Below are 282,165 nucleotides of genomic sequence, written 5' to 3'. Positions count from 1 at the left end.
TCCCATGTTGTCTTAGACTGAAACTAATTACCTACCTACTAACGGCAAATGTGAATATGTAAATACAATAAACAATGCTGTCAGCTTTATTATTTTATGTTCGAATGACTTCAACCTGGCTCTTCAACCAAGAACAGTGGCTTACAAACATCAGTAGTAAGATGGGGCCCTGGTCTTCAGCCTACAACCTAAATGTGTGACCCCCAAAAAATACTGGGAGGGAGGCAGGAAAAAAGTAAAGTCGGACACTAGTTGTTCACAGTCAGAGGCAGTAATGCTTCAGATTGCCAGTCGCTGGAAACCACAGGAAGGAAGAGTGCTCTCGTGCCCAGGCTCTGCTTGAGGGTTTCCCATAGACAACTGGATGGCCACTGAGAGCAGGATGCTGGACTCGATGGACCATTGGCCTGATCCTCTTCTGTTAGTCAACAAAGGTGTTTGATCAACTGGAATGGAAAGAGTTGGAGGGGTTGGGGGAGCAAAAGGTTGCTGGTTTCAGCTAAGCTGGTGAAGTGGCCCCTTTACCCTTCCTCTGCTGCATCCCGATGGAGTGGGAGCTCCCAGGTAACAGTTGTGGGAGGGAGAAGCCTGATAGAGCTGGCTTCTCAGCATAGCTGATGGCTGCCCTGTTTCCCTTCACTCCCTCTACTGCAGCCTAATGGAACAGCTCCCATCAGCTGACAGATGTAGTCTTCTATTGCTTCACTTGACAGTCCACATAGAAAAATCCAGGGTTTGTTGAGGGGTACTAGATGCTTGTCACTTTGCATTTCACTGTATCCCTTTTTGTTCATTAAAATGGCAAGCTTTCTTTTTTTTTTAGGTTCTACTTTGTTGGTGATGAAGACTTGCTCGAAATCATAGGGAACAGCAAGAACGTAGCTAAACTGCAGAAGCACTTCAAGAAGATGTTTGCTGGAGTGTCGAGCATCATCCTTAACGAGGACAGCTCCATTGTTCTGGGAATATCTTCACGCGAGGGAGAGGAGGTACAGTGAAGGCATACCTCACTCTTTAAAACAGGTGGGGAACCTCCGAACAACCAGGCCATCAGGAGCAATCTACGCCCACCTGCCCTACACCTGACAACAGGTGAAGGGCATGTAAAGGCAGGGCTTGGCAGAATCCACCAATTGGCTTTCCAAGAGCCCAAGCATCAGCTGGTTGTCAGGCACTTGGGAAGTGCTGTTCAAGGGGCTCTGCAACTTCCTTTGGAAAGAAAAACAGGCTCTGTTCTTACAAGTATTTATTTTTTCCAAAGGTCAGCAGGTTTGGAGTTACTGCATATCTGCTGATAGGTGGCAACTCCAAACCCTTTGAATCAGCTCTGTGTTCAAGTGTCCCATAGTAAGCTTGGTCACACAGCCAATCCCTGCAGAAAGGAGGTTTAAAACAAGTTACTTCTTGTCAGGTGAATTCAAAGTCTCTGTTGCTTTAAAGCTCCACACAGGGCTATTCACGTCGCTGTAAAGTCCTCACATGTTGCAGATCTTCTGTCTCCCTGCGATGAATTTGACAAATGTGCAGACTGCTACATCTGGCCCACCAGCTAGAAAGATTCCCCATCCTAGCTTTTATGAAAAGAAAAAGACACCTAAACTTGATTTTTTCCCCCCTTCAGGTGCTGTTCAAAACTCCCGTTTCAATCACGGAGCATCCCAAGATCAACGAGTGGCTCACACTTGTTGAGAAAGAAATGAGAGTCACGCTTGCCAAGCTGCTTGCCGAGTCTGTCACGGAAGTCGAAATCTTTGGCAAAGCAACCTCTATTGATCCAGCTACCTACATCTCCTGGATTGACAAATACCAGGTATAGGTTTGTTCTCTTCAGCCTTCAGAAAATGCATTGTGCTTTTTGGGGAAGGAAAGGGAAACATCTGGCAAAAGCCAATGCCTATTTTTGTTTAATGCTCTAGGCCCAGCTTGTTGTCCTGTCAGCCCAGATTGCCTGGTCAGAAAATGTGGAGTCTGCTTTGAGTGGCATGGGCGGTGGCGGTGACAGCAGCCCTCTGCAGTCTGTGCTGACCAATGTTGAGGTCACCCTGAATGTGCTTGCAGACTCTGTGCTGATGGAGCAGCCACCTCTCCGCAGAAGGAAGTTGGAACACCTGGTAAGCCGCAGCCTTCGTTATGCTCTCTAGACGTCCCATCTCCAATTACTTTTAAACATGATGATGTTTCATGAAATAGTTGTTTTGATACTTCACATTCTGAATTTCACCTTTTCTTTTTTCAAAAGATCACTGAGCTGGTCCACCAAAGGGATGTCACGCGATCACTGATCAAAAGCAGAATTGACAACTCCAAATCCTTTGATTGGCTGAGCCAGATGAGGTTCTACTTTGACCCTAAACAGACAGACGTGTTGCAGCAACTGTCCATCCAGATGGCCAATGCCAAGTTCAACTATGGCTTTGAATATCTTGGCGTTCAGGATAAACTGGTGCAGACGCCTCTTACTGATCGATGCTACCTGACAATGACCCAAGCTTTGGAAGCCAGGCTGGGAGGTTCTCCATTTGGTAGGTTACTGTTTTCTGTATGCCCATTTCTCAAAAGCTTTCTTAATGCTGGAAACAAAAAATTGTGTGTTCAGGTAGCAAAGCGGTTTTAATAGCTGCACAGATAATTTTGTCTTAACTAAAAGGATCTTGGGGTTTGCTTTGAGACATACAATACAGCAGTCTTGCTGAAACTAAACACATCTACTTAATTACTGGATAGAAGATCCCCTGCGAGTCTTATGTACATTGCCTTAGGGTTATAGTTTGGTATCGAGCTGGAATTCGAACTGCATCCTCCAAAGACTGAGGATTATAAGAAAATTGTATGGCTATAAAGTGGTAACAAGTGTTGGGCATGGCTGTTTTTTAGAAGTGATGGTTAAGATGACATGAAATATGTCTCTTTTTTTTATTTAATGGACAGGGCCTGCTGGAACCGGTAAAACAGAATCAGTTAAGGCTCTTGGTCACCAGCTTGGACGTTTTGTTCTCGTGTTCAACTGCGACGAAACATTTGACTTCCAGGTATGGTGGTTTCAACTATCATTATGCTACCTTGGAATACTGATCATAAATCCTGCAAGTTTCAAGTGTCTGTGTCTCCCGTATAGGGAAGCTATAGCTGGTTTCATTGGGCAGCCCTGTATTCTGAAGCAAGAGAAGGAGCACTTCTATGATTCTGTGTCTGTACGAAAGATTGGTACCATATAGGATGCCCTGCCCAATAATAGCAATTTCTGCCTCTCTAAAACTTAAGGGAAAATCCAGTCCCGTTTTACAACTGCTCAGTCTACTATTCTGCCGTATAATACTCCACAGCTTCTCAGTGTTCATTAACCTTCCCCATCCTTTTTTCAGGCAATGGGACGCATCTTTGTGGGTCTTTGCCAAGTGGGCGCGTGGGGCTGCTTTGACGAATTCAACAGACTTGAGGAGCGAATGCTTTCTGCCGTTTCCCAGCAGGTCCAGTGCATCCAAGAAGCCTTGCGAGAGCACTCAAATCCAAACTTGGAGAAAAGTATGTTTGATGCACATGGCCTGCTGCTAATTATTCATGTGTGGTATCTAACAGGATACAACTCCTGAAACAAACTGCCCACCCCCCGACCAATTAACACCTCTCTTAAAATTGGACATTATAAACATGGGTTCTATAGCTGTGCTATATTTTTGCTAGTCCATTGTCACAGTGGCAACAGCCTCACATGCTCAGGGTGGGACAAGCACTAGAGTCAGGCAGGCAAGTGAGTGGGGATGGGGCAGAGGAGTGAGCATAGCAATAGGGGTGGTGGGCCAGTGAGCTGGGCTTAGGGAAGTGGGACAGGTCAGCTGAGAGAGATGGGGTGGTGGGTTGAGTGAGAGGGGTGGCGCAGGTGAGCTGCAAAGGTTTGATGAGAAAGGGGATGGGCTATGGGGAGCAGGTGCTTGGACAAAGAGTAGGGGAAAGGAGGGGACTTTGGAGAGGAGGGAGGAGGAGAAGGGTGCTTGGAGACCTAAGCAAGCAAGAATCATCAGCCCCTAGTATTTCAATATAAGTGGCTTTTATTGTGAGAAGGTAAGGGACCCACAAAGAACAGAAGTCTGAGTAATTCATTCTTCCCTGTCTTTCCCTAAAGCCTAGGGTGGTTTATGTTTATGTGCTGCTTCTCTGAGAATTCTTTACCTCTTTGGGCTTTGGAAGTCTAATTGCTAGCCTTGCTGACTTCCTTTCATGTGTGCGTGCATACGCAAGTTGATTTGGTTAAGAACAGCAAACTGAACGACCAATGCTTGCTTCCAGCTTCCACCACCATTACCTGTGAGTTGCTGAACAAACAAGTGAAAGTGAGCGCAGACATGGCAATTTTCATCACAATGAACCCTGGCTATGCCGGTAGATCAAATCTCCCAGACAACTTGAAGAAACTGTTCCGGAGCTTGGCCATGACAAAACCTGACCGTCAGCTGATTGCCCAAGTCATGCTGTATTCCCAGGGATTTCGGACAGCAGAAGTGCTTGCCAACAAGATTGTCCCATTCTTCAAGTAAGAAACACTGCTGGTAGTAGAAGGACGTATCATGATTTGTTCTTAGAGCTGTGTGAATTCAGCATTAACCGGTCCAACCTGCTGCTGGCACTGTTATATTTCTGTAACTTAATTGTCAATTATTCTGATGCATCTGACTGTGCTTAGATCATTTCTCATGCAACCGTAGTATAACTTGCAAAAGCATCCAACACCAAGCCAACTTCAGCATTAATCAGTTGGTGTCTTTGGCTCCTTAGGTTATGTGATGAGCAGCTCTCCTCTCAAAGCCATTATGACTTTGGCTTGAGAGCTCTGAAGAGCGTCCTGATCAGTGCTGGCAACGTGAAGAGAGAGAGGATTCAGAGAATAAAACGGGAGAAGGAGGAGCGTGGTGAAGTGGTTGATGAAGGAGAAATTGCTGAGAACTTGCCAGAACAAGAGGTATAGCCTGGTTTTGCATGTGACGAAACTAATGTAAAGTACAGTTACATACGCAGATGCTTTGAGACTATGGATGCACAAAAGGAGTGTAGTGTTAAATTGTTTTCTTGCACCCTGTATTCAAGCCTATCCTGCCTCTTGCTGCTGTAGATGTTGCTTTATCTGGCTACCAGTAGGCTTTGGTAGAAGGCATCTGAATTGGTGTCAGAAGTGCTGCTGTTCATCATGAGGGTGAACAAACTTCATGTCCTCTCCATAGTATAGAATCTAAAAATCTAAAGGAAAATTCAGTAATTGACATTGCATCATTCACAAAGCTTTTAATTCGTTACATTTTATCTAGCATGTAGATCTTAAGTATTTGTGCTTCTATTTTGCATTTTTATCTTGCGAACCACCCTGAGATTTTTGGGTGAAGGGCGGTATATAAATTTAATAAATAATAATAATAATAATTAAAAAGTATTTCTGATGTAGGATCTCAATTTGATATTGTACCCAGAAGTATCACTTGAGTATTTTCATGATGCTTCTCACACGAGTTAATAAGCAAGTTGGTTTTTTTGTTCTTCTGTGTAGATCCTGATCCAGAGTGTCTGTGAAACAATGGTACCCAAACTGGTTGCAGAAGACATCCCATTGCTTTTCAGTCTCTTGTCCGATGTGTTCCCTGGCATTCAGTATCACCGTGGAGAAATGACTGCCCTGAGGGAAGAGCTTAAGAAGGTCTGTCAGGAAATGTACCTGACGTACGGCGATGGGGAAGACATTGGCAGCATGTGGGTTGAAAAGGTAGGTTGCGTTGGCAGCACTCACTGCCAACAAATAGCACAAAGTTATGTGAGATCTGGCCACAAACAGCCTTCTAGACATTTAAGCAAGATAATTATATCTTCCTTGTATTTATATGCTATCTCTCCTCCATCATGGAAACCAAGGTGGTGTACCTGTGGTTGCCAGGTGTCGCCCACCCAAGCACTGAGCAAACCCAGACTTGCTTAGCTTCAGCAAAGTGATGGTTTTACTTGTTTTTGGACCATGACAGTTGGACCCACCCAAAGCATTCTACATTAAGATGTTCCTCATGCAACACTTTGATTTCTCTCCTTCTCCATAGGTTCTTCAGCTCTACCAAATTACTCAGATCAATCATGGTTTGATGATGGTGGGCCCATCTGGAAGTGGAAAGACCATGGCTTGGAGAGTTCTTCTGAAAGCACTGGAGAGGCTGGAGGGTGTGGAAGGTGTTGCCCACATCATCGATCCCAAAGCCATCAGCAAAGACCATCTCTATGGCACTCTCGATCCCAACACCAGAGAGTGGACAGATGGACTGTTCACACATGTCTTGAGAAAGTGAGTGTGTGCTATAGGTAAAGGTGTGAGCTAGAAATTTCTCCCTGGTGTAGGAAGAACTTGGGCTGGCTGGACATTCTCTCACATGGCCCTACATTATTCCCTTGTCTAGGATAATAGATAACGTGAGAGGCGAACTACAGAAACGGCAGTGGATCATCTTCGATGGAGATGTTGATCCTGAGTGGGTTGAGAATTTGAACTCTGTTCTGGATGACAACAAGCTGCTGACACTGCCAAATGGAGAACGTCTGAGCCTTCCACCAAACGTAAGGCTAGCTACTTTTTTTCCCAAATAAGAAAATAAATCTGCTTGGACAATATTGCCGGATTGGCAAAATTTCTGGTAATTTTGAGATGCTTGTGTCAGCCAGGAAATTCATTTTAAGGTGTTTCCAGCAGACACAGTTTGGAAGTAGGTTGTTACTCCCTGGTTTTGTCATGTTGGGCTTTGCCAATTCCCATTAGATTATGAGGAACTGCCTTACTTAAAGGGCTGGCTATAAAATATTACTTGAGGTTTAACTTGTACCATTCTGATTGCAATGCTGTCTTAATGCTCCCAGTGGCCTCTTAACAGGCTAAGGTTAGTCAAAGGAGAAAACTCTTAGAAGTTAGACACAGCTGTGTCCTCAGATAATTTTGAGGCCGGCACTGGTTTCTAAGCCATCTTTCTGCTTTTTCCCATAGGTGCGCATCATGTTTGAAGTTCAAGATCTGAAGTATGCTACTCTGGCCACAGTGTCAAGGTGTGGCATGGTTTGGTTCAGTGAAGATGTTCTAAGCACTGACATGATTTTCAACAACTTCCTGGCCAGACTGAGGAGCATCCCTCTGGATGAAGGTGAAGAGGAAGCTCAGCGTCGGAGAAAGGGCAAAGAAGATGAAGGAGAGGAAGCAGCTTCCCCAATGTTGCAGGTATAGTTCAAGAGTATATAACATGAAAGATTGCAGTACCACCTTGCCGTGGGCACGCAGATTATTATACGAGTAGTTCAGCTCTATTTTGCCCGATAATGGTTGACGAAACGCTGTTTCAACAGATTCAGAGAGATGCAGCAACAATTATGCAGCCATACTTCACATCAAATGGGCTGGTGACGAAGGCACTCGAACATGCTTTCAAGCTGGAGCACATCATGGACCTCACTCGCTTGCGCTGTCTTGGCTCCCTCTTCTCCATGTTGCACCAGGCTTGCCGCAACGTAGCACAGTACAATGCCAACCATCCAGACTTCCCTATGCAGATAGATCAGCTGGAACGCTACATCCAGGTAATTCCCATAGCTAAGTAAATAAAAAAGAGGAAACTGTCAAGTTGCCAGCCTTGTTAATTAATCTTGCTGTTAATTTTCATGTGGCTCTCTTGTGTGGGATTCCCTTTTTTCTGCACTTTTACTGATCAGTTTCTGAACTTTCTCAGCGATTCCTCGTGTATGCGATTCTGTGGTCCCTTTGCGGAGACAGCCGTCTGAAGATGAGAGCTGAGCTGGGTGAATACATCAGGAGAATCACAACTGTGCCACTGCCTTCTGCACCAAATATACCTATCATTGATTACGAGGTAAAAAATAAACCTTTCCATTTTCTAAATGCCAGGCTTAATGTACTTATTTATTGATGCTATTTGCACAAAACTTAATCAATACAACAAAATAGATGATTTCATAGCCTTCTTCCAGAGACTTAGCAGCAACATATTTATTCAGTGCACTTACATTTTGGACGATGCACTTAACTGAACAAATTTCTCGGTGATTTGAATCTAAGGCTGTCATCAGATTTAAAAACTGATCCTTGAGCCTTGTTGATCTGGTTGGTTTTTAATTCATACGCTTTATGTCAGAATAAATAAGTTCAAAAGAAAAGCATACTTTGCTTTTAGATGGTATACTCAGGTATTTTAGAGTCATTTCCCACCACTCACTCAGAAGTGTATTAGCTGCTGTCTGTAATGAGTTTCTTTGTTAAAATCTTTTATAAAGTGTTCTTAATTTGCTGTCAGCTTAGTGGAGGCACTTCAGGTTTTTTTTATTGCAGCAAATAAAAGCAGGGCCAACATAAATATATAGAAGTCAGTAGTACCAGCAATATATACACAAGCTTATTTTAAATGCTTTTGATCAGCTTAATGTTGCAATTAATGTTAAACCTAGATGTACCCACTTTAAACAACACCAAGTTGTTGCTTTGGCAGCAACAGAAGCAGATAATACGAGATACAGTGGTGCCTCGCAAGACGAAATTAATTCGTTCCACAAGTTTTTTCTTCTTGCGAGTTTTTCGTCTTGCGATGCACGGTTTCCCATAGGAATGCATTGAAAATCAATTAATGCGTTCCTATGGAAACCGCCTTCAGACCAGGTCCGGGGACAGTCTGTCCCCCGACCTCTTCTGAAGGCTGGGGGGGGGGACAAGGGCTTTTCTTCCCACCCCCAGCATTTTAAAAAACCCCGGGACAGTGGAGGACTTCTCCGCTGTCCGGGGCGATCTTAAAATGCTGGCGGGCGGCATTTTAAAATCGTCCGGGACAGCGGAGGACTTCTCCGCTGTCCGGGGCGATGTAAAAGCCCCTGGGAAGGCAGGCAGGGGGGACAAAGACTTTTGCCCCCCGCCCGCCTTCAGAAGAGGTCCTGGACCTCTTCTGAAGGCGGGCGGGGGGCGAAAGTCTTTGCCCCCCCCCCGCCTGCCTTCCAAAGCCGTCCGGGACAGCGGAGAAACGTGCTGCCTTTCTCCGCTCTCCCGGGAAGGCAGGCAGGGGGGAGCAAAGATTTCGCCCCCCGCCCGCCTTCAGAAGAGGTCCTGGACCTCTTCTGAAGGCGGGCGGGGGGCGAATGTCTTTCTCTCCCCCCCCCCCCGCCTGCCTTCCAAAGCCGTCCGGGACAGCGGAGAAACGCACTGCCTTTCTCCGCTCTCCCGGGAAGGCAGGCAGGGGGGAGCAAAGACTTTCGCCCCCCGCCCGCCTTCAGAAGAGGTCCTGGACCTCTTCTGAAGGCGGGCGGGGGGCGAAAGTCTTTGCTCCCCCCCCCGCCTGCCTTCAAAAGCCGTCCGCGATAGCGGGAAGCGCTTCCCTGCTATCCCGGACTGCTTTTAAAATGCTGGCGGTGGGGAGCAAAGCCTTTCGGCCCCCGCCGGCCTTCCTGGACCTCTTCTGAAGGCCGGAGGGGGGGAAAGGCTTTGCTCCCCACCACCAGCATTTAAAAGAGGTCCCCGGAGATTTCCCTATGGGCTTTCGTCTTGCGAAGCAAGCCCATAGGGAAATTCGTCTTGCGAAGCGCCTCCAAAACAGAAAACCCTTTCGTCTTGCGGGTTTTCCATCTTGCAAGGCATTCGTCTTGCGAGGTACCACTGTACTTAATTTTCTTTCTCTCTCTCCATAGGTCTCAATTACTGGTGAGTGGATTCCCTGGCAGTCCAAGGTCCCGCAGATTGAAGTCGAGACTCACAAAGTGGCAGCTCCTGATGTTGTGGTGCCAACCCTAGACACCGTCCGCCACGAAGCATTGTTGTATACTTGGCTTGCGGAGCACAAACCCCTAGTGCTGTGTGGGCCGCCAGGTTCTGGAAAGACCATGACTCTCTTCAGTGCACTCAGGGCTTTGCCTGACATGGAGGTAAACAGTTCTTTGTGTGTGACCTTCTCCCATTCCGAACATTCTGAATGAGTAACCACATCTGCAGGCTTTAAAATGCCACTGAGCAGCAGAAGATCAGAATAATTTATTCATCTTCCACATTTAATTAAATCTCTCTGCACAACAATACAATAAGCAGAACAAGCGAGGAGGCGCTCGTTCCTCTCTTTTTTTGCCAAGCCATTTTGTAGATAGTTCATTGCTGCCTCTGAGCCAGAATGGTTGGTTAGTTTAAGAACTTTAGATACCACTTTTCAAGTTTACAAAAAGCAATTAAAACAAATTCATCTAACCTGGCATGCTAGCAGAAGAGCAAGAGAAGGAAGTCACGATGTTGACTTCCTCCCATAGAAACATGAGCAGCATTCATAAAGAACAAAGGAAGACGAGCAACAAAACTTTAAAAGCTGTCACCAGTCGGCAGTGTTTATGCCTCTTGGATCTTGCTGCATATTCCTTTCCTGATCACGTCCTTGCATTTTTAGGTGGTTGGTCTGAATTTCTCCAGTGCTACTACTCCAGAGCTGCTCCTGAAAACCTTTGATCACTACTGTGAATACAGGCGTACGCCTAACGGTGTGGTGTTGGCTCCTGTCCAGCTAGGAAAGTGGCTGGTGCTCTTCTGTGACGAAATCAACTTGCCGGATATGGATAAATATGGCACACAGAGAGTCATATCCTTCATCAGACAAGTGAGTATAAGTCAGATTAAAGAACTCAACTTTTTTTGTCATAGTTAAACTCCGTCGTAACCGCCTCTCTCAAATCCTCAGATGGTGGAACATGGAGGTTTCTACCGCACATCTGACCAGACGTGGGTGAAACTGGAGCGAATTCAGTTTGTTGGAGCGTGTAACCCACCTACAGATCCTGGAAGGAAGCCTCTTTCGCATAGGTAATGTGTCCATATTGCTGTTGATAAGTTGCTGGAGCTTTAAGGATCAAACCTGCAGTCTAGAGTCATATTAATGTGCTTTACTGAGAAGTAGGATTCAGCCTTTCAAATGCTCTATTAATGCTTTGACTATTGGAATGTAGAACTTCAGAGTCGTTTTGTTGTTGCAGTAGGGTTTGCACGCTAGTTCTGACACCTTGAACGTGGCCTGGCATCTCAATAGCAGCCAGTGCTGTGCTTTCAGGAGCAGTGAAAGCTTTCAAGATCTGTTTTTGCCATATCTAGACCCATGTATTTAGCCTAATAGCTGGGGTGCTACAGAATTCACCTCTCCTGTATGCCTTTCTAGATTTCTGCGCCATGTTCCTGTTGTGTACGTGGACTATCCTGGCCCAGCCTCCCTCACTCAGATCTATGGCACTTTCAATCGCGCTATGCTGCGGCTCATTCCATCTCTCCGCACGTATGCAGAACCTCTCACTGCAGCCATGGTTGAGTTCTACACAATGTCTCAGGTAACTGGAATGATAAAGCTCTTTGCAGCTTTTTTCTCAAATGTCTAGAGCGAGCGGTTAAAAAATACTTCCCTGGTTACTATGGACAACTCCTTATCCTGTTACTTCCAGGAAAGGTTTACTCAAGACACACAGCCGCACTACATCTATTCACCCCGTGAAATGACTCGATGGGTGAGAGGGATCTTCGAAGCTCTGAGACCGCTGGAAACATTGCCTGTCGAAGGCCTCATTAGAATTTGGGCCCATGAAGCCCTGCGTCTCTTCCAAGACAGGTAAAGTGTGAAATCATAGAATTGCAGAGTTGAAGGGACACTGAGGATCATTTGGTTCAACCCCCTGCAATGCAGGAATATGCGAGTGTCCCATACAGGGATCGAACCTGCAACCTTGACATTATCCACACCATGCTGTCTCCAACTCAGATCAGTGTACTTTTTAAAACTCCTTTTTGGTAGGAGGCAGGGTACACAATCTCTTTCCCAACCCCAATTTTATGCTCTCAACAACCCATGAGGGAGGCTGAAACACAGTGGCTGGTCCGTGGTCACCCAGTGAGCTTCATGGCTCATTGGGGACTTCAATCCTGGCCTCCCAGTTCCTAGTCCAACACTAGGCACTGCACCTCACTGGAATAAAGTGTGACTGCACACTTGGTAGTATAATAGTCCACAAGCATTCAGGCTGCATAGAATTCCTCTTGTGTGTTCAGACTGGAGCAAGTCGTTCCAATATGTTTTTCTTAATTAACACAACACAATTTACTGTACTGTAAATAAGCCCTTTATAGTAAATGCACATGTTTTTAATGAAATAGAAGGATGCACATTACAAATAAATTCAGTTTGCCATTTGTTCACCAGTAGCTGGCATCTCTAGGTAGCGTAGGATAGACTGAGAGATGTACCAGTTGTCTAACTTAGTATAAGGCACTGTAGCTTCCTAGGTCCCTAGGGATTTGTGTTTTTTGGCTTTTTGTTGGGGGTGGAAAGTCAGTGGAAGTATTTATAGGTCACATTTCAGTATCACTGCTATGGGCCATCTTTCCACCCAAATCTTAGTGCAGGGAAAAATGTGGACAGCTAACTGGGGGAAAGTGTATTTAAAACATGTTTACAGTGGTGCCCCGCAAGACGAATGCCTCGCAAGACGGAAAACTCGCTAGACGAAAGAGTTTTCCGTTTTGGAGGTGCTTCGCAAAACGAATTTCCTATGGGCTTGCTTCGCAAGACGACAATGTCTTGCGAGTTCCTGCGGGGTTTTTTTCCTCCCCCCCCCCTTTTCTAAGCCGCTAAGCCGCTTATCAGCTGATCCGATAAGCTGATAAGCCGCTAATAGCGCTAATCCGTCAATGGGCTTGCTTCGCAAGACCAAAAAAACGCTAGACAAAGAGAATCACAGAATGGATTCTTTTCGTCTTGCGAGGCACCACTGTAGATACCTCTTGGGATTTGTGAGCAAATTTTAAGCTAACTGAGCACTACTTTTCACAACTCATAATTTGAACTCTGGGCATATGATGTAAATGTCAGTGTCCGGGTTCAAACTCAGAGGGAAATTGCTTAGCTATAGGAATATTCAGAACAAGAATTACTTGCCAGTGGTGTCCCTGAATCTTAGACCATTGCAAGTGATATGCAACCATTACATTTCACTAGTAGTTGGGAGAAGTTCATTTCACACTTTTGAACATATTAATGCCAAAGCTTCTCTGTCATGAAGTCTTAACTTTAAGCTGTTAATGTGCTTTCTAATACTAATGGTTGCTCCCTTTATCTAGGCTTGTGGAAGATGAGGAGAGACGGTGGACTGATGAAAACATTGACATGGTAGCTCTGAAGCACTTCCCCAACATAGACAAAGAGAAAGCAATGGCCAGGCCCATTCTGTACAGCAATTGGCTATCCAAGGTATAAGCTCTGCTGGTTACTGAAACTTTAATACATTGATACATTGCTTTAGTTCGCGGTTATATGGAAGTGTGCTGCATTTAATTTTTTCTGCTTTTTCGGTTGATGGAGAAAGCCTATGACATTAAAACTTCTCCTTTAATCAGTTGCAGGTTGTATTATCATGACTTAATCATTGGTAGCAGATGTTGACTTGCTTTGAATAATATTTCTTCTGATAATTTAGTCAGAAAGGAGCATAATTACATCTGGTGTGTTTACACTGGAAGTTAGTGTCTTGACCTCGCTTTAAAAACTTACTTGAATATCAGGGCACAGCTATCCTTTTGAGGATGAGCACCTCTCAATTTCCCCCCCAGTGTAACGAACCGTAGCTACTATCTGTTTTAGTGTGAGATTCATGCAAGAATTGAGCTACCTGGGATTTTGAGTGTCTCTTAAAATAAATGTAATTAGGTGCACATTTTATCCATATTCCCTTCAGGCAGAATGTTTGCCTGTACGGGAGTTTAGTTGTCCCCTTGTCGAGCTCACATACATTTCCCCTCTTCTGCTTCCCTTCTTGTAAAAATGAGTCTACGTCTGCTGGCTACTTGGCCAGCAGCTGATGGAAAGTATGATCAGGGTAGGCACTAAGCACATTGCAGCAAACTGGGCACCTGGAGGCTGCATGTTGCATCCAGCCTATGTGCAAAATTTTCCCACGTGGCTGTCTTCATTCTTGCCCTTCAGCTGATGTTCTGCAAAACTTCACTAGATTTTTTCAGTGATTACTTCTCATTCCCCATCTTGGGAAGACGCATTTGCCTGTTGCCCACCAGTTTCCTACTTGGGAAAAGCTTGGGGATTATTGTTAGTCAACATGAGACAAGTTAATTAATTGAGGTGGGTGGATAAGCTTCATGAATAGGCAATACTTTGTGCATCTTCAGATACTGTCATAAGCAAGGACAGCTCTAATGCTGATGCTTTATGGTTTGCAAGTATATAAGTTGTTTGCACTGTCTTTTAGGATTATATTCCAGTTAATCAAGAAGAGCTAAGAGACTACGTGAAAGCCAGACTGAAGGTTTTCTATGAAGAAGAACTTGACGTACCACTTGTCTTGTTCAATGAAGTTTTGGACCATGTGCTAAGAATTGACAGGTACACAACGCTTGTGTTCTAAACTTTTTTCCAGTTGTAGCACCTTGGCAAATACATTTCTAAACTAGTCTAGTATGTATTTAGAAAGGGGATACAGTTTATTTTTATCACCTTGGACATTGAGTGCTAGAGCAGGAACACAAAGAATACTGCCTACTATGTACCAGTAATACATATGTATTTTTGTAGGCGATGGTTGTTTACCGGTTACTTCTACAACATTGAAAACAATACAATTTAACCCCTGAGTAAGCATGCATGGGATTCTTTGCTAGTCAGTACTTCATCTTCTAAGTCAAGACTCTCTTTTCAGAATCTTCCGTCAGCCTCAGGGACACTTACTTCTCATTGGCGTTAGTGGAGCAGGAAAAACTACTCTCTCGCGATTTGTGGCTTGGATGAATGGCTTAAGTGTCTACCAAATTAAGGTTGGTGTGCCCATTTCCCTAAACTGAAGGTCCAGCTTCTGTTTCTTGCAGCATTAAATCGAGCTTGGCAGGCTAGATAAAATTGTAGACGTTTAATCTATAACGGATGTTCACAGGTGCATAGAAAGTACACTGGTGAAGACTTTGATGAAGACCTGAGAACAGTATTGAGAAGATCTGGCTGCAAGAATGAGAAAATAGCATTCATTATGGATGAATCAAATGTACTTGATTCTGGATTCCTGGAGAGAATGAATACTCTGCTGGCCAATGGAGAGGTAACTTTACTAAAGGCTAGACTTGGGGGGTGGGATCTGAACTCTGCCATCCAATCCTGTTTAAGAGATTCTGGATTACTGACAAGCTGCTGTGCAGGCCCATATAATTCTTGTTCCAAACATAGAAATTTACTTCTTAAATTTGTATACTGTCATTCATCTGAAGATCACAGTACAGTTCACAACATAACAAAACAATACATAACAAAACATAACAGTATAAAATAGAATATAAAATACATAACACAACAAAAACAAACCAATAACCCCTCGCCTCCAAACAGATTACTAGCTTGTTAGAAGGTCTTGCACATTCTGTGCCCGAAACAATCTACTGCCCAAACTAACAATTTTTTAGAGGCTCTGATTTCAGATTGCCATTGGATCCTCATCAATATTTATCTCAACACAAAATTCAGAGATCTGTCTGTAAATTATCGTGTCTCTCTTCCATTTAGGTTCCTGGCTTGTTTGAAGGGGACGAATATGCCACACTTATGACTCAGTGTAAGGAAGGAGCCCAGAAAGAGGGTTTGATGTTGGATTCGCATGAAGAACTATACAAATGGTTCACCAGCCAAGTCATTCGTAATCTCCATGTGGTCTTCACCATGAACCCATCTTCTGAGGGCTTGAAGGACAGAGCAGCTACATCTCCAGCCCTCTTCAACAGGTACACAACTGCTTATTTTCTATTACATCCATTACAGTGGTGTATGGATAATTCAGATGAGCAGGACTGTGAACTACAGTTAGTCTTCATAGCATGTCATCTTTTGCTTTAGGTGTGTCTTGAACTGGTTTGGAGACTGGTCGACAGAGGCGCTTTATCAAGTTGGCAAAGAGTTCACCAGCAAAATGGACCTAGAAAAGCCAAACTACATTGTACCAGACTACATGCCAGTTGTTTATGACAAGCTGCCACAGCCACCATCCCATAGGGAAGCCATCGTGAACAGCTGTGTGTTTGTTCACCAGACCCTTCATCAGGTGGGTTTGTCCTCCCACTTTTTGTGCAGCTTCTTGCAGTCCTCAAAACATTTTCTGCTTCGAAGGATATTTTAAAATACGTGTATCAGTTTTTAACACACTCTTTACCCTTTCTGGCAGGCTAATGCTCGTCTAGCCAAACGTGGTGGCAGGACAATGGCCATCACTCCTCGTCATTATTTGGACTTCATCAACCACTATGCCAATTTGTTCAATGAGAAACGGAGTGAGCTGGAAGAGCAGCAGATGCATTTGAATGTTGGTCTTAGGAAGATCAAGGAAACGGTTGACCAGGTATGAGTCTTAAGGAAAGAGCATTGGAAGAAGGAAGAAACCATTCGTGACAATCCTTGGAAGTTGTCTTGAAAAGGGTTCACTGTAATTGAGAATTTGCTGTCGGTTCTAGGTAGAAGAACTTCGCCGTGACTTACGGATAAAAAGCCAGGAGCTGGAAGTCAAGAATGCAGCCGCGAATGATAAGCTGAAGAAGATGGTGAAAGATCAGCAAGAGGCAGAGAAGAAAAAGGTGAAGACCTTAAAGTCCTTTTTAGTGCATGTTGTCGCACCAAGTTGTGCCTCTTAACTCAGAGCAGATAGCGTAACAACGGGGCTCTTGAAATATCCTGTGTAACTTGCTTCCAGGTTATGAGCCAGGAAATCCAGGAGCAGTTGCATAAACAGCAAGAGGGCATTGCAGACAAGCAGATGAGTGTGAAAGAAGATCTGGATAAGGTGGAGCCTGCAGTCATCGAGGCTCAAAATGGTATGTGAAAGTCATCTGTTGGGCAGCTTTTCAGTGCATTCCAGTCTGCTGCATGCAACAGGAACATTTTGCTCCATGCTTTCGAATATGCCCTTTACGGCTCCCCAAATAAATCAGTGCTTTTGGGCTTGTCAGCTTAATTCTTCTGGGTAATACTTTGATCAATAATCAGGTTTGGGCTCTGATTGATTAGAAACACCAGTAGTGCAGCTTTCCAGAATGCCAGATCATGTTGCTAGATAATCCACATTGTATATGGATGTTGTTGTCTTTAAATAAAAGGCTTGGAGTACAAAAGCATTGTCTTTTAAAAACAAAACCAAGAAGTTCATCTGGCATGATAAAAAGTACCCAGTCTGGCTATGCCTTTGACAAAGGCTTTGCAGTTGCTTATCATAGTTTTGTGTGTTTTTAAATGGAGTTTCTGAAGGCTGAGAATCTGGGAAACATCCAGGTCCTTTTCCCTTGGCTTTAAAAAAAAAAACCATGGGAGATGTGCCTGGTAAATTGTGCCTTTCGTTTTTTAAATCAAAGTTGATTTTTGCTGAAGCTTAAGAATCTTTCACACCGATCCTCAAGATTTGCTAATCATCTTACTCTTCACTGTTTTCTCCCAAATCACTGTCTTTTCCCTCCTGGCTGATTGGGCTTGCTTCTTCCTAGCTGTTAAATCAATAAAGAAACAACATCTGGTGGAGGTCCGTTCTATGGCCAACCCTCCTGCTGCCGTGAAGCTGGCGTTAGAGTCGATCTGCCTGCTCTTGGGTGAAAGCACAACTGATTGGAAACAGATCCGTTCCATCATAATGCGGGAAAACTTCATCCCAACCATTGTAAACTTTTCTGCTGAGGAGATCAGGTGAATAATTGGCAGGTTTACAGTGGCTGCTGCAGGGAACAGAAAGAAATGGTTCGCGAAGACTGCTGCAACACTTCTTGCATGTTGCAGATAAAAAGCATAATTTTTAAGGGCTCGATTTCTGCTTCAAATTAGCAAATCTCATCTTGATTCAAGGAGAACATTCTCAGAAAGAAACTCTCCATTCAGTGGATTCCATTGTGGCCAAATCTCAGTCTTGGAACCAAATTTCTTTCTCCTATTCCCAGCAGCAGCCTTCAGTGTTTGTTTTTGCATGCTGAACCCTTTTTTCCATCCCCTTAATAGCTGTGAGCTCTATAAAGAAGCAGCACCTTATTGAAGTAAGAGCTATGGGCAACCCACCTGCGGCGGTAAAACTGGCTTTAGAATCCATCTGTCTCCTGTTGGGTGAGGAGACGAATGACTGGAAAAAGATCAGGCCAGTTATTCTGAAAGATAATTTCATCACCAGCATTGTCAACTTTAATATTGAAGACATGAGGTATTTGTGTTCTATAGCTTTGCTTACCAAGGTGATGGGATAACTTGCAGGCTTGGCAATTGCATGCTGGATGGTAACACCACGCTTGTCTGGATACTTTTTCAATATCTCTCTCTCTCTCTATCTCTCTCCCCCCCCCCCCCCCCGCCCTTATTCCAGTGATGCAATACGGGAGAAGATGAAGAAGAACTACTTGTCAAATCCAAGTTACAATTACGAAATTGTGAACAGAGCATCTTTGGCCTGCGGCCCTATGGTGAAATGGGCTATTGCACAGGTAATTTGTCTTGCGGTATTTAACTGGATTAGGATAAAATACTATAGAAGCTCAGTCGTATTTTGAAGGTGGTTTCCTGCCCCTTGCTGTTTAGCTCAGCAGGTCGCTGACAATCCCATAGTGGCTTTAAAAATAACAAAGCTTTAAAACCAGAACTGTTTAAGTGTCCCAGAACTGAGTGACCTGGTGTTATGTCCCCCCCCCCCAGCTGAACTATGCCGACATGTTGAAACGGGTAGAGCCCCTGAGAAACGAACTGCAGAAACTGGAGGACGATGCCAAAGACAACCAGCAGAAGGCCAACGAAGTAGAACAGATGATTAGAGACCTGGAGGCCAGCATTGCCCGCTACAAGGAAGAATATGCCGTGCTGATTTCCGAGGCTCAGGCTATTAAGGCGGATCTGGCTGCTGTGGAAGCAAAAGTGAGATGGCTGTGAATTTATCCTTGTTGTGCTTCCTTAGAAATGTGTCTGTGGTTTCCCTCTTTTATCACGTCTCCTTAAGGGCTTACATTATAGTTGCAACCTTGAGTGGTCTAGTTGAGGGAAGCAAAAAGATAATAGAATGTGTGCTTCTAAGCATTCTACACAATTTCCTTGCTAGTGCTCTTTGTTCAGGCATGAATTTAAAATCCAAAGTTCATTTGTATATTGAAGAGAGTTTACTTATTTTGCTTCTATATTTAATACCAATAGCATAGTTAGGTAATCTATAAATTTGTCCACGTTAATAAATGCAGTATAATTTATATCGTTTTAGAAGCTTAATTTAAAAATGTGTGTATCACTACGTCTGTGTCTTCTGTAACAATTCCTACAGCTGCCTAGTGCTGCATATATTCTAGGTTTTAAGGCTGCCTTTTAAGCCAAACTTGGTAAGCAAACAGTTTTGCTATCCTCCTTTGTTGATGCTAGCTGCATTTTCTAATAAAAAATAAAGTTGTGGTTATGTTCCCCCTTTCCTCAGCCTCCTAGGTATTTGAAATGTGTGCTTCGTAATAGGATGCTGAAAACCTGGCCCTGTATCTGGTGCAATTACAAATTTCTCCGTGTTTTCAAAGGCAGGTAGTAATCTTCAATCCAGTTTTTGTTTAACTGAAGCAATGATTTTACTTGCAGGTAAACCGCAGTACGGCTCTCTTGAAGAGTTTGTCTGCAGAGCGTGAAAGATGGGAGAAAACAAGTGAAACCTTCAAAAACCAGATGTCCACCATTGCAGGAGACTGCTTGCTCTCAGGAGCATTCATCGCTTATGCTGGTTACTTTGACCAACAGATGCGTCAGAACCTGTTCACAACATGGTCTCATCACTTGCAACAAGCAAATATTCAGGTAAAAAACTGTGCATAGGTCATAAAGACCGCTGCTATTAACTTGAACTAATTAGAGCATTTCACTCTATGGTGCACCTTCCTCTTCCATGAAGCTCAGAACAGCTACATGTTTCACCCGGGGTCTCCCACCTGAGCAGCTTACAAAACCAGATACGCTCTGCAGAACCATCATGTCCCTTCAGGCCATTTTATTTTGTTCCCAGGTGTCTGATGATTTTATAAGGTGACGGATAATAAAGGGTGATGCAACGTGGGTATTTTAGGATGGGATATCTCAGTTGGTAGAGCATAAGACTTTTACTGTCAGGGTCGTGGGTTCAAGCCCCGGATTGGGTGAAAGATTCCTGCATTGCAGGTATTTGGACTACCGTATTTTTCGCTCCATAGGGCACACTGGACCATAGGGCGCACCTAGTTTTGGGAGGCGGAAAACAAGAAAAACTTATTCTGAACCCCAGAAGCCAGAACAGCAAGAGGGATGTCGCTTCTGGGATACCGTGTGGCTGTTCTGGCTTCTGGGATAACCGCGCCAAGCCTCTTCAGGGCAGCGGGATGAAGGCTCCCCCTTCCCGAAGAGGCTGCGCAGGGCTAAAGCAGAAGCCAGGACAGGCGCGTCGCTGAAGGGGCGCTGCGCCTTCTCTCTCTGCGCAGAGAGGGAGAAGGCGCAGCGCCCTTCAGCAAAGCTGGAGAAGGAACAGAAGGAGACCCTTCTGTTCCTCCTCGGGCTTCGCTGGACAGGCGCGTCGCTGCGAAGCGGGAGAGGGAACAGAAGGAGTCCCTTCTGTTCCTCCTCCGGCTTCCAGGTCAGGCGGCGAAGCCGAGGATCCTGCATTCGCTCCATAGGACGCACACACATTTCCCCTTCATTTTTGGAGGGGAAAAAGTGCGTCCTATAGAGTGAAAAATATGGTAGATGATCCTCAGGGTCCCTTCCAATTCTACGATTCGCAACTCAACTGCTATCACCTCCTTTGACTTCAAGCTCTGCCCCCACTTTGAGTGAATATGATCTGCAGCCAAGAGAATGCCAATGTTTGTGGGAGCCCCAAGCCATAAGTAGCAGGAAGACAACTGATTGCTTCACCTAGTCACAAAAGTTGGTCAGTTCTTGGCTATGAAACACAATGGTCCTTTCCCTGCAGTTCCGTACAGACATTGCTAGGACCGAATACCTGTCCAACGCAGATGAACGCCTTCGCTGGCAAGCAAGTTCCCTACCTGCAGATGACCTGTGCACAGAAAATGCCATCATGCTCAAGCGATTTAACCGGTATTGTTGCTTTTCTTTTAATTAATTTTGTGCATACCAATGGCTTCTTCAGGCCAGAAAAGCTTTCCAGTGGAAGTACCATTTCAACCCTTCTGATGTGATCATTTCTGTCCAGGCTTTCTCTAGTGATTATGAGTGTTTTGGAATTGCCTGGGCTCTGGGCATTTAGATAAGAAACCTTGTTAAAAGACAGGCAAAACCTGCTCATTCAACACATTATGAGCATAGAGTTGTTTGCCAGAGGATATTGTGAATGGCCACTGGCACAGACAGCATGTGCTAGGAAAATTTTGTGGAGAAGTCTAGCATAGTCTTAAAATGAAACTTTCAAGTGGCGTCTGGCAAAACCACTTTTCTAAGAATTGCCATGCTAGATCAGATCCCTCTAACAGAGCACTCGGTAGTCAGAATGGAAATTTAGAAGCTCAAAAAGGTAATGTAAATTTGAAACCAACTATTTTAATAGTAAAGACTAGATGATAGACACATACATTACATGCAACACTCATAGTTTCTGAAGTAAAAATTATTCCAGGCCCCTATTTGGTATCTGCAGCATATCAAAATGCAAACTAAGGGCTTTCAAAATACTTGAAGGACACCTAGCATAGCTAATTGTAAACTTCTTATCTGTTCCATGAATCCATAAATTGAAAATGCTTCTTCCGTTAATATATGTTGAACAAATCTCTTCCTCCTGGGTTCTCTGAATTTTAAATAACGTTCCACCAATTACCTTTTTAGGTATCCCCTGATTATTGACCCCTCTGGGCAAGCTACAGAGTTCATCATGAATGAATATAAGGACCGTAAGATCACTCGTACCAGCTTTCTGGATGATGCTTTCAGGAAGAATCTGGAGAGTGCCTTGCGATTTGGTAATCCTCTGCTTGTCCAGGTTAGTTCTGTGCATATATATAGCACAAGTTTCGAATGAGTTGTTGAAACATATTGTGTAACTTGAATAAAAGGGCTTCAGAAAAGCTGAAAGATGAGCACTTCACCTAATATCAGAAAGACCACGGTCAAGATCCAAGGAACTGTAACATTAGTTCCATGAGCCCAAGGGGGTTTGGACTTAGCACTGTGTGGGAAACAGCTTTGGAAACTTGGGGAGAGACTCTTTAAAAGGCAGCTTGTAATACAGCATGGGAATTTGCGGTTCTAATTAAAACGAGAGATCTCAATGGGTTTAAGCTCTTGGGTGTGCCTAAAAGCAACTTTTGGAGTCCCAGCCTATATCTGGATTGCTTTTTAGAACCAACTCCAGAGTTGAAGGGAAGTACAATTCTTAATACTTAAATTATTTCCCCTTTCTGAATGCTTGCCCAGGATGTGGAGAGCTATGACCCTGTGCTGAACCCTGTGCTGAACCGTGAAGTCCGTAGGACTGGGGGCCGAGTTCTTATTACCCTGGGAGATCAGGATATTGATTTGTCTCCATCGTTCGTCATTTTCCTCTCCACCAGAGATCCAACGGTAAGCAAGAAACTTGATTTATCTGACCATCAGTTGGTGGGAGTGGAAGGGAAAGGAGATTCTATGTAAAAGGTGACTATGCTCTGTTCGGTAGGTTGAGTTTCCTCCAGATCTCTGCTCCCGCGTGACGTTCGTCAACTTCACAGTAACTCGCAGCAGCTTACAGAGCCAGTGTCTGAACGAAGTACTGAAAGCTGAAAGGCCAGATGTGGATGAGAAGCGCTCTGATCTCCTCAAACTTCAAGGTACCGTATTGGCAGGAATCGGATCCCAGACGGGACTTATTACTGTTGGTGGGCCTTAAAACAAACTTGAGATACTTGCAGAATCTCCCTCTGCTGCATTCTGACCCAGATTGTATAGTTTTGCATACACACAGGTATGTTCAGTGCTTTTTTTCTGGGGGTACGCAGGGGTACGCATACCCCTAAACATTTTGTGAATCTTAAGTTTTGCCTCATTGAGGGGCAGTATTTCAATATGAGTAGGAAAATGAGAGTACCCCTAAACATTTTTTTAGGAAAAAAAGGCACTGGGTATGTTCACTAGAATGTCAGAATCTCATTCTTTCACGGGTGCATTTTCCAGCATCTTTCAAGCTGAGGGAGATTTCTGTTACTTTATTTTTAATGTTTTCAAGCCGATGACACAAAGGGCTGTTATACAGTTGCAAACAGAATGTTTTAAGTGCATTACAGTCATACCTTGGGTTGCAAACACTTTGGGTTGCGTGTTTTCGGGTTGTGGACCACGCTGAACCCAGAAGTACCGGAATGGGTTACTTCTGGGTTTTGGCGCATGCGCAAAATGACGTCATGCGCAGAAGCGCCGAATTGCATCACGCGCGTGCGCAGACGCAGCACTGCGGCTTGTGAACATTCCTCCTGCACGGATCATATTCACAACCCGAGGTATGACTGTATACAAATGTGACACTAGATGGTGAGCTTATGGCAAATTCAATATAAAACATTTCATTAAAAAAGCATTTGCACAGCGTTTTTTATGTGTCTAGAGTCCACCCAATGAGTTGAATTAGAAAATGAAGTGCCTTGTCACTGACATATATTAAATGTTTATTTGTAATTGTACAAATATTTGAATAAAAACGTGGCTTTTATAATCTTAAAATTCTAGAATTGCGGGATGTGGGGGTTACTCTGCAAACTCTTCAGTTTCATTCAAGGGCCCAAGAGTGAGGGACTTTATATTTTTAAATAGTCTTGTGAGGGCAATCTGTTATCAGCCTTCTGAAATCTGATTGATTGGAACCCAAGGGATATCTGCTTGGATCCAGTGGTGGCCGCTGAATTCTTCAGGCTTCCCCATTCCACTCTGGCCCGCCTCATGCTATTCCAGGGGGTTCCTCAACCTTCAAAACAACTTGCAGGGGCACAGGGAGCTGTAGTGAGTGGAAGAAGAAGAGAAGAAGAAGAAGAGTTTGGATTTGATATCCCGCCTTTCACTCCCCTTCAGGAGTCTCAAAGCGGCTAACAATCTCCTTTCCCTTCCTCCCCCACAACAAACACTCTGTGAGGTGAGTGGGGCTGAGAGACTTCAAAGAAGTGTGACTGGCCCAAGGTCACCCAGCAGCTGCATGTGGAGGAGCGGAGACGCGAACCCGGTTCCCCAGATTACATGACTACCGCTCTTAACCACTACACCACACTGGCTCTCCTGGAAGGAGCCAGGAAAGCCCCCATTGTGCAGGTGGAGTTCTGCTGACCTGTCATTTTCATAACAACAGTGGAAGTGAAACTGATGGAATCTTTTCACCCTTAAAGAAGCCTAATTAAATTAAGGACTGCGCTGATGTTGCTCTGTGGCTGAAAGCAATTTCCAGGGGATGTCGCAGAGTTCTTGGATTCTCGCGGTGCATAGCTCGAACTGTCCTTAAGACTTTTTTCCTCTACCCAAAGGTGAATTCCAGCTGCGTCTGCGGCAGTTAGAGAAGTCGCTTCTCCAAGCCCTCAATGAAGTGAAGGGTCGGATCTTGGATGACGACACCATCATTACTACACTGGAGAACCTCAAGAAAGAGGCGGCTGAGGTCACCAGGAAAGTTGAAGAAACCGATATTGTCATGCAGGAAGTGGAGACTGTGTCTCAGCAGTATCTCCCACTTTCTACTGCCTGTAGCAGCATCTATTTCACAATGGAGTCGCTAAAACAGGTACAAAAGCACGACTGGCTTGCCTTGCCTTCTTCTACCTGTTAGCCATGTTTGTTGCACAACATGATAAGATGCCACAGGTACAGAAGTGGCTTGGTTTTGCTGCTGTGTGACTGTGTTTTTCCCTCTTTAGATACACTTCTTGTACCAGTACTCCCTCCAGTTTTTCCTGGATATCTATCACAATGTCTTGTACGAGAACCCGAATCTGAAGGGGATAACAGACCATACCCAGCGTCTTTCCATCATCACAAAGGATCTCTTCCAGGTTCGGAAAAGCCATATCAAGTTAAAACAGTTCCAGGTTATCAGTAGGAGATGAAACTAATTTTCTCGTTTTGCACTGATAGGTTGCTTTCAACAGAGTCGCACGTGGCATGCTGCATCAGGATCACATAACCTTTGCTATGCTGTTGGCCAGAATAAAACTGAAAGGCACTATTGGGTAAGCATACAATTCTCTCTTCTTCAATAGGTGGCCCAATCTTCAGTCTCTTACAAATGTAGGCAGTGTGTCGTGGCAGTTCTTTAAAAGTAAGGCATACCCTGCCTTTTTGCAAAGGTGGCATTTGTAAAATCAACTCAGTATAGCCTAATAAACTGCAACGGAAGTTTACAAAAAGGTAAGTCAATATAATCAAGAAAGATTCATAACCCTACTTTAAAACATACAAAAATTAAAATACTAAAACAGATTAAAATTACCTCCACTTTCTGGGTAGGCCTGGAATGTTTTTAGCAGGTGCTGAAAATATCAGTAGTCAGGGAGTTCCAAAGTGCAGGTGCCGCCGCATTAAACGATCAAGTGCTTACAAATGTGGAATGAGTATTAGGTGGCAGTTCTAGTAGTGCCGAGCCACCGATCATAGCGATCAAATGGGCCCATGTGGGGTAAGGTGATCTTGTGGGCAAACAGCTTCCACGTTGTTGTTCTTTGTATATATATAAAAAATTGTTTTTCATTTTGACAAAGTAATAATAATAATAATATTGTGCACCCCACCCCCGAGACCATTCCACTGTAACTATCCAACTTCCCAAAATTTCAGCACCTCTTGCGATAGTTTGACCCTTTTCCATTTTAACAGTACAAATTCTACAAACACCTTCCATATCTCCTCCAAATCATTTCTCCTGCATATTCCCCATCTTACCTTAATAGCACGTGCCAATTTATCATTCACAGCTATATCCCACACCTCTTTGTACCATTCTTCCATTTTATATTCTGCTTGCCCCTTCCACTTCCTAGCTATAATAACTTGTGCAGCTGTCAATAAATTTGTGAGCAAGTCCTTCATAGCCTGTGTACCTTCCACCTCATCGTAAATTGATAATAATGCTACCTCTGGACTTTGTCAGATTTAACCCAGTGATTTCTGTTAGCTCCTTAAACACCCTTTGCCCCCAAAATTGTACATATTTATACCCACACCACATGTGAACATAATTCTCCGTTTCCTCCAACATAACACTGAATATTCCTTGTTTATTTGATTTAATCTGACTGCTGTTAAATACCATCTCCAAATTAATTTATAATAATTTCTTTTTATCCTTCTAGACAACATTTTCAAAGTGCGTCTCTCCCATATTTCCCAACTTTGACTATTTATCTGCTCCCACGTTCTTAAGGGCTGCTTTTGTCCATAAGCACAAATAGTGAATTGTTCTCTAACGTGCCCTTCCTTTGTTGCCAATTGCAGGGAGCCTACCTATGATGCCGAATTCCAGCATTTCTTAAGAGGGAAAGAAATAGTACTCAGCAGCACACCTCTCCCCAAGATCAGTGGCCTGACTGTGGAGCAACTGGAAGCCATGATGAGGTTGAGTTTCCTTCCTGCCTTTAAGGATCTGGTTTCCAAAGTCAAAGCTGATGATGTGAGTACTGTCGTCAAACAAAGCTGCCAAACTGAAATTAAAAATGAATTGCTGGTGCAATGGGAGAGGGCCTTATTGATACCGAAGCCTTGACATTATCTTTATTGGGAACCCTTAACAAGTGGCAGGGACGCGGATGGCGCTGTGGTCTAAACCACAGAGCCTAGGGTTTGCCGATCGGAAGGTCGGCTGTTCGAATCCCCGTGACTGGGTGAGCTCCCGTTACTCAGTCCCTCCTCCTGCCCACCTAGCAGTTTGAAAGCACATCAAAGTGCAAGTAGATAAATAGGTACCACTCCGGCAGGAAGGTAAACGGCGTTTCCGTGTGCTGCTCTGGTTCGCCAGAAACGGCTTAGTCATGCTGGCCACATGACCGGAATCTGTACGCCAGCTCCCTCGGCCAGTAAAGCGAGATGAGCACCGCAACCCCAGAGTCGTTCGCAACTGGACCTAACGGTCAGGGGTCACTTTACCTTTACTAACATGTGGCACTTGTTCCTTGCGCTGATAATTTGTAGAGGGTAGGACAAATGTGTTTCACTTCCATACTTACTGCTTCCAGTACATGGACTGGATAGCTAAAGCCGCCTGATCGGTGTATTGTACAACATCCAACTTTAATATGTAGTAGTGATATAGGTGCGGTTTCTCCATGTCAGTCTCCCACCCCACACACAGACACACTCTTAGTATCTCCATTGTGGTCTTTGGTCTAACACAAGGTTCCTGTTCTTTATCTCCACCTGATTCACAGCAATTCTGTATTTGGCTGGACAGCAGCTCACCGGAGCAGACTGTGCCGTATATTTGGACAGAAGACAAACCTGCAAGTAAGTGAAGAACTCCATTTCTGGATCAGTTTAAGTATATTTGGAGAAAAGGCAAAGCAGGTGCATGTGGAGATTTATTCTACTGCTCTGGGGAAAGATGCTTCAGTATTACGTGCACAAGGCATCTATTGCAGTTGGCCATTCGTCTGCCTTTGGCTGTGGCAAGTAGCAGTTGTCCCCTGGCAACACCTACAACTGAAATACTGTGTGAATTGACTGCAAGTATGCACACCATATCCATGGGCAGAAAGTGAGGACTGTTGTCATGTGCTTTGTCCTGAGGACATCCGAGGTAGCTTATGTGCTTCTAGGGTTCAGTTACTGTCTCTATTCCCCTACTGGGAAAAGTTGGTCTTAGAAGAAGCATAGTCCTCCTTTGCAAGGCCTTTTACCTGATGACTTTTACCCCTCCCCTCTTTGTCTTCTGCTCAGCAACCATTGGGCAGGCCGTCCATCGCTTGCTCCTGATCCAGGCTTTCCGCCCTGATCGCTTACTGGCAATGGCGCATCATTTTGTTTCCACAAACCTTGGAGAAAGCTTTATGTCTATTATGGAGCAGCCCTTGGACCTGGCACACATTGTGGATACAGAGGCAAGTAGGCATTTTAAGTCACACCCATTCCGTTCCACAGAACTTCAGGTGGAACTTCTGCAGGCATGCTGCTTAAACTCTCTTTCTCCGTTTTGTTTAGACCACTTCTGTACCGCTTAATACAAAAAACAAATCTATGTAATGTACAGGAGGCTAAAGCAGCAACAGCAGCCAGCTTAAACAGCACAGATTTTAGAAAAATGCACCGTTGCATACGCAAATATTACATTAATACAAATTACTAATAAATATAGGCCAGTGGCAATTCCTTCTGCTTCTGAAATGCCTCCTGACCTCTCGCTCAGGGCCCAGAGAAACTCACAAAGTGGAACCTGCTGACATCACCCTACTCAAAACTTGTTTTTATGGGCAGGCACCAAGGCAGATGGAGTTTCCTCAGGCTGCCAGCCGCTATGTCCCAGTCGGCTGCAGTTCTTGCAGCCCTGCTTCCTCCTCTTGTAATTTGCAAGGTGGTTTTATGTGGCATTACAACATGCCTTTTTCTACAAGGTTGACTCTAGTTCTGTGTGCCTGTTGGGAGTTCAGTCTTCTGAATCTTAAAACAGCAGTGTCCAGCGCCACGTAGCATAAACACTGTTGAAACTCTGCAGACTTTTCAGAAGCAGTGTGTGATACGGCTCAGGTTTTGCTGCTCAAACAAAGCCCCATTTTCTAAGACGCCCAGCACACCTCAAGTAGACCTTTGGATCTCACCCTATATTGGAAAACTGGGGTTTGATTTGAACCTTGACCTAGATCCGGAACATACCTTAAATGCCCACAAGTCAGCGGGAACGTGAAGAAAGAGAGGTCTGTTTGGAAATGTGCAAGGCATTCCACCCCTCCTCTTATTACCGAGTGCAGTTACAATCCCGCAAGTGTTCCCCTCAAGTCCTCCCTGTGCTGCCGAAACGTGAGAAAAGTAATGATCAGCTCCTGTGGGTGTTGAAAAAAGAAGACCTGCTTTGTCCTGTAACTACCCTAATTCCTTTACCTTTTTCCTTTCCCCCGCCCCACCCTTCTTGGATTTTAGGTGAAGCCTAATACTCCTGTGCTGATGTGCTCAGTGCCCGGCTATGATGCCAGTGGGCGTGTTGAAGACCTTGCTGCCGAGCAAAACACACAGATCACCTCTATTGCTATCGGTGAGACCTTTGGGCATCCTTGTCACTCCAAATGCTGCGGAATGTAGCTTTAAACTCTGCCTCTAAATTGTAAACTTCGTGTTTGCAGGTTCCGCTGAAGGATTTAACCAAGCTGATAAGGCAATCAATACAGCAGTGAAGTCTGGCAGGTAGGGTCTGCTCTGTCTGGCATTTACTCTGGCATTGTACAAATAAGTATACTGGCACTTCTTAATCCATTTTTAAAAAACATTTCTTCTAGATGGGTCGTGCTAAAGAATGTCCACCTGGCGCCTGGATGGCTGATGCAGCTGGAAAAGAAGCTACATTCTCTTCAGCCTCATGCCTGCTTCAGACTCTTCCTTACAATGGAGATAAATCCAAAAGTAAGCAGCTCGGAAGCAAAATCCTAGTCATTACCTGCATCTTTGCAAGCCTTTTCTTTCTGCACTGTTGTTTCTGGGAGAAGGGTGCCACAGTAAAACAGACACACAGAGATAGTATTCCCCCACACACACCTGTGAGTTCTCTGTCCAGCCTTTTTAAAAATCCATTAACCTTCTCCTCACTAAAATCAACTTAATGGCAATGAATAGAAAATAATAAATTAACTTTTATGCTGATTTTTTTTTAAAAAAAGTTTTATTTAAATAAACTACAATGTTTTTATTTAAATAAAACCTCAACGTGGTTTTCTTGAGTGTCTCAATACATTACCTCAGTAAATGGGGACAAAATGAAAAATGTCTAGACGTTCTTTACTCTCTCCTCCGTTTATTATTATTATTATTATTATTATTATTATTATTATTATTATTATTAACATGAAGATACTTCTTGACACTAGAAGCATGACTCTTTTTAAGATTCAGAATTTGAGCTGGCATAGTCATTTTGCAGAGGTCTGGGAAAGAAGGGGACATCTTTTAGTGCATAATAGTTGGGCTTATTCTGTGTTTTAGGTGCCTGTGAACTTGCTGAGGGCTGGGAGAATCTTTGTCTTTGAACCACCCCCCGGGGTAAAGGCCAACATGTTGAGAACCTTCAGCAGCATTCCGGTGTCCAGAATGTGCAAGGTAAGCTGTCTTATTATAAACAGATCCTATAGTTAGCCAAAGCATTAGTGGGACAGCATATGGTGGTTCCCAAAAGTGCTAGTGGGGGGGGGGGTGGGATCCATCAGAGTTTAGTTTAGAGCCCACCTATTCCCACCTAAAAGGGAGTGCCAGTTACTCATTAATTCTTGCATTGGAAAGATCATCCTCCTGGCCTTTTGACCATTCATTGATTTAAATGAAATAAGTTAAAGCTCCTCCCAGGCCATGTTTCCTTAACACCAACCTTGCAGAGAGAATGGTGCTGGTCCTCTGCTTCTGCTGACACTCGGGTAGAGCGCAAAGCATCTGAGGAAGGATGGGAGAAGACAGTGCAGAGCTTAAGTAAGCCCCTCTAGCCTGCACAAAGTAGACAAACATTGAGGCAGTCTTTCTGAGGCAACCTAAACGTGTAATATCCACAATGACCAGGCCATCTGTTCTGATTTGATGTCCAAATGCAATACCTTGCTGCCTACTGTGTCCTAAGTCCTAAGGCTGCCTACTGTGCCTGTTTCCTTTGGCAAACTTGCTCCAGGAGGTTATCCGTAAGATTTAAAAAAATGTACAAAGTAAGGGCAAGGGTTTATTCGTCGTAATCTCAAGCATGCAGTTCTTCTCTTGAATGCAATGTAAGAAGAAGAAAAAACATTTCCCCCCCCTCTCTCCTCCTTAGTCACCCAATGAGCGCGCTCGTCTCTATTTCCTTCTTGCTTGGTTCCATGCCATCATTCAAGAGCGTCTCCGATATGCTCCTCTCGGCTGGTCAAAAAAATACGAGTTTGGTGAATCTGATCTAAGATCTGCATGTGATACAGTGGATACATGGCTGGATGACACAGCAAAGGCAAGTGAAGTTGCAGGCGTTCCACTTTACCGCTCTGCCTGAAAGGGAATGTGGCTGGATTGCTTTCATGAAGGAGAAGTAATTTGTAACAAGTAGGCAAAGCACATTCATAAAACTTATTCATATCCTGCCTTTCCTCAATGGGAGCTCAAGGCAGCATGCATGGTAAGTAAAGCTAAATACTGAATAACTTGTCCAAGATCTGCAAATGGCTACGCTAAGCAAGATTTTGAAACCTGGGTCTCCCTAGTCCTAGATTTTGAAACCTGGGTCTTCCAACATGCTGATCAGCCTACCACACTGGTTCTTAATTTGTAATAATGTTGGCTTTGTAGACTTTTACTGCCCAAAAGCTACCTCCATTACAACAAACCTGTGTACCCCTCCAGGGCCGCCAGAATATCTCTCCTGACAAGATCCCCTGGTCTGCGCTGAAGACCCTGATGGCTCAGTCGATTTACGGAGGACGCATTGATAACGAATTTGACCAGCGTTTATTGAACAGTTTCCTGGAGCGCCTCTTCACCACTTCAAGTTTTGACAGTGAATTCAAATTGGCCTGCAAGGTTGACGGTCATAAAGACATCCAGATGCCAGATGGAATCAGGTACTTAAGTTCTGCCTTTAGTAGTAAGCCTGGGCCCGGTTGGCTCAAACTGCTCAGTGCTATGGACCACGTGGTCATTACCTGACGTTTTGTCTCGACAGGCGTGAAGAATTTGTCCAGTGGGTTGAGTTGCTGCCAGATACGCAAACACCATCCTGGCTCGGGCTTCCAAACAATGCCGAGAAGGTTCTTCTCACCACCCAGGGTAAAAAATGCTTCACTTCAGTAGTTCAGTGTTAACCGGAGTCTAAACAATATTTGCTAAACCACACAAGATTCCGTAAAGAAGCTTGCAAATGTTGCATTGGTTACTACGGAATTAGCTGGGTTTAAAAAAATTAATGGCTTAGTGCAGCATGAATCTCATGAACCAAATTTAGCCAGATAGGGAGGTTGAAGTGTTGCAGCAGGGATGAATCCTGAAAGCCAAAACTTTACTCACAATCTAATCAGCTGAAGTTATCAGGACCACACTTTGAGGATATGTGGCTGAATGTTATTTGTGAACTGACGAATAGCATAGGATCAAATTCCTAAACTATATGCAGGGCTTTCAAAGCTCAAGGTCGGATTAAAGTTAGCCTGCTTACATCTAGCACACGTATGTTAATCTTTAACCTTTTTAAAATGCTTAAGCATTTCACACCCTGTACGTTTCAGGTATTGATATGATCAGTAAAATGCTGAAAATGCAAATGCTAGAAGATGAGGATGACTTGGCCTATGCTGAGACCGAGAAGAAGGCACGGACAGACTCCACCTCGGATGGTCGGCCAGCTTGGATGCGAACACTACACACCACGGCTTCCAACTGGCTCCACCTCATCCCACAGACACTGAACCACCTGAAACGTACCGTGGAAAATATCAAGGTGGGACACGCAACCTAGTATGTACAGCAGAGCTGGGGAACTTGTTCTGGCCAGATTCTGCTGGACCACAACTCCCATAATCCCTAGCCTTTGCCATACTGGCTGGAGCTGATGAGAGGTAGAGTCCAACCATATGTGGAAGGCTACAGGTTCCCCATCTTAGATGATGGCGGTGATACTTAATTGACAAAATTGTCTTGGTTTCAAAAATCAAAATGTGTAAAGTTACTGATGGTGGTTCTAGGAAGGATAGTGCTGGGATATTCCTGCTCTCACAACTCAGTTGCCAGGATTTTCTCCACTTACTAACACTTTGCTCTTCCTTTGGAAACCAAGGATCCTTTGTTCAGATTCTTTGAGAGAGAAGTGAAGATGGGAGCCAAACTCCTTCAGGACGTTCGTCAAGATCTTGCAGATGTGGTTCAAGTGTGCGAGGGGAAGAAGAAGCAGACCAACTATCTGCGGACGCTTATTAATGAACTAGTGAAAGGTGAGCTATTCTAAACAATTGTTTAAAGCGCACACACACAGCTTCCTGAATTAAGATGCTGCTGAAAGAAAGAAAATGGAAGGTCTAAGGGAGTCTCTTTCTTAGCTGTGGTGTTGTGCATATGGGATGGGATTAAACCAAGTACCTACATTCAGCTAAACCTGATGCCAAATCATAAATCCAGCTTGGTGGTTGTTTTTCCCCCCACATGTTACAGAATCCCATCCATAGATTCTGCAGTCGCTGGTGCTTAATTTAGTATCTTTCCATTTTACACACAAGAGTTTTCAGTGTAAATGTTGAGTGTTTGGAAGTTAACATAAATGCCATGATGAAGTAATTTAATTGCTGTAATTACTGTCTGGTTTTTGTTGTTTTTGTGCGTGTGTTTCTTTTTTTAATGTGTTCAGGATTTGCTTATAGGGAAACTATCAATGAAGGAGAGAGACCATCCAGTTGTGACTAGTCTTTTGCTCCCAAAAAGTACAGCGTTTTTATACTTTCTCTCTAGGCATCTTGCCTCGCAGCTGGTCTCACTACACTGTGCCTGCTGGCATGACGGTCATCCAGTGGGTGTCTGACTTCAGTGAGCGCATTAAGCAGCTACAGAGCATCTCCCAGGCAGCTGCTGCAGGTGGAGCAAAAGAACTGAAGGTAGGCAATAGAGTGTTTTGTAGCGGTTGAATTCAGTACCGGTAATGTGAGAATACACATGAGATGAGTTTAAACTCCTCTGACTTTTATGTGAAATATGAAGACTACATCAGGGGTGGAAAAGCATGTTCCTTGGAGAAGATAGAGGATAATAAATACACTCAGCTCATTGCTAGGGAAGCAGTGAAGCCCTGGTTCTGTAACCCCTCTACTGATGAAGTCTCTTCCATAGTTTTCCAAGCACCGCTTTTTTAGTTACGTACAATGCTGTCATCGCATGAATCACATCTCACCATAACAGTGATATATACGTGCTTGTGTAGCATATTCTCATATGCTGTTTGAGAAGGGGTTGAATACAGCATACCCTCATTTTTAGCGCTTCTAAGGAAGTGTGGGGGTCTGTATTTCCATTCACACAGATCCATGGGATTTTGTGGGGCTGGTGAGGCCAGTAGCTTCCAGGGTCAGAGGGGAGGCAGAAAGCGCTTCCCTGTCAGTAGCTAAACTGCTCAGACCCTGAGGATGCAGAGGATGCACCTAAAATGATTGGGCAAAGAGAGATAAGAATAAGTCTGTATATGACTCACCAGCAGGCCTGGGCAATATGTCACCTAGGACCGGTATGAGGAGCAGACTGCGATGTTGGTTTCACTCAGTGGTATATCGCTGGTGATCCACCGCTCCCGAGTCCCTCTGCTAGCAGCATCTGCTGGAGGGAGTCAAGAGTTTCTTCCTCCAGCGGGCGCTGCTAGCAGAGGGACTCGGGAGCGACGGCAGTTTAACCAGTGGTAATATCACTGAGTGAAACCGCCATCCCACTCTGCCCTCATATGACGGAGAGGGGACAAACAAGCTGTATCAGAGAGGCATTGATACAGTCTGTTCCTCCCTCTGCATCTTTAATCTGCTCAACTGAGGAGTGTGCAGCTGCCCCTTGCCTCAGTCGAGCAGTTAAAGGAGCCCCGACGTCCTGTGCATGAATGGTGAGAGCACTGGGCCTGTCTCAGCTTGGGGGGAGGAAGAAACCTCCCCTCCCCTCAGCTGAGCGGCGCAAATGAGCTGCATTGTCCCAGCCTGCGAGCCTGAAACCGCCTCAGTTCTTGAGGTGAGAACGGGGGCAATTTCACCTGGTGTCTCATGGGCAGAGGCCAATGCATCTTGCTTTTTCAACATCACGGTATACAGTGGTACCTCTGGTTACGAACTTAATTCGTTCCAGAGGTCCGTTCTTAACCTGAGGTAACACTTTAGCTAATGGGGCCTCCTGCACCGCTGCCACACAAATTCTGTTCTCATTCTGAAGCAAAGTTCTTAACCCAAGGTACTATTTCTGGGTTAGCGGAGTCTGTAACCTGAAGCGTCTGTAACCCGAGGTACCACTGTATCGCCAAACCACGATGTTTGGCTGGGGATACACCGTGATGTTGAAAAGCCAATATCACCCAGCCCTGCTCACCAGGTCTTCACCTGCAGGCCTCTGGTACTGATCCAATGAATCAAGTTGTGTCAAACAAACTCTGCTTTGCTTAACAGAACATCCATGTATGCCTGGGAGGCCTATTTGTACCTGAGGCCTACATCACAGCTACAAGGCAGTACGTGGCTCAAGCCAACAGCTGGTCTCTTGAAGAACTCTGCCTAGAAGTCAACGTTACAACAACTCAGAACGCAGTGTTGGATGCTTGCAGTTTTGGAGTAACAGGTTAGTTGGAGCTACTGTCTCAAGGGTGACGTGGAGGAAATACTCTTCATCCTGAAACGTTCCAGTTTCTTAATGGGTGTAAAAGTTAAAACAACATGCAGAGTATACAGTGTCAAAGTAATTTTGTGTGCAAAAGATCATGAAGTTAGATTGCACATGAATTCAATTGTGCTGAAGTGGTGTTCCATTAACATTTTGGGGGTATGGGTGGCAGATCTGCATCTTGCACCTCTTCCGGGGTCTTTAATGGAGACAGGTGTGTGCCACAGTGGCTGTGGCAAAGATTCCAGGTATCTGCAGATTCCTTTGGCTTCATGTATGCAGTTAGGTGATATTGCATTCTGTCCATGCCAAGATCAGACAAATTTCCAAGACTAGCTGCCATGCATGTATGAAATCCAGGCCTCCTGAAGTGAACACATACTCATTGGAGGTTTTTAAGCAGAGGTAGGATGGCCATCTGTCATAGTTACTTGAGTTACAAGTAAGAACAGACTTAAATACACTTCACGGCTGACATTGAAACATCCCTCTTTTTAACTCATAGGCCTGAAGCTTCAGGGAGCCACATGCAATAACAACAAGCTGTCGCTTTCCAATGCTATTTCAACGGTTTTGCCCATAACTCAGCTTCGCTGGATCAAACAGACAAATGCTGATAAAAAGTCTAATGTGGTAAGTAATGTGATCTGTTGAGTCTTGTGCTTTTCAGTCGTACATGCTGTTTATGCTCTCCTCGTGATTTACTTCCTCCTCTTCACCTTGTACTGAACCTGTTTGTTTTGCAGGTGACGTTACCTGTTTATCTGAACTTCACTCGTGCTGATCTGATCTTCACGGTTGACTTTGAAATCGCTACCAAGGAAGACCCTCGTAGCTTCTATGAACGTGGCGTGGCTGTCCTGTGTACTGAGTAAAAAAGGAACCTGTAACCAGTATTCAAGCATTTTTGCATCTCGAATCTAGTTCTAGAAGGCTGTTTTAACACTGCAAAGCATAGTTATGTTGTCAAATGGTTATGTAGAGGAGAGTAAGAGTGATGTATCTGAAACATGCTTAGATGTTGACTGTTGGACTGCAAGGCATAAAGTTTTCAGCTGGCTGTATAGAGGTGGCTAAGAAAGATTTATGGTTGAAAAATGCCTGGAAAGACTGTCAGAAGGATTTGTTGTTTTTGGATTGTTCTAGATTGGTGTACTAATGTCAGATGCTTAAATAAAACTTTACAGCACGATTTCTTGTTTTGTGGGGGGTTTTTCAGTGCCTTAATTCACTTGTCATGAGAATAAACTAACAAAAGAGAGAGGTCTGTATACACTAAGATCAAAAAGTAAGTGTACTGCAATCCTATCTTGAAATAGCCTCTATAGCAGGAGAGAGGTGCTAGCTTGAGTTGTATAGTCCACCTGTAGAATGTGGTCTGCCATTTGGCAACCTGATAGCTTGGACTAAATTTATTCTTTCAATTCAGCTTTTACAGTAAGTATTTCAAAACAGGCTCTAGAACAAGCTTGCCTTCCAACTCTTGTTGGATTCCCATCAACCCCAGTAAGCAAGACCAATGGTTGGGAATTGTTGTAGTCAAAAACAACTGGAGGGCAACAGATTGGGGGGTGCTTTTCTAGAGCTATTTATTTTGTTATCTATAATCTGTGAGCCACCTTCAGGGAGGCTCGCAATAATAAAACTGCACTAAAATAATTTAAAACAACACTATGGCCTATTGCACACATCAAGTTAGCAAGGTGAAGAAAGCTCAGTTAAGTGGGAAAGGGGGCATCAGCTGCTTCTGGCACAAGGGCTGGTGAATACTGCTATTTCAGTGGGGTGCAAGAAATGTAGGGTGTTACTGAGATTTCTGCACTAAAGGGGTAACAATTGTTCTTTGTAAATTCTCTGTGATTTGGTATCTTCCAAACTGCCTTTATTACCAGGCAACTGACACTAGCAAAGCCAGGAGTAGCAAGGCAGTCAGTTGGGGATGAGGACATAAGATGGTTAGTTTGATGTAACAAGGCTGTCTAGTCCAGCATTTGGTCTTCAAATAATGACCAGTGTATAGTGTGGCCTGCTTTCAGGCAGGACAGAATCATGCCATGTTTGCCCTTGACATCCCAATAACCAGCAGTTCATAACACTATTATTGTGAAGACTAGCGTGGAGAAACAGTATAAAAATGTTCTCACAAACACTGCTTCCTCACTGATAAGACAGAAATCGTCTTCTAGTATGAACTTCTTTTAGTGCTACGTGTTCCTAACTTTCCATAACTTTTGCGATTACCTTTTTTGTATAATGTGGCCTTGCAAGAACAATGAAGTGCTTAAATGTTAAAAAGACTTGCACACGTGTGGGCTCCACCTAATTTATTTTAACAACAGGCATTATTTTCACCCACAGACATAGGTAGATTGCAGTTAGGCTACACAAACTCAAGTCATCCGCAATATTTTCCTTGGCGTTTCTCCAGCACTGTCTAGGACAGCCCTCCCTTCCTTCCTCTTGACCTTAAGAAGTTCACGCAGATTATCACAATCGGCCAGCATCGGGTGTAGCACAAAACCACAAGGTGATTTTTCAGAGAGAACAGCACGCTTTGAATGACCTGGCCCAGGAAACCAGGAAGGTTCTGTGGTCATCTGCAATACTTCTGCTGCTTCAATCAGCTGAGGTTCATCCTCACGAGTTACAACTAGAGGGATTTCCATGGGTGTGAAGGCAGAGAGGGGTTCTGGGCCTTCTGAAAGAACACTCTCTTCCGTGCTCAGATGCTTCAGAAAGATCACCCTACTGGACTCAAGGGAGCCCAAAGCACTGTTGGAGTTGCCTGAGATTTCTTCATCATCACCATCATAAGGATCCACGAACTAAAGCAACAGACACAGCAAAAGACTTTACTCAACAAGAGGGAAAGTTCCTTCTCAGCAGCCAACTTTCGGGAAAGAGTCTCTGAAACGAGACAGGATCAAGTTGCACAGCCCAGATTTGCACATAACGCTTAAGCTGTGATTTGTTTAGCCCAAGCTAAGGTGGTTTGTTTCAACATCTGAAACCAGCTCAGAATGCTAACAATGGTTTCTTAAAACAACCCAATATGTGGCACCAATATCCAACGAAAAAAGTTCTGCCAGTGCAAGGACTTTTGTGTTCAGTCTTGTTTAACCATGATTTGTTTGGCCACCCTACCCAGATGCTGCAGAGTCACGGGGCAAGGGCAGCTGAAACCAAGCTTTGGAAAACTAAGCTGTGGCTCATTTGCTAGCCTGTGAGATAACTTGTGTTTTTTTAAACAAACTGGTTAAAACATTCACACTTAGTGGCTTTGCGTTGCGTGTTAATGATATAAAAGAGCTGTTGCATTAATCTGATGCATTAATCAGAGAACGAACTACTACTAAATAGTCAACCTTGGATAACTTCGGAAAAATTCCACCCTGATCTAAGCCTAACGGTGGAAGCAAGAACGTATCCCACTTTAATAATACAATATAGTACAGGCACCTGTTGAATGCATTTTTGTTTGAAAGCACATTCTGCAGATGTATTCATGAAAGTGGAGTGGTGCCAAAGCTGGCAAAGCAAAATTCCATTGGAGGGCAGAGAATAGATACTAAAAACTTACTTGAAGTTTTGTTCTCTCCCGGGATCCTGCCAAAAGCGCACTCTTGGGCAGCACCTGTTTTGGATAAGAGACTTTCTGATGTGTATATAGCGCATGGTTAAAGCCTGACTGCTCAAAGCTTAGCACATTCAAACGATGCAGGTTCACTGTGTGCATGTGCTCCCAGCTGTCCCTATATACCAGGAACAGTTTGGAGTTTTAGCTAGCAGCCTCTAGCAAAATAATTGCCCCTGTTTTACAATTTGGGAGGGTGTTTTCAAAATGTTTCTGTAAGATGCAAGATTTGCCATTCTTCAGCACTTGTCTGCACTTCCCCTTGCCATCTAGAATGGGGGTAAATCTAGGCATGGGGCGCAAGTGCGCCTTATCTCTACTGCAGATGCAAGGGCATTAAGGTACCATTAAGGTACACATATGGGACGCGGGTGGCGCTGTGGGTGAAACCAGAGCCTAGGACTTGCTGATCAGAAGGTCGGCGGTTTGAATCCCCGTGATGGGGTGAGTTCCCATTGCTTGGTCCCTGCTCCTGCCAACCTAGCAGTTCGAAAGCACGTCAAAGTGCAAGTAGATAAATAGGTACCACTCCGGCGGGAAGGTAAACGGCGTTTCCGTGCGCTGCTCTGGTTCACCAGAAGCGGCTTAGTCATGCTGGCCACATGACCCGGAAGCTGTACGCCGGCTCCCTCGGCCAATAAAGCGAGATGAGCGCCACAACCCCAGAGTCGGCCACAACTGGACCTAATGGTCAAGGGTCCCTTTACCTTTAAGGTACACATTCGCTACTTTCGCATTCTTTAGCTAGTGATTTTGACCTCTTGATAAGGTACTCTGAATACCTCCTTTTTCCAACAAGCCCTTTAAAGTGCAGATTTGTATCCCTGTCTGTGCTCAACTATACAGCTACAAATATATCTTAAGTGCATTATCCAAAGTGACACTAGATGATGAGCCAAATGCAAATTCAATATATATTTTAAAACTTTTTTAATAGCATTTTCACAGCATTTTTTGATATGTGTCTAGATTCCACCTGTATCTGCATCGGATACAAAGTTGATGCTGCAAATCATTATGAGATGTTTCATAGCTAACAGTTCATTAAAATACTCTACTACAATGGCATTGCTAGCTGAAAGAACAAAATCCCTTATTGCATTCAAATTCAGTGCAGGGCAGGCTATGTCCAACAGCAGCCCAATGCAACAAGCAGACGCCATAAAAGACCCTTCCACAAACTGTAGCAGCCTGAGCTGGATTCAGGCTCTTGTCTCCAATTCTGTATTCCATGGGTAGGCCCAGGGGCTGGATTCGGCCCAATCACCTTCTAAAGCTGCCCTGCGGACGGTCTGAGAATCAGCGTGTTTTTACATGAGTAGAATGTGTGCTTTTATTTAAAATGCATCTCTGGGTTATTTGTGGGGCATAGGAATTCGTTCATTTCTCCCCCCAAAAAATATAGTCCGGCCCCCCACAAGGTCTGAGGGACAGTGGACTGGCCCCCTGCTGAAAAAGTTTGCTGACCCCTGGACTGTGCTCTGCTTTCAAGGGAGACCTTTGCTGCTTAGTACTGTATTTGCTTTTCTGCTATAGTGTACGTGTATTGGCCAGCGGCAACCTTGAAGATAAGTGCTAGCCAATCTAAGTACACAACCAAATTCACAGCAACCCAAAGATACAAAACGCTTGGCTAAAAGCTTCACTTTCTGGAGCCCAAAGGCAAAATGTAATTTAATAGCCTGGTGGAAACCCATTATACTGCCCTTTTAAGATAACCACTTATCAATTGCTTTCCATAAGGTGTTTTGGGAGATAGTTAGGAGCAATCTGTACCAGGGAACAAGCAGGCACTGGGGCAGGCAAAGTGCTTAACCTGCTTCCATGTTATCACTGGGTGGGGGGGGGGGAGGAATTCCTAATTCAGCTCAACCAGCAGAGCAAAGACTCGGCAGAAGAGTTCTGTGACCTGGAGCTTAGAGCTTATTTCTCAATTGTTTGCTAGTACAAGGTGCAAATAAATGCATCAGAATTCATCTGCGTGACCAAGAGGAGCCTCCTGCAACGTTGAGATGAAATAAGTTGTTTCAGGTTGCTAAGCATTTATAAGTCACTTTGGGTCACTTTTTTTTTTTTTTTAGAAAAGCAACTAATGACTAATGATACTAATAATCTAGTATTGGTGCCAAGTCTCTCGCACTGCAAAGCTGGACGCTCAGAGGGCTGGGTGTGATGATGCCACAAGATGGTACCTCATGATGCCATAGGGTTGCCAACTCTTAAGAGAGAGAAAACGGATGCAAAAAGCAAGGGATGTGGCCCAGTTGAATGGGGATGAAACCAAACAACATTCTGCAGGTGGAAATAACAGGGTTCTTTGGGGTTTTGGCTGCAGGGTGGGGAGAATGCTACAAATTTTCATTTTGGGGGGCAGGGGGGGAATGTTCTCTGTTTTAGGGTATTTTTTTTAAAGTCACATTTTAAAATACTACTGCAAAACTCCTAGACCCAAAATTCAAAGGAAGGAGGTGGTCTTATAGATGAACATGACATTTAAACTTCCTGTCCTGAGCAGAAAATCAGAGTCTCAGGAGCCAAAGCCTAGGACTCGACAACCCAAACTGTGTATGTCTATGTCAGGGGTCAGCAAGGTTTACCTCGCCTGGGCCGGTTCACTCCAGCGGAGATCCCTCCATGGGCTGGATCGTGAGTGCCCACGCCCGCAATTTTCGGCATCTGCGCAGACGCGATTTTCAGCACTGCGGAAGCGAGGCGCTGTGCTGGTTTAGCTCAGTGCGCGGGGACTCGCCGAGAGGATGGCTCAGTTTGGGGGTGGCTCGTGGGCCGGTTAAATGACCCCTGTAGGCCGCTTGTTAGAACTAGATATGGAACAACTGATTGGTTCAAAATTGGGAAAGGAGTACAACAAGGCTGTATATTGTCTCCCTGCTTATTTAACTTATATGCAGAATTCATCATGCGAAAGGCTGGGCTGGATGAATCCCTAGCCGGAATTAAGATTGCTGGAAGAAATATCAACAACCTCAGATATGCAGATGACACAACCTTGATGGCAGAAAGTGAGGAGGAATTAAAAAAACTTTTATTGAGAGTGAAAGAGGAGAGTGCAAAATATGGTCTGAAGCTCAACATCAAAAAAACGAAGATCATGGCCACTGGTCCCATCACCTCCTGGCAAATAGAAGGGGAAGAAATGGAGGCAGTGAGAGATTTTACTTTCTTGGGCTCCATGATCACTGCAGATGATGACAGCAGCCACAAAATTAAAAGACGCCTGCTTCTTGGGAGAAAAGCAATGACAAATCTAGACAGCATCTTAAAAAGTAGAGACATCACCTTGCCAACAAAGGTCCGTATAGTAAAAACTATGGTTTTCCCAGTAGTGATGTATGGAAGTGAAAGCTGGACCATAAAGAAGGCTGATCGCTGAAGAATTGATGCTTTTGTATGATGGTGCTGGAGGAGACACTTGAGAGTCCCATGGACTGCAAGAAGATCAAACCTATCCATTCTGAAGGAAATCAGCCCTGAGTGCTCACTGGAAGGACAGATCGTGAAGCTGAGGCTCCAATACTTTGGCCACCTCATGAGAAGAGAAGACTCCCTGGAAAAGACCCTGATGTTGGGAAAGATGGAGGGCACAAGGAGAAGGGGACAACAGAGGGCGAGATGGTTGGATAGTGTTCTCGAAGCTACCAGCATGAGTTTGACCAAACTGCGGGAGGCAGTGGAAGACAGAAGTGCCTGGCGTTCTCTGGTCCATGGGGTCACGAAGAGTCGGACACGACTAAATGACTAAACAACAACAACAGGCCGCTTGTGGCCCATGGGCCTTAGGATGCCTACCCCTGGTCTATGTCTTTGTGTGCCTGCATGTGCACCATCTACCTTCTTTGAAGCGCTAGTCCTATTGAGAGTAGACCCATTGAAATGAATGGACATGGTTAACTTACACTCATTAATTTCAATGCATTCACTCCAAGTTGGGCTTTGTTGAATGCCCACAACCCTACAGGGTGCTCTTCTCCTAACAACGTGCTACATCTTTAAGTGTTAAAAGTGTTGAGCAACTTCTATTAAATATATATCTATCATAGGGTGTACCCTATTTTTATATATATACATACACACACACACACACACACACACACACTAAATTTACTGGAACAACTTCATCACCACACAAGGCTTTCAAAGGGAAAGCCTTACTTGGGAGTAAATTGAATTCAATAGGACTTAAATTTGACTAGAAATGGTTGGGATTGTGTTGCAATTAAACTTATACAGTGGTACCTCAGGTTAAGTACTTAATTCGTTCCAGAGGTCCATTCTTAACCTGAAACCGTTCTTAACCTGAAGCACCACTTTAGCTAATGGGGCCTCCCGCTGCTACCGCCACGCTGCCGGAGCATGATTTCTGTCCTCATCCCGAAGCAAAGTTCTTAACCTGAGGTAATATTTCTGGGTTAGCGGAGTCTGTAATCTGAAGTGTATGTAACCCGAGGTACCACTGTATAGCTTTTGGATGGATAAAACTTTGTATCTATATATTACCTCCATGTCGGTATCTGATTCAGATTCACTGCTGTACTCAACAGTACACTTTTGCTGTGAAAGAGAACAGCTGGTGAATACAAGGGGATTTCATTTAATATTCTTAAAACACTTCAATCCTGCTGCCCGCAACCTTAGCTTCCCAAAAACTTCCCACTGCCAAACACACTAAACGGTCTTCCTCAAGTTTCCCATTCGACACCTGAAAACTATTCACTTTGCCCAGATTTAAACAAACAGGCATAGTAGTTTGCCATTTGGAGCAATGTGGAGTCACCGTTGTTGCACAGTTCCTACCCATGCATGATGCAATACCGAAATACCGGTGGACAACAAAAGAGGTTTAAAGATGCTGTCAAAGGCAATTTTTTAAACAAAAATGTAGTATAAGCACTGATAACTAGGGGGAAACTGACCTGCAAGTGCTCCAGTTGGAGAACAGCCTTTACCAAAGGTGTCATGGGCTTTGAAGACACTCAAACTCAGGATGAAAGGAAGAAATGTGCTAAGAGGAAGGCATGCTTGGCAAACCCTCACCATGATCAACTCCCACCTGGAAACCTATGTCCCCACTGTGGAAGGACGTGTGGATCCCGAATTGGCCTCCAGTGTCACTTACGAACTCACTGTTAAGACCGTTTTCATGAAAGACAATCTTACTCGGCTACGAGTGATCGCCAAAGAAGATGATGCAATTATTCTTCAGGAAAATTTAGGAAACACAAGGAAGCTGCCTTGTAACATCGGCCCATCTAACTCAGTACTGCCCACACAGATTGGCAGTGGCTCTCCCAGGTTTCAGATGAGTTGCGGACCTACTATGATGGCTACCAGCAACTGGGAAGCACAGGTGAGCCGAGTGTGGCTCTGCTTCTGTCAGTTCGTAGACTTCCCACAGGCAAGTCGCTCCTTCCCGCCATTTTCATGGGTGGAAAGAAGCATGTGTGTGTTTAAAGGGTGGCAATCAAGTGCTGCGCCACAGACACTGCCACAAGTGAATTTTAGTGCAACATGGCGGTATTTCAAGCAAAAAGCCTGTGTTCCATAATGCGACAGGGTGTAATAAATTGGGACTATGCCTAGGAAAACCAACGCAATAATCCTCACGTCTGAACACAGCCTATGGGTTTGTACACCCTCTTGTTTACATCCAGGCCCTGCCTGCTGCTGTTTTGTGAAAAATTGTATGCAATCCATATCCTACACCTATCTTGTCATTTTTTTTTAATGAAATGCCATGTTTTGATGTGTTTCCCCCCAAAACCACTTTCAATCCAAACTGAGAAAGAGTTTGCATTTTAAATCAGCAACGTGTGCACAGCCTAGGATTTGCGAGACAAGGGTTCAAATCCCAGCTTGACCCTGAAACTCACTGGGTGCCCCCCCTGGGCCAGGCCACTGTCTCGCAGCCCAACCCACCTCAGGGGGATAAAATGGGAAGTGGGGGGGGGGTCAGACCCATATATGTCACTTGGAGCTCAGGTGTAAAACTGGTGTAGAAATAAATAAATGGAACGTGCACAGGCACAAGCAAATTTTTAAACTTTGTCAAGGATTAAGAGGGGTGCACAATATCAGCTCTAAGGCCTGGTGAGAGGATTCCATGTTACCTCAAGCAGCTCTTGGGGTCTTGCCTCATCACCTGCAGCCGTTCCCACCTCACATTTCACAGGTGACTCAACTTCAGCTGCTTCATCCCAGCCACAAGGCTCAGCAGAGCTTACCAGTGCGATCAAAGCCATCCCTAGGCCAGGGGAGGCCACTCCTTGCTAAGTTTTGCTTTTTCAAATCAGCATTTTAAAGTGGAAATCTTACCATGTACTTGTGAGCTAATCGCTCTATCTCATCAGATTTCCCCCCTGGATTCCGAAGATCACATGAATCTACTACAGAAGAAGGGGAAAGTGTTTGGTTAGGGGGGGAAATCAGCTCTTAAACCAGTGAGCGGCTGTGTTTGGCCTCCCTTTTTCTTTCTCAATCTCCTGACACGAATTTAAGCAAATGTGGTATGGAACATCACCTGAGAGGTTTGTATTAGAAACATTTTCAGCTGTTTCTATAAGTGGATCTGTTTTTACGTGTTTCTTGCTTTATGGTCCTGATATATTTGTTTTAGAACTCTATAGTTTATTGTTGTAACTGACCCTGGGACCTTAATGGTAAAGGGCCATCAAGTTTTTAAAAACAGTTTTGAGGATCACTGCTCTTTGACACAGAGGCTGAACTGAACACACAGAAGGTAAAATTCACACCAACTATTTTTTATTTTATTTTTTTACTTTGGAGCAGCACACAGAGCAAAATTTGAGCTCTGTCTTATTTGTTGTACCAATATGCCACGTGAGACTGGCTTTCCAAAATGCATGCTTTTCCATTTGGTTCTATACAAACTGGCAATGCTATCAAAAGACTCCACCCCAAAAAAGTTACCATGAGCTATTATTATTTTTTTTAACGATTCTTTCTCCATCTGTTTAATACTGCTGAGAAGAAGAAGAAAAATAGAGTTACTGTCTGATCCTAGGCCTATGCTCATCAAATTCCATATGAGATACTCCAAATGCAAAGGATTACAGCTTTATAACCCAAATAGCTACACATTACTTGCAACAAGCTGTTGACCTTATGGGGACTAACTTTTAGCTCAAGTGAATTAGGACAGTTGCAAAATCAGAACAGGTATTGATACCAGTTCCCTCCATCCCCGTACCTGCCATAAAATTCCCACTTTGGTAAATTTTTCTCCTCTTCCTCCTCTTCCGCTTCTTTTCTTCCACAGATGTCATCCTGTCTCCAGTAGCCTTCAGTGTTCTGTGGTCTCACCAGTCACCACCCATAATTATAACCTTAACTACTTGCACCTGACCTCGAAATTTCTATAGGTAGGGATGGTGTTGCATTGTGGCAGCTGAACTGCATGTTGGGATTTGTACTTAAAGCCCCCCCCCAAAAAAAAGACCAGGGAGGAAAAGGGGGGGAGTGGGCTTGGAGAAGGGTGGGGTTTAGCTTTTATTTCAGTTCTGAGTGAGTTGTTGGAAAAATAATATTAAAAAACTAAGCTTTTTTCTCTGCCATTTTGGATTTCTTAAAACAATTTGATGATGTAGGTGGGACGGCTCGTGTCAGTAGCAAGCCAGCAGTAAATCACACTGTGCAAGTGGAGTTAACTCTTTATCAGCAAAAACACCATTTGTCAGGCCTAATGAGCGTGGCAATTCCTCCTCAATAGGCCTTGCCCCCATGGAGCAGTTGTTGAGACTGAAGTTCCCCAGCTCTCCAGGGTTTCTTCCAAGCAATTGGAGACTGTGTGTGTGCATCATCTCCTCCACCCTTTTCATGCCTCTTCTGGTTCTGGGAAACAACCAGGGAGGGGAGCTTTTTGCAACAGGAAGGGAGACACCCATTGCTCTTCACCAGCCTGACTTATCTTTGCCTCTTGACTTATCTTGCCTTCCCCCCCCCCCCCGCTGCTTCAACTTCTGCCTCTGATTCTAGACTTCTCTCTGCCATAGACTCTTCCCAGCTCACTAAGCCCTGTTGCTCTTCAGCATCCCTCTTATGAAAGGAGGAATCACTTGTTTCTTGCCCTTTGTGACGCAAAAAAGGCTTTCAAGTCCTCCTCACCAAATAAGCAAGAGCCCTTGAAAGACATCGAAGCCAGGTTGACCATGGTGCCACATCACCATTCCAGTTGCCAAATTTTGCACATGACCACTGTTTAGCTTTGATTGTTTTGTCAGCTCAAAACACACCCATGGCACCATTGGAGGGGAACAGAGAGGAATGAAAGAACTGAGGAAGGCTTCAAACGACAACAAAGAACTTGCAGAAGAAAAACAGGCAGGGAGAATCAGATAAAAACCGCTGAGAATAATCTGTGGAAATCGGGGAAGGAGGAAGTTGATAAGCTGATCTGCCTAGGTGTGGTAGGGAGAGCAACTGGAGGAAGAGGCTTGGGGTGCTGCCTGCCACTGCAGTTTGGACCACGTGACCTTCTCCTAGGTTGTGTGGGGGCTGTTGACCCCTTGTCTTCTGGACGCCTGCATGCCAACCCGGGGACAAAATGCCTTATTTGAATCCCTGCATCATGTCAAAGTAACATTAACATTGGAGGGCATAGATCTGTTCAACTCATCCACACTTTCATTGGTGCTTTCTAGTCACACGGTCTAGAGAAGCTTTCCTTTTGTCCTGCATTTTCACCAGGAAAACCCACTGTTTACTGCTGAATTGGAACAAATGTCAATCCACAGAAAACCCGATCGGCATTTGTTCCGATTCAGTAGTAAACGGTGGGTGTTCGGGGGGTGGGGTGGGCAAAGGTCTCTCAGACCCTTGACTAGAACTCACGGAACGAAATAAATTGTGGACGAGTCTTTAGTTTAAGAGGGGACAAACAAAAAACAACAACCCTTGAGTGACAGCTTTCTTCTTTCCCAACGTATGTTTTATTTCACTGGTGCCATTTTAAGACATGCTTATTTGAGAAACTGCGAAAATCCATATATACCCAGCAGAGAGAGAGAGAGAGCAGAAAAGTACGCAAGGTAGCCAGGTGATTCATTTCAGCATCACTGCAGAATTGGAAGGAAACATTAGTGAGACATTCCCAGCCACGCAATCTCCACAAAACTAAAGCATTAAACTATGTGGGACTTGGGTGCTTCTCATAGTAAGATTGCAGGTGGACAGGGCTAGAACAGGGCAACAGAAACAATGAACGCAGGAAGATGCTTTTACCCAAGTCTGGCTATTGGTCTGTCTGGCTCAATAGGTCTACACCATGGGTAGGCAAACTAAGGCCCGGGGGCCAGATCTGACCCAATTGCCTTCTAAATCTGGCCCGCGGATGGCTTGGGAATCAGCATGTTTTTACATGAGTAGAATGTGTCCTTTTATTTAAAATGCATCTCTGGGTTATTTGTGGGGCATAGGAATTCGTTCATATATTTTTTCAAAATATAGTCCGGCCCCCCACAAGGTCTGAGGGACAGTGGACTGGCCCCCCTGCTGAAAAAGTTTGCTGACCCCTGGTCTACACCTATTGGCAGCAGCTCGATAGGATTTCAGGTGAGATCCTTTCCCCCATCCCTACATATGCTTAGGACAGAACCCAGGACCTTTTGCATAAATCACCGTGTCTAAGCTGCCAGGGAGTGTCCCAAGGTATGCTCCGAAGGTCCACCTCTTTGTTGAAGCCAAGCGTGTTTGGGTCAGTGTGTGGATGGATGACCACTTTCGGAACCTGTTACATCCTGCCTTGGGTTCCATGATGGGAAGAGGGTGGGTTATGCATGCGTGTGAAAGTAAATAGATAAATAAAATAGAGCACCTTCCGTATGAGCAGCGTCTTTCTTCTGGGGGATGCAGGCAGGAGCATACCCCTAAACGTTTTGTGAATCTTTGTACTTTTGTCAATTTACTGTATTTATTTCCCCCAATTTGAACTATAAAATGGTGGTTTTCTTGAGTCAAAATGACAGTACCCCTAAACATTTATTTATTTTTAAGGGGAAAAAGCACTGCGTATGAGGATAAGCTAAATCAGCTAAGGGCTTAGAAAACGGATGACAGAGGAACATGTTAAACACAGTGTGGAGAAGGAGAGCATTTTCTACCTCGCAGTACCAGAATCTTGGTCACCCAACAAAACTAATCAGTGGTAGATGTTATATGTCAGATTCTTCATGTGCTTATGCCCTTGGGGAAGACTTCAGTCGGAAAGCATTTAGACCTAATCAAAAACACTTCCCCTTTTCCGCCCTGCAGTACTCTGTCTGTCTGTCTCTTTCCATTTTTTTGCTTGCCACCTAAGCCAGAGAGTTCCTGGGCTGAATGGACTGGCAGAAGGAGAAACCCATTGGGTTCCACCACAAGGAGCTCCCATGTCTTCTCCTAGGTCTTTCTGCAAGGCAATGGTGGCTGGACCCCATTCAGACTGGTAGGGCAGGAGGAAGACAACAGTAGTAGGAGCCAGAGTCAACAATAGGCAGACCCAACGGCAGCCATTGCCAACAAACTCTAGTTTTGTGCCCATCCTGCTACCTGCTGAGCTCTACATGGGCAACATGTTACTAAGGAGGAAGAAGCCAACACCTAGGGCCACCCTTCTGGACTTGGTTGCAAGAATGCAGGCCAGTCCGGTGGGCTGAGGGCGGACAGAGGTAGATAGGACAGTGGCACTCGCCCTGATTCACCAGCCTCCAGTGAGAGAAGGTATGCAAGGAGGACAACAGAGAAGAGGTAGTGCCCAGACAGAGAATTTGCTTCTGCCACTGCCCTGCCCACACTTCCTATTTGTTACACATCGCAGCAAACAAGAGCCCATTCTGCTACCTCAAGTCTGGGGGGTGCGCAGTTTCTTTTGCCGTAGCGTCTCCCCAACCCGCTCTAGAATCGGGATGTCCTTTGACTTCCTGACAACTGTTTCGTCAAGCATAACAATGTCGCCATCCAGAGGTTGCGGCAAAGGAGCCACAGGTGAAGTTGGCGAGAGTCCCACAGCTCCCGAAGGCTCCACATCCATGAGCAAGGCGAGGTCAGGCACCAGCCCCTGAATTTCCACCTCCGAGTCTTTCGGAAGCTCAGAGCCCCTTGGAATTATTCCAGGCAGGTTGGTTGTCGTCCCTGTAGAGAGACTTCCGTTTGCTCTTTGGGCATCGCTGCTGAGTTCCATATCAATGTCATCGTGCCTTCTTGTTGATGGAGGAATCCACCTTGCAGGCATTGGGAAGGGTTCTGATGCTTCCCCTCCCAATCCAATCAAGTGCATTGTAGGAGCGTGCGCTGCTTGGGGCCTTCTGTCGCTAGGAAGGTTTGCATTGAAGTCAGGGTGAATTGAGAGCTCTTCCCAGAATCTGCCACCGGAATCTGGAGGCTAGCACAATGACAAAACACTGTACCATCATACAAATACAAGACATGCTCATTTACCCAAGTGGAATGAGAGAGAGAGAGAGAGAGAGAGAGAGAGAGAGAGAGAGAGAATGTGTACATACATTATGTGTCTGCATAGGTAAAGGTAAAGGGACCCCTGACCATTAGGTCCAGTCATGACCGACTCTGGGGTTGCAGTGCTCATCTCGCTTTATTGGCCGAGGAAGCCGGCGTACAGCTTCCGGGTCATGTGGCCAGCATGACTAAGGCGCTTCTGGTGAACCAGAGCAGCACACAGAAAAGCCATTTACCTTTCCGCCGGAGCGGTACCTATTTATCTACTTGCACTTTGATGTGCTTTCGAATTGCTAGGTTGGCAGGAGCAGGGACTGAACAATGGGAGCTCACCCCGTCGCGGCAATTCGAACCGCCGACCTTCTGATCAGCAAGTCCTAGGCTCTGTGGTTTAACCCACAGCGCCACCCACGTCCATAGAGGACATCTAAAGCATTTGGTTATGCAAGTTTCCATATGTTTTACGATGTCCAGCTAGAGATGAATGGAACAGCTCAGTGCTAAAGCACAGACCTTGCATGAAGAAGGTACACCCCTCTGACATAATGCTGGACAGTTTCTCACCTGCTTAACTGTTGCCAAGGACTGTAATCAATGATATAGTCTATTATAAGGTCCTTGGGGCAGAAACCTATTTTTTTGCATAAAGCACCAAGCTGCAGGTGGCCAGGACTCAGCCCAGGACCGCTTGCATGCAAAGCCTGCGCTGCAAGCAGCAAGTTGCAACTCTTTCCCACTTTTAAGGGGATTAGATAAGGCTCCGTCCATAGGAGCACACTACCTCCAGGATCAGACCGCCAACAATCCCTCTGAATACTAGTTACTGGAGACAGCAGCAGGAGATGACTACTTCCCTTACGTGTTGCTTGGGATGCTAAACTAGGCAGGCCTTTAGACGGAGTGGTTGGGCTGCTTTTATGTTCTTTTGGGAAAAGCGTTTTCACAGAATTGTAGAGTTGGAAGGGACCGCAAGGGTCATCCAGTCCAGCCCCCAGCAATGCAGGAATCTTTTGTTCCATGTGTGTCTCGAACCCACAACCATGAGATTATGAGTTCTCGTGCTCTAGCAGCTGCACTACCTGTAAGGGGAAAAGTGGGGGAACACTCTTCTCTAATGCGTTTTAAAAATACATTCTTGTTAAGATGAATGTGAAGGCAGGCTGCTTTGCCAGTGGGGTTCACAGAGTCACCCTCCCTGAAGCTGAAGGTGCATGTCCTGCAGTTTAAGTCTCCCAAGCTTAAATGGCCAGCTCAGCTCTTCATACACGAGATTTGAAGCTGCACCACGGAGACCTGAACAACTTCTTAAGGAAGCTGCTTGCCTGCCCTAATTCACCCTGCAGCCCTGGTGAGAGATGAAACTGGGGAGTGTCTCTTTTCAAAGTCGCAGAGCTTCATTCAATTCAGGGAACATCCAGGGATTAGCCCAGGATGCGTTGCTATGCTAAGAACTGAGCCCTCCACCTCATTCATTCATATGCTTCTAACTTCACTTTCAACCAAACGCCTCCAAGGCAGCCAGCAAGACATACAAATTATGCCATACAAATATGTGCTGTCAGAGCTGCTTCAAGATCCTAGCTCACAGAGGATCACGCTAGCCAGCGGTCATTAAGTAAAAGTCTTTATTGAGTTACAGTTTCCATTCTCAAGCTGCTGCGTGCAACTCTACGTCTAATGGCTAGATCGGCGAAGCTCCGTCTGAGTCTCCGCCCCTTGTGCACCAACTTAATATCCTAGCCCTGCTCCACCTTTTCCGCCTGACTGTTCTCCTCTGGGTCCCTCTGCCCCCCGGGTCTCTTCCTTCCGGGATTCTTCTGACGCCGACCCCCCGGAACTCCCTGCCTCCTTGCGCCGGGCTTTAGGACCTGGCTCCCTTTCCTGGCTGCCTACTGCGTCACTTTCCTGTGCATTTGAACTTGGCGCGCGCGCCCAACCTTCCACTTTCCGTCTGACCGTTTCTTCGCTCCCCGATGGAGGTGTGGCCACTCCTGACTCGTGCCCTCCCCTCTGTTGCGAGCTGCCAGCGCTTGATCTCTGGCGCTCTTCCTCTTCCCTGCTCTCTGGCTGTGACGCTGGTCCCGATTTCCAACTGCTCTCCTCTGAGTCCCCTCTGGCTCTATCTTCCTGGGGTGTCCCCCTAGGCTCCCCCCTTGCCCTGGCCACTGGTGCTCCTTTCTGTGAATCTTCTGATTCACTGGAAAGACTCGGAGATCTCGGGTCGTCGTCATCACTCATCTTTTCTTCTGCCTCCTCCCCCTCGCTCTCTGTTTCCTCCCTTGCCCTTGCCTCTGCTCCTGAACCCCTGACATCCATCCCCCCCTCGAAGCCCCCCATTCCCCCCTCCCCTCCTTCCGGTGCGGGAACTGGGTGCTGCTGTGTCAGAGGGACGAACGTCGGATACAGTTCGCTTCCCGTGGCGGGCCTCCATCTGAAGTCTCCCGGTTCTTCCTCCCTGCTCTCGTCGACGACGGTCACCTCCGCTTCCATCTCTGTGCCGCCGTGCTCGAAACCAGGGTCGTCCCCGAAAACGTCCATGTCCGTCTCTCCCTCACTTCCTCCTGGCGGCGTTGCTCGTCCTGGACCTTCCTGCCACTTCCTGCGCCACTGCTCCTCTGGTCTATCGTCCCACCAATACGAGGGTTCTGAGGCAGATCCCGAGGGTGACCCCTCCGGGGAACGGGCGTCTCGTATCGGGTCCTCGTCCGAGTCGAACCCCCGGAACGTGCTGGCAGAAAGCGTGGGCGTGAAAAGCCAGTCGTCGAAAAAGTCTGCTGGCATTGGTCTATGTGGGAAGAGGGCATGAAACTCGTCTTTGAGCAGAGGTTCGTCCAAGGCGTAGCCCGGCACCCAGCTATTCGCACTGGCCGGGGTGCCCTCCTTGGCGAGAAGGTATTCTACCCCTTCTTCCCCCCATCTGGAGTCCAAAATCTCCGTGACTTCGTTGATGCGTTCCTCCTGTGCCACTCCCGCGTGCCCGGTTCCTTCTCTGAGCGGACTCGGTGCCGTTCCGGGTTCCTGAAACCTGTGCGGCGCCTTGTAGGGAGTGAGCACCGATCTGTGGAACACCGGATGCATTCTGGAACCCTCCGGAAGCGCCAGCCTGAAAGCCACCGGGTTGACCTGCTCTTCGACTTGGTAGGGCCCCAGTTGCTTATGCCCCAGCTTCTTCTTGGCCAACGACCTGGCCGGCACTGCGTGGGCTGCTAACCAGACCCAGTCTCCCACATGGATCTCTTCGCCAACCCTTCTGTGTTTGTCCGCTTGCACCTTGTATGCATGTTTGGCCAGCACCAGGTGCCGCCGCAGCTGATCGTGGACCTCCTGCAACTCCGACGCGAACACATCTGCTGTCTGAGGCTCCCCCTCCCCCATTCTTTCCAGTCCCGGGAAGGTTCTGGGGTGCCTCCCGTTGTTGGCGAAGAACGGCGTGACCCCCGTGGACACGTGCTTCGTGTTGTTGTAGGCAAACTCGGCGAGCGGCAGGTAATCCACCCACGTCGCAGGCTGTTGATTCGCATAACATCTCAGGTACTGCTGCATGATGGCATTGACCCGCTCCGCCTGCCCGTTGGTCTGCGGGTGTCTCGCCGACGCCAGGTTGATCTTGACGTTCAGGAAGCCCATCAGCTTCTGCCAGAAATTCGAGATGAACTGTCGCCCCCGGTCGGACAGAATAGACCGTGGCAGACCGTGAACCTTGAACACGTGGTCTATGAACAGTTTGGCGGTTTGCTCCGCCGTGGCCACCTTGGCACACGGAATGAAATGTGCCATCTTGGAGAACAAGTCCACCACCACCAGCACGGCCGTCTTTCCCCTCGAGCTGGGCAGATCCGTGACAAAGTCCAGGGCCACTCTCTCCCATGGTTCGACCGGAGTTTGCAGCGGTTCCAACAGTCCGGCCGGCGGTTTGTGCACCGGTTTGGCCCTCTGGCAGGTGTCGCACCTCGCCACGTAGTCCGCGACCTCCCCTCTCATTCCGGGCCACCAGAAGTCCCTGGCGACTAATTCCACCGTCTTCTCCTTGCCAAAGTGCCCGGCAGTGGGCGCGTCGTGCAGCTGCTGCAGTACCTTGGCGCAAAGTTTGTCTCCCGGCACGTAGATGGCCCCTTTACGAATGAGCAATCCATCTCTCAGCTGGAACTCGTCGGTCGCTGCCGTGCCCCTGTGCACCTCTGCCATCTTTGCTTGCGCGAAGGAGTCATCCTGCAACGCTCGTCGCACCGCCTCCAGGTCCACTGTTGCCGCAGCGCACGCCCACACTGTTGGTGCGAAGATGTGCATGGCGGCCGCTGGCTTGGCGTCCTCCAGATATTGTGGCTTACGAGAGAGAGCGTCCGCCATGATGTTGGTGTCCCCCGGGACATACTCAATTCGGAAGTTGAAGTTCGCAAAGAACTCAGCCCAACGTATCTGCCTTTGGTTCAAGAACTGTGCCGTGCGCCAGTGCTCCAGATTCTTGTGGTCCGTGCAGACCTGCACCGTGTGCTTGGCGCCGATCAGGAAGTGCCTCCATGCTTTGAATGCTGCATGAATGGCCAGCAACTCCCTGTCCCAGATGGTGTAGTTCTGTTCGGACTTGCTGAGCTTCCTGGAGTAAAACGCTCCCGGCCGCCAAACCCCCTGCGGGTCTTTCTGCAGCAGGACTGCTCCCACGGCTCTGTCCGAGGCGTCTGTCTCCACCCTCATCGGCCTGCTGGGGTCGACATGCAGCAGCTGCTCTTCCGACGCGAAGAGACGCTTGAGTGCCTGAAAGGACTGCTCCGCCTGCTCTGTCCAGATGAACTTCTTTTTCTTGGAGCTAAGCGTGTCCGTGATGGCCGCTGTCTGCATAGCGAAGCCTTTGATAAACTTGCGATAGAAGTTCGCGAAGCCGACAAACCGTTGGACCTCCTTCCGGTTGCGTGGGCTCTTCCAGTCCAACACCGCTCGAACCTTGGCGCTGTCCATGGCGAGCCCCTTGTCAGACAACTTGTAGCCCAGAAAATCCACCTCCGTCACGTCGAATTGGCACTTCTCCAGCTTGGCGTAGAGCCTATGCTGCTGTAGCCTGCTTAGCACTTCTTTGACGTGTCTGTCATGCTCCTGCTGCGATTCCGAAAAGATCAGGATGTCATCTAAGAAACAGACGCACGTCTTGTAGAGGAGCCCCGCCAACACGTGATGCATGAACGCTTGAAAAACGTGGGAGCCATTTTGCAATCCAAAAGGCATAACTCTATATTCGTAGGTGCCCAGAGGCGTGAACATGGCTGTCTTCCACTCATCTCCTTCCCGCATGCGAATGAGGTTGTACGCCCCTCGCAGGTCTAACTTGGTGAACACGCTGCCCTTCCGTACCTTTGCGAGGAGGTCGTCGATTCGGGGCATGGGGAAGTCCGATGGCTTGGTCACACTGTTTAAGATGCGATAGTCCACCACAAGTCTTTTTTGGGGCGTGTCCCGCTTCTTAACAAAGAATACAGGACTGCCCCCCGCTGCCTTGGACTCCCGGATGAAACCGCGCTCCAAATTATGATCTATGAACTCTTTGAGTTCCTGCAGTTCGTCCTCAGACATGGAATACAGCTTCCCTTTGGGCAGCGCCGCCCCCGGCAGCAGGTCAATTTTGCAGTCATATGGTCTGTGGGGGGGTAGCCTGTCTGCCTCCTTCTCGCAGAAAACCTCCAAAAATTCTGCGTACTTGTGGGGAATCGCTTGCAGCGTGCCTAGCATCAGCTGTGACTCCTCTTCCTCTCCTTCCTGCCGGGGCACGATGCAGTGTTCAGCACAAAAGGAAGAGCCGAAGGTCAGCTGCCTCTGGTACCAAGCCAGCGTTGGGCTGTGCTTGTCCAGCCAACTCATGCCCAATACAATGGGCGTGTCCGATAGTTGAGTGACGTTGAAGCTGATGATTTCCCTGTGATTCCCAAGGCGCATCACCATTGGTGGCGTCTGCTTCACCACTTGCCCCCCTAGCAGCTCTCTGCCATCCACCGTGACCACCTGCAGGGGCAGCGTGGCCGGCAGCAACTGTACAGCGTGCCGGTCTACAAAGTCCTGCCCTATAAAGTCCGCATTGCTTCCCGAGTCAATGGTGAGCGGCACGTCCATGGTGATTCCATTGGGCAGCTGGAGCGATGCGGTGAGCCTCACTACTGGTTTGGGCGGGAGGGGGTCCATGGGCTGTGAAATCTCCGGGGACTTCTTCACTGACACGTCTGGCTGGGCCCCAGTGCCTCTTCCTCCAGCCAGACATCGTCGTTTCCCTGCTGTGGTCCTCCTTGTTGCGTTGCTGCAGTTACCATTGCTGAGGCTGCAGTGTGCTTGTGGAGCCTCCGGGGACACTCTTTCGCCATATGCCCTGGATCCTCGCAGATGTAACACTTCCTGTTCCCTCTAGGAGGCTTCGCTTTCACTGTTGTCGGTGCTAGGGCTCTGGCTGCTGACTGAGCCCTTGCACTTCCAACCTCCATAGGTTCCACCCCTCCTCCTGGCGGAGGCGTGGATTGCGCACGCGCTGCTTCTCTGGGAAGGAAGGAGGAGCCCCTGGCTGGTTCGCGCCCTCCACGCCCTTCGTCCCTGCTCCACGGACGTTCTTCCAGCCGCACCCCCACGGCTAGCGCCCTCTGAACGATCTCCTGCGTGGTCCGGGGTCTCTCCCCCCTGGCAATTTCATCTTTAACAGAGCCGTGCAATCCCTCCCAAAACAGGTCTCTTACAGGAGCCGAATCCCTGTCCCATTCCAGAGCACTGACCAAAGCGAAAAAGCGGGCATGATACTGCCTTACGCTGGCCCTCCCTTGTTTCAGTCCATGTATCTGCTGCCGAGCAAGATCCACGTCAATGCTTGATAAAAAACACCCATCCATCGCTTTAATAAAGGCATCCGCATTTTGGAGCGCCGGATCCTTATCCCTCCACAAATTGCGCAGCCATGCTTTAGCTTCCCCATGCAAATGGGACATGATGAACCCCACTTTCTCTTGCTCATCTCTAAAGTCTTTTTTCAGCAGTTCCAGTGCGCACATTACATCTGCTCTAAAGTTGGGGTACTGCTGCAGGTTCCCATCGAAGTGAGAGACCAGACCGCCTGTTCGTCTCGCCAACCCAATTCCCTCCTGTTTGGGTGTCAGTTGCCCTTGCTTCGTAAGCATGTCCAACCTGACCTGGAGATCCCTGCAGGCGGCAGCTGCCTCCTCCTCTCTCTTCCTGGATGCGAGAGCCTCGGCATTCAGTTGTGACACTGCTTTTCTGAGTTCCTCTATCTGCTGCTCAGCCGTCATGTTGTCTGCCGTTCGTGAGCTAGCTAGCAGGCACCTGCTTCTCTCCTCTCCTCGAGGCTGTAGATGCCCACAACAAGGAGACGGAGCTTACTGTCAGAGCTGCTTCAAGATCCTAGCTCACCGAGGATCACGCTAGCCAGCGGTCATTAAGTAAAAGTCTTTATTGAGTTACAGTTTCCATTCTCAAGCTGCTGCGTGCAACTCTACGTCTAATGGCTAGATCGGCGAAGCTCCGTCTGAGTCTCCGCCCCTTGTGCACCAACTTAATATCCTAGCCCTGCTCCACCTTTTCCGCCTGACTGTTCTCCTCTGGGTCCCTCTGCCCCCCGGGGTCTCTTCCTTCCGGGATTCTTCTGACGCCGACCCCCCGGAACTCCCTGCCTCCTTGCGCCGGGCTTTAGGACCTGGCTCCCTTTCCTGGCTGCCTACTGCGTCACTTTCCTGTGCATTTGAACTTGGCGCGCGCGCCCAACCTTCCACTTTCCGTCTGACCGTTTCTTCGCTCCCCGATGGAGGTGTGGCCACTCCTGACTCGTGCCCTCCCCCCTGTTGCGAGCTGCCAGCGCTTGATCTCTGGCGCTCTTCCTCTTCCCTGCTCTCTGGCTGTGACGCTGGTCCCGATTTCCAACTGCTCTCCTCTGAGTCCCCTCTGGCTCTATCTTCCTGGGGTGTCCCCCTAGGCTCCCCCCTTGCCCTGGCCACTGGTGCTCCTTTCTGTGAATCTTCTGATTCACTGGAAAGACTCGGAGATCTCGGGTCGTCGTCATCACTCATCTTTTCTTCTGCCTCCTCCCCCTCGCTCTCTGTTTCCTCCCTTGCCCTTGCCTCTGCTCCTGAACCCCTGACATGTGCATATATATATATTCCTATAAATGTTAATTACAAGCAACATGAATTTCACAGCTGATCAGAGATGTGAACTTGCATTCTCTGCAGCCACTACATCACCCTTCGCTAGGTCAGTATTCTATGACCATCAGGCAATAATGGGTGTGTTTTGTGGAAGATATAGATAGAGCAACACAGCTGCCTGCAATTAAGGACTTTTCATGGGGGGGTGCAATAGCTAAGGACGCAGGAGAGGACTATCAGGTGGTCAGGTGACAAAGAGGACACAGGGCTCCTTCACTTTTAATAGTTGTATAGAAGGCAAGATTTTCCACTTCTTCTACTACCCAACTATTAAAGGAGAAACAGCCCTTGGTCACAAAATAACCTTGGTCACGATAAGCCCTCACATTTCAAATTTTGCTATTGCGCCACCGTGCATTCCTACGTCTTCCCAGACCTTGTACCCCCCTCTTCCCTCAAACAAGAGAGCACCCTCAGGGCACCTTGTGACGAAAAGCTGCGCTTCTCTTCCTCAGCTTCATGGAACCTGTCGTGCAAATCACACTGAACGCTCCCTTGGTGCAGTTTCTTCTCTTCCGCTGTACATCTGCCATGGACTGGAGGGGAAACACTTCTTATTGCATGGTTGCAGCTGTGCAAAGAGAGGAAGTTACCTTTTTCTCCTTGTGCAGCAGAACATTATCCTGCCCTCCTCTCCTTGTTTACATGCCCCTCTAAATCTCTTGTGGGTTTTTCACAGTGCAGGGCACGCAGGGTCAGAGGAGGGGGGGCGGGATCCTGCTGCACTAGTGCAAATGTTACTGGTTTTTGTTTAATGTATATCTTGCATGAGACGCAGGTGGCACTGTGAGTTAAACCACAGAGCCTAGGACTTGCCGATCAGAAGGTTGGTGGTTCGAATCCCCGCGACAGGGTGAGCTCCCGTCGCTCTGTCCCTGCTCCTGCCAACCTAGCAGTTCGAAAGCAGGTCAAAGTGCAAGCAGGAAGGTAAACGGCGTTTCCGTGCGCTGCACTGGTTCGCCACAAGCGGCTTAGTCATGCTGGCCACATGACCCAGAAGCTGTACGCCGGCTCCCTCGGCCAATAAAGCGAGATGAGCACCGCAACCCCAGAGTCGTTCGCGACTGGACCTAATGGTCAGGGGTCCCTTTACCTTTACCTTTATATCTTGCATATACGACCAAAAAGCATGTGAACAAGGGTGGACTTTGGTACTATGGCACCCCGCGTGCAAGGACAAAATTTGGTGCTGCTCCCCCACCCACACCCCCTCATGAGGAAGACTTCAAATAGCTCATTTGGCTAACTGCTGCGTGAAACCAAACACTCAGAGAGCTTCTTTTCAGTTCTTTATTAGCAGTAAACAGAAATACATGGAGACCATGGAATGTGAGCAGTTGCTTGGAGTGCCGCTGCTTCCCCCTGGCAGCTACTTCCTACCTCTCAGATCCCTCCTGCTGTCTGCGGTGGCCGCGAAGGGAATCCCCCTGTCTCTGTTTGTCTTTCTGTTCAGATAGATAGATATATAAAGGTAAAGGGACCCCTGACCGTTAGGTCCAGTCACAGACGACTCTGGGGTTGCGACGCTCGTCTCACTTTACTGGCCAAGGGAGCTGGCGTACAGCTTCCAGGTCATGTGGCCAGCATGACTAAGCCACTTCTGGCGAACCAGAGCAGTGCACGGAAACGCTGTTTACCTTTCCACTGGAGCGGTACCTATTTATCTACTTGCACTTTGATGTGCTTTCGAACTGCTACCTAGGTTGGCAGGAGCAGGGACTGAGCAACGGGAGCTCACCCTGTCGCGGGGATTCGAACCGCCGACCTTCTGATTGGCAAGTCCTAGGCTCTGTGGTTTAACCCACAGCGCCACTCCTGGGAAACAACAACTGGGAAACACTTGCCTGCGAGCGCTCCAATTGGAGAACAGCCTTTACCAAAGGTGTCGTGAGCTTTAAAGACACTCACACTCAGGATGCAAGGGAGAAACATGCTAAGAGGAAGGCACACTTGGCAAATCCACACTGTGATCAACTCCCGCCTGGAAACCAATGTCCCCACCGTGGAAGGACGTGTGGATCAGGAAGAGGCCTCCACAGTCACTTACGGACTCATTGTTAAAACCGTGGCTCTCAGTACGTTTCCAAGCACAATTCAAGTGTTGGTGTTGGTGCTGACCTTTAAAGCCCTAAACAGCCTCGGACCAGTATACTTGAAGGAGCATCTCCACCCCCATCGTTCTGCCCGGACACTGAGGTCCAGCTCCGAGGGCCTTCTGGCGGTTGCCTCACTGCGAGAGGCAAAGCTACAGGGAACCAGGCAGAGGGCCTTTTCAGTAGTGGCGCCCGCCCTGTGGAATGCCCTCCCATCAGATGTCAAAGAGATAAACAACTACCTGACATTTAGAAGACATCTGAAGGCAGCTCTATTCAGGGACATTTTAATGTATTTTTAATCTTTGTTGGAAGCCGCCCAGAGTGGCTGGGGAAGCCCAGCTAGATGGGCGGGGTACAAATAATAAATTATTATTATTCGGCTATGAGTGATCACCTAAGAAAGAAGAAAGGAGAAGAAAGGACCTGGTTCTAGGGGAAGGAAGGAAGGAAGCATACTCTTCCAGAGACATCATGTCACTTGGCTGCTGTGCTGTTTCTAAGAGATCTGACTCCTGTCTCTGTCCAGGGCTAGTGCACCTGCTATCTTGCTCCTGTTCTTCACTATCCATTACTTCGCAGCTCTTTCGCTCTTCTGGACTCTGTCCCATCTCCCACCACCACGAACCTGGCTCCATACTCCCTTCATCGACCTGACTGAAAGCTTCCTTAGGTGTGTGTGTGGGGGTGTCTTCCACTCCTCCTCACCTGCCCATTCCCTGACACACATCCCATTCTTATTTTCACAGTAATTCTTTTTTTAAAAAATAAATGAACTGTGCCCTCTCAGTTTGGCACCCTGTACTGGGGAACTGCACACACCTCCCTAAATCCAGCACTGATTGAGGATAGCACATTGTCCAAAGTATTGACTTAAACCATTAGGATACAAAACTTGATCAAATTCTGAGCCTTTCCAGACCAGGTAAGGGTTGGTCGGTTTTCCGACCGCAGAATATTTTGCTGAATACCGCCCAATATTTGTGAGCCGTGATCTTTCCAAACTGTTCATTATTCCAAAAGGGAAGTATCAGTGAATCTCACACATGGTGGAAATTCCCTTTTGTAGGCAACTGTCAAAACTACAGGAGTCCTGTCCTCTGTTTCACCTGTGGTCAAAATGGCCCTAAGTTCAGAAAAACGGTAGTGTTGACATCCACAAATGAAGATAGTTGCTACAGAGTTTTATATAACAAAGCTGCAAAAAAAAAGTACAAACCTACTTGATGAGCCAGATCGCCTGTTTTTTCTAGGAGTCCATCTGTGGGCATATAGATGATATCCTGTTTCAGAAATAATTACATTATAAATAGAAGAACTTCTTAGAATAGGAAAGCAGCTGCCTGAGTCTCAGCTAAAGCGCTCTGAAAGGTGGCAATAATGAATGTGAATTGCTTGAAATAGCTTTTGTAAAAACTTAGCTATAGTACTGTACTGGCCTGAATAGAAGCCTCATCCCCCCCCCCCCCAATTCTGAGCATGAGAAGTTAAAGTCCGGCTAAAACTCGCGACCTTACAAAAATGGGCTTTTATGATATCGCTGCTGAAACAGACATACGGTAAAACGGAACGGGTGTGAGTGCCTGCAAAATTTTAAGGGAGCGGCTTATATTTGGCTAAATGTATTTTTTTCTTCCCCCACCCCCTTGAATTTGAAAGGTGTGGCTTATATTCGGGTGCGGCTTACATTCGGGCCAATACGGTACTTGCCTGACTGAAGAAATTTAACATGTGAAGTGGGAAGGTGCAAAGACAACACAAGGGTGACAGAAGAGGGATTTTCAGCAGGTTTCACTTGTATGGACAGGTAAACCGGCTGAAATCCCCTCTGTTAAAGGTGCAGGAGTCCTCCCCCCCCCCCCCGCATCTGGCCACTCTGTCAACATGCAGTCCTAAACAGGTTTGCTCTCTAATAAAAGTGGTTAGGATAGCAGCCTGGAGTTGCAATCCTGTGCTCCGCTTACCTGAAAGTAAGCCCCATTGAACTCAACAAGTTATATATCTGAGTTGAGATGTATAGGATTGTGCTGCAAGTTATTAAACTGTATGCATTTTTGTTGATTAATGAATAAATCTGCACGAATTTGCATATTAATACAATGCTTCTGAAGACAGAAAGCACACTTTGTGTTCAGAAGATGCCCCCATTTGAGGCACTGGTACCAACTTCAAAAAAAAGTCTCCTGTGTGTAAGAGAATAGTCAATGCATATTCTAAGATGGTGCCTGCCACCTAGTTTTTTTATAATACAGTAAAATGTTACAAAGGTTATTGTACCTTTTCTAGCATTCAAAATAATATTTTTAAATTATTTAAATTTTGCTGCTGAATTAATCAAGGACACCTTTTCATTCAGTTAAAATATTTGGTGTTACTTAATGTAGTAGATTGGTGGGACATGGGTGACGCTGTGGGTTAAACCACAGAGCCTAGGACTTGCCAATCAGAAGGTTGGCGGTTCGAATCCCCGCAACGGGGTGAGCTCCCGTTGCTCGGTCCCTGCTCCTGCCAACCTAGCAGTTTGAAAGCACGTCAAAATGCAAGTAGATAAATAGGTACCACTCCGGCAAGAAGGTAAACGGCGTTTCCGTGCGCTACTCTGGTTTGCCAGAAGCGGCTTAGTCATGCTCAAATATATAAAAGGATGTCACAGAGGAGGGAGAAAGGTTGTTTTCTGCTGCTCCAGAGAAGCAGACACGGAGCAATGGATCCAAACTACAAGAAAGAAGATTCCACCTAAACATTAGGAAGAACTTCCTGACAGTAAGAGCTGTTCGACAGTGGAATTTGCTGCCAAGGAGTGTGGTGGAGTCTCCTACTTTGGAGGTCTTTAAGCAGAGGCTTGACAACCATATGTCAGGAGTGCTCTGATGGTGTTTCCTGCTTGGCAGGGGGTTGGACTCGATGGCCCTTGTGGTCTCTTCCAACTCTATGATTCTATGATTCTATGCTGCCCACATGACCCGGAAGCTATACGCCGGCTCCCTCGGCCAATAAAGCGAGATGAGTGCTGCAACCCCAAAGTCGGTCACGACTGGACCTAATGGTCAGGGGTCCCTACTGTTTAGTTGAGTAGCCTGTTGGTGACAATAAATCTCTTAATAAAAACAGTGCATCCCTTAGAATATTATAATTACTATCCTAATGATCAGTTATACAATTATCTAATTATCTGGCATGGCAGATGAGCCATGCCAAACTGAGCTCCAAACTTCATTCCCCTGAGTATGAATATTATTGGGAAGCAAGCGCTACATTTAAGGAAATATTCCTCTCTTGAAAACATTGCTTTTGTACTGCCAAAAAAGACCCCTCTATTCCTCTTTGCATCATTAGCAGTATACAGAGAAGAGGCACAATTGCCTGGAAATGTAGCAGTCATTACCTTAAGGTTGGTGTCAGACGCTGGTCTTGTCCCAGACTCCACTGTGCATTTCTGCTTTTGGGGGGAAATAACATAGAGGCAATATTGTAAATGGCCACAAATGGGCAACAAACAAAGTTGAAGACATTCAAAATACATAGGATGATTAAAAAAAAAAATTAGTTAGATAGAATGGCCAAGTGAAAAGAGTGCTGGCTCTTTTGTTTCGGACAAGACTGGAGTTTGAAACTAGCCTTTTTGTATACCAATAGCTTAGTAACTTTTACCATCTTGTAACCAGGCAACACTTCACTGCCTGTGCAACTTTTTCTGACTGCTGTATGGGAAAACACATGAATCTGACCTTTGGAGAGTTTTGTAAGTAAACTATTTTATGACTTACCAAACGTGATCTATTTGTGTGCTTGCTAGGGAAATGAGATATATTGGGGTTCACTGGGAAAGGCACATTTAAGAAGTTTTACAGCCTATATTTCCATGCTTTGCTGTCTTTTTGGTGCTATTAAATTTTTGCTGGGGTTCTCTTACCCAAAAGCATTTGGCCAAAACTTAGGCCTTGGCTTCCAGGATTCCAATGAATTGTTATGAGGATAAAATGGTGCAGCCATGGATGCTGCCCTACGCTCTTGGGAGAAAGGCTGGGATGAACATTTTATAAATATATATTTTCCACTTTATTTTCACTACTTTTTAAAGACTAGGCAGCTCTATTAATCTGAACATATTTGAGTAGGATGTGGATGATAGGAGGGGAAAAGGAAGGAGGATTTATTTTATAAATATTAGAAAACAACATAGTCTTCTGTGATCTGGAACATATAGACCAGTGTTTCCCAAGCTTGAATCCCCAGCTGTTTTTGGACTACGATTCCCATCATCCCTGACCACTGGATGGGAGTTGTGGTCCAAAAACATCTGGAGACCCAATTTTGGGAAACATTGATATAGACAGAAGAAAACCCCATAGAGTTAAATAAGGAATTTACCATGAATCTATGCCTTAGTCCCTCCATGTTGTCTGGAAATTTGGCAACATCCATCAGAGCAGAAGTCTAAAACAAATGTTTAATAGAGAGCTTTGCTGAAAAGGACCACTTTTACCATGTTCCTAAATATAAACAATTTCATTGAGTATTTCCATTCATCTTTGTAACTAGCAAACTACTTCATGGCTTAACCTCTTGGTCCCCACTTCTGCTCTTTTTGCCTCCTGAGGAGGAAGCCAAACTCATGAAACGTGTTGTTGTTGTTTTAATGCTGATGACCTCAACGCATTGTGACACAATGCACAGCTCCAAAATAAATTGCCTCTCCTCAGCTAATCATGTTTTCTTAGAGCAAAACCAAATATACCATACTTTTCCGTGTATAACACTAGGTTTTCTTAGTTTAAAATTATGTGAAAATCTGTGGGTCATCATATACACGGTTAGTGAATGGTGGGGATTTCTTAAATTGGAGTCCCTAAAAATAGTCTTATATATGGGGGCATGTTATACCCGGAAAAATATAGTAGTTTGTTAAGGGTGCTGACCTCACAGACCTGTAATTCCCAGCAGCCTTAATAGAATACAGTCAAATCTCGTTCTATGTCCGCCTCCGCTTGCGTCCGCTTTGGTGAACGTCCGCGGCAAACCTGGAAGTACCAGAATGGGTTACTTCCGGGTTTGCCACTCGCATGTGCACAGAAGCGCTAAATCGCGCTGCGCATGTGCAGACGCAGCACTTCAATGTGCGTCATTTTCGGGTTGCGGCAGGGCCTCTGAAACGGATCCCCGTCGTAACCCGAGGTTCCACTGTAGTGTTCTCAGGATTCCTCATTACATAATCTTGACACAACTATTGTTGTGCACCACCCAGTCTCCAAGTGAAAGAATGTCTCTACTTTCTAAGGAGTGTTGGAGGGTAGTTATCCTCTTCTGAATAAACTCATTTGCAGGTACAGTCCACCAGGCTTGCTCTGTTCCTAGGAGAAACAGGAGCGCTTCCAAAAGCTAGGGGGAAAAGTATATAGCTTATGTGGCTGACCACACACTTTGCAGAAGACTCAGGCAGTAATGAGAAGGGCATTCACCTGCAGGCTGTCAGGGCCAACAGTGCTAGCCTTCCTCTGCTAACAGTACAGTGGTACCTCAGGTTACATACGCTTCAGGTTACAGACTCCGCTAACCCAGAAATAGTGCTTCAGGTTAAGAATTTTGCTTCAGGATAAGAACAGAAATCGTGCTCCAGTGGTGCGGTGGCAGCGGGAGGCCCCATTAGCTAAAGTGGTGCTTCAGGTTAAGAACAGTTTCAGGTTAAGAACGGACCTCCGGAACGAATACGTAACCCGAGGTACCACTGTACTGTGATTCTGACATCTACTGATTTTAGTGTCAACAGTAGGATCTGCATTTCCAAACCAGGAAACAGTTACATCTAGAAACCTACCTTTGGGTCATTTTTAATTCTGTTAGCCACCAAGTGCTAGCATTTTGCCTTTGCGAAGAAGGCACCTCTCACATCAAGGCAATCTGTTCCATGCCATGCTCACAACTATGGTAACAGAACTGTGGCACTATGACATCACCATTGGCATGGAAAGCTTATCTACATAAGCGTATCCCAGAAAACCACTCAGCCACCCTCTTCTCCTGGGCTGAGCATGCATTGGCTATAGTTGCAGAAGTGTGTCTCTCTGAGTGTCTCTCTCACTCAGTGACTGGAAGGGAGAGACACACTGCTATGCCAGCAGAACGGCCACTGCATCCTTTGCATGCTCAGCCCAGGAGAAGTGAGAGTGAAAGCAAGACAGACAGTCCGGGTGTGCTGAAATGGAAGAGATATTCCAAGTCTCCTGAGGGGGCAAGAAGCATTCGCTTCCTGCGTTGCCCTTGCTCAGCGTTCTAAGGCTCTTTTGTCAAGAAAGCTGCTTAGGTGTTGGAATCAGAGCGGCTAATTGTCCTGGACTGGGACTTAATGGCGCCATGTTGTCTGGCATCCTCTCACTGCTGCGTGGGAGACAATGCCTCATTTTCTGAGCTACAGCAGCTTGAGGTCCTTGCACAGTGCTTGTTGATTTTGTTACTGGATGGTTTGTGGTTGTACTTTTATGATTTGTAACAAGCAGTGGTTTTTTTTCTGGGGGTACACAGGGGTACGCATACCCCTAAACATTTTGTGAATCTAAGTTTGGCCTCATTGAGGGGCAGTATATCAATATGAGTAGGAAAAGGAGTATCCCTAAATATTTTAAGGGGGAAAAGCACTGGTAATAAGTACAGTGGTGCCTCGCAAGACGAAATTAATTCGTTCCGCAAGTTTTGTCGTCTTGCGATTTTTTTCGTCTTGCGAAGCACGGTGTCGGGAAAGTTTTGGAAAAGCTTCAAAAATCACCAGTCTTTAAAAACCTCAAAAAAGGCTACCACACCGCGTTCTATGAGTTGCTCCTCGAAGTCAAGTCGCAACTGTATTAAGGGTGTTAAGAAAAAGGAAACAAACTTGCAAGACGTTTCTGTCTTGCGAAGCAAGCCCATAGGGAAAATCGTCTTGCGAAGCAGCTCAAAAAACAAAAAACCCTTTTGTCTAGCGAGTTTTTTGTCTTGCGAGGCATTTGTCTTGCAAGGTACCACTGTATGTGTTTTGTTTTTAATTGCTGTATTTTTGCAACCCACCCTAGACTCATAGAACTAAAGCGTTGGAAAGGACAAGTCATCTAGTCCAAATCCCTGCAATGCAGGAATCTTAACTGAAGAATCCCTGACAGATGGCCATCCAACCTCTGCTTAAAAACCTCTAATGAAGGAGAATCCACCACCTTCAGATGGAATCTGCTGCGCTGTGGGAACAGCTCTTACCATCAGAAAGTTTTTCCTAACCTTTAGCTGGAATCTCCTTTTTTGTAATTCAAGGTATAGATCCTACCCTCTGGAGCAGAACTGGCACCATTTGGTAAAAAGTGAGCTGTAAGTATTCATCATATCATCCTATTTGTTATTCAGTCTTGTTATGTAGAACATAAGTTTTCCTGGACCACTTGGTGTCATTTGATACCAACCAAGGTAACCTTCTGAATTGCTCGTTTGGGTTTGGCATGAAGGCATTGCTTTATGGTGGAGTTCTGCTCACTCCTGGACAGTTGTTCTCAGAAGAATGGTGCTGGGGGACTTTTGCTCTGCCCCATCTACATGAAACCACTGGAAGAAGTCATCATGAGGGTAGGGTTGCAGTCTCATCTCTCTGCTGTTCTGTCTCTTTTTCCATTTTCTGATCCCAGGGAGGCTGTACCGTAAAGTTCTAAACTGGTACTTGGGGGTTGTTTTGGGGATGGGTAAGGGAGAAATTCCAAGGAAAAATCTTGAGTAGTATTGCAGGTGCTGTGGGTTGGGATACCATATGCTACAGAAAGTGGTTTACAACTGGCCTTCAATAGGGTGACACACCGCATCACCCAAAAGACCAGCTATGCAGTTTGGGAATTTTCTTGAGAGCTCAACCAGATCAAAGGCTCAGGTGGTGGGGTTAGCCATGATTGTTTTACCAACTGCAGCCCTATTTAGAGAGGTCAGACCTAGCCACAGTAATCCATGTTCTAGGCACGTCCAAGATTGATGACTAATGTCATCTCCATGGGACTGCACTTGAAGACAGCCTGGAAATTCAGCTGCTTCAGAATATACCCACCAGGGTCTTGATGGAGACAAGGTGGCAAGACTCCTGAACACTATACCAGCAACACTGGTTGCTGGTGTATTTTCAATCCCAACTTAAAAGTACTGGTTTTAACCTTCAAAGCAAGTCACCTGTCACTTGGTGAATCAATACTTCATAAATCGATACATCTGTTGAAGCAGTTCAGTTCGTATTAAATAGTACTCCCAGCTACACCCCACTCAACTGATAAAATATGACACCAGAGGTGTAGAGATGAACGACAAAGGAACCATCAGGTGCTTGTGTGTGCGCTCTTAGATCCTGGTTCTCACCAACAAGGTGAGCACAATTTAAGTACTGGAACTCTTAGTATGACTGTTACCAAGTTTTATCACTCTTATTCAGTGAATCTGAAGAACCTATGTAACAGGAATTAGCAAGTGGTCATTACCATCCCTGAGCCTCCTCTTAACATAGCACTGACACAGGGCCTCCATATTGTTTTTAAAGGTTTTAAAAGCCAGGTTCACGACTATCATCTTTTTTTGAAGTTTGTAAGCCTGCACTTTGTTTTATAGACCATTCTAGGGTCCTTTTTTGGCTGAAGAGTAGGATAAAAGTTTCTCAAATAATTAAGGCTGTAACTAAATTTTGCAGCATGTATGCTGATCAAACTTTGGCAGTAGCTGCTTATAGACCCCAGTAAAGGCATCCCATTGAAAACAAAGTAATTCAACCAAGATACATTCTGAACACTTTTATTTTTAGATACTTCCAGAGTAACTGTACATGCAAAACTGCATTAGTCACAATAGATTTACAGTAGATTCTAATCTATTTTAAGTGTGGAATTTAGAATCCTTTTTACAGTATATAAAAAGACTAAACATCAATATCCCAGAATTTTGAATAGGATGTTTAAATATTCCACTTTTTAAAGTTGCAATACCTAGTTACTAGGCATTGTATGTTACAGGTGGTTGAGTTATCAGAACTTCAGAGGCTTAACAGCAACATTGCAGAACAAATCTAAGCTCCCAACATATCCCCCCTTTTCTGTCCACAGCCAACCTCAAAACCCTGCCATCCACAACCAATAGAATTTATTCACCTGTATATAGGATTGTACAGTGTTATTTGTCATGAGAAGACACTCCCTCAATGGCATCTCACATAAACTTTAAAAAGAAATTTAACAAAAATAAAGGTGTAACATCTTCAAAAATAAATATAAAGAGGGAATGCAGACAAGTGTCAAGACGTTTTGGCAGGTCACATTCATAATATACAAAATATAACTTATTCAAAGCCAAGGGCAAAAGAAATATATCCAAATTTCTCTTTCAAGAAGTCAACCATTTAATCCACTTCTTCCATGCGTGATGTGTCATCATCTCCTTCAAGTGGTGGCATTTCTTCAGCAACTGCAGGGGTAGTTTCTTCTGTAGCAGTATCATCTTCATCTATACCTGTAATTAAATTATAGTGTTTTATCATTAACTTTAACACTAGTAACTTTAGCAAAAATTGCATTTTAAACTATGTTTATTTCCACAACAATAAAGCTTTCCCAAATATACATTTAGTTAACGAGATTTAACTTACCCAAACCAAGTTTTATCATTCTATAAATACGGTTGGCATGTGTCTGGGGGTCTTCTAGACTGAAGCCAGATGACAGGAGAGCAGTCTCATACAGCAGGATGACCAGGTCCTTCACTGATTTGTCATTCTTGTCAGCTTCTGCCTTCTGCCTCAGTGTCTCAATAATAGAATGGTCAGGATTGATCTCCAGATGCTTCTTGGCAGCCATGTAGCCCATTGTGGAATTATCCCTGAGTGCTTGTGCTTTCATTATCCTCTCCATGTTTGCTGTCCAGCCATATGTGCTGGTCACAATACAGCATGGGGAAGTCACCAATCGGTTGGAGACTACAACCTAGGTAAGTACATAGAGAGATTTAGACAGAAAATCCATACAGCTAAATGTGTTACAGTACTAACATTTTTGCACTTGAATGTTATTTTATTGGGTATTTAAGTTTGTACCAAACGGCTGACTTTTAATGGGGATACATGCAGCCTACTTCAACATACTGTAATATGGAATCATCTCAACACCAAGCTAGTACACCAAGTGCGCCTGCATTATTAAGCTGTAGTTATCAAACAGCAATCCATTAGGTAGCACTAAGAATTTAAAAAAGATTTAGACAAGGATTAGAAAGGTGGTATAGTGAACACCACAGATACCACATCGGCTGGGATTAGGTCTCAAATTCAATCTTTGGCACCTCCAGTTAAACTCTATAGAGTCAGAGCTGGAAGAACTTCTGCAAACTGTTGCTTGGCAGGATGAACTAATAGTCTAACAGTACCAGATAACTTATGAACTTGCAGGAAACAATCTGACAACTGCTTTTACCAGAGTTTACATATTATTTCATGCTTACCTTCTCTACTTTCTTTTCAAGTATATCTTTCATGATCTTGCAGAGGCTTTCAAACTTTGCTTTCTTCTCCTCCTGTTTCTTTTTCTCCTCTTCATCTTCGGGAAGTTCCAGTCCCTCTTTTGTTACTGAAACCAAAGTCTTCCCCTCAAATTCTTTTAGCTGCTGTACACAGTATTCATCAATGGGCTCAATCATGTAAATTACTTCCAAACCATGTTTACGAAGGCGCTCCACAAAAGCAGAGTTTGCTACTTGATCTTTGGTTTCACCTACAAAGAGAGAAACAGATTCAATTACTTTAACTACGCACTCCCCCATCCCCAAAATTGGTTAAGTCTAAGACCAAACAGTTTCCCTCAAATGAAATTTGCTACCAAGCCACAAACATATGCAGCATCAATGCCCAAAGTAACAATAGTCTAAAACATAGAAGATGAAATACAGCAAACCTGTGCAACAAATTCAAATTCTATAAAGCCACTCTTGGTCAATACTCAAGTCAGTCTAAAACGCAACACCTAAACAACGCACAGTTTCCCAATAATCCTGTTAATCAAGGTAACCAGACTTCATTTCACTACTGAAAGTTGTAGTCATTTTAACTTCTAGTTATAAAAGTGAAACTTGCCTGTAATGTAATATATATGTTTCTGGTTTTCCTTCATCCGGGTGCAGTAATCTTTTAATGATACCATCTCATCCCCAGATGCAGAAGTATAGTATCTCAACAATTCTGATAGTTTCTTGCGATTCTGTGAATCCTCATGTATGCCAAGCTGGAAGAAAGTTGCAATTTGTATGTTAGGTGTTACCCAAGACTCAAGGCACACAGGAAAGTGCATTCTCTGACCCAACCAACCTTAATGTTTTTGGAAAACTGCTCGTAGAACTTCTTGTAGTTTTCTTTATCTTCTGCCAACTCAGTGAAGAGTTCTAAGCATTTCTTGACTAAGTTCTTCCGGATCACTTTCAGAATCTTGCTCTGTTGCAGCATTTCACGGGAGATATTTAGAGGCAGGTCTTCTGAATCAACAACACCTCGCATGAAATCTGTGAAGAACATATTCATTAGTCTATCATGCAGAGTGATAATCTAGCTATTCCTAGGCATGAGTTATTTATATGCCTAAGTAATGGTATGTTGCTTTCAATTAATAACAAGGTTTCCTGAAACGGTCATCCCCTAGGGTAGATAGGGCACAGTGCAAGGGGTTAATAAAGACCTGGGGTCAAAAAAGAGCCTAGGGTTGTAGAAGTAGTTTATGATGGCAAGTGAATAAAGATTAATCAGAAATTATTGCCATGGGCATGTTCACCTCCTTTGCAAATGAGAAGCCTCTATTTAGTAAGACAAATCCACAACTATTATTGGAAAATGCTGCTTTACTGCCAATTGTTTTAAATACAGTTACAGGGATCAATGAATGGTATCATTATTTCGCCTCGTTTTACTTAATTGTTCCCAGTTATGATATTTGCTCATTAATAAATGTTGATTATATACTTTTTGATTTTACTTCATATTTGCATAAAATTTAGGTTGGGGTCACTGACACACTTTGTACGCTCTTTGAGTGGCAAGTGAATATTCTTAGATTTGGGAAAGCCTGATTTAGAAAAAAGGTAGTACATCATGGCAGCGTTATCATGCTGCACACACACCACTCACTTGGCATTAGAACTTATTAAAAAATGGAATTTAAAACAGAAGCACTCCACACATAACATGCATTAATTCACTCAAGCTATGTGAGGCGCTGCATTTACACTTATGTTATACATCTTCCAGGCCACTCTGCACGCATCACAGGTAGCAGCAACTTCCATCCTATATCTACCAGGATACCACTTAGCAGATGCAGAGCTGTTCACTTACTCAGATATTCAGGGATTAATTCTTCACAGTTATCCATAATGAACACTCTGCGCACATACAGCTTGATGTTATTCTTTTTCTTTCTGTTTTCAAACAAGTCAAAAGGTGCACGCCTTGGAACAAACAAGAGTGCTCTGAATTCCAGCTGCCCTTCCACAGAGAAGTGCTGCAAAAAGAGAAAGTTGTAGTGAAACATCTGGAGAAACAAAGAATTCCTTCACTCCCATGTGCCCACTTCCATTGGCAGAATAGGCACTTTTACAGTGCCATGTAATACCCGCAGCACTTCTGTAAGAACTCGTTGGCACAGTGTGGCAGCACTGTCACTTTGTAACTCCTTGCCCATTGATAGTAGGCACATGTATTCACTGTATTCTTTTTTGGTGCCTGAAGACATTCTTATTTAGGCAAGCCTACCTACATTTTTAGAAAGTTTTGTGAGTTTTAACTTGTCAGTGGTTTTGACTTTCTATATGTTTTAAATTTTGATTGCAATTTTTTTTTAGTAATGTTATTGTTTCATCAATTTTGTAAACCTCATTGAGGGCTTTTTCTACAATCAAGCTATACTACAACTTTAGCTTTCCATAAGTAAGTAACAATCTTACTTTGACTGCTAGATGATCTTCCCAGTCATTGGTCAGGCTCTTGTAGAATTCTCCGTATTCTTCATTAGTAATGTCATCTGGGTTCCTGGTCCAAATTGGCTTAGTCTTGTTCAGCTCTTCCTGGTCAATGTACTTCTCCTTGATCTTCTTCTTTTTCTTCTTGTCGCCCTCTTTCTTTTCCTCTTCCTCATCAGAGCCAACATCTTCAATCTCAGGTTTATCTTCAGCTTTTTCTTCCTTTTCTTCCTTTTCTTCCTCTTTTTCCTCAGCCTCATCATCACTCACCTCTTTATCACGCTCTTTCTCCACCTGCCCACAAAAAACAAAGTTGAAACAAGCCCAGTGAATTTGCATGACTGAACTACATAACAAGTGAAAAGACCACTGGTTGATAAGGAAGCACATAAACCTCCACAATATCACTATTAGAGTGACTAGTTAATCCAAAATAATTTGCTGCAACCTTTAATTATTAAAGCTTTACCAATGCTTGAGCACGCACTGAAAATTTTCTTCCCTTGCTATTTTTGACACACATGTGAATTGCTTGGTAGTTCTTATTTCAAGGAGAATTAAGAACTATGATTTTTGTATCTGGTACACAATACAGTGGTTCTGGAGACAAAGTCACTTACAAAAAGTGTTATTGGATATCCAATAAACTGAGAATGCTTCTTGACTATTTCTTTAATTCGTCTCTCTTCAATGTATTCTGTTTGATCTTCCTTCAAATGTAGAATAACCTTTGTACCACGGCCTAAAGGCTCACCTGCAACACAAAGAGTTACAGAAGGTAACTGCCACTGCCAGAAAAGCTATTTTGAGTATTTGACTAAGTAACAATTCCAAACAGCCAACTTTAGAATTTAATATTTTAATGTGCATAATATGTTGGGCTCAGTACAATTACTGATCTAGTTTTGTACCAGAGCTCTAGTTTTCCTTAGAATCAGGGCAATTTTCCAGTAAGATGAGAACATTAACATTCCTTACCATTGTCCAGCCGGACAGTAAATGATCCACCAGCTGAAGACTCCCAAGCATACTGTTCATCATCATTGTGCTTGGTGATCACGGTTACTTTCTCAGCAACCAGATACGCGGAGTAGAAACCAACACCAAATTGACCAATCATGGAGATATCTGCACCAGCTTGCAAGGCCTCCATGAAGGCTTTGGTGCCAGATTTGGCGATGGTTCCCAGATTATTCACCAGATCAGCTTTGGTCATTCCAATGCCAGTATCCACAATAGTCAGGGTACGATCATGCTTGTTAGGAATAAGGTTGATCTTCAGGTCCTTTCCAGAATCCAGTTTGCTTGGGTCAGTCAAACTCTCATATCTGATTTTATCCAGAGCCTGTAGAACACAAGGTAACCTTTTCAGTGTTTAGGAGACCTTAAACATAAGCCAATTATTTCTTTTCTACCCCTTGGAAGATTTACTTACATCAGATGAATTGGAGATAAGCTCCCTGAGGAAGATTTCCTTATTAGAATAGAAAGTGTTGATAATCAGGGACATCAACTGAGCTATCTCTGCCTGGAAGGCAAAGGTCTCCACATCCTCCTCCATTGGCTGATCTTGTGTGTGTACTTCCTCTGGCATCTACCAATAGTAAAGAAAATTTTTTTAAAGCACAGATCACTGAATGTAGCCAATGAATTAACAATTGCATGTTTTAAGCATCCTAACTAGGGTCCCAAGTATCTGTTATCAATGTAGGGAAATTATGTTTAAAGTTTACTTTAGTGGGGAGTCAGTTTTAACTCAATCTCAAATATTGTACATACTAGACAATTAACTAGTTCATCAATAAAAGTTCCCAAGTAATGTTTCACAGATCTAGAGTTTCTGAAAGCAGCTTACCATGCACATTTTTCCTGTTATAAAGTTGGCTACAAGATAGGTAAGAGAACTCATATTTAAGAGTGCAGTATTTCCCAACAGTCTGCTCTCCTGGGAGTAATTCCAGCAGCAGCACCCTATGTAATCAATCACCAGCCTCTCAATACACATTGCACGGTGCAATCATAAATCAATCTTATTGTGAAAAACGTTTACTCTGCCATACATAATATGCACCCGTTTTAAAAGTTTTAAGAAATCCTGGCAACTAATTAAAGAAAGCCCAATGTTTGCTGTGTGTGCGCTGGCTGCATCTACTCGGCATTAAACCCCACCGAATTCCGCAAGCTTAACTTCTGAACTAACGGGTAAGAAAGAAAGCTTAAAGATGGTCTTGCTGTGGCTTTTTGCTACTGTAACATGAACCATTTAAACCTGAAACTCGAGGGGGGGGACTCAACAGCACCTGCAAAACGGCCCCCCTCTGCCTAGCGAAACGACCAACGGCGAAAGGAACCGAATGAAAGAGGGACACTCCACTGGCTCTCCCAAGACGCCAGTCCCTGCGCCCCCTGCCGGCCTCGACGCGGAACACACTAAATCCTTCTAGAAACTGCTAGAGCCTTCCCGCCCACCCTCTTTTTTTTGCCCTATCAAACCCCTCCCTTCACCAGCGCTTTGACAAGCCAATCCTCTCGACCGCGCCGCGAAGCTGCCATGGACTTAACGTGCACGCGCCGCCAAGGCAGAAGACGTCCCCCTCCTCCCGCCCCCGCCTCCCCATCACCACCGCCGCCCCCGCGAGCGCCGCTTCCATCTTCCCCTCCTCCCCCCCCCCCAAGTACTGGACAATCGAGCCCGCTCTCACCGAGAACACCTGCCCGCTCCTTCGACGTAACCGCCTTCCGCGCCGAGCTCCCGCTTATCGGCTCCGTTATTATGCTCGTTAGCCCCGAGCAACCCTGTCTATTTATTCTTCCCCGCAAAAAACGCCGACTATTTATTGTACAGTTTTCTACGTACACGTAGAATGAGCGGCGAGAGCGGGAATAAGAGACACGCGGCCCATTTGCTTCGCTGAGGTGTTTATGTGTGGGAAAGAGACATCTTTCCCTTCTTGTGCCTTCTAAACCTCCCCCCCCCCCAAATCTCTTCAACCGCCTCTGGTCCAACCCCGTCCTTCACGCTGCCGGCCGCGCCACTTCTTTCCTCCGTCCTTCTCCCCTTCCCCATCACCGCGCGGCACCTCAAAGCACCGGCAATTCCGCCCCGTCACTTTTCCGATGCCACTTCTGTGGCTATCGCGACGGGCGTCCGTGAGGGGCAACAGACACCGCCAACTGCCGTCCCCCTACCGAGCGGCCTCCTCACCTTGGCGGCTGTTGGATTACCAGGCTGCTTGAGAACGCTTCCTCTCAGAGAGCTCGCTCTCCCGCTACCTCCTCTCGAGCTGCACTGCGCGGCGCCCCCGCCTCACGCTCGCCTTATATAGCCTCGCCGCCGCCTCTTTCCAGAACCATCGGGAACCTTCACTGACAGCGAACGCGCGGGGCGGGGAGCAGGCGGGGTTTCGCCTCCCGCGCGAGGGGGGAAAGGGGAGGAGCCAAGCTTGGGAGGGAGGGAGATGCGGCAAGGCGCGCATGCGCCTCTCTTCACCTTCCCACATGGAAACTCGCCGAGTTGATATGCGAGGGGCTCTGTCTTCTTCTCTTACCCCCGCCTGGCGGGAGACTGCGCGTGCGCTAGCGCAGAAGTCCCCGCGAGGAGGAGGGAAACGCTGCAGCTTGGCGCGGTGACGCCGTCGCCCCTGTTACGGAGAACAACCGAGAAGCAAGGGCGGGGCTTCTCGGCTTTTCTTTGCCTTGCCCCTCCCATCCTTCATCGAACTAATGAGGAGGGGCAGAATTGCGCCCTCCCCCTCCGCGACGGTTGGAGGCTTGAGAAGCTTCCCGACGCTGCCTCACCTCAGAATGTCCTAGAAGCCGCGGGAAGCTGAAGGTGTTCCTCTTCTCCCGCTCCACCAACACTTAAGAACTGCCCGGAAACGTCAAGACGTTGTTTCAGTTTACACACACACAGTTGCCCCCTTGAAAACAAACTGCCTTCCACAACCCCCTCTCTCACCATGTGTGATTTATATCTATATGTATATAGGTATATACAGTAGTATATAGGTATATACAGTATCATATATACCTCAGGTTGACTCCCCATGAGCCCAAGAGTGTCTGCAGACCCTCCAAGTGTCCCTATTTTCCAGGGAAGTCCCTGATTTAGAGAGCCATCTGGTTTCTGATTTGATCCTGAAACGTCCCACTTTTCCTTAGGATGTTCCTATTTTCATTGGAGAAATACTGGAGGGTATGGAGTTATCTGACCCCCAGCCATCTGAAGACAATCTTGCATAAGGAAGTTTTTTTAAAAAATGTTTTACAGTGCTACCTCGGGTTAAGAACTTAATTCGTTCTGGAGGTCTGTTCATAACCTGAAACTCTTCTTAACCTGAAGCACCACTTTAGCTAATGGGGCCTCCCGCTGCTGCCGCACCACCGCTGCACGATTTCTGTTCTCATCCTGAAGCAAAGTTCTTAACCCGAGGTACTATTTCTGGGTTAGCGGGGTCTGTAACCTGAAGCGTATGTAACCTGAGGTACCACTGTATTATGTTTTTATATACAGTCATACCTTGGGTTACAGACGCTTCGGGTTGTGCGTTTTCGGGTTGCGCACTGCGCCGAACCTGGAAGTACCAGAACAGGTTACTTCCGGCGCATGTGCATGTACAGAAGCGCTAAATCGCACTTTGCGCATGCACAGAAGTGCCGAATTGCAACCCGTGCATGCGCAGACGCAGCGGTGCGGGTTGCGAACGTGCCTCCCGCACGGATCACATTTGCAGCCCGAGCATCCACTGTATGTTGTAAGCTGCCCAGAGTGACTGGGGTAACCCAGGAAGATGTGTGGGGTATAAATAGTAAAATTATCATGATGGAATTTGCATCAGAGGGTGCGTATCAGCAAAGGCTTGTACCAGAATCTGTCAGTGCCTCAAAACTGCTATTGTGGCAAGTGGAGCAAGCCCACCCATGAGGCAAGTGAGACAACTGCCTCAGGTGGCAGAATCCACAGATCTGGCCTTCAAGGGACATATCACCCTCTGCTATGGTACCAATGATGGCTGCAGCGGTGCGTTCTTTGAAGGCTGGACCTGCCTGCCTGCTTGGGAGCTCTACCAATGCTGTCTCTACGGTGGCCTCTGGGCAAATTGGAGTGTAGGAAAATGGTTGTTTGTACATAAAAGCATGAACAAAAGCTTTTTGTTATTGCAGAGTGATTTTGCAGCACGAGAGCTGCCCTGTGCGGTCTCCCGGGCTCTGCACCCACCTGGCGGTATTTAGATTGGGCCTCTTCCCCGCACACAATGGCCTTTGATTCCTACCTTTAACGGTTGGGCAAGGTTGATTTGATTCTCCCCCTTGTTCCTGGTATAGATCTACATCTACCCCTTTTTCCCTGATGGGGAGGTCCCCGCCATTTTGTGGTTCGCCTCAGGTGCCAAAATGTATTGGGCCAGCCCTGGTGGCAAATAACGCTCATTTAGTAATTTGGAGACTCCTGACCTCTTCCCCATCCTGGCACAGAGGGGAAGGGGGACTTGGTGAAACTAGACTAAATGGGCACGTGTTTGCTCCAGCTTTATTATTGCGGGGACCCAAAAGAAACCTGAGCCACTTGCCTGCGCTCGCTTTCTTTGACTGAGGTTCAGCCCAGAGAACCAAATCATATTTGCCACACCACTGTGAAAAGCTGGGAACACAGGGCCAACCCAATACATTTTGCTGCCTGAGGCAAAGGGACAACAATGCACCTCCCTTTTCCATTCCACATACAGGAGGAGCCAGGTGGATATTACTTCAGCACTAGCAATCTGATAGCCTCCTGCACTGTACCTGTGGCAATAGGCTAGTTCAAGGTAACCGGTACCACATGCTTTTGACAGAATCTCCCCAGATCAGAATACACAAGTTTACTTATCATAGTATCTAAGTTCAGTAATGCACACAAACACAACATAAAATTGCACTCATAGAGAAACATAGCATTATTTCTTAACAGTCCACTTGCGCTACAAGGCAAGCATTCATGACTTAGCTTGGTTATGGAATAAACCACAATAGCCTTTGCTGGTTTAACTGTTTGAAACTAACACAGCAGCTACCCACTGGAAATCCTTCATATTTTCAGATTTAGGAAGAGACCTAGGAACTGCATTACATCAAGTCAGATCAGTATGCAGCATCCAGCCCCAAACTGAATGATGATGCCTCTCCAGGGTTTCAGAAAGCAGTGTTTTCCCAGCCCTACTAAGAGAACCCAGTAATTGAATGTGGTGCTTTTTGTATGCCATGATAAGTACAACACCTGCCAGGGGTTGGGCTAGATGATCCCTAGGGTCCCCTCCAACTCTACGATCCCACAAACTTCTGCTTAAAAGTCTCCAATGAAGGAGAGGCCTCCACCTTCCAAGGGAGTCCACTGTCGAAGTAGAGTGCTAGGCTGGGATCTTCTTTGAATCCATTTTGTTGAGTTTCCCACACCATTCACCTGGACCTGGGATCTAGCTAAGGTTAGATGTGGCTGCATCCAGGAAACTGTTCTGCAGTTATATTATCTTTGTTTAAAAATACATCATGTGTGAAACAGCCCACAGAGTATACTCATCTCCAGAACTGGAGCTCAAAAAGCTGTGCCCTTGGAAGCACACTCAGACTCAGCACTGTGTGCTATATACTTAAAGCTGCCAGACAAAAAAGCATCAAAAATAAGAAAGCATGTGGAGCCAAGGTGTCTGCAACATTTCCAGGAGTAAAATAGGCTATGGGACTATATATATATTCTGTTTTCAGTATGGCTCTACAGATTAGGCCTCAAGCTCTTATTAGAGGATCTAGATTTCACATGGGGATGTTGTCAACAATGGCAATTCTGCCTGCCATCCTTCTGCAACAATGTTTAGTCAGCCTTACTCGTTTCGATTTCCCAGCCCCTGCTGCTCACAGGGAATAACATGGTAGCATGTTGCTGGAGGTTGTGTTCAACATACTGACAGAGCATCACACAGAATGCTCACTGCCCCACTAGGGCATGTCATTTTCAGGTGCAAAACTTAATTTTTGCTAATTTATTCAGTGGGGGGGGTCTTAAAAATATGTTTTGGGGTGTGAGGAATTCAAATCTGCTATTCTTTTTGTGATTGGACAACATGTAGCTTTGTAAGTCTACATCTGATGAAGAAGCACATAAACTGCTTTAGGAAAACCAAAGAATTTTAAGTTTATCTTCTGAAAATATCAGGAGATTCTAAATAATAATAATAATAATAATAATAATAATAATAATAATAATAATATGGAATAATACATAATAAAATTGCAAGTACTTGGCAATCATTTTTGATGATTTCTATGCAATTTTACACACATTTCATTTAGCAAGCAAAACAAATTCATATTAATTTAACCAAAATAGCTTTTGAGTTCCCAAGTCATGTTACCACTTTTTAGAACCCAACATTTTTGGAATTTGAGAGTTTAAAAATTCAGCATGTCCTATGGCCACCCCTTCACCCCCCCCCATGGTAAAGTTTGTCACTGAGGGAGATCTATCTATCTTTCCAAAGTATAAGAGGCTTCATCTCCTAAGAAGGGTTGGCTATGCCTGCAATTAGCATCAAATTCGAGCAAAACAACAACAAACACACTTTGAAAGTTTCCTGCACAAACAAAAAAAACCCTTGATAAATCTGGCTGGAATTTAGCAGGCAGGCTTAATCTCCTCTAGAAAGACTGCCTTGACAGCAAATTCCAGCAAAGTTTGTTTTTTAGATTCCTCATTATAGTCAATGAGGGCAAAAAAGAACTTTTGATTTAACTTATCATATTTGGACCCAAATAACAAATAAAATCAGAGCATCACACAGTAGGCCTGACACGGATTGGGCTGTTTCCAAATGCTACCTATAGAAGATTAATCTTGTGGTTGCAGCACAGCCTTAATATTTCTGACTAAATCACACAGAATATTCAAATGCATCTTAGAAAGGATACAGGAAAGATGCTAGGATTGTCTAATAGTGGACAATCTCTTCATTTGTTGAGATGGAGAATCCAAAGCAGAACAATTAACTAGGGTCCATTTGCATTGTATTCTGTTCATCCCCTCTGCAGTTCCATCAGAGCCTCTCATTCTCATTCTCATCTATGGCAACAAGCAAGCAAGCAAGCTCTCTTCCAAATAACTTTGCCTAAAAATAGGCATCTGCTCCCTGTTCTGCCAAAAACATCCAGTCACATCTCAGAAAGGCACACGGGTAGAGAATCTATAGAGAGAATATACACTGCTCTGATCTCCATTGGGGACGCGGGTGGCTCCCTTAAACCAAAAGACACCCCAGGTGTTACATAGTCAACAGCTGGATGCAGATTAAGATAGCTTTTATGATTTTATTTTGCTAAATTTCCTAGAGGTGCATCTCCATTACTATAAACTCCTTTACTATCTATAACATTAACCTATATTAACCAATAACATTGAACTATAACTATAACCATCTCTCAAGACACTGAAGACAAGAGTTTCCAACTCTATCCATCAGAAGTTATAGGCAAGTGTTATCCTATAACACTTAAAATGTTTTGGGGGGTTATTGGGTTGTTTTTGTTTTGATTTTATGTATTTTGTGTTTTTATATTGTGATTTTATCCTGTGAACCGCCCTGAGACCTGCGGGTATAGGGCGGAATACAAATTTAACGAATATTAAAAATAATAATAATCAATGTCACTTTCCTTATCACAAAAGGTACAGATCTTTTGAGGAAATGGGTTTGTTGCAGAATACGTTCCAATCAACTATAATTCTATCCAAAAATAGTGACAGTCTGACGGCGTCCGAGGTCCAAAGTGCAGAGGGTAGATCTGGTCCCCACCTCATCCGCCTCATGTTCCTAGAATTCTGTTCCCATGCCTTTCTGTGGATATGTAAGCTATGAGTCATTCATAAAGTATACTATTTTAGTTTTGTTTCAGGTTCTGTGGTAGCTACAGTGGGTAGTGCAGCATTGTCCAAGTGTTTGCTTCTTCTTCTAAGTACAGTGGTGCCCCGCAAGACAAATGCCTCGCAAGACAAAAAACTCGCTAGACGAAAGGTTTTTTCATTCGCGATTTGCCTCGCAAGACGAATTCCCCTATGGGCTTGCTTCGCAAGACGAAAACGTCTTGCGACTTTGTTAAACCGTTTAAACCGTGCTTCGCAAGAAGAAAAATTCGTTAGACGGCAAAAATTGCGGAACGAATTAATTTCGTCTTGCGGGGCACCACTGTAAGACACTTTCAGTTTCAGGTCTGCATGCACACCATTTAAATGGCAATGCCCATCAACTTTGGAGGGGCCCGGGCCCTCAAATATTTTACTGGGGAGGGGCAAAGACCCCTTGGCCCCTAGGAGTTGGTTCCTATGGGTCCCATCCTGGGAGTAATTGACCATATACAGGGTTCAGGGTTCCGCTCCGGCAGGAAGGTAAACGGCGTCTCTGTGCACTGCTCTTGTTTGCCAGAAGCGGCTTAGTCATGCTAGCCACATGACCCGGAAGCTGTATGCCAGCTCCCTCAGCCAATAAAGCGAGATGAGTGCCGCAACCCCAGAGCTGGCCACGACTGGACCTAATGGTCAGGGGTCTCTTTACCTTCTTTAACCCAATCCAGTGTTAAGGAGCAGGGATTTTTCCCCAAGGCAGGACAAGCAAAAGTGTGGATGAGCCCCTGGTCCAGCTTCCTGTTCTCTTTCAGCCCTTCTGATTTTTAAATAATATATAATCACGGTTTGGTCTACTTCTATAGTTTAGAAAATTTGCCCTTTCGTCTGAGTTGGGTGTCTGACAAAACGTTATGATAGCTTTTATACTGTTTTATTGAACACAGGCACATAAGAAATGCGGTTCCTGCTAGACTGCGTTGAAATGCTTGTTCCTGCTCGGCAGTAATGTTATGGAGTTAAATTACCAGTGAAAAATATAGCTTTGCTGATGATCAGTGCGCAATGACTAGCCCTGCAGACCCAATTTAAAGATCCACTTTCATGAACGAAAATCCAGATCCTGTACAAATGCATCTTCACCCTATTTCTATGCAGGCCATTCGTTTCAAAAAGAAAATATACTGTTATAAGTTTTTTGGGGGGGGGGTGAAGACTCCTCCCTGCAAACCCAAGACATTAATGCATGCCAGAATCTAGCTAATATTTGGGATAGGGAGGGAAGGTGCAAGCTACAGAACTGTGCTAGACAAGGAATCATTGGGCTGGTTTATGCAAACCAGCCTAGCCGCAATTTACACATGAAATAAGATTCTCAGGTCTGTGCAAAACAAGGGGTGTCAAGGTGACAGGGTGGGGTGTGAGGTGACAAGAAAAAAGATTTGCAGGAGGCTTGGGTTTTTTGGGGAGAGGTGTACTGGGAAGGACAACAATGCCAATTCTCCAGGCCAGAACTTCATGCAGGGGCTGGAGGTCAAGATTCGCCTTGGCACGGGCTGTAGGAGGCTGTGCTAAGAGTCTGGGAGCCACGACTGACTGCTACTTTGGACTCAAACTTGCTGAAGCTAAAGGATGGGCAACAAGAGACACATTTGGGCTATAATGTTCCGCACCTCCTCCTCTGCAGTCTTCTAAGTATAAATGTGTATTAAGAAACCCTATTTCTTAAAGATACTAGCCTCCGCTGTGCCTCGATCTTCCCAACGGGATCACAACCCCTGGAATCTTGTGCAGCAGCTGCTCAGCAGAGATTGGGGTGGCATGTAACAATACTCACCCCTAGTTACTCCCTCTAATCCTTATAGGCTACCTGGAGGAGCCTGGAGACTTGCAGCCTCTTATCATTCTCATCCAGAATAGTGGGATCATGGTAACTGGTGGTTAAGAAATAGTTGGAAAACTTCCTTGCGTTTAGATACAATATCAGAACATGGGGAAGGCTACACCCATCCACCCTGCTAGCTAATGAGAAAAGGCGGGTACAGGTATGCATTCAGAAACAAGAATTTTGAAATATACTTGGAGTCGAGAATGGATTTCATGCTCTTTATTCAGCTCATAGTGGTGAGGAGGAATGGAAGTTCCCCGAGAATGTCTGCTTTATATACATTATTTACACATAGGCCCCCATGTGATTGGCTAATTCCAGGATTCTCCTGTAGGCCAATCTGGTTGCGGATTCACTTCCACCTGGAGCTGGATTGGGTGGCTCCTGTGGACCAATCAGACTGCTGCATTCTGAACCCTATTGTTCTAGGACCAATCAGACTGCTGCATTCTGAATCCTATTCAACTCAGTACATAACAAATTTGATGGTTGAAATATAAGTGTTCACTGTGAGAGAATGTGCACTTGGCTGATGGCTGGAACCTCTCTGGAGTCATGTTGGTTTCTCTCTGGGTAGCTGATCTGCCTCCTAGAAGTGCCTGCTGTTTTCCTCCATCTGCTAGTTGTACACACTATATTTCTTAGGAAAGCAAGGATTATAACACACACCTTTGGTCTAGAGTGCTTTCTCATCCAAAGGAAAGCCAAAACCAGATAGTGTGCAGCAGTACATTAGGTTAAGAGAACATAGGTAACTTTGCCCAAGATTTATGGCTGAGATCCAACCCTGACAACCCCAGTCAAAGTCTGACACTGTGTACTACTACACTACACTGGTTCCCACAGCACCAACACCTGCAAACTATAAAATAGTTTCGGTATATCTCATGCTCCTTGCCCACCACCCTTCATTCAAGCAGGCAGCCCCAGGCCTGAAAATTACCCATTGGCAGCGCATGACCATGTGGCCAAAGCATTATCATGTAGTCAGTGGTGGTATGGCATCATCATTGTCACCATCTGTTTATTTGTAGAAGAAGAAGAAGAAGAGGAGGAGTTTGGATTTGATATCCTGCTTTATCACTACCCTAAGGAGTCTCAAAGCAGCTAACATTCTCCTTTCCCTTCCTCCCCCACAACAAACACACTGTGAGGTGAGTGGGGCTGAGAGACTTCAGAGAAGTGTGACTAGCCCAAGGTCACCCAGCAGCCACATGTGGAGAAGCGGGGACGCAAACCCAGTTCACCAGATTACGAGTCCACCACTCTTAACCACTACACCACACTGTATGCTACTCTTCCACAAAACTGTGCCGCCCGAAGCAGCCCGCAACATATCAAATGGCCAATGACTATAACAGTTCAATAAATGTATTAGAAACCATTAGAAACAATCATAATGGGAAAGGAAAAGGAAATACAAAAGAAATCAGCCCATACAGCACTGTAAAAATTTAAAACCAAACAGGAGAGAGAATAACGTTTAGCACAGAAATAAAATAACAATATACAAAATATCACTATGTTCCAGAAAACCCTATCTTCAAATATCAAGGGCACCCACCACGTCTCTCACCTGGGATAGTGCAGACATTCCAGCCTTTGCTCACACTCAGAAGGGCTTTGTGGCCACTGCTTTCATAGGCTCTCACCCCACACAGTGTTCCTTCCACTGAGCACATATTCATTATGTGCTGGTTCGATCTTGGTCCGACTGCACTGGCTACCAATTTGTTTCTGTGCCCAATTCAAAGTGCTGGTTTTGACCTCTAAAGCCTTAAATGGCTAAGGACCACAATACCTCAAGGACCACCTTTTTCCATATGAACCTCCCCGGACCCTGAGATCATCTTCTGAGGCCCTCCTTCGTGTGCCTCCTCCTCGAGAGGTCCAGAGGGTGGCAACACGAGAACGGGGCCTTCTCTGCAGTGGCTCCTTGTCTATGGAATGCTCTCCCCAGGCAAGTTCGCCTGGCACCTTCATTATGCACCTTTAGGTGCCAGGCAAAACGTTCCTTTTTAACCAGGTCTTTGGTTGATCTGATTGACATCCTATGTCCTTTTAAAATGTGTTCTTTGGGGGTGGAGGGCTATTGGATTATTGTTTTTATTTTTATTATGTATTTTGGTTTTATATCTTGATTTTATTCTGTGAACCGCCCTGGTGGTAATTCTGCTAGGACAATGAAAAAGGGCAAGCAGACCAAGGCAGGCATCAGAGACCCATGTGCTTTTGAAAGCATCAGCAAATAAAGCCATATCTATAGTTCTATTGGAGTTAGGAAAAGGCGTGTTGCACTGCTCTACATCCCCACTAGCAGATGGTACCTCATCAATGCAAGCTGCAAACCTACCCACGCAGAGAAGAAGGCAGAGTACATCATGCCTGCAGTTCATAGGCAGGCACGTGTGTTGCCAGAGGCAACCATCACACCCACTCCAGTCGATTCTCTCTCTATCTCTCTCTTTTCAATTGCTTTCATTTGGTGAATTAGTTGCGTCCCTCCAAGCATACAGAATTAAGGAGGGGGGAGTTGAATCTGTAAAGAACAGTAGAGATCACTGCATGTGAAATGTGCAAGAAACAGACCTGCTTTTCTGAGCTCCGTCTTGGAAAAGAGATACAGACATACCTCGGGTTACAGACCCTTCAGGTTGCGCGTTTTCGGGTTACGGATGCTCCGAAACCCAGAAGTACCGGAATGGGTTACTTCTGGGTTTTGGCACTCACGCATGAGCATAAACACTAAATTGCGCTTTGCACATGCGCAGAAGCACTGAATCACAACCCACCCGTGTGCAGACGCGGCGCTGTGGGTTGCGGACGCTGTGGGTTGTGGACGTGCCTCCCGCACGGATCACGTTCGCAACCCAAGTGTCCACTGTACTGTACAAGGAAGGGCTGTAGCTCAGCGGTAGACCATGTGAGCTGCATGCAAAAGGTCCCGGGTTCAGTCTCGGTGTTATGTACTGAGTTGAATAGGATCCAAAATGCAGCAGTCTGATTGGTCCTAGAACAACAGGATTCAGAATGCAGCAGTATGATTGGTCTGCAGGAGTCACCCAATCCAGCTCCAGATGGAAGTGAATCCACAACCTGATTGGCCTACAGGAGAATCCCGGAATTAGCCAATCACGTGCAGCCCATTGTGTAAATAATGTATATAAAACAGATACTTTGGGGGAACTTCCATTCCTCCTCACCAGTATGAGCTGAATAAAGAGCATGAAATCCACTCTCGACTCCAAGTATAACCAGTATGAGCTGAATAAAGAGCATGAAATCCACTCTCGACTCCAAGTATATTTCACTCTAGTTTCTTCAGGTGGGGCTAGAACTGGCTACACCTGCTTGAAACACTGGAAAACCATGGCCTTTCAAGTGACAATACTAAGATAGAAGGACCGTTGGTCCGATTAGGTTTAAGACAGCTTCCTGTTTCCAGTATACTCAGATATTTAGGCATGAACCCTTCAAAGGAATCCATGATGAACACCCTGTGGGCACGCAGCATGATGGACTTCCTTTTTCTGCTGTCAAAGGGATTAGGAGGGACGCAACTTGGGATAAGAATAACAGGTCAGGATTCCAACCGTTGTTCCATGGCAGAGTACTATAAGAAGAGAGTGGCTAGGTCTAGTGATGTGAGGATATTCTCTGCTAGAAAATTCTCCGGAGAATATTCTCCACAAACTGTAAATTCTGTGTCGTCTACATAGCTGTGTTAAATGTACACACCTCATTAATCGAGAATGTTCTCGGGACTATTCTCCAAAAGATTATTCTTGAGAATTTAACATCACTAGGTACAGTATACAAAAATGGGGACATAACATCATAATTTAAATAAAAAAATTCCTTCCAGTAGCACCTTAAAGACCATCTAAGTTCGTTCTTGGTATGAGCTTTCGTGTGCATGCACTGTGTATCTGAAGAAGTGTGCATGCACACGAAAGCTCATACCAAGAACGAACTTAGTTGGTCTTTAAGGTGCTACTAGAAGGAATTTTTTTATTTTGACTATGGCAGACCAACACGGCTACCTATCTGTAACTGGAATCATAATTTAAAGCAGACATGGGAAGAGCCAAGGAATGTGCATATCTAACTGCCCATTGAGGTATGGCAATGGATGTGAAAAAAATAAAATAGGTTGAGCTTGAGCGGTTGATTTGGTATAACACTAGCAGGTGTTACAGGCCTTTGCGTCTATGAAATGTTAGAGACTGTGCTTTAATGGACTATATCACGATATGCAGCTTTTGCATGGAGCAAAGGCTGTTCAGGAACATTGTTCTCCAAAAGCATTAAAGACTATTTATGGCACAGCTAGTGATGTTAAGTTCTTGAGAATAATCTTTTGGAGAATATTATTGAGAATATTCTCGATTAATGAGGTGTGTACATTTAAAGCAGCTGTGTAGACGGACACAGGTCCGTATAGTTAAAGCTATGGTTTTCCCAGTAGTGATGTATGGAAGTGAGAGCTGGACCATAAAGAAGGCTGATCGCCAAAGAATTGATGCTTTTGAATTATGGTGCTGGAGGAGACTCTTGAGAGTCCCGTGGACTGCAAGAATATCAAACCTCTCCATTCTGAAGGAAATCAGCCCTGAGTGCTCACTGGAAGGACAGATCCTGAAGCTGAGGCTCCAATACTTTGGCCAACTCATGAGACGACTCCCTGGAAAAGACCCTGATGTTGGGAAAGATGGAGGGCACAAGGAGAAGGGGAAGACAGAGGATGAGATGGTTGGACAGTGTTCTTGAAGCTACCAGCATGAGTTTGACCAAACTGCGGGAGGCAGTGGAAGACAGGAGTGCCTGGCGTGTTCTGGTCCATGGGGTCACGAAGAGTCGGACACGACTAAACAACAACAACAGACGACATAGAATTTACATTTTGTGGAGAATATTCACCAGAGAATTTTCTAGCAGAGAATATTCTCACCTCACATCACTAACTGTACCAACCAGCAAAGTGCAACAAGCATTCAGGGCTGTGTACTGGAAGTTCTTATTGTATCTCTTCTGCAGCATGGTTTTAATAATTCAGAAATCCCATTCAATTCAATAATAAAATAGTTTCCCCCCTCCACCACACACACCTACAGTCTGGAGTAAATATAGACCACTCAGCTGTTGCATGTATAAACCAAAAGAAAGTGGGAGGTAAGCTGCAGTAAGGGAACTAAGCGTTGGGTCTTGCCCAGAGTCTCTCTCTTGTTAACGGAAGGAGGGAGTAAATTCTCCTGTCTTGCAACATGAACCGAATTCACCAGAGGGAGCTAAAGTAATACATTCAGATTCTAATATTATGTGCAAATGTTCATGCTACACCAGAAACATTACAGCATTCCTGATTTTTCTATTGACGTTTTATTCTATTAACATTTATTCTTTGCTATTTAGATACATTTATAAAGTTATTATTTTTTGGATAATCTATTATATGCATGCTGTACAATGTGATACGGAATCTGTACCTTAGAACACTGGAACGTGCTGCTGTGATGCCACAGTTGCAAGGGGCCTAGCTTATAGTTTTGCTACCAGGCTATGTCTGCTTGGGTAGTTTCTCTTCCTGTGGGAAATTAGTGAAACAAATGCTTCCAAGGTCTATTGCTACTTAGGATTGCCGGTTTCAGATTGTAACAAGGTTGCTGTGCAATCATATGCTTGTTAATACACCATGTTCAGCAGGGTTGAACAACATAGGGTTGTGCACAGAACAACAACCTCAGGCAACTTCTAGGAGGTTAGTTGTATTAGTCTGTTGCAACAAAAACAGCAATGAATTTTGTAGCACCTTACAGACCTAGCAATTTTATCAAGGCATAAGCTTTCACAGACTAGCGTCCATTTCATAGCTCAGTCAGCAGAGCATGAGACTTGTGGTCCCTTCTAATCCTACAAATCTATGATTTTGTCTATACAAGCAGAAACTTATCTTTACATGTGTATATTATATACTTTGATGTCCATCATGCCTTTCTTTGTTACCACAAACTGCTGGCTCTAGAACAGGCACAGGCAAACTTGGCCCCCCAGATGTTTTGGGACTACAACTCCCATCATCCCTGACCACTGGTCCTGTTAGCTAGGGATGATGGGAGTCGTAGTCCCAAAACATCTGGAGGGCCGAGTTTGCCTATGCCTGCACTAGAAGCTGCTTCCCTCTTACAGAACTGCAAATTAGAAACTGTATTTCACCCAGGTAAGCGGGGTTAGGATTGCAGTCTTACTTGTAATTTTAAAAACAAGCACGAACACAAGTCTGGCCCCCCCTCACCGCCACGAACATGCTGTATGCGGCATTCCAGGCACTCGCATTCTGTAACCTTTATTACATAGCTAGACTTGCAGCTATGAAGGTGATATTGTGCTTTATGTACCAGGTCTTGAAAGTGACAGTTTCCTTGAGATAAGCGCAGATCATATCACAACTGGATTCACAGTGATTTAGCCCAGCTTTCAAAAATAATTTGCATTGGTTTGAAGGTTCATGAAAAGCTATGAAAGGAAGCTTACAGGTGGTTTTTCTTTGGCTTTTTTGGAATTGGTTCTTTTGAGATAATTTTCGTTGCCGTTGCAGATAGAGTACATTGTATTATCTGTAAGTCCAGCCACGGAATAGATGTTCTAAAAAGCAAATGGCTCGGAATGTGACATGCAGTATGTTGCAAATACCACCACAGACCTTTGTACCCATTTCAGAAATCACAAGTCAGCAGCCACAATGGAGGCTATTGCAAGATAATAATAATATAAATGTCCACAGCTATTCAGACTTAGAAATATTCCAGGCACCATCCAAACTCAGGACACTATTTATTTCCTATATTTTTGTCCTGTTTTCTAGACTATTATCTCCAAAAGCAGATCACATAAATGAAAAAAACCAAAGAGATAAAAAGCATAGGCCCTGACATCAGGCTTACAAACTCAAAAGGTAAAACATACAAGGGAAGGTGAGTGGACAGTATTTGTAGAGTAGAAAGATCAGCCTTTCAAGGCCGAAACACAGTGGTAAGCTGTAAGAATTTACATCCAGTGGATTGTGAAATAATTTTATTAAACAACAGAGGTTCCTCAGTGGAATTGTCCATGCCCATTCTTCTTATTTCTGAGGCTTACAGATCCTGGTATTATTATTATTATTTTGCACTATAACTTGTAAACTCCCCCACCCCTTTTCCTGCCCCCAGATCTTTATCCACCCCCTGCACATTCCTATCAGCCCTCAAAGGGGTCAATATCATTTTGGGCTGAAGGATGGAGCCTGCTCACTTTTTTCTGGAGACTGACACTCACTCACTCTCTCTGTCTCTCTCTGTCTCTGTCTGTCTGTCTGTCTGTCTCTCTCTCTCTCTCTCTCTCTCACACACACACACAGAATCTTGCTATTTAAAAAAGGGTGGAAGAACAACCACGTAAAGTATAGAATTGTAGCGTTTATAGGGACCACAATGGTCAAGTTCAGGCACCCCCAACCTGCAGCCCTCCAGATGTTTTCGTCTACAACTCCCATGAACCCTAGCTAACAGGACCAGTGGTCAGGGATGATGGGAATTGTAGTCCAAAACATCTGGAGGGCCGAAGGGTGGGGATGCCAGGTCTAGTCCAATCCTCTTCTATGCAGGAATCTCAACTAAAACCTCCAAGACAAATGGCCATCGAAACCTCTGCTTAAAAACCTCCAATGAAGGAGAGTTCACCACCTTCCAAGAGAGCCCACTCCACTGTTGAACAGCTCTCACCATAAGAAAGTTCCTCCTGCTGTGTAGTCAGAACCTCCTTTATTGCAACTTGAATCCATTGGTTTGGGTTCTACCCTCTAGAGCAGGAGAAAACAAGCTTGCTCCATCCTCCATGTGACCGCCCTTAGCTATTTGAAGATGTCAGTCATGTCTGCTCTCAGTCTCCTCTTTTCCAGGCTAAACATACCTAGCTCCTTTAACCGTTCCAGATTCTTTATGATCAGGGTCACCCTCATCCGCACATGTTCCAGCTTGTTAACTTCTTTCTTAAATTGTGGAACCCAGAACTGGACACAATACTCCAGGTGTGGCCTGACCAAGGCAGAATAGAGCAGCACTATGACTATCCTTAGGGGATGCGGGTGGCGCTGTGGGTTAAACCACAGAGCCTAGGACTTGCCGATCAGAAGGTCGGCGGTTCGAATCCCTGCGACGGGGTGAACTCTCGTTGCTCGGTCCCTGCTCCTGCCAACCTAGCAGTTCAAAAGCAAGTCAAAGTGCAAGTAGATAAATAGGGAAGGTAAACGGGAAGGTAAACGGCATTTCCATGCGCTGCTCTGGTTCGCCAGAAGCGGCTTAGTCATGCTGGCCACATGACCCAGAAGCTGTACACTGGCTCCCTCGGCCAATAAAGCGAGATGAGCGCCGCAACCCCAGAGTCGGCCACGACTGGACCTAATGGTCAGAGGTCCCTTTACCTTTTATGACTACCCTTGATCTAGACACTATACTTCTGTGGATGCAGCCTCTAATATAATTAGCGCCCCCCCCCCAATAGCTCCTTTGCTGGAAGCAACAATACAAACCACACAGTGAAGAAACAAAAGCCTACCATACTCATTCCTTAAGCAATGAAGAGCATGTGCAGAGCGCTTTTCCCTAGATTATCATGATCTATTTACAAACACTCCGCCTTTTCCCCTTAAGCCTTTTCCCTTTTCGCCTAAGCCCTTTGTGGCTTAGGACCCTTGTATTTACCGGACCGCCTCTCCTGGTATGCCCCACAGACGACCTTAAGGTCCATGAATAACCATAGTTTAGAGGTCCCGGGCCCTAAGGAAGACTATCCTCCACCAGGGCCAGGGCCTTTTCAGTGATGGCTCCTACCTGGTGGAATGCTCTGTCCCATGAGACTAGGGCCCTTCAGGATTTAACCTCCTTCCATCAGGCCTGTAAGACAGAGCTATTCCACCTGGCCTTTAATTTGAATTCAACCTGATCTTTTATTTCCCTTCTCTTCCCTCCCCCTCCCCTTTTATGAAGATTACCCGCTCTGAGACCCCACAGCTAATTCTCCCCTGACTTCCTTGCTGGCCCAAGTAGGACTTATTCAGCCAGCTAGCCCTGGTGATTATCTAATGCTTATTAGATGGATTTCCCCTACTGTAAATAGATTTCTGAACTTTGAATTTTATTGTAATTCATGTTTTTATACTGTATTTTATGCTGCTTTTATAATTAAGTGTTTTAAACCGGGAAGGGTGGGGTATAAATAAAATTATATTATTATTATTATTATGGGACTAAAGGTAAAGGAACCCCTGACTATTAGGTCTAGTCGTGACCGACTCTGGGGTTGCGGTGTTCATCTTGCTTTATTGGCCGAGGGAGCCGGCGTACAGCTTCCGGGTCATGTGGCCAGCATGACTAAGCTGCTTCTGGCGAACCAGAGCAGCGCACGGAAACGCCGTTTACCTTCCCGCCGGAGCGGTACCTATTTATCTACTTGCACTTTGACGTGCTTTAGAACTGCTAGGTTGGCAGGAGCATTATGGGACTAGTGGTGGCTTAAGAGAGAGAGAGAAAAAACAAGAATTCCCTCAAAAGATAGGGGGGAAATTATTTTTTAAAAAATAGACATTGATATCATTTAAACTATATCCATATATAAAATCTACGAAAGTCATACGAACCATTTCAAAAAAACACAACAGCAGGGCACCTGCCCTTTAATTAGCAGCAGCCGCCCCGCCCCTTTCCTATCTCCTTGCACGCCTCCAGCCAGCCTTTGCCCTCCTCGCTTCTTCCTCATCTCTCATTCTCCGCCCCCTTCCGCTCCGGAGGCTCCTCCCTCTTCCCCCCCTTCCTACCACCTGAAAGCTTTGCCTCGCCCCTCCCCTCCGCATCCCCAAAGGGGCGCAGCCGGCGCACGCGCAGCGCCTCGGTAAACAAGGGGTGGGGAGGGAAAGGCCCGAGGCCCCGCCCACATCGCGGCGTGAACGTTCCAAGGGCTTCCCTTCCCTTTTGCTTTCGGGCAGGGGAAGCGAGCTTTCCCCCTTTCTCGGCGGCGGTGGCGCCTGCGCGCTGGCCTCAACATCCGGGCACTTGGGGCAGGATGAATGCTCCTTTCCAAGATGGCGGCGGAGGGAGGAGGGAAGGAGATGAACGAGATTAAGACCCAGTTTACCACCCGCGAGGGGCTGTACAAGCTGCTGAGCCACTCGGAGTACAGCCGGCCCAACAGGGTGCCCTTCAACTCGCAGGGCTCCAACCCCGTCCGCGTCTCCTTCGTCAACGTCAACGACCAGAGCGGCAACGGCGACCGGCTCTGCTTCAATGTGGGCCGGGAGCTCTACTTCTACATCTACAAGGGGGTCCGCAAGGTAAAGGGACGGGAAGAGGAGGGCGCCGCAGCTCGGAAGGGGCTGCCGGCGCCGCGCTGAGGGAGGCGGCGCGGCCTGAGGAGGGGCGCTCGGGGCTGGCGGGGTGGCATGAAGGGGCGCCCGGCCCTCTCTGGCTGGGCTCACCCTCGCCGAGAGGCTGCCTGACTGGCGTAACCGCCTCCGCCGCGCGGGAGCTGTCAACAAACACGTTTCCCTCGCTTCCTTTAAAAAAAAAAAGGGGGAAAGAAATCCGTTAAAGGGTCCCCCACCCCTTGTAGCTTTTTTGGGTAGGTGGGTTGGTGTGAGGGAGGTAACTTTGCGTGGTTTGGAGAGCAATGGAGGTGTCCTTGCTGGGCTCAGGAGTATAGGGCAGGTTACACAGGTCTCTCTTAAGTGCTGTGGGTCTTCACTTTGAATAAGATAAAAGCAAATGGAAGCGGGGAGGCGGCAGCAAGACCTTTCTTCTTCTTCTTTTTGCCTTGGAAGGCTTTAATGTAACCTGCTCTCTTGAACAGGAAGCACAAAAAGGTGTCTCTGGAAGTATGTGTGGGTGGACTGCTGGATACCTTTAAAAAGTTGGCTGCCGTGCTCTTCGAGGAAGAGCAATAAAATAATGATGGACTTCTTGTTCTGTTGATTTACTTTTTTATTTTCAGAAGCGCTGTTAGCTAAAGCAATATTGATCATTTTGGTATTCCAGGAACGCTTGTGCTGTAAGGTGAATGTATTTACCCTTAAACAAAGCTGGTCTATAGGAGCCCTTCCAGCTCTCCGTTTACAGGACAAATGAATTCTGGATGCGTTCATTTTCATTCACTGCCTCATGAGATTTTGGGAGGAAAGAATTATTTTGTCATCATTGTGTCAACACCCTTTTGAGGTGCATGTAGTTTGCAAGGAAAACTGGTTTTAGCTAGGAAAACTGGGAATTTTGATGTAGAAAGTGAGGAGTTACAGCAGTGTTCTGGTTGGTAGTGAGTTTTGGTTGGAAAATGTTTTCAAAGTAGTGAAGCTTCTTGTGTGTTTAATGTAAGTGTAGGTGCTGATATGAGATAGTGTAATAGAAACAGCTCTTAAGAGCATGCTGGATCAGGCCACTGGCCTAACTAGTCCAGCACCTTGTTCTCACAGTGGCCAGCCAGATGCCTGTGGGAAGCCTGAAAGAGAAGTGATAAAGTTTTTTTTAGCCATTCACTCGATATTAAATAATATGTAATCACAGTTAAGTTTATTTGGATAGTTTAGAAAGTTTGCATTTTCACCTGTGAGTTGGGTGCCTAACTAAATCATACAATACAATGTTAATGAACATAGGCACGTAGATGCTGATAATGATAATAATAATAATAATAATAATAATAATAATATCTGGTACCTGTTGTATTATAGAGCCAGTGTGGTGTAGTGGTTAAGAGCGGTAGATTCGTAATCTGGGGAACCGGGTTCGCGTCTCCGCTCCTCCACATGCAGCTGCTGGGTGACCTTGGGCTAGTCACACTTCTCTGAAGTCTCTCAGCCCCACTCACCTCACAGAGTGTTTGTTGTGGGGGAGGAAGGGAAAGGAGAATGTTAGCCGCTTTGAGACTCCTTCGGGTAGTGATAAAGCGGGATATCAAATCCAAACTCTTCTTCTTCTTCTTCATATTGAAATGCCAGTTTCCTACTCAGTAGTAACACGATGGGTTGAATTGCCAGTGAAAAATCAAACACTCTAGTTGAGGATCAGTTTGCAGTAACTAGCCCTACAGACCTATTTTTAAGTATCCTCTTAGATCAACTAAAGCCCAAATCTTGTACACATGCACCTGTGCCATATATTGATGCAAGCTTTTCATTTCAAAAGGAGAAAACAGAGACCTTCTGACTATATACAAATTAAGTGGTGTGCTAATTAACATTGGCAAATGAAGCTTTGTGGTTTCATTTCATAGCCTGATGAAGTTATTACCACATCTTAATTGCTTGAACTTTATCGTTTCTATGACTCTTCTGTCTGAGATTCAGTGCCCTAATACATAATTAAAACATTAGTTCATGTTTCCTCAACAGTCTGGTCTATACTGTATTAAGATTCATATTCGGTGTAATATTTGTTTGTTCGCTTCAGCCAAAAAAGTGTTCAAGGGTGGCTTTTAGATCACTTTATTGAAGAAGAAAAAGAAGAAAGCCCCTACTCTCATGCTTATACTTTAAACAGACACAACACAGAAGTAAAATGGATAGGGATGGAGGAGGCAATAAGCAAACTTGTCTACAAGTTCTTTGTTTTTCTCTACTGACGAGTTGGGGTGAAAAAGTTTAAGGTAAGAAGCGGCAAAATCTTGGTGCATTGGTGGCGCGGCCCTACCTCTCTCCTCTTTCCTCCATTACTGCAACTGGATATAATGGCTGCTGCCAGGTGACAGTTGCTGAAGGAAGGAGTCTGGCTCCTCAGTAGAGCTGTAAATGACCACTCATGCCTTCCCTTGTTTACAACCAAATGCTACTCATGGGAACTAATTTTCAAGATGACCCAGTCTCTGAGTCATTAAATTTCTGTGGCACCAGTTATCACAATTGTAAAATATGGGGAAAGGGGTGTGCAGTTTGGAAGTAGGACAGAGATCTTGAAGTGAAATGGTCAACAAGGAAGCCAGTATATTTTGTTTGGCTTTCTGAAGCCATTTAGGTTCTCCCTTTTGATTAAAAGAATAATGTCTTGCTGAATGAATGACAGTAAGCTCTGTTGAGAAACATCTAGTATATTTCAGATCCAGCTGTAAATATTTTGAAAGGCAGTACAAAAGTCAAGCAATACTTGGCTAGAGCCATGAATAGCCTTAAAAAGTGCTTGAATCAAAAACAGTACAGTATCTTAGCTGGCAGTGCTCAGATTTCTATGTTAAGAAATTGATGTTAAAGGTTTTTGTTGTAGTTTTTGCTATGCATGGTAATCTTTGATACAGGCATTTTGTATGAGAGGCCTTTTTGGTTTTAGTAATAATTAAATGTTTTAGACATCTTATCAAAGGAACGTATAGGGTTCTGTTTTCTCCTTGAAGAAAGCTATGGAAGAAGAAAGTAGAAAATGTGAAACATTATGTTCTGAAAATGAAACTTTTTAGTTAGAATGCAGCAATCATGTGCTAAACCAGTGATGTCAGGTGGACATCTTCAAAAACAGTGAACTTTTTCCAGTGGTTCACTTTTCCGTGGAAATTTAATACTTTCATAAGTTCATTAGTAACAATGAATGGATGCCAGTTGCAAATACAATATTAGGCAAGCTCAGCAGTTTGAAAGTTGTAGTTAATGTTTTTCATAAGATTATCCCTATCAAGTGTGAGAGAGAATACATGCATTTGTAAGTGGCAGGTGCAAGGGAATCGAAACAACATGTTGACCATTTTCAATACCCTTTTGCCTTAAATTTAGAAAATGTAAGGTGAATACATGCTACTGTCATTAAATTGTACAAGTATTCCAAAAGAAATGTCTACATAATATATCATTTAAGCCACTTCAAGTGTGCTTTGTAGGACAAAAATTTTTTGGGAGTGCTTTTATCTTTGTTTACTAAATGGAAGAAAAATAAACATACTAAACTAGATCACTTTCTATGGCATCAGAAAATTTCCCAGTGCAAACAGAAAGATTTTCCGAAAACTGGTGTAATGGTTAGAGTATTTGACTAGAACCTGGGAGGCCAGGGTTCTGATCCCCACCCATGGAGCGGTCTAGGTGGCTTTGGGCTAGTCACCATCTTGCAACCTAATAGACCTCACAGGGTTGTTGTTTTGAGCATGAAATAAAGAAGAGAACCATGTATGCCACCTTGGGCTGTTTGCAAGAAATGTGCAATATAAATGTAGCAATAAAAAATCAGTATTAAGTTCGGTTTACGAACTTAATCTGTCCCGGAAGTCTGTTCTTAAACCGAAACCGTTCTTAAACCGAGGTACCACTGTACTTACATACATTATTTTCAATTATTCATAGGGCTATAGGAGCAATCTATAGAATCAGATAAATAGTATTTATCTTCCAGTTTGCTATTTGAAGGCCAGTTTTTATTCATGGGCTATCCAGATTACCGTGTTCTTGCTTAGCTGCCTACTTCTGAAATCTCATTGTGTTGATTCATACCCCCTAAACCTAGTTGTACAGAAATAACATTCCAAGTGAAGACTAAAGTCTCATGTCTTTGCACATCACTGTCTCTTTGGTTGTAATTTATTAGCATTTATTACTAGTATTTATATACTGTAACTAGTTTAACGGGCACTTTATAGAACAGAACAGGTCCCAGCATACCTTTTAAAACACTTATGATACAATTGCAAATCCTTACGTTAAGCCTGCTTCAGGGGCTTGCATGTCCCTAGTGGAATTTTGGCCTTCAACCCTTTGAAATAGCAAGCCATGTTTATCAACTGTTACTTCATATTCTAAAGCAAATTGTGATAAACATGTTCATTTTTTCTACAAAGGTAAAAGGCAGAAATTCCTCTGGGTGTTTTGCAAGTTCATGAACATGCCTAAAATTAGGTATTTCAGTTTAAGCTCCTTGAGGCAGAGACTTGTCTCTTGATTCTGTAAAACACCATTAACAACAATAACAACAAAAAGTTCTTGTGTCCATGTTGATGACGCTTGTACTGAAATATCGGTTTCTAAAGCAGTTCACCACTGTATAAAAGATACAAATTAGTGTGGTTAGCAAGTTGCTGATTGAAACACTGAGTACAAATTCTCCTTGAATCATCCTGTTTGTTGTTTTTGGATCCCAGCTTTTGAATCTTTTTTGCTGATGACCGTAGGCTCGAATGATGGAGCTGAATCTTGGGAGTTCATACTTCATGCTTCCTATTCTTATTTTGCCTACCTGTCTCAGAGGATTGTTAGGCTACAGTGTTGTTCTGAACCACTGTCAGAAATTAGCTAGTCACGTTTTGCTATTGGCACAGATCCAATTGCGACCGCACGGAGATCTCTGGATGCCATGTTGCTGACTGGGGAAAGCAAAATGTCACTTAGAAAAGGTTCTGAAATATTTTCCTTGAAACTTGAATTTGTTTTATTCTGGATTGTTTTACTTGATGTTTTAAAGTATTGTAAGCAGCTTTGAGATTTGTTCTATAAAATATAAAGTGGTATAGAAATGAAATGAACAACAACAACTTCATGGGGGTGTGGGATGGCACCTAGACATTTCATTTTGTTGACCATATCCTAAGTTATGCCATTTGGCGATTCGATTATATATCTGAGTTTCTAATACTGTTCTGAATTCTCTGGAGAAAGAGTATGAAACAAAAATATCAAAATAAGTGCTAATTGAAACGATAACCAATTTTATGGCTCTATACTACCCCAAGAATAATCAGGCTCCCCCCAAATATTAAACATAAGCATTAAACAACTAGTTAATATATACAACACCCATGTACTAATCACCTGTGAGTAAATTCGTATTTTCTATTTTGCTGAAATTATGCAAATTATCTTCATCATTTGACTTTGTCATAGCTTGTTTGTAATTGTTAGTGGCAAACACTCATTGCACGTTGATCATGTCCTGTGGGAAGTACTGGTATTCTAGGGTGCATATTGTCCTATTCCCAGTTCCCTGAGAGTACAATTATGTTTAGTGGTTCTTACTTTGGAGCAGAACTGTACAGGACTGCACCGTAAATATCACTTTAGGTAGATTACCTATGCATTGACCCACTCTGTATTTGCATAGTGCTTTAAAAAGTATTATAGGGTAGATTTTCCTTCCATTTAAATGTGGATGTGAATCCATATTGGATTGTAATCCATATAGATAATTGAACTATGCTCTTGTTACTTCACAACACGGAATATATGTATGATCTTGCATTGGTCTTTAAATTGATCTGTCTGGGAGGTGAGGAATGCTTTGTTTGTGTGCATGTGTTGGCCTTAACTTTAGATGTCTTGTAAAGGGCATGTGACTTTGCTAAAATGTAGGTTAAAAAAAAAAAGAGGTAGCCAAACAGAATGAGATACAGGATATTCAAGTATTATAAACCTGTGGGAAGATGTCTACTTACTGAGGAGCCTGTCCTTAATGTTCTAGTCTGTCAAGACAAACTGCTGATAAATACTGCTCTTGAAGTTGCATTTGTTAAACAAGGAATTGATCTCTTTTTTTTCTTGCAAAGTATTTGAAAGTCTTAAGCTATTCTGTCATACCAACTGCAATGATACATAGAAATAACAATTCATGTATTATGATATAAGCTTTTGTGTGCCAGTGTCCACGTCATCAAATATATTTATATATTTTAATACAATTTTATCCTGTTCTTCCTTCCAAAGAATCTCAGAGTGGCAATATCTGAAGCGTACTCTTTAATTGTCAGGCCAGGCATACACATGGTTCAGGAGAAATGGAGAAGACAGTGGCCAGAGGGAAACAAAATGCAAAAAGGAAACTTTTGACTTTGAAAGCATGTGCCACAATAAATTGGTTAGTCTTGAAGGTATCACAAGACTGTTTTTGCTGCAACAGGCTAACATGTCTGCTACTCTGGAAGTATTTGTGGAAAGGCCATGCTTCTATAATGCTTGCCTCTTTTCTGCATTTGAAGGTAGATGTGTGTCCAATGACATAGGTGGAGGTGAATTTTTTTTTAGCCAGCTTTGTGAGTACTGAAGTCTAAGGGATCCAAAATACATGTCAGAAATATGGTGGCTGGTTTCTGTTTTTCCATCCCTGAGACTGTATGTTTTATTTTGCTTTGTCACAGATAAAACAGTACCTGGACTCATTAATTTATTCTAAATTGCTCTTCTGTCAACCCTGTAAATTTCATGTACCCAGCTGCAACTGCCATTGGCTCCTTTGAATATTCTTGAAGGGTGGATTACTGCAGGGGTAGATTGACCTGGTCTTGTGTCTACTTATTTTCACGTGCATCGTTATGATCCATGGTTGAATTTAAAATTGACAAAACAAGAGTGCATACTTGGGATCTCTGACCAATTAAGGCATAACTAATCTGTTTTAAGTAATACTTGGTATGCACCATCACTTTTTGCCAGAATCCCAACAACCAGTAGGTCCTAGGCAGATTCCCAGAAACTGGCCAGTTGTTCATCCATGGAGCATAGTCTGTCTTTTGCCCAACCTTGAATTACTGGATGACTTCTACAAAAGTTTGCTTTTTAAAAATTCTCAGACTGACATATCAGATTGCTGTATGGTTTACCAAATATTAATTTTTAATGTAATGTCGCTACTGTGGGAAGGTTAACAACGTTCATGGCTTAATCATATGAAGTTCTTGACCTGCACTGAGGCATGGCAAATGATTGTCTAATTGTCTTAGTGTAATACATCTTGGATTTCTGCATACAGGTTAACTAATTTAACATGAATTAAAGAGTTGCCTGATAAGATGCTTGCTCTTGGGTTAAGAGGCAGATAGCCTGTTATTTGTACCTAGATGTGCTGAGGTACATAAAAGTTTAGACTACGGTTAAAGTGACAAACAGAAATACTTCAGTATCTTTGGCTTCCAGAGTATTGTACCTGATGATTTCTTTTCTTTTGTTGGAGTTGAGATGATTTGTTATCTCTGGATGCCTTCACTGTCCATGCAAATTAAGGGTGGGGTACCTCTGCCCCTTGGGCCCAACGGTGCCTCCCCATTGGCCCATCAGGCCATTTGGGCCAAACATGCCCACTTGCATGATGCCTCTGGGGCAGGACCTAGCTCAGCTGAAAGGGCATTTGCAGGCACTGTTGATTAGCTTGTCAACGGCGTCTGAAAAGTGCTGTACAGATAGCACTTTGAAAGGGGCTTCTGAAAAATCCTGTAGGCAAAAAAGGTCACCAGATGCCATTGTGATGCCAGGTGATTGACATGTGGATGGCTCTACCTACTTGTCAGACTTGACCTGTAAGGGATGGGGAATGATAAGCTCTCTGGTCAGGGCCAGTTCCTCACCCCTGATGTAAACAATAGTTCTCTAGGAAAGCAGATTTATGGTATAGCCGCGCGTCACCTCTCCAGCTGGGAGAGCACTCGCGGGGCTAAAGCAACCCCCCGCGACCCTCTCTCGGCTGGAGAGGTGACGCGCGGCTTTAGAGGCTCCTGCCATAGCCGCGCGTCACCTCTCCAGCCGGGAGAGCGTGCACGGGGCTAAAGCAACCCCCCGCGACCCTCTCTCGGCTGGAGAGGTGACGCGCGGCTTTAGAGGCTCCTGCCATAGCCGCGCGTCACCTCTCCAGCCGGGAGAGCACTCGCGGGGCTAAAGCAACCCCCCGCGACCCTCTCTCGGCTGGAGAGGTGACGCGCGGCTTTAGAGGCTCCTGCCATAGCCGCGCGTCACCTCTCCAGCCGGGAGAGCGTGCGCGGGGCTAAAGCAGCCCCCCGCGACCCTCTCCCGGCTGGAGAGGTGACGCGCGGCTATGGCAGGAGCCTCTCCGCTGCGCCTTTCCTGCTCTTTGGGGCTGGTGATGGGCTTCCCCCCGCCAGCCCCAAAGAGCAGGTCGAAAGGAACCTGAAGCCTGGAGAACGAGAGGGGTCAGTGCACACCGACCCCTCTCGCTCTCCAGGCTTCCAAGGTAGCCGCCTGAACGCACCTTAAACGGCACCTTGTTTTAGAGCGGGAAAACAAGAGGGGGAAAGTTCTCCCCCTCTCTGTGCAGCGCCTCCTGCCGCTTCACTGAAGGGGCGCTGGGCAGAGAGGGGGAGAATTTTTTTTCCTTGTTCTCCCCCCTCTAAAACAAAGTGCTCCTATTGTCCGGTGCGTCCTATGGTGCGAAAAATACGGTATGATTTTTCATAGGATTATAAGGATTTATCAGACGAGGCTTTTATAAGGATGCTTGAGAACTTTTGTGAAGCTTTTTGTAGTGCTTTTCTGAAATGATTATACTCAACAGTGTTACTGCTGTTTCCCTGCATTTCAGTCATGACCAGACAATTTGTGGCTAGTGGTTCTCTTCTTGCTAGTTGGAAAGGTGGCAGTAAAGTTTAGTAGTTTTTATTGTATGTAAATTGCATTCTTGGTGTTTCAGAAACAGATAACTATAGTAATACTCGATTCCTCAGTTGGTTTCTGGGTAGTAATGTTAGCGAGTGATTTCTCTTGCTAACTGCCTCCACTGTGTGGGGAACTCTGATCTCAGTTGCAATTCTGATTTCTGGAACATGTTCTTCTAACTTCAAGATTACATAAACTGAAGTTTTGAAGATGGGATGTTTACAGTACTTTCTCCCTGCATTTCTGAGGTCACCATTTCTAGTAACATGGTTATTAAGCTAACAAACAATGGAAAACAGCCTAGAAAAAACAAACAACCCTACAAATCCATTTTTTGTACAGCATCCACAGGATGGCTAAATCTGTGGCTGTATTCAGGATACAGTTGATTTGTTTATTAAGTATGTTAACTATTCTGCTATTCTAATACTAGAGGGTGAGCTTATTTAATACGGGGATGTGGGACCTATAGCCCTCAGATATTGTTGGACTCTAACTCCCATCAGCTTGCTGGGGCTTACGGGATGGAGAATCCATCAAGGCTGCAAGTTCCCCATCCCTGTTTTAATATAAAGACATGATTATTTCCTCCACCCACCCCAAATTGGTAGAATTTAACACCTACAGCCCTGGATTCTGGCATCCTTTTTGTAGAGATGCCAGAGATTTCATATGGCATCATCTTCATCAAAGCTTGGGCTTTACTAGTAAGTTATGATTTTAACTCTTTATCTCTGGGCTTGGTTGTGGTCCCCAGGATATTCAGACTAATTTGTGACTAAGGATATGTGCAACTTTTTGAGCTCTATAAAGATGTTCACAGCTTTAAAAATATGTATTTGCTTTTCAAAATCAGTTGTCTGATGAAAGCTTTTGTTTGGGGGCTAAAGTAGATATAACGGCAGCAGTCGCAAGTGTTCTCTGTGTTTGCCCTACTAGCATATGGAATGGGGTGTGTCTTATTTAAACATCAGTCTCAGGGTCATTGGTACGAGCCACACATTAGGCAAAAGGATTAGAACAAAATACATGTGTGCCCTACATTGTGACTGATGTGCAAGCAGTGAAGTGTTGGGGTATGTTATAAAAATGATTTGCTTCTAAAATGTTTTTGATAGTGGCAAAATAAAAATGGACCCTCCTGATCCTAAGCATCTCAGCTCAATGGAAGAGGGGTTTTGAGAACCTGAAGCCGTGAAACCTGATAATTACTGTATTTTTTGCTCTATAAGACTCACTTTTCCCCTCCTAAAAAGTAAGGGGATATGTGTGTGCGTCTTATGGAGTGAATGCAGGCTGTGCAGCTATCCCAGAAGCCAGAACAGCAAGAGGGATCTCTGCTTTTGCTGCGCAGCGATCCCTCTTGTGGTTCTGGCTTCTGAGATTCAGAATATTTTTTTTCTTGTTTTCCTCCTCCAAAAACTAGGTGTGTCTTATGGTCTGGTGCGTCTTATAGAGTGAAAAATACGGTACATGGGCAGATTTAAGAACTCTGAAGGCAAACAACCAATAATTGTTATAGCTTTATTGGTTAATAATCAGACTTCACTGTACTGGAACTATCCAGACAGCCAGCTGGCTGGAAGAACTGAAATGTAAAAGAAAACTATCTTGCGTATCTTTAATAGGCCAGTGAATGAAATACCTATGCAAACTAAAGAATAGTGGGAAAGTTCCGACTTCCGGGTTAGCACCATCGGCAATGGCGGAGTTCCTCTGACCGAGAGGAACCCGCTCCGTGAAAATCGGGTCTTGCTGCCGCGGTGAAGGCGGAGACCCTTTAAAAATCCCAGGCGGAGGAAGCCTGGGAATGTGGGATTCGGCTGATACCAGGAGCGCCTCCCCTACTCGCAGGGAAACCCTTTTCGGGGATCCGAAGCGATGTGGGGTGAGTGGTGCAGTGTTTTGAATCAACCGCTACTTTTACGGAGTGAAGCCGCACAGCCGTTGCCGGAGAGCGCTGACTTTTTCCTGTGGACAATTGGACTCTAAACAAGTACCCGTGAGTAGAACGGAAAATTGGATTAAGAAACATTTTAATTTGGCACTGAAGCGGGAAGGTTCTAAACAGGAAGTCCGCCTCCCGTTTTTGTAAATAGATTGAAGCAAAAACTTTACAAGCTAAAGTCTGGAAAGTCGTATATAAAGGTCTAAATCTCCTTCAGTTATTACCACCAAATAATTTTTGATTGTTCAAGCCTGCAGGAGAGAGAGTAAAGAAAGATAAATTCCCACCGTCTCAAACCTGGGAACGGGGTGTCAGAGACAGAAATTTATGGAGAAGTTCATTGACTGTGAATGGAACGTCTTTTGACAGATAATTAAAAAAGAGAAACAAATTGATTCCAATGTTGCCTTTTGCATTCACAAGAAACAAAATATTTGAAAAATGAAAGTAATTTTCTTTTGTTGGTCCTGCTTTCAAAAGATGGATACAAATAGAAATTGTCTCCTCTAGAGGGAGCTTGTTAAATTGTTGCTGGAGTTGATCTGGGGATTTCACAGCTGTGGAGATTAGGATCGTGAGACCAGACTCTGACCTTGAATAAAAATGTGTTTAGAAGAAGTTTTGGTGCTTGCTTTTTGCAAGACAAGCGCTTTGCTGGAGCAGATGCATGAGAAGATGGATTTGATGACTGTTGCAGTCAAAAACTTTGGACAAACGGCGAATACCCACATAGAAACTATTCAGGAACCAACCCAGGAACCTGTTTTGACAGGGCAAGTGCAAGTGCAGAAGATAATGGAGGAGGTTGCTGTTGAACCTCAAGCAACACAAATGGAGAGACTTGAGGCCTTGCAGGAGCATAAGCCGCTGTTCTTGAAGTTTGAATCTGGAGTGGACCAGGGGGGGTCTGGAGTTGTGAGGGCTCTTAATTTTGGAGGGACTTTGAAACATGCTCTTAAATACTTTCTGGATTACAATGTTGACTGTGGGGAATGGGCTGATCTGCTGAGAGGAGATGGAGATATTTTTGGATTGGAGTCCCCCCGAGGCCTACCCCCCAATGAGAAAGGAAAGAAATTAAGAAAAAGATCAACAAAAGACAAAGTAAAGTGCAGGTATAAACAAGAAGAAGATCTGCAGAAGGGGCATGGAAAAGACTTAAGAGCCTCAGACATAAGATCACCAGGTTGATGGACTAGATGGAATGGACAAGGACTGACAAAACCCGAGACCAGGAAGAAGAGACGTTGGAAGAAAGTTTTTAAAAATTTATTTTGAGAATTAGTGTAAAATTAACGAGTATTAGGAAAAATGTTGGAATGAAACTATTTGGCTTTAGTAGAAATGATATAAGGAGTCATGTACAAATAAGTATTAAGTTTTAAAGTTTTTTTATGGTAAGATAAGGTTAAAATAAATTAAGGTAAATTGAATGACAGAATATAGTGAAAGATGGAAAGGATTTGCTGAGTTAATTAATAGGTTAGACTGTTAAGATAAATTATATAACAAAAATTGAGAAAGATGGAAAGAATTTGCTGAAACAATTAATTAAATTAGAATACAAAAAGGGAGGTGTGAGGAGGTCGATGAAACAAGTAAATGAAAGATAAAGATATGGAACATTGGGTGTGTGTTTTAATGTTATTGGGTTTTTTTTGCTGTATTGTATTGTTTTTTATGCTTTTTCTTTTATGCATTGTAATGTATGTCTTGTCAAATTTTTTGTTGTTTTCTTTTCTTCTTTTTTCTGTAATTCTTAAATTTCTAATAAATATCATTTTTAAAAAAAAAGAATAGTGGGAAAGTTCCTTCTTTCTGGAAGAGGGTAGTCTTCATTTTTTTCTCTTTTACCTGAGACGGTTGAGTTGCAATTAGGAGAATGTTGTTCTTCACCTCAGCTGTTAATAATGTACATTGCCTATTCAGAAACTGCAAAAATGGTATTTATAAAATTGCAAAGTGAGTCAGGCAATGAAGCTGCCTACAGCTGAGGCTTGCATAAACAAACAAGGATACAACTCAAATTAAATTCACCACTTGTGTAAACATTCGTGGCTACAGGGGCACCAAGAAGTGGAGAATTAGCAAACTAGAAATCCTAACTCTAACTTGGGGTCCCTCTAATGTTGGTGATGTTGGACATGCACTTGAAATCCTTTTATTATTTTGTATTGCATATTTAATACTGTATTTTATTCTTTTAATTTTTGTGAGCCTCTTGAGAGAGTAAGTGTTTTTGGGCAGCCCTACAATTATTGTAAATTGAAGTCTTTGGCTTTTTTTAATGAATTGTTTTAACTGAGGAAATAGTTACAGTAAAAAATACCACCACTACCAGAACCCTGGAAACTATAGCTTTGTAGTTGTGCCATATATGCACACACACACACCACTTGACTCCATATTAATTCAGAAAAATCACTACCCCTTGGCACCATAATCACTAAATTTATACTGGTCCTTATGCAAGGAGACAAACTCCCTCTTGATTTTCTGTACAGTTGTCCACCAGCTCTTAGCCTAAATCTTATTAGTGCACTCAAAAGAAACACATTGGACTTTCATGACTTCCATATCTTATATATCACTAGTAATTGACTGTATTGATTTCCAGCTGTTATGGTTTGGTTAAAGCAGTGTTTCCCAACCGGTGTTCCGCGGCACACTAGTGTGCCGTGGGAGGGAGACGGGCGAGTCGGGCGGTGAGAGGCGGGGCGGCGACGGCGAGGAGAGGCCGCCCAGCGCGGGGCTCTCGCCGTCTGCCTGCCTGGCTGCCTGCGTGGCGCTGACGTCACGGGGCTGTAACGTGCCCCACATAGGCACATGCGGGGTGGCGAGCGAGCTCCCTCCCACATCCCATCGCCGCTCGCTTCGGCCGGCCTACTGGGCTGTCGCAGGTGGAAGGCCTGCGCATGCGCGAGGTTTTCGCGCCTTCGGGATTCCCTTCACGCCTTCCTCCTCCCGGGTCCTTGAGAGCGCGGGAAGCGGCAGCGCGAGACCGGCGTTGAGCCTGGTAGGTATTGCGCTTGCCAAGGCAATCATTTGGGAAATGAAAACTTGCAAAGCAAGCAACCAGTTCAATCTGAAGTACGTGTATGCTTAATATCCTGTATCTGAAACCTGTTCTGCCCCCTCCCCCACACTTGGTGCCATTTTCATCTACACATGCAGCAGAGTAAGTTGACCCAGAATAGTACCAATTCAGATGGCAGATGGGAGAATGACAGTGCTGAATGCTTTCCCATGTAGAACAGTCCATGCAAATAAAAACCTAGCATATTTGGAAGAGGGATGCTAGCCTAACCATTACCTTCTATGCTGTTACTATTTTTTTATTTTTTTTTACATAAGTAAAAAGTGACCTTTCCCCATCTGGCATGGTGGTGTGCCTCGAGATTTTTTTCATGAAACAAGTGTGCCTTTGCCCAAAAAAGGTTGGGAAACACTGGGTTAAAGCATAGTGACCAAAGTGTATTTTGGTGTCTGACTATCTAAAGGTATAGCACCTTCCTTTCCCTGCTTCGCTCAAACTTTAGTTTTGTCATTGCATCCCAGTTGGATGAACTGTAGTTGCTTCCACCCGGGAATCGCTTCCAAACTATGACTCCAGAAGGTTTGGATGCAGTTCCTGGTTTGCAGTAACCATAGCTTGTCAAGGCTGGACTAGATAACTCTCAGGGTCCCTTCCAACGCTTCTATGATTCTGTGATCATGCTCACATATTGCACTATTGGTAACTGTGAACAAGGCTACTTCCAGGAAAGTTTATTCCCTGTAACTGAGCTTCTCATAGATAAATCCCTAATCAGCCATGGTAGGGATTCAATTAAGTTTGCATATAAAGGTGAACCTACCAAATTCATTGTTTTCCAAAACAATACACAAATTGAAACACAGTCATCCTTTGAAATTTGCACTTATTTTGCAGTGCATCTCTCAAGTCAAGCAATGTGGAGAAGGCCGAAGGAGAGTGTGACAACAATAGACATTCACACTTCTAAGAATTTGCGGTATATTTCTCCACCAAGGCAATGTGTAGTTTGCATAACAATGTATAATGTTAGAAAAACAATATACAAAAATGTGTTCTATCAAGAGATATTTTGCTATGCAAAAACTGTGTATATTGGGCAAAATTGCATACAGACAAGTGTACATTGGAGAAATTTGTTCTAAATTTTGCAGCAAGCTACAAAAGGGAGGAAGAACGCCCCCTGCCAAAGTTTCTGAACCATGGCTTGACAATGATATCTGAATTGGATTGGTGAAATGTCAAGCTTTGCTAAAACATCACTTGCTTTGCCACTGAGGGGCAGATTCAGCTAACTGGTTCCAGTAACTCAAACCCACACAAGGACTTATTGTAGTGCAATGGGGCATATCCCCTCCCCTCCCACCGTGTGTTCCACCAAATCGGCTGCTCTGAGGCAGGGTGGGGTGGGCAGGATAACTCCCACATCAGCATGCGGGGAAAGGAGATGGGAGATCATTCCATTGGGCATGCAGAAATGCTTGAACTAATGGGTCAATCTCCTTAGTGGTGTGTTATACATAGATATGTAGTAGATTATAGCCTGCTTTTTGTCACAAGTCCTCAAAGCAACAGCTGCACGCTCATGAAACAAAACAAAAGCAGGAGCTGGATTGGGTGGCAGTTGGTGTCAATTGGCTCTGAGATGGGATGTGGGAAAGACAGCCTGACAGGATTGGGCCCCGATGTTACTCTTGATTGCTTCCCTCACTCTTTCCATAGAAGATATCACCTCTGTCCTTCATTTCTGCCATTCCACATATCTTCTCTTGCCATAATTGGTAAGTGGTGCAAAGCCCTAATCTATCTAAATCCCATTCTTGAGCTTGAAACCAAACTATTCTCTTAAATCTGTTTGGCTTAGAACACTGTTGCAGGATTGCTGAGGATAGCGCATGTGACCATATCTTCTTTTCACTGTGCGTATATATGTTGAATATGCGTTGCAGGCTTTGTGTAGCTGTGTGTGGGAAGTGAATGAGAGGATCATATGCATCCTTTTAAAAGTATAGAAGGTTGTTTTGTGTGGAAGGGTGTGCACCTTGTCTCTTAGGGGCGGGCCCCAGAGATTGGCACAGCAGTTCTATTAACAACAGCTGATTGTGCCAGCAAGAAAGTTTTTCTCAGGAGACAAAGTCCTTGACAGAGGCAAGACCTGCCCTGGTGTGGGTGTGCATGTGAGCAGGTGGTGGGAGGGAGGATGCAGTGAAGAAATATCTTTATGCTCCTGAGACATGCCAAGCTTTCTACACAGCCAGTTCCAGATTGGGTCAGTTCCAATGCTCATGCCCATTCTGCAATTGTTAAGGCAAAAGATGCACTGAATACTTCTTCATTGTGGCTGATAACTCCTCATCTAAAAATGGGCTGCAGTTCCTTTTTATTTGTTAGGATGCAGAAGGATTAGCTTTTTATTCTCTAAATCTGTGATGCCTTAGCAGGGATAGGATGAGAAAACTTTCTGAAAAGTGGTCTCATTGACATTGTTTTCATTGCATTAAGCAGCAATAGAGTCCAGTTTTGATGTCATGCCAAAACATACTTTTGATTACCATATTGTATATCTGGTTATAGAACCTTGTTCCTTTTCTGAATCAGTTATCTCCAAGAAGTGACTGTCTAAACATCCTGCACCAACTGAGAACCCTTATTCTAAGAAACCACAAATTCCCTCCGCTTCATACCTTTTCTCGTTTAAATCTTTAAGGAATCAATAATCTCTTCCCTTAACCTCCTCTCCAGAGATGTGTTAAAGAATGGATGATAAACATGTTGCTAATGATTTTGAGGTTGCAGTTGGTGGCAAGCATATGTAATATGATCTCTTTCTCCAATAGAAATCTTTGAGGCCACCCAGTACCTCTCCACAATGACACAAGTTGGCACCTCACGGGTTAACTTCAATCACAGCTATTGCATACTCTCCTCAAGGATCCTGAGAAACCACAAGTGGCCATTCCACATTGTCTCTGGCAACAAGAAAAACAGTGAATGTGGATTCATATGCAGGAGCCATTATTGCAGTGTCCAGAAGTTCCAAAACTTAAATGGAGATACTGGAAAGCAAAATAAAAATGGCAAGTGAATAAAAAGTTCATTGCCTGGAACGAGTTGTGAGGTGTGGTTGATGTTAAGATGGTGCATTTGCTGCCTTAATTCACTACTAAGTTCATGTGCAAACAGGAGTGGCTGTGCTGGTCCATGTCAGATGGCACAGATCATTTTGAAGGAGGACAAAGATGAAAATGGCTGAGAACAGCCAAACCATTCAGACATCTCAGCTCCCTTTCCCAAATACTTGCATCATCCTGAGGCCAGGAAATGAGTTTCATTAAGAGCTAAACTTGCAAATGTTGCTTCTACCAAAGCTTCACTCATCAGCTTCAGGGGTTATTCATACCTTATAATAGTCTCATGGCTTGCTTCCATGTTTTTAAGGGTGGGTTTGGGGACTGTGTCATCCTGAGAATGGAGGCAGAAACTCTCCCAAGCCAGCATTGGTTTCAGCAGGGAACTCTGACATACATAGTGCAGAAAGCTTGACTGTGCTTTGCAGCATCAAAAAACAACAAGAAAAAGTTGGGTAGCAACCCTGAGTTAAAATTACTAATGCAGGGGGAGAGGAGAACCAACACTCCATTGTGAAGTACTCAAGCCAGATGTGGGGTGTGGATGGCAGCTTCTATTTTAGACATATATTTATTATATTTATATACGTTAATCCAAACATGTTCTCTGCATGAAATACAGTTTATAATTTGCAGTTCTGTAGGAGGGAAGCTGCTTCTATAGTAAGCAGTTTGTGGTAACAGAGAAAGAAGGGCATTACTGACATCAAAGTATATAAAATACACCTATAAAGGTAATTTTCTGCTAGTATAGAATAATCAAATTGTAGGGTTGGAAGGGACTCCAAGGGTCATTCAGTCCACCCCCCTGCAATGCAGGAATCTCAACATAGCATCCATGACAGATGGCCATCCAACCTCTGCTTAGTAGAAATCGATAGTCAGAATAAGAGCTGAGCTTAGCCTTTGGCTAATACTTTTTCTTTGAAAGAAAAAGGCAAGGTGGGAAGAATAAAATCTTATTGGGTGTGGGAGAATTATGTATTTTTTTACAGGGTAGGGGGCCATACCCTAACAAGCCAGTATACCTGAAGGAGCGTCTCCATCCCCATCGTTCAGCCCGGACACTGAGATCCAGCACCGAGGGCCTTCTGGCGGTTCCCTCATTGCGAGAGGTGGGGTTGCAGGGAACCAGGCGGAGGGCCTTCTCGGTGGTGGCGCCTGCCCTGTGGAACGCCCTCCCAGCAGATGTCAAAGCAATAAACAACTATTTTACTTTTAAAAGTCATCTGAAGGCAGCCCTCTTTAGGGAAGTTTTTAATGTTTGAAGCTGTACTGTTTTTAATATTCAGTTGGAAGCCGCCCAGAGTGGCTGGGGAAACCCAGCCAGATGGGCGGGGTATAAATAATAAATTATTATTATTATTATTATTATTATTATTATTATTATTATTATTATTATTATTATTATTATTATTTTATTATTAGCAGTTAGGGTTGTACATTGTGCATTGAGCATACCAGTATGTTTGCCTAGGGGCTTCTTTTCTCTTGGATCCTTTTTTCAGATGAGTATGGTGGAACCTTGAGCCTTAGGGCAGCCTGGGTCCAATATATGCTTCCTCCCAAGCAAGCTGTCTGGGGTTTGTATAATATTGAACATCCTTCCCTGGAGTGCTGCCTCTGAAGTGCCATAGGGACACTGATGAGTAATGATTACCAGCTGCAACACAGTCACTGGACTGATTGAGTCAAAGTGCTCATGAGCAAGTGAGGGTTCTTCCATCTCAATGCCCTTCTGGTGCCCTTGCTGTGTTGTGTGGAGGAAGGGTACTGTCTGAAACAATAGTTACCCCTTCCTTGGGAAGTGGGACTCTTACGTGCATAGAGTCTAGGAAAAACTGGGTATGGATGAATAAATGGACAAGGAGAACAAAGATCTGTGCTCAAAGTAGCTGTGCCCAGGCATTGATCCTATAAGGCAGATGGGTCCTCACCTTTGACCAGCAGTTGCAGTGGCTGGAACAGAGCACATGCTGCTCATGGACTCAAGCATTTCTTCTACACAGTTGAGAGTATTGAAGCATGAGGAGCAAAATGTGGGAGACGTGTGTAGCAGTTATACTTTGAGGCATGGCACCTTTCCTCCTTGTGAACCCTTTTGAAGCAGTGGAGTATAATCTCTGTTTTGAATCCTGAGGCAGAGTTAGAGTTCTGAGAAGGCCAATGGTGGCAATGAGCTCATCCTGTATTTGTGCTGAGGCTAGGCTGTTCATGTAGGGTGCCCTCTCTTTGTGCAGTCTGCCCTTGCACCATAGATCTTCTCACCAAAGTTCCCATTGTGGGAACTATGTGAGACCCAAGTGATGTGACCTCTGTCACGTGAGTAAAGGGCTTCCTTAGTGCGGGGCGGTTTGTATACTAGTGTTAGCGCACTGCAGTTAGGTGCAGTTAGAGTCTATAGTCTGCCACAGCAGTGTAGGTGGTGGCAGGGAGAGGAATAGTTTATTTTGGCAACTCATTTTCAGTTATTTTGCCAGCAAAGAAATTGGGCTAAGCTTGATCCTCACCACCTGCTGCCCATCTTGGCCACTCTATCAATAGTTCTGCCAACAGAGGATATGTTGCTGTCTCTGGGACTATCAGCTAAAATGATCGCCAATGATGGTGTGGTATGTGCCCAAGATACATCAGCATTGGGAACGTAAGCCAGTTAAGATGGTATCCTTGAAGCTTGGGATTGTAGTGTGAGCTGCCTTGAGTTGGTAAAATCTTAATTGGACCGATGTGCTGGTAATCTCTTGGAAGAGGCTTTGCTATTACTGCTTCCAAAAAATCCTTAATTAAAGGACAAAATAGTTGGTTCTAGAGTTTCTCCTTAGCAATAAAACATTTAAGCAGCCCACAAATATCTCATGTCTCGCAGAATACCAATGTTCTGCCCCAATATCTCATTCTGAGGAGAGAAGAGAATGATTAATCCAAATGACTTCAAGCTGCAAATAGGGACCAGTACAGGAAAAGGTGGGCAGCTGTTATGGAGGGAGGATCTGTCCAAATGAGCAGTAATTAAAATGGAGTGCTGAATATTTGAAGACTTAATAGATGCAGGAAACAAGTTGCTACAACTAGAAACGGGGAGTAGGAAAATAAGGCCTTTGCTACATCCTTTTTATAGGATTTATAAAAGTGACTGAGAACAGGGATTGGGAGGCATGGCACAGGAGACACTGTAATTATATTTTCAAGTATAAATAGAAGTCTGTCTGGGATTGCAGTTCCTGGAGGCATCTGTGTGTGTGGCACTAAATAAGTTTCTCACTCTGGTGATGGAGTTGAGAAGCTACACAAATCAAAGTAGATGGTTAACTAGTTTTACATTTTTAACCAGAACAGGAAAGTATTAAATTTGGAAGCAGTGTGTCATGAACACATGCGAAACCTAATTTTTCTATTTCTAGAACCGCTGTAGCGCTATGTGTTACTGTTGTAACACTTTTTCCTGATTGTGTTGGGACTAGAGTCGTAACATTTGGGTGGGGGGAGCTAACAGTTTTTCAGAACTTGTCGAGGAGCTTCCCAATGACTTTTGACTTAAGTTCAATAGAAGTTTAAATTGTTATTGCCTATTCTTTCTAACTCAAGAACTGTAACATAACATGATTTTCTAGGAACTGTTAATTACTTTCTTGCCTGAATAGGTAGAAATCCTCCGCCTAACTGGCATGTATACATCTAAATTGCTCCCATTGCCAGTGGTGTTTTATTATTATTATTATATTTGCGCCACCCTCTTAACCCTCAAATTTGCTCAGCAAAACTGATTATTGATTAATGAGCTTAGATTGTTCTTGTCTTCATAGTTTTTCTTTAAGCTATCTGTTATAGTATACCACATCTTTCTTGATCATCACTGTTTTTGTAAAATTAGCATGATTTAGCGTTCAAAGAGTACATTTGATTAAAGCAGAGAGAGTGATCTAATTTAGGGGTGTCGTAGGGATGGATGTAGCCAAGATTATAAAGAAGATGAACAATATTTATGAATTAATGTTTCTTCCAGCAGCCTGTTATTGCATGAGGAGCTCACACATAGCTATCTATAACCTACTGATTGGAACAAAAGGATATTATTTGAATAGGAGTGCTCCTTTTCCTCCCCTCCCTTTTGCCTGGCTCCAGATTCATTTTGTTTCTCCAAGATGGACTTTTGGAGATTAAGGCCTCACACCAATGTCAGGGAGGGGTTAATCTGGCATGCTTTCCTGGATAGTGCAGTGTTTGGAAGGGTGAAGGAGGTGCCCTAACCAGATAGGCAAGAAGGTTTTGCATAGCAGGTGAGAATAAGGAAGTTGAGAGGTACTGCAATTTTAGACACTGATCCAAAGGAGGAAAAGATGTGAGTACCTTCTTCTTTCTTCAGCTGTTTGGAGTTCTAGCTCGTCATCTCCTACCTCAAATAATCACCCCACTGCCCTTTTACCTATTGGGCCATGTTGTGGAGTTTCCAGAAAAGGGTTCCATGCTCTAAATTAGGATCTTATTCAGCATGTTTATTTTGACTAATAGTAAACAACTTAAGAAGTACTGTGTACTCTGATAACTGTACATGCTATATAGCACCAGCATTTTTCCAGCAGCTGAAGGGATTTTAATGAGAAGGTCTGATAAGGAGGAAAATTAAAGCACACTAAGTATTGAAGGCGCTGAAACAGGTGTCTACAATTTTTGGCTTTCCTTGCTGGCCATGCGAAAAACTGGATAGATACCGTGTTTTCCCGTGTATAACACACACCCGTGTAGAAGACAACCCCTATTTTGGGGGACTCAAAATTAAAGAAATGGGGGGAGTTTGCCCAGAGTTGTTGAGCTTTTTTAGGGGGGATTGCCCAGAGTTGCACAACTCACCGAAGCCATTGATTGTCTGCCCGCTAGCCACCAGCAACCGCCAAACTCACAGCCACTTCCCACAGCAGCAGCCAGTCGCCAGCACGCATTGCTGCAGCCCAAAAACCACAGCCAAATCACCGCTTAAAATCTCCTGCTCGCAGCTGCCACCAATCGCAGGTCCCCCCTCACTATCCGTGTATAAGATGACCCCAAAATTGTAACAGTTCTTTATAATATAACAACCTCATCTTATACACAGAAAAAGACGGTAACCCCTTCTCTGCATTTCCTGAACTCAAGCACAAAAAACATTGGGGGCAATGAAAAGCAGTCTGTTCCTGAATGGCCAAGGTTCTCTGGCAACATAGCTGTCAGATGTCCCTTAACTTTCTGCCTAGTGGCCCAGGTGGTAGGGATCTCCATAGAAAGATATCTGCCACTTTCTACAGCTTCAAAGTTGGGATAAAGGCAGGCTGCTCACTACAGTGAAGTTACATCCTTGCCACGGTGAGCATAATTGGACATATTCCCTGTTGTTATGCTAAATTTATAAAACTCAAAAGAGTTTTGTATTGGGCAAGACATTACTGTTATAAGTAATGTGGAGTTGCAGGGGTGGGGAGAGACGTGGAAAGAGAGGGAAGGAAGGAAGGAAGGAATGGGGGTTGGTGAAATTTCAATATTTTGCATTGTAATGGTATATGAACAAAGTTTTGTGTCAGTGTCCCATAAATAGGTACCTTATTTTTGTTGGCGGTATGAGAGTCTGGAGTGCCCAGGGCATGGTTGGTTGCAGATGGCTGGTTACCTGACTTCTGTAGAATTAAGAAACAGGCTCTAGTGCATACAGCTGCATGTGTGATTAGGAGCCCTGACCAGCCAGCAGCACAGATCCAACACCCTTATAGCCTGTTCTCACTTTTTGCTCAGCGAGCAGAGGTTGTGCGAGCAGGGCTTCTGCATGTTTGGTGAGAAGGGACTAAGTACAGTGGTGCCTCGCAAGACGAACGCCTCGCAAAACGAAAAGCTCGCAAGACGAAAGAGTTTTCCGTTTTTGAGTCGTTCCGCAAGACGAATTTCCCTATGGGCTTGCTTCGCAAGAAGAAAGCCCATAGGGAAATCTCTGGGGACCTCTTTTAAAATGCTGGCGGTCGGGAGCAAAGACTTTCGCCCACCGCCGGCCTTCAGAAGAGGTCCTGGACCTCTTCTGAAGGCCGGCGGGGGGCAAAAGTCTTTGCTCCCCCCGCCTGCTTTCCCGGGACAGCGGAGACTTCTCCGCTGTCCCGGGTGATCTTAAAATGCGCGGGGGGGGGCAGCGAAGCCTTCGCTGCCGCCCGCCAGCATTTTAAAATCGCCCCGGGACAGCGGAGGCTTCGCTACCGCCCGCCAGCATTTTAAAATCACCCCGGGACAGCGGGGGTTTTAAAATGCTGGCGGTCGGCAGCAAAGCACTCCTGTCCCCAGAGCTTGCGGGGCGGGAGGTGGGGAGAAGGGCTTTTCTTCCCACCGCCAGCCTTCTGAAGGTTGGTGGTGGGAAGAAAAGCCCTTGTCCCCCCCCCAGCCTTCAGAAGAGGTCGGGGGACAGACTGTCCCCGGACCTGGTCTGAAGGCGGTTTCCATAGGAACGCATTGATTGATTTTCAATGCATTCCTATGGGAAACTGTGCTTCGCAAGACGAAAAACTCGCAAGAAGAAAAAAACGAATTAATTTCGTCTTGCGAGGCACCACTGTAAGTAGCCACAATCCCACTCCCCTCCATGACTAGATGGAACATGAGAAAGGACCTATAGTTACGGGGGTGGGGACAACTTACAACTTTGAACATGCCCAGTGAAATTGCATTTATTCATTATGATGCTACTAACTCATTTTTAAGAAAACATTCTTTGATATGGAAAATGTTCTGCCCCACATCACTGCTAGTATACTAGGATAGGTGAGGGGGTAGTAGGAAGTGAAAGAGAGCAGATTTCCAGGAGGGAACACACTAAAATGCCAGCTTGTCTTCTAGCAGTGGTGGCTGCCAATTGCTCCAAAACCCCAGCATTCATTTTCACTCCCACCCCACCACTTGACTACCTGCGTGCATATGACGGAGTAGCTGCATATGGCACCATTTTGAGAATATGTGAATTCTTTTCTGCTGGCTGCCAGTTGCGAAGCCAAACTTCCAAATGTTACTAAACCAGGTTAACAAGTTGTATGATTATGAAACAAATGAGGCTAATTGCTTTCACATTGTTATGCTGCTAGGGTGCATCTTTTAATTGTTTCAGTTGGACCTTGGGGAAGGGAGAAGTCTACAGCAGAAATCATTTTGAGAGAGCTACTGAAATTGAATTGCTCAATAATTACTGAGGCCTTTTAAAATTGCGTCTGACAACATTTTTTGTCTGCAAAACCTTTCCCTACTCCTCTGATAGGAAAACACCTGCTAGGGAGGGAAATTTGAGACCAGTGTATATAAGCAAGGAGAACAGTAATCTTGTTCACGTGCTTTAGACTTGTTTTTTCTGTCTCAGTGAATATTGGAAATCTTTCATACCAGGAGTGTGAAAGCATTTTGCAGCAATATTTTGTGCAGCAGACAAATAGTTGTACATATGACACTGCACAATAACACTGAATAGCCCCCACAACCCTGTTGGCTTTCTACCTGCATGCTTTTTGTTCTTGGTCTTCTACAGTTGTGAAGTTAGGATTTGTAAGATAAAGTGGGAAGGTTATCTGCCTTTGCCTACTGGCCCTATTGCTAAACCTGTGCAGGTGACAGGTGCTTACCTTGCTTGTTTGCTTAACTGTTTACCTTAATGCTTTGTCACTGAGGCTGAGACTCTTGTCTGCTGGGATTCTGCTAATTCTTATAGAACTGCCACCATCTCCCTCCCTCTGCCTACTTGTTTCTGTCTGCCATCTTTCTTTTCTTTTCTTTTCTTTTCTTCCCTCCCCTCCCCTCCCCTCCCCTCCTCTCCTCTCCATTTTGCTGCTAGCTTCCTTTCAAACACCAGCCAGTGCTCCAACTGGCCTATCTGGAAGTGGAGAAATGCAGTAGTAGGTGGTGGCGGCGACAGGAGCTTACACCCTGTGAACTACTGAGTGCTGAGAAGTGGTGACAAAGAGTTGTGTGCTTGGAACCAGTGGTACCAAGAAAGGAAAGGGAGGTGCAAATTCAGTGTGTGGCGGTGGAGTGAGGGGCAGTCTTTTTGCAGTTGCAGTTGCAGGGAAGGGACCATTGACACACAGTCCCAATATTACAACCAAACTATGGGTTGTCCGTAATCTGGCTGTAAAGGGCTTACATGGTCACTTATTTACTCTCCCCTTCCATCCTGCACTTCCTGGTTTCTGTCAACCACACTTTTTCCTGACACCAGAATTGCTCAGACAGTGGTTACCACAAACCATAGCTTCTGGTTCTATTTTTGAAGCATACTATGAACCTTAATCTTCCCAATTCAGACATCATGTCAAGCTGTTGTCATTGAAAATCAAGAAGCTTAGATGAGAGTTGGCATTGCCATTAGCTTGCTTTTCCCTCTTGTGTTCCCAGTGGTGAAAACCTGTTTTCATTGGTGCCATGCTATTAAAACCAGAGTTGGTTAGAGCTCTTTAAAGAGAATCTGTGTGTTTCTAAATATTCAGTGATTTTCTCAAGATGGCATACTGTGTTGGCTTGAAGGTTTCTTGATCTTTAGATGTCTATAACCATGCTGTGCTGTTTAGTTATCACTGACAAGAATTTCTGTTTGAAGCTCACTTGCTTAAGCTAATCTGCTTTAAGTTTACAACTGTTCATTTTTCTTCCCTTCAGTGGACTGGTGTTTTTTTTTCATGCCACCAAGCCGTACTTTTGCAAAGCATTCTGTGGTTCAACATAGATGCACTTTTTCTGACAACTTGCTGCTTTCTCTTCCCCTATTCAAAGGTTGTTCTTGTCTTTCTTCTTTGGCATAAGTTCATCCACATCTTAAATACACTGGAATAGAATATACATTTCCCATACACAGCTTATTGAAGTCATGCAGCACAGAAGATCTATAAATCAGAGCTGTTAACCTACCTGTGCTTACATACGGTTTGTGTGTGAAGGGAGCAGATGAGCAATGAATTTCACCACTTACTTACTGCAAGGCAATTGCGTTGCTGGTACTAAATGTTTCATTATGGGGTGGGAAATTGAAACATGACTGTAGAGATGAACTTGTGATACAGTGGTGCCTCGCAAGACGAAATTAATTTGTTCCGCAAGTCTCTTCGTCTTGCGAGTTTTTCGTCTTGCGATGCACGGTTTCCCATAGGAATGCATTGAAAATCAATTAATGCGTTCCTAGGGAAACCGCCTTCAGACCAGGTCCGGGGACAGTCTGTCCCCGGACCTCTTCTGAAGGCTGGGGGGGGGGACAAGGGCTTTTCTTCCCACCCCCAGCATTTTAAAAATCCCGGGACAGCGGAGGACTTCTCCGCTGTCTGGGCGATCTTAAAATGCTGGCGGGCGGCATTTTAAAATCGCCCCGGGACAGCAGAGGACTTCCCCTGGGAAGGCAGGCAGGGGGGACAAAGACTTTTGCCCCCCGCCAGCCTTCAGAAGAGGTCCTGGACCTCTTCTGAAGGCGGGCGGGGGGCAAAAGTCTTTGCTCCCCCCGCCTGCCTTCAAAAGCCCTTCTTCCCCGCTGTCCCTGGACCTCTTTTGAAGCAAGGGGCTGCGGGGAGATCGCTTCTCCACGCCGCCCCTTGCTTCAAAAGAGGTCCGGGGACAGCGGGAAGCGCTTCCCGCTGTCCCCGGACCTGGGGCTGTGGGGAGAAGATCGCTTCTCCCCGCCGCCCCTTGCTTCAAAAGAGGTCCGGGGACAGCGGGAAGCGCTTCCCGCTGTCCCCGGACCTGGGGCTGCGGGGAGAAGATCGCTTCTTCCCCGCTGTCCCCAGACCTCTTTTGAAGCAAGGGGCTGCGGAGAGATTGCTTCTCCACGCCGCCCCTTGCTTCAAAAGAGGTCCGGGGACAGCGGGAAGACCCGCTGTCCCCGGAGCTTGCGGGGCAAGCTTCGTTTTGCGAAGCAAGCCCATAGGGAAATTCGTCTTGCGAGGCAACTCGAAAACGAAAAAACCTTTCGTTTTGCGAGTTTTTCGTCTCGCAAGGCGTTCGTCTTGCGGGGTACCACTGTATTTAAGTTGAACTTCCTCCTCCTAGGGTTCTCTGAAAAATCATTGATTTTGGGAACTGTTGCTGTAAAAATGACAGAGGGAAATCATGAATAAAACATTCATAATCTGTTAAACAGTATTAACAACAAAGGAACACAAAAAGCTAAACACTATTATGTGTAAAAGGTAAAGGACCCCTTGACGGTTAAGTCAAAGGCGACTCTGGGGTTGCAGCGCTCATCTCGCTTTCAGGCCGAGGGACCGGAGTTGTTGGGATACTGCCAGGGAGACAAAGTCCATCATGGCCCCCAAGCCGGCTGCCGGACGATCCATCGCTCTCCCGTAGCTACAGTATCAGCAATTAGCGACACGAGCTTCCAGAAATAGCTTGCCACATTCCAGAGCTCATGCACACTCTATCAGCAGATAATGCACAGCAAAAGTCGCACTCAGGAGAGCATTATTTACAAGTTTTATTCAGCGTTGATCAGAACAAAAAAAACATGACTGCCTGCTTCAGTGTCTCCAGACACAGAGAGAGCGAAAACAAAAGACACAACAGAAACATCCTATGAAACAGGAAATACGCAGACTCTGACTCACAAAGCCTGCTCCCTTTTAAGGTGGAACGGAAATATCCTAACAGGAGTTTGTCCGCAGACAGCTTTCCGGGTCATGTGGCCAGCATGACTAAGCCGCTTCTGGCACAACGGAACACCGTGACGGAAACCAGAGCACATGGAAATGCTGTTTACCTTCCCACCGCAGCAGTACTATGTGTACATTTTCTCTTTGTTTCTCTCTGTCACTCTCTCTCTCTCTCTCTCTCTCTCTCTCTCTCTCTCTCTCTCCACCAATCATAACATTTCACTCTATTCATCCCATTAAAATACATACCGCTCCTGATCCATTTATGAGCCTGCTGTAGTGTTGACTAGTGTACCTTATACCTATTTTGACTTTGAACTCTACTTCTGAGGCCTTTAAGTACACCAGAGAGATAAGGTTATGCAGGTGGATTCTGGGAAGAAGGCCTCTTCAAAAGGTGTGCCCTGACTGTAGACTCAGAGAGGCTCACCTGGTGTCTTCCTTGATGCCCTTCTTGCACTTAGCAAATTCCTCTTTATTCCCTCAGGCCTTATGTATGTATGTATGTATGTATGTATGTATGTATGTATTTCTGCACTGTCAAATTATCAAATAGCAGGGTGCTGTACAATAATAAGCACCATTTAAAAAAATACAAATTGTTTAGTTTCTCGCTGGCATATCCCTCTGTGATTTTAGACTTGATTTGTCTTTTCATTGCATTTCACACTTTGTTTTCTGATAGTTTGCTCCCCTGAAAACTTACTCAGATGTGGAATAGAAATGCAGTCAATCAATTGCTAAAGTAGGTGGGATGTAAAGAGCTCTGTTCTGGGCTTCTGCACATACAGCCCCTTTGCTTTGCACAAGACCACCTTGAAGCACTTGTAGAAACAATCTCTGGCATACCACAAGGAACACTGATCAAAAGTGGAGAACAGAAACTTTCTTGTACATGTACCAGAGTACTTGAACCCTTGCTTAGAATTTTTTGTATCCTGTCCTATATGTTTTGAAACAAATCTGACTCTGATTTACATAGGCTGCTTGCCAACTCCTGTTGCAAGGTAGGCTTGCATAATTATTGCAACAAGTATATCTGATCTACCTTTACACAGACATAGTACTGTGACACAGATGTCACCATGGTGGTGCCCACAGAGGGATATGCTTCTGTGCACAGAGTCTCCCCGCCCTCACTGAAATTAAACACGAATGAAGCATTCTGATACAGTGGTGCCTCGCAAGACGAAAATAATCCGTTCTGTGATTCTCTCCGTGTAGCGGTTTTTTCGTCTTGCGAAGCAAGCCCATTGACGGATTAGCACTATTAGCGGCTTTTAGCAGCTTATCGGGTTATCGGATCAGCTGATAAGCGGCTTAGCGGCTTAGAAAAAGGGGGGGAGGGGAAAAAACCCGCAGGAACTCGCAAGACATTTTCGTCTTGCGAAGCAAGCCCATAGGAGATTCGTTTTGTGAAGCACCTCCAAAACGGAAAACTCTTTCGTCTAGCGAGTTTTCCGTCTTGCGAGGCATTCGTCTTGTGGGGCACCACTGTAGTTTCCCGGGTTTGCAGTTGTGTCCATGACCCAAAAATGTCGGGAGCCTTTATGGACAGGAAGGAGTTCACTTATTCCAAAAACTTCATCTGAACTCTAGTCCAGAACTTCTGCCTCGTGCTGCCTTAGAGTTAAAATACTTCTGCACCTCTTACGACCCTGACAATCAATTTACAATGTATGTATAAACCAGCTGGTTCTCATTCTTAGCATTCAAGGAGTGCTGTAAAATGACATTTTATTCATAGCTTACTTGGAATAAAACATGTCAGTTCCAAGACAAAAGCAAATTAAGACTTCTATGCATTTCTTAACATTTCATAAAGCAGGTGTCTCTGGGATTTTTGTTTTTATTGCATGGTGCAATACTAAATAATTGAATCATTTTGTAATTCTCACCTGTTCTTACTAGGCAGTTTCCATATGATGAAAAACATCTCTACAATTTAACAAAAGTACAAAATCAGAATTTGACACAACCATTTAGAAAATCAGAATTTGACACACCACATTAGAACATCTCCATAGCAACCCAAGATAAAATTATGCAAACTGCATTTAGTTTGTTGATAACTTATTTACATCTAAGTGAAAAATGAACACCTAAGATTTTGACTTCTGTGGTGTGCATATTATAGGACTGTGAACAGTTTCTTTTACACTGAAATGCCAGTATCCGTAATACATTTATTTTTCAACCAAGGTGCTAAGATCTTTGGGGTTTCAGTATTACTGTTTGTATTGTGCTACTTGATACTTATATATAGTACTTGATAATTGACATGTTGGTGTGTTTGCACTTGAAAAAAACCTGTTGCTTAAGGGCCAAAGTAGACATTACACACAGATGTGAGTAACATCTCTTTAGGAACCTAAAAAATCAAATCAAAAATTTTGAGAGATGGTGAGTAATCTTTTCCCTAGGGCTGTTTTTTATTATCCAAATATGCCACCCTCCAAACCCATTTCTCTCTCCCCCGCCCCCCCTGGAGACTTATATTTGAAACTTGCTGGCTGTAGTACTACTCTGAATTGAAAAACAACTACTGGGGAGAGGGAAGTAGACACACCACCTGTTTCTCCTCCTGAACACCCTGTCCTGAAGCCGCTGCTGATTAGCCAGCAGGGTAACCTTAAAGAAACCCATGCATTTGGCCATAAAATGCAGCCAAATTGGAATCATTCTAATTTCAAAAAGGAAAAATAATATTGGACAGTTAGAGTGGCTAACCATTGAGTCTGACTTGATACTACATTAAGGACCGGATTTAGACATTGCCCTAGTTTGCATGGAACACTAAACCCTGGATGGGGCGAGTTTCCTCATAGGAACCTTCTCGCATGCTGGCAGTGGGTGGGAATAGAGACAGAAATGGGTGGGCGAGAGGCAAAACAGTCAATGGAGCAGCAACTGTCGTTCTTACCTTTGAATTATGGGCCACATTCCAGCCTTGCAAAACCCAGAGGTTTCCCCACATGCAGATCCCTCTTTCCGTCCAGGCAAGCAAAAGGGATGTTCATATTTCAAAGAGATATTCTGGGCAGGCAAAAGCACTTGAGGAAGTGAAGCACTGCCAGTGAGGTGAGCTTATATTGAGGTGAGCTTGCATTAGACCCCTGGGCCTGAGGCTCCCCACCTCAGCACTAAACCATTGCTTAGTGTAGGATTGGCATTAATATCTTTTTCAGCCTAAGGGCCATAGTGAAAGCTGCTCACTTATGGCATGGGCATGACAAACATGGATAGTTTGTGTCTGCATACACAACATTTTCAACCCCACAATAGGCTAGGAATGCGGGTGGAGATAAACAAAGGGAAGTAAAATCAGGATAGTCTTATTGCCTTTTCTCCCTCTGGCACAGTACCTTTGTAAGGAAGTCTTCGTGCTCTTTCCTATTTCTCAGGTCTCCAAAACCACCTTCCAATGACAAGACAAGGCTTTCCTACCCCTGATTTTGGTTGAAGGTTGGTAGGCCATAAAGGTGGTTTTGTGGATCAGAACCAGGCCAAGGTTTCGTGCTACATGCATGAGGTGGAACAAACTCACGTGAAGCATTGGGCTTCATTTCCTCCTTACCCATTTTACAGGGAGAGCTTTTCAAGGCCCCATCCCCACTTTCCTCTAATCTCTGCTTGTTGCATATAAGCAAAATATTGCAGTTTATCACATACACTGGTTAGTTCAAAATAAGCTAGCTTTAGATGGCGAGTTAAGAAGCTGACTTGTTAAACTAAGCAGAACTTTCCGTAAACTACAGTTTCTATTTCGTACACAAGGACAAGCTAAGATGAGGGGAATGTGAAAGAAAATGCTGGCAAAATCCTTCTCCTGGCTGTACAAGATAGGAGAACGCATGAGCCTGAGGCTTTGTTTAGGCTCATTGCAGCTTGTGCACATAGCACTAAAGAACGGTTTAGTATCACACGCAAGCACTTCCAGTCAGTTACTATGTCCTTTATAGGAAGCACCTACTGTTTTGAATGACCTAGAGAATGTCAGGTTTTTGTGCTGATTTGTCAAGTAAGTACAATCATAGGGTTAATCATCAGAGAAGAGAGAAATCTGCTGTAATACCTTTTTTGTTTAACAAAATGTTGCACCAAACCAAAGAATGGAAATCTTTATGCATTCATGTAGCACAATTGCATGGTGTGCAGTGCTGAATTGCCATCTGAAGAGCTTAGTCAAAAGATGGAAGTTGACACAATAGATAATAAACAGTGGTGGTATGTGTACTGAATGAATGCCTTTTGGATGATGCTAGCAATCTCCATCTCCACTTATCTGAAGTCATGCAGATCTTTGGCAACAAGTCTCAGTGGCTTGAAATTGTGTTTAAGGAGCATCAGAATTTTGATTTAATCTCTGCTTTAAACACATAAGGGTGCAGAAGAATATAAAGCAGGCAATAAGGGAGAAAATCCTTGTTTTGAGGGTGTCACCTGAAGCCTGAAAGAGGAATTGAATCATTGCTTTGTGAATGTGTATGGAGCCTAAAAATTGGCCCAGCCTAAGACGAGTAAATGGGGTATGCAGAGAGCAGGTTGGGATAACCCTTGAAAGATTCTGAATTGATGTGTCTAATGAATGTATTTGGACTTTTCTATCCACCGCATAGCCTTTGTTGCATATAACCACAATCAATAGCCCTTTGTGTTGATGAAAAGTGGCATATAAATGCTGGTATGAATAAAATGAATACTCCCAGTATATCTTAATGATAGAACTTCTTGTTCTGTAAATATTGGCCATTTATTGTTCAAAATCACTCTGAAACATCAAGATACCCTGAGGCATTTTTGATAGGCCCCTTGGCAATTTTGCTTTGAGGTTGTGCAAGGATCCATCTTAACCTCCGTGTTGTTAAATACCTATATGAAACTGCTGGGGAACATCATTTGGGAAACAATGTCAACAATATGCAGATTATTCCCAGCTGTCTTTCTATTCCACCTGAAATCAGGTGATGCTGTGAAGATGCCAGACCAGAGTCTGGTGACACTAATGAGCTGTATGCGGGCCAGTAAATTGAGCTGAGCCTTTGCCCATATAGTTCTCAACAGATTACAGTCAATTGCTTACAAGTCTTTCCCGAGTCACAGTGTACCTTTAGAGCTCAGAGGTCAACAGTCAACATGATTTTTTCACTGCATCAACTGCAGCAGAAGTGCGGAGAGCAGAGACGCCCCTTGTACATCACCTTCATAGCCCTGACAAAGGCCTTTGATCTCTTCAGCTGAAAAGGACTCTTCAGCAACATAGGTGGCTCACCTAAGATTGTTTTCTTCCACAAGAAAGTGCACAGCACTGTCCAATATGGCGGCTCATCCCCCTGGGATGATGGTCAAAGAGTGTTCTGCCCTAGCCGAACAGACCCAGGGCAATTCAAAAAACTGAAGGAGAGCAGGACTTTGTGTTTGGGGCAGTAATTTACCATTAAAAACAGCAACACCCTCAGTTGGTTCCTCTGGGTGCATAAATAAGAAAACTGACTTGCAGTGTGATTTTTCAAGGATTTGTGTTTGCTAAATTGTGTCAGTTATTAATATAAATATTTGCATAATCATTTATTAACTCTGACTGCTTCCCACCACAACTTCTAATTGTTGCTTAATACATTGCCCCTCTGTTCATTTAAGAATGTGAAAGCAATTTTTACACCTTGGCTTAAGATACAGTTTTTGCTTAAGCTGGGCTGATAGGCTTAGAGATTTGGGGGCAATGATGTGGAAAGTTTTGTTGTTGTTGTGTGGTCTTCTGAAGTTTAGATAGTTACATTTGTCCCAAATAAAACTTAGCTGAATGTTTGAAAATCCACAGTTGATACCAATAGTGACGGGTAATTTTGTGCTTGCTTTCAGTGTCACAAAATAGAACAAACTGTCACTTCTACTGTAATTATACATAGTAAGCAAAGAATACTCAATATAATGAAATGAAATGCAATGGGTACCCATGAGTAGTAACTAGGGCTGCCACATTTCACAGATCCTGAATCCTCCACCTTTTGAAGCAGAAAGATAGTTGGCGATTCTCACAACTTTGTCGGCCTTCTCCGGCTGCTGGGAATTGTAATCCAATTGTAATCCTGGAGATTTCCCTATGGGCTTTCGTCTTGCGAAGGAAGCCCATAGGGAAATTCGTTTTGCGAAGCGCCTCCAAAACGGAAAACTCTTTCGTCTAGCGGGTTTTCCGTCTTGCGAGGCGTTCGTCTTGCGGGGCACCACTGTACCTGAATTTAAGTCACCATGTATCTTTCACCTTGGTATAAAAGGTTTATCTAGGACTCTCAAAACAGTATTTTCGTTTGCTGCACATTAGCATTGGCTACATCTTACTCTGGTTTTGTTTTGGGTAGTGCAGGTGGGGAAGAGAAAATTGAACCATAGCGGATGCTGTTGCCACTTAGCTGTGAATAGATTGATGTTGGTATTTGGTAATCCTACCAGCAATATTAGAAGAGCAGAGATTTGGATTGTGGTAAACCGTAATATTTGGTAAATTGTCATATAATTCACGAAATTTTATTCAATAAAATGTTGTGATAGTCTCCAGTCTAAATGGTAGATTTGTAGAGAATGTTAACCATGATAGCTAAATTAAACCACCATGTTCAAAGGAAGTATGCCAAAATACCAGCGATTGGGGATAAACATCAGTAGAAGTTTGTTTGCTTCATACCATACTTGCAGATTTCCTGGAAGAGTATGTTGGAAATGGGGTGTGGATTAGATAGATCCCTATGCAAAATCATATTTTGTCATCCAGGCACCTTGGGGTTAGCATAAGAGATCGACTTCAGTATCTCTTGCCAAGAAAAAATGGGCACATAAAATGCAATGTGTGTATGTGTTTCTGGGCTTGCTTGGCTCTAATTTGATGCTAGATCTGTTTCTGATGACTGTCCTATACCAGTGTGTCATGCAGAAACGTCTTCACACTGAGTATCTGTCTTGCAGAGAATAGTTTAGCAATGGTATTAATGTGTTCCTCCAGCATGGTAAGAATAATGAATGAAAAATATTACGGCTCCCAAGATGTTTAAGAGCAAAGACCATCAGTCCTTTTCTCCTCCCGTCAAATAAAATGTCATTGTTCAGAGGTGCATTTAGACAGGTGAGAAATGTATCCTTCAGAGCATTAAAAACCAAGAGTTAGTTAAAGGATAGTTAATGTATTTGCTTCCTCTGTTTTACTTATAGGGTGCTCTTTATATTTGTAACAAACCCTTTAAAAATTGCTTGCCCCCAGGTCCAGTGGTTAGCCCTCTGGCTTGCACAGTCTCTTAAATTTAGTGGACTCTTATTAAATATGTTAGTGCTGTAATATGAAATGGCAAAGAGGTATCTGAAGCATTTAGACATGATGAGATGTTCGGTGCTTTTATTCCAACTCTCTTAAGTACTGAGGCTGGATCTGAGGAAGCATGGTAGTATAACTTGAAGAGTCACTTAGTGTGAGTGGAAGCACAGAGCACCTTTCAGATACAACCTCCTAACAAAGTTAGGAACTGCTTCAGATTGCGAAGAAGAGTTCACATTGTGCAGTGGTGGCGAACTTATGGCATGCATGCCAGAGAGGGCACTCAGAGCCTTCTCTGTGGGCACATGCGCTGTTGCTCCATCAGGGCCGTAGCTTCCGTGCCGGGGGAGGAGGAGGAGAGGAGGGCTTACGCGCACCATCCAAAGTCTGTGGCACCAGGGCCTGGCGAGCGAACGAGGAGCTGAGCAAGCATTGATTTTTGATGTGCCAGGGCCTTCCGCCAGTCTGTTTTTCCTACTTGGGAGTAAGCTGCCTTGGGCTCAACTCCTAGGTCAGTAAGCATATAAAGACGGCAACCTGAGAAAGGGCTGCTGGGTTTACATGTTCGCTGGGCTTTCCCGCAGAAGGCAACCGAGAAATTCATTCCATGGAGGCTGTGATCAAACGGCAGCCGAAAAAACGGCTAATAATAATAACAATAATAATACCCTGCCCATCTAAACTTTGGAAGGTATCAGGTTTTGCTTTGAATAAAGAAAAAAACGAAACTAATGGTAAAAAACATGGGAGATCAAGAGAAAAAGGACCTGGTAGAAAAATTTGGATTACAAATTGTAAAAAAAAGTGAAATATTTAGGAATACAAATAACAATGAAAAATATAAATTTGTTTGAAGATAATTATAAAAAAAATTGGGAAGAAACAAAAAGAGAAATGGAAACTTGGACAAGATTGAATTTAACACTCTGGGGTAGAATTTCGGCTATTAAAATGAATATCTTACCAAAACTTCTGTTCCTTTTCCAAATGATTCCCATAATAGGTAAAGATGATTGTTTTAAAAAATGGAAAACGGACCTAACAAAGTTTATATGGCAAGGCAAAAAGCCACGGATCAAACATAAATTATTAACCCATATAAAAGAGCGGGGAGGTTTTGGACTCCCAGACCTGAGACTATATTACGATGCGGCATGCTTTACTTTAGTTTAGTTTTGTTTCCTTTTTCTTTTCTGTTTTTTTTTGGTATGTTCCTTTTTTTTGGTATAGTATTATTTTGGATTCAATGTTTGTAATTTTTGTTATGATTCTGCATTGAAAATAAAAAATAATAAAAAATAATAATACCCTGCCCACCTGGTTGGGTTTATTTATTTATATTTATTTGTATGTGTACATGCAGACAATCATGATTATCTCACATTAAAAATTGAGAGATGGTGGCTCTTTGTACAGCCCTCCAGTGTGCTAGTGGCCAAAATTGTGGAACCTTCTGGAAAAAACGTATTTGCGAGGTTTGATGGCTCATAACACCACTTTGTTTTGGAGTAATACCAGTGCTTTTTTTCTGTGGGGACACACACCCCTAAACATTTTGTGAATTTAATGGGAGAAGAAATTACTGTATTTATTTTCCCCAATTTGAACTGTATTTATTTTTCCCCCGGTGGTGATTTTCTTGAGTCAATATGAGAATGCCATTAAACATTTTTTAAGAAAAAAAGCACTGAGTTATACCATAAAATGATATATCAGTGGGAAGATAATTTAATGAAGAATGTAGTGCAATAACTTTTATGAAGGATTATTTATTACAACAGCAGCCATAAAGAAGAAACGTGAAACACACAGAAAAAATGAGATATAAAGGTTAAATTGCCGTGTTGGCACTTTGTGATAAATAAATGGGTTTGGGGTTGCAGTTTGGGCACTCGGTCTCTAAAAGGTTCGCCATCACTGATATAGTGTAATTGGTATTGTTACCTTGAAAGCCATGTTTCCAGTCCACAGGAAAACAGAAAATTAGAGTTTACAATAAATCTGGGTGAAGTTTCCAGTAGTTAGAATGAAACCTCTGTGCACAAATTGGAGGGAAAGGCAAGTGCACATAAAACAAATATTGTTCCCAAGCCATTTGGAATTCAGTTTTCTCCTATAAAGGAGGTAGAAAATAAACTCATTTGCTTACCTTATGCTGCCTCAAGGGAAAGCCTAAGGCTGCAATCCCAACAATACTTAGTACCATTGAATTCAATAGGACTTCTGAGTAGACATAGGTAGGCTTCTTCTGTTAATCACAGTTCTTCTAATATATTTGCCAACTGCTTGCTCCCAATATCAGAGCCTTTAAAGTCGACTTGTGATTAAGTTCCTAATACATTATATTTAAGATCTCAGTTTAAATCACCAAAGGGAGCAAAGATTGCCATTGCTGCAGCAGGTGGTGGGTCTTTGACCTTAAGACCACTCTCTGCCAACCAGAGGTAGGTCAGCCGCCTCCCAGCTGTTCTTCCCACTGCCTTAGGATTGTTCTCAGGATCTCCAAGTTAGCACTATGTAGATTAAGCATTTAATTTACTTGTCAGCTGTATAATTTGTACTAAAAAGTATTAAGCGCTCTATTGCCACAACTGTCTCTTAATAGCAAGGGTCATATGGAAAAATGCACCTTCCACAATTCAGTTAGTTCCATTGTTGACCGTACTAGAATAATACATATTAACATTGCTCTTGTAATCTTTAAGCATCTTCATGATGGACAATAAAGATGAAACTAGATGTTAGGCTTGACAAAGATTGCAGAAACCTTGTGTTGAATTATTGCATCTCTCTCTAATGCCCAGGCACATTTACTTATGACATGTCACCATGCACTAGTTATTTAAAATATTTGTATCCCACTCTTCAGCCAAAAATGATTCCAGAATGACTTACAAGATCAATAAAAAACAATGCAGCCCCCGCTCTGGGGCTTACAATCTAAGGTATGATACAAAAGGAAAAAGGAATGTGAGTAGAGGATGCAAATGTTTTAAAGGTTGAGTGTTGTAATGACCCAGCTAGAATGGAAACAGTTTGGTGAGAGGAGGAGCTGGTCTTTCAGCGCAGCAGATCATGTGGCCTTGCTTTCCATTTCCCCCTCTTCTACAGCCTGATAGAATGGCTTCTGCCATGGCATAGTTGAGAATCCAAAAGACAGCTAGTTCCACTTAGCAGAGCCAATGGCTCTTCTCTTTTACTTTTCTTCTTCCCTCTGCTGCAGCCTGTTGGAATGTCAGCTTCTCTGCAGATTCATTCATGGCAGCCAGTGGTGTGCAAATTCATAATGTGATGACATAGTGTAATGGGTAAGAGAGATTCAATTTATGAGGAGAAGTTGGAGAGCTTAACATAGAGCTGCTATTTTATTATGCCAGTGCCACACTGAACATTAAGTCTTTTTCTACCATATGTTTTGGGTATTCCTACTGCATTGACTTGTGTCTGATACAGTGCTAAGTAACTGTCCCACCAGTGCAAGGGTTAAGGCTTGTGCAACAGGACTTTTCTCCCATCTTCTCTCCCTAGGTGTTCCCTGCATCCTCCCCAAATGTACTTGTGAGGGTTGGGGGAATCCCCAGAACAGATTTAGGGGCACATGGTTCAGGTCCTGTGGGGGCCTGGTACAAATTGGCCTAAATGGAAGATGCAGAATTATCCTTTCAACAAGCTGGTAAAATAGATTAGACTGATGGAGTGACCTATCTGGGGTACCTGATGAACCTCATAGCCTTCAAAACCAGAAGCGCTATGCCATTGCACTACTCTTCTGTGATAACGGATAATGACTCTGATGACCAGAGATGAAGCAGCAATGCATTTCATGTAGAGCGTGAAGCTTATTGGCACACCACATAATACAGTGGAGTTACAGATTCTTGGAACATTTTGCTTCAAACAAGGATGGCCACCTGCCAGCAGTTTCGTGTCATCCAAATCTTGTACTAAGGTGTTAATATACAGTAAAACTTTTGGTCCACTATGTTTACAGAGTAAGGGAACTTCTTGTTAAGGAATTGAGATATCCATACCCAGTTGCAACTTCTTTGAACTTTTGTATGTGCTGCCAATGTGCATGTTACTGTGTAATGCTTTCTATTAATGCATGTTCTGTCTGATTGGGAAGCCCAGGTGGTGCCAACTTTTAATAGACTGTGTGCGTTTCTGAAGAGGTCAGTTCATGAGTGACTAGATATATTTTGGCCTCCTGATGACTCTCAGGGAGAGCAGCAACTCTTGACTATACAAAAATTGCTTTAGTACATGATTTCTGAATGGTCTACTTAAAGTTAGTTTTTAAACTCTCTCTGGGTTTTAATCTTGCATTGTTGCCACAGTTGCTACAAACATCAGACTTGTTCTATTGTAGAGCACACTAGAGTACCGTTATATTCATTGCTAATCTTATTTTCAATCTTTTTGCAGGCTGCTGACTTGAGTAAACCAATAGATAAAAGGATATACAAAGGAACACAACCAACGTGTCATGACTTCAATCATTTAACAGCCACGGCAGAAAGTGTTTCTCTACTAGTGGGCTTCTCTGCAGGCCAGGTGCAACTTATAGATCCTATTAAAAAAGAAACTAGCAAATTATTTAATGAGGAAGTAAGTGGATTCCGTAATCTTGGTGCATGCAAACTTTTCTTTTCTTTTATGGGCTCTCCATATGCATGTTTGTTTTTCCATTTGAAAATAGTCACCTTGGAGGGATACTAGGGGAAGCCTTTGAAAGTGGGAAAGCACATTTATATCACATTCTGTGAGATGGACTGTGTCACAGTAATGCACTGGAGAGCCAGTGTGGTGTAGTGGTTAAGAGCGGTAGTCTTGTAATCTGGTGAACTGGGTTCGATTCCCCGCTCCTCCACATGCAGCTGCTGGGTGACCTTGGGCTAGTCACACTTCTCTGAAGTCTCTCAGCCCCACTAACCTCACAGAGTGTTTGTTGTGGGGGAGGAAGGGAAAGGAGATTGTGAGCCGCTTTGAGACTCCTTCGGGTAGTGATAAAGCGGGATATCAAATCCAAACTCTTCTTCTTCTTCTTCTTCTTCACTATGGAAGAGGTGGTGGTTTTTCTTACACCCTCAATTTCTCACCATTTGCTTATTGTCAGAAGACTGGAGTACTGTATGGGCTATAGCAGTGCACTTAAACTGTGGGCAGCGTTACATCTGTGTCATCTCCTAATCCAAGGGTGGCTAACCCTCAGGGTGAGGGATTGATCTGGCTCCCAAAGGCCCAATAATTTTGCCTGTGGCAGCAAAAAAATAAAATAAAGTAGACACAGTGCTGAAATGGGTAGACTCTACCATTCTATGATTGCATGAACTGTTATATGGAATGCTTTAGACCTATTTCAGTTAATATTAATGCTTAAAAGCTTGCATATTTGCAGAACATAAATTTATTAGTTCTTGGTTTACCTTCGAGCTTGGACAGCTGCATCCGAAGAGCTCCTTCAGGCGAGTTGCACTCAGTGGTTTCTTAGTTTAAACAGCTTACTGCTTTGCAGCTTTCCTCAATTTCAAGTATTTTACCATGCAATGGAACTGGAACACATACATACCAGCCTTTGCCATACCCAAGACAGTTTTGGAACCATGAAACTTTTTGGGACCATGAAAGTGATTTTTGGATTGCTAAGTAACTATTCTAGAGGGGTGGGTAATTCATAATGTAAGACAACTGTGCCCAAACACCTCCCCCTGTTCTCCTTTTGCATACAAGGCAAGATCACAGAATTGTAGAGTTGGAAGGGACCACGAAGGTCGTCTTGGCCAACTCCCTGCAACGCAGGAGTCTTTTGCCCAATATGGGGCTCGAACCCATGACTCTCAGATTAAGAGTCTCATCCTCTACTGACTTAGCTATCCCAGATCATTAGCTCTCCAAAGATGGATCAGCACAATTTGGACAAAATTTGCTGCAATTTGCTTTAGGTATAGTTTATCGTTCATTGCAGTGGTTTGTAAAGAAAATATAACACTGTGAGAGCAGTTGTAAGTCACAAACCTTGTTCCACAATTTTGTACTGGCTTTAAAGCCTTGTTACTGATGATGATGAAGCTACCAGCATGAGTTTGATCAAACTGCGGGAGGCAGTGGAGGACAGAAGTGCCTGGCGTGCTCTGGTGCATGGGGTCACGAAGAGTCGGACACGACTAAACGACTAAACAACACTGATGATGATAGATAATAATAATAATAATAAAATCTGGTGCAACTTGAAAGAAGCATTTTTTTTGTTTTAACTTGTTGAGGATTAGTATACCACATGATGGTGCGATGTTTGGCTGCCAGATTTTTAGAGAGATCTGTAATTTAATTTGAATACAAATTCTACTTTAAAGTGAGTCTCTAAAATCTGATGCCTAAAGGTCTTGCCTTCTGTCCACTCATAAATATGCTCAGCAGTTTGCTATAGCAACTCAGGTAGTTGCAAACACATTCAAAACACATTTGTGCATCTCTAGCACCTGTGTGAGTAAAATCGTTAACTCGAAGTCTAACATTGATTATGACTCAGTCGAATTATTCTAGAAGGTGGATCATTGAGTAACCCTGAATATAAACTGGGTTGGGGGTTTTTTGGGTCCTGTTCTCATGAATGTCAGCCAGACCTATAAAACCTTCTTTTGTTTCATTGACTGAAAATGTTTCACTTTTCGGGGGTTCAGGAGGCATATTCCTGAAAGTGGCCACCTTAGTACAGAATATGGTGGACTTTGGGCCGGGCATGTTTTTTTCTTTGTAGTTTGCTGAGACAAGAGTAGTAAAGAACTCTGCATCTCACTATAAATTTGCTAGCTTGGATCCTATGATAAGTTGACTTAAGGATGCTTACAGAAGGAGAGTTTCTCATCTTCTCCTGCCACCGCCCATGTGAGAAAAGACTCCAGAACAATGTGAGATGGGGAAATGTGTGTTGGGGGGGTGGCATCTTCTGCGGGGTGGGGTAATTGCCGAAAATTGGACTTGGATCCCAGAATAAGCTTTAATGTAAGGGATTTCACAAAAGGAAAGTGTCCTGTTTTCTTCTTTATTATTAATATTACCACCTTTCTCTCCCCCACCCTAACGCCGGGGAAATGCAAACCTTCTTTGCTTGTACTGACTCCAGATTATCAGGGATCCATTAGCCCCCATACCTCAACCCACCCTATTCAGTAGGTTCCCCTGAAGCCCAAAGGGAAAATCAGCTTTTGCCAGCCTCCTTCCATGGACTCTTCTCTAGACCATCCCAGCCCTTTCTGGCTACAGCTGCTCATTTAACATATTGTGCATTGTACACAATTTGTCACGTTGATGTATATCCTATATTGAACAAGACAGGGCAAGAACTCTAGGATGGGGTTTTCACATTTCATAATTTGATGATTATTTTTTCCCCTATAGTCTCCAGGGATTATTGAAATTATAGTAAGTGTTTCCCTCAGTGAGCAGCCTTTACATCACTGTACTAGTGAAAAAGTATTGTATCATAAATTTTTGTTAAACAAATAAAATAAGTTGTGTCCCAGTTGAAGACATGCTACAGTCCAGAGAGGGAAGGATATTTAGTTTTATAGCTGGTTACAACCCCCCCCCCCCTGGTATTACTGTTATTTGCTTCTTCCCTTTTTTGTTGTGATGCTTGAATGGTTTAGGTTGGCAGAATAATGATAAAACCCACAGAAGTGCCATTACTATCACTTAAAGATAATGAACCCACAGGCCAAATTGCATTGGTTGTTCATAGAAGCCCAGCACAGGTAATTGGAAGGTGGAATCCGCAGCTGAAAATCTCTTCCATCTATCGTAACTAATTACCTTGAATGTCTAGACATCTTCTACACAAAAGCAATGCAGTATTTGTTAAGTGGCTCAAAGATTTTAACTTGCCCAGATACTAGATCTCTCCTCCCCATCCTAGGTCCAGACTGTCAAAGTATTTTTTTAAGTTGAGCATACTTTGCAATTGCCATTATTTTTGTTGAAATAACTTCTGCTTCCTTCCTATTTTCACTTCAGTAAGGTAGAGCTATAATACCTAAAGTGGTCCCATTATTCTACTAAATTGCTTCTTCTCTTCTGGATCCTTAAAGCCAGGTTCCTTTTTCCAAGGGCATATTAAGTGGTTGTCTTTTCAGGGGGTCCCCCCCCCCAAATCTATGTCAGATTCAGATTTGATGAGTAAGTTCTTCCCAGAATGTACACAGCCTGACTTTCTTTTTTTCATTGAACTGTGTTAAGGGAGGCTTGCCACAAATCATGCTGACCATTGTAATGTTACTCCAGATCTACATGGGGTAAGAAAAGCACACAGTAGCTTATAACTGAAGTAGTCATAGGCTTGTTTTCTGCAAGTAGAATAACTTTGTGTATTAAATGCTGAATGGCAGAAAATTAATTACCTTGTTAAATGAAAAATCAAAACTGAGATGACTCTGATGTGTACCTTCTTTCCTTTGTTTTCCAGAGACTAATAGACAAGTCCAGAGTAACTTGTGTAAAATGGGTTCCTGGTTCAGAAAGCCTCTTCCTAGTAGCTCATTCCAGTGGCAATATGTACTTGTATAACGTGGAACACAATTGTGGTACCACAGCCCCACACTATCAGCTACTCAAACAAGGAGAAAGTTTTGCAGTCCATACATGCAAGAGCAAATCTACACGAAACCCTTTGCTTAAATGGACAGTAGGTGAGGGGGCCCTGAATGAATTTGCTTTTTCCCCAGATGGGAAATTCTTGGCATGTGTAAGCCAGGATGGCTTTCTTCGTGTATTTAACTTTGATTCTGTGGAGTTGCACGGTACAATGAAAAGCTACTTTGGAGGGCTGCTGTGCGCATGTTGGAGCCCCGATGGCAAATACATCGTGACAGGCGGAGAAGACGACTTAGTGACTGTCTGGTCTTTTGTGGACTGCCGAGTGATAGCTAGAGGCCACGGACACAAATCCTGGGTCAGCGTCGTGGCCTTTGATCCATATACCACTAGCGTAGAAGAAAGCGACCCAATGGAATTCAGCGGCAGCGACGAGGACTTCCAAGACCTTCTTCATTTTGGAAGGGATCGAGCAAACAGCACGCAGTCTAGGCTATCTAAAAGGAACTCTACGGACAGTCGTCCAGTAAGTGTCACATATAGGTTTGGTTCAGTAGGCCAGGACACGCAGCTATGCTTATGGGACCTAACAGAAGATATCCTCTTCCCACACCAGCCCCTCTCGAGAGCAAGGACACACACAAATGTCATGAATGCAACCAGCCCACCTGCAGGAAGCGGTGGAGCTAATCCAGGCAGTAATGGAAACAGCATCACAACACCTGGGAACTCTGTGCCCCCTCCTCTTCCACGGTCCAATAGCCTTCCACATTCTGCCGTCTCCAATTCTGGCAGTAAAAGCAGTGTCATGGACGGCGCCATTGCCTCTGGCGTTAGTAAGTTTGCAACCTTATCACTACATGATCGGAAGGAGAGGCACCACGAAAAAGACCACAAGCGAAACCATAGTATGGGACATATATCTAGCAAGAGCAGTGACAAACTGAACCTAGTTACTAAAACCAAAACGGACCCAGCAAAAACTTTGGGAACGCCCCTGTGTCCCAGAATGGAGGAAGTTCCTTTGTTAGAGCCTCTTATCTGTAAAAAGATAGCACACGAAAGACTGACTGTGTTAATTTTTCTTGAAGACTGTATAGTCACTGCTTGTCAGGAGGGATTTATTTGCACATGGGCAAGGCCTGGTAAAGTGGTAAGTTTTAACCCTTAATGCTGCATCAAAGAAGTAGAACTTGAATAGGTAGTTTTTCTCAAAACATAACTGAATGTTGAATATAAAATTTCTTTATGCTTAATGTAAAAAAGAAAAAGGAAAAAAAGAAAAGATTATTTCCTCAGAGCCATACTTTTGGATACTGCATGCCATATTTCTGAACGATTTGAAGTGTCTGGCCCAGGTAAAGTTCTTTTGAAATACAGTTGCCTTCCAGCTGGAGAAGTGTTGTGTATCCAAAGTGTCCGTGATAGTTTTCCTATATTTTCAAAAGCTATTTTTGTATAACATGATTCAGACAAATCTAAAAAAAAAAATCAACTAGTGAGGGTAGAATTGTAAGGGCATTCAGGATATCGGATTGGTTGCAGCTTGCGTAAGCTGTAGTTTGCATAACATGCATTCTGGGTAAATTGAAGTTGGAACATTTATTCTGACAGGAATCCATAAAGCAGGGTCTGTTCTCACTTTTTTTTTCTTTCCAAAAGTTAGTCTCTTCCTCCTTCGGTGATCATCTCAAGAGCAGTTTTTAGTGTCGCCATTTAAAATTTGAATAAACTTGGTATTAAATATACATTGTAACATTCTGATCTTTAATATCAATCTTCTCCAAATATGTAAGGTCACTTTTTAAAAAAAGCTTCCTAGTGAATTGTATCCCTTACTCATTTCTACCCCCTAATCACTTTACAGAACGTTTGTGTTAAAGGTATTTTTAATTCATGCATTTTTCATTAAATCCACAGGCTTAAAATGTGGCACTAGTGATGTCTTCTTTCATGTTAAGAAACTGAAATTATCTATTTAATATTTAGTACTTTCTACTGATAAAAATTATTTTGCCTTCAAATACTCATGGGCAGTTTGCAGGCTATGGCCAAGCTCCAAGACTTTTGAGGTGGCTTTTGGGCATGCAATTTGGTTGACTTTGGCTTGCTCTTCTCAGAGGGGCCTCCCCAAAAGCAACCAATAAGGGTTGGGGGGATCCTTTAATTCAGAACCCAGCACTGTGTGAGGGGTTAGAGCTGCAAGCAAGGACTTGGGAAGCCCAGTGTGTGCATTGGAATGCAGACATGGGTTCTCCTGATCTCTGCCTATGATGGATAAACCAGCAAACGACCCTAAATGGCAGCTGGTTATCTTCTGGAGATCTTCCTGAAGGTTCCTAAACTTTGTTCCTAAATCTTCCAAAACTTGGGAAGTGTTGTTGAGCGTTTCTGAAGTGCATCTGTTTTACAAAATTAACACTCTTTCAGTAGACATTAATGCCCATTTTGACTGTAAGGATTCACAGCTTCTCTAAAATATGTAATAATTAGATATATTAAGTGAAATCTTATCAAACATGTTCTGGTATGTAATGTCACCTGTATGCCTTATCTTGGATAGACAATCTGGAAAAATATAGCATTGCTTTTCGTGCGGGGGGGAAAGCAAATGGTAAGGATAAGGACAAAACTGTCTATGTTCCCAAGTGCTAAAATCATGGAAATGTGTGTATTTCTGTGCCAGGGGCCAAACAGTTTGGAAGGTAATTTTGCAGATGTGCATTGCTGAGCTATCGTTGGTAGCTATCCAAGCCCCTCTGCTTACTATATTCTAAAGTAACTTAACATTCACCCTTTGGCTACTTGCATTTCTATTAAGTAAAAATTCTGCAAAGAAGTTGTGTTTAATTGGTACAGGTCGTAACTTGCACGCAAATGACAATTTGATTTGGAGCACATTTCAAATATTTCAGAGATAAGTATGCAGTACCAAAAGCTAGGATTTCTCTATTTGGCCAATGCGGAAATCTTTAATTAAAGGTAAGTTTCATGCTGATGTTGTTCACTAGGTCTTTGAAAACTAATATCACACACTGATGTAAATGCCATATTGTTTAGGATGTGTTTATTTAGAATGGGTTTCAAATTATTATTATGCTTTATTTTTGCAGTCGGTGAGCTCACTCAGCTGGCCTAAATTAGCAAGTTAGGTGATATGTTTACATGGCTCTGGCCAAGAAAGTCTCTGTTCCAGAAAGGTGTTAATAAGCACCATTTTTGTTCTATAGGAGAGCACTTACTAAACTTTATACTTATTTAATGAGTCTTCAGAAACACTCATGGTAACATATTTCTTTCCCTTGGGTTATACACTGCATATGTTAGTCTTGCCTATAGTTTAGTTCCGTAGCTTTTAAAGAGTTTAAAGCTGCTACCTTCCCGCGTTGACATTTCTCTCCCAGACTCCTCGAAAACTACTTCCATTGCCCTTTTCCTCTGCTGAATTTGTTTCCCACCCACCTTTTGGCAGAGGATCTCAGTTGGAAAGAAGGGCCACAAACTTCCAGTTTGAGGAGCAAATGGGCCAGAAGACTCAACCAGTTGCGCAGTCTGAAACATCACTGCTACTGAGCCAACCCTGTCTTTTTCCTTCCTCACCTGTCTGTCTGCCAGGCTGATGCAGTCAGGAAAGCAAATGTTATTTTCTTGAGAAGAACAGGGTTCAAATAGGCAGGAGTGGACAACCTGCGGTATTCGTATTGGGCTCCCTTCAGCCCCAGCCATCATGGCTGATGGTTGAGGACGATGGGAGTTGTAGTCTGACCACACCTGGAAGGCCGCAGGCTAACCCATCCCTGGTACGGACAGTCCCTCTCTAGAATAAACATATTTTGTCTGGCTGATACTTGGCTAGACTTGAGTCTCAGAGACCCATAGGGCAGAGGAAGCCAATGTAGTGCCCTGCATATGTCACTGGACAATATCTGCCCCCACCCCCGCCATAGGGCACAGACAGACTCACTGCTGGGTTGGAGCAAGAAGATCTACGCTACAAACATTATGACCTCTGTGCAGCATTCGCATCATGTCTTGAGCTTCCTTAACTCCTTTCTCTTTCGAAATGCTACTTAAACACGAGTTCAGATCTAAAGTACCATGTTCAGCAGAAAACGTGGGGCAAGCCCATGTTGCATACCGCGGCAACATTTTAGAAGTGCACTAATTTGTGGGAGAAACTACCTACTTCACAGGAAACAAAACTTCTCAGTAATGACTTTGTAAAAAAATATATATATATATGCTGTACTACTGGGAAAGACAAAACTGCTTATCTATCTCTCGGCCATTTCCTTCCTGATTACATCGTATGGCAGAGATGGCAGGAAAGCTTTTGCATTTCTTTTGCAGTGCTACTGTCACACATGGAGGTGTTGCTTTCAGTAGCAGGCTAATCTGCTCTCATCAAGTCCCATGCAGCAGAGCCAAAGGCTGGGGCTGATGGGAGCGGCAGTCTAGCAGAACCTCTAGGGCCACCACATCTTTATCCCTGATCTACAACCCCTTGTAGTTTCAGGGGAACTTGCCACTACTTAACCGGAAAACTCCTGGTAAGAAAGAGTGGACAACTGCAAATGAATACAGTAGTTGAGTGAAATGGCAGCATATACCCTGGCTGAGAAAATGTGTTACCACTTTGTACAACAAAATGCACATGAAATTTAGAATATTTATTTGAACTATATTGTACAGGGAAAAATCTAGAGTTAAATTATAGAGCGTCCTTTAGTTTTCCAATAAACAGGAACTATATAGTACAGCATCATGTTTAAATGAGTTCTATCATTGCTGTTTTAACAGACATTTTGTTTTACTATTTGGGCATGGGAAGACGTCACGTTTACTACTAAATCTTCATTGGCAAAGGGCATTTCATTTGTTAGAACTGAAGTATAAAGTGCTGTTGGGAAGTACTATCTTATTTCGTTTGATTTAATTTTAAATTCAGGGATGGTTAGGAATTGCTAAATCAGTTCTTGATTTTGATGTTGCCATGATATAAAATGAAATATACGGAACCATAAACACTGCAAACGGGAGTTGGAATTCCTTGAAATATTGCCATGCAAAGTTCTCGGGATTGGTGTTGGCTTAGTACACCAGGTTAAGAAGCTGCCCAGTTGAGAGTGGGCCAGTTACTTCTGTGAAGCCAGGAAAGAGTAATTGCCTTATTATGTGGGTGTCCAGATTAGGAGGGAAAGATTCTTACTAAAGACTTTTCAGAAATGCTTGATCTTTTGGAACTCAGTTATGTACTTGAAAAGACTGTATATGTCTCCACCTACCACGTTAAAGCTACTAAATTTGCATTTAGAATAACTGCTGGCCTGCTTGTGTTCTTAAAGAAAGAAAACCAGCTAATTTACTGTCACATAACTTGTGTAAAGTTTAAAAGCGAGACTTTTTTCCTGCATTTATGAAATCTGTATACATGAATTTGTTAAGATTGACACGTTAGGTGATACTGTACAAAATTGTAATGATATAGTGAAAAAAAATCAACAGTAAAATTCATATGTATTTTCTTTATAAACGTCCATCTAATTTCTTGACAACTTGAATAAATTTCATAAGAGCCTTTCTAACATAACAAATTGTTAAACTAAATTGACTGTTGCAATAATAATGAAGCTTTAATAAGTATTGTTATATTTATAATTTTAAAAAATCATGTTTGTTTCATACTGCTTATTTTTTAGCGTTTTATGTCACTGTTTCAGCTGAAGAACCCTACTAAATACTTGACATTACAGAATAATTTACTGGGGTTGTCCTCTGTATACTGACATTAAATAAAAAGTGTGACTGAACTGTAAAATGTAGATAACTGTCAGTAGTGCTTCTCATGCCTGAAGTTCTAATACTGATCGGCCGCAATTAAGACTTCTATGCAGGAAGAAGCATATTCCTGAACAAAAAATGGCCACCGTGAAACTGCTGCCTCTGTAACTGCCATTTTTATAAACGACCAATGTACAACCTCTTATTTCATACAGTTTTCAGATGTTAGCTTTGACTTTACTTACTTATATTGATCTGTCATAATTCATGTCCATTTGAATCATACTGCATTGTTATATGACTTAAATGAGAAAATATGCAGTGGGTGTGGTTAAAATTGGTGTTTCTAGTTTAAATAACAGGGAATTGTGGGAGAAGGTAAGATGATGATGTAAATCCATTAAACAACCAATGGAATGGAGAATTGATGCCTTTTGGATTCTACAGGAGCTCTTTTGTTTATCAACAATGCACGTTAACGTTTAAGCGCTTTAGGGGCTGCTCACCAGAATGAAGTGCATAAAAGGACAACCCAAGGCTAACTGTAAACACAGATTCATGGAACTCTCAAGTGTTTGTGTATCCGTTTGGGTCATGTAGGCTGCTGATACTGCAGGATGTTGCTGGCAAACTTCAATTCAGATTTGGTTAGACCACTTGGTTCTGTGTTCTCTCCAAAAGCAAGAATTCTTAATTGTATCTGAAGCAGGCATGGTAGTGTCACTAGAAGGTATCTTCCTCAGACTGGCACGTTGAATATGGATTTAAAAATCCATCTCCCAACTTGGTTTCCAAAGCCATACTTCCTACTACTGTTCAGTTACGTTACTTTCTAGTTACCCAATTCCTTTGATTCCTGTCCATTTGCCTCTGTGCACCAAAGTGGCTTTAAACCTAGCAGTGACCCCCCCCTCCCCAAGCTTTATGAAAACACAGAATGGAAATGGGAGGGGGTGGAGCTGTCCTTGCTGAAGAGTTATATGACCACTACCTTCGGGTACAGAGTCTGTGTCACAGCAAGATCATATTCATTTGAAGCCCAGCGTCTAATCTGACTTTCAGCATATAGCTTTCCCCAGGAAAAGCATTTGAAGATTCTCTGCACTGGCTCCGGTTTCATTTTTGAATGGATCATCCCTAATTTTGGCCACCGGGCAACTTAGCTTCCAAACTTGACGAGAGAGACAAGCTCCTCAATGGGTACAGCTGTTTCTGCTAAATTAGCAACCGTAGCTATATCTTAAGGGACGCGGGTGGCACTGTGGGTAAAACCTCAGCGCCTAGGACTTGCCGATCGCATGGTCGGCGGTTCAAATCCCCGCGGCGGGGTGTGCTCCTGTCGTTCGGTCCCAGCGCCTGCCAACCTAGCAGTTTGAAAGCACCTCCGGGTGCAAGTAGATAAATAGGGACCACTTACCAGCGGGAAGGTAAACGGCGTTCCGTGTGCTGCGCTGGCTCGCCAGATGCAGCTTGTCATGCTGGCCACGTGACCCGGAAGTGTCTGCGGACAGCGCTGGCTCCCGGCCTATAGAGTGAGATGAGCGCACAACCCTAGAGTCTGGCAAGACTGGCCCGAACAGGCAGGGGTACCTTTACCTTTAACCATATCTTGGTGTGAGATCCTACTTGCAGAGAGTATATACCTTGAACATATGAAGGGTATTGCTCCTTGAAGTTTGCTATATTCAGGGTACCAGTATGGTGCCCCCCAGATTTCATTTGGCTCCTACCTCCATCAGCCCAAGCCAGCCTGGCTGATGGTTGGCAATGATGGAATAAGTAGCACAGCAACATCTGGAGGCACCATGTTAGGGACCCCTGGCAATAGACCTTGTAGAAGTGACATGCAATGCACTAGAGCACGGTGCCCCAACTACTGCCAAATGCTTTTTCGTGTCTCATTGATAGAAGCAGAGTATGTTGCAAAAGGGAAAATGGATATATTTGAGAAGAAGTCTGTAAGAAGAACTTGCATTACATCAATAAGATTATGCAGTCCTAATTTCTGTAAAGAGATTGGGTGGTGTCCAGTGAAGTCTTCCGACAGAAGTAATACATCAGATGAATGGGAGGCAGGCAAATTTTGGCGATTCTGCCTCCCCCTGCACCCCCTAAATGCATTTCATAGGGCTCACCATTCTTAACCAGTCTTGAATGGAATAGCTTATTTTTATTGAGCCTAAAGAGAGCAGCCTTTTTTGTCTGTCAGGTAGCTTTGGCTCTCACTGTCTCAATATTTGTTGCAGTGTGTTATGCAAGGTACCGGTTTCCTCCCTGGGTATTTGCATAGAAGCAATGTTGTTTCAACTTCGTCTGCTTGCCCAAGAAAAATACTTGAATTGTTCTAAGAACCTTTTCCTGTCTTGATGTGCCAAGCATTCGAAAAGAAATATTTTAAATTGATCATAGTTGGATTTCTTTTTGATAGTTTCCTTGTACAACCTTTCTGAAACAGTCAGTTTTCTTTAAAAGCAAACTAGGGAATGATCCTGTCTCCCTTCTGTGGATGGTAGATGAACCCTTTCAAACACCCCGATGTATGTGCAAACAAAAAGGAAAAAATAGAGAGAGAGAGCAGCTGGATTCCCTCCTTAGACTTAAGGATGGTACCTTAAGAGATTCAAGATGTATTATGCCCTACTTGTTATATTTGATAGAGAAATAGCTACCTTTTCATTCTATCGAGTAAATGATTACTTGAAAGGGATGCCTATGTAATAACCATGGAAAGTTGGGTCAGTGAAAATTTATTGATTTGCATATAGTAAGCGTGAGACCTGCAAAAAACCTGTCTTCAGTTATTCTACAATGTCTCAGCTAAGCTTTTTTTCCCTACATGTAACTGAGATATGCATGTAATAGATTTTGTTGAAGCTGATCAATGATGGTTTTTGTTTCCTAAGCCCCACAAAGCCAAGATATATTTGATCCCTGATTATATCTGTATACTTGGGGCACACCAGCTCAGATGTCAGCTGCACCCCAAGGCACTAAATATATTTTGATTCTTTCCTGGTTGGGAAATTTAGGGGAGAAATACATATTAAATAGGAATGATCTACACTATAATAAATGAAAGTCTGTTCTTATTTGGGTTTAAAGCGAACCCTTCTCCAGAGTCCACTATCCAGAAACAGATGAAACAATACCAAAAATACCCACAAGGGAATAATAGAACACACAGGCTTCAAGTAGTGATCTTTTTCAAACTCTTTACTACTTCAGAGCTGAAATGTCCTACTTCTAGCTTTAACAGAATTAGATAATTGGGGATCTTACAGCTATTGCTGGGATCCAGCTTCTTTCAGCCCCAGCCAGCATGGCCAGGGATGTGGGAGTTGTAGCCCATAACATTTGTTGGGTGGTGGTGGTGGTTGTTGCTATTACTATTATTATTATTTAAAATTATTAAAGGAAGCAAAATGGAGCTACAATAATATTTTAACACCCTAGGGTTCCACAGCTTAAACTGCTGTACTCGGGGAGAAGTGAATGGAGGCCGCACACAGTATTTGAGCTAGTTGGCTAAAAGGCTTGAAAAGTATTGAGTATAAGTAGTTCTTTATACTTAAATGCTCCTTGAACAGGCCTGTGGTGATGGGGACTGACTGATCAATACAAAAGCCCTCTGGGTGTCAAATTAGTCACGTAGTTTTCTGGACCCAGGCCCAAGTGTTTTAGATAGCTTTGTGCTGACAGGAGTCACCATTTGTTAGCTTGAACAGCTTAGAACTTGGAAAGAGTAAGAGAAGACAATTAGAATATCATTAAAATTTGCCAACCCTTGCTGAACTAGCACTGCTCAAAGACTGCCCAATTTGCCTTTGAACATACAGTGGTGCCTCGCAAGACGAAATTAATTCGTTCCGCAAGTTTTTTCTTCTTGCGAGTTTTTCGTCTTGCGAAGCACCGTTTCTCATAGGAATGCATTGAAAATCAATTAATGCGTTCCTATGGAAACCGCTTGCCAGGCTGGCGGTGAGGAGAAGGACTTTTCTCCCCACCGCAAGCCTTCAGGACAGGTACGGGAACAGAGGGGAAGGGGCGCAGTGCTTCTCCTCTGTTCCCGGGGCTTGCGGTGGGAGGAGGGTTTTTCCTCCCCACCGCCAACATTCAGAACAGCATTCTGAATGTTGGCGGTGGGAAGGAAAACCCTCCTCCCACCGCAAGTCTTCAGGACAGCCATCCAAAGGCTGGCGCGGGGAGAAGGTCTCTCCGCCCCACTGCCAGGCTTCGGAGCAGCCTTCCGAAGGCTGGCGGTGGGGCGGAGAGACCTCCCGCCGGCAGGCTTCGGAGCAGATGTTTCATTCTAAGTTACTTATGGCTAATGGATCTATTACTGGCAGCTGGCTATAGGAGGAAAAATGAATCATTAAAGTTGGGCTTAGCAATGGCTGGTATCTAGTCTGCCTGTGTGTACTCCACAAGCAAAAGTCCATAGCTCAGTTGCAAACTGGGCCCGCTCTAGATATGTTGTTGCCTGATAGAGCATCAAATGCCTCCTTTCAAGGTACATAGTACCCAAGACCAGCCAAGTTATTTTGGCACCTGAGGAAGAAAATCCTTCAAGCACTTCTTTCTGGCAGTAAAAAGAATAAGCCGCAATTTCCTGCTCTTTAATGATACTCAAAATCAGGTACTTCAGGTGGATGCTTCACTTCCTCTAATGATCAGGCTAGCCCTGGAGAGAGTCCATGGTGTTTGTATACAGAAGATTCTAGATTCACTGGCAAGCACCTGCTGTTAAAGGATTTAAACTGGATATTAACAAGCAGAACTGGGAAAGAGCTGCTGTTAATCAGAATACTTGGACCAATGGACAACAGTCATATTTTGTAATTTACCCCATACTTAACCCATCTTATGCAGAGTTTAGAATATGATGGCCTCTGTTTTCGTTGCTTTATTTTAAAAGGACACACTTCCGGCATTTATAGTTTCATAGATAGTTTTGAATGGGTACATGCCATAGAACAGTGTTTCCCAACCGGTGTTCCGCGGCACACTACTGTGCCGTGAGACATCGGCTGGTGTGCCGTGGGAGGGAGGCGGGCGAGTTGGGCGGCGAGAGGCGGCGGCGGCGAGGATCCGCGTCGAGCCGGGGGCGGCTCCGCGGTGGTGGTGCCGAGCGGCGGGGCAGCGCGCGCAAAAGGGAGGAGCGCGAGACAGCGGAGGAGGAGGAGGCCGGCATGTCCGGGCAGCAGCAGCAACAGCAGCAACTCCCGCCGCCGCCCCCTCCTCCGCCCGCTATCGCCGCCACCACAACAGCCGCCGCCGCCTCAGCTGCCGCCGTCCCTCAGTCCCTCGCTCTGCTGCCTCCTCCCACCCCGGCAAGGGGGAGGGAAAAAACTTTCACTTTTGTGCGTCCCTCCCGGCGTGACGCTGCGCGCTGACGTCACGGGGCGGGGCTTTAATGGTGGTGTGCCGCGAGATTTTTTTCCGGTAAACAGGTGTGCCGTTGCCCAAAAACGTTTGGGAAACACTGCCATAGAAGTTCTAAGAAGCCAGAATGCTGGATGAATAAGATCTTGAGGAGTCAAGTTTCAGTGCCCTGAAACCCCTTGCTGTTTCCCATGCCTGGCGGAAGCAGAACATATTATGCAAATCCAGCAAATAGATGTAATTGCTTCATAATCCTACAGGTCGCAGAATTCAGCTTCTTTTGGTCCAGAGCTCTTGAGTCAGGCTAGCTGTATACTAGTGCTTAAAGAAATTGTTGGGAAAGTTATACACCTCTGACAATTTTTCAAGTCTATGCATGCGGGGGGGGGCGGGGCGGGGGAGAGCCATTTCCCCATCCAAACACACTTTTGCATTAGGGATATATGTTTGAGTACACTTCATATCCAAATATAAATGTATTTGCTCTGCACTACATTTTTTCAATGGGATGCATGTGCAATCACACCATAGAAGATCATGGGTCCAGCTGCCTTGGAAATGGGGACATGTTCCCCCTTCTCTCCTCCCCTGCCCCCCCCCCGCCAGCAGTGACAGATGAGAAGAAACGGTGGCTGTGAAGAGCTATGGAAATGTGCAGAAATGAAAACCGGAGGCATGAACCATGGGGACTTTGGTAGTGAAAAGTAACCCTCACCAATTCGGCTGAGAGCACCACTGCCTACATCTGTCTACTAAGTCAAATTTTGTTGTCAAACTCTGATTATGAACACCTGGGTTAACAGGAAATCACTGATGTTGGATGATATTCATCATTTGGACCTGTGGCCTAACCAAGTAAAGCAATTTGTTTATTAATATTGACATGTATGAGAAACGTAAAGAATATAGTGACCATACAGATATCAGCCACAGAACAGACCGTGTTGTTTAGCTACGTTGATTAAGGGTTGTCCATTAGCATTTATTTTGCCTACTGAATCCAACTTTGGGGCCGTCACTCCTATGACATGGCAAGTTTGTGCAGATTGTTTAGATCTGACTTCACATTTGTTTGCTACTTTCTCCTGTCTCTTGTTTCTAGCTAATGCTGTATTCTTTATTCAGAGTGGTGTTTTCTTAAAGGCTCCTTTCCCGTTTTGAAATCAGCAGTTTTACACATTTCTCTCTGGGACATAACTTTGGTGTGGGGTATGCTAGACTATGTTGTGCATAACACTATAATATGAAAAGTGTGTGCCTGCCGAAACAGTGATTAGGCTCCTGGGCTTAAAATGAAGACACTTTGAATTATACCCTAGTGCACCCGGAGGAGCTATGTCTTTCTTTCTGTGTGCTACCTGAAATGGCATCTTGAATAAACTTGGTTTAGACATTTTTAAGAGATGAAAATATCAGGCCAGGTTCTGGTCTGGGCAGCTTGTGTTCTCCAGAGCAGGGCACTTTTGTCCAACCTGGTTTCAAGAGCAGGGAGTATACTTCTCTTTCATAGCGCTTTTTCAGTATTTGGTTCGGACCCCAAAAGAGCTCCTGTAGATTCCGAAGACTTAATTCTACATTACAATTAATAATAATAATAATAATGGTTTGTACCCCGCCCATCTGGTTGATCCAACCTGAATTTCACAATATTCAGGTAAGACAAATACCTGCAAAACCAAGTATTCAAAATGAGGGATTTCCCCCATGCATACTTAAAGTGGAACAATGGTATTTAAGAAACAAAACTAAAAAGACAAGCACCCAAGTTAGGTGTAGATGCCAGTGTATCTGTTAGGGGAGGGGTGTAATACAGAAATGTTCAGAACCGTATCTCTAAAGCCAGCTTTGCTAGCCTTGCTGAGCAGTTTCTGATTGGAGAAACGGTTGCTTAGCGAGCTGCAAATTAAATGTGAAATGAACATTTCCCATTGTTTAAAACTCAGTTTTTAAAAAATGCTAATTGGAAACGTGCGAGTTCACTGCAAGCGCAACCACTAGCTGCAGTTGCTTGTGAGTGTTCCGTTTGTGGGTTTCGTTAGAGGTGAAATGATTTCCTATTAAAGGCAACATTGGTTCTGTTGGCTGGGCAGATCCACAGGCTGGGAAGGGTCCATTACAGTGGTGCCTCGCAAGACGAAAAGAATCCGTTCTGTGATTCTCTTCGTTTAGCGGGTTTTTCGTCTTGCGAAGCAAGCCCATTGACGGATTAGCGCTATTAGCGGCTTTTAGCGGCTTATCTGCTGATCGGATCAGCTGATAAGCGGCTTAGCGGCTTAGAAAAAGGGGGGAAAGGAAAAAAACCAGCAGGAACTCGCAAGACATTGTCGTCTTGCAAAGCAAGCCCATAGGAAATTCGTTTTGCGAAGCACCTCCAAAACGGAAAACTCTTTCATCTAGCGAGTTTTCCGTCTTGCAAGGCATTCGTCTTGCGGGGCACCACTGTATGTCATTTGAAAAAGCAGGGTAATTCCCCCCCCCCCAACCAGCAGTTCTGCATCCAAGAAACAATAGGCTGCAGCATCTTTCCTTGGCATAGATACAGTGGCTGAGAGGGGCTCCAGCTTGCACTCTGAAACATCTGGCTGAAGAGCCCCTCATGAATACTTGTGTCTTATGGTTGCAAGGTGCATACAGCAGGGAGAGATACATGTTGATCGTAACCTCCTGGTAAATGACTTGTGGCACAAATGTGCCCTGCAGCTCACTGACTTTATGTTTTTAATAGGATAGCTTAAGTTTTGTAAGACATGAGCTAAAATCTAATCATACTACGGTCATAATCAAGATTCCTGGGGCCTATTAAAATGAATACATACTATGGTATAAGCGTCTGTGGACTAAAACCCACTCTGCCAAGTTTTATCAGGATACTTCATGTTCATTTTAAAGCAGCAACCATATTCCTTGCTTGCTGGAACATATTACAGCTGCTACACCCTGGAATTCTAATTATGATCCACATCTTATAAGTTACTTTGAACTAAACTGCTACATAAAGAGCGAAGTCGTTCATGTTAAGACGTTCGAACAATGTGATCTATCACTTTGAAGTCATAATATGCAAATGCCACTGTGCACTGAAAGTCTACAGATATATATAGAACTGTTTAGAAAACTAAATGCTGGGTTCTCATGCTGGATTAATGCAAATTGCTTTGTTTGCAGGGTTTATTGCCATCCCAAAACCAGGCCAATTCTCCAAGTGGAACTGTAGTATAGCCATCACATTTCTGCTAGCAAATCTTTGAACACAGAACAAGAAGTAATGGCAATGGAACCAGGAGCTGCTGTTCAGCCAGGGAGCACCACAAATTCTTAAAGGCAGAGTGTAAACTTGGAGTTATGTGAATCACATAGTGTTTTACAAAAATAATAATGTAATGAATTCTTTTTACAGCTAATATTTAGGCTGATGGCCGAAAGAAGGATTTTGCTAAAAAATACTTCTTTTGGTGTTGCAGTTAAAAATAGTATAACTTTTCCAGTTTCTCTGTAAAACAAAATGTTTGTTAAATCTGAATAAGTTTAATGGTTATATAAATTAGAACTTCATTGTTGGGTTTTTTTGCACTGATTTTTTTATCCAGCAATGGTTAGTCTAGAATGCTCTCATGGGAAATGAAAGTCATTACTTTCTGGCTTCGTAAATGTAATTCAGGAAGATGGATGCTGCAATCATAGAGGTTCCCCCCTCCCCCCAAAAAAGATTGTTTGCACTTAAATAGCTTAATGCTAGTAGAAAATTACTTTTAAATGGGTGTTTGGACACCCTCTAAAGCTATGTTATGGGGAAAGAGATCCTTTGTATCTATGAAACATTTTATTTTAATAATGTTTTGAGCTACAATCAATCTGTATTATATGTGTAAATAATGTAATTCAGTGATCGGGGGAGAAATGAGTCATTACACTAGTAATTTTCATTTAGGAAAGTGATATTTCTAATTCAGAAAATACATATTAAACTATCTTGAATATGCAGTTTTGTTTATGTTCTGTTTAAATTAAATCAACTGTGATGTAATCTTTTTTGAATGTAATATTGGCGTGGACATGCAGGGCATATTCATTTTGGAAACACTCAGGTTGGATTCACTACCTATTTAACCAAGCTTGCCCTTTGTTATAAGGCATAATAATTCCCCACTATATTCTAAATACTACATCAATTCTTAAAATTAGCCTAATTTTCTAATCAAGGTTAGCCACTTAACAGTAGGACTATCCATTTTTATATATTAGAAATTCAATGTAGCATATTTGAAGGCTAGCATAATTTTAAATGTTGATTTAAAATTCAGTTTAAGAGCAATACAGTGAAATAGGTTGATACAATAGAATAATGTGTCAAACTATACAGTTTATTTTCCAGAAAAAGGCATGTCTTCTGTCAGAGGAGAGATGTGACAGACTACAGAGTCTAACTGCTGCTTAGTTAGTATTAAACTGATTTTGAACAGTATAAAGACACTAGATTTCAATTCAATTCTTCACTGGTAGTGGCTCCCACCCTGTGGAACGCCCTCCCATCAGATGTCAAAGGAATAAACAACTATGACGTTTAGAAGAAACCTGAAGGCAGCCCAGTTTAGGGAGGTTTTTTAATGTATTTTTAATCTCTTGTTGGAAGCCGCCCAGAGTGGCTGGGGAAACCCAGCCAGATGGGTGGGGTATAAGTAATAGATTATTGCTTTTGTTATTAATATTCATTGAAGAAAATGCTGTCTGCTTGATACCAGGATCTATGAGGGCTGGGTATTATTCTCCTGATAGTGAAAACCTCACCTTTTTAACTTTTTGAGTGGAAGTGAGCCTTTCATCTTTCTTCCTCACATGACAAAAGTAGTATTATCCCCCACCCCAAAACATATCTAGTAACATGACAAGTTTTAACGCCTCCTCACAAAACCAAAAAAAAAAAAAATCTGGTCCACAAAGGTTATAACCTACATACAGTGGTGCCTCGCAAGACGAAAATAATCCGTTCCGCGAGTCTCTTCGTCTAGCGGTTTTTTCGTCTTGCGAAGCAACCCTATTAGCGGATTAGCGCTATTAGCGGCTTAGCGGCTATTAAAGGCTTAGCGGCTTAGCAGCTAAAAGGCTATTAGCGGCTTAGCGGCTTAGAAAAAGGGGGGAAAGGGGGGGGAATCGGAACACTCGCAAGACGTTTTCGTCTTGCGAAGCAAGCCCTTAGGGAAATTTGTCTTGCGAAGCAGCTCAAAAACGGAAAACCCTTTCGTCTAGCGGGTTTTCCGTCTTGCGAGGCATTCGTCTTGTGGGGCACCACTGTAACATATTTAGGCATATTCATCTGTGTTTAAAAGCTCTGGTCTTCAAAGATAGCTTTTCATATATTTGGATGGGTGTGGGCAGGCAGCTAGCTACTCATATTGCCTGTTACATTCAAAACTCTGCATCTAGATCTAAATCTGTCAGACCATGCTTCTCAAAGTGGTGCGAATCACTTTTTTGAACAGCATGTTTCAAAATCGTATCATGGAGCCCTAGGCTCCCTCAGGAGGAATGGCAGGCTGTAAGCGAATAGGGGAAACCCTTCAGCTTTTCCAAAGGACTGCTCTGGCATCTAATCAAGACAAGTATTAATTAGTTTGAAAGAGGCTAACAGCAGCACTAAGACACTCAAAAGTGTTTCAAAGCCTCCCTGCCTTTCTTGTTCATTTGTGGTGGTCTGAAAAGGGAAGAAGAAGAAGAAAACAGATTCCCTACCTGATGACTTGCGTAGGCTCTTATTTGTACAGGGAAGTATTTGCAGTCTTAACCTTTTAAATATATGCAAGTATTTGCAAAGCCCCGGTAGCAAGGAGAGTTGCACTGGCAGCCCCACCTGGTCTAACTTCCACATTGGTTAGTATATCTGTATACAATTTCACTTAAATATATGAGCAAGAAACATTTGAGTAGTAACTTCATGACCTGTTCACCAGAGTGCTGCTCCTCCGATGTGACTAATGCTGCACTCATAACCATGTCTACTCAGAAGTCTCTCATATTGAATTAAATAGGGCTTACTCCCAGGTAAGTAGAATTTGGATTAAAGCCTGAATCACGAAGAGGCAGAACTATAATGAACAAGTTACTTCTATGGCGGGATTCAAGCTCAAATGCAGGAGAGGAAGTTGGGAGCATAGCTGTACTTCAGAATGCATGAAACCCATGTGGCTTGACAGTTGCAAGTTTCTTTCCTTAGAGGGCTGTGCAAGAAGTCTCTGCCCCTCCCAGCTGGTGGTAGTTGTCATGTGACAGCTCTGTAGGCTTCAATAGAACAGCTGTGACAAAATATACTCCCACCGGAGAAAGCTGAATTGAGACCAGCAAAAAATGGGCAAACTTGCGTATTTTTGCTTGCTTTGGATGAATGACATTTCGCTTCTGCTAGTTGTGGGTCAGGTCAAGGAGCTTTGAGGGGTTCTGAAGCCCCATCCCTTGACTCGGCTCCCTCTCTGGCTTGTGAAATTAGACCATTTCAGCTAAATGAGTTACAAACTTCAAACGAAAAAGAGCCAGCGTTGATTTCAAAGCTGAAACCTGACATTTCCCACTTGCATGTAAACACTAAAACCACAGAACAATCCAGTCCTTGGCTACCTTTTGTGCCTTTCAAGGGTTCTGGTGTGACCCCCCCCCCAAGGCTACTTATGTTATACAGTGGTGCCCCGCAAGACGAATGCCTCGCAAGACGAAAAACTCGCTAGACGAAAGGGTTTTGCGGTTTTTGAGCTGCTTCGCAAGACGAATTTCCCTATGGGCTTGCTTCGCAAGACGAAAACGTCTTGCGTTTTTTGCAAGTTTGTTTCCTTTTTCTTAACACCGTTAATACAGTTGCGACTTGACTTCAAGGAGCAACTCATAGAACGCGGTGTGGTAGCCTTTTTGAGGTTTTGGGTGATTTTTGAAGCTTTTCCAAAACTTTTCCGACACCGTGCTTCGCAAGGCGAAAAATTTGCTAGATGAAAAAACTCGCGGAACGAATTAATTTCGTCTTGCGAGGCACCACTGTATTACCTTGATGATGCAGGAAGAAAGCATGCCAGGACTGATGTGTAGAGAATGTGTCTGCACTGCACTCTTAACTTACTTGCCAATGGGTACCTAGAAGCAGCACGTCTTCTGAGCTGCCTCTACTCTTCCCAAAAGCACCGGCCAGGTAAGTCCACCTCAGAAGTGGGGTGGAATGGGATAAATCCCAGGACCAGTTTATGATGCCATGCAAAAATCAGTGTGGGTGGGAGGTACTGAGATTAATAGCCTTTCATGAATTTGGCATGTAATCTAATTAGCACAGTATTTAGGATCCTTTGCTGTTTGGCGCATACTGCACTTCCCCCAATAGTGGATGTCTGTAATTTTTTTAAAAAATAGGAACTTGCTCCATGAATTTGCACTTAACTTTCTGGATCTGAATGAAGTCAATACACCAGAGAAATGCTTGTGCTTGAAGATGCTTGAAGATGCTTTTCACTTGTGCTGGTAGCAAGACCGGAAGCTTTTGCCATGCAATAGGTACTTAGATGAAACTGCAATATTGTTAAAGAGTTGTTGCCCTCGTACATGGAAGAAATGCAACGTTTTAGCAGTACAGAAACTACATGGCTATGTTCTGGTTCATGCTTCCCTTGAATACATCTTTGGCTTTTCTGGAGGGAAAATCCAATTACTGTACAACTTTCATATTTAAGGTAAGGTCAGGTTTCACTTATTTTTGTACTATCTATCCACTAGCATTACTGATTAACCCCCCCTCCCCCATTGTATCATTGACCTCCCTTCTAGGATAGGTGTTCACCTCTATATTTTGGGGAATCTGATGCTTTGGATGATGGTCATAAATTTATTTATACAATTAGTTGTACCAGTAATACACAAACTACCTTACTTTCCTTGTTAGAGAGAGGTTGTTATAGAAGTGGATTTCATTTCAAAAGGGTAGAATATAACAAACCTTGAGAGTACCATTTCAAAACCCTGTATTTTAATAAAACGGCATTTTTATTTTTCATTTAAACGGTCATTCTGAAAGCGACTTAAGAATCTTCTTGTCCCTGGCAGATACAAGGCCCCTCCCCCACAAAATATACTTTCAGATATTATTGGCTCTTCTAGCACAAATGCACAATGTGTTCTTTGAAGTGAAATTGTATTGAGCATGTGACAAATCGTATTTTAACTGATAAAGCATGCCCATGCTGTTTAAGCTTCCGTGCTACAGGAATATGTTGGGAGAGCAACAGCAAGACTAACTTGATCTTACGAACGACGCATGCAGAGAAAATCTGCCCATTTACATAATTTGGAAAATAAATCTTTACACAAGATTGCACTCAAATCAGATGTAACATACTCCAGAAGACACTAAGTAGACTCGGGTTTTGAAACTACCAAACACCTTCCCCGCTGCTTCAATCTATATCTCCACAGTCACATTTACAAAAATACACAAATTCAGTTTCAACACATCTTAAATAAGAAGTACTGTGTCGTATTTAATATAAAAGTAGTAACAATTCCATTCCTACCAGAGCAGCACAATTGGAACAAATTAAGAAGAAATAAAATTGTACATTGGGAGCTTTAAAAAAAATTAAGTGCAGACTGAGTTATGAAAACGGTGCTCACGTAGAAAGGCTCCTTTTCCTTTTTTTTAAAGTTAAGCACAAAAATAATAATATTGTAGCATCTTGCTGCAGCATTTGAGAAGATAAGGCACTATTGCTGTTAGTGTACCTTTCAAAAGTATTGGCGAGCACAAGGGATTCTTAGTCCATCAGTAACCACCTCTTCTTCCCAGAGCAGGCAAGTGGTAGTGTTTCACAGGAGATTTAAATTCCTTCTGTCTTTCAGGCTGTTGGTGAGACAACACAAGTTAAAATGGGCTGTTAATTACTTGTCTAAAATTGTACAATCTGATAAGCAAGGCAGAATTACCTTGCAGTGTGTCCCAAAATATGTTATGGGCTGCAACACTTGGACTTGCCCGTTGGTTGCTGGGAGAGGAAAAACTGACTGAAATGGAGGATTAGGGTAAGAAGTCAAGTTGGTTACTTCAGGAACAGCCAGTTTGGGCAACTCCACTGTATAGGGAAATCCACGACGTCCCAGTGGATTCTCCTGGGCTCTCCTAAGAAAGTTCTTTTAAAATAAAAAGTAAAAGTTCAATTTTTTTTTGAAATCAGTATGTTTCGTGTAGGCTAAATGTTAAGTGTTTGACGACCTGTGTTGGTCTGGTTGACATTGCTGCTGTGATGGTCTAAGCATGTATGCAAACTTACAACCAAAATGGTTCTTCCCGAGTAGTGCTGCTTGTTTTCTGTGATCACACCTTCAGAAAGAAACACATAGATGGATGTACTTTAAAGGTATTAAGATTAGTGTAGGCGCAAATGTCGATAATTTTAACTACACCAATACTGGTATCCAAACGCTACTGGAGAAAAGCTGGAGCATATTGGAAGGTGGATACTTACCAGGAAAATAGATTTTTTGCTGCTCTAATTTTAAGAGAACCAAGAATTTCAACTGTGCCACAAGCTAAGGCTTGATTAAACTTGCTCTGTTAGTAGCATGAGATTAATTTCTAATTTCTAAAACTGCTCCCTAGAACAGCTATTGGAATACCTTCTAAATAAGACAAAACATTGGTTAGATCTGACATAGAATTTGATAGGGAAGGTGTTGTCAACTTAAACCTGGTGCCTTCAGAATTCCATGGTGGGAGGGAAGCTAAGCGTAGTGGTTTCAAAAGGTAAGATCAGGCACATTTCATCCTGCCCCCTCCCCTTGCACAAGTGATCCAATAGATCCTGGAAAAGCTTTATTAGAATAAGTGACCCTCTTTTCCCTGCTTGGATTTCAGTTTGGTCAGCATAGAATCTTGTTTGGGTGCTGGCAAATGAGATACTGATAGCTCAAGTGACAACTTGCATCTGGTTCAGCCAGATTCTTCCGATTTCATAGTTCTATAATTAATGTACAATTTGCAGGGATGATTTAATAAGCCTGGATGCAACAGCAGTCATGCTCACAGAACATCTCAAGAAAAGATGTGTAAATAACCTGTTCCAGCATAATTACATGTGCATCTTCATAAGGTCACTAAAAGTTTTCTGAGCGCCAAATGCTATACTGTATGCTCCTCCAAGCTGTAAATCATAATATTCAGCACCCTGACATTAGCCTGGTAGTGACTGGCAACAAGAAATTCCATGCAGGCAGATGAACAGGCTTGTAGAGAAGGGACAGAACATTTCCCCCATCCACTCCCAAGCTAGAAACTAAACAGGCTGCCAGGAAGCCTCCCTGCAATTCCATATAAATGGAGCAGGTTCCTGCAAGAGGGATAGAGCCCTCTTCCCGCAGCCACCAACAAGCTAGTAAATATTTTTGCAGGCTAGTAGCTTTTGGGAGCTTATTTGCAATGCAGTATGTATGCAAAGCCCTCTCTAAAGCTACCTGTCTTGCTTAGATGGACATTGTTTGTTTAGATCAGAAATCCATACAGCCTTGGATCCTTTTGAGACAAAAATCCTAAAATACGTTTTGCCTATTGGACACTATTCATCATATCATCACATTTGACACAGGGCTGTTCTGTTGGCAATTTTAAAATGACATTACTTAATTAGGTTTATTACTTATTCATTGATTTAAAGATTACCTGCCTTTGATCCTCCTTTGAAACACGACGCAAGCTGAGAGTCTCCCTTTCTAATGGGTTTTCTGCTAATCTCATTCTTCTGCGTATAGTCAAAGCTTGTTTCTCTGCCAACCTGTTCAGCACAGAGCCAGACAAAATCCCACCTATGAAACTCAAAATTCGTTTGTGTCAACTAGAGAGTCGAGCCAACATAGCAACTCCCGTTTTTCAGCCGTACTAAACAGTAATTTAAAATGCAGCTGTTAAGTACCCAAACCTAGTGAAGTAGGTCAAGATTTAAGCTTGGATGCTATAGATGTAATTTAAGTCCTCTGGGTGATATCCAGTCTTGAGTTGTGTTTGCACCAGTGGGACTTTCCCTTCCTCGCAGCCCCCCACCTGCCCCTGTGGTCTGCTGTAGCTAGCCAAGGGCCTCTCTGGAGCAGTTTGGGAGGATTAATGAGGTTGTGAGAGGAAGGGAAGTCCTGTTCATGCACTGTTGCAATGGTGGACCTCACTCACTGGTTTTAAGTCTGGGATTAAGAAGCTGGAGACACCAGCAACTCCACATTTATTGCTCAATTCAAGAGACACTGAAAGTTTACTTACCTTAATTCTCTGAAGTAAGGGTGCTGTAGGGCTTCATGGGCACAGATCCTCTCGTCAGGATCATATTGTATCATTGCATACATAAGAGTTAGGCTCTTGTTTGACAAGCTAGGCATAAATGGAGAGATTCCTTTCCCTTTTCTGATGGGAAAATCAAAGCTCATCACTCGTGACCTGCATTAATCCAGTGAAAGGAAACACATTCCTGTCAGGAGGCTATTAATGTCAGCCTTACTGGGGAGGATGGGGCAGGGATGCCAAAGAGATAAAGCTGACGTAGAAAATCTTGAAGGCTAAATACACATTTTGCTCTTTGCCTGACCTTCGATTTGCCTACCCAGAAGCAGCAGGTTCACAGTTTGTTTGTGCTTTTGGCTCCAGCTCTGTCACTGGAAGCCTCAGCAGCTTAGAAGTGCCTTTTACCAACAGCAATTGCTTTGACTGCTACAGCCATTCTTGGACCAGAAAAACCTGGCCACGGCAGTTCACAAACTGAAGAGTGGATTGCTGCAGTGCGCTCTAGGTGGAGCTTCCCTCGCACACGATCTAGAAGCTAAAGTTTGTGCAGAGTTGCTGCAGAACAATTACTGACAATGGTGAGACTCTGTCAGCATATAACACTTTGTCAGAGATCTGGCTACCGGGCCGTCTTCAGCGGTGCTTTGCAACCCATAGCCTACTTAACATATACGTAGCATTGTTGAGTGTTCAAAGGACTTCTCATACATTAATGATCCACGTTATTCCCATGTTATAGAGGAATGAGGTTGAGAAGACAGTAGCTTGCCTCAGGGCACATGGCGAGGTCATGGCAGAGGCGACTTCCTGACTCACCATCTTGGCCATTAAGTAAACAGCAGCTATCAGGGTCTTCCTGTGCTTGAGGAGGTATTCACTGATCACAGTTTAAAATACCACGATGCTGGAGTAGAAGCATGTGTGACTTGTGGCATAGGGGTGGGATCTCTGGGGAGGCAAAGGGATAAATGCAAGTCCCTCTGCTGGACCTGCTCTGTGCTTGGAGCCTGAAGCTGGTATTTCTGTACCACTTAACACTCTGAAACAGAGATCTAACTTGTTTTTGAATGGAAAAGTAGACAGTGAGCGATCTAATCAATTCACAAGATGCCATTATTTGGAGTGTGACCTCAGCTCACAACTGATGAAGTAGCCTCAGGTTACACTGAATTGTTAGTCTACACTGTTTTAGCTATGGACTAGCAAACAGCTTCCTTGACATGATGTGTGAGCATTCTCCTCTAAATTAAGACATTTATTTGTACAGGTTCGATCACAGAGAGAATGCACTATGAAATCCCAGAATTCAAAATGTACTTACTGCTTGAACTTATTAAGAATCTTCTTGGGAGGAGTACCTACAATATCATGGATTTTTGATATTTGGTCCAGTTCATTAGATCCAGGAAAGAGTGGGTGGAAACTAGAAACAGAAAAAGAGGAATTGGTTGGGCAGTGTGGGAAATTAAACTGCCAGGGTTGAGGGTTTTCTCCTTGTGAGGAAAACTGTCCAGTCTTAAATTGTGGCACAGGTGTTGGTAGTATTTGACCCCTGCACCAACTATTGAGGAGATTACAGGTGGAATTCAGCATTGTGCTACTCCAAACATTCCATCTGCGCAAGCAATGCAGCTTGCCAGACAGAACAATCCTCTCTCCCTCCCCATGTGCTGTTCTGGGGGTTCTGCCATCCCCCTCAAAGCCAACCCCCCCCCCCCCCAGTGAAGACTCAAGTATATATTTACTAGCAAGGCCAAAGACTAAATCTAAAACGTTCTCCACGCAAAAGCACGTGCTTTCCCAACTGAGCTTTATCTGTTGTTCTCCAGCTTTTCACAGTATCTGAAATTGTTTCCATGACACAATTGTGAACACTTCATGCCATCTACAGAATCCTACCCTTAATGTGAATTTCACTCTAAGTCAAGGGCAGTGTGTCCCATTTTGCCGCCCGAGGCAAAATAGGAAGGTACTGCCCCACTGCCAGTGCCTCTCTTACCTGGGTCGCGAAGTGGTGGCAGGAAGCCGCCACCATTGCTTCTCTACTAATGACGGGGCAGGCAGGGGTGCCACCTCATGGTGTTCCACTGCCTAAGGCGGCTGCCTCAGCACACCTCGTGGCTGGGCCGGCCCTGCTCTCAAGTCAAACCACCAATTCCTTTAAGATAACGTACCTTGCAATTTCATAGAACACGCAGCCAGCACTCCACATGTCCATTTTATAACTGTAGTACCCATCTGTGAGAAGACATTCAGGTGCCCTGTACCAGCGCGTAGAGATGTACTCTGTATAAGGCTGCTTGGAGTGTATACTTCTGCAGGAACCAAAATCCCCAAGCTTCAGAAGATCTTGCTGCAGTTAAGATAGTTGTGGCATCTCAAATCAGAAGGCATTCATATAAAATCAATCATGTGTAAAGGTGCTTAATTTGAGAATTAAATCCGGCTATTACATTGCAATGAACTCTGGTCCATGGCTATTTTGGGCAGAGTGCTTGTAGTCTTTGGAAATGGCGAGAAAATGTAACTCCAGGAGCACTTAACATGGTAACGGGATGTAAAGGTAAAGGGACCCCTGACCATTAGGTCCAGTCGTGGCCGACTCTGGGGTTGCGGCGCTCATCTCGCTTTATTGGCCGAGGGAGCCGTCGTACAGCTTCCGGGTCATGTGGCCAGAATGACTAAGCTGCTTCTGGCGAACCAGAGCAGCGCACGGAAACGCCGTTTACCTTCCCGCCGGAGCGGTACCTATTTATCTACTTGCACTGGTGTGCTTTCAAACTGCTAGGTTGGCAGGAGCTGGGACCGAGCAACGGGAGCTCACCCCGTCGCAGGGATTCAAACCACCGACCTTCTGATCGGCAAGTCCTAGGCTCGGTGGTTTAACCCACAGTGCCACCCGCGTCCCCGTAACGGGGTGTACTTAACTGGGGGGGGGGGGAGCTTGAAACTTTGGTCACAAGAAGACTTACCAGGTTATAGAAGATTACTTACTACACTTCATCAGTAGTGTTTGGGAAAGGCTAGGGACAATACTGCCACTTATCTAAACTGGGCACCTGTAGTTCCACATCCAAAACTAACAATCCACTTTTCTCTTAGGTACAAATGCACTTCCAAATTGCAGTCTTAGCATAATGAATACAGAGTTTCAACATATTTATCGCTTGTGCTATGGCTGTGTTTCCCAAACCTACAACAAACCTCTTTTGAGTTTAGTCTTACTGGTGTGCCCCTTCTCAAGCAAAAATAAATTGGGGGTATTTTTAATAATACTATTTTATTTATGATAAAATAATAATAAATTCTGCCTTGTACTCTTTGAAACTCTTTCACGTACCTGGAGGGGGGTGGGACACATTTTGAGAAACACTGCACTAAAGACTGCTTACCTTTATTAATATGTTTTCTGGTTTTACATCTCTGTGAAATAACCCATTCCTGCAAGAGAATTATTCAGGGCAAGTAAGTATTTATATACCAAGAATGGCATACAGAAAGTCCCCTGTGCATTGGGGTTTTCCCGCTCCACACTGTCCCATTCCCAGTCCACCTTATGAACACTCCTGAAAACCATCCTTGGCCTGGAGATTGGTGGATGCTCCAGAGAAGAATTTGCAGCATGAGAGGCTGCAGCTGGAATAGATACATCAAGGCCAAACTGCATGGATGTTACATGCAGAGCCTGCTGCTAGTGGCTTACTGGTTTTTTCTGTGCATAGTGTTTTTAAACTGATTTAAGGTTTTAATGTGCTTTTATGAAGATTGTAAGCTACCTGGGCTCCTATGGAAGGAAGGACAGATATATAGATATATAGATAAATATATATATTATATCAATCTAGTGGGATTAACTTGATTCCTTTTATTTTGGAGAAAACTAGAATTGGCTCCCAATCCACATTGGAGCCCTATACCATTTCCCCCCTACTGAAAATCATTCTCTTATGGCTGTTATTAGTAGCCCCAGAAAATGCTATATATTGCCATCAATAGTCTACTTTTTGGAGGCAAGCAGATGAGCAATTTTCATCAGTGTGAAGTCAGAATAAATGCACATTCTGGATAGGGGCCCCAAGGCTGCTTTTTCTCCAAAATAAAAGCAGCCCCACGACTAATATCCTATGTACTTTGACCCTCACAGCAGTACCTTGGGGTATTCACTGGACTCTCCAGATCCCAGCTCAATAATATAGCCAAATACTACATTTGCAAAAATATACAAATGGCTGCCTTACCTGTGCATGTGATCAAGAGACTTGCATAACTGGTACATATAATTCATTATTTTCCCTTCAGGCAATGGTTTTTTCCTCCCTAGAGGAAACAATCAAATGAACATGATACAGTTTTATACAAAGTTCACTTTATGATGGAGCGCTTGCAGTCACTACTGCCAGTTAAGTGAATTTTAAATACGGTTGTGAGATGGTTTGCCTATGAACCATGGTAGAGTGTTTGTTTTCTTTTTATATTTTCCATAGTGGTGAGGAAGAACACACTGGGCTGGTTTAATGTGTTTCTAATATACTGCTGATTTTTTAAAAATGTTTTAAATAGTTGTTTTTAACTGTATTCTCTTTGTAAACCACTTTGAGGGTTTTTGTTTACAATCAAGTAGCATATAATTTTTATTAAAATGCATTCATTCATTCATTTAAGGAGGCTACCATTAGGAGTTCAGTAGTCATCTATCCCCCTCCCTAGAGCAAATTTTCCTGCTCAGCCTTAACCACTGTTAAAAGAAACACAGGCACTCACCTAACCACAGTTAACACATGCCAGAGTTCTGGATAACTGCAGACAGAGTCAACGCTGACTCTTCTCTTAATAGTGGTCAACATGATATGAAGGTTTGCTCCCCAGAAAGGTGGGTGTGGAGGAAGTGTTGATTCCTAAACTGGCTTTCCAATCTCTGCTGAAAGGGCAGCCATTGTTGGGAATACCCAGGCCCATTCTGAACAGTGTAAAGTACATGCTTTAGGTGTTTACTTGCCCTCCATGAATGGAAGAGCAAACTTCCATGCCTAGAGGTAACCTACTATCGGATACCCCCTTATATGGTGAGCTCAACCACTTGATACGGTTGGTGCATAGTAAACCTGACAGGAGATATATCAATCTAACCAAAGGACCTGAACTTTGGGAAATGCAGAGCAGAATGCCCTACTCCAAGATGGTGAAACTGTGACCCTTCAGAAGTTGTTGGCTTCCCAGATCCCATTGATCCTAGCCAGCATGGCCAGTGGTCATGGATGATGGGAGCTGAACAGCTAGAAGGCCACAGGTTCCTTTCCTACACAATAGGCAGTAGTAGCCTCATCACATAACCACACCTGCCCTGATATGGCACACAGACTGGCCCCTCCAAAGACTGCTTTCAGTATTACAGAGGATAGATATAACAGGACACCAAGGGTGTTTGGATGCTGGCAGTAGGATGTAATGCATAAGAAGGAAAAGCTTTGTCAAGGCCCAAAGTATCAAAAGCATGCATATTTTTTTATCTTCCTGCTCAAACTGCTACATTGCTTCATTTCAGGTAGCATTGGCATACTTGAAGCAACCATGACTAATTTACTAACTGCATTTTCAGCAAGAACATTACTTCTGTTTCAGTGTATCTGAAAAAGTGTGCATGCACACGAAAGCTCATACCAAGAACTAACTTAGTTGGTCTTTAAGGTGCTACTGGAAGGAATTTTTTTATTATTACTTCTCAAGTTATTGCTTGAATAAGCTACAGCTGTTTGGGATGATAATGGTGAATGAATGCTCCTGACTGACCAATGTACAGTGCTAGCTCAGGTTACAGACGCTTCAGGTTACAGATGCTTCAGGTTACAGACTCCGCTAGCCCAGAAATAGTACCTTGGGTTAAGAACATTGGTCATACTTGGATCCAGATTAAGATAGTCATGCTTTAGTCTCACTGTAATCAGTGGGATTAAAAGTATGACTAATTTAGCCTGGATTCAACCTACAATGTAGTAACCTGACTCCTAAGACACTTCACCCTCAACTATTTAAATACAAAATACATACCTTTATACTTAGCCATCAAATGAGCCATAAGTTCATGAAGAAGCTGAACAGCCAGACATCTGGATTTTATATATATTGTCCCATACATCTCCTGTCATAACATTGCATCTCTTTTCACAGACATTTTCAGAATATTCCTCATGGAAACTCAGACAAATTTTCATAAGCCTTAATTGCTTATTTTAATGCATTCTAGATGACAGAATCAATCTGCTTTCTAACTCTCAGTTATTGCTATGCAACTATCGCCATTAGGAAACTATTTCCATTCTAGTTGTTGCTTCTGTGTATTGTACTATCAATTTATTATTTTTCCATAGCTAATTTAATGAGGGAACGCAGTAGATTATTCCAGTCCTTACAATCTCACCCGAAGAAATGATACTAAAACCCCAGCAACTGTGGAGCCTCATATTCTGCAGTTTGTTCACATTGAAGATCAAATAATGATTTAAGATTGAACCCCCAGTATCTATGTCACTCCTTTCGAAAGGATTATCAAATGGAAAAGACCTCACCCACCACCTTGCCATGCTAAGTGCCAACTCATACATACATTATTTTACTCTGCATCTACAAACAGAATATGGATTCACATCAGCTTGTACTAGTGTGAGCTGACTCTCCTGGAAAGCATTGCATCTGAGGTGACCTAAGGAGCAATGAGAGCATCCATCTATGAAGGCCCACTCAGACAAGTGAGTCACCACTAGGTGTTATAGTCACTAGCTGCTGAACATGTATGAGTGAACTGTCCCTCAGAAGATTCATCGCTGAAGGAAATGGAACTGCAACTAAGGAAAGCAAGCCACATTTTCTTTATGTATGATACATATACCAAATGCCCTGAAGGACCAATGGGTTGATTAAACAGAGGCAAGGGGGAAAGTCTATTTTTGCAGATTCTCTCTTCTAGAGAAAAAAATTAAGGTTGGAGGAGGGAGGGGAAACTGGTGAAAGTTATCTCCCGCGTTTTGTTGGGAGGGGCCTCTGCTAAATCAAAAGCCCTTCCACAAGCAGGAGGACATTGGCTGCCACCCAATGAGTCCTTATAAATATAAAAATCAATACAATCAATGAAAGCCTTTCCGTGTAGCAACTCAAGGACAAAATTATTATAAAGGCACTGAACTGAAGAAACTTGACTACCACCCTTAGAAAGTGGCTTGCATAGAGAAGCGTGCTTTTTAGTTTAGAGAGCTTTTTATTCTGTCATCATTCTGCAATTTTTTGCATTTAGAATAGAATCATACAATCATAGAGTTGGAAGAGACCACAAGGGCCATCGAGTCCAACCCCCTGCCAAGCAGGAAACACCATCAGAGCACTCCTGACATATGGTTGTCAAGCCTCTGCTTAAAGACCTCCAAAGTAGGAGACTCCACCACACTCCTTGGCAGCAAATTCCACTGTCAAACAGCTCTTACTGTCAGGAAGTTCTTCCTCATGTTTAGGTGGAATCTTCTTTCTTGTAGTTTGGATCCATTGCTCCGTGTCCGCTTCTCTGGAGCAGCAGAAAACAACCTTTCTCCCTCCTCTATGTGACATCCTTTTATATATTTGAACATGGCTATCATATCACCCCTTAACCTCCTCTTCTCCAGGCTAAACATGCCCAGCTCCCTTAGCCGTTCCTCATAAGGCATCGTTTCCAGGCCTTTGACCATTTTGGTTGCCCTCCTCTGGACACGTTCCAGTTTGTCAGTGTCCTTCTTGAATTGTGGTGCCCAGAACTGGACACAGTACTCTAGGTGAGGTCTGACCAGAGCAGAATACAGTGGCACTATTACTTCCCTTGATCTAGATGCTATACTCCTATTGATGCAGCCCAGAATTGCATTGGCTTTTTTAGCTGCCGCGTCACACTGTTGGCTCATGTCAAGTTTGTGGTCAACCAAGACTCCTAGATCCTTTTCACATGTACTGCTCTCAAGCCAGATGTCACCCATCTTGTATTTGTGCCTCTCATTTTTTTTGCCCAAGTGCAATACTTTACATTTCTCCCTGTTAAAATTTGTATGTGCTGCCACATTCAATACTAGCTAAGACAACCGTGAATACTTGTCTTGCATTCTGTAAATTCTGAGTTCCTAAGACTCTTTAGATAAACATAGAGTTAGCCTAGAGAAGGTGGAGCTGGAACTTTTAAGATTCATTGCATTAAAATTAGTTGTGGCTCCTGGTACCAGACTGGTCCAGCCTTTCATTTCTCATCAACATACAACCAGCATTTGAAACAAACACTATGCCATTCCCTCCAATACTCAGCTATATTTTATTGCCGGGGGGCAAGAACCACAGGCCAAGATCCAAACAGTCCTCAGACTTGAAAGTGATTCCACTTCTGGTGAAAAGGATTGCTGCTGGAAAGGAAAGTCAGTAACTGCTATCTACCCTTGCTCAGCCAGTGGCATTGCAAGGGGGGTGGGATGGGGCCGTTCACACCGGGTGCCATGTGTGGGGGGTGACAAGAAGGCACGGTGGCGCAAGCAGCCATTGCGCTGCAGCAGCCGCATGTGGAGGATCCTCTGTTCACGGCTGCAGCTGCAAGCAGAGAATCCTGCCGCCGGCCGTACAACATTCAGGAGGCGCCACCGGCAAACCACTACGTACAACGTATGCACAGTGTTGCACGCATGTGCTGTACGTAGCGACGCCGCACATGCGCTCTATGTAGTGACACCACGCATGTGTCGTACGTAGCGGTGCCAAGCGTGTGCAGCCGGCGGTTTTCCCTGCCCCGGGTGTCGGTTAGCCTTCGTTCGCCCCTGCCCCCAGCCATCAGTAATAACTTTTGAGGTGTGCAAGAACTCCTTGTGAGTGCAAACTCCTGTTCTCACACACATGCACATGGCCAAGAATGACAAAGGAAAGGCAAGAAAAGATAGGGGACTTAATCTCTCAACAGCACTGAAACGTGATCGTGGCTTTCTAATCTCAGCCAATCAGTTGTTTTGAATTGTAAATATATATATTTGTGATGTGTGAGCTGTTATAGCAGGACTCTTAATTACAGAGCAGAGATGACACAATTATTAGCTGCTGTTCCTTTTCTACACAGTCTTCCCACCTGCACCTGTTTCCTCCTTTCCAGCACCGTCAGGCAGGTGTTTCCCTTCGGTATCTGTAATTATATGGAAATGTCATCTCCATATTTCAAAATCTCTCTCTGCCTTCACCTACTGGGAAGAAGACCATGGGCGGTAAACAGCTGAATGGCACAAACAGAATGACTTCAGCTTGGGCATCAGGACTGGCCAACTAGAGAAATCTTGTGGTCCTCCAGATGTTGTTGGACAACAACTCCCTGACAACTGGTCCTCCAGATGTTGCTAGAGAAAAACACCCTGACAATTGGCTATGCTGGATGAGATTGATGGGAGTTGGAGTTCAACAACATTTAGCGTGTCACAGGTTCTCCACCTGCCCTACTTTATTCTTTTGGTCAGCTATCTCTGCAAAGGACTTTCTCATTGGCATGATCTACATACCTTTGATCAGTTCATAAATGTTCATGTCCATGAGTTCACATATCAATGCCACAGCACCGGCTTTCTTGTCACTGAAGGGGGGAAAAGAGTGATCTTATTTAACTACATGGAAGAAAGAATAAAACTACTTATGAAATCCTTTGGTGGATGGGAGGTGGTCTCATATGTAAAAAGGCTAGAACTCAAAAGCAAAAGTTTTGAACTTATGTGGAGACAAAAGTCATTTTATTCAGTAGAATACAACAGTCTGAAAAACATTTTGTTATCATCCACTGACCACCTGTAGTCTTTTATTGGGCAGGTGGCATAAGATGGCCCTCCTTACAGTATGGGCAACTCCCCATTTACACAGGGGTTATATTCTGAGGCACCGCGTGTTTAAGTGAAATCACGTATATTGGGAACACCACTGAAAAAACCTGCAAGCACCCTCCAAACCTTCTTGCTCAAGCTCCAACTCTCGACAGGCCTCAAAGTTTGGGGCAAAGGCTCCTGGGATTGCACTCACAAAGGCTTGTGGGATTGCTAGACACTGTTTTCATGCAATTTCTGCCGTTTTTTGCTCACTTTTAGGGCTGTTTTTGCCCCTTTTCATGCTACTTCCAGGTTCATGGCAATGCATGTGCGCATGGTCACATGTGCCTTCAATGCATGTAAATTGGGAGTTGCCTGTACATGTAATTCTCCTTAATAGTGTCATTACTTGAGTCCTTCATTGTACTTTTCTTGTACTGTTGGTGCTGCCATCATCTACACTACCAGAGAATACAGATAAAGATGGAATAAAAGCAAGTTGTTCTTTAAAACTTGTACATGTAGAGTCTTGTACATGTATTCATGCTACCAGTGGCTCAATGGCCTTACTGAATATATTACTCAGCTATTCAAGTGCAAGTGATTGGCAGCCCCAGGAGGCTCACTTCCCAACGCAAGGGTATTTGCTGCCCTCCTGGGAGCAGGGGTGTAGGAAAAGGCAGAATCTCATTCATTATGCCACAGGAAAATAGAGGAGCTGTTGCCTCAAGCAACTGTAACCAGATTAAAACTGGTCTGGCAAATGAAATTGTGATTCACCACCTCCACATCATCTTAGGGAAGAATACTCAGGGTATAGAAAGGGAAGGTGAAAAAAAGCATGCGGCACTTACAATATCACTTCATGCAACGTGAGGATATTTGGATGTGGATTCAGTCGCCTTAGTGCTTGTATCTCTCTCATACTGTTCACGTGGTCAATACTTCAGTATATAAAAAAGGGAAAAGATTGGGCTACCATGTTAAGGTCGCTTTTGTTTGTTAAAATTACAGAAGAGTAAACACTTCATCCCCCCTCCTTTTTATTGTTGCTCTGTTCAGTCTGTGAATTGGGCCACACATAATCTCAAGAGATGTGTGAGACACATGCTTGGATGAGTGAATTAGAGCATTTCATGGTTTTCTCTTCCGGTAGCAGAAGAGTGTTATTTCTTTATTTTATTTATGTATTACATTAATAGCAGAGGCATCTCATGGCATTCCCCCAGGTTATGAAAGCGGCTTATAAGACAGCATGTAAACTACTTCTGTAAGAGATCACAGAGAAGCCTCTGTCTCTGGTCACCAGCTCCTACACCTTTGATGGTTGTGGGATCCGGAGAAGGGCTGCATACTATGTTTAACGCTTGGGACAAAAGAGAGACAAATTTGGATATGTCAGCCGAGTCCATTATTGAGAAATGTAGTGGTTGTAAAGTTAGTTGTCCTCTTTGAAGGCACTCTTTTTCTGTATAATATTTATAAATATTCAGAATCAAACTTTGATCATCCAAATTTCAGTATTTCAACATTTAAGTAAAAAGAAAATTAAAAAAGCAGCTGCACCTACCTTTCAAAATGCTGTTTCATTTGTTTACATGCATAATATTGTCCATCTTTGAAATTTTGTACCTTCAGAACATCAGAAAATGTTCCCTCGCCAATCTTACCAATCGTTTTATATTCTAAAAAGGTCAAAATTTTAAAAGAAAACTATGTTTTAGTATCGATAGCAAGCTTAATATCCTCAAGATTGCTTTAAATACTGCTTCATTGGACATGTTTACAGTTATAGCTTACTTACTTATTCAACCAACTCTCCTATCATCACTGTATCTATCAAAAACTAAGGCTTGCATCCCTCTACGCTGTATAAGGATTATGGAAATACAGCTCTTATTTATGGACAGCTGTGTGAGGAGCTCCACCTTGCTTAAAATTGCATTTGCTGTAGTAACTCGAAGCTTTTCTTTGCTTAACTGCCTATCAGATGCTTCTTCAGCAAAGTGTGAAATAGTCATTTTACTCCCATGGTCATTTATGAGATAAAATGTCAATCAAATTAGTGTCAATTTACCGTATTTTTCGCACCATAACACTCACTTTTTCCCTCCTAGAAAGTAAGGGGAAATGTCTGTGCGTGTTATGGAGCGAATGCCTACGGATGGCAGGGGGGGATCTGCTGCAGTCGTGAGCAGAGGATCCATGGTTCCCCTTCCTTCCCTCCTCCGTGGCTCGCTTTGAAACAGCAAAGCGGGAGAAGAGCCGCTGAGTGGGGAGGAGAGAGGGACAGAGAGCCTGCTTGCTTTAAAGGAGCAAAGCGGGAGAGGAGAGGAGCCTTCTCCTCTTATACCCCTCTTCTGCATTATTAACAGTATCCTTCTCCACCCACCCCACGCGTGTTCCTTGTCCCTTGAGTGCTTTTCCTTCCCTCCCCACTTAAAACGTGGTTACAAAGCACGGATCCACATGGATCCTCAGGATTTTTGCACTGGGTCACCCCAAATTCACCATCAGATCACATAGCATGTCCATGGCTACAGCTTACACCAAAAAAATCATGCACCCACTGTTGCCTGGGGCCGCAGTGGTGCAAAAACGTGGTTACAAAGCATGGATCCACATGGATCCTCAGGATTTTTGCATTGGGCTACCCCAAACTCACCGTCAGATCACATGTCTGTGGCCACAGCATGAACCACAAAAATCATACATCCACTGTTTCGTTTAGAACATTTTTTTTCTTGTTTTCCTCCTCTAAAAACTATGTGCGTGTTATGGTGGGGTGCGTGTTATAGAGCGAAAAATACGGTAGTTTTCAGAGATTTGAGTTTGCTGTGTAAGAGTATCAGAAATTTTTAAAGCTTGACCACTATGGCGTTTAAATTCATGCCTATCTAGCCTTTAAGTTGGACTGTTTAGAATCAAAGAATCATTTTTATTATTATTTATTAAATTTCTATACTGTCCTATACCCAGAGGTATATTGTTGGAATCCTTTAGTGAAATGTAGCACATGTAAGCTAGGATCACAGCTGTAGCTACATCTATAATCTCCTAATGCTCTGCTATGTAATTCAGAGCGTTTTACTCATGTGTAACATTACCACTCACACAGGGATAGCTGCCCATGGATATGGCTGTTGGCCCCCATATAGACAGCATCCCTCTTGCTATCATATTGATCACTCTCTTAACCATTCTTTAACCTTCTTTGGTGTTAAGCATCTGCAGACTGAGTCAATTCTAACTTTCTTTCCAATTGTCTTCTGTAGATACCTCTGTCCTCTCTAATTTGGTTTAGTCATCTCCCATACATATCACCTCTACAGCAACTGCTTCTAAAAGCCTCCACTGGCTAACTTCTCATGACAATTTACTTCTTCAGACTGCAGCTAGCTGTAAAGAAAAAGTAGTTCTTTCAGGGAGGGATGCGGGAGGCTCAAATTGCTCTGCAGCTGGAAAAGCAGATGCAGGTGTCTGCAACTCAAGGAGTGCATTGGCTCATAACTGTACACCATTGATAGCTTTGGAAAGCTTTTAAAACAGTTGGTTAAAGCAAATAACCCCACCTTTAAAACTTTAGATTCATTTAAGATTATGGAGTCTGAACATGTAGACAATGAATTGTGCGCTAGCATCTAAACAGGCATGGTGTCTTCCACATATTCTTGGAGTAAAAAACTCATCATCCTTGACTACTGGCCATGCTAGCTGGGGCTGATGGGAGCTGAAATGCATCAACATCTGGAAGGACACAGCTTGTCTATCCTCACCTACCCTTCTTTTAAATGAAGTGTGACTATCAGAGCCACTTATCTAATAATGGCAAAGCACCTGGAATCTGGGCCTATCCCCAGTTCAAACAGTAGAACACAGACTACAAAGAGTGAAGTACATAGCACGGTCATAGTAAGAATTGGTTGTGTGTCCCCCCCATTAAATATCTCTTTTTTACAATATATATCACTGCTTGATAATAAATCAGACCATTGCTGTTACCACCTTAGGTATGTTTACTTGACAACTCTATATAGTAACAAAAGGCAGGGTGGGGAAACTGTAGCTCTCCAAATAATGATGGTCTGCAACAGGTGTGGGGAACCTTTGACCCACCAGATATTGCTGAACTACAACTTGCATCAGCCCTACCAAGCATGGGTGATGTCCAGGGATGATGGGAGTTGTGGTTCAGCAACCTCTGGAGGGACGAAAGTTCCCCACACACGGCTATGTTGGCTGGGGATAACTGGAGTTGGAGTTCAACACCATCTGGAGGGTCAAAAGTTTCCCACTCCTGAAGGAAGGCTTGCGCTTGATACATACATGAAAGGAAAACCCATTAAATTGTGTTTTGAGTAAGCATTATCAGATCAGGGGCTAGGAAGAGTTTTAAGGCTGGACTGCAATCTGAAACATTCATCATGGCATGAACTTTTGTAGATCATGTCATATAATTCTCCAGATGTATAAAGCAGGCTGAAAATATGATAGGCGTTCATATACATCTGAATTGAAGCACACATCCTAATTCAGGCATCCCCAAACTCTGCCCTCCAGCTGTTTTGGGACTACAACTCCCATCATCCCTAGCTAACAGGACCAGTGGTCAGGGATGATGGGAGTTGTAGTCCCAAAACAGCTGGAGGGCAGAGTTTGGGGATGCCTGTACTAATTATTGAACATGAAACTAGAATAGGATACATACAACAAAGCAGAAGAAACACCGCCTACAATCTCTGTTCAAAGCCTGAAAAATGATGTCCTTTGAGAGGCAGTATCTAGCCCAGGCTTCCTCAACCTCGGCCCTCCAGATGTTTTGAGACTACAATTATGGGAGTTGTAGGCCAAAAACATCTGGAGGGCTGAAGTTGAGGAAGTCTGACCTAGCCCAAGGTCACTCAGTGAGCTGCATGGCTGGCCCAGAGGGGATTTGAATTCTTGTATCTCCCAGGTGGTTGACACTCTAACGCAGAGTTTTCCAAACTGTGTGTCACGACACATTAGTGTGCCGGCATGTTGCATGAACGCTCCCTGTACTCCTCCTGCAGCTAGAAAGGGGTTAGTTTAACCTCCGGTTTGCTAGTAAAAGGTTACCAGACATCCCCGTTTCCCGGGGACAGTCCCGGATTTACAAAACGGTCCCCATACAAAATCCATTGAAGTTGAAAAGTGTCCCTGGATTCATTGAAAAAAATCTGGTAACCTTAAGTAAAACTGAATTACTGCGTCACAAAATGATGCATGTCTAAAAAGTGTGTCACCAACATGAAAAATTTGGAAAACTCTGCTCTAACCGCTATTGTTGTTGGCACTCTACTGCCTCTAGAGACAATTGAGTGCGCCTCTGAGGGCGAAGTCAAAACACTGCATTAACAGCACCAAAGTGACCTCCTTGGGGTACAAGCCTGGGCAGTGTTTGTGGAGTTCTAGGGCTGCCTAGTCGATGACCCCCCCCCCCAACTTGGCCTCGCTATGATCCAAAGGAAAGCAGAGCAATACGTTGGGCACCAGCTTGGCTGCAGCAGTTGCCGGAAGGAGGCGTACAAGGCGCCATCCAACCATCTTAGCGACTCCCTTCTGGATCTGTGCAGGGTTTTTACTCCTAAGCCTTGCCTTCTCCTGAATAAATCATGCAAGGCGGAGGTTTAGGACTAGAGTTCTCCTTCTCCAAACGAGCTACCTTCCTTCGCAGGTTGGTGTGCCCCATCTGCCCCTCGCTTCCCTCCACAGCACATGCAGAAACCACTATACCACACTGTTACAAACACCTCTTCCCCTTCCCGACTGGCTTCCCCTCCCCACCCCCCTTTTTCTTTGCACACAGCTCTCATCCCCTCCCCTCCCCACCCCCCCACCAAGCGGGATATCGAATCAGACACCTCTGGCTATAAGAATTTAGCATCTCTGTTTAACTATCCGGCTGCCAGAAGATATACGCCGGTCGCATCCTTCCAGGACCTGGAACAAACTTCGACACGATGCTGTGTAGATCATATACGTTACACACGTGTACACACATACACACGTACACCCACATATATATATTCCATTAACCCCTCCTCCCCCGCCTCCTCGCGATCCGCCTTGAAAGCCGAGCTGCACCGGCTCCTCTCCCTCTCCCCCTCCCCCCCCCATTCCCTCTCAGGGAGACTCGCCGCTGCCGCCGCCCCCAGCGAGGCCGCCCCCTTACTGTTCATCCTCCGCTCGCTTTCCCCGCGCGTGCCCTCCGGTGGGGAGGGGGGTGTGGGGCGGCGAGGGTCCTCTCTGAAGCGCCAGGGCCCCCCGCCCTCCGCTCCCCGCGCCGAGAACTTGTCAGCGCGCCATGTTGTATCCCCGTCACCCTGGCAACCCCAGAGCGTCAAGCTCCCTCAACCCGGGGGCGCGACCGTGTCAGCCCCGCCCTCGGAGCGGCGCAAGCGCAGTTGCTAACCTCCGCCCTCTCCTATTGACTGCGGCAGCCGCAGGGCGGGCTTCATGGCGGCGGCGGGGCCTCCGAGGGGCGCATGCGCACACCGCGGCTCCTCTCCTTTCTGCGCGCATCCTCAGTCGCCTCGCCCTATGAAACCCCACCCACCCCCGCCCCTCGGGCGATCCTTGCACATGCGCAGTCAAGGGAGAGCCTAGAACCTTAGCCGAGTCGGGAAGGGGCGCCCCAAAGGTCATCTAGTCCAACCCCGCTCGGCAATGCGGGAATCACAATCCATGACAGAGGCAACCTCTGCTTTAGAATCGTCAAATGAAGGAGAGTAAGCTTATCTGGGAGTAAGGCGCCGTCGAACTTCCCAGTACGCATGCTTAAGTTTGAACTGTAAGGGGCATCAGGTAGAATTACTCAATTACACACTTACATGCGGGCAAGTTCCATTGCACTCAGCGAGGCTTACTTCCGAGTAAGCATCTCCTACTCCATGAAGACACATCTTGAGCACAGTTAAGCAAAATATAGTTGTTTTGAAAAGGAGCTATGTTACCAAAACCAACCACCACCCACTGTCAGAATTACAAAGTAGTTATTTTGGAGTGGGAGTTGACGTGGCAGGCATTCAAAAGGAAAGAAATAACATGCTGGTTGAGTCGCTCTTGCAAAAGTCGCCACTTCCAGTACAGAACTGGGATTGCAGGAATGTCATCTTGCCTGTGGATAACTGCAGCTCGAATACTGGGTCCCAGTTCGCTAGATACCTCTGCAACTGCTCCGTGTAATGAGACAACATAGGATCTAAAAAACAGAGATTTTGAAAATCCAGAATTCGAAGGTGTATCCAGCTCTGAAAATCAACCAGCTGTTGCATCGTTTGCTCATAAACCTTTTCTCTAGCTGTTAAATAAAGGGCATAGTGTTGACTCGTGTAGTCGATGCTCTGTGTGTAATAAATAGCCATTAGACAGTCATTAAACGAAGCAGCCCTTTTTCATAATTTTTCACACACACTCAAATGGATCACTTTTGAACAGCATGCAGATCTGCTTCGTTTTACAGTGAAACACACATTTGTGATTTAAAGAAACGACATGCAACTCCAGAAGCACAGCCATTAATATTGTATACGAATTCCAATCTTCAAAGTTGAGTCACCGAGTAGCAGAAAGAAGGCGAAGGCAAAATGTTCTCCTAGTGGCCGGTTAGCTCAGTTGGTTAGAGCGTGGTGCTAATAACGCCAAGGTCGCGGGTTCGATCCCCGTACGGGCCACGAGGAAGACTTTTGCTTTTCAATAAAATGTTCGTCCGCCACAAAACAAACAAATGCTCCGTTGCCGTAAAATGTCGCTTAGAAAAAAAAGCAAATTTGTTCATTTTGCAAAGAGCATAAAAGGCGACGGTTATGCGGTGTTGAAAAACTATTTTCTTTTTAAGTTTACGATTTTTAGGAAAAAAATGATTGATTTCAAAATAAATGTATCCGTACAGCAACAAAAACAGAAAGCTGTGGTTAAGTAAAAACCACCCGGGCTTCATCCTGCGGAAGGGCTGTGCCCATTTCTGTACAGGCATTTCGAACAGATCGCTATGGAGACAAATAAGGCCAGAATACTCATGTTTTGTCAATCTATTTAATCTGCTCGGCATTTAGAACCTCGACTTTGGCAATATCTTCCATTTTAATAATAATAATAATAATAATAATAATAATAATAATAATAATAATGAATTTAAAGCTTCTCCCTTGGATAATGCAAACAAAACACGGCTTCTCCAGGCATAATTAACCTGCGATTTTATTTATTCCTATCTGCCCGAAATCCAGAATGTGCCCGCCGAGTTCGCGTCAAGGAGATGAGCAAGCGGAAGAGGGGTTCGAAGAGGAAGCACTAGGACTCCAGGGAAGCGACTAAACGCTTTTGAAGCTAATTTGACCCCGCTCGGCTCCCACCGCGACGCTCTAACTCTTGCTCCTCCTCCCCACTCCACCCCTTCGCTGTCGTCACGTTCCGCAAACAGCCGAGCCCGATTCCTATTGGTCCGGCGCCGTTTGTTCCTCATGCGCGCGGTAGGGGTGGGGCTTAGGGAGACTTCCAACTGTCTCCCCTGACAGCAGCTACTCGCTAAGATGGCGGCCTCTGAGGCGAGCGGGCCTGTGGACCCGGACTCGTTGCTCGGCCTACAGCAGCCGGGCGAGACCTTACCCCTTGGGAAGCAAACGGGGAGGCCCGTCTCCGGGAGGCCCGCGGGCCCCCGTATCGCCGGGGCTGCGGCATCGCCTCAAGGGCGGGAAGCCTTTTCTCCTGTAGCCCAGGACGACGGCGGCGCGGCTTCTCATCCCCACTTCCCGGCTCGGGGCTTCTGCTCAGCGACTTCCGCCTCGGCTTCGGCGGCCCCGCCGGTGTCCAGTATCCCGCACGACGCGGCGCAGCGGCTGCAGAAGGTGCCCCGTGTCCCCGCCAGGCTCCTGCCGCCCAAGGTATAAGAAATAAGCCTGTGGGGTTTAAGTGGGGGTTTTTCGTGAGGGGTGAGGGGGATCGCTGATGCTTAAGTCGTTGTTGTTGTTGTTTAGTCGTGTAGTCGCGTCCGACTCTTCGTGACCCCATGGACCAGAGCACGCCAGGCACTCCTGTCTTCCACTGCCTCCCGCAGTTTGGTCAAACTCATGCTGGTAGCTTCGAGAACACTGTCCAACCATCTCGTCCTCTGTCGTCCCCTTCTCCTTGTGCCCTCCATCTTTCCCAACATCAGGGTCTTTTCCAGGGAGTCTTCTCTTCTCATGAGTTGGCCAAAGTATTGGAGCCTCAGCTTCAGGATCTGTCCTTCCACTAAGCACTCAGGGCTGATTTCCTTCAGAATGGATGCATTTGATCATCTTGCAGTCCATGGGACTCTCAAGAGTCTCCTCCAGCACCATAATTCAAAAGCATCAATTCTTCGGCGATCAGCCATCTTTATGGTCCAGCTCTCACTTCCATACATCACTACTGGGAAAACCATGGCTTTAACTATATGGACCTTAAGTCGTAGAATGGTTAAATTGCTGCTTGCGGGGCGGAGGGCTGTTGCTATTTATTTATTTAATAAATTTATATACCGCTTTTAATTCGAAGATCCCAGAGCGGTTTACAACATAAAAACACAAAATACGTATTATTATTTTTATGTTGTAAGCCGCTCTGGGATCTTTGGCTGTAGGGTGGTATATAACTATAATAATAAAAAATTCATATAGGGTCACCAAAGTGCTGCTTTACATGGGTGCAAATGGTTTAGTGTCCTCTGAATGACAGAGAAAGCACTGGAAACTTAAGGTGTCTTGGGAGGAAAAGAAATTCTGGATCTCCTGTATACAAACAGGCACGTCTTTGAAGCAGTAGATTTACCAGAGAGCAAGGTAAGCAGTGCTTACCCATCACAACCTCGCCTGGGGTGGAGCTTCCCCAAAGTTGTGAACTTCTTTGGGGAACATCACCAAAACTTGCTTAGCTCCGACACCCTCCAGCCCCCCATCATGCCCAGGACACCCTGCCCTCCCCCCACCCTCCTCCACTACTGCTTTCTGCCCATTCTAAAGTTGCACAAGCATCTGCTCCCTCAGCTGAACTGAGAGGTGTACCATAAAGAAATGAAAGGAGATTCCCAACTTTCACAAATCCCGTCAATTAATTTCCCATGGATGAGACACCTACTGACCACGCCAGACTTTTACCCAGCAATCTGCTTAACAATAGCAGGTCAGTTAGCAGTTAAAACCACATGATTTCTCCCCTTCCTGCCCTTGATCTCCTTCAGGTCACTATTAAAAATTTACTCCACTACCCATAAAACCTTAACTTTAATCCTTACAATGACATGACAAGTAGATAAATGTGTATAATAGTAGTTTCAGGAGTATGCAAGCTAGAGTATATATATATTTTAAAAAGGGTCAATTGTGCTACAATTTCTGACCAATCTTGACTTGGATAAAAGGAGACTTTTAAAAACTAGTGTGTGGTGGTCTACATCAGTTTCATTTTCAAGAATGTATAGGAAACCTTATATGACTTTGTGCTTAAACAAGCTTTATTTTTTCTTACAGCCATTGGAAACCATCTGTGTCCAAGTACAGCCAGAACAGAAAAAAGAGAAAGAAAGATCAGAGCGGTCTCATGCAGCAATTCAAAGATCAAAAATTGTAACTCTGAATCAGCCACTTGAGAAAAATTCCAGGATTGTAGCACTCAGTGTTATTAACCCACATATTGCTACAGTGCCTAGACCACAGCAATTTTTGTTATATAAATCTTCTGAACCTACCCTTCAGCTGCTTCTGCAGAAACCTTTACATCCTCTTGGACAAGTTTCCTCAGGCAAGATAACACATGAAGTACTCAATGGCCTCGCTGTCAAGGGACAGGAAAACATATCTGTTGCAATAGCTGCTTCAGATTCTGCAAATGTTACTCGCACCCCATCTTGTTCAGCAAATTCACTCACAAACCACGAGAAGAAATACAAATACAGAGTTAAAAAGTCTCTAAAAGTGAAAACCCGTTCTGGGCGGATTTCAAGGCCTCCCAAATATAAAGCTAAGGATTACAAATTCATTAAAACTAAAGACTTGGCTGACTGTCACCAGTCTGATTCTGATGACTATGCTGAGCTAAGTCTAGAAGATGATGAAGGAAGCGGCAAGGAGAAGGAAGTGTGCTCATTATTTGGACCCTTGAACTATGACCTGAAGCCAAAATTGTTTAAATGTCAATGCTGTGAAAAATCCTACATAGGAAAAGGAGGATTAGCACGGCATTATAAACTTAATCCAGCTCATAGGCAGGAAGAATCTTCACAATCTTCTCCTATAAATAGAGAGTTGCTGGAGTGTACTGGGCAGACAAGTTGTGAAAGTGTACATCAGACGCTTTCACCACCACCAATTAGTGCCCCTTTAATAAATGAAATTGGATCAGCTGTAGACTTGAAAAATAATCTTCCTATAGAGAATAAGCAACAGGTAAGAGAAATATATATTTATTTCTATTTCAAATTATCCAGGGAATGGTCAGCTCATGCCCTCTGCCTTTCCAGAGCAAGCTGGATCTCCCTTTGCCACTTATCTAAATCCAGTTCATGGCTACAGGAATCTATACAATAGGCTTCACTGAATGGCATTGCTGGAATATTTTAAACAACTGCACTATTGACACTTCTAATTCTAAAAGCTAGTAGCTCATTAAAGTTAGGAGAAAAACAGATGTATGCCATTCTTATCTCTGCAATATGAACAGGGAATTAGTCTGGGATAGAGGCTGCTGGTAACATTTAAGTATTTAATGGACAATCTATTCTAAAGGCAATTTCTAATCAATGTAATGGGGAAGCATATCATACAAAAACTCCTTTTCATGAAAGGCATTTATCATATGAAAGCAATACAGTGCTGTATTGATACATGCATGTCTTAAAAGATCTTTAAATACTGTGAATTAGTGGTCATGATTACTGGATAGATAAGGTAACTGGTGTAAAAGTGTTGTTAGTAGTCTCATTGCCTTCCTCCTTCTGAATTGCAAGATTCATTTTGAAGCTTCCTTGCAAGTAGCAAGCAAATGAAAACTGCTTACCAGCTGCAGTAATTCCAGAGACACCATTGTTTTGCCTTGTTGCTCTATCAGTGCTTCTTACCATGTCAAAAAGTAGGTAGTCCTTGTTTCTGGAAGTAGACAGGGTTATGTGAAAATAAATCCTAAAACAGCAAAGTTAGCAGCACATGCAAACCATAATGATGTGACATCGCGGTGCATTAAAGGTAGGAGAAAAGGAATTTGCAATCTTCCTTGTCTTAAAGTGACATGTGGGAAGTATATGTGTCTTTTAACTCAGTTTTATAGGATAATGTTAGTATAATGATTCCAAACTGAAAAATTAATACATAAAGTCAAAACTGTTTAAAGCATTCTTATGAACATTTTTTAAAGTCTTCTACATCTACAGAAGATGGAAAGTTAATAGAAGATCAAAACACCGATTTATTGTATTTGGGTCCTGGAAGACCCCGACAACCAAGAAGGTGTGGCCGACCAAAGACAGCTGAAAGATCAAGGTATTCTGGAAGATATAGCAGACGCAGTCAGTTCTCTTCAAAGTGTCTTAATAATATGTCAGCAGAGCACCACAGTATATTTAGAAGGAAAGCTAGGCTAAAAGAGGTATGGCTCCTTTTCACAATTGTTCGTGCTCGCTTGTCTAGTGATAGTTTCTCCATTAGGCTACAGTGCTCACAATACAATCTTAAGCATGTTTACTGAGAATTGGGTCTCAATGAGCTCAGTGGGACTTACACCTTGGTAAAAATACTTAGGATTGTGAACCTAGAGAGGCCTGGACATTTCCCCACTTCTGAACTATCTGGCCCTCTGGATTCACACCAATCCGTCTCCTCACCCTCCTTGAGTGACTTTGCCTACCTGGAATTTGCTGTTGTACCTTAATAGTACCTTACTTACTTGAATGGAGAGATATGTGTGTGCATGTGTGTTGAAACCTATGACTTTTGTGTGGTTGGAAAGAGATCCTACAGTACAAAGTAAAAAATCTTAACCACTTTTGCCAGCCGCCCTTGCCACCATTGGTGCATGGCTTCAAGAACATTGCTCATGAGGAAGTGCTGCTCCAGGGTTGACAAAGATTCCCCATCCCTTAGTTAGACTCATCCATTTAAAATGTTTTGATAACTTGAAATGGTGTCTCAGTTGGGCAACACACATTCCTGAAATTATTTTTGTTATAAGTATAAAATGGGGAGATGGCTGGTGCTATCTTATAAGAACTATCCTTTTCTCTTCAAGCAGAAGGAAATGTTTCTAAGGGTGCCTGCCGCATCATCTAAGAGGAAGCATGCCTTTCTCATCAAAGCTATTTATACAAATGTGACCATTTATGCAGATTCAACCATTTAAAACTCCTACAACTTATTTAGTTATCTGGTGAAAGACTTACTATTTTTTCTTTCAGAATCTGCCAGCGAAAATTCTACTTGGTAGCTAGCCTTTCATGTCGTAAATGAGGCTTTGGAAAGGCTCTCTTGAAAACTTGGATAAAGTGTCTGCCCATGGCAAAATAATCCAATTGTGTGTGCTTCACACAAGTTGTACAGGTTTTCTGCATTAGTTTTGATCATCTCCATGCAGGAAGAATGTTGTGTGAGGTAGCCCCTAGATATAACTGCTGGGATTTAAAAATTGAATTTATTCTGGCAATGACTCTAGGAACTGTCTCCTAACATTGACACTTCTCAGTGATTTATCTGTTTTCTATAATAAATTGCTCAGATATCATGCATTTTTCTTTGTTCATTTCCATGTATTTAGACTTGGCGTTTTAGCGATTTGACTTTATGGCTTCTCTAAAGAAATTATTATGGTCTTTAATAGCTGATTCAGCAATGTGCCAATGAAGATTTTATGGAGCTGGCTCTTCCACGCTTTACAACACTTGTTACTGTATCTGAATTCCTATTGATGAAGGTAAGATACATCTTGCAAACTTAGTATTTATTATTCATTTATTTTGTGCATTTTACACTATCTGCAAATGTGGATTTAATTTCCTATAGTCAAACTCTTTAAACTTGAGTCTCTCATGCGGGTATGAACAAAAATTGGATGAAACCAGATTAACCAGGAGGAGTACAAGGAATTACATGGTGGAAGATTGAAGAAGTGGGACACATCACTTTCCCTGCCCTATTTGAAGTTATAGTTTAGGGGAAAGTCAACAATTTTATTTCACTCTTTATGGAAATATAGATTAGTACAGTAAATTATTCCAGTGAGATATTTTTCTCGTAACGGGTAGATAGGAGTTATGGTTCTTAACATAATCTTCCTGGACCTTGAACCACAGCCTCTGTTGTTTAGTTTTCTTAACTCCCCAGTCCCTACTTCTCCAGACACTGTTTAACATAAGATCAATTTTGTGGGAGCCAGGAAGTCATGAAAAAGGCTTGTAGCGTCACCTGGTGCCTCGCTGACCTCAGTGACCTGCATGTCCGTGCCTTGCAGTGTATTAAGTGCATAGCCTTATATGGAGTTACCGTATGTTCCCCCTCTGGGCAGTATAACCCTATATGGTGATGGGTGGGTTTAAGCCATGACCGGATGTAGGTAATGTGAGACTTTGGCAAACGGCCATGCGAGAGGAGAGAACAAAGGATAATAAAAGTTACGGAAGAGAAGAGAAGTTCGAAAGGAGCTGCTCATACCATCCTGAAAATATTGCTGGCTCTCTGTGTCTTTATTTTATGCTAAACTGCGCCATTTGTGATGGCTGGCTCCGTCACAATTTAAGCCAACGGCAACCAGATGGACTGACAGCTCTGATCCAAACCAATGTGGTCAAGATAGGGGACTTGCTGGAGAGGTTCAAATAGTGCTTTCTGCCTTTAATCGCCTGTTACTTGTTTGCATTATAATAGGCTTGAATTATACTTATAGCACTTGATTGTGAATTTGCTCATATTCATGTAGCTTTTGTTACTAAACTTCCTTGCTGTTTTATACTGTATTGTTTTAATTAGTGTTTTTTTATAGTTGATTTGATTTTGTGTGGAGTGCCCTACCTGGGTGGATGGAGCAGCCAAGTAATTTCGTTATCCCCGAGAGGGGCAATGACAATAAAGATATTATTATTATCATTATTATTATCATTATTATTATTATTATTATTATTATTATTAAACAGGTAGAGAAAAATTATCCAACCAAAGCACTTTTTCCAGAAGTATACCGGGAATTTGAAGAGCTGCACACTATAGTAAAGAAAATGTGCCAAAACTATCTGAGTACTCCTGAATCAAACAACCCTCTGGCAATAAAAAACCCAAAGGTATGTTGGGTAGTTCCGTGTGTGGCTGTGAATCAAGACCCAGTAGCTAAACTGAGTGCAGCAGGTGAAACTGAACACATTTTCTTTAAAAGGAGGAGTGTGAAGATAAATAGCAAATACTCAAGTTAAGCAGAAATTAAGTACATCTTATTTTATATTTGCGCTTCTATCTTTTGCTTTTAGGCCTACTTGCTAAGATCAAATATAGTACCTTGAAGTAAAAAACTATCACCACAATAGCTAAATAATTTTCCGCTAAAGCAGCTTTTAGGGACGCAGGTGGCGCTGTGGGTTAAACCACAGAGCCTAGGACCTGCCTATCAGAAGGTTGGCGGTTCGAATCCCTGTGACAGGGTGAGCTCCCGTTGCTCGTTCCCTGCTCCTGCCAACCTAGCAGTTCGAAAGCACGTCAAAGTGCAAGTAGATAAATAGGTACCGCTCCGGTGGGAAGGTAAACGGTGTTTCTGTGCGCTGCTCTGGTTTGCCAGAAGCGACTTAGTCATGCTGGCCACATGACCCGGAAGCTGTACGCTGGTTCCCTCGGCCAATAAAGCGAGATGAGTGCCGCAACCCCAGAGTCGGTCATGACTGGACCTAATGGTCAGGGGTCCCTTTACCTTTAAAGCAGCTTTATTTACAAACATGTTACTCAAAATATTAACAAAGAAGACTTGGTAAGGTCTAATAAAACCATCCTCAAAATAATGAAAGCAGGTGCATGCCCTGCTGACTTAACGCCTGTAAATAAGAATTTTGAAATAATGAAATTTACTGTGAATAAATTGTGTATTACTGGTCTAGGACAAAAATATTGTGTCTCGTCTTTCATAGGTGGCTGAATCTCTAGGAATTATAGGCAGTGATCTTGAAATGCAAATGGTTCAAACAATAGAATCTTCACCCGAGTGTATTAAAATTGCTGATGCACCTGTATGTACAGAGATTCTGGGACAGAAACGAGCAACTGAGGTATAAAATAGGTGAATTCTGCCACATCAATAATACTGTACAAACCTTGTAGCATATTTAACTTTTCTTGTGCTTTTTTGCTTGTATAGGTCTTGCTGAAAAGAAGCTGTTGCATATTTCATCTTCCATACAAAATTGGTCTTTATATAATAAAGCAAACAATACTTTTTTGGCATAAGTTCATTTACTTGGATTCTTGTGTGGCACAAAGTGCTGCCAAATAAACAGAGCTTTTTAAAATATTGGAATAATTTTAAAAAGTTGATGTTTGATGAATATGCTGGTAAATTTATTTTCTCTCTCAACAGGGTTCAGATGAAATGTTGCCATTTGCAAAAAAGATCAGAGCTGAAAATTTGTTAGAAAGTGTAACTATCAGTTCAAGTCAAGGTGAAATAAAGGAAAGAAGTCCTGCATATGAAGGTAGTGGTATGTGAATTCTAATATCTCCATTCTCTCCTGAAGATAAAATTACGTGCAAATAGCTACGAAGCTGAAAGCGTACAATGACCCTTTAAACTGTAGTGGTATAAGTCTAAACATAATGTTAAGTAGGGAGAGAGAGAGAAAGGAAACTTAGCTAAAAATTTGCTGTATCCTTCACACTTGCATTCTCCTTTCTTGCCAAGGTGCTTAATGCATAGGTTTTCCAAAAGTTGTTTGTTTTTTCTTTATTGGTGATTTGAATCCAGATTTCACCAAATGAATGTCAATACTGCTGTTTTAGAAACACAAGCTTAAAGCCCCATTGGGCATACAAAACTATACCTTTGTTTAACTCTCAACCTATATTGGAAGGAAATGTGATATAATGCAATTATTTATTATTAGTAAATACTCCACCACCTGGCTACTTTCAGGGATAAATGTTAACACTGCCAAGCAGATTTTTAAAAAAATCTGTTGTCAAAGTAGAAGCTGATTGTTTATTCTATCATACTACTTAATACTTAATATTATACTTAAACAGCTTAATTTTTAATATGGGTAGCATATACCACAATCGGGTGGTATATAATTTTTATGAAATAAATAGTTTATAAAACACGTTCCTTTTTGTCTGTTTTGAAAAGCATGCATGTAAACTGAAGTTTTATGTTTTTTAACTTGATTTTTTTTAGGTTTCCCCCCAGAACAGAACTGCGGAGCAAACATTTGCACCGGAAATACATTACACCAAAAGGAGCTCCACAAATCACTTGAACTAGAAGCTTCAAATGAGATTGCAGATACAGATCAGTTCCTGCAAGGGAAGGCTGAGATCTTACAACCTTCAAGTGTATCAGGGTTGGATTGTTCAGGCTATCTATTCTCACGGAGTGAAAGGTTGCCACTTGCCAGTTCAGAAAGTTCACAAGAAAAGATGGTGGCAGCGTACACTTGGGTAATGCAGCAAGCGGACTAAGTGTGTTTGAGATTTGTAACTCCACAGCATCAAAAAAACCTAATCAAAATCCTTCCTTGTTAGTGCATGAAGAAAGCAATCATAATGAAAAATATCAAGAATCTCAGGAAGAAGCGAGGATTTTGTCATTAATAGATTGTGAACATCCTAGGGTATCTGATTAAGCAAAATCTTCCCAAATTAGTAACATGGCAGTAGCTAATCCACTTGGGTCTCAATGAGATAGCGTTTCTATATGATCTTAGAAAACTCATTGACAATCGATTAAAAAGATGACTGGATGAGCTAGAAACTCTTCTCTAGGGATATGAAATAGTGCAGGCTTTGCCTCATCCTGGTGCTGCTGTCTTTTTCAACCAGTGTTGTAACCAAATTGATGATCCTGCTATGCACTTACACATTCAAGTTCTTTGGAAAGTACAGAGGCTCTTTTAACAACATTGTTCACACAGAGAACTTGCTCAGAGTAAAGCCATTATGAAAATATATGGTGTGTTTTTTAAAAAAACAATTTCTTAAAATGTGTATTTTTGTTATTAAATCTTAATTTTCTGCTGCTTGTGACCTTTGTGCAATTACAACTAACATGACTGAAGAGTAACTAGAATTCCAAGTAAACTGCACTGTTTACCAAACTGATCTGTTTTTTGGACACAACTTATTACAGTGGTGCCCCGCAAGACAAAATTAATTCGTTCCGCAAGTTTTGTCGTCTAGCGAATTTTTCGTCTTGCGAATCACGAAATCCTATAGGAATGCATTGAAAATCAATTAATGCGTTCCTATGGTCAAAAAAAGTCCAAACAAAGCCAAATTTGGTACAACAACAGTTTATTAACTGCTCTTTAAAGTCACACATACTGTAAAGAGCAGTTCAAAAATTGAAGGGAAAATAAATTAACTTTATAAACAAAACATGTCTTTGTTTTTAGACAAAGGAAACAAAGTCGCGAGACGTTTTCGTCTTGCGAAACAAACCCATAGGGAAATTCGTCTTGCGAGGCAAATCGAAAACGGAAAAACCTGTCGTCTAGCGAGTTTTTTGTCTTGCGAGGCATTCGTCTTGCGAGGTACCACTGTACCAAAATTACGCTGCTTTTTGACTAAACGGTAAGATCAAGAACCAGCTCATTGGTAAGAATCTTTTTATAAAATTGAGAATCTGTGCAAACAAAGGTAATGGCATTCAGTGCTGGATATCAAACTGTAACTGATGGTTTATCTAGTTCAAATTAAAGGTACTACATATACTATCCTTAACACCTTGGGTGTGTCAGGTCATTTTGGTGTTTTGAACACAGGAGCTGCTCTAAAGCTGCTAAGCATAGAGAGATTGTATTGCAGTCAGTTACAAAGTGAAAGCTTCAGTCTGGTAAGTAGGTCACTTTCATATTTAGATATTATTATCTGGAAGAGTGGGCCTTCATGTCCCAGAGATGAATCCAATCCCCCAGCAAACAGACTTCAGTGACAGACCTCAACGAGGCTGTTCAGATTTAGATAATTTCCCAGAGTAGCAGCAATTCTAAAAAGCATATGCCTCTAGGCACAACCTGAGCTGAAATGGTAATGTAGCATTTGCCTAATGTTAACAATTTTCTGTTCACTAAGGTAGAAATGCAAAAAGTGCCTAATAGCCATTGGTGCCTGAAAAAAATGGGCCTGGCAGCTAGGATGCTGAGAAGGGCAGGAGGCTGTTAGTGCTTTGCCCCTTGTATATGTTTCCTGAAATCCCCAGTGCTTTCTGTGCTGCCATGGCCTAGCAACAGAGGCAAGGATGGGCCTTTATGGGATTTACATATCGGCCTTGTAATCCAAGGCATGTGTTAACTTTTCTCATAGCCCTGGTGAAAGATCCAGCTACAGTCATATTTAGATTATAAATGAGGAGAGAGTGCTGGTGCACTCAAGTACTGCTAGCAGGCTTTCCACGGGCATATAGTTGGCCATTGAGAACAGTATGCTTGACTAGATAGACCATTGGCCTACTCTAGCAGGCTCCTCTTACACTCATGGTGTGAAAGTTCAGACTTTAAAACAAAAGAAAAAGGAGTTCCACTGGATATTGAAATATGTGAAAGCAGATTTTTAGAGACCCTAAGGTTAATCAAGCTCTGTTTTAGAATTGTTTTGATTCTATTATTTTACAAAAATTATATAAATCTGGATGGTGCTAAAACCTCTAAGTGGTTTTGTTTGTTGTAATCCCAATATAGGACCTGCTAGGTAGATATAATCTTAGAAAATAAAACAGACTTTATTAAAAAGTTGGAAATATACAAAAATAAACACAATGCAATTTATATAATGTATTAGCAGTGCAGTTCAAGGCAAATGCAACTTTATAAAGTGGTAGGAAAGGTTAGACCAGCCTGTGTCCTGTTTCCAATAACATGCTTTCTAGTAATACTTGGCTGGTATTCTCAATGTAGGGCTGGTATAACCATGATGACAAGTAGGCCATCAGGAGATCTTGGTCAGCAGTATGAGCAATCTCTTGCACAATAGTTTGCTTGAGTTTTAGTTCCTTTGAGTACATGTTCAAGAGCTTTCCAGAAACTTCATCTGAAACAGAAAAATTAAATCAAGAAGTAGCTCTGGAAATACATAGGCATTCCGAATATGGCTTAGGACAGCAAATGAAGAGAAGAATGTGTACTAACTTTGTCCCCACCCTCCTCTCAATTAGATGCTGTATTTCCTAGCAACTGTCTGCAGTGGGAAAACATCCTGCACCCCTGTGCACTTTGAAAGCCTGATATTTTTTTTTCAGGGTTTCAAAATGCATAGATGCAGCTATGATTCCAGGAGGCTTCTCTGCTGCAGACGGTTTGATAGGGAACACATGGCAAATGTGGTACAGCTACCACACCCTCAGAGTGCATACTCTCATATGTATTGACGAAGCCATAACTCAGAATGCCTGAGTAGTGCTCTGATTTTGCTTCATATTACAAATGCTGAACATACTACATTGCTAGCTAGATTGCTTGCCTATAGTTTTTAAGCTTTAGAATTAGTTAACTCATCTTCCATCCCTCAAGTTCAATATTTCTCCTGCTGCACAATTTTTAAAAAGCTTATCTGGTTTCAACATATGGAATTCTAGGAATTGATGTGGGTTGATGATGTGAAGCATTCTCTCCTGAGAGCTATAGTTGCCTTGCAAATTTGCAATTCAAGCAATATAAGCTAAATGTAAATTCTTTAGCTCACAGTATTCCACTCTCATTTTCAAATGAATATGCTTCAGCAGAAAGAAATAGCAGTATCTCAGAAAGGAAGAATTTACTTACAGAAGTAAGGAATGGGCCATGTGTGAAAGAATGGTGTCTTCTGATCTCCATGATATGCTTCTAAGTCGCAAATCCCTTTAGTAGTTGAACATAGTTTTTCCATTTTATGTTGTATTTTTGCCTAAGAAAGTTTTAAGTGTCTGTGTAAGAAGCTAATATTTTGTAACCAACAGTACAATCCTAACCATATCTATTCAGAAGTCACATTGAATTTTATGTTGGAACTGCCCTGAAATCTTCAGATGAAGAGCGATATACAAATTTAATAAGCAATAATAATTACGGTAATAAATACCATATTTATGTGAATCTAATGCACCTTCAAATCTAATGTGCACCTCAGTTTTCAAAACCTTAAAACCAAAAAAAGTACAGTAGTACCTCGGGTTAAGAACTTTTACCTCAGGATGAGAACAGAAATTACGCTGCAGCAGCAGCAGGAGGCCCCATTAGCTATAGTGGTACCTCAGGTTAAGAACGGACCTCCGGAATGTATTAAGTTCGTAACCAGAGATACCACTGTATTTGCTATGTCTGTGTTTTTCAAGCTTGCAATTGAATCTAATGCACCATCAAATCTAATGCACACTCTAATTTCCATGACATAATTGGGCCAAAATGGTACACATTACATACGAGTAAATAATGTAATAATAACAATAAATGTGTTTTTGTCCTGAAGTGGCAATCCTAGTCCCACCTACCTGGCCTAACCTCAACTGAATTCAATGTGACTTATTTCTGAGTACACATGAATACGACTGCAGCTTAACATATGTTCTATCTGTGCAGGCTACTCAATCCCTACTTTCAGAAACTTCACAACCAGGGAACTTTTATTACAAAGACTGGATAACTGGATTAGAGACAAATCACTAATTAAAGTATTCAGTCAGTACTGGACTAAAATTAGTAGTTCTCAAAGGGCATTTTTCACAACAAAACGTTTAAGAATAGCTTCAGTTCTCCCTTCTGAATGTTTTGCACAGAAGAGATTCATTTTTAATTTGGCTGATGGCTCCATTAGGTAGATTTGCGTATAATTCTTATACCCTCTCTTGTGAAGGGATGTTGTCTTGAATATTCATGGAAAACATTGTTGAAAAGAAGACCTCTAGATCTCCCACCAGTGGCTATGGCCTCTCCCTCTCATGAACAAGGGTTCAGAAACTGCCCAGGAGTTTCATTTGGGTGGTCTGCAATGTGTCCATAAAAATAGAGTTAAAAATCACACAGCATCTAGCAGTGTGTGTTATAATTGCTACAACCTGCAGAAAAATCTCTTAACTGGTCCCCTGTGTTGGGGGAAGCTTTGGGAACCACTGATCTATAGGAGGATGGTGGAAACAGAAAAATGCAGTGGGGGTCTTAATAAGAGAAATAGAGTACCATGTTTTCAAAAGTATCAAGTAGTTCTGTACAGCACTCCTCCAATTCTACATTGTAGTCAACTGGTCGTCTTCCGGACTCTGAAGCAATATTATCATGTTCTATTTCCAACTTGCCGTCTTTGCACCTAAAGAAAAATATCATTCACTCTACATAATAGAAGCTCTGTTCCTCTGACAACCCCTACCCCTTGTTGCCTATAATATATAGGGTCAACTGTAGTCAGTGCATAATGCAAGCTAAATTGTTACATTCATATCATGCAGATTTTAAAAAGTGATGGCCTAAGGTAATAAATTTGCACTGGAACCAACGACAAGATCTTTCAATATACTTACTCTGCAGAAATTTTGATGTTCACGATTTTGGTGGCAGTGGTAAACCCCTTATTATTCAGGGTTTCCCACTTCATCATTAAATTATGCCAGTCTGCTGCATTATCTTTAATTTTTCTTGCACTGATGGATAATACAGGTGTCTTGGGAGTTGAGCCTTTGGCTAATCAAAAACACAACAATAAAACCCTTTAAATAGGAAGAGGGAAAATATCTATGTGAGACATTTTAGACGGCTGGTGACATTTTTTTTGTAATGTAATAAAATAAACAACTCTATTCTCATTGTTTTGTGAAGTTTCAGCCTCTATCTTCACTTGGCACATTGCTTCAAACTTTCAATAAGAGGCTTTATTTCATTGATAGAAAACTGACAGGTCTCTGCCCACTGCAACACTGTGTGCCTGCCCATTGCCCATCACCCAAACGTGAAGAAGACGAGCAACCCAACCCAACCGGGAGCTGGGATTGTAGTAGCATCACAGGATCATGTTGCTTCCTTCGCAACCTCATAACCAGCTCCCAAAATTCACCCTTCTCCCTGCTTCCGTTCAGAAACAGCCTCTCTCAACTCCCGCCACAGCCGCCTCACAACATATCCAGTGCTGGATTTACCCATAAGCTAAACAAGCTATAGCTTAGGCCCCTGGGGGCCACCAAAAAATTTAAAGGAAAAAACGCCTGGATGTACATTTCCAAAATATAAGATAAAAAGCAAATAAAATAAAACCTACATACATCAACCTTGTTTTGTGCTGTGTAGGCTCCAATGATGGGCCCCGCCTGCTAGCCTGCTCCCTAAAATACCACTGGTTTGCTCATTTCTATATACTGTATAGGGTGCCTACATTCTGCATGTGTGCAAATGGCTTTAGATACTTCTTAAGTTCATAAATTACTATATAGCGTATATTCAACACACAAAAAGCGACCATTTGTTGTTGACAAAGGACAGCTAGACATATAAAGGGCCCCATTACCTTCAGTAGCTTAGGGCCTCATCAAACCTAAACCCGGCCCTGAACTTACAGTTCTGAAGTCGGAGGCCAACCCTGCCTCCAGTGGCGGGGAGTTCCACCGTCCCGCCACCCTTTCATCTTCAGCTCCATCGCACGACCCCCCCCCCATCCCAGTCGTGGTACAGTATTACTTGAGAGCGAGGAAAAAACTGCTGGGTTGTGGCGTCCCCCCTCCCCATGCGCCTTTCTCCAGCAAGCGCTTTCCCCGGTGGAGGCACCCGGTGGAGGCTGCCTGGGGAAGAAGCGCTTACCGGCCATCTCCGCCGACACCCGAGGCCGCTCCCTCCCCTCGGAAGTGCGCTCACGTCCGGCTCCGCCCAGCTTCGCCGCCCAGCGCTGGAGACCCGGCAGCGCCGCTGGGCCTGGGGGCGACGCGGGAGCTCAGGCCCCGGCCGTGGCCCCTGCAGAGGTGAGGAGCGCAGCCTAGCGCGGCGGGGAGACAGGGCGGGAGCCTCCTGGCTGGGCGGCCCTCTCTTCTTCCCTCCCCTGGCTGCAGGAGGCGAGAAGAAGCGGAGAGAAGGACGCTCACCCCCTTTTTACGCATTCCTACCTTCCCGGGTTTCCTTCGAGAGACCTGGCGCTGGAAACACGTGTCGAGGCTCCGTCCTGACGAGCCCTGGGCGGTTGGTCGGCTTCTCTGCCCGCCAAGGCGCGCACAGAGAATGAGGCTTGCCTTGAGCATCTCTTGCGGGGGTGAAGCGGGGGCGCATGTTTGGGAACCGCCGTGTGCTGGGTTTGTTTACCTTCTTTAGTGTATTTCGGCCGCCTGCCTGCCTGCCTGTACTCTTGTTTGGTTCATGCTTCAGGTGGGGTGGTTGGGCTTCCCAACAGTGCTGATTATTACTCTGTCGATTAATGGGATCATTTAATTCTGCTCTCTTTTATCACTTATGGGTTAGAATTGTCACTCTGCATTGAGGAGGAAGGACAAAAATCCACCCAGAAGTTTTCCCTTCTCCCATTAGTCTTGTCTTTCTTTCTTTCTTTCTTTCTTTCTTTCTTTCTTTCTGATTTGTGCTTTCCTCTTCATGCCCTTCTTAGCAAAACAAATAATACAACTTCTAGACGGCATTAAAATGGGGTGGGGGGGGGAAAGCTATCTCTTTAAGCAACTCCTCTCACTGCTGCACAGTTTGCAGAATTAATATTGCAGCACCCACCCTTAACAGCTCCTGGGTTCCTGAAATGAAAACATATTCCGAGAAGCTTTTCCATCCTAAATATCTGTAGCTAGGAAAGTGGCAAGGACCCTGATACTTGAGCTGTGCATTTACTAATTCTGCAAGCTGCAGATGTTGGCACAGCTACCTTGTAGCCCAGTGTACTTCGGTTATTTACTTTTTTCACTGTTCTGCCTGATGCCTGTTGAATTCTTCCTTGGACAAATCATTTATTTGTTACAAATGTATGCTTTTGAAAAAGGTAGCTCCCCTGGGACCTGGTTTTATGTTCGTTTAAAAAGCAAAACAGTTGATGCTGTCCCTTCAAAGTGATTTAATGGTTTCATTATTTGAGCTTCTGTTACTTCAACAGGAGGATAACACACATTGTTTTCCAAAATTGTCGTCTGCAACAAAGATGTATCCTGCCTTAGGGTAGTGGACTGAATGTGATGAACTGGCTGCTTAAAGCCATAGGATTCTTCGATGGAAGACTAGCAGAGTGAGTGCACCATAACCCTTGGCTTTGACATGAAATTTAATATTTTGTTTTGAAAAAAGTACCAGTATCCGAAATTTATTGTAACCTTAGCTCACGAAATAGAAGTTCCCTAAAAACTCTTAAGAGCACTGTGTTAGCAGAGCTTAAGCAATCCAGAGGGCTGTCACATGAGAACTGGGTGTGGAAAATTAGCAAGACATACACTTTGACCTTTAATGGTGCCTAATTCCAATGCTGGTTCTTCCCTGTGCGTACATAGGCAGGTAAATGACAGCTGGCCACCCCATGTTCAGTGATGAACTGCATTTGGGTTGTACATAATTTTCTACACTTAAGGCAACTTTATAATGTATGAGGAGGTCTTCAATGCATATTTAGATGTCAGTAGTAGGAGTAAATCATATGACCCAATGCAAGAGGGATGCCAGGATTTAACTAGACTTCCCCCCCTTCTCCACTATTAGCAAGGGACAATATTTATTTGGAACTTTTACTTTCGTTTTATCTCAGAAGTGCCTTTCGAAAGAATACTAGTTCGCTCAGCTTCTTTTACTTGTATGTGTGGCTTTTACTTGTTATGGTCTTGAGTGCTTGCATAGACATTAATTCTGCATAATTTCCTGTGGTGGCAGAGATGGAAGCGTTGGCATTGGTTTGAATGAACAGGATTGCTGATCTAGCACATTGTGGCTATGTTTGCAAGTTGTGGCAAGCCATAGTTAATGGTTTTCTGTCAGCAACACATGTGACTTCCACCTCACTCCTCCCCAAGCATGACTGGGAGGAACAAACCACGGTCCCTGACTTAGTGTTACATCCAAGCTGAGTACCATGGTTTGTTTTGCTCCAAGTAAACCATGATGTGAAACCCAGAGTTGTTCTTGATTTACCATTAGGTGTGGGGATGGGGAAGAGATTTGGCACTAACATTAAGATTCACTTACAGATAGGTAGCCGTGTTGGTCTGCCATAGTCAAAATAAAAAAATTCCTTCCAGTAGCACCTTAAAGACCAACTAAGTTAGTTCTTGGTATGAGCTTTCGTGTGCATTCACACTTCTTCAGATATTCTTCAGGTATACCAGGTATCTGAAGAAGTGTGCATGCACACAAAAGCTCATACCAAGAACTAACTTAGTTGGTCTTTAAGGTGCTACTGGAAGGAATTTTTTTATTAAGATTCACTGTTACATCTTGGGATCAGCCTCTTAGAGAGTATTTTTGTTTTTAAACTCTGTGGGATTTATAAATGGGACCCAGGGCACAGAGGGAATCGTGAATTTTGCATTCTGTGGGAACATTCCCCAATTGTAGTGATGTTAAATCAGGGGTCGACAAAGTTTTTGTGGCTTGGGCTGGTTCACTGTCCTGCAGATGCCTCAGTGGGCCAGAGTGCGCACGCACGCATGCGCAAACACTATTTCCGGCGTGGAGGAGGCGTGTGCAGCTTTCCATTGGCTGCAGGAGCTTCCTGCAGCCAATGGGAAGCCAGCCAGCGTTGCGGAAGACGGTCCCCGCTGTGCTCTGTGCGTGGCGCATGGGAGCCGACTGAGCGGGCAGCGGGGGTCCATGGGCAGGTTAAATGACTCCTTTAGGTTGCCGACCCCTGTGTTAAATGAAAGACAGGAATCTTGTGCATCAATTCACACTGCTATTTGCTGTCCGAGAGCTTGGTTCTGGAGGAGAAGAGGGAAGCTGGGTAAAATGCATGTCTCCCATCCCTAGCTCATTGAAGCAAAGCTCCCTTGTAAACCACAGTTCGAAGTTGGCTTATTTCTGCAAACTATTGTTAAGGCTAACCACAGTTAGTCTGGCTTTGAATGGAACTCTGAACTGCAGTTAATGGAAGTGAATTTTTTTCTACAAAATATTGAGGACACCAGTTGGCATTCATCAGTTTTGGAGACAGCGGAAGAGTGTTGGAACATTTGCAACTAATTGGTTTGTGTTCTCCTTTTCATAAGTTGAAAGCCTTTGTCATGCATAAAAAAGAAATCACAAAGTATTGTTCTGGGTTATGAGACACAAAATGTTATACAGCGTAAGCATTATGTTAAGCCAACTAGTTGCAGATCTGTGGTGCAGTAAGTATTATTATTATTATTAAACTTTTCATGAGGGAGAAAAACCACTTTTTCCCACCAGCATTGTACATACTCACAGTTGTATAGATACTAAGGGTGGCCGCTGAAATAAATACTCCTTGTTTTCATGGCCTTAAGGAGTACATGCAGTTTATCTTTTCCAGCCTCTAGGTAGCACATACAGATGTTTGCCATGGCATCGGCGACTCCATCATTTACCTTCAAGGAGTTCTGTCCCTTGTACTATCTTCTCAATGCCATTCCTACAAAGATCCAAAAGGGATTCCGTTCCATTGTGGTATACCTCACTGCACTTGACACTAACGAGGACTACATCGCCGTGGGCAGCAGTATTGGAATGTTGTATTTATACTGCAGGCGCTTGAACCAGATGAAAAAGTACAATTTTGAGGTATGAACCAACACTTAACAGGACACCTTCATTTTTTAAAAGGTGTGATGAAGCTTATGCCTTGGGTTTTGTCAGTTTTAGCATATTGAAATGTGCAGAAATGTAAAGCTATAGAGTTAGTTAACTTGAAGAAAAACGTTTGCTCTGGCTGTTGCTAAAATTAGATTAAGAGTCAGCATCTATTTGTGGTCTGTAATTATTTTATCTCACACAGCGCGATTTAGGGGTTTGTTCTCAATTCTATCTACTTGCTTCTCAGTGAGGCATTCTGTTGTTCATCATCTGTTTATTTATATGCTGCTTTTCCACTAGTTCCCATAGTCGTTTGCAGGGCATAAGAAAATGAGAGCTGTAATATATCGCAAAATATAAACGTTAGTACATCAACAGCAGTTTCATACCCTATAGATTGCAACAACATAATATCAACATATTTTATTTATTTATGTTACTTATTTAATTTGTATACTGCCCTATACCCAAAGGTCTCAGGGGAGTTCACATAAAATATCAAATACATAAAATCAAAACAACCCAGCATTTTAAAAAGGGTATAGGATGTAGATCAAGTCAGGCAAAGGCCTGGTTAAAAAGGAATGTTTTTGCCTGGTGCCTAAAGGTGTACAGTGGTACCTCAGGTTACATACGCTTCAGGTTACAGACTCCGCTAACCCAGAAATAGTACCTCGGGTTAAGAACTTTGCTTCAGGATGAGAACAGAAATCGTGCTCTGGTGGCGTGGCAGTAGCAGGAGGCCCCATTAGCTAAAGTGGTGCTTCAAGTTAAGAACAGTTTCAGGTTAAGAACGCACCTCTGGAACAAATTAAGTACTTAACCCGAGGTACCACTGTATAGTGAAGGCATCAGGCAAACTTCCCTGGGGAGAGCATTCCACAGACAGGGAGCCACTGCAGAGAAGGCCCATTCTCATGTTGCTACCCTCCTGACCTCTTGAGGAGGAAGCACACAATTATAATTCATATTGATATTTCATTTATTTGGAAAGATTTATAGACTACACTTCATCACAAAATTCTCTAAGCATTGCAGATACTAAAATTACCAGTAAAACATAGCTAAAATCCACAAAACTATTTAAAAACCCCCAAATATACATAAAATAATTATAAATAAAACACAAATTAAAATCAGAAACAATCTAAAAGCAACTTTAGGTGACTAAATTGTATGTTTGGGTAGGCTTTCTGAAATATAACAGTTTTCAGCAGGCATCTAAAACAAAATAGTGAGGGCTCTTGTTTAATTATCAGCAGACAGGAAGATTGACACCTTATAAACGGTAAACAATAATTCATATAGCATATAAAAAAATTTATACAGCTGATAAAAAACTGGTAATAAAATAGTATATTCCAAGTCAGCTATCAACATATCAAGACATTCAATAATATGTTTCAAACATTAATATTATTATAATAGCCAGTACAATCATAATTATCCTATAAAACATACAAAAGAATACCAAAAGTGGCAGCAACAACACAGAACTTGAAAAACAAACAAATGCCTAAGCTACAAGTAAAACCCTCAGAAGTAGCAGCAATACGATATACTCTCAAGAGCATCCCAGAGCCCAGCAGGCAAGTCTGAGAGCTTAAAAGCTCTTTCCGTGTTGGGAAAACCTGGCGCAAAATGCGCTTTAAAGCTCTCTGCCTTGCATGTAATTAATTCGCAGGATTTCAGGCTGCTGGCTTTCAACCTTGTAAGGTTGAAATCATGCAAGTTAATTGCATGCAAGACAAGATTGTATTGTACTGTGCATCCACAATATAAAAATATGTACGTTATGAGCAGTTTCAGCAACAGAGCAAATTTTTATTCAGCATTAGCTAGAGATCAAACCGCAGCAACAGCCCCTTCCTAGTCCAAAGGTCCTTCTAAGCAAAGCGGTCTTCACTAGCCTATGCAAAGCCCCCAGAAAGCTAGCCAGTTGAGCCTTCTTAGGCAATGAGATCCACAGGGAAGAAGCCCACCACAAAGACAACTCTGCCCCAAATCTCCACATACTTGAACTTCAGTGGTGGAGAAACACGCAGCAGAATTGCCTCAGGATCTTGAGGTCAGCAGGTGAGGAGCGAAAGCTCTCCTTCAGGTATCCCATTTTTGTCTTGGCCGATACAAATAAACATGCATCTTAATTTTACAGCTGTCTTTTTTTTTTTTCCTTCTCCCCCAGGGGAAAAATGAGTCTATCACTGTCGTGAAAGTCTTGAGCTGCTTTGATGATCTTGTTGCTGTTGGGACAGCTTCGGGCAAGATTGCTATTTTTCAGCTTGTCTCGTCCTTGCCAGGGAGAAACAAACAAGTAAGAGCCAAACTTGGTTACAGCCTGTGCTGTTTCACATTTATTGTGTGATTAGGTTAATGTTTCACATTCATTGTGTGATTGTATTTTATTGTTTTGTATTTTAGGGTTTTGTTGGAAGCTGCCCAGAGTGGCTGGGGAAACCCAGCCAGATGGGCGGGGTATAAATAATAAATTATTATTATTATTATTATTATTATTATTATTATTATTATTATTATTATTATTATTATGCTTCAGCTCAGTGGTAGAGCAGCTGCTTTGCAATCTCCACTGCCTTGTGGTACATCTTTGGGAAAAGAAAAGACTCGGAGGAAACCCAAAGACAATTGGATTCCTCCTTGTATGCCTTTTTCCTGCAGCCAAGCTGGTGCCAAACACCTTGCTTAGCTTTCCTTTTGACCACATCAGTGAGGTCTTGTCGTCTGGGCAGCCCAGGACCTCCATACACGCTGCCCAGGTTTGCATCCTGGGGAGGTCATTTCAGTGCTGCTAACGCAGCAGTTTGGCTTCACCCCAGAGGTGCACTCCATTGTCTCTCAAGACAGACGGATGCCAATAATATGTTAAAGCAGGGGTCGGCAACCTAAGGGCCATGGGTTGGAAGTGGCCCACGGAGGCCGTTCAACCAGCCCACAAGCCGCCCCCAAACTGAGCCGCCTGCTAAACCGGCAGAGTGTGGCACAGGGACTCTCTTCCGTGGCGCCGAAAACCGTTCTGCGCATGCCCAGATGCCGAAAATCGCTTCTGCGCAGGCGCGATTTTGGGTGTATGTGCAGAAGCGATTTCTGGTGCCGCGGACATGCGCAGATGCAATTTCCGGCGTCGCGCTGTGCCGGCCCGGCCCACAGAGGATCTCCGTGAGAGTGATCCAGCCCATGCCCGGTAAGCCTTGCCAACCCCTGTGTTAAAGTGTCAGTTGGGGCTTTTGTGACATTGCAATTTGCTAACTGCACGGATCTCTCTGGAAACGTGCATGAGCATTAAAATGGAGTAGCAGGACCAATAGAGAAGTGCCTTTGATAGCTACATCAATGAATAAACCCACCCACTGTAGGCCTTCCGCTTTCTGCTTGGTTTCTCTCGTATGCTCACTGGTGTCTGTCTTTGCAGCTTCGGAGATTTAATGTGTCTGGTATCCACAAAAGCAGCATCACAGCCTTGGCGTGGAGTCCCAATGGAATGAAATTGTTCTCTGGAGATGACAAAGGGAAAATAGTGTATTCTGCTCTGGATCTGGATCAGGTAATTGGTTGTTTGCCCCAACTTTTGGTACCTGGGATACAAATAACAGTGGTACCTTGGTTCTCTAGCGAAATCCGTTCCGGGAGTCCATTCGATTCCCAAAACCATTTGAAAACCAAGGCATGTCTTCCGATTGGCTGCAGGAGCTCCCTTCACTCAATTGGAAGCCACGTCGGATGTTCGGCTTCTGACAGACATTCGCAAACCAGAATATTCACTTCTGGGTTTGTGGCTTTTGGGAGCTGATTAGTTTGGGAGCCAAGCCGTCCAAGGTACCATTGTATTCAAAGCGTATATAAAAACTTTTCCTATAGATTAAAATTGGAGGGTGGTAGTTAAGATGTAGAGATGGTGGAGCCTAGGGGGCTGTAAGTAAAGGAGCAGTTACGTAAAATTCTGCCACTTGTGAGATGGCATTTATTGAGGGTTTTTTCCCCTCCTGCCCTGACCACTATCTGTAGTTGTTATGTTTCCCCCAAAGCATTTATTTACTTGAATCCCTGTGGTGGGTGGTATTGATCTGCAAGACCTGGCGTCGCATCTTTGCTCAGTCATGGGATCAGTTAGTGGTCTTGAACATTGTCTGCCTTTCAGCCTTGAGGCTTTTACTTGGAGAAATATCTTAAGCAGAAAGAAGCACTTCAGAATACTGTGACAGTAACTATGGGAAGTGAATTCTAGTGGATCCCCTACAAATTGTCGAACTCTAGATAAACCAGCTTTAACATAAGCTTGCACAGGCCACCCGGCAAATTTAGACAACTTAACTTGAAATAGGACGGCTCTGTATATTCACACTATGTCCTTCCAGGGTCGTTGCAACTCCAGTTTGGTGCTGGAAGAGCCTTCTTCAGTCGTGCAGCTGGATTATAGCCAGAAAGTGTTGCTGGTCTCCACATTACAGCGAAGTCTGCTTTTTTACACTGAAGAAAAATCTGTCAAGCAAGTTGGAAGCCAACCCAGAAAAAAGTAGGTCTTCTAGATTTTTGCCCAGACATTTAGAGATGAGATTTAAATAATGTATATAACTCCGTATAATTCTGCTAAGGTATTTCATGCACTGTTGCCCTCTTCTAAAGTTGTTACTAAAGGAGGCAAAATAGATAATTTGAAGTACTGTTCATGTTTTTATTCTTTTAATCATTCCAGTGGGGAAGGACTCTGCTGAAGTGAAAATGTAAGAAGCTTCCAGCTATTGGTGGGCAAGAAATTAGTACCCTGACCCTATTTTGTTCCGTAATTGTTTTCCCGTGATTCCTGAACTTAAGGGCTAACTCACATTTCCTTGTTCATTCACACAATCCTCTCCCAGTATTATTATTATTATTTCATCCCAAACTCCCCAAACAGGTAGCGGAACAAAGGTGAACATTCTTTTAGTGCAAGGATTTTCCCTTGCTCAGTGGAACGTTCTCCCTTTTCTCTTGCCCGCACACTACCACTAAATCTGTTAGGAGTGTTCCCCCAATCCTCCAGAGCAGACAGGAAACAGCACAGGGCACACACAACAGGGTAGGCAGAATAAAAATAAGCAAAGCTGTTTATACCAAATTTGCTAATCCCTCTTTGTTTTCTTCATACCCTTGTGTTTTGAGGATTTAAAATATTTCCCATCCAAGAAGAAGAAAGAGCAAGTATCTATCCAGGTTGTGAACAGCCCTAACTGTGAGCCACAATAATTCCACGTGCACATAGTGTAATGGTCAGTGGATGCATTGCACTCTGCTCTGGGACAAATCTTTTGACTCCCAGAAACAGTGTTTAGGAAGACACCTAGGGTTGCAGCAAGAGGAAGAGGGGATTGGAAAAATCTCTGGAGCATGCATGGTAGACCATGCAGAGCCCTTTGGCTTCCAGCACATATTTTTCTTTCTCATGTATTGCATATTGGTAATGCGGGTGGCGCTGTGGTCTAAACCACTGAGCCTCTTGGGCTTGCTGATCAGAAGGTCGGCGGTTCAAAACCCTACGATGGGGTGTGCTCCCATTGCTGTGTCCCAGTCTAGCAGTTCAAAAGCATGCCATGGCAAGTAAATAAATAGGTACCGCTGCGGTGGGAAGGTAAAGAGCGTTTCTGTGCGCTCTGGCATTCATCACGGTCCTCTGTGCGCCAGTAGCGGTTTAATCATGCTGGCCACATCACCCGGAAAACTGTCTGTGGACAAATGCCGGCTCCCTCGGCCTGAAAGCGAGATGAGCGCCGCAACCCCAGAGTCGCCTTTGACTGCACTAAACCGTCCAGGGGTCCTTTACCTTTATTATTATTATTATTAATATGCTGCAATTATTTACTAGAGCCATGTTTTCACTTACGCAGTTTGCTGCAAAGTTTTATCAGTTTGCACTTGGAGACGAAAGAGTTTTAGCATTGTTAATCTTCCCAGTCCCACCATTCCCCACCTCTGAGTATAATAACCATGTGGTTTGATCATTCTTCTGCTTTTACATTTTTAGTACTGGCAAACTTGGAGCATGTTTTGTACCTGGGCTGTGCAAGCAAAGTGACCTGACCCTGTTTGCTGCAAGGCCTGGGATCCGCCTTTGGAAATCAGATGTTCATGGGACTGTTCAGGCCACGTTTATTTTGAAAGATGTATTTCCTGTTGGAATGAAGCCTTTTGAATTATATCCCCGACTGGAGCCCTTAAGCAACAGCAGCTGCAATTTCCCAGACAGGCAACTTGGACTCATTTCCTGCTTCTTCCAGGAAGGATGGGTGCTGAGCTGGAATGAATATAGCATCTATTTAATAGATACAGTAAACCAGGTGAGTCAAACCAAGAGAGCAGTAGCATTTTAAGCTGGGCGTGCGTGGCCTTTAATCTGGAACAGTTAAATTACATTGATATTTAGAGGTCTGTTAAAACTATCTGATCTGCACAAATAGGGCACAGGTTTAATTAATCCCTGGCATCTCCAGTTCAAAGGGTTTAGTAGCAGGTGATGGGAAGGACTTTCTGCCTGACACCCTGGAAAACCACTGCCAGTCAGAGTAGACAGTATTGAGTTAGATGGGCTGGTGGGTCTGACTTTGTACAGATCAACTTCCTTTGTTCCTATCTCAACATGCTTTCTAGACATAGAATTGCTTATGATAAAGCAGTGACACTTCATATTAACTCACCTGCCATGGAGCCACTGCACACTGCAGAGGAATTCTGGGGTATGCTCTGAGACGCACTGTCAATTCAAATGGGGTGGCCTGTTGGTTGCCTGAGATGAAATCTGGAAGCATCCCAATACTTTCCCCTCTTTTTCCTTAGTGTTCTGTGTACGAGGGCTCAGGTCTGGAGCTGACAGGTAGCCTTGAACATGAGCATTTTGAGTGGCGTGGCAGGATGCTGTAGGCAGGGTGAAAATGTCTATTCCTTCCTAGAAAAATCCTCGTATAATGCAGGGAAAAGTTGCTGATTTTTAAACCCCCACCCCATCTTCTTATAAGCTGTTAAAGGGTTGAGCAGGTCAGTTCCCTCTCCTTTCCTCACTCCCTTCCATTTCCAGTTCCTTTTCTTCAACGTTCAGTAAATCCTGGACCTTCACAGGCCCCCCTCCTTCCATTTTGAGCTCTTAGTTTTGTTTGTTTGTTTAATTTGCAAACTTGCACATTTAGCAGTCCCGTTTCTCTTCCAAGCTGATGACACGTTCAGCCACCCTAGCCTGCTATTAATGGGAATCATTTTGCACTTGGCTATAAAGACCATTGACAGTGAATTCCAAATAGGTCATGCAAATTAGTTGAGTTTATACAAGTTACCCTTTCCCTTTATCTCAACCAAGTCCTTTAAGAGCTTCTGCCAATCTTTTGCTTCTTTGGGACTTGGAAGTGTCTATGATTGGGGTCTGAAGCTACATTTCTTAAGCCAGGAGTGAATTATCACAAACAGAGCTACGTTTATAAAACATTTATAGCCCATTTCTGTTCTTAGCCAAGCTTTACATGAGTCATGCTCTCCCCAAGCCTGCATTCGCGCTTCCTTTCTTTTAGGACTGCTGTTTTGCTCCTTGATTTGACTGTATAATATTGCTTGCCAAAAATAAAATCAGGCCTCTGAAGTGTTGCTTGCGTCCTAAAACGCTTCCTGGCACATTCGTTGCTCATCTTTAACTTCTCTTCCTTTCACAGACCCTGATTGGAAGTTTGGAAGGATCTGGCGATATTGTGTCTGTATCCTGCACAGAAACTGAGATTTTTCTCTTAAAGGGAGACAGAGATATCATTAGGATCTCAAGCAGACCAGAAGGATTGGTCTCAATAGGTTTGCATACATTAGCATACTAAGCTTATAGCAATTTTTTAAAAAAGATTATGTTAATGCATAGATGATTGTTTTATTCCACGGAGCTGTGTGTGCTTTGCTGCCACTGCCCTTTTCGGCCCTCCAAGTTACTCCTGGAGATTGGTGGAGTTTCTGGAATGGCATGGAGTTATGTGTGGGGAGGTGAAGGGGGCGGCTACACCTCAGGGTCGGGATCAGTAGAAATCGGAGACCATCACTTGCAGAGTGGAAATGCCTTTTTGATAATGGACTCCCTTGGGCGAAGGCTAGCAATAGGGAGCAGATTTAAGAAGAAGAAGAGTTTGGATTTGATATCCCGCCTTTCACTCCCCTTCAGGAGTCTAACATTCTCCTTTCCCTTCCTCCCCCACAACAAACACTCTGTGAGGTGAGTGGGGCTGAGAGACTTCAGAAAAGTGTGACTGGCCCAAAGGTCACCCAGCAGCTGCAAGTGGAGGAGCGGAGACGCGAACCCGGTTCCCCAGATTACGAGACTACCGCTCTTAACCACTACACCACACTGGCTCTCTTTAAGAGATTAAGACTCTTATCGGGTCACTCAGCCTACAGATTCTACTTCCTCTTGTTCTTGTCATTAGAATGGGCTGGATAAATCATTGGAGAATAGGGCTATTGGTTTTATTTTGGGCTGCCCTGTCTAGTAGCAGATTACCTATTGGAAGGCTATGACCAAGGTGTTCGGGGACAAATGTTGGGACTATCTCGCTGGTAAAATGTCACTGTAGGACAAGATGCTATCCTAATTAACCCAGAGCAACATGCCAGGATACATTTGGGAGCCACGAACGCAGGCCACCTCTTGCATGCCTTTCTCAGCAGCCAGATGTCTCTTGACAAATGTGCAAAGCTCCCATTGAAGCAAAACAAACAAACCAGCCTTGCCCTAATATGAATGTGGCTTTGTTTACTGCATGCAAGTCTGTACCAATGCATCACAATAAATTCTGGCTTGCTTAGAATGATTTTCAGGACACAATAAGACACAGCTTTTAAAGAAATGATTTGAATTTTCCTGATATTTTTTGTTGAATTGCAGCCTTTTAATGAGATGAGTTTCAGTGGTATCACTTTACTTCAACAGTTTGTTTGTTGTTATTGTCAAATTTATCTTGGAAAACACATGCAGAAAAGCATATTTTTATTTTGCTGTTTTGCAAACCCCTTGATTGGACCAAATCTGGTCAACCATTTCTATTTCCAGTCAGATGTGTCTGTGAAATTTGCAAGCAACACATGAAGACATTAGCCTTCTGCTGTCCGTCACCTAGCAATCTGCTATATATTTTGGAAAGTCGTTCGTTCTCTTTGCATTCAGACAACTCTAAAGATATCATAACCAGATTTTGCATGATGTTTCCTGAGACCAAGAAGCAGATTGCCTTCTGCTTGGATACATTTTGAGTCAAGTTGCTAGGCTGAAGCTTTGAAAACTGCACTGATCTCAACTACTAATTTCAAAACAGCACTGATTTTTTGTTGTTCTTCCTTAGAATACGTAGCTGAGAGATAGACTGGCTGCATTCTCACATAACACTAAACTATAATTTAGTACAGTGTTCACAAGCTAGAACTAGCCCAAAGTTTACCCTCAGACTCGCATGCTTCTCTTAGTCCTCCTGCAATGCTGGGAGGGAATGTTCAGTTCTAATTTCAAATAATCCTGACTTAATATTACTTTCAAACCAGGGATCATGGTTTAAAACAAACTCTGGTTAGCTGAACAAACCAGCTTCATAAACTGCGATTTTAAGTTGGCTTGTTTGGAAACTGCAATAAACAACTATTTTGCTTTTAAAAGACAACTGAAGGCGAGCCTGTTTCGGGACGTTTTTAATGTCTGATTCTGTATTGTTTTTAATGTTCGGTTGGAAGCCACCCAGAGTGGCTGGGGAAACCCAGCCAGATAGGTGGGGTATAAATTTATTATTATTATTATTATTATTATTATTATTATTATTATATCATTCTTTGTGCTCCAATTTCAGATAGGAATGGAAAATCAATGAGCCCACTATCCGATACGAGCCCCAAGTTACAGAGCCCGTACTCTGTTGCTGTGGCATCTGTGTCGTCCGAACCTTGTCCAGAAGCAAGCCAAACGCGGAACAGCTTCCCTTCGTCCCAAACGCCTGGTGACAGGAATGGCTCTGTCGCCAGAGCAGACCTGGAAGTGGCCCTGCTCACGGAGAGGATCCGTTCCCAGAGCTTCAACGGGTTCGGGGACTTGAGCACCGACCCGCGAAGGCGGGGCTACTCAGTGGCCAGTGAGCCCAGGAGCAGGAGCACTTCGGTCAGCTCTGTGGGCAGCGGCTGCAGTTTTGTGACCAGTGGAGAACAGGCCTCAGTCCAAGTCCAGAAAGAAGGTCTGCTTTCTTCGCAGCGGTTCAGTGCGATCAGCTCCGAAGACTTCAACCAGGAGCTGGTCGTCAAGCCAATCAAAGTGAAGAAGAAGAAAAAGAAAAGATCTGGTAAAAAAAAATTTTTTTTTTAATTTTTGCTTGCTGGTGGGTTTCTTACCCACCCTTTATCGTAAGGTCCAGTACTCTGAGCAGACAGATTTGTATACCGCCTTTCATAGATCTCAGGGCAGTTCACAACAAAAAAATGCAATACAGTGGTGCCTCGCAAGACGAAAAGAATCCGTTCTGTGATTCTCTTCGTCTAGCGGTATTTTTTGTCTTGCGAAGCAAGCCCATTGACGGATTAGCGGATTAGCGCTATTAGCGGCTTTTAGCGGCTTATCAGCTTATCGGATCAGCTGATAAGCGGCTTAGCGGCTTAGAAAAAGGGGGGAGGGGAAAAAAACCAGCAGGAACTCACAAGACATTTTCGTCTTGCGAAGCAAACCCATAGGAAATTCGTTTTGCGAAGCACCTCCAAAACGGAAAACTCTTTCGTCTAGCGAGTTTTCCGTCTTGCGAGGCATTCGTCTTGCGGGGCACCACTGTATAAAAAAACACAAAATGCATAATAATTTATCGGCTACTTTTAAAATGAGGCTGCATTTTAAATTGCATTTTAACCTGTATTTTAAATAGTCCAATAGTCCCCCCCCACCAATTATGTTTTTACTGTGATTTTATTGGTGTTAGCTGCCCTGAGCTGATTCTGGCCGGGGAGGGCAGGGTTTAAATAAAATTTATTATTATTATTATTATTATTATTATTATTATTATTATTATTATTATTATTAAAACGGGAACAAAAAAAACACAAACCAATAACCCCACTCCCCATCATGGTTTCACTGCTGTTTGAAGATGATAAGCAGTTTAGAGCAGGGATGTACAACCGATCGACCGTGATCGACAGGTCAATCCCTGTTTTATCGCGGTTGATCGCGGGCTCTTTTTCCTCCGCAGGGGGTGGGAAGGAGCACCCGCCCCTGCCCCCTCATTCTGTCCTTTATTCACGCATGATTTCAAGAATGGAAGACGGCATTACTGCTGGTGGGACTACTACTACTACTATTTTGATGTTTGTCGCGCCTGTGTCCCGTCCCCCCGTGGCAGAACTATTTGCTGTCCCCCGTAAAAAAAGCTCAACAGCTTTGTAATTTTTTTCCGGGAGTAGATCGCAGCTCTTGGGAGTTGGACGTCCCTGGTTTAGTGCATTCAGAGTTTTGTAATACTTAAAATAACCCTGCAGTATAAATCAGTGTTACTTCTCCCTATTGGAGAGTGGGGACAGAGGCTGAGAGAGAGGATTTCCTCTTTGACAGCAGTGGGGTAGAGGTGACATTCAAACCAGAAACTTCCTGAATCACAGCTCAGTCCCTTGGCTACTACAACACAACAGTTAAGATTGCGTTGATGTTCTGCTTTGGTGGCAAGTTCTGCACTGCTGAAGTAGGTAGTTTGGCCTGCCAATGTATTCCTGGTCGGTCAAATTCAGGAGCTTCAAACAGATGCCCTAGAATGGCATTCCCTTAATTAACAAGCTTCTTTTCTCCCTTTCCTCCTCTCTGCCCCTCGGCTTACCTATTTCCCTCTCCCACCTTTCCCGACTATGTGTGAGCTTAGAAAATTCGAGATACCTCAGCTCTCTGGAAAGCACACCATCCTGTGAACGTCGAGACTTTGCTGACAGCCCTCACTCTGTAAACGTGGACTCTTTCTCTATTGAATCTAGCCTCATGGGCAGTTCTGAAGACCAGGAAAGTGTATTCTGTATTGAATCCCAAAATGTGCTGCAGGAGGAAAATGGTTCTGAAACATTCAGCGTCCTTCAGTCGCCGGAGTCGGTAGCTGCTCTGACGCCAGAGGACGACGACACGCCAGAAGTCCTGAAATGTTCCAACGGCGAGAGCGAAGTGGGCACATCTCCCGCTAGGAGCTCCTTGGCTTCCGCTTCCCCCTTGCTTCTCGCAGAAGATAAAGTGGTTAGCGATGGCGCTGAATGTAATTGGAGCCCTACGTCTGAACAAAACGAAATCGTCTCAAAACCGCCAGCCCAGGATGAAGAGCGTTGTTCTATCCTGCATAAAACAGAAGGCACTTTAGCTAAGTTAGGTGTTTTAGATTCTCTTGAAGAGACAAACCCTGAGAAAGGGATGTCTGGAGATGTGAAAGCCAGCCTTAGTGCTGAGGACTCATCTGGTCAGGAGGCGGGAGTTGAGACCCACACGGAACAGAAGCAGCAGCTACCTCTAACGGACCCAGTCCCCACCAGTCCCCTTCCTGCCCCTTTTAAAGAGGAGAGCTGTCTTCAAGAGAGTGCATTACCCGGGCAGGATTTCAGGGAGCCACTGATGGCTAACCCAAACGCTAGCGCTGCCAGTGAATGGATAACCAACACCTCCGATGCAGCAGCTGAGAGATCGGCATCGAGTGATGAAGAGGATATCTACAGGCACGGTTTGCCTTACTCATCCTCTGAGACTAGTGTGACAGAAATGGGCGGCTGCCTCCCACCCCAGGAAAAAGTCAGAACCAGCTTAGATGAAGGAGCGCTTTTAAAGTCGGATCAGGTATGCGCTTGAATACAAACTTGCATCACACCCTAGAGCAGGCATAGGCAAACTCCGGCCCTCCAGATGTTTGAGACTACAGTTCCCATAATCCCTGGCCGCTGGTCCTGTTAGCTAGGGATGATGGGAATTGTAGTCCCAAACATCTGGAGGGCCGGAGTTTGCCTATGCCTGCCCTAGAGGCTCCCCAGCGTGAGTGGAAGGTCCTTGCGGCCCCACCAGCCATTTCCCCATTGATTTCTCTCACTTCTGCTGCAGCTCTCCAAACCACAATGTTCCCTGCAATCCCCACAAGTGGATTCAGGCAGCGGGGGGGGGGGGGGGAGAAGCAGGAAAGCCATCTTGCACTCCACGTGTGTTTCCTCTCAACCCAGTCCCTATTTTATTACATCTTTAAAATGAAGCACAGTGTTTAGGATATTGGGGCCAGTCTCTTATGAGCCAATGCCACAAGCTGACTTTCTAGAATACTGGCTTTCCAGAAGCTTAAAAAAACAAACAGGTTTCAACAACTAGAAACTGCAAATATGCTTTTGTTTGGTTTACGGAAGTAGGAAGAGAGCCATGGGACACTGGAGGCGTTTGTTATGAAGGAGAAGACGGTTGCAGTGTAGCAAAGAGTGACTACCCCTTTATTTCTGGCACTTAAATTTATTACACCAAGCCAATTTATTCTTGAAGCTTCAGCACAGAGCATCCATACCCTATCAGACTTTACCTGCCTCTGGTCAGCATAAGAAACGTACTTTTGGATCCACATCTAGGAGCCATCATTCCAATGTCTAGGGATTAATGGTGTTTTCCTGGGTCTAGAAATCCCGCCATAACTATCAAAACAGTTACCAGGGTGGGTGATAAAGCTGAGAAAACTCACATTGGATATAACTAAATAAATTTCTAGAGACTGCGTTGTTTAATGTCTGTCTTGCAGAAATCAAATGATCCTTTATTAATGGAGCATTTCAAGAAGATACAATGAATGCACTCCCCCCCCTTTTCGTAATGTCAAAATTTGTCCGATTTCTCGCACCAATAAAGATACCTCACCTGCATTCTAACTCTCCAGTCTTTAGTTTGCAGAAAGCTGGATGGGCTACGCAGGTCCTGGCTATGGAATACTGAGCCTGGTTGTCTCTGAAAAATACATCTGGTGCCTGGACTACAAAGGCGGCCTGTACTGCAGTGCTTTACCTAGTGCTGGTCTACGCTGGCAGAAGTTTGAAGATAATGTCCAGCAGGTGGCAGTCTCTCCTTCAGGTTGGTTAGCCTGCCATTCTTTTCATCATCATCATCATCACCATCATCATTTTGCCTGCTGTACTTGGTTTGGTGGGGGGGGGGGATAATGGCTTCTGCAACTCTGCTGCAAGAGCCTCGTTGCAGCTGCCCTCTGTTTGATTAAACTTTATTTGCCTTTTCTTATATACAGAGATCATTCTTACCGCAGACAAGGTCCATGCACGACCCTTGAAATGATTATGAGCAATTTACAGATCTCGGTAGCAAAACCAGTGCATTTCTGGTGCATACTTCTAGAGTCCAGAACTACGTTTGGAGCTGGGGTTAATAGTCTGTTGCGTTAGTACTGAAAACAATAGGCTGAGGGCGTCTGGTTGCCTGTTGTAGAAAAGCAGTCAAGCTTCCCTGTGTTCCACCATAGGCTGCAAATGGACTGGTTAGGTTACATGTTTCGGTGATAAGAAACCTGTTGGGTTGAAATATAACCTTCCCCTGGCAGACTAGTACTCTTGTGTGGAGGGGTGATTTTTGCCAGGAGGAGAACGATCAGACAAGCCCCCTCCATGCGCACCCAGCCTGAAGTGTAGTCTCGAAAAAGCGTTATATCAGTTCTCCTGATTGTATGTTCTGACTCTCCTACCTGCCCCTTAAGCTGTGCCTGATTTTCTGTGACAATTCTGTTCAATGTCTTTGGAATTTTAGCAGCATGCAGTATAATGCTACAGGGGGCAATGCTGGCTTATTTTATTTTTTTACCAGGGCTTACCAGGCAGCTCTCAGTTCAAATAAAAACCTAGTGCATCTCAAACAATTGTAAAATAATACGATAATGGTCCAAGTACTAAAAGCAGTGTGCCTTCAAATGGGTTTAAGACCTTTGGGGGACATTTCCAGCAAAACATTTTGCATCCACAGGGTGGATAATGGAATTATTCCAGTAACGCAAGACATAGAGTTATACAGGCACATCTTCAGTAGCTGGTCCTGTGAACTACAGCTGTGAAGGCCTTTGGGCCCTGCTTAAAGGGAAACCTTGCAAGCAACTTCTGTGGCTCTGCTGTCCATAAAAATGCTTTTTGCCGGTATGTCATTGCGGTGAGCTCCCATTGCTCTGTCCCAGCTCCTGCCAACCTAGCAGTTCAAAAGCACACCAGTGCAAGTAGAAAAATAGGTACCACTATGGCGGGAAGGTAAACAGTGTTTCTGTGCACTTTGGTTTCCGTCACAGTGTTCTGTTGCGCCAGAAGCTGTTTAGTCATGCTGGCCACATGACCCGGAAAGCTGTCTGTGGACAAATGCCGGCTCCCTCAGCCTGATATTTGCTTTTGACTGGACTTAACCATCCAGGGGTCCTATATATATAAAGTGGAACCTCAGTTTACGAACTTAATCTGTTCCGGAAGTCCGTTCTTAAACCAAAGTCGTTCTGAAACTGAGGTGCGCTTTCCCTAATTAGGCCTTCTGCCACCGTTGCCCTTCCACTGTTCGGCTTCTGTTTGTAGACCGAGGTAAAGTTCACTAACCGGAACACTACTTCCTGTTTTGCAGAGTTTGTATACCGAATAGATCATAAACAGGGCTATTCTTAAACTGAGGTACCACTGTATATATGTATATATATTCCATGGAAGTAGATCTTTCAAGCTTTAAAATGCCTGTAACTAACAAATAAAATTGGAGCGCCTAAGAAGGTCCAGAGGTGTTCCCTTGCGCTAAACATGATTTATCTGACTAATGTGAGGCTCCTTCCTCAGGGACTCTTCTCTGGAAGGTTGAGCACAAAACCAATAAAGCCTTTGCCTGTGGAAAAGTGACTATTAAAGGAAAGCGTCACTGGTACGAAGCTTTGCCTGAGACAGCGTTTGTATCTTTGAGTGATGACACTGCCTGGATTATCCGAACAAACGGCGATCTGTACCTGCAGACAGGTACCTCAGTTACTTGCTTTTTTGCTTCTTCTAGGGTGGTGGTGTTTCCCCCTCCACCCCCCCCAAAAAAGTGCATTTTGGGAGAACCCTCTGGTTCTTTGGAAACTTCTCAAGGTTGTGACGAAGTAAAGCAGACATTTTCCCTGCCATTTCCCATCCTCCTTCACCCCCTCCCCTTGCCAAGGCAAATCATGACTCAAGTTATTGAAAGCAGTGTTATCGGAGGACACAGATAAAAGTAGATTTTAAAAAAAACACACATTTTTTTAAATTGGTAAATGTCACACAAGCAAATAAGTAAGGGAGAAACAAACAGATCAGTAATATTTATTTATCTATCTATTTATTTATTTATTTATTTATTTATTTATTTTAAAACTTCATTACCTGCTGGCATTAACAATAAGAATATTCTATCAGCCCTGATTTAAATGTATACATTCATATAGGAAGTCCAAATGTCTAAAGAGGTATCTAAAAGAAAGGGATGATTGTGAGTCATGCATTCATACGTAAAAAGTGTGAGATAGACATTTTACAGCAGAAGTCTCTTAGGCACTGTAGAGGCTTGCAGAACCCACTTTTGTTGCCCACAGGAATATGATTTAAGAGGGTGCGAACATCCACAGATATCAAGGCTTTTTTCAGAATGAAATTGATAAGAGCAGTAATTTCTGACCAGGAAGAAAACACCACAGGCCGTTCCCGGAAAGGAATGTGCTAAGAGAGCACACTGTGAGCTTAAAGCATGGCCATAATAACCACAAGAAGATAATTTATGAACCCTGAAGGTGAGCACCGTAAGCATAACAAGTGGGTTAATGCAATTTATTTCTACTCTATATTTTACTTGAAGGCCTGAGTGTGGATCGTCCCTGTGCCAGAGCAGTAAAAGTGGACTGTCCCTATCCGCTCTCGCAGGTCACAGCCAGAAATAATGTTGTCTGGGCATTAACTGAGCATCGTGCGCTTCTGTACCGCGAGGGCGTAAGCAGCTTCTGCCCTGAAGGGGAGCAGTGGAAATGCGATGTCATCAGGTAAGCCGTGTTTAATCAGCAGGTATGTTCTGTAATAGTTGTTCCCTGATCTTGCAACACCTTAGTTTGGATTTACACATCTTTCGAGGGGAGCATTGCATCACGCGAGGCCAGTTTCCTAATCGGGGCAGCAGGTTTCATTGACCTCGCGTTACATTGCGCTCTGTTCTGAAACTGTACAAGAGGCTTAAAAGCAGCCCATTTGTGGAAGCAGCACGAGGAAGTTGTATCAGCTGGCATTTAATATTGCACAATTTGATAACAGCTGTGCATTCATGTGGTCATGTTCCAACGAGTACTAAAAGTTTCTTTGATTTACCTTCTTAGACGCAGGGCTGTGCGTTTTGAGGTGTTGGGTGGTGTATGCACTATGGAAGCTCAGCCAAGCGATTAAGCTCACCACAGAAAACAGCCATTTAGCGGAGTGTCTTTACAAGGCCAACTCCAGCATACAGTTCAGTTGTTTGCAAAGTTCTGCAACTGATAGAGTTCTCTGAGTTCTGGAAATTTTCCAACTCCTTCCTCAGTACGATCTCCTCTGAATGCCTTCCCTCGGATCCACGCTTCCAACAGATAGCCTTGGCAGTTTCTGCGATCTCTTACCACGACCCACACAATATGCTGCAACCTGAGCCATACATATATATACCGTATTTTTTGCTCTATAAGACTCACTTTTTCCCTCCTAAAAAGTAAGGGGAAATGTGTGTGCATCTTATGGAGCGAATGCAGGCTGCGCAGCTATCCCAGAAGCCAGAACAGCAAGAGGGATCGCTGCTTTCACTGTGCAGCGATCCCTCTTGCTGTTCTGGCTTCTGGGATTCAGAATATTTTTTTTCTTGTTTTCCTTCTCCAAAAACTAGGTGCGTCTTGTGGTCTGGTGCTTCTTATAGAGCGAAGAATACGGTATAGAGAGAGAGAGTTGTGTGCAAGGCTAAAACAATAGCATTCTACTGAACCGTCTTAGCTTCAATTCACGGAGCTGTAAATAAGTAAATCAGAAAAATTGGCAGGGCATGGTACGGGCTGTATATTTGGGGAGGGTGGAAACACTTGTGTGCAAATGTGTTGTGACTTTTGTTCATTTTTGCAGTGAAATGCAAGCTCTAGAGCCGGTGTGTGTGACTCTTGGAGACCAGCAGACCATATGGGTTTTAGACATCCATGGCAATCTGTGGTTCAGAACGGGTGTTGTTTCCAAGAAACCACAAGGGGATGATAACCACTGGTGGCAAGTAGGCATTCCTTCTTCTACTTTCAGTAAATGCAGAGGGCAAAATACGTGCTTTGCACGTGTAAGGTCCCTGATGCAATATGACCTAAAGGATCTCGGATCTGAGAAAAGCCTTTGCACGAGACCTTGGAGAGCCACTACTGATCAGATGCTGGTCCGGTTTGCATATCACGCTTAAGCCAAGCATGAGAAGAGATTGTGGACACTTTGATCCTCCTCCGGTCCTGCTGCTCCCCCCTCCTGTCACAGTGCTGTTCGTTGAACCGTAGTTTGGCTTAGCCAGTCGTTCAAACCCATGCTCTTGGTACGCCCCACTGCAGACAAGCCACGAGGTGTAACCATGGCTTGTTCTTGATTTACAGCTCATGGTATGTTTGCAGGAAACAAAACCACAAGCCTGGGTTCAGATGACACACTATGCCATGTATGTCCAACGTATTGACTCGTAGGTCGTGTGATGGATCTTCATCTCAATCACCCTGCTTTGCCCGACGCCCAATCAGCTGGCTGGCCCGGAAAGGTGCAAGGCGCCTCCCCCCCCAAGCCTCAGCCCCAGGCAGGGAGGCACAGATGAGGTGTGCGGGCTCTGCACGGGGTGCACCTGTGGAGGCGCCCAGTCAGCTGGGCAGCTGGAAAAGGGAGCCGAGAGAAGGGCAGCGCATGAGGGAGACAATGGCATCCCTCTCCCCACTCCCGCCAGTTCCCATGGGAAGAAAACACCCTTTCCTTCTTAGTTCTACATGGAGCTTTCCTCACCTTTCCAGCTCCAGCCTAGCTGTGTTTACTCAAAAGTAAGCTGCTCTCCCTCTTAGTTCTGCATGGATGCTGAACTTTCCCCACCTTTCCAGCTCCAGCCTAGCTGTGTTTACTCAAAAGTAAGCAGCCTCTATCTCCTCTCCACCCGGGACGTAGGTGGCGCTGTGGGTTAAACCACAGAGCCGAGGACTTGCCGATCAGAAGGTCGGCGGTTCAAATCCCCGCGACGGGGTGAGCTCCCGTTGCTCGGTCCCTCCTCCTGCCAACCTAGCAGCTCAAAAGCACGTCAAAGTGCAAGTAGGTAAATAGGTACCGCTCCGGCGGGAAGGTAAACGGTGTTTCCGTGCGCTGCTCTGGTTCGCCAGAAGCGGCTTAGTCATGCTGGCCACATGATCCGGAAGCTGTACGCCGGCTCCCTTGGCCAATAAAGCGAGATGAGTGCCGCAACCCCAGAGACAGTCACGACTGGACCTAATGGTCAGGGGTCCCTTACGTTTATCTCCTCTCCAGGAGCCTGGTGTTCACAGTAAGGTCACAACCATACCCTACATATAAAGAACTCTTATTCATGGCTTCCCAAAGCATCCTGGGTGAGGAAGCCCCATCCCAGGGAAAGTGTCTCTGGTGTCACAGGGCTGGTGCTCAGCAGCCACTTCTGATATTTTTAACTCGCTGTGAATTTGTATAGAACTGTATTACTTAAATGACGAATTTGTTTTCTGTGCTATTTATATGCTGTTGTGCTTTTGATGTGACTATAGCGATTGTAATGTTTGCTCATTTTAAAGGCGGTTATTGTTGAGCTGCTCAATGTGGTTGTTGGGAAATTGACGTACTACAAACATTGAGTCAAGTAAAAAACATCCGATCAGCCCTGGGAACTGCAGTTTTAGGGTGTCATTGCAATTCTTGGCTCCCTCAACAAACTACAGTTCCCTAGGATTCTCTGGGGGGAAAGCCATGACTGTTAAAGTTGTTTTTGCAGAGATTGTAGTGTGGCACTGCCAACAGACATGGCTTTATATATGATTTCTCTTATAGGTTAGTTCCTAAACGCAAGATAAAGGAGTCTATCTGGTCCTGTTCCCATTAGAGCCACTGAAGAAAAAATAGAGATAAAGAACTAAACTCACATTTATCTTGCTAAGTGAGGTATCTGAGCTCCTTCCTTTTGCTAGTCGCAGTGTTCTCACAAACCTTCACTAATCTCCAGCTGTGGAGTGAGACAAATGTTAACTGTTTCCCCTTTGCAAAATATCAGCCCTGTTACTCGGATTTTCTTGTCAGGTGTAGGGTTTTCTCTCTACTCCCCCCCCCCCGTTGTTTTTGCACATACTTTCTCAAAAGGAACAGCTTGGCTGCTTGCCTTTGATGTAACAACCAACCCTTCCAAAGGAATTGAGGTTCCCCTTTGCAGTTCACTAATCTACACATTGTTCTGCTAGGATATTTCAGAGCCACCTAATTTTTTGATTAACAGCACTCCAGATTGGAGATCTATAGTGCTTGTTTCTTTGTCACTTCTCTGGTTCCGAAGCATAAAACTAAAAAGCATAAAACTAAAAACAGCTTCAAGAGCGAGGCAAGCAGAATTCAGTATTACACAAACTGCCTTCTGCCCGTCCTCACTATTTCTTGTTGCCAGTAGCCAGAATAACTGCAAATATTCAGGAAGGGCAATAACCCAATTGTACATCATATGCGGGGGGCGCTGTGGTCTAAACCACAGAGCCTAGGACTTACTGATCAGAAGGTCGGCGGTTCGAATCCCTGCGATGGGGTGAGCTCCCGTTGCTTAGTCCCTGCTCCTGCCCACCTAGCAGTTCGAAACCATGTCAAGTGCAAGTAGATAAATAGGTACCACTCCGGTGGGAAGGTAAACGGTGTTTCCGTGCGCTGCTCTGGTTCGCCAGAAGTGGCTTAGTCCTGCTAGCCTGTCTGTCTGTGTACAAATGCCTGCTCCCTCGGCCTATAGAGTGAGATGAGCGCCGCAACCCCCGAGTCGTCTGGGACTGGACCTAATGGTCAGGGGTACCTTTACCTTTATGCTTTGCATGTAGAAGGTCCCGGGCTTAATCCTCTGCATTTCCAGATAGGGCTGGGAGCGACCCCCGCCTGAAACTCTGGAGAGCCATTACCAGTCAGTGTAGACCAGCATTCTTCAACCTGGGTCCCCAGATTTTCTTGGACTAGCACTCCCATATTCCACGGCCAGCTGAGCCCAGTGGGTCAGGGATGATGGGAGTTGTAGTCCACCAACATCTAGGAACCCAATATTGAAGAACACTAGGTAGGCAGCTTCCTATGTTTCTGTTGGACACAATGCAGACAAAGTGATGGTGGCCTTTGGTTTGGACTCAGTCTGACCCTTATGTTTCCCTCCCCTTATGGTTTTGATCTATGGGCTGCTTTTAAAATGAAGCTACATTTTGAATTTTATTTCTAACCTGTATTTTAAATTGGTGTCGTCGTCCCCCCCCTTATTATGTTTTTATTGTAATTTTACTGGTGTTAGCTGCCCTGACCCCGGCTCTGGCCGGGGAGGGTGGGGTATAAATATATTATTATTATTATTATTATTATTATTATTATTATTATTATTATTATTATTATTATTTATTAAAAGTCCCACTGATTTCAAATGTGGATTTTTCTCCTCTTGAAATCAGAGAGACTCACAAACCTCACTGATAATACATTGGGATTTTGCCTATTATCCAGTCTTATCTTTCTGTTTCGCTGACCTGGTTCTTTTCATACATCCCCCCCCCCCCCCAGGTAAGCATTACGGATTATGTAGTGTTTGACCAGAGCAGCCTTTTCCAGACCATCATCCAGGCAACCCAGACAGTAGCCACAGCAGCTCAGGCCCCCGTCGAGAAGGTGGCAGACAAACTCCGCACGGCTTTCTGGCCACAGCCGCTTCAGTGTCAGCCGAGTCTCCTCGCCGTCAGCAGCGGCGGCGTCTGGATCTCGTCGGGGAAGAACGAGTTTCACGTAGCGAAGGGAAACCTCATAGGTAGGCGCGCTTTTGGTTGCTGGCTTCTGTTTGCAAAAGGCGAAGCCAGGCGGTTTGTCCACATTTAGCAGCACAAAAGTGTGTCTTCATTCATGCCAACTGCTTAGAAATGGAAGACTCCCTGAACCTCCCATGGCAGCATGTACTTGCGTTGTAATGGGATAGCTCAGTCAGTAGAGTGTGAGACTCTTAATCTCAAGGCTGTGGGTTTGAACCCCACATTGGGCGAATGATTCCTGCATTGCAGAGAGTTTGACTAGAGGACCTTCAATGCCCCTTCGAACACTAAAGTTCTGTGAGAAACGGTGGTCAACCTCTTTGGTAATTCTGCCATTCCAAAGTGGGCAAAAGCAGAAGCGGATCATTTGACACCATATTCTGAGTAATACATATTTTTGGAAACATCACTGTGAGTGGAAACTCTACTCCATATCCACAGCAATTTTCATTATATGAGAGAGATGAATGCATAGATGATGATGATGGTGATGAAGAATATTATTACAAATAATAATATGACCAATAATATTAGTCACTTCTTTTTCAGAAAGGTGAACTCAGAGCAACTTACAAAAGCAAATAAAGACGTTTCTGCCTGGCACCTAAAAACAGATAGTGATGGTGATGCCAAGTGTGCCTCACAGAGCATTCCACAAACGGGGGGCCATCCCTGAGAAGGCCCGCTCTCACACCTCCCTTGGAGGGAAGGGCCTAAGATGAGAATTCCATGGTGTTTAGAATAAAAACCTGAAGCAGGAATCTCAGGAGCACCAGAAGAGTTTGGGAGAAAGCTGGCTGTTTCCATGCTAAGACTATTCCTCCTTCCTTCTCCAGGTACTTATTGGAATAACGTCGTGCCTCGCGGCACTGCTTCGGCCACAAAATGGGCGTTTGCGTTGGCTTCCGCAGCTCCAGCAAAAGAAGGTAACGTCTGTCCCGGGGCTGCCTTGCAAGTTTATTCTGCTTTTTCTGACACACCGGCGAAAGATAACAAGCTCTGTGCATCAATATACTCCATCCATTGATATTGGCAGGTTTTTCTAAGGGCATTAATGTGTACTGGACACGGGGGTGGAGGAAGGGGGTGCAGTGGGGGGCGGGCCGTCCCAGGGGGTCACTACTGGGGGGGGTGTGACAAAATGCCGGGCGGCACTCACCCCAGAGCCCGCAGCATGCCTGAGCCACACGCATCTCTCCTAGGAGTGACGTGGTTGCTTGGGCACCCGCCACCTCTCCACTGGCCGAAACGGTCCACCTGCCATCCCCCCCTCAGCTGTAGTGTGGCTGAGCGGAAGGAGGCAGGCCGACTCCGTGGAGGCCTGTGGAGCTTCTTGCCCCAGCTCCCCCCACCCTGTGGGCAGCTGGCCCCGCCCCTGGGCGCCGAGCATGTGCACTGCCCCAGGCGCCCAATCGGCTTCGTCCGCCGCTGACTGGCAGGGCCTTGCAGAGCCAGGCAGAGGCCCAGGCCAGGTAGATAATTTTTTTACCCTGGGGATAACTGTAGTCTTATAAATAAGTAAGTATATAAAAATTTTTCACAAAAAGTTATGCTGGCATATAATTTTATTTCAAGGCTTGAACCATATCTGCATATAAAGACGAAATGGAAAATAGAGATATGCAATAGTGCTTTTTCAAAATACATAAGGATTATTTTAAGTATTTACATTTAAAAATGCTTTCCTAGCTTTCTTTTCTGCAAATTCTTGAATTGTGCAGGAAAAATCAAGCAACTTCGCCTTATCGTGGTTTATGTTTATCATTGCGATACGAAAGCCAACACACTTATCTTTAAGATACGTGTGGTTTTAATTTTTGGAAACAAGATTTCAAACAAAAACTCACTAACTTTTAACAGCATGAAAAACATGGTCCACCATCACGTTCGCGGCGCGCTGGCTGCTGGAGCCTTGGTTGCCTCCACCCACCCGGCGCCCGTTCTGCACTCCTCTGCGGAGCCAATCGCAGGCCTCGCCCCGGACGCCAGGGAAGCCTTTCTCTTGCACTGCCAGCCAGCCATGGCCGCAGGGAATCTGCCCACCGCCACCGCTGCCTTTGCGCCTCTGTGTTCGCCCCAGTGCATCCCCTGCGATTGTGAATATGCTGACCGAGGCCCCCTTTGGAATCGGAGGCCCAGGCCAAGTGGCCCATATGGCCCCCCCTCTGTGTGGGCCTGCTGACTGGACAGAAAGGAAGGGCAGACCTGAACAATGGACTCTAACCCCATGGCTTAGCCTTTGCTCTTCACTGCGGCACAAGTAGGATAAAGAGCACAGGTCACCTTACCTAGTCCCACAAATAATCATTAACGTGGGCAGTTAAGATTTAAGGTTCACAAACAATTAACAAAAATGAAGCATTAAAAGCGTGTGGTCTACTTTCGGTTCACACACACAGACACACGGTTTTATTTTTTTTAAAATGATATTTATTGAAATTTTACAGACAACAAAAGGTTACAAAATTAAAAATTAAAAATAAAAAGGAATAACAATAATAAAAGAAAAAGAGATACAAAAGTACAAATACAGAATACATAAAAAGTAAAAAAAAAGGTTAAAAAGAAATCAATATTTTCATATCTTATATTTCATTTACTTGTTTCCTGACCTCCTCACACACCCCTTTTTGTATTCCAGTTCACATGGTTAATTCAGCAAATCCTTACCCTCTATCATTTATCTTTACTCAATATCTTAACCTATTATAACTATATATTTTCAACCATTGCCAATCCGTATTTACATATTCTTGTTAATCTTTTACCAATACCGCTTATTTTCAATCCAACATCCCTTTAACATTCATTAATTTTACAGTATTTCTGCAGGTAGTCTTTAAATTTCTTCAGACACACGGTTTTAATTGCGCTCACTTAAGCCAAACAATGTCTGCATCTTTGATTTTCACATTGCCGTGTTCCTTTTGTGGTTAAGCTGGTGCCTTGTCTGCACTGTTAACAGTTCTTTTGGTCGTGTGATGGAGTAATCCTGAGCAGAGAAGGGCAGGAGGGATGTTCCACCACCTTCCCAAACCTCGCTGGCTTGCACCAGCCAGAGCAGGAGCTGTGTTGCATGTGGCGTGGGTGTTTTTCCTTCAGCCCTGATGATTAGCATGTGTTTAATTCCATCACTCCCATTATTGAAACCAACGGGAGCATTGGTGAGATTATTCACAGCAGCTTCAAGCTGGCAGAGGTAGTGAGCCTAATTGCGGGTTCTCTTCGCAGGAACAAAAGAGTTTTTGGATCCAAGGCTGCCTCCAGCCCAGGCCCAGAATGCATTGCTTGAGAAATTAGCACTGGCTATTGCTGGCTGAAATACAGGCAGCGGTAGATCTGGACCCAAAGAGTTTTCTGCAGGTGTTGCAGGGGCTTCTGCCGCAGATGTATAGGGTGGGGGCCAGAGGGGTACTGCCATTATTAAACCATCAGTGGAGAGGCACTTCTTCCCCATCCTAACTCATTTCAGCCAGGAGTTAGGATTATTTGAGGGCAGTGATGATATGCCAAGAGTTCCTGGCTGATTAAGCAGCATAGGAAATTGTCTTCTCCTGAATCAGACAATCAAGCCCACTATTGTCACACAACATGGCAGTGACCCTCTCCACTGAGTTCCAGGCAGAGGGCCTGTGCTTGGCCTGGAGATGCCAGGAATCTCCTGCATGCAAAGCATTATTATTATTATTATTATTATTATTATTATTATTATTATTTGGTAAAGGTAAAGGTACCCCTGACCGTTAGGTCTAGTCGCGGACAACTCTGTGGTTGCGCGCTCATCTCACTCTATAGGCCGAGGGAGCCGGAGTTTGTCCGCAGACAGCTTCTGGGTCATGTGGCCAGCATGACTAAGCCGCTTCTGGCAAACCAGAGCAGCGCACGAAAACGCTGTTTACCTTCACACTGGAATGGTAGCTATTTATCTACTTGCATTTTGATGTGCTTTCAAACTGCTAGGTGGGCAGGAGCAGGGACCGAACAACGGGAGCTCACCCTGTCGCGGGGATTCAAACCGCCAACCTTCTGAATGGCAAGCCCTAGGCTCTGTGGTTTAGACCACAGCGCCACCTGTATCCCTTATTTTATTTATTTATTTATTTATTCATACATACATACATACATACATACATACCACGCCCATCTGGCTGGGTTTTCCCAGCCACTCTGAGTGTCTCCCAACAGAATATAAAAAACACGATAAAAGATCAAACATTAAAAACTTCCCTAAACAGTACTGCTTTCAGATGTCTTCTAAACATCAGATAGTTGTTTATTTCCTTGACATCTGGTGGGAGGGCATTCCACAGGGCAGGTGCCACTACCGAGAAGGCCTCTGCCCGGTTCCCTGTAACCTCACTTCTTGCAGGGAGGGAGCCTCCAGAAGGCCCTCGGAGCTGGACCTCAGTGTCCGGGTTGAACGATGCGGGTGGAGACGTTCCTTCAGCTGCATTAGCTCCCTGAGCAACTCTGGAAAACTCATTGTGTGTGTTGATTTGCCAGACATAAAAAAACTCGCCTCCAGTAAATGGTCTTGTGTAAAAAGTATAGCATGAAATGAAGCAAGCACATACTTAAACTGTGGAGCTCCCTACCCCAAGATGCAGTGATAGCCACGAACTTGGATGGCTTCGAAAGGAGGTTGGACAAATTCATGGAGGATAAGGCTGCCAGTGGTACTAGCTGTAGTAGCTCTACATTACCTCCAGGATCAAAAGCGGCATGTCTTTGAATACCAGTTACTGGGGAGCAGCAGTACAGCAGCAAAAGGGTATTTCTTTATGTCTGCTTCTTGGCTTCCTGAATTTGGATGGGCCTTTGGAATGATCCAGCAAGACTCTTACATTACTAAGCAGCTATCTTTCAGCCTCAGCCTTCCCATCTGCATTATGGGGATAATGCTGCCCGTACAGGGCTGTTTTGCCAAGATACTGTAAAATTTATATACTGTTTGACTGTTGAAAAAAAATTAAAGCGGTTTATGTATGCAAAGTTTATTGAGCGCACAGTAGAAATAGTAATAATACAGTCATACCTCTTGTTATGTTCAGTTCAGGTTATGTTTTTCCAGGTTGTGTCCCACAGCGACCCAGAAGTAATGGAATGGGTTACTTCCGGGTTTCGCCGCTCACGCATGCACAGACGCTCAAAATGACGTCACGTGCATGCGCAGAAGCAGCAAATCGCAGCACGCACAGACGTGGATTGCGTTCTGCTCATGTTGCAAACGGGTGTCCGGAACGGATCCCGTTTGCAACCAGAGGTACGACTGTAATAGTAATTATTTACTATATTCAATCTAGGTTTGAATACTGATACTTAGACACTGAACGACGAAGGCTTCTGGAAAAGCAGATTTAACCAGGAAAGTGTTGTCCCTCCCACAGGAAGCTTTCTGTGGTTGTGCCAAAGCAGCAAGGATCTCTTTTGCGTCAGCGACCAAAACCCGCAGTTTCATCCTTCGACTGTTCAGCTACCCCCTGATGACGAAATAGAATACTATTCAGCCTGCCAGGATGCCATATGGTGCCTGGACCACCTGGGACGAGTCTTCATAAGGACACTCTCGCCAAATTGCCCAACAGGGATGCACTGGACCAGACTGGACCTTGCCCAGTTAGGTAAGACTCCTTGTGAGCTCGTTTGTCACCTGCAAATTTCCCAACTTAAACACAGACCGATGGGGAGCATTTCCTCTGCATACCTGGTGAGTATTTGAACACAAACTTGCTCTGACCCGTGACACCTATGGATAAAGCATTAAACATGGATTTGGCTTCATAGAATTCTTTGCCATCTTAATCTCAGAGAAAGGGTAGGACAGAGAACTGCAGGGCCATTTTGACTTGGCTGGTTTTTGCTGATGGAAAGAAAAGATGATCCAGATTTTCAAAAAAGCAGAATAAAGGTGCCATCAGAGCAAGGTGTGATGTGCTCTTTGGGAGCATCCTTGTGTGGACATCCCCACAGGAGCGATGGGGAACCTGTGATGTGAGGATCATCCCTGACCTTTGGCCATGCCGGCTGGAGCTGATGATAGTTGGTAGTCGCAACAGTATATGGAAGGCCAGAGGTTCCCATTCCCTGCCCTACAGGATGAAGGTAGATCAAGAATTAATGCTATTCTGGCCCACAGAGGATCAGGATGTCTGCCACTTCCCTGTGGCTCTGCCCCACTTCTCCAGCTGTGATAAAACTGGAAAGGGTTTCTTCCCATATGAAGGTGTCCTGCCCACCAATATCTTGCATGCTTGTGGGTTGCGGTGTGTTAAAAGGAAAACTGGATGAGCTCATCTTTTTTCAAAAGAAAGCAAGAAGTCTTCTACTTCAGATGTGCACTCTGGAAATCAAACTCAAGGCAAGTAACACCTGATGAAATGGCATTAGCAAATAAGAGGCTTAAAATAGCATACCAATAGGTTTTGAGACGTCTCTTGCGCAGATTTCTGAAGCATAGCATTTGACGTGATCAGAGCTGCCCTGTCATATCCCGGAGTTCCAAAAATGAAGCGGGATTCGCTTTGACAGTGTGCTAGCAAGCAGAAAGATTTGTTTCTCTGGATGAGCAATTAGCATCAGCTTTGGAGAAAGGAGGAAAAACCCAAGGTGGAATAGGAAAACAAGCCGAAAACGCTACATAAGAGAAGTGCGCATTTGGATATCAGGTTGTGCTGTATATGTAAATAAGTGCCCAGCGATGCAGAGCAGGTGATATGTGACCCCTTGTTCAGAGAGCCCTGATGCTTAGCTAGATCAAAACCAACAGCTGAACCGCTGAGGCCCAAAGCCACCGTGATCCAGTATGTCTGTGCCGGGAAGAGTAACAAGACTTTATTTTAAATAGCGCTGCTGAATGTCAGACCCAGAGGAGCAGCAGAATTATGCTGATGACTCTCTTGCCCAGCCCACGGCTATTTTGAGCTGGGCAGGTCTTATGTAACGGTGCTAAAATAAAGATAGAATTCAAGAAGAAACTGTATGAGAATAAGCTAGGAGAAGTCAGGTGCTCAACACCTTGGTTTTCGAATAAAGCCACTTTAAATCGTCATTTTATCACTTAGCATATTGGTATCCCTTTCAACCTCTAGGGAACCTTGGGACATTTCTGAGCCGCTGCTCCCCCCCCCCCAATTTTCTCTGTGGTCTCTTTCTTTGACGTACATGTGGGCTTCTCCCATTTGTGCAGGAGTTTCTAGACTGCAAACTCAGGACACAGCTAGTGCCATTTCCCTCAACTGGAGAGATTTTATCTTTGTTCTGTACATGAAGGAAGTGAGCTGAGTTCTTTTGAATACCACAAGACCAACAATCCAGATACATATTTTCCCCCCTGATAGGTTTTCCCCTCAGTGAATCCTTTCTTTCTCTCCCTACAGACCTATTACTTAATTCAGTTTATATTTTCTTTCTTTTCTGCCATGCACACCTGTGGTGCGAAGGCCTTTTTTTTTAAGCTGCAGTTGCATTAGGGATATACCTGCATTCTGCCACGGCCATTTTGAGGAGAAGAGCACAGATTCCATTTTTGCACTCAAGAGAGAGAAGCCATGGGTTTGGCTCAGCATGTTGGCCGAACATCAAGTTGTAGTCAAAGTTTGTCCTTGCCTACAGCTCATGGTCAGAAAGGAGAGACCTTCGCCAGGAGCCTCAGTTGGCTTAGCCTAACATGGGATTTTTTAAAAGAGAGAGAGAGAGAGAGAGAGAGAGAGAGAGAGAGAAGAGCAAAGTGACTGTGAGCTCTTCTCTGGCATCCCACACATTTGTGTGGCTGAAGTAAGAAGCCATGCTTTGTCTTGCTGTGGTGTGAGAACGAAGCCGTTGACAAGAGATGCAAAAAAACCCCTCCACGCCATTGCTGCTCTCCCATAGAACAGGATGCCTCTTCCAATTCTGTGATACTCGAGAACGTTAGACTACCATCGCATTCTTTTAAAGTGCCTTAAAGAGTTACAAGGGAGGTGGAAATTTGCCTGTGGCTTATGTGGCAAAATGGCATGTTCCTTGCTCGTAGATCTTTTTTATATATATTTTATTTTTAGTAAATTTTATTTTGCTTTAAACAGATAAATATAAACAACCAAAATTACAAAAGAAATATCCTTAATAATAATAATAATGGAAAAGGCTAAAAAACTACAAAAAATATCAAAGTACGTGTCATAGAACATAAGCCATTATGGGAAAGAAAAAAGAAAAAGGAAATAAGAAGGAGAAGAAAGAAAAAAAAAGGGGGGGGAAAGAACCAAAACACAAGAAGGCTTGTCTATTGTACGCTTCTGTCAAGGTCACAACAGATCATTATTCTTAACAATTCTCTCTGTCTGCATTCCATAGAATCCCTCATCTTGATATCAGGGAACTTTTCCCTATGCGGTATCATTCTAAACATAACCAGGTCTTTATTGATGTACCCTTATCCCCTAGATAATTATTTAAACTTCCCATTTTCTTTCACCATCTAGTTCTTAACGCAACTCAGTTTTTTAGACTTCTCTTTCTCCCCCATCCAGGTGTTTCTGCTACAAAATACAGAAGCACTAGACATGATAAGGTTGGCCTTGGTTTATAAACCGTAGGTGATTTCCCCCTTTTTCCTTGAAGTGCCTTTTTCAGTGTAAATAGCATAGCTGAAGTTTCTAGGAACAAGTGCTCTCGCTGATGGATGACTGCCTAATGACCTGAGAGAGTTGCTTCACAGCTTTACACTTTTCTATTTCAGTCCTAGGGGAAGCAGCAAAGTTATGATGCTGCCGTACGGCTGAAAATAAAAATAACCTGTTGATGGCACAATCGTTTTTTTGGAGAAGAGCTCCTTGCTTGCGTTGCATACTAGAAATGAAAGCAGGCTAACTCTGAAATACTTGTTCCATAGTTCGGCAGCCACTGTTTGCTAGTAACATTTGGAATGTTAAGCGCTAACATGTATTTATAGACCTGGTCTGTAAGCACGACCGGCTCCCTGGGAGAGTTCACTTGAGGTCATGTGAAAAGTTGCGTATCTAGTTTAGACCAATCGCATTGCATGAAGGGTCCCGCCCCCGCCCCCACCTGTTCCTCTTTGAAAATCATCGTTTTAAATGTCAGTGATTTGTGGACTACATTGTGTCCTGTTATCCTAAGGCACTTCATAGAAGGGACCACAAGAGTCATCTGGTTCAATCTTCTGCAAAGCAGGAACATCTTTTGGGCCATTGTGGGGCTCGATCCTGGAAATAAGAGTCTTATGCTGTACCCAGTGAGCTATCCCGCAAACCAGCTTCAGTGTTGGTGCTCGCCTTTAAAGCCCTAAACGGCCTTGGTCCAGTATATCTGAAGGATCGCATCCATCCCCATCGTTCTGCCTGGACACTGAGGTCCAGCGCTGAGGGCCTTCTGACGGCTCCCTCACTGTGAGAAGCAAAGCTACAGGGAACCAGGCAGAGGGCCTTCTCGGTAGTGGCGCCCTCCCATCAGATGTCAAAGAGATAAACAACTACCTGACATTTAGAAGACATCTGAAGGCAGCCCTCTTTAGGGAAGTTTTTAATGTGTGACATTTTAATGTATTTTTAATCTTTGTTGGAAGCTGCCCAGAGTGGCTGGGGAAACCCAGCCAGATGGGTGGGGTACAAATAATAAATTATTATTATTATTATTATTATGAAAAGGACTCTCTAAACAAGCAGAATCAACATCTTACATTGCACCTGCCACCAACCAGCTGTCATATTTGTTTTGCATTGCTAACATAGTGAAATGTTCTGTGCCCTCCTTAGGGTAGACATCGTATTCTCTTGTGTAAATGATTTAGTTCAGGTGAATTCTCCCAAGTAGTGGCTACATATGGGGTGGGGGCGAGGGAGCCAGTGGATCCTTCTTGCCCGTCTTGCACTCAGACTCTGCAAAAGTCAATGCAGGGCTCTAACATCTGCACGCGGGTCACAAGTCTGAAATCTTGCAAGCACAAGTCCAACTCGTTCTGTCCGTTTCCTGGATGGCGCACAAGATGTCAGCCATGCAGTTCAGGCCTGGATTTTCTGCTGAGAGGGTCCATATTCTCACATACATCCAGTGAGAGGTAATCTGTAGAGTTGGAAGGGACCCAAAGGTCATCTATTCCAACCCCCTGCAGTGCAGGAATCTCAACTAGATCATGCATGACAGGTGGCCATGCAACCTCTGCTTAAGAACCTCCAAGGAAAGAGAGTTCACCGCCCATCGTTTTTCTTTGTAGTCTTAAGTGTCCATGAGAGACACTGATTTTTTTTATTGCAATGGCAGCATTGGGGGAAGGGGTTTCCAGCCCTCCCCTCTCCCCTTGCACCGCTGTCTTCGTGGTCTGACTCCCTTCCTCCTGAAGCTGATTTAGGGGGAAACGGAAGGGGGAAACGCAGAGTAGCTTTGTAGCTCGACCCTAACTAGCATCATAAATCAAAGCTGAAGATGGCTGGTTGAATGACTGGGTGCCCCTCTTCCTCTCTTTTTTCAATTAGGTGCTGTGAAACTTAAAAGTTTGGCATGTGGCAAACAGCACATCTGGGCCTGTGACAGCGGTGGCGGAATCTACTTCCGGGTTGGGACACAGCCCCTGAACCCCAGTTTGATGCTGCCTGCATGGATCATGATTGAGCCACCAATCCAGGTAGAAAAACAAGTTGCCTTGTTTTTAATTCAAAACCATCAGAATGCCTATATCCAACTGTAAAAGCACGTAAACGTAATAGGCTGTATGGTAACAACTGCAAAGTTATTTGCTAGAAACTACTTCTTAAAAATTAGATAAAGCGTCTCAAAGTGTCAACATCAACATTGTGACATAATATTTTAAAATGTAGCTTATTCAGTTGACAACCAAGTCCAGTACAGTGGTACCTCGGGTTACACACGCTTCAGGTTACATACGCTTCAGGTAACAGACTCTGCTAACCCAGAAATATTACCTCAGGTTAAGAACTTTGCTTCAGGGTGAGAACAGAAATCGTGCCCCCGCGGTAGCGGGAAGCCCCATTAGCTAAAGCGGTGCTTCAAGTTAAGAACAGTTTCAGGTTAAGAACAGACCTCGGGAATGAATTAAGTACTTAACCCGAGGTACCACTGTATGTACAAAATACAAATCCTATTTTGTCAGTGCCGTAATACATTCATTTCTAATTTCTTCATCTTCTCTTGTATTTTACCTCCACTGAGAACCTGTTATAAATAAGTTCCATGTAGCTGTTATAGACAGTACTGAACTATGCACGGCTGATGAAGCCCCTTCGGGCGAAACAGGAAATATCCAGGAATTCTTCTCTTGTCTGTCTGTGCCAGCATCTACCAGTGCTAGTTTCTTTTGTCTACCAACTTTATCATCTTCATTAGACACTTAGAAGATTATTTCATGTCACTCTTCTAAGGAATACGTCAGACAGAAAAATACAAAAGAGGAGATGAAGAAATCAGAAACGAACGTATTACGGCACTGACAAAATAGAATTTGTATTTTGTACATACTGGACTTGGTTGTCAACTGAATAAGCTACATTTTAATATATTATGTCACAATGTTGATCTTGTTTTTAATTCAGCCACTAATCTTTAGGCCTTCTGACATTGAAAGATCCCAATTGTTCAGTGGCGGCAAGTGAAGATTCTCAGGTCTGGGAATGCTGTGGGGCAGGAGGGAGGGCTCAGCTATGGACTTAAGGCTGTCATAGACTTGGTAATATTTAGTAGAAGATTGAGATACCAGAATGAACCCTGGTGTGCATGGTCAGAGCACCATTCTGTCTTTCCAGCATAGATCCTAGCTGAATTCCTGCATCTTTTTTGAAGTGGACAGTGGGGTAGCCTTTAATGGGGGGAAACTGGACTTTCGTAACTGGAGGGGAACTTGATACAGTGGTACCTCGCAAGATGAATGCCTCGGAAGACGAAAAACGCACAAGACGAAAGAGTTTTTCGTTTTTTGAGTTGCTTCGCAAGACGAATTTCCCTATGGGCTTGCTTCGCAAGACAAAAACGTCTTGCAAGTTTGATTCTTTTTTCTTAAAACCGCATGAAGAGGTGCAGTTGCGACTTGACCGTGCTTCGCAAGACGAAAAATTCGCAAGACGAAAAAACTCACAGAACGAATTCATTTCGTCTCGCGAGGCACCACTGTACTAATAATGTTTTCCAACCTGGTTTCTCCTCCTGTCTTGATATCCCATCCCCCAAAAAAACTGGAAATTCTTCCTTTCTTGCCAAACATCAGCAATGCAAGCCTAATGCAGTTGATCTCAAAGAGCAAAGAATTCAGGCTATTCCCCGCCCCCCAACCTTCCAGAGAAGTAATCTCTTGGTTACGTAATAGCATCTGGGAGAATTCCAGTTCATTAGGCCAAATGGGTACAAGAAAATGTAAAAAAGTGCAACTTCATATCGCCTAACACCCCAAAGCCCAGCTCAAATCTAGCTTTCGGCCAACAGATGTTAGCAGGCGAGTGTCTTCTTAGCAAGTCATTCAGCAAGCTTTGCAGAACCCCAGTTAATGTCATTTGGGCTGCACCTCACTGACTTGACCTAGGAGGTTACATTACATCATGTTCACAGCAGTGGGCAAAAGAAGGGATGGCACAGAGCAGGCAGGGAGGGTGAGGGAGGGGTGTTGCCAAGGCTTTCAGTGGCTTCAGGTACAACCCTGCTCTCAGAATACAGCCTCTGCCATCAGTGAGGCAGGACAGCCTGATCCTTCAGCCAGACAGAATAATTTGCTGTGTCTCAGAACTCGTGAGTCATGAAATTTGCCTGCAAGTGGCTGAATTTTCGTCTTTAGCTGCACCGCTTGTGTAACACTCCAAAATTCTAGGGCAACACGACTTCTGTCAGGGTTGATACGGATCATAAATCTGTCGCCTAAAATAACATCGCCTTTCTTGGATTTTCGCCGGCGATTTTAATAACTAGACCTTACCTCTCCTTGTGAATCTGAGCCTTGGCTTTAAATGCTGGCTTATATCTGATAAATGTGCACATGTTCCTTTCATCGTGTTCTCTCCGCAGCTTGTGGGATGACTCCCGACCCCTCTCATGTGAAAGCAGATCGGCTGTTTACTATCCTGTTTTTCTGTTTGCTGAGCCGAGATCAGCGGTCAGCAAAATGACAGGCCAGGGAGCTATTAAAATAGGGAACAGTTGTTTATCACAACATAGCCTGTTCTGCTCTGGACTTCTAACAGTATACAAACAAGCTGTCAGAATGCCCTTTTGCTCTGTGAGAAGTGCACTTTTAAATCTCTTGTCAGGTTTGAGAAAAAGTCTGTTCTCTGCTCCAGCATTTGAGCATCCCAGAATTTTTCGCTCTATAAGACGCACCAGACCACAAGACGCACCTAGTTTTTGGAGGAGGAAAACAAGAAAAAAACTATTCTGAATCCCAGAAGCCAGAACAGCAAGAGGGATCACTGCGCAGTGAAAGCAGCAATCCCTCTTGCTGTTCTAGCTTCTGGGATAGCTGCGCAGCCTGCATTCGCTCCATAAGACGCACACACATTTCCCCTTACTTTTTAGGAGGGAAAAAGTGAGTCTTATAGAGCAAAAAATATGGTAAATCCATTGTCTCTTCATTCATCACAATGGCATTTCTATACTTTTACCATGTAAATCAGATTTTGTTCAACTTATAAATATTAGGGATGTGGGGTGTGTGTGTGTGTGTGTGTGTATTTACAGCACACTCTTGTTGGGTAGAATGAAATCCTTTTTGTTTTATTCCTTTAGCAATTCTAGTAATCTGTAGCCATAATAGATGGGGAGAGGAGGAGGAGGAGGAGGAGGAGTAGTAGTAGTAGTAATCACCATCATAATCATCAGACACCCCATTAAAAATGCACTGGGTGATCTGATTCTGATGATGTTTAGTATATGATTGTGTTTAGTTCCCAGTGCATTTTAATGGGATGTCTTGTCTGATCCTGATGATCACAGCATAAAATTGCAATACAAAAAGCACAAAATGCATGATTTAAAAAAAAGAACAGAATCAAACCAATAACCCTCTCCCCTCCCAGAACACATTTAAAAGGGCATTGAATGTCAATCAGCCAAGGGCCTGGCTGAAGAGGAGCGTTTTCGCCTGGCGCCTAAAAGTGTCTAATGATGCTTCCATGATATGGTCGTTTCACGTTTTTGAATGTGTTTCTTCACTTTTATGGCCTTGGGTTCTGAGTTTAACCTGAGGGAAGTTTGCAGAAGGAGGGTTTCCAATTCCTGCAGCTACCTGGATCCCTCCTTCAGAGCCCCTCCAGGTGGGATGGTGGGAGAGGGTCTCCTGGAGACTTTCCTTCCAAGAACATCCTTAGATTGATTTATCTTTGCATCTGATCATTTCTGCTGCCCACTCCCCTGCTTGTCTCTCAGTCCTGTTCTTAAGTCAGAAAATGTGCACTATTTAGTATGGCAAGGCAGAGACATGCATCTGTGAAAGTGTTCTTCAATGACTCATCCCTGTTTTATCAAGGGCTCATGTGGATATCTGTTGTTGTTGTTGTTGTTGTTGTTGTTGTTGTTGTTGTTGTTGTTGTTGTTGTTTTATGCATTGCCTTCGACGTGAAGGTCCCTAGGCGACTTGCATAGAAAGAAAGCCCACTGCGTTTTGGTGCCTAGGCAGCAAATCTAACTATTACTTCCCATGATGGTAAAAATGAAATAATAAACAACTTGATTCACAATTAGCTTCTCTTGCTCCGTCCTGCTTAAAGCTAAGACTGACTCCGGCTTTAAAGAGAGAGAGGCAAGAATCCTTAACAAAACGAGTGTTGCCTTGTTTGTGCAGGGTGGGCGGTTTATCCTAATTTTGGTGTTGGAATATGTTTTTCATAGCTTTTTTTAGTTTCCTACTGTGCCTCAGAGGAAGGAGGCGGTGGCTCAAGTAAGAGAAAAGGGGACAGCTGATGGATGATCCACTCTTTCCAATTCTCAGGTGTTTTTGATCTTTATCTCAGATGACACAGGGAATGTAAACACTGCTGTAAATAAACAGCAGCAGCTTGAAAGGGGATCCAGGAGAGATGCTTAACTAAACTGGAGTGTGAGTGAGCAAGGTGACTCATGTGGAATTTCTTAAGGCATTGGGGGATTCTGTGCCATGACTATGATGATGAAACATCCCATCAGTACCTACTAGAGTAGACACTTGACAGGTATTTTAGCGCCTCACCCTGTACCCAAAAAAAGCCATATCTACAAAAGGAGCGAGAAAGTGACCTCTATTTAGAGCCAGTGTGGTTTAGTGGATGGAAGACCCCTGTTCAAATTCACACTAGGCCACAAAGGTTACTGGCATAACGTTGATCCAGTCGCTATCTTTCTTGCCCAGCCCGCCTCGCAAGGTTGCTGTGAGGATGCAAAGGATGGAAGCACCCTCGCTAGAAAGGAGTAGAATAAAAATTTGAGGAGTAATAACATGAATATTGAACTGTAAGAGCCTAACATAGTGATAGGTAATATAACACAGACACACACCCCAAAAATGTTGGTGTACTACTGTTGTAAACAAAATCTGCCCTTCTTCCCTTATGGGGTATCCAAGAGCCCGTATAGAGTCCTTACGCGGGTTCCCTGTTGGTAGGAGAAAATAACAGATGCCAACCAGAGAATATTGAGAAGCAAAGCAGCTCGTAAGCCTGATCTTTATTGAACTGTTGCAACAGGGTGCTCCCCTCACACGCAGGAAAGGAGGAGGACCCAGAACCCAGGTGTGCCCGCCCTTATATAGACATTTTAAATTTCCTGCCCTGGAGCTCAAGACCACCCCTCCATACATCATACATACATCACATAAAGGGTGTAACCCAAGACCACCCCCCACAAACATCAGACCTACATCACAGAAAAGGTGGTCTACAACAGAAATTTGAATGTTGTTGTTTTTCCTGTCTGCCGGGTTATCTGATAATGCCTTATCTGATTGCCTTTCCTGTTAGTCTGCCCATTCCTTTGAGATGGTGATTACCCAATTCCTGAGACAATGGGAATGTTCCCTCACCCCCTCCCTCCTTGCAGACATGAGGTCCACACATCTATGCACGCGCCTGGCTGGCACATTCACGAACATTTATTATATATATAAGACCTTAATTTTTTTATTACACTACAACTCCTTTCATCCCTGGACATTGGCTTATGGGAGTTGTTGTTAGCAATGCTTGGAGAGCCACCTGTTAGCTAGTCCTTCTATAATGAATCTAAAAGCTAAAACTGTAATGGAGGGATGTGGGGGAGGTCTGTGAAGGGATCTCCAAGGTTATTTTTAAAAGATCAACGGAGATATGCAGGGTGCATTTGCCAGGCAAGTTTCAAGGTTCCTCTCTCAGCCCGCTCCCCTAATCCTTGCACTGATTACCAAAATGAAATCTCTCACAGGTTCACACACACAATTCCCTTTGCCTTGTGGGCAGTGCCGGATTTACGTATAAGCTAAACAAGCTGTAGCTTTAGGGCCCCCCCCCCAAAAAAAAATAAAGGAAAAAACAACAATGTACATTTCCAATCCAAAATATAGGATAAAAAACAAATTACTTTGTTTACATTTTGTTATGTGCAAATGGCTTTAGATACCTATTAGGTCAATAAATTACCATATAGCATATATTCAACACAAAAACCAGCGACCATTTGTTGTTGACAAAGGACAGCTGGGCGTATAAAGGGCTCCATTACCTTCAGTAGCTTAGGGCCTCATCAGACCTAAATCCTGCCCTGCTTGTGGTTACCTGCATATTTTGCAACATTGGGCAAATAATAGCTTGGACATGGGGACAAAAGGCTAATGTCTTCCTTCCTGCAGCACTGCGGTGCTGATCTGACTCTCGGCTACAGCTGCTTGGATCTATTTTTTATTGTCGAGGGACATCCTGGTCGTGGATCTCCCATAACACACCCACCCAATGTGGCTACAAGGCAGGATCCTAAGAAATCAATGGAGGATTTAGTGGCATAGAGATGACAAGCGGCGCATACATAAGGTCCCAGGCTCAGTATCTATTAAAAGGATCAGGTAGCAGGTGATGGGATAATTGCTCTTTCTGTTGAGAAACTGAAGAGCTGCTTACTGCCAGGGAAAGGAGGCAATACTGGCAGGGACGCGGGTGGCGCTGTGTGTTAAACCACAGAGCCTAGGACTTGCTGATCAGAAGGTTGGTGGTTCGAATCCCCGCGACAGGGTGAGCTCCCGTTGCTCGGTCCCTGCTCCTGCCACCTAGCAGTTCGAAAGCATGTCAAAGTGCAAGTAGATAAATAGGTACCGCTCTGGCGGGAAGGTAAATGGCGTTTCTGTGCGCTGCTCTGGTTCGCCATAAGTGGCTTAGTCATGCTGGCCACATGACCCGGAAGCTGTACGCCGGCTCCCTCGGCCAATAAAGCAAGATGAGCGTGCAACCCCAGAGTCGGTCATGACTGGACCTACTGGTCAGGGGTCCCTTTACCTTTATAAAGACTGGCCTCCAGTGTCCCTGCAATAGAGATGTGCCCTGCCCCTTCTTTACGCCTCACTATGAATATCAGCGTGCACATGGTTCCCCGGAAGTCTTCTATTCAGAAGCTGGGCAATCTCAGACATGCTCATCTTTGCAGCTGTTCAGGGTGCCTCAGACCATGCACGAGTCTCTCTGGTTGCCTGGACATGTGAGTGCAGTTTGCAGATGGGTGCCAAAATCATCCCCGGGAATGCAGAGCTGAAGGGAAGCATGCTCGGCTTTCTACCACTGATCATAAAAGCCACAAAGAGGTTCCTCCCAGGAAGAACATCATAGCAATGGGAATAATAATAATAGTAATAATTATTATTTATACCCCGCCCATCTGGCTGGGCTTCCCCAGCCACTCTGGGCAGCTACCAACAAAATATTAAAATACCATAATGCATCAAAGATGAAAAGCTTCCCTAAAGAGGGCTGCCTTCAGATGTCTTCTAAAAGTCTGGTAGTTGTTTATCTCTTTGACATCTGATGGGAGGGCGTTCCACAGGGCGGGCGCCACTACCGAGAAGGCCCTCTGCCTGCTTCCCTGTAACTTGGCTTCTCGCAGTGAGGGAACCGCCAGAAGGCCTCGGCGCTGGATCTCAGTGTCCGGGATGAACGATGGGGGTGGAGATGCTCCTTCAGATATACTGGACCAAGTCCTAGCCCTATCAATTGGCCAGAAATGGAGCAGCTGCAGAGAGCTTGCTTCGTTCTTCCTTGCCAGAAAGCAGGAGTGCCTGGGTGTTGCTGTTTTCCCCTCCTCCCTCCCTGTCACTTTCTCCTTTTGTGCCATGTCTTCTGTATTGCACAAGGAGCATGGAATCGCAGAATTGTAGAGTTGGAAGGGACCCCCGAGGGCCATCTAGTCCAACCCCTGCAATGCAGGAATCTTTTGCCCAGCATAGGCCTCGAACCCACAACCCTGAAAAATTAAGAGTCTCGTGCTCTACTGACTGAGCCATCATCTTGTTAATGATCATTGTAACCCCTTTCTGGAGACCTTTTTCATCTGGAGAGCAGGGTAAAAATACTTCCAATAATAATAATAAATAATTGCCTTTAGGTCAAGGAATATATGGGCTTTAAAAATATTATTTTAATAGAGTGGAGTGGGCACAGGAGAAGGTGCATGCAGCAGAGCAGAGTGTGGATCTGTTTAAGGGTTTTCAGAGGACACCCACGTGTCTGCCTAAGCACATGTTCAAACTTGCAGCACTAAATTTTCCTCCAGGCGCCCAGTTGTACTTTTGGGAATGAAGCTTGTAAAATGAGATTGCAGGATAAAGGTCAGCGATGGGCCCTGCTCACGCATCCTGCCTCGAGTGATTCCCAGTGTAGCCCCTGTTTGGTGGTCTCTTTGAGACGAGGAGCCTTTGGATGAAGGGCTAGCTCATCTTGCTTGTGCCCCCCACGTTTGACTGCTTTTTCATTCCTTCTTTCTTTCTCTCTTTTTTGCTCACTTCCCTTTTCATCTTTCAAGTCTTCTTTTCACAACATGCATGTTGGGAATGCACGAATGGCTTATTAAAGGCTGGAAAGGATTTCTAAATAATTATCCTGAGTTTGGAGTGATAAATGTACTGTTTCTGAACATTTCCGGGCAGGATTTGCCTGTGCAAGGACATCTGATTGGATGACAGGACTCCTCTACCTTCTCCTGCCCCCCATGCATGCCCTGGATCTCCCAGAATAATGTGGGTGGCGGGGCGGAGGGTGTTTCTATATTATATATTTTGTCATCTCAGTTTGTATTTTTCTGTTGCAAACTGCCCTGTGTTCTTCGAACGAAGGGTGGTATACATCAGGGGTAGGCAACCTAAGGCCCATGGGCCACAAGCAGCCCACAGGGGTCGTTTAACTGGCCCACAAGCCGCCCACTTGGCGAGTCCCAGCATTCTGTTCTAAACCAGCGCAGCGTGGGGACTCGCTTCCATGGCACCGGAAATTGCTTCTGCGCAGAAGCTGGAAATCGTGTGCATGTGCGCAATCCAGCCCACGGAGGGATCATAGAATCATAGAGTTGGAAGAGACCACAAGGGCCATCGAGTCCAACCCCCTGCCAAGCAGGAAACACCATCAGAGCACTCCTGACATATGGTTGTCAAGCCTCTGCTTAAAGACCTCCAAAGAAGGAGACTCCACCACACTCCTTGGCAGCAAATTCCACTGTCGAACAGCTCTTACTGTCAGGAAGTTCTTCCTAATGTTTAGGTGGAATCTTCTTTCTTGTAGTTTGGATCCATTGCTCTGTGTCCGCTTCTCTGGAGCAGCAGAAAACAACCGCTGGAGTGAACTGGCCCAGGCGAGGTAAACCTTGCAGACCCCTGGTATACATAGAACCATAGACTTGTTGGAAGGGAACCCCAGGGGTCTTGTAGTCCAACCCCCTGCAATGCAGGAATCCTCCCCCAGCCGTCCCTGGGTGCACTCAAAGCACCAACTTTCTGGTTAGCAGCCAGATGCACTGACCCATTGTGCCACTGGGACACACATTTAATAATACAGTCATACCTTGGATTACTGGAGCTTCAGGTTGCGCGTTTTCGGGTTACGGATGCACCAAAACCCGAAAGTACCGGAATGGGTTACTTCCGGGTTTCGGCACTTGCACATGCGCAGAAGCACTAAATTGCGCTTTGTGCATGCGCAGAAGCGCCGAATCACAACCCACGCGTGCACAGACATGACGCTGAGGGTTGCAAACATGCCTCCTGCACGGATCACGTTCACAACCCGAGCTTCCACTGTAGTAATAATAATAATAATAATTAATAATCTGCAATGCTTGCACAGGTGGAACAGCAGGAGCGCAGTGTTCAGTTCCACCCTGTATCCTCCAAGTTGATGAGGCTCGTTTGACATCACCATGAAACAGAGCCTTGACAGTGGTGCCCCGCAAGACGAATGCCTCGCAAGACGAAAAACTCGCTAGACGAAAGAGTTTTCCGTTTTTTGAGTCGTTCCGCAAGACGAATTTCCCTATGGGCTTGCTTCGCAAGACGAAACGTCTTGCGAGTTCTTGCGAGTTTGTTTCCTTTTTCTTAAAGCCACTAAGCCGTTAATAGCTGCTAAGCCGTTAATAGCCGCTAAGCCGCTAATAGCCGTGCTTCGCAAGACGAAAAAACCACAAGACGAAGAGACTCGTGGAACGGATTAATTTCGTCTTGTGAGGCACCACTGTAGTCTCATCAGCCCAGTCCTATGGGATGCTCGTCCAGCAGAGATTTAGCAGGTGTCTTCTGCCTTAACTTTCAAATATTTGCGGGGGAACGTTTTCTGTGCCGCCAGGCTTACACAGACAATTAAGAAACTATTTCCTGTAATAGTTAGCTGATGATCCGCTACCTTAAATTTTGTACGCGGTGTGTGTGTGTGTGTAATGCTTGTGAACCACTTTGATATTTTTTATGATGCAGTATACAAGTATTCCCCCCCCCCCCGCCGTAAATGCAATAGGTTTATAGTCTAAGCTACAGCATCTGGTGCATTTAAAAGCTAGCAGGTCTTTTTGTGGCTTTTGCGAACTAAAGTCTAGTTCGTCAGATGCCTAAACCATTGGCAAAGAGCGGCACGGTGCTTGACTTTGCTGCAGGGCTAAGATTCAGCAACCACATAACCGGAGTCTTAAAATTCAGCCTTGGATTTAAAAAAAGAGTCTGGCTTGCATTCCATATTACTGGCCAACATGCATGTGGGGAATATGTGATTTGGACTGGGGGGGGGGACAGAGGAAGGAGGACAAAACATAAACTGTAACTGTAACATAAAAGTAACTGTGTTTGACCCATAAAGAAAAATCTAAGTTGGCTGCTAATGTGTAATGAGTAAAAGATCCCTTTCAATACCCAACAGCTATTCCTTCATGTTTGTTATTGTTTCTGTTGGTGTTCGGAGGGCATTTCACAGCTCATACTCAACCGTGCAGTCACACAAGACTGGGAGGCATCGTGTGGGTGTGGGACTCTGAAGAGCCTCATACAAAACTGTCCTGCTTGACTTCCTCTGTGCAGCAATGTGCTTGCTATCTGCCTGTCCAGCTTACTGTGGGTGCTGCAAAGTGATAAGAAATTATGTGTTCCGCATAAGATACTGGTAGCTTCAAAAACTTCGAAGAGCTGGCTAACGTTTCACCTGCAATGCTCAAATGGCCCTTAAAATAAGTTGGCATCGGTGACATTTGCAGTAGCCGTTGTTGACACACACAACGATCCTTCTCACGATTCAGCAGCAGAGGCTTCATTTATAAATGTTTGCTTTTTTTAGAGAACAAGATAATTCCCCCCCCCCCGTTTTGTTGTCATCTGTAGACCAGAGCGTGGTGTGCTAGATCAACAGTCTGTGTTCAGGACCCAGACATCATAACACAGGACCAAGAGTGGCCTGACACCTGTCTTCCACCTCATCCCCAATGCATAGTCATCCAGACATTTAAACCTCATCGATAGCTAAAACTAGGGTGAAAATAAAAAAATTCCTTCCAGTAGCACCTTAAAGACCAACTAAGTTAGTTCTTGGTATGAGCTTTCGTGTGCATGCACACTTCTTCAGATACACTGTATTATTTTGACTATGGCAGACCAACACGGCTACCTATCTGTAACTAAAACTAGGGTGGAGAGCCAGAGGCTGAATTCGGCCCTGCAAGCTCTTAATCTGGCCCTTGGCACTCTCCATAAGCACACCCTCTCCCCAGGCCATGCCCCTCATGGCTTCTGCTCTGCTCCCACCTTAAATGTTTTTACCTTTACCTTTAATGTGTCCTTGGACTGCAAATAATGCTTCCTGCTTGCCTGCATAGAGGCTGGAGAGAGGGCTTTTTGCGTATGTTGGTAGAAACCTCAGGCTTTTGGGTGTCTGGAATTTAGCCTCTTGTTGTTGTTGTTGTTTAGTCGTGTCCAACTCTTCGTGACCCCATGGACCAGAGCACACCAGGCACTCCTGTCTTCCACTGCCTCCCACAGTTTGGTCAAACTCAGGCTGGTAGCTTCGAGAACACTGTCCAACCATCTCGTCCTCTGTCGTCCCCTTCTCCTTGTGCCCTCCATCTTTCCCAACATCAGGGTCTTTTCCAGGGAGTCTTCTCTTCTCATCAGGTGGCCAAAGTATTGGAGCCTCAGCTTCAGGATCTGTCCTTCCAGTGAGCACTCAGGGCTGATTTCCTTCAGAATGGTTGGATCTTCTTGCAGTCCATGGGACTCTCCAGAGTCTCCTCCAGCACCATAATTCCAAAGCATCAATTCTTCAGCGATCAGCCTTCTTGATGGTCCAGCTCTCACTTCCATACATCACTACTGGGAAAACCATAGCTTTAACTATACGGACCTTTGTTGGCAAGCTGATGTCTCTGCTTTTGTACAAGAGGTGATGCCTCTTGTACAAAGGTAATAATCTCCCTTCATCACCCACCCCCTTCTCATTTCACCCAGCGCCACCTACAACGGCATGTATCCCCAGGAGGATTCCCTATTAGGGCATGGGGCCCTCGGGCTGAAAGCCTGATGTTGCCCTGGGATGGGTCCCTAGGGCAAGGGCAGAATTCAGGATGACTCGCACACTGCCGCCGTCGTGGCAGTGCAAAGTAGCGGGGCACAGGCAAGATCTTGCTTTGTGCAAAGAGAGATAGAGATCACACACCCAAAAACTTAGTTGCACACTGATCTTGTAGTTCAGATCACACAGCACAGGGGAAGGGGTCTTTGGGTCACTTGCCAGTTTGAGCTGGAGGAGAGTTTTTCATCCCAATCGCTGTGATCAGATTCTGACTGGAAAGGGGATGAGATTCTTTGGCTCCTAATACGCTCAGCATCCATTCTCCCGGTAGCCATAATTTTGCTAAAGGCTAAGATACAGAGTGTAGATCGAGTTGTGCAGAATGGCGATAATTCAGATAGGCAGCTTTTTACTCCAGAGCACAATGCCTATGTATTCTATAATGCAGAAATAATAGGGAGCCATAAGAATCAAAAGGCATTGACACTGCAAATAGCAAGGGCTTGTGCGCATGTGTCATATTCGGATGTGTTCTGTATTATTTGATATTTAAATAGAAACACGGTGGGAAACTTCTGTAGGATGCAGTCATGAAAAATGAAATGTGTGTGTTTCAGAGAGCGAGAGACGGAGAGAAGAAAATCTCTTTGTAAGAACAATATGACATGGAGTCTCTCGCCTACCATATTTCTCTTTCCATGACAAATTTGCTTCCTGTTGCACTTAATGGAAATTTGGCACCGGGTTCAGATTTTAAAACAGAAGCATTACATAAATATCATTAGTTACTTTGGGTTTTTGGAGAAAGTGATATTGAGCCTGCATTTTACGGGTGTTTTTTGCCTTCCCAGAGGCGAAACGGAATGTTATCTATCGTAATTTGCTTTGAGTTTGCTTTCTGCAATAAATAACAATAATGCTACTTTTTCTGAGGCTCTTTTGACTGCCAATATACATCCAGCACTTTCTCTCCACTCCTTCCAGCAGTTCATCTTTAATTTAATTTCCCGCCTCTCAGTCAGTGCTGATCCATTAGAGAGGGTTTGTATCAAACGGCAGAGGATGACATTGACCGTTGTATTATCTTTTGCAGCCAGTTGGAGTCAACTTGGTTAGTGTGTTCTCAAGTCCCAACGATCAGAGCCTGTGGGCGATCGACAACAAATGGAACGTCCATGTTCGCACGGGGATTACAGAGGAGATGCCTGTAGGCACAGATTGGGAACAGGTTCCAGGTGAGAATATTTTGCCTTCATCATTTGGTCGCTGTTGAAATGCCACTGGGAAATGTGTAACGTCCCTTTCCTCCATGAAATTAGAAGCAGAGGAAAAAGTAGAAGCGGTGTATCACTTTTCCTCCTACTCCCTGCCTCCTTTTTGGATTTCCCTTTACTGACACTGTATTTTGCTTTTGTATTCGCTCTTCTGTACTTTGACCAAACTTATCCTTTGGCTTCAGGGCTTCAGGCATGCCAACTGGCGATAAGTACAAGGACTGTTTGGGCACGTTGTCCGAATGGCGACATAGCACGTCGGTACGGCATCACGGATAAAAACCCCGCAGGAGATTACTGGAAGAAGATTCCAGGAAATGTTTCTTGTTTGACAGGCGAGTTGTGTTTCGTTCTCTTTTTATATATATATATGTTTCGTTCTTTTGCGGGGCTTGTAGTGGGAATTGCATCCAGTACAGTAGTACCTCTGGTTACGTACTTAATTCATTCCGGAGGTCCGTTCTTAACCTGAAACTGTTCTTAACCTGAAGCACCACTTTAGCTAATGGGGCCTCCTGCTGCTGCCACCAAATTTCTGTTCTCATCCTGAAGCAAAGTTCTTAACCCGAGGTACTATTTCTGGGTTAGCGGAGCCTGTAACCTGAAGCGTATGTAACCTGAAGCGTATGTAACCCGAGGTACCACTGTACAGTCATACCTCAGGTTACAGACGCTTCAGATTGTGTGTTTTCAGGTTGCGCACCGCGCCAAACCGAGAAGTATTGGAATGGGTTATTTCCAGGATTTGGCACTCGCGCATGCGCAGAATACTAAATCGTGCTTTGCACAGAAGCACCGAGTTGCAACCCGCGCATGCGCAGACACGGCTCTGCGGGTTGCGAACGCTGCAGGTTGTGAACGTGCCTCATGCACGGATCACATTCACAACCCGAGCGTCCACTGTACTTGAAACATGAAGCATGCTGGTCTGAGCAGGATCATAATTAATAGCTGGATTGCTCAGTGGGTGGAGCATGCAACACTTCATCTCGGTCATGGGTTCAAGCCCCATGTTGGGCAAAAGATTTCTGCATTGCAGAGGGTTGGTGTAGATCACCCTCAGGGTCCCTCTTTCCAACTCTGCAGTTCTATGTTGTTGTTTTCAAAGTGTTGAATGTCCTCTTAAAGAGAACATTGGATGAATACAATCATACCTTGGTTTTCGAACAGCTTGGTTCTCAAACATTTTGGCTCCCAAACGCCGCAAACCCGGAAGTGACTGTTATGGTTTGCGAACTATTTTTGGAAGCCGAACATCTGACAGGGCTTCAGCGTTTTCCGATTGGTTGTAGGCGCTTCCTGCAGCCATTCGGAAGCCGCACTTTGGTTTCCAAACATTTTGGAAGACAAATGGACTTCCGGAACGGATTCCATTCTTTTTTTTCTTTTTTTCTTTTTTAATTTTTTTTTATTCAAAGTTATAACAAGACATATTATCCAAAAACATATCCTTATTTCCCCCCTATTTTTCCTCCCTCCCCCTCCCCCCCCAGAACCCCCCGACTTCCCTCAGTTCCAGTCTTTGGTTTCTCCAATAATGCTGTTTTTTGCATATTACAAAGTTGTATAGATCCTCAAACTGTTTAGCTGATTATTATCAGTAAAAAAATTGTGAATGTTTATTCAAAACCTGCCAAGGAGTCCAGTTCGCTTTGTTGCGTCTTCAGATACTTTGTGAAAAGTTCCCATTCATCCTTAAATTCACAGTTATACTTGCCCCGTAGCTTATATGTCAGTTTTGCCATTTCTGCATAGCCCATCAATTTTTCTTGCGGAACGGATTCCATTTGACTTCCAAGGGTTTCCACAGAAAGCCTTGCGGAGAGCTTACTAGAGAGTAGGTGGAAAGGAATTGATCTAGAGCCGGGCACCCGACTCATGAGTGGTGATGCATCTAATGTCCCTTTGGGCACTGCTTTCTTAGGTGTGCTTGCCACACATACGGGATTAAAAATCAGGTGGTAGGCGTGCTCTTCTCGTGGGCAGTTTAATCAGGTCTGTTTTGGCCCTTCCTCCGTGTGGCATTTAAGAAGGAATAGTTGCAGCGATACTGTCAAACAACTCCCCACCCCATCCTGCCTTCAGCTGAACTGTTGAACCTGTTAGGCTTCAAACGGGATCTTTAGCACAGGAGACACGGCAATGCAAAGCAGGCAATGCTTCTGGGAGTTGTAGTACAGGATGGGATGGACTCCTTAGCTAACAGCCTGTCTGTTGGTCTGCTAAAATTGAACCTGGCAACTTTTTTCTTCCTCAGCTACTCCTCTAGATGAACTGTGGGCTGTCAGTCCTTCAGGCTGCCTCCTTCAGCGCCTCACTAAGACCTTCCGCCATTCTCACACGTTGCAGAAGCACAGCGACGCTTCCATGTCGTTCCACTCAGACGAAGACGAATGGGAGGTAATATGAGGCCCCTGAGGACCTGGAGTGTTAAAACAGCATGGACATGCACGTGGGAGAGTTGGGCCAGCGTCTGACAACAATTAGCACTTTGATATATAAAACACTGACTTTGTCAAATATCCCCCAAACTGTGTAGTGAGGTGTCTTGTTTCTGTATCTCTTGGGCGAGATGGGCAATGTGGCTTTAAGAAGTCTTTGCCATAGCTGTACCGTTTAAAAATACTTATCGATTTAACCTCGTTAGCAGCAAAACAAATGTTGCTCTAGCATGCAAATTAATATCTGTGCGACATTGGGGAGGACGTCTGTTACATAGGCTGAACAGCAGAAATACATTTTTTTAATGTCCTTGTACTTTTACACCGCGTAGGGGGAAATGGGTGCAATGTGGAAGACGGTTACATTTCAGAACAAGAGAACCTTTCTCAGTAGAAAGTCAATTCAGCAAGGCACAGTTTGGCAATTGAGGTGAAAACCTCTTGGGACCATTTTTATCGTAACTTCCAGGGTTCCACTGAACCTTCGCTCTTCGGTTACTAATTTCATACCTTGCTGAAAAGTTTGGGTTCATCCCAGGCTTTGTGCAGACATTGGCTCCTCTTATGCCTAAAACCGGGACACTAATGGATTTTGTTTCATAGATACCCATGAGAGGATTAGGCAGAACATTGAAAGTCAAGCTTGTAATATGAAGGGGGCGGGCTGTGGGTGCCCATTGAGATCCATGCTTGGCCTGACTGAACTGTAACCAGAGGAGACTCTGAATTTCCACTTTTGTATCACGAAACAAAACGAAAATAAAGAAATTGCATCTCACGAGAGAGTCTCTGGTATTGGTTAGGTTTTGTCTTCAGAATGGTCCTTTTAAAAAAAAGCTATATTAGCTATATATTGCAATGTCTTATACTTGAGATGTTTACAGCAGAAGTGCTTGATAATTTACTAATCACTGCAATTTACCGTATTTTTCCGTCTATAAGACTCCGCCATGTATAAGACGCCCCCTATTTGGGGGGACTCAGATTTAAGAAAATGGGGAGAGATGTATCTGTGTATAAGACGCCCCCAATTTTTGACATTATTTTTTAGGGGGGAAACCTAGTCTTATACATGGAAAAATACGGTATATTTCATGAAGAGTTAAAAAAAACAAACCAACCCAAAACTCTAGGAAAGAGCTTGATTCCAGTGGCTTGGATGGGAAAGCCTTCCCTTATAGTTTTAAGGATATGTTTATTTGAGGAACAGAAGCACCCTTGGGGTTTTTTAAGCAGCTGCTAATGAACCTGTGGATGAGCCCACTTAACAGCAGGGACTGGGGGAGGGGGGGCACGTGTGGAGAAGCTTAGGGAACCCAATGCCCAGGTCAAGTGCCATGCCTGTTTCCTCCTTAAACTGCCCTGTGGTAGATTTTCTGGGGAGAAACCACTGCAAACCAAGAACACAGCACCTCTGCATATGGAGAACTAAACATTCGGTCACGGCAGATACCTGTTTTGCAACAAGCGCTTGCATAACGAGTGTTACGCGTCTTCCCTTTCAGTTTAGGGTGACTAGCAGGTCATATTTATTTCCCTCCGAGACCTGATCTGTTTTGCTCGATCCCTTCCTCATCTATATATGGAGCCGGCCTCGGAGTTTCTTTTTATAGTCTGCCACTGGATCGTAACCAACTCAGCTGCCAAGGTTCACCCAGGTCACTAGATGGTCTGTTTGGGGAGCTTCGTCGGCAAGCGAGATGTCAAGAGGCATCCAAGACATTTCTCTGAAGTCGGGAACTTCTGGAGGGTGGAAACAGGGCTGTTTTGCACTCCTCCTGGTCAAGAACCAGATGTTCATGTTACAATACTGAAATATTATACTTTTTTAATTAAAAAAAGACCTCATGATAACAGCTTGGCTTGCTAGTTTGTATTCTCTGTAATAGGGCACCTTGCTTTGTTCATTAATATTAGCTGGTGTTTACAACCCTTTTAAGCCAATTAGTTTTTTTTATGTTTCATCCAACAGTCTAAAATGTTTACCATCTTTAGTTTCATTTCTGTACACCTGTGCATGTGCCCCCCCCCCCCATTGTGCTTTCAGATAAGTGCAATAAACTATCCTTTTTTCTTAAAAAAAAATGCTTGGATTATTTTTTTAAACAAATACGGCTTTCTTGGGGCAACGTAACATCACTAAACCATTACACAAACTGCAATGTGAGCTGAAATCGTGTAACAACTTCTGCTCACCTAAGATTCAGTTTTTTTCTGCAAAGCCTGGAATAATTCAAATGCGACCGCATGGACCATTCAAGCTGAGCATACACCAAAAATTCTGTCCTGGTGCACTGCAAACACGCAGTCACTCTTGCATGGTGGCGCAGGGAACACGCAGCTCTCCAAATGTTGCTGGACTGCGGCTCCCATCGGTCTCAGCCAGTGTGGCCAAAGCTAAGGGATGATGGGAGTTGGGAGTCCCAGCAATGGAGGGCCACTGGTTCCCCATCCCTGCTACATGGGACTCTCCTGTATCTACAGCTCTTGAAGCCATGTGTCTGCAAAGACAAGACATGCATCTTTGGAGGGGTGGGAGATGCAGGTATCTCTGCTTAAGTAACATTAGCCTGAGGTGGTGTAGTGGTTTGTGCACTGAGCCAAGACCTGGGAGATCAGGGTTCGATTCCCCACTTGGCCATGAAGCTTGCTGGGTGGCCGTGGGCCAGTTACTGCCTCTCAGCCTAGACCACCTCACAGGGTTGTTGTGAGGGTAGAATGGAGAGGAAGGGGAATCATGCATACCACCTTGAGCTCCATTTGGTACAAATGTAATACCATATTTTTCCGTCTATAAGATGCCCCTATGTGGTGCTGTGGTCTAAACCACAGAGCCTAGGGCTTGCCGATCAGAAGTTGGCGGTTCAAATCCCCGTGACAGGGTGAGCTCCCATTGCTTGGTCCCTGCTGCTGCCAACCTAGCAGTTCGAAAGCACGTCAAAGTGCAAGTAGATAAATAGGTACCGCTCCTGCAGGAAGGTAAACGGTGTTTCCGTGTGCTGCTCTGGTTTGCCAGAAGCGGCTTAGTCATTCTGGCCACATGACCTGGAAGCTGTACGCCAGCTCCCTCGGCCAATAAAGTGAGATGAGCGGCGCAACCCCAGAGTCGGCCACGACTGGACCTAATGGTCAGGGGTCCCTTTACCTTACTATTTTTAGGGCTCCAATTTAAGAAAATGGGGGGAGATCTATCCGTGTGTAAGCCACCCGCAAATTTTGCACATTATTTTTTAGGGAACAAACCTAGTCTTATATACAGAAAAATACGGTAAATAAATTCCTTTCCCTCATGCAAAATATTAGGGAGTAACTGGACAAAAGGAAGCATGGCGCTTTGATCCCTTGCCAAGCGGAGAACATTTCTGCACATTCTCCTATCTCGTGGCCGTCTTTGTATATCGACGTTGCTAACTGTAATCAAGGTGTATAGATGACCAAATAACCCTAAGTGTTCCATTACGCTAGCTTTATTTGTTCATGCGTGTATAGAGATCTCGAAGAGCAGAGGACAGTCAGGAAAGAGTGGATTTCTGCAGTGTTACCAAGGAAGAAGGCAGAGAGTTTGGCAGCAGGACTGAGCATGCGAAATGACAATTTAGTGCCTGGAAACATACTTGATCTCCCTTAATAATGGCAGGCACATTAATGTCTAATGCTTAATAATGGCAGGCACATTAATGTCTAATGAGGCCAACGCTGTTGTTACTATAACTATGAAGTGAATTAATAATGGCTTAAAACGATTCCCAGTCATGTATCGCATTCCAAATAAACTCGTGAAAAACAAGCTTTTAGTCACAGACGTTTAAATATAATACAGGTGGCAGAACCTTGCTGTCACTTCTGGGGACAAAAGGCCAGTCTAGCAGATAAAAGTTCTGATAAATAAATAAATGGATAGATAAATAGATAAATGGATAGATAAATAAATGGGCTCTTTCTTTCTTTCTTTCTTTCTTTCTTTCTTTCTTTCTTTCTTTCTTTCTTTCTTTTGTATCCTGCCTTTCTCCCATAGACCCAAGGCATCTCACAGCCTTACTACTACTACTACTACTACTACTACTACTACTACTACTACTACAAATACTACAGTTATTTATATTTATATTTATCTGCCTCCCATCTGACTGGGTTTCCCCAGCCACTCTGAACGGGTCCCAACAAAATATTAAAAACGCAATAAAACATCAACCATTAAAAACTTCCTTAAACAGGGCTGCTTTCATATGTCTTCTAAAAGTCATGTAGCTCTTTATCTCTTGGACATCTGATGGGAGGGTGTTCCACAGGGTGGGCGCGACTACCAAGAAGGTCCCTGGAACCTCACTTCTTGCAATGAGGGAACTGCCAGGAGGCCCTCAGAGCTGGACTTCAGTATCTGGGCTAAACGATGGGGGTGGAGATGCTCTTTCAGGTAAACGGGGCCGAGGCATAAATTAAAACAAGTCTTTAAAATAATGAGACCTCAGCTGCAGTCTATAGTGTTATCCAGTACAGTGGTACCTCGGGTTGCAGACGCTTCAGGTTACATACGCTTCAGGTTACAGACTCCACTAACCCAGAAATAGTACCTCGGGTTAAGAACTTTGATTCAGGATGAGAACAAAAATCGTGCAGCAGCAGCAGGAGACCCCATTAGCTAAAGTACCTCAGGTTAAGAACAGTTTCAGGTTAAGAATGGACCTCCAGAACAAATTAAGTTCTTAACTTGAGGTACCACTGTAGTGGATTCCAGCATCTACTATTTCTACATAGTACATGGAATAGTCTTGTGGCGTCACAGCAGCACTTGACATGGAATTGCAACGGTTGGTATGATAGATGACTTCACCTCCCTCCCTCATTCATTTTTTTCCATAAGGCTCTGCCTATGTTAACTTGTAGATCAAGGACTGCACATGCAATTTTGCCTTTCATCTCTCATACCAATTGAATTATGGTGCCAAGATGGGCTGCTCATCTTGGCAGAGCTCAAAGCAGGCTCTTCCTGCCTCCGAAATTGCTGATTTATGCCTTCTGAGATTTCTTCGGCTGTATGATATACTCCAGTGGTTCTACTGGAAAAGGGGATCTCATCAGATTAGCTCTGATGTACCTCCCGACTCTATAATTCCACTGGCTGCAGAACAAATTGAATATGCTATCTTTGAAACATTATAGTCTTACAATTCTGCCTTACAAAGCAGCATGTGTCATATTTCTCTTAAAGTGCTTTACATTTTCATTTTGCCCTGTCATTTGTTATGCTTATTTGTTAATTTATATATATTAAGTCAGAATACTGGACCATCTAGCTCAGATGTCCCCAAACTAAGGCCCGCAGGCCGGATAAGGCCCGAGGGACTCATTTATCTGGCCCGCAGCAACCCCTGCCGCTCGCTGCCGCTGCCTCTTCTTACCGGCACGGCATGGCACGGCTGCCCACTTCTGGGTCGGAGGAGCACTGGAAATAGCTTGTGCGCATGTGCAAGCGTTATTTCTGGTGCACATCCGGGTCGTAGGAGGCCCATGCACATGCGCACAAGCTATTTCCGGTGCTCCTCTGACCTGGAAGTGCGCTGGAAATCGTGTGTGCGCACGCATATGGGTGCGCACTCCCCCATCCTCCAGCCCACCACGCGATCGGTGCTGGAGACACAGGCCTGAGGTGCGGTAAGTTTGCTGACCCCTGATTTAGCTCAGCATTGCCAGCAACTGACTGGCAGCATCTGTCCTGGGTTTCAGGCAGGAGTCTTTTCCTAGTCCAAACTGGAGATGCAGGGGATTCAAGCTGGGACCTCCTTCATGCAAAGCAGATACCACAGAGCTATGGCCTTTTCCTCTGCAATGCCAGTTTCCCAAATCTGGCCGCTCTACCAGTTAACTTGCAAAATCAGCATCCCTTGGGAGGAGAGTCAGTTCACCCTGTGGCTGAGAACCTTCCTCCCATTATAAGAGAACCCCCTCAGCAGCAGAAGGAAGCAGGGCCTTGAGTCATCCCTGTATTAAACAAAAATCTGCCCTTATTCCCTTATGGGGGACACAAGAGCCCTTATAGAGTCCTTTGGTTGGAGAAAAGAACAGAGGCCAACCAGAGAATATTGAGAAGCAAAGCAGCTAGTAAGCCTGATCTTTATTGAACTGTTGCAACAGGGTGCTCCCCTCACACGCAGGAAAGGAGGAGGACCCAGAACCCAGGTGTGCCCGCCCTTATATAGACATTTTAAATTGCCCACCCTGGAGTCCAAGACCACCCCCAGAAACATCATACCTACATCACAGAAGGGGCGGTCTACAGCAGAAATCTGAGTCCGTTGTTTATTTCCTGTCTGCCAGGTTACCTTTTAACGCTTACTCGGTTGGATACCCTGGGGAGCCTGGCCAGTCTTTTGTAGTGACAAATACTTAGTTCCTGAGCCAGGGCACAGGCTCACCCTATTCATACACAGATATACCCTTAAGACAGGTTTTGTGAATGAAAAGACAATGGGGAGGCTTTTCCATTTTCCTTTGACCTTGCAGAGAAAACATTTGGTCAGTTGGGGAGCCAAAATGGCTCCAGGACTGCCCTCCTGTGCTGCCTCAGACATGTCTTTTTTATCAATTCAGTATATATTTTTTTAATTAAAGGTGCTGACCTTTAAAGCCCTAAACGGCTTCGGTCCAGTATACCTGAAGGAGCGTCTCCACCCCCATCGTTCGACCCGGACACTGAGGTCCAGCACCGAGGGCCTTCTGGCGGTTCCCTCACTGTGAGAAGCCAAGTTACAGGGAACCAGGCAGAGGGCCTTCTCGGTAGTGGCGCCTTCCCTGTGGAATGCCCTCCCACCAGATGCCAAAGAGAACAACAACTACCAGACTTTTAGAAGACATCTGAAGGCAGCCCTGTTTAGGGAAGCTTTTAATGTTTGATGTATCACAGTATTTTAATATTCTTTTGGAAGCCGCCCAGAGTGGCTGGGGAAACCCAGCCAGATGGGCGGGGTATAAATAATAAATTATTATTATTATATTATTATTAATTGTCAAATAATTCTGTGTACATTGCAGCAGCCTTTGGCTATGTGCAATAAAACTGACTGAGACACTGAGACTGAGACACCTGGAAAATCCATGAACATTTATTATATATATATATAAGACCTTAATTCTTTTATTTCACCCCCCCCCCCCAGGTTTCTCTGCCCCTGTACACTGTCCCGTGGAGCTGATTTGCGGTGAAGCGAGATCACACGCCAAGGGGGTCCAGTGCTTGATGTTTTCTTTCTCTCCCTGCGTGTGCTTTATATCCCTCCACGCACATGGAAACACTCTGCAAGGTTTTGCCGGTTTCTGGGCAACTGTTTCTAACACATGTGTGCCAAAGTGGGAGGTGAAGAGCCGGGAGTCTTTCAACTTCAGGACAAAGGGGCTGCAGATTGCAGAGGCTCAAGATCTCTCGCAGCTGTTGTGTGGCTTCCTACTACCCAGCTGGAGCAGATTCCTTTTTTAAAAATTGCAAACTGCAGCATTCAGAAATTGAGATCAGCCTGCCGCTGGATCAGGCCAGGGGCCCATCTAGTCCAGCATCCTGTTCTCACAGTGGCCAACAAGCAGGATCCGAACACAAGAGTAGCACTCTCCCCTCCTGTGGTTTCCAGCAACTGATATTCAGGAGCATTGCTGCCTCCAGCTGTGGTGTCATTTATTCTGAATAAGGAAGAAGACCAGAGCTAAGGTTCGGCCAGGGCTCAGCAGAGCAGAGCTCCACATCTGGTTTTCAGTGCCAGGACTCAGCCCCGTAATAACAGGAAAAAAGGGAGCCTCTGAGCATGGTCAGAATGTATTTCATCTGCTCTCAGCAACAATGAGTTACAGGCAGAGGGCCTTCTCAGTGGTGGCACCCGCCCTGTGGAACGCCCTCCCACCAGATGTCAAAACAACTACCAGACTTTTAGAAGACATCTGAAGGCAGCCCTCTTTAGGGAAGCTTGTAATGTTTAATAGACTATTGTATTTTAATGTTCTGTTGGAGGCCGCCCAGAGTGGCTTGGGGAAACCCAGCCAGATGGGCGGGATATAAATAAGAAATTATTATTACAGTCATACCTCGGGTTAAAGACGCTTCAGGTTGAGCGTTTTCAGGTTGCGTTCCGCGGCGACCCGGAAGTAACGGAATGGATTACGGTTTTGCTGCTCACGTATGCGCAGACGCTCAAAATGATGTTCTGTGCAAGTGCAGAAGCAGCGAATCGCGACCCACACACGCACAGACGTGGGTTGCGTTCTGCTCTGGATGTGAACGGGGCTCTGGAACAGATCCCATTCGCATTCAGAGGTACCACTGTATTATTATTGTCCGTCCGATTAATGTGAACAAGCTTATCATTGTAGGCATGCCTTAAGGACAGAGGTGGTGAACCTGTTATCCTTCAGATGAGGCTAGATCTCCAACTCCCATAAGTCCTAGCCAATATGACCAATGGTCAGGGACTATTGGAGTCACAGCTTGAAGGCCCCGGGTTCCACCTGCTTTAAGGAAATACCTGGCAAGAGTCTTGGACTTTTCAAATGAATGCTGGTAGTGTGAGGTAATCAGGTGATGCCTCTTAATGGCAGAAATTTCACTGGAACATGAAACCAGCCAGAGCGCAGCAGGTACTGGGCATGGCATGGGGTTGGACTGGATGAACCCTGGAGGTCCCTTACGACTGTATGATTCTAATATTTTTTAATAAAGTTTTTAATAATACAGTAAATCATGGGAAACTAGTGTAAATATATATATATATAAAACCAAAACAGCTACAAATAGAATACGGAGTCCTCTCTTAAAGGTAGTTCTTAACCCTTAGCACCCACAGGAGGGAGTAACCCCTCCCAGCATTCACCTGGGATCTTTCCTTTCTCCTCTCAGTCCCTGGACCCTAATAAAGATCCCGATGAGAGGATGCCAAAGAAGAAAGAGAAGAAAACGAAGAAGGGAGGGTGGAGAGAAAGAAAGAAAGAAAGAAAGAAAGAAAGAAAGAGAAGGCTATGGAGTATGTGACTGATTAAGACTGCATGTCTGTACTTGCAAGAGAGAGCTTTGTCTGTGCAATCGGTGAACAGAACAAACAGGCTTTCCAGACCTTCAGACCGTGCAAGCAAGCAAGCAACGCAGCAGCATAAACAGCCTGTCCTGTTCTGGAGTCAATTTGCTGGATACCGAGTTGGCTGGGCCGGCCTATTGCATACCTACAGACATTATGCAAATGGTAAAGTTACTTGTGCAACAGCTGGATTTGCATCTCTAGCTGCAAGGATTGTGACTCAGCCTCTACAGAGAGAGGTAGGAATATCAGGTCTTAAAGGTAAAGGGACCCCTGACCATTAGGTCCAGTCGTGACCGACTCTGGAGTTGCGCCGCTTCCGGGTCATATGGCCAGCATGACTAAGCCGCTTCTGGCGAACCAGAGCAGCACACGGAAACACCGTTTACCTTCCCGCAGGAGCGGTACCTATTTATCTACTTGCACTTTGACGTGCTTTCGAACTGCTAGGTTGGCAGGAGCATTATGGGACAGAGCAATGGGGGCTCACCCTGTCGCGGGGATTTGAACCGCTGACCTTCTGATTGGCAAGTCCTAGGCTCTGTGGTTTAACCCACAGCGCCACCCTTAGGGTCTTAGGGTCCCTCAAAAGACATCCTTTTTACTGTGTGTTCACAGTGACTTGTACTCATGATGGTTATGTGAGTGGTTATAGGTGATCCTTTCAGTACTGTGTTTGCCTGAAAGCTTCAGGGGCAGACCTACTGCTTTGTTTCCAGTCTGTGCACGCCCTGCTAAAATCCCATCACTTTAAATGTTCAAGGGGTTTGTTTTGTTTTGTCCTGTTTTCGTTGCACTATATTGCAAGAGTGCCTCTCCAGGCGGCAAGAATGTGGTAAAACTGAGGGAGCATCGCAGAACTAGTAGTAATAAAGCAGTGTGGACGCTCCTGTATAAATCCTGCACTATTACAGCATCAATGACAGGTTGCAGAATACAGCTGCAAAATTAAAATACCAGTCTGAAGGGGTCCCTAATGAATATGGAAGGCAGGGGGTGTCCAAATTCAGAATTTCATTTTTAAGCGATTGTGGCTCTGCCAATAAGCCAAACCAAGTTGTGTGTCAACTGAAGAAACAGCTTTTCTCCCCCTTAAAAGCAACAATCAAACACATTGTTTTGTGAAGAAGTAAAAGTAGTATTTACTTACATAATCTACAGAAGCAAAAAGAAGGCAGGTTTATAACTACTATCTAAGTTGCAAACATGCAAAATATAAGTTCAAAAGTGATGTCTGAACTGTGGGCCTAGTCTGGCTGTGTGGTGTGCGCCCCCCCCGCACTTCTTGTTCAATCTGTGGACCTCCGCCACCCCTCTCTCATTTGACAGGGGACACAGGCTTGTGTTACCTGCTCAACCTTGATTTCTGCATGCAGAAGTGTTGGTGATGGAAATGGTTCATCAAACAGGGTTGGTGATTTCTAACTCAGGTGTGCAGCAAGGCTTCTCTGAGGCCAAAGGAAGAGAGGGGAGGGGAGGCTGGGTTGTCCAGTGTACAGTCAATTTGCTCTTCTTGAATACAACACAATCTGAGTATCTTCTGTGATGGTGTATTGAGGCCAAGGAGGAATTTCTTCATGGCTGAATAAACCAGGTTACTTATTGAAGGGGACAGATGGGTCATTCCTTGCCAAGAGGATGTAGAAACGAGAGGCAGACGAGAAAAAGGAATGCCGCATTTTCTGTACATATTTTTCGTCTCCTTCTCCAAAGAACAGGGTAGTATTGGCCAGCCAGCTGATCTGATCCGTTGCCCAAACAAAGGAAAAGTGATGTGTGGCTTAGTGGCAACATAGGTGGTTGACAGCTCTCTATGGCTATTTGAATTAACTTCCTTTGTCCCTTAAAAGGGCTTTCCTGTAACCAGACATATGAAATACATTTGAAGCACATTACTTTCCCCCCAAAAATCCTGGGATTCTTAATCTCTCACAAAGTTACAATTCCCAGCACCTTTAACCCAAACTACACTTCCCAGGATTTGGGGGGGGGGGGGAGGGAGGAAGCTACGTGCTTTAAATTTACAGCGTGGGTATGACATAAGTGGCTTGCCAGAGTATGACAGCTGTTTCTACAGAAAACCTCTGGCATCCTTGGAGGGCCTTTAGAAGGCAGAACATCTGGGGAATCTTGGAACAATCGCACAAGCTCCCTTTCCACCCCTCCACCTCCTCTTTCCCCTTCCAATGTAAACAGAGAGGCTGTGGCCATTGTGCAGCATCTTTGCCACTCCGAAGATCCTGCAAACAGAGGAGCATCAGCACATATCCTGGTCATGTTCTTTCCACTTGCACATGCAAACGTCCAAGATGCTGTTTCGAGAACTGGGCTGAGAGTTCTTTTTGTCAGGGCCTGGGAGAAAACCATGGGTCGATAAAAGCCGTTTTAAAATTTTTATTTTAAGGATAACTACCTAATCACGGGACGCGGGTGGCGCTGTGGGTTAAACCACAGAGCCTGGGACTTGCTGATCAGAAGGTCGGCGGTTTGGATCACCGCAACGGGGTGAGCTCCCGTTGCTCTGTCCCATAATGCTCCTGCCAACCTAACAGTTCAAAAGCATGTCAAAGTGCAAGTAGATAAATAGGTAGCGCTCCAGCGGGAAGGTAAACGGCATTTCCGTGCGCTGCTCTGGTTCGCCAGAAGCGGCTTAGTCATACTGGCCACATGACCCGGAAGCTGTGCACTGGCTCCCTCGGCCAATAAAGCGAGATGAGCACCGCAACCCCAGAGTCGGCGACAACTGGACCTAATGGTCAGGGGTCCCTTTACCTTTACCTTACCTAATCACAGGGCAGCAGGTGAATCAAGCTTAAAAGAAAAGGTGCAGAAGGAAAAATAGTTTTCGCTGTAGGCAAGGTTGTGGGTTTTTCTCCCAATGCATGTACAAAAATCATGCAGGGTTCCAATGCTAAGTATCTTAGTGTGTTTATAAAGCTTGGGGATTTCCGTGAGTTCAAGCGTGTCTAAGCTACACGCTGCTATCTCCGTCTCCTCTGAGCCTGACACTTGATCTCAATGCTTTGCTGCTCCCCCCCCCCCTTTCCTTTGGGCTGCGAATGTGATAGGGGACGAGTGATGCAACACCTCTTGGCCTAGAAAGATAACTGTTTTCTGAAATCAACTGAGCGGAATACTTCTCCGCCAGGCAAGGTCAAACGCCGCCACCCCCAGACTGTGTAGAAACGATTGCAGAGTGTCCCAGGAGCAGGCTGCTTGTGGCCAATTGTGCGGCAATTCCAGAACCTTCCTCTGACTGATACGTAGTGGGAAGTACGCGGTATAATAGGCAAAACTAGTTGTGATGTTGGCTGGCCTGTTCTCTTCAAATGCATTTGACTCCCTCAATCCTGAGACTAGACTTGAGGAATAAAGATTTCCTTAATTAATCTTCTGTTATGTCTGCAAAGGGATTCGCCATCCCGCTTTTTATTTATTGAAATCGTTAATATTTACCGTATTTTTCGGACTATTGGGCGCACCGGTCCATAGGACGCACCTAGATTTGGGGGGGGGGGGAAATAAAGGCAAAAAAAAATTATTCCCCCCCCGCCAGGCGCGGGGCTGGGGCGGGGAAGCCCGAGCTTCCCCCTCCCCCAGAACGGGACCCAGAGCCATGCCGAAGCTGCGCGCAGCTTTGGCATCGCTCTGGGAGCTTGCGGGGCTGGGGGAGGAGGAAGCCTTCCGCCAGCCTCCAAACCATGTCGGGAGACAGCGGGATGGCGCGCTGCGCCTCTCCCGCTGTCCCCCGAGTTTGCGGGGCTGGGCCAGCCTTCTAACCAAGTCGGGGGACAGCGGCAAAGGCGCGCTGCACCCCTGCCGCTGTCTCCCGAGTTTGCGGGGCTGGCGACGGGGAGGAGCAGGCTTCTCCCCCCGCCAGCCTTCTAGCCAAGTCGGGGGACAGCGGGAAGGGCGCGCTGCGCCTCTCCCGCTGTCCCCCGAGCTTGTGGGGCTGGCGGTGGGGCTCTCCTGAAGCCTGGAGGTTGTGGGGCTGGTGGGGGGGAGAAGCAGGCTTGCTTCTCCCTCCCCCAGCCTCCAGATCAGGTGGGGGAATAGCGGGATGGTGGAGCGCCGCCATCCCGCTATTCCCCGACCTGATCTGGAGGTTGTGGGGCTGGGGGGGGGGAGAAGCAGGCTTGCTTCTCCCACCCCCAGCCTCCAGATCAGGTCGGGGAATAGCGGGGTGGCGGCGCTTCGCCATCCCCCTATCCCCCGAGCTTGTGGGGCTGGGGGGGGGGAGAAGCAGGCTTGCTTCTCCCCCCGCCAGCCTCCAGATCAGGTCGGGAAATAGCGGGGTGGCGGCTCTGCGCCTCCCCGCTGTCCCCAGCTTTTGGGTGCAGGCTGCTGCCCGCAAGCCTTGCGAGCCCGCGGGACATCCCGCCGGGCTTGCATGACTTGGGATAGCTTCCTGAAGCCTGGAGAGCGAGAGGGGTTGGTGCGCACGGACCCCTCTCGCTCTCCAGGCTTCAGCAAAAGCCTGCATTCGCACCATAGGACGCACACACATTTCCCCTTCATTTTTGGAGGGGAAAAAGTGCGTCCTATAGTGCGAAAAATACGGTATATACTGCTAGCCATAAAGAACACCACAGAAGTTTGCAACATTATGCATACAAAACACACAATTAAAAGCCATTATTATTATTATGATTATTAAATCAGAGATCTTATTGCCTTCCAACCTCCTTCCATGTCGTTTGTAAACTAGATTTTCAAAATGATTCCCATTTTTACGCAATGAACAGAACAGTGTTCTATCATTGCAATTCTCATTTTTTTTCTCATATATGGTAGGGTGGGAAAGAGTCACAGTTTATGGGATTTGTTGCCCCTTGATTAGTCAGACACCTTCACTGTACTTCTTCCAGCTCCTGCTAAAAAATAATTTTGTTGAAGAAAGCCTCCCCAGACATGTAAATTTCATAGGCCTTTTTGTATGTCTTTTATAAGGTATGCTTTTTTAAAAAAAATGCTGGTATTTTATTTGGGAATATTTTTTTTTAGGCTAAATCATTTTTGCTTTCATCGGTAATTTTTATGTATATTTTATATAAACTGCTTCCAGGTTTTGATGATTAAATGGCATATCAATATTGTTAATTAAATAAATATACAATCAGCTCAGCACCGGAAACGTCTGCCATGGGTGTGTGCATTTTGACGACGAATACTCAACGGTGAAGGAGAGATACTTTGCACATGGTCAGAGTAACTCTCTTCTTCCTAGACATAGTCTTCACATATTCCAGGGCTGAATTGATTGGAAACGGGATTGAAATATACCCTTGATGAATCCTGACTAAAATAAAAGTATATTTCTCTTTCTTTTGTAGGCGAAAGGGATTTCTCCCTTTCCCTTTCTTGCTCTGTGGCGGCCATTTTTGGAAGCTGGCCTTGGGGCCCATTAGTTTGGTTGACATAGCAACCCCAGATAGCTTTATTAAGCATGACAGCAGCTGTATAATGGGCATTAGCTGCCTTTCCCCTCCTTTCTTTTCCAGCCAGCAGCCCCTGCAGAAAGGCCACAGTGATGATGACGATGAGTGACCCCTTTGAAAGGCCCGATTTGGGCATGCTGTCAAGTGTTAGGAAACAGAATCGCTGCTTGTGAGGTAATACTCCGTGTCAGAACAGTAGGCCTCTTGTTCAAAGCCTTTGGCAGTCCCAACACCTTTCCAAAGCATTAATGAATTCCGGATCCTAACGAGGATCCGGGGGAGTAGAATCATAGAATTATAGAGTTGGAATCGACTCCCCAGAGTCATCTAGCCCAACCCCCTGCAATACAGGAATCTTCTGCACAGCATGGGACTTGAACCCATGAACTTGAGATTAAGAGTGTCGTGCTCTACAGACTGAGCAACAAGCATAATACAGTGGTGCCCCGCAAGACGAATGCCTCGCAAGACGGAAAACTAGCTAGACGAAAGAGTTTTCCGTTTTGGAGGTGCTTCGCAAAACGAATCTCCTATGGGCTTGCTTCGCAAGACGACAATGTCTTGCGAGTTCCTGCGGGTTTTTTTCCCTTTCCCCCCCTTTTTCTAAGCCACTAATCAGCTGATCCGATCAGCAGATAAGCCGCTTAAAGCCGCTTAAAGCCGCTAATAGCGCTAATCTGCTAATCCGTCAATGGGCTTGCTTCGCAAGACGAAAAAACCGCTAGACGAAGAGAATCACAGAACGGATTCTTTTCGTCTTGCGAGGCACCACTGTAAAACATTACTTTTTTTAAAAAACAACAACAACACTTCCCTATACAGGGCTGCCTTCAGATGTCTTCTAAGAATTGTAGTTACTTATCTCCTTGGCTCAGGGGTCGCATAACTCCATACCCTCCAACATTTCTCTGATGAAAACAGGGACACCCTAAGGCAGGCATGTACTAAGTCCGTTTTGGGGGGCCTAATCCGCCCCCCTGGATGGTTTTATCTGGCTCCTGTGGCAGTTTATTGATTGGGGTCAAATCTTTAAAAAAGGTTCAACAACTTCAATCCTGAAAAAAGCTCAAGAACTTTGGTCGGCCCTCACTCATCCAATCTGGCCCTCTTTGAAAAAAGTTTGGGCACCCCTGCCCTAAGGAAAAGCGGGACATTCCGGCATCAAATCAGAAACCGGGACAGCTTCTGTAAATCCAGGACTGTCCCTGGAAAATAGGGACACTTGAAGGATCTGAAATAAAACTGAGTGGAGAAATTACGGTAGGTTAAAATCGGTGCTTTTTTCTTGCGGGTACTGAAGGGTACGCTTTTATTTTGGGAACATTCCGAATTCCGCGACCAACCAAATTGTTATGAAAGAGTGAACAAGCTTTTCAGATCAGTAGTGCTTTTTCTGGGTGAGTGTTAAGCAAAGGAGGAAGGGTAGATTTTAAGAATCAAGAGGGCTTAGTGACTGAAGCCACAGCGACCACATTAACACTGCACATATAAAGCACTCTGAGATCACTTTAAACAGTCAGGATTCTCGCCCCCGCCCCCCAATAATTCTGGGAGTTGCAGTTTGTGAAGGGTGCTGCTGAGAGCTGTTAGGGGAGACCCCTATTCCCCTCCCAGATCTACAATTCCCAAAGTAGCTGAATAACCAATCTTAAGTTGCCATCTTGACAGGCAACTTTGAGAGCTGCAGTTCTGAAGGGAATAGGGGTCTCTTAACAACCCTCAGCACTCTTCACAAACCAAAGCTCCCAGAATTATTTGGAGGAAACTGCGGCTCTTTAAAGAGGTACCATAGTGCTTTAAAGGCCTGGTGTGAATGTGGCCAGCATCTGCATTTCTCAATAATTTATTTATTTAGCAACTCTTTCCAGCATACGGCAAGATCTCTTTTATAGGGCTGCCATACGTCTGGACATTACCAGGATTTCAAAAGCGGAGTTGACATCCGGGGGAATTTCTGAAAGGTGGTGCTTTGATCTTTGGCAGTTCAGTTGTCTAAAAATGTTTTTTGTTGGGGGGGGGGTCTTGCCAAAAAACCTTTGGGGTGAACTGGTTTTTACTTTTTGAAATATGGCAACCCTGGCGCTGTGGTCTGAATCACAGAGCCTAGGGCTTGCCGATCAGAAGGTTGGCAGTTTGAACCCCCGCGACGGGGTGAGCTCCCGTTGCTCAGTCCCTGCTCCTGCCAACCTAGCAGTTCAAAAGCACATCAAAGTGCAAGTAGATAAATAGGTACCGCTCCGGCGGGAAGGTAAACAGCGTTTCCATGCTGTACACCGGCTCCCTCAGCCAGTAGAGTGAGATGAGCGCCGCAACCCCAGAGTCGCCCGCGACTGGATCTAATGGTCAGGAGTCCCTTTACCTTTATCTTTTATTAGTCACTTTCTGCTTCCTAGGAAAAGGGAAATCTGTGGCGATACTGATTTTGCAAAAAAGGGGGGGAGGGGTGGTGGAGCTGATTAAAGGGTGAGTCTAAGAATCTGCCATTTTTGAAGCAGGTGTTCAGTTAAATAGCACAGAAACCCCTGGACGGGAAGCTTGAAGTGGTAAGTGGTATGGTACTGTCCCTCCATCCTATCCTGTGTTAAGTGATTTCAGGCTGGCAGATTAGCCAATATGCCACTCCTGAACCACTGCAAACACCCACAGGACTGCAGGATCCTTTAGCGCCTCTTCCACTCACCTCTTTATAAATGGGGGACGAACCACACATGTAAATGAATCCTGTAGATGATGTTCCTTTGCTGGGAATGTGCACACATTGCCCTGGTCTATATATCAGTGATGCTGCCAAGCTGCTACTCATGAACGAGGGGGACATCACAACAGTGCTATTGCTGATTATCTATCCCTGGCAGATGCCTGCATGTTCAGCTGGATCAAAGCATCAGTTTCTCAGATTCCACTGATTTGAATTGCTGACAGGTCAGTTGTGGGAAACATGCCTGGCTTGTAAGAGGCCCCCCAGGTGTGATACTTGGCATCTCAAGGTGGAACTGGGGATGATGAGCTAATATGGATCAATTGCCTGCACAAAGCATCTTCCTTCAACCCAAACCCTCTGTGCTTTTCTCTTTCTATGGGCTGTGCTGTTATTCACATCCAGCCGAAGGCAGATAAAGTAACAACTCTCTTAACGGCAAATGGGCATCTTTTGCAAAGTACTGGAATACGAAAGGGGGAGGGGAGATAAAAGAATGCATTCGGGGACCAGGTGGATTAGTTATTTATAATAACCTAACAACTGTGTTTTGGTGCAATATAAATATTCCTCCATGTTCGCCCTCTCTGGAATGCACCCCATGGTTCCACATCTATGTTTAAAACGATATTCCAACCCCATATAATTGCTGTGGAACGCACTCCCAAGAGGTGTGGATGTGCTGGCAGGTGCATAAGCCTTCTGAGTGGATCAGAACAAAGGTTAAAAGCCCCACGCCTTTGCAAAGCCCCACGGCATGTGCCCCTTGGCACGCTCCCTACCCCTCATCTCCAGCATATGGTATTTGAGAGGCATGTTGTCTGTGGAACTGGAGGTAATATTGCCATCATGACGAATAGCCATGGACAGCCTTCTCCTCTGAGGATAAGGATGGAAAAGGACTGTGCAATCCAAATCATTTTTATGAGCGTTCCGGGAAATCACAGTAAGGTTTGGACCTGCTTTGTGAGTTACCAATGTTTGTGCTTAAGCACGGCTTCTGATTGGCTGCAGGAAGCTCCTGCAGCCAATTGGAAGCCATGGAAGCCCCATTGGACATTTGGGTTCCAAAGAACGTTTGCAAACCGGAACACTCACTTCCAGGTTTGCGGTGTTTGGGAGCCAAAACGTCCGAGTATCAAGGCGTTTGGAATCTAAGGTATGACTGTATAATATGAAGTGAAGGCTTGCAGCAGCGGCCAATTTTCACGTTGCAGGAATGGCCTACTTGGTACCGTCAACATTGCTGACTCCATCATGACTATTCAGGGATATTGGAAGCTGGAGCCCAGCAAAGCCTTGAGGACAGCAAGTTGGCTAGCCCTGATTTATCTAATTATTTAGGCTGCTAGCCTCAGCTCTGAACACCTACGTTGCATTTTCAGACATGCACGAGGAGCATGTAGCCTTCCAAATACTGCTAGCCTCCAATTCTCATAGCCCTTGGCCATTGAGTCCAACAGCATCTGGAGGGTCAAAGCTTGCTTTCAATATCTGCACTTCACCATAAGGCAAAACATTTCCTTTCAAACGCTCTGCAGGTATTCCACCACATTCAAATAAAAGACAACACCACAGTCAGGGCTTTAAAAAAACAAATTCTAATGAAAACAAATGCTTCTCCCGCTCCCACAGTTTTTATATTAAACACACCGGCTCTCCGCGCAAGAGCCGAGAGCCCTATTTTCATCACGCAAGCGGGAACTGCGAAGAAGGAAGGACGTCCCGGGGGGAAAGTTCTTAACTCTTCAGTTTCAGGTCCAAGGGCTTCAGGAAGTGTGGCAAAGGCAGGTCGTCCAGCGCCTCTGGGAACTGATCTGGCGTAATGGTCCCGATTAAGACTTGCATGGAACTCACAAAGAGGGAGGGAGGCGCTAAGCCCGCCAGCCACTGGAACCTGGGCTTCCCCAGCAGGTCCTGCCATTGCTCAGAGTCCTGCAGCAGCTGCTGCTTCATGGCACAGTGGGAGCCCCGAGGCACAAAGAGGAACAGGGAGTCCAGGAGAAGCAGCTTGGTGCGCAGGTTCGAGGCCGGGCTCTCCCAGATCTGCTGCAGGAGGAGGTCCAAGGGTGTGTTCCCCGTGCAGTCAACAAGGCAGGGTGAGGCCCCGTGGCCCAGCAGCAGCAGCAAACACTCGGGCCTCACCAGCTCACAAGCCACGTGGAGGGCGGTCTTGCCTCCTTCCACTCGGCTGCACCCTCTGCGGTCCAAATAGCTGGCCCGCTCGCTCGCCGGGAAGTCTCTGATGGCCTTCAGGATCTCCAGAAGGATGTGGACGCGGTTGTAGCGCACAGCCATAGCCAAGTGAGGAGCGGAGGAATGGCAGCAGCTGAAGTGAAGGCTGGGGATAGCCAGGGCACTCTGAGGGAAGTTGCTCAGCAGGTAGCGGGCGTAAGGCTGGTGGTTATGCACCAGGGCGTAGAGGAGGGCCTCGGAAGGGGAGTAGGTGCTGACTTTGCCCCCTTCCTGCCAGTGGAAAGCCTCCATGCGCCTCATGTCCTCCAACAGCCACACGGGCAGCTGGTCCCTCACCGCTTGGTAGAAGGCAAAGGAGGACTTCTTGCATTGCTTCTGGGACTGGGAGCTGTGGCTGCTGTAGCTGCCCAGCCATTTGATGTTCCAGGGCATCGCTGGGGTGGCGCGTCAAGGAAGGAGGCTTCCCAATGGTCTACCAAGCCGTTTCTTCATGAAGGCCCAAGAGAGGTGAGAACGCTGGGAAAGGAAGAAGCACAATGATTAGGACACACAAGCACACCGCTGCCCACTCAGACGTTGCCCTTCTGAGCCCATCGTACAATTCTTATCAGAGGGTGCTCTTCGACACCAAAAGTTGTGCATGCACACAAAGGCCACTGGTCTTGGGTGATGGGAACTCCAGCCCAACAACACCTGAAATGCGCCACTTTGGCTATTCCCAATTTAGCGTGTGTTTTACTTTGTGCCCCCGCAATCTTGCAAAGCTAACTGCAGTTTGGGGAGCGAGGCAATTTGGACCAGGAAAACATCATGGGTGTGTGGGTGTCAAAACACCTTAATTCCCCAGTGCTATAGTTCCGTTCAAATTCAGACCCCCACGCCCAGCTGCATTAAAATAAAGACAAAAACATCAGCAGATTGACGCTGCTCAGTTTTTTATGAACCTTTTTTTTTTTTTTTTGAGAAGCAGGAGATCAACCACAGAACTCTCCCATAATGTGTTGTTCGGCCCTTATGACATGCGCTGGTTATCTCCCGCTTGGACTACTGCAATGCGCTCCACGTGGGGCTACTTTTGAAGGTGACTCAGAAACTACAACTAATCCAGAACATGGCTGCCAGGCTGGTGACTGGGAATGGCCTCCGAGAGCATATAACACCGGTCCTGAAGGATCTATACTAGCTCCCAGTACATTTCCAAGCACAATTCAAAGTGTTGGTGTTGACAGAACCTTTAGAAGACATCTGCAGGCAGCCCTCTATAGGGAAGCGGTTAATGTTTGATGTTTCATTAAGCTTTTATATTTGTTGGAAGCCACCCAGAGTGGCTGGGGCAACCAAGGCAGATGGGCGGGATACAAATAAAAATTATTATAACTAACACTAAGTCCCCCCTCCCCCCTGAGTGTAATGGCATTTATTCATGTGCTTTCATCAAGCAACTCTGTGTAGTTCAGAAACACGTGTTCTCAAAATACCTGTACAGTACCCAAACCGTATGGCCAAGCCAAAGGCACCTTCAACTCCAAAAGAAGGCTTTCTGAGAGCAAAAGTAGTCTTACCAGTGACTTCACGGGACTATAGAAAGCTGCCAGGCCATTGGTCCACTTGGCTCAGTAGATCAGACAATATTGAGCTAGATGGACCAAGGGCCACGGCCAAAGGCCGCTCCCTATGTTCCTTCCAGCACCACCCAGCGTGGAGCGGTGTTGTTGTAACTTAGTTGTAACTAGCCTTTATTGGCATAAGTTAAAACAGTAAAATCATACAAAGTCATCCAAATACACTGATAATTCAAACACATACAATAAAAAGACTAGATAACCACCATTGAATAAATCAGGCAACTTTAGATTTAGAAATCTCGGCTAAGTATCACGAGACTATCTTGATAGTTTCGGGAGTATCATCCCTCAACAAATATCGGATTACAGACTCTCTGCAAATTGATATTTTGCAGAGTAAGGGAGTCACTAGGAGATCTCTGATGGGTGTTGAGAAGAGGGCAACCCAAAATTATGTGGTGTATTGTATCTGGTGTTTTCTCATTACAGGAACAAAATCTGTTCTGGGAGAGGATTTTTTTTGAAACCTTCCAAACAATATAGATGAGGGGAATGCATTTAGACAAGCTAGCATAGAAGCTCTGCCATGCGATGGAGTCTCTAAATCAGGCATAGGCAAACTCCGCCCCTCCAGATGTTTGGGACTACAATTCCCATCATCCCTAGCTAACAGGACCACTGATCAGAGATGATGGAAATTGTAGTCCCAAACATCTGGAGGGCTGGAGTTTGCCTATGCCTGCTCTAAATTATAAAAGTAATTAAGCATCACTCTATGGCGGGGCTGCAATCCTAAGTAGACGTGGCACAGTGGTTAGAGTGCTGGACTAGAACCTGGGAGACCGAGGATTCAAATCCCCACCCAGCTGTGAACTTCACTTGGCCACCTTGGGCCAGTTGCTTTCAGTCTATCCTACCTCACAGGGTTGTTGTGGGGGTTCAATGAGGAAAGAGGAGAACCACGTATATGCCAGCTTGAACTCAATGGACAAAAAGGTGGGATATCAATTCAAAATTAAATAATTACAGGGGTTTTTTAAATGTTGATGTCCAGAGAGCCTTCTCTTTCCCTCCACTAACTCCTCTGCCTTCCTCCCCACCTCCCACATCACAGTGGACTTTTAATTTTATGCTATTTTATTTATTAAATTTGTATGCCGCCCTCCATCTGAAGATCACAGGACTTGTGCATCCCACCAAACCCTCTGGCTGATTTAGCCACTGTCTGCAATGTCCTCCATTCTGCAGCAGAAACTTAAGCAGCTCTAGATAATAATTGCCTAAGCCCCCAACAAAGTCTGCAAGGAGTACGGACACTTCTCCCCTCATCCTTTCACCTCTTGTGCCTCCTGATTTTCAGCACAACAGTTAGCAATTAACTTTCCTCTCCTCCCCCCACTACCCCATGTCCCTTTTAAAAAAATATAATAAAACCGGGAGGGAAGAGCTAGTTGAACAAACAGGGCAGCTGAAATCTGGTCCGGACTGCAAACAGCTTCCCTTAAGGCAGGTGAAACTGAAAACTGCAAAGTTAGCTTTTACCGGACACCTGGAATCTAAACAACTTGTAGGCAAAGATCTGTTCAGGGCCATTGCCCTTGAGGTTTCCTAGGATAGGATAAGGAATATTACCCCCCCCCCCAAAGCCACATGACATCTATTTTGATTTAACTTACAAAGCTACCGTATTTTTTGCTCTATAAGACTCACTTTTTTCCCTCCTAAAAAGTAAGGGGAAATGTGTGTGCGTCTTATGGAGCGAATGCAGGCTGTGCAGCTATCACAGAAGCCAGAACAGCAAGAGGGATTGCTGCTTTCACTGCGCAGCGATCCCTCTTGCTGTTCTGGCTTCTGAGATTCAGAATATTTTTTTTATTGTTTTCCTCCTCCAAAACCTAGGTGCGTCTTATGGTCTGGTGCATCTTATAGAGTGAAAAATATGGTATCTATGGTCACATTCACACCATTTAAAGCACTGTGATACCACTTCAAATCACCATGGTTTCCCCTGAATAATTTGGGGAGCTGTAGCTTGTGAAAGGTGTTGAGAAATGTTAGGAAATAAGAGTGGTTTAACAGTGAATCCTTCTTCCCAGAGAACTATGGGAATTGTAGCACCCATAACAAACTACAGCTCCCAGAGTTCTTTGGGGGAAGCCAAGACTGTTCAAAGTGCCATAAAGGTATCATGTGTAAATGTGACCGATGTCAAATTCATTGACTGGATGTTCCTGGTGTAACAGAATGAAGAGCATGCCTTGCAACACCCTTAGATTGCGCCAAACTCTGTTGAGCAGGCATTTATCATTAAGTTATCTCCCGCTTGGACTACTGCAATGTGCTCTACGTGGGGCTACCTTTGAAGGTGACTCGGAAACTACAACTAATCCAGAATGCGGCAGCTAGACTGGTGACTGGGGGCGGCCGCCGAGACCACATAACACCGGTCTTGAAAGACCTACATTGGCTCCCAGTACGTTTCCAAGCACAATTCAAAGTGCTGGTGTTGACCTTTAAAGCCCTAAACGGCCTCGGCCCAGCATACCTGAAGGAGCGTCTCCACCCCCATTGTTTGGCCCGGACACTGAGGTCCAGCGCCGAGGGCCTTCTGGCGGTTCCCTCATTGCGAGAAGCAAAGCTACAGGGAACCAGGCAGAGGGCCTTCTCGGTAGTTGCACCCGCCCTGTGGAACGCCCTCCCATCAGATGTCAAAGCGATAAACAACTACCTGACATTCAGAAGACATCTTAAGGCAGCCCTGTTCAGGGAAGTTTTTAATGTGTGATATTTTAGTGTTTTTTGGCTTCTATGGAAGCTGCCCAGAGTGGCTGGGGAAACCCAGCCAGATGGGCAGGGTACAAATAATAAATTATTATTATTATTATTATTATTATTATTATTATTATTATTATTATTATCTCAAAAAATAGTGGGAGGAGATCAGCTTGCTTTGACCCCCAAAGAGGCAAAAGATAGGTTATGAAAGTCAAAGTTTGAGGCATAAACAGCACGTCAAAGACTGAACGAGAATTACAACTGAAGCTCTTGGAACGGTATGAGCTTCAGAACCGCAGTTCTTGACATGGTGAAGCAAATTGGCGGAAGGACTGTGTCTCAGTGGCAGAACATGCATGCAAAATAGTCTTGGGTTCAATCCAAAACCAGGCCATATTGGAAATGTCTGAAAGCTAGAGAGCTGCTACCAGGCAGTGTATAGACAACAGATGAGCTGGATTGTCTGCCACTGAACCAGTCTAGGCAATACTGAGCTAGATAAACCAATGTTTTAATTTGGACTCTTCCTTCCTTGGGAGTTTTTTTAAAGCAGAGATTGGATGGCCATCTGTCGTGGAGGCTTCAGTTTATATTCCTGCTTAGCAGGAGCTTGGACTTGAAGAAGAGTTTGGATTTGATATCCTGCTTTATCACTGCCCTAAGGAAGTCTCCAAGCGGCTAACAATCTCCTTTCCCTTCCTCCCCCACAACAAACACTCTGTGAGGTGAGTGGGGCTGGGAGACTTTGGAGAAGTGTGACTGGCCCAAGGTCACCCAGCAGCTGCATGTGGAGGAGCGGAGACACGAACCCGGTTCACCAGATTACGAGTCCACCACTCTTAACCACTACACCACACTGGTTGATGACTCTTGGCATCCCAACTCTACAATTCTATGGTATAAGGCAGCTTCATTTGCTACTCTTTCTTCGTGGAACCTCAATGGGCTGCTCCAGCTCCATGCATCCGAAACCCAGAATTTGTGCAGATTTAAAATTCAGAAAGGTAGCAAACTACAAATCTTCCCTACGCTCCCTCTGCACCCCCAGATTCCCAATCAGTATAACGCATGCAGTAATGTGACTTCCCATTTATTTATTTTCTTCCTTGTAGCAACTCTTGACAACAACCCAGTGCTCTCTCAATGTATTGGATTGCTGTGTGTGTGTGTGTGTGTGTGCAGGAGATGATGCCAAAGTTTGTGGAGTGAGTGCAGGGGTGGGGGAGGCTCCCTGGATGGCAACTTTTAAAAATACATTTATTTATTATTGAATTTATATCCCACCTTTTTGTCCATTGAGCTCAAGGTGCCATATCCGTGGTTCTCCTCATTTAAACCCCAACAACAGCAGCAAGAATACTTATTGCAAAGTATTGGAAGACACAAGAACTACCCACTCTGGAAGAATGGCAGATGAAGGTGATGGACTATATGGAATTGGCGGAAATGACTGGCAGAATTCGAGACCAGGGAGAAGAGTCGGTGGAAGAAGATTGGAAGAAATTTAAAGACTATTTACAGAAATATTGTAAAATTAATGAATGTTAGAATGATGTTGGATTGAAGTTAAGTGGTTTCTAGCTGTAATGGTATAAAAGAATATGAAAAAAATTGGATTTTTAACAGGTAAAAATTTAATGTTATAATATATTAAGATTAAAGATCAGGATAAAATAAGGAGGGAAAGGAATTGCTGAACTAATGAATTGAACTGGAATACAAAAAAGGGAGGTATGAGGAGGTCTGGGAAACAAGTAAATGAAAGATAAGTGACAAAAAGATGGAACTGTTTTTAACTGTTTGTATTCTTTCTTTTTTCTTTTTCATTATGTAATATTGTGAAAACTTTAATAAATATTTATTTAAAAAAAATAAAATAAACCCCAACAACAACCCTGTGAGGTTGGCTCGACTGACCACCAGAGTTTGGAAAAGGACTGCCTTACAGGCTCTGGAGCTGGTGGGTTTCCCAAGCACCTAATGGGGCAAAAGTTGTTGCTTTTTAGAAGGATATTCTCCTTTCCGGCATCTTTTGAGCCCAGCTCAGGAGGATTATCAAAGCACGCTGTTGTCACTGCTGCGGCTCTCTCTTCCTATTGATACCCCTGAGATGAGGGAACTCTGCCAGCCAACTCAGAAACACAGTTTTCTGTCATACTGGCGCTTGCTGAGAAGTTGAAAGGTATTCGCTTCCTGGCTCAGAGAAGCTTGGTATGAAACAACTGAGAACGTCACCTCGGTCGTTGGTGGGAAGGGACAAACTATGAGGAGGTGTCACAGCGAATCAGCTGGCAGGCTCGTGACAGGAGCCTCAGTTCACATGAACAAACTGGCATCCCTGAGAACCCCAGCTGAGTGTAGCTATGCAAAAATACAGTGTGTAGTGAACTGGGTGTGCGACTGCACCCAACTATGAAGCTGCCACATCGCCAGCCTCACTCCGCTGCCAAATCTGGTTGCATTCTGGCAGCTGAGGTGAACATGGTTTGAGTTGTGCGATTTACCACAAAAACTCACTCAATGCACACTCTCTATTGGCCACTTCGGTCATTTTGAGGGGCCCCAAGTGCTTTCAGTGTGAGGCAGCTGCTTGGTCCATCTAGCTCAGTATTGCCCATACTGACCAGTAGTGGAGCTCCAGGGTTTCAGGGAGGGTGTCTCTCTCAGCCATACCTGGAGATGTTGGGGATTGAACCTGTGACGTTCTGCATGCCAGACAGATGCTCTGCCACCAAGCTACAGCCCTTCCCCATTCCAGACCAATGAAATGCCACAACTTTCGTCTTTCCAGATGCTGCAGCCCCATGATCTAGGCTCTCCCCACCTCGCTGCCTTCGCCTTTCTTCCAACTCAAGCCCAGGCTCCCCTCTCCAGGCCCTCCACCTCTCCTCACCGCCAAGCTCAGGAGTCCTGCTCCCCTCCTTGCTTGGCAAATTCTCTCTCCTGCCCCATGGCATTCTGGAGAGGACCTTATTACTTTTAGGAGAACGATCTCCGAGGCCAAGGCTTCAGAGCAGAATGGAAAGATCCTCACGACCCCAGGCTCTGCAGCTCCCCGCCCCCCAAACTCTCCTTCTTCCTTCCTTGGGAGGTTTTCAAGCAGAGGTTGGACGGCCATCTGTCCTGGATGCTTCCCGTTGTGATTCCTGCACTGCAGGGGGGGATGGACTAGTTGATCCTTGAGGGTCCCTTCCAGCTTGACAATTCTCCGATTCCCCCGCATCATTTCGAGGCGCCCTTCCCTCCCTCCTTCCCTCCTCTTCCCAGATCTCCATCTTCGCCTCCCGCACCCCCAGTTCTCTCCTCCTTCGCCCCAGATCTCCCCTTGCGCCTCCTGCTTTTGCAGAGAAAGGGGTCGCCCGCCCCACTGGCGGGTGGACGGACGCCTCTCGGAGCCCAGGGGAAGCGGCTGCTCGACGGGAAAGAAGCCCGAGCGGAATCCTCCTTACCTCTCCTCCGCTGCCGGCGATGATGCCGCCTCGGACTTGGAGCGGGGAAATTGCGCGTGGGCGCCGACGCCGCTTGCCGGCTCCTTGCAGCCCAGCCGGCTTCCTGCTGCAATGAATGAGCTGCGCCTCTCGCTCCTGCTCTCCGCCCTCGGCAACCACACGCAGCTCAGCCCAGCCCTCCGCCAGCTCCTCCGCGGCCTGCGCTCTCCTCCGCTGCTTGCGCAGAGCTGGATCGCCGCTTCCCTTCCCGGAGCGCAGGAGAGGCAGCACCGCGCAGCAGCAGCAGCAGCAGCCGCCAAACCTCGGCTGCCTCCTCTAGGCTCTTTTATCCCCTCCGGCCCGGGGAAGGTCAGTCCGGACCGGGGAAGCGTCCAGCGCCCCGTGATTGGTCCCCGCCCGGGGCTCCCCCAACTTCCCATTGGCTGCGAGGGAGGAGAGGCCGGCGCCCCGCGACGATTGTTTGCGTCAGAGGGAGGCGAAGTTCCAAGGAACTTGGCCGGGCTGCGCGCGCGCCATGGAGACCGAGCGAGGACGCGGAGGGAGGAAGAAAGAAAGAAAGGGGTGACTCAGGTGGTATGGGTGCCACCCACCACCCCCGCCAAGGGGATCAGGTGGTCCCTCCCAGGCGCATCAGAGTTGGGAGAGCCCAACTTCCACATGCGCGCGCGCGGATCCTCTTCCTTCTCCTTCTCTCCAAATCTCTCGCACCTCTTGGGGTTTTGCAGGCTTGCAAGTATCCAACTTTGCTGCTGCTAACTTTTTATTTGTTTACTTCATGTGTGCATTCAGTGAGTCATCATCACCTCCGCTATGGAGAAGAGCTCTTCCGAAATCTATCAGGAAGAGCAGGGCTTTAGTTTGACCTCTACGCACAGGGAGGCGCGCAGAGGTGCCCTTGCTGGGCGCGGGAGGGTGGTTGTTGTCTCCACATTCAGCGTGAGCAGTTGTGCGTCGGGTCTGAAAGTGGGAAGAAAGGTGACACACCTCAGGGTTCGCCCCAGGGACAATCCGTTGCCTAGAACCTGAAATTAATGATTAAGACTGTGTGACATTTGGGCTGTGCCCAGGAATTAGATTTTTTTTAAGGGTGTGTGGTTTTGTGTGTGTATTCCCGTTGCCTGAAAAATGGAACTAAAACCTATATTGCTTGGATAGAATGCACAACCTCTTTAAAACCAGGTCTGTCCTACTTGTGGTCACGGTGCTCACAAGTGGGTTTGTACGGTTGACTAGAAGGTGTTTTGAAGGTTGCTTGTGAAAGCATTCTTGCAGTCTTATTCCAAGCATGTTTGCTCAGAAGTATGTTGGGTTGTGGGTTAAACCACAGAGCCTAGGACTTGCCAATCAGGTTGACGGTTCGAACCCCCACAATGGGGTGAGCGCCCGTTGCTCGGTCCCTGCTCCTGCCAACCTAGCAGTTCGAAAGCACGTCAAAGTGCAAGTAGATAAATAGGTACCGCTCCGGCGGGAAGGTAAACGGCATTTCCGTGCGCTGCTCTTGTTCACCAGAAGCAGCTTAGTCATGCTGGCCACATGACCTGGAAGCTGTACACCGGCTCCCTCGGCCAATAAAGCGAGATGAGCGCTGCAACCCCAGAGTCGGCCACGACTGGACCTAACCCTAACCCTTTACCTTTTACATGTTGGGTTGTGAGTGACCTTTCAGCAGCGCATACAGTAACTCACTGTGGGTTCCCAGATGTTGTTGGACTACAACTCCCATCATCCCTGACCACTGGTCATGCTGGCTAGGAATGATGGGAGTTGTAGTCCAACAACATCTGGGGACCCACAGGTTGAGAAACACTCTGCTAAATGGACACCATATATATAAAAAAGAGGAAAGTGTGCATTTTTCCTTCAAAAGTATTGCTTTCTATCCAATTTAATAAGTCAGCTAAGATTAATTAACCAGGTGACAGTCCTGGAAGTCAGCCCTCCTGATTTCAACGGAATTTGGCCCTGTTCAGCTCTGCCAACCTTTGGGGGGCCAGTTGACACATTTGGAATTTTGAGGAAGTGCCGTGGTCCCGGAAATGTTGTTGAAGGGATGTGATGTAACAAAAAAATGGCTACCAAGAGCAGCAAGAAAGACAAGACCGCAAAATGGTGCAAGTCCCCCATCAAGCAGGGGGTGGGAGGAAGGAGGCCCTGTTACACTCACTCACAGAGAGAAGCTCTGTTCAGAACAGCAGGGAGGCTGGGTGTCCAATCCAGGCACCCAGGGAAAGTTTACAGGGGTGGCATGCTCAGTGCTGGGGAGGCTGAGCCAGTGCAAACAGGAACTTCAATATGTGCTATAATCTGGCCTTGGAATGTGTTAGGAAAGTGTATCATTCAGAGCGTTTGCCAAGCTCTATGTGGAAACCTAGACGGAGGCAAATAGCATTGTACATTCCCCACTGAAAGTAGGTCAATGCAATCCAAACAAAGCTATGAAGATCTCCGGCGATGTCCCAAATTTCATTTATTTGGTCTGGCAAAACTTAGGAAATGCCAAAAACAGTGTCTAAAATTGAGCTTCAGACCCCAGGCCAAAATAACCCTCGATTAACGCAGTTCTGAGAGAAACAGTTTAAAAGCCTTGTTGACCTACCCAGGGTACAAAAGCCCAGGCTGCTGCATTTGGAGACCAGCTGACGTTTCTGAGCTGTTTCCAAGGGCAGCCCCCATTGAACACAGAGTAGTAATTGGAAGGGGGTGGAGTCAGCAGAGCCCTTCCACCTGGCAACCATTCCACAGTGCATTCGCCTTAATGGAGAATGAAATCTGAACCTTCGGAACATTGTGCTAATAGGAACAGAAGTTGAGTTTGAGGATTAGCTGTGACTTTCTTTCGCCCAAGGTCACTCACACGGAGCCACTTTTGATAGTAATGATAAGCCTGTTGTCAGTACAATACCATTCTGGTACTATGTTGTGATGATATAGACACAAATGGGGCTGGTTTCCTTGACCAAAGGTATGCACTTAACAATTAAATTTTAGTTGGTATTATGCCGTATCTATGTGGCTACTTTTGAACCGTAGAATAAGCCATGTGAATAAGCACTGAGCCAAAACGTGTTGTTATGTACTGAGTATATTTCACGTGTCCACCAGTTTCCTAGAAGTTTCCTTCCCTGAGAAAAAAGACTTCCATTTTCTTCCTTCATTCTCTTTTTTTTTTTTTATAAATTTTTTATTGGTTTTACAAACTTTTTTAAAAACAAACAAACACTTAAAAAGACAAACATACACGCATAATATCATAACATATTTTCCTAAACCTCTTTTCTAGGACTTCCCCATACCCCCCCTTTCTGCATCCCAATGTCCAAAATTTTTAGCAACTCCCAATTGTTACTTTCAATCTCTGTCATCCTAATCCTCTCTATGTTCTAATCTTATATCGCTGTATCCCTTTGTTTCTAGGAACCACAACACTTTAACATTCATTAAGTTTATGATAGTCCTTGAGATAGCTTTTAAATTTTCGCCATTCTTCTTCCACCGTCTCTTTGCGTTGGTCGCGGATTCTGCCTGTCATCTCAGCCAATGTCATATAGTCCATCACTTTCATCTGCCATTCTTCCAGAGTGGGTAGATCTTGTGTCTTCCAATACTTTGCGATGAGTATTCTTGCTGCTGTCGTAGCATACATAAAAAAAGTTCTATCCCTTTTTGTCACCAATTGGCCGACAATGCCCAAGAGAAAGGCCTCTGGTTTTTTAGGAAACGTACATTTAAGTACCTTTTTCATTTCATTATAGATCATTTCCCAGAAAGCCTTAATCTTCGGGCACGTCCACCAAAGGTGATAGAAGGTACCTTCAGTCTCTTTACATTTCCAACATTTGTTATCGGGCAGATGATAAATTTTTGCCAGCTTGACTGGGGTCATGTACCACCTATAGACCATTTTCATAATGTTTTCCTTTAAGGCATTACATGCCGTGAATTTGGTACCGGTGTTCCATAACCATTCCCAGTCAGCAGACATAATGTTATGACCAATATCTTGTGCCCACTTAATCATAACCGATTTGACTGTTTCATCCTGTGTATTCCATTTCAGCAACAAGTTGTACATTCTAGATAGATTCTTAGTATTGGGTTCTAGCAATTCAGTTTCTAGTTTTGATTTTTCCACCTGGAAGCCAATTTTCCTGTCCTGTTTGAAAAACTCCATTATTTGGTGATATTGAAACCAATTTTCTACTTTATGTTTCAATTTCTCATGGCTTTGTAATTTGAACTTATCTCCATCCTGTTCCAGAATTTCCCAATACTTCGGCCATCCGACCTCCATATTGAGTTTCTTCACTGCCTTGGCCTCCACTGGTGAGACCCATCTAGGGGTTTTGTTTTCCAACAGATCTTTATATCTTATCCAAACATTAAACAATGCTTTCCTAACAATGTGATTTTTGAAGGCACTATTCAGTTTGATTTTGTCATACCATAAATATGCATGCCAACCAAAAGCATTGTTAAAACCTTCCAGATCTAAAATGTCTGTATTCTCGAGGAGCATCCATTCTTTCAGCCAGCAAAATGCTGCTGCCTCATAATACAGTTTTAAGTCCGGCAGGGCAACCCCCCCTCTTTCTTTAGCATCTGTCAGTATTTTAAATTTGATTCTGGGCTTTTTGCCCTGCCAGACAAATTTCGAAATATCTTTCTGCCACCTCTTGAAACATTCCATCTTATCAAGTATCTGCAAGGTTTGAAACAAGAATAACATTCTAGGCAATACATTCATTTTAATCACTGCAATTCGGCCTAACATTGACAATTTCAAATTTGACCATATTTCTAGATCTTTTTTAATCTCTGACCAACATTTTTCATAGTTATCCTTATACAAATTCACATTTTTAGATGTCAAGTAAACCCCTAGATATTTAACCTTCTTGACCACCGTCAGCCCTGTCTCCTCTTGGAACTCCTCTTTTTCCGTATCTGTTAAGTTTTTCCCTAAAACTTTGGTTTTTTGTTTATTCAGCTTAAATCCAGCCACCTGGCCAAACAATTGGATTATTTCTAAGACCCTTTTCGTACTAGTGTTTGGCTCTTGCAAAGTCAAAACTAGGTCATCTGCAAATGCTCTTAACTTATACTGTTTGGCTCCGACCTGCACTCCTTTAACCTCCTGGTCATTCCTAATCATGTTCAGCAACACCTCCAGAACTGAAATGAAGAGTAATGGAGAAATTGGGCACCCCTGTCGTGTTCCTTTTTCTATCTTAAGTTCCCCTCAGTTATTACATTATTTACAATCAGTTTAGCTTTTTGTTCAGAGTATATTGCAGCCATACCATTCTCAAAGCCTTGACCTACCCCCATCCCATGAAGATTCTTTATCATAAAACTCCAAGAAATATTGTCAAAGGCTTTCTCCGCGTCCACAAAAATCAGTACTGCTTTAGTATTTATATTCACCTCTAGCTTTTCCAAAATGTCTATTATATTCCTTACATTGTCTGATAGGTGTCCTTTTGGGAGAAAGCCTGCTTGGTTCTTATGAATCTTTTCCATCAACACTTTTTTAAATCTTTTTGCCAAAATGTCTGCAAAAATTTTGTAATCCACATTAAGTAATGATATTGGGCGGTAGTTCTTCAGTTGAGTCTTTTCAGTCTCTGTCTTTGGTATGAGTGAAATATACGCTTCTTTCCACGATTCAGGTGCCTTTTTTCCCTCTAGGATCTCATTACAGACTTCTTTTAATGGTTGAATCAACCACTCCTTCAAAGATTTGTAATATCTGGAAGTCAGTCCATCTGGTCCTGGAGATTTGCCCAGTTGCATATTCTGAATGGCAGCCTCTATCTCTTGTTCTGTTATTCTCTGGTTCAGATCCATCTTGCTTTGATGAGAGATTTTTTGTAATCCATATTTATCAAGGAATTTGTCTATATCTTCTTCATTTTGCAGGCCTTGAGTATAAAGTTTCTTGAAATAACTCAAAAAGCAATTTCTAATTTCATTGGGTTTAGATATGATCTTTCCGTCCACTTCTAGGCTGGTAACTGTATTTAATTTCTGCCTTTTCTTCAATTGCCACGCCAGAAGTTTGCCACATTTATTTGCTGATTCAAATGTCTTTTGTTTCATTTGCTTTATCTTCCATTCAATCTCTTGATTCATCAATTCCATATATTGTGTTTGATATAATTTGATCTCTCTTAAAATCTCCTGGGACTTTGGTTTTGCTCTTAGTTTCTTCTCTCCCTCCTTTATCTTTTCTAAAATCTTTTCTTTTTTCTCATTTTGTTTTTTCCTCTTTATTGAGTTTTGTTGAATCAGAAAACCTCGCATCACCGCTTTGCCTGCGTCCCAGACCACTCTCTTCTCCACGTCGGCCCTCAAATTTATTTCAAAATAGTCTTTTAAGGTTTTTTGGGCTTTCATGAGAATCTCCTTGTCTCGAAAGAGGGTGTCATTCATTCTCCATCTAAATTGACCAGTTGTTGTAAGTTTCATTTCCATCTTCACTGCGTTATGGTCGGAGCAAGTTTTTGGGCAGATTTCTACCTTCTTAATCTTTGGAGCCATGCCACTAGTAATCCAAATTTGATCAATTCTGGTCCAGGTCATCATTGCTTGGGAGAAAAAGGTTCCCTCTCTCTCCAGAGGGTTCCTTGTTCTCCATATGTCTATCAAGTCCATATTTTCCATCATTTCAAAGAAGGTCCTAGGGAGTCTCCCTTCCTTAGTAACTGTTAGTCTTTGTGCCTTGTCCATGTTGGTGGAGACCACACCATTCATGTCTCCCATGATTATCATGTTGTAATCCAAATAGTCCGTCAAAGTTTCATGAAGTCTCTTAAAGAAGTCAGATTTGCCTTCATTTGGTGCATAAATTCCAACCACTAGTAGTTTTTCTCCTTGTACTTGTATCTCCACTGCCAGATATCTCCCCTGCTCATCTTTAAAGATCATTTTTGGGGCCCATTTCTCTTTCACATATATCACAACTCCTCTTTTTTTAACCTTGTCTGATGAAATAAATTCTTGTCCTAGTCTTTTATTTGTAAGTAATCTCCTATGGGCTCTGGTTATATGAGTTTCTTGTAGACATATCAAGTCCAATTGTTCTCTATTCAAAATGTGAAATACTTGTCTTCTCTTCAAAGGCCCATTGAGCCCATTACAATTCCAACTAAGGAATTGCAGAGTCATCTTGTTATTTTTCTGACACTCCTCCAACAGCTCCAAGTTGTTGCTCTTCTTCTGATGGTGGTGGTTTTTGTCCAAATGAGAGATTCGGGATGTCTAATGCTCTCCTCTGTTCTCCAATTGGGTCCCCAATCCCCTTCTGCAGGTCCTCCTGGTGTCTTCCCAAAAATTTGTCTTTGTCTTGAATTGTCTTTATTTTCACCTTCTTTCCGTTGTAGTCAAAAGACAATCCTTGTGGGAATTCCCACCTGAAGCGGATGAAGTTTTTCTTTAGCAGGAGAGCTAAATCCTTGTAGAAATTTCTTAAGTCCAAAATATATTTTGGAATGTCTTTAAAGATCTGTACAGCTGAGTTTCCAATTTGCAAGGCCTTTTCAAAGTGTAGTCCTAATATTTT

General features: G+C 44.4%; 10 protein-coding genes and 1 long non-coding RNA gene across 34 annotated transcripts in view; 4 read left to right on the top strand and 7 right to left on the bottom strand.

Annotated features, from left to right (window-relative positions):
- DYNC1H1 (dynein cytoplasmic 1 heavy chain 1) overlaps positions 1 to 36,696 on the top strand; it is a 61,995-nt gene extending 25,299 nt beyond the window's left edge. The window contains exons 24-78 of the mRNA XM_081190860.1: positions 824 to 989; positions 1,622 to 1,810; positions 1,917 to 2,111; positions 2,240 to 2,522; positions 2,929 to 3,029; positions 3,363 to 3,522; positions 4,285 to 4,528; positions 4,771 to 4,954; positions 5,534 to 5,746; positions 6,072 to 6,310; positions 6,423 to 6,579; positions 7,001 to 7,228; positions 7,354 to 7,584; positions 7,734 to 7,874; positions 9,691 to 9,924; positions 10,431 to 10,637; positions 10,719 to 10,840; positions 11,190 to 11,355; positions 11,467 to 11,630; positions 13,136 to 13,265; positions 14,278 to 14,411; positions 14,725 to 14,839; positions 14,956 to 15,117; positions 15,576 to 15,790; positions 15,903 to 16,107; positions 16,228 to 16,401; positions 16,514 to 16,633; positions 16,750 to 16,870; positions 17,534 to 17,729; positions 18,391 to 18,508; positions 18,717 to 18,932; positions 19,629 to 19,841; positions 20,986 to 21,113; positions 21,858 to 22,011; positions 22,446 to 22,592; positions 22,687 to 22,837; positions 24,512 to 24,765; positions 24,899 to 25,033; positions 25,116 to 25,210; positions 26,472 to 26,646; positions 27,401 to 27,476; positions 27,909 to 28,069; positions 29,103 to 29,214; positions 29,303 to 29,363; positions 29,456 to 29,579; positions 30,156 to 30,269; positions 30,964 to 31,134; positions 31,524 to 31,741; positions 31,843 to 31,946; positions 32,402 to 32,613; positions 32,950 to 33,103; positions 33,615 to 33,757; positions 35,294 to 35,462; positions 36,010 to 36,137; positions 36,251 to 36,696. Of these exons, the coding sequence (XP_081046986.1) occupies positions 824 to 989; positions 1,622 to 1,810; positions 1,917 to 2,111; positions 2,240 to 2,522; positions 2,929 to 3,029; positions 3,363 to 3,522; positions 4,285 to 4,528; positions 4,771 to 4,954; positions 5,534 to 5,746; positions 6,072 to 6,310; positions 6,423 to 6,579; positions 7,001 to 7,228; positions 7,354 to 7,584; positions 7,734 to 7,874; positions 9,691 to 9,924; positions 10,431 to 10,637; positions 10,719 to 10,840; positions 11,190 to 11,355; positions 11,467 to 11,630; positions 13,136 to 13,265; positions 14,278 to 14,411; positions 14,725 to 14,839; positions 14,956 to 15,117; positions 15,576 to 15,790; positions 15,903 to 16,107; positions 16,228 to 16,401; positions 16,514 to 16,633; positions 16,750 to 16,870; positions 17,534 to 17,729; positions 18,391 to 18,508; positions 18,717 to 18,932; positions 19,629 to 19,841; positions 20,986 to 21,113; positions 21,858 to 22,011; positions 22,446 to 22,592; positions 22,687 to 22,837; positions 24,512 to 24,765; positions 24,899 to 25,033; positions 25,116 to 25,210; positions 26,472 to 26,646; positions 27,401 to 27,476; positions 27,909 to 28,069; positions 29,103 to 29,214; positions 29,303 to 29,363; positions 29,456 to 29,579; positions 30,156 to 30,269; positions 30,964 to 31,134; positions 31,524 to 31,741; positions 31,843 to 31,946; positions 32,402 to 32,613; positions 32,950 to 33,103; positions 33,615 to 33,757; positions 35,294 to 35,462; positions 36,010 to 36,137; positions 36,251 to 36,379 (9,058 nt within the window). The 3' untranslated portion in view covers positions 36,380 to 36,696. The remainder of the gene's footprint in view (positions 1 to 823; positions 990 to 1,621; positions 1,811 to 1,916; positions 2,112 to 2,239; positions 2,523 to 2,928; positions 3,030 to 3,362; positions 3,523 to 4,284; positions 4,529 to 4,770; positions 4,955 to 5,533; positions 5,747 to 6,071; positions 6,311 to 6,422; positions 6,580 to 7,000; positions 7,229 to 7,353; positions 7,585 to 7,733; positions 7,875 to 9,690; positions 9,925 to 10,430; positions 10,638 to 10,718; positions 10,841 to 11,189; positions 11,356 to 11,466; positions 11,631 to 13,135; positions 13,266 to 14,277; positions 14,412 to 14,724; positions 14,840 to 14,955; positions 15,118 to 15,575; positions 15,791 to 15,902; positions 16,108 to 16,227; positions 16,402 to 16,513; positions 16,634 to 16,749; positions 16,871 to 17,533; positions 17,730 to 18,390; positions 18,509 to 18,716; positions 18,933 to 19,628; positions 19,842 to 20,985; positions 21,114 to 21,857; positions 22,012 to 22,445; positions 22,593 to 22,686; positions 22,838 to 24,511; positions 24,766 to 24,898; positions 25,034 to 25,115; positions 25,211 to 26,471; positions 26,647 to 27,400; positions 27,477 to 27,908; positions 28,070 to 29,102; positions 29,215 to 29,302; positions 29,364 to 29,455; positions 29,580 to 30,155; positions 30,270 to 30,963; positions 31,135 to 31,523; positions 31,742 to 31,842; positions 31,947 to 32,401; positions 32,614 to 32,949; positions 33,104 to 33,614; positions 33,758 to 35,293; positions 35,463 to 36,009; positions 36,138 to 36,250) is intronic.
- LOC308587147 (uncharacterized protein) lies at positions 36,254 to 46,555 on the bottom strand. The gene is made up of 5 exons (XM_081194568.1): positions 46,364 to 46,555; positions 45,469 to 45,539; positions 43,654 to 43,707; positions 39,085 to 39,138; positions 36,254 to 38,329 (listed from the first exon to the last, which is right to left on the bottom strand). The coding sequence occupies exons 1-5, from the start codon at positions 46,437 to 46,439 to the stop codon at positions 37,895 to 37,897; spliced, it is 690 nt and encodes a 229-aa protein (XP_081050694.1). The 5' UTR covers positions 46,440 to 46,555; the 3' UTR covers positions 36,254 to 37,894.
- Positions 46,556 to 48,071: 1,516 nt separating this feature from the next.
- Positions 48,072 to 66,819, bottom strand: LOC308587017 (uncharacterized protein). Of its 8 annotated transcripts, none has more exons than XM_081194310.1 (7): positions 66,693 to 66,819; positions 65,249 to 65,314; positions 64,263 to 64,316; positions 62,097 to 62,160; positions 59,207 to 59,320; positions 49,990 to 50,523; positions 48,072 to 48,227 (listed from the first exon to the last, which is right to left on the bottom strand). In XM_081194310.1, exons 2-6 carry the CDS (start codon positions 65,300 to 65,302, stop codon positions 49,991 to 49,993), a joined length of 819 nt encoding a protein of 272 aa, XP_081050436.1. In that variant the 5' UTR covers positions 65,303 to 65,314; positions 66,693 to 66,819; the 3' UTR covers positions 48,072 to 48,227; position 49,990. The 8 variants fall into 8 exon arrangements, with proteins under 8 accessions (XP_081050436.1, XP_081050437.1, XP_081050434.1 ...); XM_081194311.1 differs by having other exon boundaries at positions 64,263 to 64,313; XM_081194308.1 differs by having other exon boundaries at positions 49,990 to 50,530; positions 62,101 to 62,160; positions 66,693 to 66,818.
- Positions 66,820 to 69,636: 2,817 nt separating this feature from the next.
- On the bottom strand, positions 69,637 to 77,211 carry HSP90AA1 (heat shock protein 90 alpha family class A member 1). Its single transcript, XM_081195016.1, has 11 exons — positions 77,052 to 77,211; positions 75,282 to 75,440; positions 74,825 to 75,191; positions 74,467 to 74,600; positions 73,832 to 74,140; positions 73,224 to 73,389; positions 72,207 to 72,397; positions 71,976 to 72,123; positions 71,348 to 71,616; positions 70,500 to 70,833; positions 69,637 to 70,363 (listed from the first exon to the last, which is right to left on the bottom strand). Exons 2-11 carry the CDS (start codon positions 75,438 to 75,440, stop codon positions 70,254 to 70,256), a joined length of 2,187 nt encoding a protein of 728 aa, XP_081051142.1. The 5' UTR covers positions 77,052 to 77,211; the 3' UTR covers positions 69,637 to 70,253.
- Positions 77,212 to 79,931: 2,720 nt separating this feature from the next.
- Positions 79,932 to 83,226, bottom strand: LOC308587612. Its single transcript, XR_014008489.1, has 3 exons — positions 83,057 to 83,226; positions 81,788 to 82,824; positions 79,932 to 80,291 (listed from the first exon to the last, which is right to left on the bottom strand). It is a non-coding gene; the product is annotated as an uncharacterized lncRNA (long non-coding RNA).
- An 11,376-nt stretch (positions 83,227 to 94,602) lies between these two features.
- On the top strand, positions 94,603 to 153,728 carry WDR20 (WD repeat domain 20). 3 transcript variants are annotated; one of them, XM_081192729.1, is made up of 4 exons: positions 94,603 to 94,963; positions 134,421 to 134,603; positions 138,457 to 139,737; positions 152,913 to 153,728. In XM_081192729.1, the coding sequence occupies exons 1-4, from the start codon at positions 94,700 to 94,702 to the stop codon at positions 152,964 to 152,966; spliced, it is 1,782 nt and encodes a 593-aa protein (XP_081048855.1). In that variant the 5' UTR covers positions 94,603 to 94,699; the 3' UTR covers positions 152,967 to 153,728. The 3 variants fall into 3 exon arrangements, with proteins under 3 accessions (XP_081048855.1, XP_081048856.1, XP_081048857.1); XM_081192730.1 differs by lacking the exon at positions 94,603 to 94,963 and adding an exon at positions 110,602 to 110,726; XM_081192731.1 differs by lacking the exon at positions 94,603 to 94,963 and adding an exon at positions 133,283 to 133,303.
- Positions 153,729 to 157,733: 4,005 nt separating this feature from the next.
- MOK (MOK protein kinase) lies at positions 157,734 to 177,377 on the bottom strand. 3 transcript variants are annotated; one of them, XM_081193496.1, is made up of 12 exons: positions 177,289 to 177,377; positions 172,426 to 172,540; positions 171,710 to 171,799; positions 170,562 to 170,632; positions 165,264 to 165,342; positions 164,418 to 164,466; positions 163,200 to 163,378; positions 162,347 to 162,448; positions 161,008 to 161,181; positions 160,420 to 160,531; positions 158,691 to 158,894; positions 157,734 to 158,607 (listed from the first exon to the last, which is right to left on the bottom strand). In XM_081193496.1, exons 1-12 carry the CDS (start codon positions 177,332 to 177,334, stop codon positions 158,530 to 158,532), a joined length of 1,299 nt encoding a protein of 432 aa, XP_081049622.1. In that variant the 5' UTR covers positions 177,335 to 177,377; the 3' UTR covers positions 157,734 to 158,529. The 3 variants fall into 3 exon arrangements, with proteins under 3 accessions (XP_081049622.1, XP_081049623.1, XP_081049624.1); XM_081193497.1 differs by lacking the exon at positions 177,289 to 177,377 and adding an exon at positions 177,049 to 177,228; XM_081193498.1 differs by lacking the exon at positions 158,691 to 158,894 and having other exon boundaries at positions 177,289 to 177,374.
- A 1,987-nt stretch (positions 177,378 to 179,364) lies between these two features.
- Positions 179,365 to 188,707, top strand: ZNF839 (zinc finger protein 839). 9 transcript variants are annotated; one of them, XM_081192218.1, is made up of 8 exons: positions 179,371 to 179,758; positions 181,364 to 182,278; positions 183,243 to 183,473; positions 184,698 to 184,790; positions 186,007 to 186,150; positions 186,982 to 187,119; positions 187,428 to 187,548; positions 188,241 to 188,707. In XM_081192218.1, exons 1-8 carry the CDS (start codon positions 179,408 to 179,410, stop codon positions 188,522 to 188,524), a joined length of 2,277 nt encoding a protein of 758 aa, XP_081048344.1. In that variant the 5' UTR covers positions 179,371 to 179,407; the 3' UTR covers positions 188,525 to 188,707. The 9 variants fall into 9 exon arrangements, 8 of the variants coding, with proteins under 8 accessions (XP_081048351.1, XP_081048350.1, XP_081048349.1 ...); XM_081192219.1 differs by having other exon boundaries at positions 179,372 to 179,758; positions 187,428 to 187,542; XM_081192223.1 differs by lacking the exon at positions 188,241 to 188,707 and having other exon boundaries at positions 179,368 to 179,758; positions 186,982 to 187,130; positions 187,428 to 187,542.
- Positions 188,708 to 190,762: 2,055 nt separating this feature from the next.
- Positions 190,763 to 194,944, bottom strand: CINP (cyclin dependent kinase 2 interacting protein). The gene is made up of 5 exons (XM_081194650.1): positions 194,815 to 194,944; positions 193,548 to 193,707; positions 193,210 to 193,336; positions 191,821 to 191,941; positions 190,763 to 191,089 (listed from the first exon to the last, which is right to left on the bottom strand). The coding sequence occupies exons 1-5, from the start codon at positions 194,819 to 194,821 to the stop codon at positions 190,887 to 190,889; spliced, it is 618 nt and encodes a 205-aa protein (XP_081050776.1). The 5' UTR covers positions 194,822 to 194,944; the 3' UTR covers positions 190,763 to 190,886.
- Positions 194,878 to 248,211, top strand: TECPR2 (tectonin beta-propeller repeat containing 2). Of its 4 annotated transcripts, none has more exons than XM_081191155.1 (21): positions 194,878 to 194,972; positions 196,097 to 196,225; positions 198,473 to 198,720; positions 200,918 to 201,046; positions 202,160 to 202,291; positions 203,103 to 203,260; positions 204,746 to 205,058; positions 206,415 to 206,547; positions 208,575 to 209,057; positions 210,612 to 211,558; positions 212,632 to 212,815; positions 214,552 to 214,725; positions 215,582 to 215,762; positions 216,856 to 216,997; positions 220,531 to 220,771; positions 221,606 to 221,695; positions 226,157 to 226,390; positions 231,242 to 231,390; positions 244,812 to 244,953; positions 245,178 to 245,327; positions 247,250 to 248,211. In XM_081191155.1, the coding sequence occupies exons 3-21, from the start codon at positions 198,493 to 198,495 to the stop codon at positions 247,399 to 247,401; spliced, it is 4,362 nt and encodes a 1,453-aa protein (XP_081047281.1). In that variant the 5' UTR covers positions 194,878 to 194,972; positions 196,097 to 196,225; positions 198,473 to 198,492; the 3' UTR covers positions 247,402 to 248,211. The 4 variants fall into 4 exon arrangements, 3 of the variants coding, with proteins under 3 accessions (XP_081047281.1, XP_081047279.1, XP_081047280.1); XM_081191153.1 differs by lacking the exon at positions 247,250 to 248,211 and adding an exon at positions 245,656 to 245,781 and having other exon boundaries at positions 245,178 to 245,422; XM_081191154.1 differs by lacking the exons at positions 194,878 to 194,972; positions 247,250 to 248,211 and adding exons at positions 195,115 to 195,296; positions 245,656 to 245,781 and having other exon boundaries at positions 245,178 to 245,422.
- Positions 248,212 to 266,204: 17,993 nt separating this feature from the next.
- On the bottom strand, positions 266,205 to 274,901 carry ANKRD9 (ankyrin repeat domain 9). Of its 2 annotated transcripts, none has more exons than XM_081194143.1 (2): positions 274,605 to 274,901; positions 266,205 to 267,331 (listed from the first exon to the last, which is right to left on the bottom strand). In XM_081194143.1, the coding sequence occupies exon 2, from the start codon at positions 267,245 to 267,247 to the stop codon at positions 266,360 to 266,362; it is 888 nt and encodes a 295-aa protein (XP_081050269.1). In that variant the 5' UTR covers positions 267,248 to 267,331; positions 274,605 to 274,901; the 3' UTR covers positions 266,205 to 266,359. The 2 variants fall into 2 exon arrangements, with proteins under 2 accessions (XP_081050269.1, XP_081050270.1); XM_081194144.1 differs by lacking the exon at positions 274,605 to 274,901 and adding an exon at positions 272,440 to 272,460.
- Between the last annotated feature and the right edge of the window lie 7,264 nt (positions 274,902 to 282,165).

The sequence above is a fragment of the Podarcis bocagei genome, assembly GCF_964188305.1.
Source record: "Podarcis bocagei genome assembly, chromosome: 1".
NCBI classification, from domain to species: domain Eukaryota; kingdom Metazoa; phylum Chordata; class Lepidosauria; order Squamata; family Lacertidae; genus Podarcis; species Podarcis bocagei.
The sequence above is the reverse complement of the archived record's forward strand: the minus strand, read 5'-3'. Positions and strand labels throughout refer to the sequence as shown.

Coding starts and splice junctions, on each gene's coding strand:
- HSP90AA1 (XM_081195016.1), bottom strand. CDS start 75,440: ATGCCAGAGGAAGTACACACACAAGATCAGCCAATGGAGGAGGATGTG. Junction 74,141..74,466: donor GATATCCAATAACACTTTTT/GTAAGTGACTTT, acceptor TTTTGTGGGCAG/GTGGAGAAAGAGCGTGATAA. Junction 71,617..71,975: donor ACATATATATTACATTACAG/GCAAGTTTCACT, acceptor CTCTCTTTGTAG/GTGAAACCAAAGATCAAGTA.
- ANKRD9 (XM_081194143.1), bottom strand. CDS start 267,247: ATGCCCTGGAACATCAAATGGCTGGGCAGCTACAGCAGCCACAGCTCC.
- ZNF839 (XM_081192218.1), top strand. CDS start 179,408: ATGGCGGCCTCTGAGGCGAGCGGGCCTGTGGACCCGGACTCGTTGCTC. Junction 182,279..183,242: donor CTATAGAGAATAAGCAACAG/GTAAGAGAAATA, acceptor CATTTTTTAAAG/TCTTCTACATCTACAGAAGA. Junction 186,151..186,981: donor TGGCAATAAAAAACCCAAAG/GTATGTTGGGTA, acceptor CGTCTTTCATAG/GTGGCTGAATCTCTAGGAAT.
- MOK (XM_081193496.1), bottom strand. CDS start 177,334: ATGAAGCCCGCCCTGCGGCTGCCGCAGTCAATAGGAGAGGGCGGAG. Junction 170,633..171,709: donor ACGTTGCATGAAGTGATATT/GTAAGTGCCGCA, acceptor TCCCCCCTTCAG/TGACAAGAAAGCCGGTGCTG. Junction 164,467..165,263: donor TCTCTTGATCACATGCACAG/GTAAGGCAGCCA, acceptor ATTCTCTTGCAG/GAATGGGTTATTTCACAGAG.
- CINP (XM_081194650.1), bottom strand. Junction 191,942..193,209: donor TTGATACTTTTGAAAACATG/GTACTCTATTTC, acceptor AAACTTTCTTAG/GCAAAAATACAACATAAAAT. Junction 191,090..191,820: donor ATGGCCCATTCCTTACTTCT/GTAAGTAAATTC, acceptor TTTCTGTTTCAG/ATGAAGTTTCTGGAAAGCTC.
- LOC308587147 (XM_081194568.1), bottom strand. CDS start 46,439: ATGACATCTGTGGAAGAAAAGAAGCGGAAGAGGAGGAAGAGGAGAAAA. Junction 39,139..43,653: donor AATCAGATACCGACATGGAG/GTAATATATAGA, acceptor TATCCAAAACAG/GTGCTGCCCAAGAGTGCGCT. Junction 38,330..39,084: donor GGGAGAGAACAAAACTTCAA/GTAAGTTTTTAG, acceptor CTGTTGCTTTAG/TTCGTGGATCCTTATGATGG.
- TECPR2 (XM_081191153.1), top strand. CDS start 198,493: ATGTTTGCCATGGCATCGGCGACTCCATCATTTACCTTCAAGGAGTTC. Junction 203,261..204,745: donor GGAAGCCAACCCAGAAAAAA/GTAGGTCTTCTA, acceptor TTACATTTTTAG/TACTGGCAAACTTGGAGCAT. Junction 205,059..206,414: donor TAATAGATACAGTAAACCAG/GTGAGTCAAACC, acceptor TTCCTTTCACAG/ACCCTGATTGGAAGTTTGGA.
- LOC308587017 (XM_081194308.1), bottom strand. CDS start 65,302: ATGGATGTTGCCAAATTTCCAGACAACATGGAGGGACTAAGGCATAGA. Junction 62,161..64,262: donor CGTCTGACACCAACCTTAAG/GTAATGACTGCT, acceptor TTTCTGAAACAG/GATATCATCTATATGCCCAC. Junction 50,531..59,206: donor GCGCAGCTTTTCGTCACAAG/GTGCCCTGAGGG, acceptor TCATTGTGCTAG/CCTCCAGATTCCGGTGGCAG.
- WDR20 (XM_081192729.1), top strand. CDS start 94,700: ATGCTCCTTTCCAAGATGGCGGCGGAGGGAGGAGGGAAGGAGATGAAC. Junction 134,604..138,456: donor GCAAATTATTTAATGAGGAA/GTAAGTGGATTC, acceptor TTTGTTTTCCAG/AGACTAATAGACAAGTCCAG. Junction 139,738..152,912: donor GGGCAAGGCCTGGTAAAGTG/GTAAGTTTTAAC, acceptor CTTTGTTTGCAG/GGTTTATTGCCATCCCAAAA.